Here is a 288,358-nt window from a genome sequence, read left to right on the forward strand (position 1 = left end):
TAAATGGGTCATGCAATGAGTCATGTGCTTTGCTATGTCCAGTGCACCAATTAAATATTGCTAGACAAACTGCAGCCCCCCCCCCCCCTTTATGGCTGAAATAGACATAAACAAACAAACAAACAAACAAAAAACAGCCCAAAACTGGTCTATAGGAGGGGATAACTATCAATAGATTTCACCAGTGTGCATAAACACGTCAATAAATATACAGCACTGTAGGATCAAGTGCTTTTATTATCATTGTTGAAATGTTTCAGTGGGTATTAGTTTTGGGCAGGTTGACAGGGAGAAAAGAGAATGTGAAAGGGATAGAACAGACATAGAGGTACCAGGGTCAGGAGGGGCAGTTGAGGAGAGCAAAGGGGGAGGGGGCAAGTTGGGTCTGTTATGTAATATGATTCAATTCTATTTTGCTATACAATTGCATTTTCATTTCAATTGTTATCGATTTAACAAAATGAGATGTTCTGTGTTTTAATTATCAACCTCTAGTATTTACTTCTACAAGATAAAAAAGGGGCAAAGAAAGGAAATATTTTTGTTAATTGTGTTATAAATTTATGCAAATATTTGGCTATGCTGTATAGAAATATAAGTTTAGGTTACTGTCTTTACATTATTTGAATGGAAATTGATGAATACCACTAAAAAAGGAAAGAAAGACAGAGAATGTGTGTGTGTGTGTGTGTGTGTAGGGTTGGGTGGGATGGATGACTAGGTGGTGTTTTATGGGAGGAAAATTGGGAATGGTCAAAAGTTATAGAAAAGAGCAAAACCAGGAGGAGTGGTAATATGAAATCAGTTGGGAAAACTAGGTAGAGACAGGTAGGGAAAATCAGAAAAAACTCATCCATTTAACATCTTTCTTGTGATGTTGCTTGAGATAGTTATGTCAGAAGTAGAAAGTCATTTACTTCATTCACTGTGCAATTTGTTCATAAACCATGGCCATTTGTTCTCAAGTGATGCAGTGAAATGATTTCCTTCGATGGAAAAATAATAGCATCGAATAAAATAGGAACAGACAGAGTTAATATCTATACATAACCATAGATAGATGAATAGATGAATATATACATGTTATCGTAGATTGATAGATAGGTTCTATATGTAGGTGTATATAAGTATATTGTAATAAATGCAAACTATTGAACTAATATGAGGTTCCGAGTTGTGCATTGGAAGTATATTCATAGTCCATGCACTATGTTTAAATTGCCACATACGATTTACTGTCTGAGCATATATAGATTAAATGAAATACAGTGAGACAAGTATTCTTCTCATGTTGATATCAAGCCAAGTAAAAAATGCCCAGTGTGCACTCAAAAATTAGTCATCATCACCCTGTGACTTCAATGTCTTGTGTCTTAATTTGTATTTCTTCTCAAGCAAAATAGAATATTTGTATCTCTTTTTTTTCTTTTTAGTGGTGGTACATACACACAAAGCAAAATAGCATATTCCTATCTCTGTTTTATTTTTTTTTATAGTATGGGTGGTACATGCACACAAAGATATGAAAATGATATAATGTATTTCACATTTTCTGTGCAATATATATCACTGTATGAGTCAATATGTGCCATGACACTTCATGATGAAGGGAGAAAGGAGAAATTGTCAAAAACTATGACATAGATTATGCCAATAGCAAAACAATGTCTCTTGATGTAGGCCTATACAAACAGTATTACATAATATGAATGTATATATATATATATATATATATATACTGTATATGTATCTGAACATATTTTTTGAAATATCATCATAGATAACTAGATGATCTACTCATTTTCAAATGGAAATTTACATTAGATAGTTGCTTAAATGCATTTTCCAAGTCAGGGAATTTAGATTGATAAAGATAATACTAGTAGTCTGTTTATACAGTAGTTGCGAGCACAGGAAAGAAGTCATGTATTAGCTTCTGGTGCACTTTATGTTATAGTCATGTGTCGATTCCCCCCCCCCCCCCCCCCCCCTCCCTCCCCAAGAAGATAGAACAAATCTAGTCACCATTGGAATGTGTTTGGGAACAAATCTGCCATTCAAGAAATCATCACTACCTTATTATTCAATCTGTTATTGTCAGAAATTCCCCTTGATCCCATGCCTGGCATGTCACTGCCTTTTAATTGGAAAATAAAACCTTCCTATGGGGATCACATTCTCCTGCCAACTATACCAGGTGGAAGGCAAGGGGGACGTAAAAATCCCAGGGTCTTTGGAAGGTCACTTCCATCCCCTGATGATCTTGGATCGAATTTCATTGTCAAGAGTACGTCTGCACCCGTCAGTGTGACATGCCATCAAAATCAAGTAAAGCTTGTTTGATAGAGAAAAGAAAGAAAAGAAGGGAAAAGGTAAAAAGCTTAAGTACTGTTTACCTTTGGGAACAGTGATTTTAAATTTTTTCAAGATATGACATTAAATGCATATATGTGTAGGTCTGTTGTACCATAAAACATCCTATCATATAAAATTTTCGCAATAAAGCCTAAAATATAAGAAGATATCTGTATTTTTCTCAATAAACCATGACTGTAGACAGTTTAATCTGGAAACATTTTTATCATTACTATTGTTCACATTTTGTATATCTAACAATACTTAACATTGATTTTACCAATTCAAATTTTTACAGTGGTTGTTTCTATCCCTAGCTCACATTATAGAATTATTTTAAAGCACTAATGCTGGGTTTTTGTTTCATCTGCAAATGGTAAATTATGCCTTTAACCAAGGCATGCATGACCATTACCATGGGGCAGTGGGTTGTTTTCTTCTTGTTTTCCATCACGTCATTTGACTAGTGCCAGTGTTGTACCAACAGGCAGGGAGGTCACACGGCAGGTGAAGTCACCCAGACGGAGGAGCAGGTGATGGATCTTGTTTTATGTGGGGGTTAAGGGAGCCCGTAAAAAATGTGGATTGATACTTGTTATGTATCACTCATTTTTGCTGCTTGTTTGTTTGTTTGCGGAATGGAGCAGACATACTTCCAGAGGGAATTGAACAAAGTTCTCTCCCCGGTGTCATTACTTACCATCTCCTGGCTAGTCTCCTCTAAAGTCTCAGTATTTTTATTCTTATCTTTAGTTATTCATTTTTTTGTTGTTGTTGAATTTGATTTTTTTTTTTAAAAGGGCAACTGAACTTTGCATCATGAGAAACTGGTTGAACTGTGGTTACACTAATAGTATGTAAAATCTATAGTTTGGAACTTTTTTTTAAACTCAATATTTCATTGGAGAAAAGAACTGTCAGCGATTTGATTGTTTGAATGTATTAGAATTCTGAGTAGCTGTTTTATCCAACACTTTTTCTTACTTAAATTTGCTGTCATATGAACATGAAGCAAAATAAAGTTTGAATGCATAATTTCCGTCTGTATTTCAGAAATCTCACTAAGTTTTGAAAAATGATATTATTTTGTAGTCAGTATTTATTATTTCTTTCCTTTGCAATTTTGGTAGACATAAGTTTTCATCTATGGGCATGCAGGAAGAATAGTAACATGTGATCAAAATTTCTCCATTGAATTAGTACATTGTACTTTTTACTTATTATGAATTACTGCAAATTCTCCCATGTGTTCATTCATGCCAAACACATAATCATTCAGGTTGTCACCTGCACATTTTAAGAATTTAATTGCAAAATACCCATTCTTGGTAGTTTAGACATTTTTTATTAAAGTTGCTATGAAAACAAAGAAAATAATAAGAAATATTGGATAATTTTGATTATAACTTTAAGAATATTCCTTGTTGAAAAACAAGTGAGATAACACAGGAAAGGTCGTTTTTGCTAATATTAATGATGGACTTACTTTGATATATTTTTTTCTATAAATGTTGCTTAAAATGTACAAATTTATATAAATCTAAACTAAATCCATGCAATATTGCTGCACTTAATTTGAGATAACATTGCACAGAAATAAGGTCAGGCTAATATCAAACATTATCTCTAATATCAGTGATAAGATCGCCACCTGAAGACAGGTACATGTACCTACTAGCTGATCTGTTCAGAAGGGATTGCATCCAAATCGCCATTGGTGGTGAAAAACTTGGGATAGGAGAAAACTTTGGGCCGCTCGTGGATCAAATTTCAGAATCCAAGGGATCTAAGCCACTTGGGTGGTATTTGACTGTATGATCAAGATCAAATGTAACATATGATGTTGTCATGAATGCTGGTCCCCCCCCCCCCCCCCCCCCCTGCTAAAATGTGACAAAGGTCAAGGGTCAAGGGTCAGGGATCAACTTCACTTTCAGTGTTCCACAGAGGGTGAGGACAGAAAAAAAAAATGTGCAACCAATTTGATAAGAATGGAATTCAGCCAGCTAGTTCAGGTACACCTGGAGTCAGAGTTGTGAAAAGGTCATAGGAGTTAAATGTTCATAATTGCAACTCCATGCTCTTTCCTCAGGTGGGATGTTTGGCTAGTAATTTTCGTCAAATTTTTTTATGTGCTTGTAAATATCTGTACATAAATTGTATCATAATGTAAATAGCACCAGTCTGCAAGAATCTTCAGTCTATTGAAGGAGGCAGACTTAATCATCATCATCATCATCATCAGAAGAAGAAGAAAAAGTACCTGCAAAAAACAATGTATACCCCAAAGTTTGCAGTATACTACCTGTGAAGAATTCTATATTGTCTACCCAGGATCTAAATGCAATCTGATCAGTTTATGAATTCTGAGCTCGCATTTATCATTCTGCACGTTTGATGAAGACCTCAAGGGGGAATTGTACTTGGTTGGTGATGTCAACATGCATTATTCAAAGCAGGATAAATTTTAGTGACTGTCTTGATAAACAGTCAGCTGATCAGGCCTGAAGAATACGTTAATATGTTGTGTGAGATGAGATATTGTAAAAACTGTTATTTTCGTTAGGGTTTCATTTAAATTACAAATTTTGCAAATTGCTGTTGGGTGAGAAATTTGACAGCAAGCGAAAATATGGCCACCTGATCTTGATGGCATTCAATTTGCAGAGTGAACAGACAGGCATTATAGCGCACTTTTACTATAATCTTGGTGTCAAGTCATGAAAGCCACATCTCGCAAAAATGTCTGTGACTTCCTCATTCGCAAATATCTGTATGCAAAAAACATCTGTTCACGAAAATAAACAGCTTTTACAGTACAGCATATTCCCATCATAACGAAGTCGTCAGGACCAGCGGTTTTCTGTAGAAATGTCATTACAACCAAACAGTAATGTATTGTAACGTGTATAGATGACATTATTTTGAAACCTGAATTTTTAATTCGTTGTAGGAAGAATTTTGTTATAACCATGTTCTTTACATGGGAGTGCACTGTATCATGTGAGTGGTTTTTCTCTCATTCTATGTCCTACGCAGTGAGAGTGTCGTGTGCGGGTCCCAACGAGGCCATGCAACGGGAGGAGTGCTACCGATTCAACCTGGCCACCAATCTCGACAACGACACCATCATCAGCAGAGCCATCGTCTTGCTCCCAGCTGGCGCCAGCGTTTCTCTTGGAGACCCTTGGAACGGCGGCGACAGACACTCACAGGAACATTGTAACATCAGCATTGTCGCAAAGTTCCCGACATCCGGAGAAAGTGAGTTACTGTGAAAGTGAAAAATTTTTCGTGCAACCAGAAACTAGCGCGAAAATAAAAGCACGCAAATATTTTTGCTTGCCATATGTTTCTGTGCATGATGTCTTGATTCCGCAGAATTAAAAACACGCGAAACTCTTCTTACCCGGCCAAGCGCGAAAAATTAGTCGCGCGAAAATATCCACTTTTACAGTATAGGAACATCCATGTTTTCTTGTCAGATTTCTATGTTCTAGAATATCCTGTTTTACAACGTAATCATGATGTTATATACCGAATAAAGATAAATTTATTTTGTTGTTTTCAGTTTTTGGCAGTTTTGAGGAAAAAGGAGAAGTTATTCAAATGCTAACCCCCGCACTTACTGGAACTAATCATTTTAAACCAATAAGGGCAAGGTACTTTTACTGAAAGAATGGGACAGAGAAAGAAGCTCGGTAGAATCATTGTTTCCATCATTACTATTGATATCATTTTTATTATCATCATAATTGTCGTTAATATCACTCTCATTCGTATTATTTTCATCACAGCAGTAGCTGAAGTAGTTATTTTTGCAGTGTTAAAACCTCTTGACCCATTTGAATTCCTGCCAATCTTTGCCTCTTTGGGGGGGGGGGATGTCAATTCAATATAATGATAATAATAATAATAATAATAATGATAATGATAATGATAATAACAACATCAACAACAACAATAATAATAATAATGATAATAATAATAATCATATTAACAATATTAGCGGCCACTTGTATAGCGCACAGGTCCACCTTTCAGTGCTCATGGCGCTTCAAGAATGAAGAGATAGATATATGCAGTATATACATGTGCAAACACAACAACAGAGGAGAAAATGGCATACAACAAAGAAACACATACCAGATAAAGAATACAATTGTTCCAAACATTATAGACAGCAATTATAGTCCTTAGTGTGAGAGGAACAGATACATTTTAAGTTTGGATTTGAATGTTTCTGTAGATGACAGTTGCCCTAACTGAAGAGGTAATGGATTCCACAATATTGGAATATAATAGCATAACTCACAGTTTAGCAGGGCATGGCAAAGTACATGAGCTTAATAGAGGATGATGAGAAAGAGCTGGCCCAATAAAATGTCCTCGCAGGAGTAGATCCCTGAGCAGATCAGACCGGTGTAAAGTTTGATGCAAATATTGGGACTTATATCCTGGCCACAATTTCCCTATTTGTCAACTCAGCTGCCTTCAGTGAAAGCATCACAGCACAGAATATGTCTCTGGACATCCCATCCTACTGGCACAGGGCGGCTCTGCAGAGCGGCGCCTCACTGATATCCCGCGCCCTCCGTGAGGGCAGCACACTCTATCTGAAAATGTCCATCATCTCGGAGCACGAGGGGCAGCCGACCACCAGCAACTACATCCCAATGGAGTCCAGCCTCCTCCCTGTCCTGATCGTCGACGTCGAAGTCAACATCACCGACTTTACGGGCGATGGCGCCTCATCCACCACCCCGCAGCAGAATGCACCGAATAACATCGTGGGTCCGCTCGGCTCGTTGCGACAACGGGGCAGGAGAGAAGCAGAAAGAAAAGTGGACCAGTCACAAGCAATGTTGGAACCACAAGAGGACAGGTAAAAGAGTAACAAATATTTTATGAGTTTTCAGGGGACATCAGTTACAATATTGTACATTAATTCTATAGCCCTATAAAGACATGATAAATACAGGAGTTTCTGCTTAATTGAGTAGTATCTGGCAGAGCATTTCTTTTTTTAACCCAATAAAATGGAGTACCCACTTAACTGGAAAGCACATTAATTCATTCATATCACGGATACCACATACTAATCACACACCTCTCTACATTAGATACACAGCAGGGTATATCTATTCTTCATTTTTTTTGAGAATACATATTTTTAAAAAATGCAGATTTATGCTAGTACAGTCCATATAGATGTGTTGTATTAGCATGTTCTCTTATTTCTTTTAACAAGAGCAAAAAACAAAACAAAACAAAACAAACCGAGTCATATGTATCATATAAATCTTCCTCCGTTAGAACTTTTAATTGTCAAGCAGATATTAATAGTACTGTACATGTATGTATTCTTCTTTACCTGTAAATGTGCATACATATATGCTTCCCATGCATGCATATGCATTACATTTGTATCTACAATGTCAGAATCAGGTAATTATGGAGTTTCATTTTATAGTGAGACTTGTTTCCTAGGGCCATAATTCCGTACGTTTGCATTGTCATATCCGACTGATTCGTGATAAAAGGAAATTCATGCTGTCTCTTTGTGATATGTTCTCCATATGCCTTAAATGATATCTTTCTATGTTGCCTGGCCCTACCAGGTTGCTCAAAAATACAAAACAAATCATGTTGTATCAAATGTACATGTACTCCATGAGCCATGAACGATATCTTTTCATGTTGCCCCTACCAGGAAACTCGAACATTTTGTCAAGTGGCAGACGACACACAAAAAGCGCAAGTCGCGGTCACCTGCCAGCAAGGCCATCGTTGGACGTGGATTGTCCTTACATCCGTAGCTGAATCTTCACGAGGCGCACAAGTCGCCGGTTCCCACTCTGGCGACGTTGGGGGAAAGCTAAGTGCCACAAACAGTCCTCACAAAGACCTTGTGTATGAAAACCTCGCGAGGAAAATACATGGACCCATCAGAGAAAAAAAAAAGTTATCTTCAATTTTTTTTTAACCCAAGAGATGTGATGAATGACTTTGTTGAAGATGATTCCAAAGAAAAAAAAAAATCTCAAGTGGAGAAGAGTTGCTGCTAGAAGAATTCAGAGACTAAAATGATAAGATTTCACAGGCCTGCACAATAAAGAGCTTTGTCAATGCATGAAGTTAATAAACACATTTTTTTTTTTTTTTTTGGAGGGGAGTGTATGTTACATTGGTCAAAAACAGATAGGTTAAAAAAACATAATAATCACACAGTGTGCTCACAGGAGCTGGGCATTCCTATGGTCCAGTATAAACCTATTCCTATGTTATATTGGTTGTTGTGTATATTGTATATTAAAATAATCATTCTAATTCTGATTGTTCTTGTGGTCTAATCAAATGTGATTTAATTTCAAGATTAATTGGGTCAAAGGCCAAGCACAATGACTCTATCATGTTCTCATATATTCTTATTAATGATAAAGAAATGCCAAGGTAAGAACTGGCTCCAATTGTGATAATATAATCATTATTTATTATGTTATAGTAAACTACAATTTTTATATAGCCATTAATAATTTTGATTAAGTCCTTTCAATAAGTACTGTGCTTTTTTCAACTGTGTATCTATTAAATCTGTTGAATGACCTCAAAGAGAGAGAAAGAGAGAGAGAGAGAGAGATGGAGAGAGAGTGAAATAAGATGGAAGAAAGCCATATATGGAACATAACATATCGCAAATTTGATGTATGAATTATATGTTCCCTTGTTAAACTAGTAATACTCGTAGCAAGTATATTCTCTGTGTACAATTATATCGGATAGTTTAAGAAGAATATATTACCCTGATACGCCACATAAGATGCAAAGGAATTTTTTTCTTCTTCCGATGTCACGTAGGACTACCTCAAAACCCAAATGCATATCAAAGACTTTGCTGTGCTGGAAACTTTGTAACAGCGTCAGGCAAGCAGAGCAGCCACAACCAATCAGCTTTCAGGATGTTCAGTCATTGTCATGGTAGCTGTGTGATCATTGTCAGCTGCTTTTGGTGGTCAGACAGTTGTCAAATTGTTTTGGTGACACAATTGTATCAATTTGGTTGCTCCTTAAAAAACAAAAAACAACAACAACAAAAACCCCACACAGATATGCAATAACTATGATTCAACAAAGCTGAATATTCAATACCTAAGCCATTAGACTGTGGTTTAGAAAAGAGAAAAAAATTTTAAAAGAAATGCAAAAGGATGAGAAAATTGAAGAACAATCCAGGAGAAATACCACAAAAAAAAAAATCTTAAAAAAAATCAGAAAAAGGAAAAAAAAAATACAAAAAATTACAGGACTTGTCCATATGCACTCAAGGCAGCTTAGCTATACACTGCAACGTTTGAATGAAATGGACATTGATTAGCAACACCTGCTGCTTTCTGTGCTATTTCCGCCATGAAAAATCATCTGTCAGATTCCAACCAATGTATTAGTTGGTGTTGTCTGCTAAGAGGAAAACCTTTTGCTTGAATCAAGACAGGCTATGTCTACAGGAAGGGGCAGGGGGGGGGAGGGGTGGGAGGGATATTGCAGCTGGTTTTGAATGAAAAAAAAAAATTCTTGTGTATTTTGTGATTTGTGATAATGTCATTTTTAATCCTGCACAGATTTCTTATGTGGGAATAACGACTCCTCATGTGTTAAAAAAAAACAGAAAGAAAAAACTGGAAAATGATCAAAGGAGATGCCGTTTTGTATTTGCATGTACATATAGCACAGCAGCAAAAATACCTTCCACATGTATGAGGAAAAAAGTTCCTGAAAAGCTGTTTGGTTCCATAAATGGTAATTGGTATAAAAGGGAAAAAGTTATATTACTGTATTTCACACTTATGCAGCTATGATATTGCTACAGAGCCATGTTGCATAAAGATTTGTCTAAACTTAAATGTATGAATATCTAATGCAACTTTATATGTTTCATATGTTTACCCAGTTAAAGTCCAGTGTTTTGGACTTTGTTTTTTTTCAATATCAGTGTTTAAACATAATCTTATATATTCAATTGTGCCCAGGGATACAATGATTAATTCTCTGATCTATTTCCTCTCTGCATTTTGGCTTTCTATCTCAAGTTTCGTTTCCCACCATTATTTGTATCTATTCATGCCTTGAATGTGCTCTCTTGCCCACTTTCATCCATTCCACACCTCTATTGTTTATTCGCTTCTATGCTTTATGAAATCTACCTCCATTTTTTTTTTCTTTTTCTTCTTCTTCTTGCCTCATAAATGCACCTGTATCGATTTGGGAGCACATTGATAGTGCCAAGAAAAACTGGCTTTGTGTTTGTCTGCCAGTATTGTTTTCCAAGTGCATGTTCCCACATATTCGCTCTGCATGAACTAGCACCGCTGCAACAAAAATTACAAAAAAAAGAAAATAACATATGTGCTACTTCATGATATATAAGTTGTGGTATCTAGCACCAACACTGCTATGGCTAGTATGGGACTGGTATGAACCTCTTGACTTTCAAATGAGACTGTGCCTGAAATTGCCCGAGACTTTTCTCTCTTATTTTAAATTTTACTTGTACACAACTCGTGCCATTTTCCATATTTATTTTTATGTGACTGTCAAAGAAAAAAAAGAAGAGCTTTTTACTTGTCTTTATTTCATGTTTTTCTTCATGTTATTGTCTGGTACATTTAAAAAAAAAAAAAAAAAAAAAAAAACATGCTTGGGCCTTACAATACACTGTCATTATATATTTATCACTTTTTTTTAAAAGTTGTAACTCCCAGCATTTTACAGCACAAACACTCCTGTTTGTCCCAGTGGCATGTGCTCCTTCCATTTTTAAAATATTGAAATCCAAGTATTTTTGTACAAGAAAGCATATATATTTTGCCAGCATCCAAATAAAGAAAAAAATGCATTTACATGATGTTTTTGACCGCTTCGTTTCTTTCGCTTTGATGAGATGTGTGCTCTGCTTGTGATACCGTACTGTTGAAGACTTACTCTTGCAAAATATATTACATACTTGTATGCATGCATGTATGTATGTGTGTATGTATGTATATGTGTGTGTGCGTGTGTGTGTACAACTTTTTAATTTTCAGCTGATCATGTGAAAAAAAAAATAGTGGACAGGAAGGAAATATTTTTATTAATTTTGTCCTAAACATGCAAATATTTTGTTACTTTGTACAGAAGTAATAGTTTTGATTACTGTCATTATTTGAACGGAAATGAATAAATACCGCTGAAAAAAAGTGTGTGTGCACTGTGTGTGTGTGTGTGTGTGTGTGTGTGTATGTGTATGTGTATGTATTTTTATTAGAAACTTGTAAATTTCATTTCTACTATATGGAAGAAAAAATAGTGCAGAGAAAGGAAATATCTTGTTCAATACTGTTACTTTGTACAGAAAGACATGTACACTGTACTAGCTTAGATTTCTGTCCTTATGTAACTTGAATGGAAATTGATAAACAACACAGAAAAGTAAAGTGTGAGTGTTGTGTGTGTGTGTGTGTGTGTGTGTGTGCATATGCTAAAAGGAGTCAGTTGTTTCATTCAAAAGGGTTCTACGGGCAAATTCTCCACAGCAAGAACAATACACGGACATGTACTGATAATTGTCATGAAACTGAATAATTCACAGAAGCTGTTATGCCACAATCAGTAGCATCATCTTCATTAACTCTTGTCAAGTATCAGCAAATAACCACCCATTCCTCTCACTCCAAAAAAGGAATCAAATATCTTTCTTTTACAAACAGTATTAAATATCCATATTGTGTTTTTGTTTTTGTTTTTAAAATACAAAATAATCTAATATTGACTTTAAAGGACAAGTTCACCTTCATAGACATGTAGGTTGAGTGAATGCAGCAATATTAGTAGAACACATCAGTGAGAGTTTGAGTAAAATCGGACAATCCGTTAAAAAGTTATGAATTTTTGAAGTTTCTGCTCAGTCACGGCTGGAGGAAAAGACTACTATAGCTTGTGATGTCACATGAGTACAACGATATAAAGAAAGTAACATATTTCTATTTTTCTCGCATAACAAAAGAACTCTCGACTTCTCTCTTTCAGAAGGCAGGGGGAATAATATTACCCTTAACATACGTCAGTAGCAAGTCGAAGAAAGGTGCACTTTATTCAAAAAGTAAAGTTTTGTGAAATTCTCCTTTTATTTTCCTTATATAGTTGTACGCATGCGACATCATACACTGTAGTAGTCTTCTCATCCAGCAGTGACTGCGCAGATAATTTGAATATTCGTAACTTTTGAACGGATTGTCCAATTTTCCTCAAACTTTCACTGATGTGTGCTACTAATATTGCTGCATTCTCTCAATCCTTATGTATATGAAGGTGGACTTGTCCTTTAATATCTAGAATCATTGATATGTACACAAACTGTAAATTATAGAACTAATTATTCTCTAAAATGCCCCCCTCCAACTTCCCTGCCCAAGGACAGAATATAAAAGAAATTCTTTTGCATATGTTGGAGCCAGTTTGTTTACTGCACTCCTTGAAAATGTTCAAACATGTACATCCCTTTATAGACTTTAAAAAAAGAATGCAAAAGACTTATATATTGATTCAATTATTGATTTATAAAAGTGCCAAATATCCACGTATCTACGTGTACTTATTTACCATCAATGTTACCTACAACTATTACGTATTTTGTATTTCCATGTAGAATGATATTTATTATTACAGCAGGGCGCCTTTGGAAAGCAGTTTTACAAAACTGAACAGGCCAACCCTGCAGTATAGAATAAAACAAAATAAAGAAATAAAGAAATAAAGAAATATTAAAGAAATAAATTGATCTTTCTAAGGTTAAATATGTATGTTCTTTTTTTTCATTTGGAATTTTAATCAACGCAATTCCCAAGACAATTTTTACATACTTCTCCATTTCATCTGGGCCCCATTTCATAAAAGATGTTAAGATAGCAACCCTTGCTGGATCAACAGCCAATCAGGAAGCTGGATTATAGTTGTTACCATGACACTTGCCATTCCAGCAAGAGTAGCTTTCATGTCAACTTTTAATGAAATGAGGCCCTGGTCAGCCAAACAAATTTAGGAAAACAAGAAGTCAAACAGAACATTGTTATATATCTTTTGATATTTTATTTATTTATTTTTTTTTTGTATGCTTAAGTTTTTTGGACGGATTCATGGGTACAGAGACATGAAAAACTTATTACACACAGGCAACACCACACACACACACAAACAGAATTCAACTTCTTAAATTCTATTTGATATCAAAATAGCAAGACTCAAGGTGAGGACAGATATACACTCCCTGTGAAAATCGTGAAATTTCACAACCACTACAGGCACAGCAAACTCTGACACTTCCACTTATTAAAAAGTGTACATTTTGTGCTGGAAATGAATATCTTTACACACTTTTTCTCTTTCCATTTATTGTAAAAGTGAAAATTTTCGCAGTGTAGAAATATTTGCGCAACAAGAAACCAGTACGAAAATAAAACCATGCAAAGTTGTTGGCTTGTTATATACTCAAAACTATTATATGTTTTGATTCCGCGGAATTAAAAACATGCAGAATTCATTTTACCCGACTGAGTGTAAACAAATTCTTGTGAGAAAATTTGCACTTTTACAGTAACTGGCTTTGACATTGTCGAGTTTACATGTGAGAATGAAGAATCATCCCCTGGATTTATTTACTCATGTGTTGATTTGAACGAAAGGCAGCACACTGATTTGCATTTGGATTACTGTAAAACGAGGAATTTTTGCGTGCACTTTAATTTCGCGAATTTCGCGAGCGCCAAGATTTGCGAAATTAAAATGCACGCGAAAGTCCTTGTTTACACTATATGCATTGAACGCCAATGGCACTTCGCGAAAATTTCATGCCATGAAAAAGGCTGTCGGCTCTAATTCGTGAAAAATTCATGCCGCGAATATATCATGTTTTACAGTATTCTATGGCATTTTCAGAGCGCGTAACATGATAGTACAAAAATATAGCACAAATCTTTATAGAAACACCCTAGCCCAACATAGGGAGGCTTCAAACAACATTTTAAAATCCTGGCGTGATATCTTATACTCATAGTATCAAATAGATTGTGGTCTAAAATGGAAGACACGATTAACCTTCTAATAGACAGTGTATAAGGTACCAGAAATTGGCTTGATAGTTGAAACAAAATTTCATATAGAACATGAAAAATGTGTCCTGATTTCTTAGAGCAAGTCAAAATTTGCACACATGTAAATATTGGTTTTTCAATCAGTTCTGGTAATGTACATACGCCACATGGACACACACGAGTCATCAATCTTTTAATCCTGACGAGAAAGTTGACTTTATTTGATGGTTTTTGCATCATCCTGCAAACCTCATTTACTTAAGGTGTTTGCGAATGTGGCTGTAGACACGTAGTGAGTTGACTATACCATGCAAAGTTACAGAGTTAGTGATGCTTTTTAACAAATTTGGGGTTGATGTGTCTGTACAATCACATTAACTGTAGTGTTTGACTAGCTGGCAGGACATACGTAGACAAATGGGGGAAATTAAAGTTGTACCCGATTCAGTAGTGATACAGTATCTCTTCTTTTCTTTTTGTGGTTACACTGCCACAATTTTATCTTTAAATGAAGACAAATGGAATGTTTAAATTTGGACGAGATACAATATATCCATACACATTTCTTCAACCGATAATGATATGCATGAATCCTACATGGAATGCGTGTTGGAAATCAAAGGCAGACCTATGCGATCACTTTTCCAGCTACTACTTGCATTACTTATATATATATAATTGGTATATGATCATGCAAAAAAAAACAACAACAACATAAGAACAAGCAAACTCAAATTGAAACTGCACACAGTTCATGATATTCATCTACATAAAAGGCCCCTCTCAGTCTGTCCCGTCTTTTCTCCTCGCCATTTTTCTAATCTTTCTTCTTTTTTTCTCTCTTTCACTCACATGAGTGGATACCTCATTGTCACTTCAAAAAAATTAGGCCCACTACCACAAATTCACAACGAAAAAAAAAAAAAACAGGTGACCGCACGCATATCATATTCAACTTCAGAATACTGGCTCGCTGAAAGCACTTACTGGTAGTATTAAACTACATAGACACGTTTTACACCACTACATTTCTATACATAAATCTTTTAGGGATCTCCACTCTTAAAGGGTAATTCCAGGCCAGTTATAAGTTAGTCTGAGAAGAAAGAGAAAAAATTTATGAGCACAGCAGTGAAAATTTTATCAATATTGGATTAAAAGTATAAAGGAAGTTATGAAATTTTAAAGATTTACTAATTTTTGCAAAACAATTCTCAAACAGTTAATATGAGCTGATGATGTCATCATCTCACAAATTTTTATTGATTGTGTACAATTTTTTCCCTCCATAAGCCCTGGTTGAATGATTTCAAAACAATGATCGGTCTGACATATCAAGATTTGAGACTGTGGCATAATTCCATTTAAACAAAAACAAAAACAAAAAACTGAAATGTCAAGGTATTTAATACAATGTATTACAAAATAGGTCTATATGGCAAAGTTGTGAGGCAATGACAGAATTAAACTCATCTTTTGCATATTGATATTGACTCTTTGAAAACAGCAAAACTTCACAATATCATGAGTTCCCTAATTTTTACCTGATTTTGATCAAATCGCAAGAAATCGCTGTGTGTGGAGGCCTGTTTCACTGTTGTGGTTGTAAAATTTTACTCTTTCTTTTCAGACAAAGTTTTGACTTGTGTGGAGTTCCCCTTTAAATAAGCAGTAAACATAGGTTGTGAATGCTTTTACAATGCCATCTTGGCACTGGTGGTTGCATCTGGAGAAACTGCAGATGGGCCAATTTAAGACGGCCTTGCCTCTGTTCGCCTTGATAATTGACCTTGTAAAATGAGCATGGGGGTGGCAGTACAGATAGCTGTTGGTTTAAATGATCACGAAGCAGTAGAGGCACAAAGTGAAGTACTGTTGTCAAATTGTTCCAGAGCACATTCATGGGACCCCACCAGCCAAATATGTGCCACTTATTAGTGCGCTACTCTAACGTTGGTAGGTCACGTGACCGCACCTTGTCATCCAACCGCGCAAGAGTCATCCGGGCCACAATGACGTTTGCGCAGAATAATAATGGACTGAACACTTCGTGCACATTACACCACCTCAAATAATATTACATTAACTCAAAATGACAACAACAATTTTCAAATTCTTCACTGAACTGCCCCTGATATACATATATACCTGATGAACTATGGATCATTTATTCAACACATCGACATGATGGAAATTAATTTCTCTATGCCGATGAAGGTAGATCATATGTTGGTCCCTCTATAACATTAAGAATTGGTTTAAGCACCTGCATTGGCCATGTAATGAACCAGCATTCTATGGTCCAAATGAAATGCTACAATGTATGTATGACTTAGTGTCATTCAAGCTACCACAACTTTCATTATTATCATTATAATATTCTTTTCTTTCTTTTTTTTACAGATATGACTCATACATGTACCCTATCTATTTTGTTTCTCTTATATCAATAATTAAAAGCAAAATAACTTTCTCCTGTAGGCAAATGCCACTTAAATTTCATCCAATCAGTCACTTTCAATTGAAACAACCTTTTTCCAGCATGCTAATTTTCCCAGAAAGTTATCAGTACTCTCAAAATGAAATAAGATGAATTGGCATCACTATGGAAAGTGCATCAAGACACACAATTCAAGTATGTAATGTAAGATGTAATTATAACTACTTGGTAAATTTTGACTGACAAGCTATATTCAGAAAAGATTTCTGATATTATTCTGTAAAAGGCTTTGGTGTATGTTTGCTTTTTCTGCTATATTTCAACAAATGGTATTCTGATACCAAGACTCTGTTTCAAAAATGTTCAGATTACTGAACATAAGTCAGAAAATCAACCATAAGTCCCTAAGTACTCAAATCTGATTGGCTGATGCCTGACTTATAATACATTTTCTGATTTTACACTTGTCAGTTTGAATGCATCTTTTTATGCAACAGGCTCCAGAGATGAAACATAGAATGATATTTTGCCCAGAATTTGGATGACTTGCAAAAGGTCATATTCACTGAATCATATTGAAAACACAGTCGTGGTAATAGAATACTTCTATTAAATGAATGATAGTGGCCTCTTATGAATGCTGAAGTCTGTGGAACATGAAAGTCTGAATTTAGCTTCTGACAATTTCACAGCACTTGCATGTCTACCCATCTCACTGCCACTCAAAGGGTCACAGGCGCACCCCAGACCTGGACTGCAGCGTGGTGTACTCCACGAGGCAAACCGGGAGAACCTGCAGGCTGTCAAAGATGATGTACTCTTTGCAATCCATTGGCACGATGCTCTCATGTGCACCATCTCCACCATCTGCGTTCTTTCTGGACAACCTCCCTGGGGTCTAGGATGAAAGCAAAGGTCATGGATGGATTGTAAAGAAGTACTTATGTGTATGTATGTTTGCATGTACCTACACTATGTATGTATATGTGTGTATAATGTATGCTTGTTTGTTCGTTTGTTCATTTTGCATCTGAGAAGATGGCTGGATAGCCCATATTTAGCTATGCTAAGCTGGTCATCCATGGGGTCCAGTTGGATATGAGGCGGGACCACTTTACCGGGTTGAACACCCTGCTCCTTGCGATGAATGAATGAAACGGGATCTTTTACGTGCATGAGTTGTGACTCTCTCACAAATGGGACCTCCATTTCATGTCCTATCAGAGGAACATGTATGTACAGTACGTATGTATGTATACGAGTATGTATGTGTGTATGTATGTATGTATATTTTTCTCAAAAGATTAACATTTTTTAAGACACATCGTCTTGGTAAGAGTTGTGTGCTGTCTGATATACAGTATATTTTAAAAAAAATGTCGGACATTGATAAAATTTCGACACAGACAAAGACAGGGGGGTGGTGGATGTAGGCATCACTTTCAAAATGATATGGCTTTCATCTTCTCCCAGCCTCCAGTGAGAATCCTCATCGGGCTAAAGGCCGTGCTCCACGTTTTGTTCATTTAGACGAACCTTGTATCATTTCCAGCTCGCATCTTCCGCATCTCCCCCATCAGTCACGTCGAGTTCAGAGGTGAAGGGGGCTTGGCTGCTTCCTAAAAAAGAGTTCTGGCTGGTCCAAATTTAGCTACCGGGTATTAAAGTCTTCTTTGTGTGTGGCCGTCTGACAGTACCGCATGGTACGTCCGTGTAGCCTTGGTCACAGGCTGTCATTTTTTTTTTTGCAACAATCATGAGCAAAATGAGCTGAAGCCAAGCACGTCATCACTCGGGGTCCTTTGAGAGCTGCGAATCTGATCATTATCCATGCGGTAGGTGAAAGTTGCAAATGATGCACCATTCTCACTGAAAGTGAGTAATTGAATGATTTGGTTAGTCGTTCTGACCAACAAAATTTCTAGATTGGCCATGAGACTAGTCGTCTCAAAAATGTATAATTCAATTCATCAGCTTGGAGTGATTCTCACTACCAATCGCTGGTGCAAAATTTGGTAATTCACAGGTGTAACTTCAGAAATTCTGAAGCAGTCTCGAAATGCATAATTCAATTCATCAGCTTTGGGTGATTTTCACTACCAAGTGCTTGTACAAAATTTGGTAATTGAAAGACCAATTAATCATAAAGTTAAAGGAAATCGCTCCCCTAAAATTCTCACGTTTGAGAGGTGTGAGAGCACGTCCTAAAAACTCTAGAGAAAATTCAATCCAATCACAAAAAAATGTCCCAAACTGTGGAATATTAACTTTGATGAATCAGCGCGCACTTGTGCGCACTGCAATGGTAGCCAGATCTGAAAATAGTAGCCGTGCGTAGACCATCGGTGTGTGCACGTTTCCTTCGTTCGCCTCCGTCTGCACACAGCTATATCGAATACTGTCTATTGGTATCGCCTCTTCGAGCCATAATTATGCATCCGCATGAGTAAAAAGGCTGCAGTGGCTGCCTGGTCAGTGGCCCGGCGCGATGCGGTAGCACCAACCTAGCAGCGCACGTGAACATTTGCGCGCATTTGTGCGGTTTGAGAGTATCGTAGTACACTGATCGTACTGAAAATTAAACTATGCAACTGAATGCAGTCAGTAATTTTTGGCATTTTAAAGATTGCTCTTTGTCTCTTTATAATATTGCTCTATCTCTGTATGTGAGTAACGTTACACTCTTTATAGGGATATTACCAGTACAATAACCTACAATGTCAGAAACTAAATTTCTGTGCACAGATACACTTTAAGAAATTCCAAAGGGTCTCCAAAGGGTCTCTCGGCGGTGGCTTGACTCTGTCTCGCATGATGACCCTCGTCTTGCTTCTCTTGAAATTATTACACCGAGAGGCCTTTGACAAAGACTACTATCCATATTGAATGACATGTGCTGTGAAAGCTCAGGAAGAATCTATGTTGTATTATGTCTTAGGTTTTTCTGTTCTTGTTTAAAGTCTCTAGTGCTCGAGTATATATACGTGTGTTTGAGTGTGTGTGTGTGTGTGTGTGTGTGTGTGTGCAATAAAACCATTAACAGACAGCTAGATTTCATGATGACACAAGGTTGAAAGACCAATCACATAAATCAATCTTCACAATATGAACTCTTTATGGTGAGTTCACTGCACTGCTTCATAAAAACAAATACAAATTTACAAAAACAAAAGAAAAGGAAAGAAAAGAAAAATGAAGACTCTTACTCGTGCCCAACTTTTTGTTATTTTTCTGTGGTTGGTTCCACGAAAATGCAGGGCTTTGGTGCGAATAGGATGTTTGTAATGCACAACTTAATTTCATATTTCCCACTGAAATGGAAGAACTGCGGCCACAAAACTCATATTCAAAATATAACTCCTTCCATTCTGTGCAATATTCAATGTAATTAGATCAATTTTTAAGAGGAATTTAGCCTCACATTTGATGGCTGGTCTAGGATCCGAACAGTCGCGACGTGGCTAACCGACAAGGGTGCAACTTCTTGTACTTGATACCTCAACCTGACACATATGTTTGTATGACTGCTAATAAGTTTTTCCTTCTATTCAACCATCATTTTCTTGAATGTCATCATATACAGCCTTTTTTCTCTCCTTTTTTTTTTTAAATCCCGGGGGTCGCCACCCCCATTTTGTAATATTCAGGGGATGTGGAAGTAGGCATAATGTTTGTGTGACTGTCGTTGCGGTTCCTATCCCAAAAAGTCGTAAACAGACTTCCACGCTATGTCCCAAGAGACGTGGAGTCTCTTGAAAGGATTAAAAGGACGAACAAGGAACCATGTACGGTAATAGGTGTCAAACGGTGAAACCGTGGCAGCTATGGATCGAGGTTAGCGAACTTTATATAACACCTGAACAGATCCTTGTCATTTGATTGGTTGCTTGACATTGATCATTTGTCCCATTTTGCTACTTCGTCATCATTCGTGCAATTGTGGCTCTGTTTACCATGCAATCTTGCATCCACGCGATTTGCTCCATTGCACGAACTCTGAGAGCCCGGGAAACTACGTACATATGTCAAACGCTTGCGTTTGCAGTGTGCATGCGATCACGCATATTGACGGACAGCACACTAGCATGTAGCACTCAGTGAGCATTCTCTAGATTTCAGATCACATACAATGTATATTCTCTTTGTTTCTAAATTCATAAAACATCAAGTGACAAGGATCTGTTTTAGGTGTTATATAAAACAAATAATGAATGTTTCTAACTCATGCAAAGAACGGAATATCTCATTTGGTGAAAAATGAATTTATTGATCCACTCAACGAGGCTGTGCCTTGCTGAATGGATCCATTTCATCTTTCACCTCATGAAATGTTCTGTCCACTGCCCTCATAAACAGTCATTATTTGTATAATGAACACTGTATCCCTTATATTAAAGTGGAAGTTATGCCAGCATTAAAACTGTCTTGTGTCTCTATGATCTCAATGTAAAAGCAAATCTACCCAAATTCTTAGCAAACAAATAATTCGAGACTCAGCATGATTTGAATGATAACCAGAAAAACACTTGGAGAGCACAGACCTCCGCCAAGTCTGCAACTTACTAGTATTTCCACCCTTACACGCATGTAGTTTCCCAAAATAGAAGCCTTTTGTTTACGTCATTGCACGGTACCTTGTCCGAGCGGAGTGTACTTGAGTGCGCATATGTAAACCTCCAGAACACTGCTTGAACCCAAAGTTTCGTGATCTTGTATGCTAAAAGATGAAAAATCCTTTAAAAGTCCATAAAAGAATTCCAGGATCACTACCAAAATTGGATGAAGTGTTCCTTGTGTCAATATCAACCTTTTACGGAAGTTTCATTTTGATCCGTACACAACTTTTTATGTTATTTTGCAAACAGACAAATCAACGCCGATGATCACATAACCCCTCCTTCTTTGGCAGAGGTAATAATAACTCCTTAAAGATGATGTAATCTTGGAATTGTACGGAAGAGAAGATACTCACCACTATGGAATCAAAGCCGATTGGAGGGGCTACCCTAGTCCTATCCTTCTTCACCACAGATTCTGTATTGCCCAAGCCGACTTCAGCAACCAGCATCTTACCAAACTGAAATGTGAGCACAGAAAAGAAAAATAAACCCATCATTAACCGACACATGATACCACATATACAGTGGTGTATGGATATCAAAGTATTCATAACTGATTAATTATGTGGTGTTTACACGCTGTACAGGATTACAAAGTAAACTGCGACGTGCGTTCATTAAAACATACATTAAAACATTAAAACATTACTTTCAGGCTATACACTGTATATTGCTTGAATTACACATTGTACAATTGATTGTTAGGGTGCTCAAAAATAGAAAAGTTCATCAATACAGTTTATTTACTGTAAAGCAAAATATTTTTGTGATATGAAATTTTCACAAATTGGAGCCGACAGCTATTTTTTGTGGAATGAAATTTTCACAAATTGTCACTGGCATTCTGTAAGGTAAACAAGAGCTTTTGCATGCATTCTATTTTCACAAATCTTGGCTCGTGCGATATCAGCGAAATTAAAATGTTCATGAATATTTCCAATTTTACAGCATATGAATGCCTCCTTGACAAGATCATTGCAGCCTGCTATTGAAAGTTGCCAAAGGATTAACCAAACAAGGCAGCAATTCACGCAGGTGAACTGGAGGTCACGTACCAAAATGCATTCAGACGCAGTAGGTGGATCAAATAGCTTGTTACTTCAAACTCCATGGCAAATATATCCAAACACCAATAACTGATCTATAAAGCTTCACAGTAGCAGGCTTTAAAGGGACTGTACAGTACTGGTTGAGGTAGGGATTCAGGTTTTGAACATTCCTAAGTGAGATAATGAAAAGCCTCTTATGAAATATGAAAAAGCATGTAATTTTAAGAAGGATTCAACGTTTATTTGATGAAAATTGGTTTTCAAATGGCTGAGATATCCAAAAAAGTGCTAATAATAAAAGGCGACATGCCACAACTTTATTAGGATCTCTTTGTTTCACCTTGTTTTTGGATATCTCAGCCATTTCAAAACCGATTTTCATCGAATAAACTTTTGATACCCCTTAGAACTGCATGCTCTTTGACATCTCATAGAGTGGTTTCTAAATATCTCGCAAAACGTTAAAAGCTAAATCTTCACCTTGACCAGAACTGTGCACACCCTTTAAAACCAGAAGGGCGTCAAGGACCTTCGAATAGACCACATCACTTAGTTTGCCTCTGTAGCGAGGTTTATGTGATACCCACTGGGGAAGGTCAGGTGCTCACCAGATGCAGGAAAAATATGACACCTTTGCATGACATACAATCTTTTCGCTTACTGCAACATGGAGACATTCGATTATAGATTAACAATAGAATATACTCATTTGTTTGTACACACCATTTTCCTGTGTAAACATCCACGAAGAATTGAAGTTCAGAATTGAAACTATGACAAAAAGCTTCTGTTTGCAGGCATTCTTCAGCGACACTTTTTTGTGACAGACATGAAGTGGAAGGAGTTTCTGATAGAACTAAAATATTAAAGGAGAGATGTAAAAAAAATTGCACAACCTGTTTGTTTGTCTCCTAGCAAAGTAGGCTGAATTTTTGTTTCTGTTTTTGTTTTGTTCTGTTTTTTTTTTTTACAATGACAAACTGTGGTATTTTGAGCATGTTCCAGCCACACGCTCAAACCCTTCATGGACCATCCAGACATCATTTTAGTATATGTCACTCTTATGAGAATATCAGTGCACATGATGGGAAAAAAAAAAGAAATTATGTCAATGTGTTTGTTTTTTTTACTCCTCATTTTGCTGAAAGACATCCGTATTGATTCAGAATCGATGTGTGCGTGTGTTGTGTGTGTGTGCGCGCGTAAGTGTGTATGCATTATGTCCTATGGTGGGGGTGTCCCACTGGGGGCGCGGGAGAAGGAGGAGTGTAGCAATAGAACCCATGCCGTTAAACGTTTGTCACGCCCGTTAAGAAGGGGAGGTGTGGAAGTTCGCCAATTCACACCCAGAGTTGGTATCCCAGCTTGCCCCAAACCAACGGGATCAGGTTTTAGTGACCTCCCTCCTTTAGCCCGACATGCAAAGGGCAAAGCGTCAAGGTGCTTGCTGAGATCGAGTGCGAGACAGACGGACAGACTGACAAATGATAGACAGACAGATGCACAGTCACGCTTCATCAGTACAACCAAGAGTGAAAAGACTTGTGATACTCGCCCTGAACTTAACGACTTTCACTTATGAAGAAAAGAAATGAAAAGGGGTAGGGGTGGGTGGGGATGCAAACTGAACTTCCATATCTTCTGTAATTCAGAAGGGGGTAAAAATGTTCCCAAAATGCACAGCAACCGTGCGGACGTGAGAGTCTGTATGACGACGTTCAGAGTGCGGAGAAAATTCTGTATGATAACATCGCCCTCTAGAGTCTGCATAGGGGTTTATATCGCGGTTGACGACAAGTCAGCATCTGACCAGACATACTAACGATGGAGAATTGGAGAAGAACGCAACTATCCTTCAGAGTTCCTCTCAAAACATATACTATACTTTATGTTAATGCATGTGTATTTGTGTGTGTATGTGCATATGGATATGCGTGTACACTTGTACCAGCTAGCAGATTGCAAATAAAATCAAGAGAGGTCATTGACTTTTTCCGTTAGTGGGCCAAGAATGTGACAAACTGTGGAAATTAGATAATTTAAAATTTGTCCACACAGGGGTGCGGTGAGGGGGTTCCATTTCAATTTTATATCATATTACCGAAAACACACCACTTTTCACTAGAAACATACAGACATAAAACATTTATAAGATGACAGACAACAAAACCATGCAAAATCATCACAGACAAAAAAGAACAAAGCAAAACTCTAATGTATCAGACTTTCTATTCAATATGTATTCATTCTCATATCATTATCATTCTCATTACTATTAGTGGTAGCTGTATAGTAGTAGTAGTAGCAGTAGTAGTAGTAATCGTGGTTAGTAGTAGCAGCAATAGTAGATAGTAGTAGTAGTAGTAGTAGTAGTAGCAGTAGTAATAGTAATAGTTGTAGTAGCAGTAGTTGTATTACAGTTATCATCATCATCATCATCATCATCATTAGTATTACATGTATATATTTGGCACCTGTAACAGAAGGTATGTACCATAGAACTAGCAATACACATGAAAAAGCAATACCATTCAATTTCCTCTTTAATGGAGATGGCTGCCGGGGTATAAAAAAGAAGTCAACCAAAATAACTTTAAAAAGATGACACTCGGGCTGTCAACACTGATTCCCATCCTGTCAAACAGTATAAAATCTGGTGGATTACACGCTTTCCATATGTCGCTGCACCTGTAGATTCACACACCAGGTGTGATACGATCTGTTTACATCGTTTCCATACGGGAAAATTACATTGTTTACATTCCAAGTGCTCTGCCGTGACAATTCCACCATCGACGCTCACACGACTGCATGCATGACTGTTCAAGATGCCATGCGATTTTGCACTTTGGATTTGATGTTATTCGCAAATAAGGTGTTTGCGTTGCGACGTAGGGAGTGTATAGCTTCACCTACACCAAAGAAAAAAAATACATTGGAAGTTTCTTTTTCTGCCATTTTGAAATGACTGAAACACAAAATAAATATGTAACTATTGCACAAGCTGATTACTTAAAGACTATAAACATTTCTATAAACCTATGATTGACATTGCATGTGTATTTGTTTGAAATGAAACTAATCACATCGGTCCCACATATTCACAACTGCACTAGATATTGTCAGTATATTAAATCTTCAAGAATGTATTTTATAGATTCACCATTTGTTTGTCCTCAATATCATAGCAGAAATATAAAAACAAAGCACCAACCACCAGAACCCCACAAACTTATGCTAAGACTTTTTTTTTCTTTATCTAAGCAGATTGTCATTTTCAAAACCACATTGTGGCTTTAAGGGCATATGAGCATCTGGCATAGGTGACTTTCAATGGAAAATTAATGATGTGAGGAGAATACCTATAAAGTAGGTAGTACTTATCCATGCATCCGGGTCAATGGTATTTAGAAAGCAATGCGGAGGAACATGACTGGCTTACCATTTAAACTTAAAGGGATTGTATAGTTTTAGTTGAGCCTTAACTTCAGGTTTTTATCATTTTTGGGTGAGATAGTGAGAAACCTCTTATGAAATATGAAAGAGCATGTAATTTCAAGAGGGATTTAATGTTTATTTGATGAAAACTGGTTTTTAAATGGCTGAGATATCCAAAACATAGCGATCCTACAAAAGTGTGGGACCCATATTTTATTATGATCGTTTTGTTTTACTTTGTTTATGGATGTTTCAGTCATTCCAAACCCGATTTTTATCAAATAAACTTTGAATTCCTCTTAAAATGGTATGCTCTGTACTATTTCTTAAGTGTTTTCTTGGTCTCTCAAAAAAAGTTAAAGCCTAATTTTCATCTCCTACCAATACTGTACCATCCCTTTAAAGCGTATTACTACCCTGAAAATTAACTTCGTGAAATAGAAGCACATTGTTCTAATATTTTCTGAAAACAAGAAAGTGTGAAGAAGAATATCCCAAATTGCACTATAAAAAAAGTACAAGCATTGTGAATTTAGTCTATTCTACAGGCACTATTGATACGTGTCGATTGCTCAGATTGGATATTTTATGTGCTAATACAACACATGTAGTTCATTGTCTGGTCGCTCAAAAGCTCTCACAGAAACGCATACATGTGTAGGACATGTATGTTGTGCGCAGTGGCTTCGTCAGCTGTAGCTACACATCATATCAGAGTGAGGGTTTACGCACATGATGCGTTCCTTGGTCCTGCAGCAAGATGCAATTGTACACGGCTCTAACATATGCATGCACGCATGCATGCAGCATTCACGTTTGCGACTGCACCGCTTCGCTAAATGCCTAATGGCTGCAATGAATGGACAGAGACTAGGAAAACGCGCATACACGAGAAGCGTGTTTACCTTGTTCATTCAGAAATGAACTCCATACAGGCAGGGTATAAAATTAATATCTGTAAATTACAGCAGAAATTGACTCATAATGACTGATATATTTGGCTTATCTCTTAGGTACTCTTCTATGTCACAAAGTTAACCCGTTCAATGCCGAATTCTATAATCCCCATAGATTTAATACACAGGCCGCCAGGTTCCCGTAGGGAATGGGTTAATTTTCAGGGTATTGATACACTTCAGAAAAGGTCATGCTGACCTCACTTGTCAGTTGGGTATCCATTCCACAAAGGCACGCTGTCACAATGTTACGGAGAATTTGTCATTACGGACTTCTTATTCATCATTATTATTATTTGTTTTCTTTCTGCAATTAATCAAGAATCACTTGGTTATCATGTAATGCATCACCACAAAAGCCATATAATATCAGGGAAAGTAATACTGTATATGCCATATATTTCGCGAGCGGTCAAATTCGCAATCGTGGAGTCCTGTACCAAACGAAGAAATGTATACGCGTACGTCACATTCATATCGGCGCTAGAGTCAATATTTTTGCGTGTTTTTAATTTCGCGAACAGCAGCTGACTCGCAAAATTCGTGAAAATAAAAACCTCACGAAATATTTGGCGTATACAGTATTTTGTTCTTTGGCAGATATGACTTCCCTCAATTCAAAGCTTTATTATATTGATATATAAAACCTGCTCCATTGGATAGAAAATACAAAAGAAAAAGGAAATAAAAAGTTACAAATCTGTAATGGTTACGTTGCCAAAGGCTGCTTCATGCGCAGTTTTCTTCTGTTTATGATCTGTGACTTTGTACAGAGATACATGTACAACCACAATTACACACTAATGAATGACAAACATATTCTACTTGGATATATGGATGAATTAACAGCAAGACTTATTTATCACATGTTAAGGTAAATTTTGGTAGTCACTTCAATGTCTTTTTACTGAAAAATGTAAGTTATTTCAAAACAGTTTGGGGAAAGTCTCAGGAAGATGCAAATTGAATTCAACAGCTTCCTCCCTGGAACACAATGGCAGTAACTACATAAGTTTTTTTTTTTTGTTGTAAACTTCTGTTATTGCTCTACACCTTACCTGTCTGATTTCTTTCCCCTGTCTCTTCCCCTCCTTGCATGATTTGAGGACAAAACTTGAGTTTTGAAACTGTCGTTAATTTGTTTGATGCTCTGCCTGAAACATGCAATACACCTTCTTTTTAATCATACACATTAAATGATATACATCCAATATCTATCTATCTATCTATCTATCTATCTATCTATGTACCTATCTCTATCTAAAGTTTATCTATCTATCTATCTATCTATCTATCTATCAATCTTTCCATCTATCTATCTATCGATAGAGAGAGAGAGAGTGAACATGAAAAGGTCCTGTACCTGAACTTTCTGATCAACTCCGCTCATATGTGCGCACGTGACCAACTTTGATACACTGAGCCTGTACCTTATTAGATTATTGCGTCCTACCACGACCACAGCAGGTGCAGTGCCGGGCCGAGGTGGGCGGGCAGCGCAGGGCCCAAGCTGCCTCCCTCCCCTGCTTCGTACGGCTGTATACGGGCAAACGATGTTTGCTTTTCTTTGCCCGGTGGTCCCTCGTTTATCGCTTTAGCACCTGGCGGGACGGTCGCTCTCGTTTTTCGCACATCTACGGGAAGACTTTCCAGCCATTAGCACCTGATGATCTCACTCAGACGACAGGAAAGAGGCAACAGTAAGGAAAAACAACACAAAAAAAATAAGCAGGTCGGGTGAGGATTAGGACAAGACTGATTCCATGTCTAATGAGTAATTCACAGTTTTGATTCGCTTCCCTTTTCTTTCACAGGCTTCTTGCTTTGTGGGGTCGTCTGCGACAGATTTGCCTACCGCAGCTGCACTACATGACTACCGGCTCGTCTGGCATAGCGCAGCATTTGACTTGCAGACCTTTTGAACGAGACACCAAATGTTTTGTCTCAAAATAACTGGGAACACCTTCATGTCCCACACGAGAGCAGACAGAAGTTCTAGAAACAATTTCATCTTGTATGCACAGAACAGCAGGGACTTCCATCTAACAGTTAAAATCTCTTCATACAAACCCGTTTCACTCAAACCATCTGCCGAGTAACAATGCAATAAACCAGTTCGTCGTTCCACTTTGCAGGTGGGCAGAAAAAGGTCATTTGTGATACCATGCGTGTTGGTTTTTAAATTCACTGAGATAGGCATCTGGGACATAACGCTTATTCACGATGTATTTCTTATAAAATGGTGCTTGCCAGCACGTCCCCCTGACAGCAAGAAAGTGATCATTAAAGCCTAGAATTGGGTACTATCAATGGAAGAAGTTTGCTTATTCACTCAATACAAAACAATGAAACGGATGCCTCGCCAAGTGTAACTTGATGGACCCGTTCTAGTCACCTGTCCTACACAGGTACATTCTTTGTGTGAACATGATTTTCATAAATTGTCACGTATGGCAATGTTATGAATTATGTCACTTTGACGACAAGTGAAGTGCCTAATTACCTGAGAAGGGGAAAAAAAGTCATTTGTCTGAGTGTTCCATTTGTATGAGCTAATTACGACCTGGCTTATAACCTGAAGATCTTTCTTGATATCAACTGAAGAAAAGACCCAAGGAAACAACAAATTTGCCACAGAAAGCACACTTTTAAGACTCCCTTTTCTTCTTGAAATGAGCGAGTCTAGATCAATGTTTGGTTTGAAAGCACTGCCTTGTGCTTATAACACACCAGAACCATGGATTATGCCTAGTTCTCGGAACAAAGGTATTTGCCATTTTTTAGTTGGTCAAGCAATAGGAAGCTGCTATTGAACATTAGCATGAAATCACATCACAAATTGTATTATTGTGACTAATGTTTATCAAGGTACATATCCAGTGGTCAGAGAACTTCACAGGAGAACATTCAAGCCATGGTTAAGAGTCAAACATAAAGGCATAATTTACCATTGCAAAAGAAACAAAAACCCAGCATTAGTGCTTTAATTAGTTCTAAAATGTGAGGTAGGGAAAAAGAAGATCACTGTAAAAATTTGAATCCGATCGATGTTATCTATTGTTAAATACACAAAATGTGAACAATAGTAATATATGCCTAATAAAAATGTTTCCTGACTAAATCGTATAGACCTACAGTTATGGTTTAATGAGAAAAATACTGATATCTCCTCATATTTTAGGCTTTATTGCAAAAAAAAAATCATATGGTAGGATGATTTGTGATACAACAGACCTACACATATGCATCAAATGTGATATCTTGAACATTTTTAAAATCACTGCTCCCAAAGGTCAACAGGACCTTCAAAGAACCAGTGAACCTCAGTGAAAATATCTTGTCTCAATAGCATAATCCACAGTCTCTCATCCCTGAACCCCAATGATATACATGATTCAGACAATAGTTGCACTTGTGTGAACGAATAAGACAAAAAAGAAAAAGAAAAAGGTCTTCAACAACTTTAGTATGCATTCTCACATAGTTCTCTTCAGAAACCCGACTTTAACAAGCAATCATGAACTCTCCAATCACCCTGATTTCTGTCACACAAAGCCCAAAAAAACTTTGAGCAGTCCCCTGTCACTGCATGGCATTGGGCAAGTTTGAGTCCATCAAGATTTATGCGAACTTTGAGGTAAAGGCCCAATCCACCATCCCAAAATAGAGAAAGGGGGGGGGGGGGGAGAGAAAGAAAGAAGTGGAGGGGGGGGGGGGGCTGAGATGCAATCAAAACATATGGAAGGTTGGAGGAAACTCAGGGATGGGTGAACCATCAAAAATTTGGAACAGGTCCGTGCTTCCAAGTTCCAGTTTAAGGACAGGAAATGGAATGAAAGCTTTGCTTGGCTGCTCAGAGGTGGCTCTGCAGAGATGGTTTACAAGACGCCTGATCCAAACACACCTCACACATTCCCACCAGCTTCTGGGCTTCAAACACATGGCATCTATAACCTTGTGCACTTTTCTTTCTTTCTTTCTTTCTTTAAATTTTTCTTTTTTTTTTTCTGTTGCCTACTTCTTCCCCCTTCTAGCAAGATCTAGGCAGGTTGCCAAAGTCACCAAAACAATCCCAAAGAAAAAAGGGGCCGGGATTGAATTTTCCGAACTTCCACGGAATGGTTTCTGCCAAAAGCCTCGAGCATCGCCCCCCTTCCACGTTCACTGCAGCGAGGCACAATGTCGCAGGGCTTGGGATGAGAATGATCTCCAAGATTTCCCCCTTGAAGTCCGCTGAGCGGAGATTTGAGCGTGATTCAAAGCACTTCCAGGCTACCAATCACGAATAGTGTCACTCATCAAAGTGTTGTCAAGAAAATCAAGCCAATCAAAGTGATAATAATTAATAACGATGATGCAAATCTCATCTCTGTATACAACACGTATAACCTATCATGAATTTCCATCAGTTTGCTTCTAAATTGGCAATTCCATCAACATCTTAGCGGTGACAGCTATTTCATTGTCGTGCATCAAAATTTCAGCAGGTCTGAACACAGTACAGCAGCGGGGGTAAATTCAGTTCAAGTTTTTTTCTTCATTCCATTTTCAGTACAATCTAACAAAGTTTAAGAAGGTGTCGGCATAATCATATGAATTATTTTTATGCATCAATACACATTATGTAGTACAATCTTTTGGAAAATGTATGAAGAGAAAAAATGAAAGACGTAAAGCAATGTCAAATTGAAGGCACACCATAGCAGAGGGAACACTTTGAATGTAGTTTTAAAAAAATAATCTGCAAATAACTGCTGTGAAGAAAAGAAAATGCCAATGAAAATGTCAAGAAAAGATTACATCACTCTTTGAACTGAATCATGTCACTCATGCTTTGCATGATTGCGCAGTAACCCCTGAATAAACTCTTTCCCCCCTGCAGTTTTGTGGCCAGTCCTCACATGTGTTGACAGTGACATGAAAAAAAAAAAAGAAGCATACATCTTTACACCCCCCCCCCCCAAGTACACTCAAAAAGCATACACAATGATGGGCATGCACACATGCACACACACACAGAAACACACAGACACACAAACACATACGCACACACATGTATGTGCATGTGAACTCACTAACTCTTCCTATATGCACCTCTGCGGGCAAAATGTCACAGATCAGAAACACTATTTGGCTACACAGAAGAAAGTGTTGGGTCCTTGACACTGATTAACTTCTCCGGTTGAGTTCCCCTCCAAACTTGAATCCAACCCTCTGTCTCCTCTAAACAAGAGAGCACAGATGACATTGGTTCAGAGGAGGAGGAGGAGGAGGAGGAGGAGGAGGAGGGAGAAGGAGGGAAGAGGGGGAGGAGGAAGAGAAGGAGGAGGAGGAGGTAAAGAGGAGGAGGAGGGGAGGAGGAGGAGAAGGGTAAGGAGGGGAGAGGAGGGAGGAAGGTTAAAGAGGAGAAGGAGGAAGCAAAGGAGGGTGAGGAGCAGGAAGAAGAACAAGGGGAGAAGGAGGAGGAAAAGAAGAGGAGATGATGGGGAGGAGGAAGAGGAGGGAGAGGAGAGGAAGAGGAGGTGAAGGAAAGGGGAGAAGGAAGAGAAGATGAAGGGGGAGGAGGAGGATGAGGAAGGGAGGAGAAGGAGGAGGGGAAGGAGGAGGGGAGGAAGAGGGAGGAGGAAGAGGAGGGGAAGGAGGGGGAGGAGGAGAAGAGGAAATGAAGGAAAGGAGGAGGAGGAGGGAAGGAGGAGGAGGAGAAGGAGGAAGATGGTAAAGAGGAGACAAAGGGGAGGAGTAGGAGGAGGAGGAAGAAGAGGATGAGGGGAGGGGGAGGAGGAAGGGGAAAGGAGGAGGAGGAGGAGGAGAGAGAGAGGGGAGAAGGATGGGGAGAAGGAGAGGGAAGAGATATAGGAAAGGAAGGAGGAGAAGGGAGGAAGAAAGGGGGGGGGGACACACATGAAAGCAGGGGTTTCCAAGGAAAGGCCCAAGGAATTGATCCCTGGATCAAAGCTGAAAATCACATGGCAGCATAAAGTTGCGTGCAAAATTCGGGATTCTGACACAGTAGAAGTGCATGGAAAAGTTTAACAAAGAAATCTTGAAGGCAGGTGTAATAAATTTGTTCATTTCTAACCAGAGTTTCATCCTCTTTTCTTCCCCTTTATGTATTCTACTGTATATCTACAAATCTATGTGTCTACTGTATTACATTTTTCTCTTTCTAAAAAACAAAACAAAACAGAACATTTTCCTGGAACACTGCCACTGCCAGCCATAAGGAAATAAAGGAATCCCCCCCCCCCCCCATACACACACAAGAAGTCAAAGGCTGCAAAGTGGCGATAAAATACAACACTATGACAAATTGAGTTGGTCCTATTAGTGACCTGTGTTATCACACCAAAGTGTATATCAATACCAGTCACACTTTATAGTCCTGGCAAACTTGGATCAACCCCCTACATTCATCGTCAGAGCAAGATTGTCCTGTGTAATATTGTAACATAGACAAGGGCAGGGATGCCAACCTTGAATAAATGGCATTGCTTATATTCTGAGGGCTGAAAAGGTGCATTTTTGTGTGTGGAAAAACAGTATTTTCACCTTTTCTGCAGTAGACACGTGTAGCAATATAATTTGGGAAAACCAGTATTTTCCATGAAACCTGCAATGTTCTGGGCAAAAAGACAGTACAAAATACTGCAAAAAAGCAACAGCGGGTATTTCTGCAAGTGACATCGAAAACAACAACAACAACAACAACAAAAACACAACAACGTAGTGGGGGCGCTGTGGCATAGTGGATAAGACTCTCGACTCCCGATCAGAGGACCCGAGTACGAATCCCGCCCAGTGCTGACGTCCTTGGACAAGATGTTTTACCCACAATGTCCCTCTCGAGCCAGGTGTATAAATGGGTACCTGGCAACGCTAGGGTAATAAGAATGGCAGGGCCCTCTGGTAGAGCAGTGGCAACACTGAAGAGGCTACCCTGGGTAAAGAAGACCTTATTATTATTATCAAAAACCTATACCCAAGCAATTGTACCACATTACATTCAATTCCTCTGCTATAATGTGCTATGTTACAGAGGCCATGACATTTACTCTTGTGTGTGTGTTTATTGTGGGTGCCAAAATGTGTGTACATATACGTGTGTGTTGGTATGTGTAATCAAATTTGCTTTAATAAGGGGATGATGTCTATCTCGACTGAATCATACAGCCCTGACATTTTGAGCATGTATGTACTTTTGATTTTCAATGACAAAATGCAATGATATTTGGCATGCCTATGAATAGATCAACTAGAGAAGCACTCTGAGAGAGCAGACCTCCGCCAAGCATGCAGCTCATTTCCACCGCTAATCTTGTTCTTCCATAGAGATTTCAGTGATTTCCACCCATACATACTTTTAGCATTGTGTGCTGAGAGCCGCCCGATTTCCCAATATGGAAGCCATTGTTACGTCACAAACCCTCAGCTGCACGGCGCGCCTCACCCTAACAGAAACTAGAGCACGAACCTTAGTGCGCGCATGCAAACCTCAAATACGCGCAGCCTGAACTCCCAATTTCATTGACCCTACCTGCCAAAATATCAAAAATCCTTCATGAATTCCAAAAACATTATCGGATCACTACCAAAAGTTAATCGTTTGTTACTTGTGTCATTTTCAACCTTTCCTACAAGCTTCATCCCAATCCGTTGACTACTTTTTGAGTTATTTTGCACGCGGACAAACGTACGAACGAACAAACAAACCAATGGTAATGAAAACATAACCTCCTCCCTTGGTGGAGGTAATAATGTGAAAGCATTGAAAATACAAACAATCAGAATAGGAAAAGCTGACGAAGGAAAATCTGAGTAGTGATACAGGATAACTTGCAGTATTGAGATTTTGTGGGAATTATTAAAAACAAAATGAAACTTTATCTCTACATCCAGGACATGGTGTTTGTAACTTCCTGGTTTCAAGCATGGATTTCATACCATCACACTTTCATTATTAAAAACCTGGCACATTCATCACAACATTACGTTTTCAGGATGTGTTGGGCATAATCACCTTTTCTTTTTCCTGAACTCAGGCTCCAGGAGAGGGGGACCACCAGTGTGACAGACCCATGGACCCGAATTCACTTAGGTGGTACAAACCTAAACCATGGTTTATGCAAATTTCTTCCGGCGTAAACACCATTGACAGATTGCGTATTAAAAACCTGGCACATTCATCACAACATTACGTTTTCAGGATGTGTTGGGCATAATCACCTTTTCTTTTTCCTGAACTCAGGCTCCAGGAGAGGGGGACCACCAGTGTGACAGACCCATGGACCCGAATTCACTTAGGTGGTACAAACCTAAACCATGGTTTATGCAAATTTCTTCCGGCGTAAACACCATTGACAGATTGCGTACGCCAACAGGCGTCAAGTAAAATATGTGCATTGATACGTGCATGCCAAAGGTGAGCCTATTTCACGCTTACTTTAGACCATGGTCTAAATTGGTGCCATGGTCTAGGTTTAAACCACCCTCGTGAATTTGGGCCAAGCTGTTTTGTTTTTTAGGTGATCCGAGTATCCTCTCGGATCACCTTCTGTATCTGTACGGATTCTTTCTTCTTCTTTCTTTATTTCTCCCCAAAAGTTGTGCAGAGGTTAGCTCAGAAAGTTCTATGCCTATCAAGTTCAAACTTATACCATGTATGTATCGTGTCCCAAAGACGGCAATCGAACTAAAATCAAAGTGATCAGTCGACCGTGACGTCACTATGACGTCATTATATGAAAACACATTCTCAATCATATCTCATTAATGGAATGAAGTTTTTCAATGAAATTTACGTCACATATATTTCAAGTTATGCGCATTCTACTCATATTCTCAAAATTTACATTTTCTCTTGATACGTGCGCGTACGCGCGCGTTGAAATATTTGTATGCTCAAATCGAGCTCAAAATTTTTTTGCACACGTTTCAGACCATTTGGAGCATTTTTTGAAAAATTGAAAAAATTGGACGGACGCGTACGCGCGCGCGCATACACGCACGCACAGCTCAAATGCAATCGAAATTTTCAGTTATTTCACATGGATCGGATGTCCTAAATATCAAGGAATATTTCTACCAAGTTTCAAGTCAATCCGACTCAATATGACGTCATACGGGCCCATCAAAGTTGAAATTCCGCGCGCGCGTCAATGGCGATAGACAGTGCAACTATGCCAAAAAACCGCCAATTTTAAATTCGATTTTACTCGTCAGGATGGACGGTGACCCCCCATTTTCTTTACATATTCTGAAAGCTGATGAGTTGTACATGTCATTTCATGGGTTGGCGATGCTGAAAAAATGATAAAAAGATATCAAATTGCTTAATAAAGTAAAAAAAGTAAATTTTCAAAATGACGTCATCAAATTTTAAGTTCATTCGAGCGTATCTCACTTAAATTTCACCAATTTTCACCCAGATTTCAGTATGTTGTAGCTTATAAAATGTTCTTTCATTAATGTGAAAATAACATTTTGATTGGATAACGTCATCACCTCGTAAAAATGGATTGAAAGTATCCTTGTAAAATTTGACCAGTTTACGTGTTATCTCTATGGGAGAGCAGTTTTTCCGGCAGTGAAAATTGACATGACTATCTTTTTCGAGCATTAGCTCACTTATGCTTCGGTGAATTTTTCCCAGATTTTAGTATGTTGTAGCTGAGACTTTGGGCTAACGGTACTGTGCCCTCCATTTTTTCATACGACGTTGGCATCACGTCGAAAAACTTGGTTGAAAAATGGCACGTGGCTTCGATGCAGCGTCATTTTGCTTTATAATACACAGGGCCTATGGAGCATGAAATAGGTCATTGCATAGCGCATCCGACTCGTAATCCTAAGGTCCCTGGTTCGAGGCTCACCCCAGCCAATATTTTTTTAATTTTTTTAGGTGATCCGAGTATCCTCTCGGATCACCTTCTGTATCTGTACGGATTCTTTCTTCTTCTTCTTTCTTTATTTCTCCCCAAAAGTTGTGCAGAGGTTAGCTCAGAAAGTGTTATGCCTATCAAGTTCAAACTTATACCATGTATGTATCGTGTCACAAAGACGGCAATCGAACTAAAATCAAAGTGATCAGTCGACCGTGACGTCACTATGACGTCATTATATGAAAACACATTCTCAATTATATCTCATTAATGGAATGGAGTTTTTCAATGAAATTTACGTCACATATATTTCAAGTCAAACGCATTCTACTCATATTCTAAAAAGTTCATCTTTACCTTAAAACGTGCGCGTACGCGCGCGTTGAAATATTTGTATGCTCAAATCGAGCTCAAAATTTTTTTGCACACGTTTCAGAACATTTGGAGCATTTTTTGAAAAATTGAAAAAATCGGACGGATGCGTACGCGCGCGCGCATATACGCACGCACAGCTCATATGCAATAAAAATTTTCAATTTCTTCACACGGATCAGATGTCTGAAATGTCAAGGTATGTTTCTACCAAGTTTCAAGTCAATCTGACTCAATATGACGTCATACGGGCCAATCAAAGTTGAAATTCCGCGCGCGCGTCAATGGCGATATACAGTGCAACTATGCCAAAAAACCGATGATTTTAAATCTGATTTTACTCGTCAGGATGAACGGTGACCCCCCATTTTCTTTACATATTTTGAAAGCTGATGAGTTGTACATGTCATTTCATGGGCTGGCTATGCTGACAAAATGATGAAAAGATATCATATTTCTTAATAAAGTAAAAAAAGTAAATTTTCAAAATGACGTCATCAAATTTCAAATTCACTCGAGCGTATCTCACTTAAATCTCGCCAATTTGCACCCAGATTTCAGTATGTTGTAGCTTATGAAATGTTCTTTCATTAATGTAAAAACAACATTTTGATTGGATAACGTCATCACCTCGTAAAAATGTATTGAAAGTATCCTTGTAAAATTTGACCAGTTTACGTGTTATCTCTATGGGAGAGCAGTTTTTCTGGCAGTGAAAATTGACATGACTATTTTTTTCGAGCACTAGCTCACTTATGCTTCGGTGAATTTTTCCAAGATTTTAGTATGTTGTAGCTGAGACTCTGGGCTATCGTAATAAGCCCTCCATTTTTTCGTACGACGTCGGCATCACGTCGAAAAACTTGGTTGAAAAATTGCACGTGGCTTCGATGCAACGTCATTTTGCTTAATACACAGGGCCTATGGAGCATGAAATAGGTCATTGCATAGCGCATCCGACTAGTAATCCTAAGGTCCCTGGTTCGAGGCTCACCCCTGCCAATATTTTTTTTTTAATTTTTTTAACACTTTTTTCTTCTTTTTCTTTAATTAGGTGATCCGAGTATCCTTCGGATCACCTTCTGTATCTGTACGGATTCTTTCTTCTTCTTTGTTTCTTTATTTCTCCGCAAAAGTTGTGCAGAGGTTAGCTCAGAAAGTCCGCTGCCTATCAATTTCAAAATTATACCATGTATGCATCATGTCCCAAAGACGACAAATCTAATGTATCATTGTGATCAGTCGACCGTGACGTCACTATGACGTCATTATATGAAAACACATTCTCAATCATATCTCATTAATGGAATGAAATTTTTCAATGAAATTTACGTCACATATATTTCAAATTATGCGCATTCTACTCATGTTCTCAAAATTCATATTTTCTCTTAAAACGTGCGCGTACGCGCGCGTTGAAATATTTGTATGCTCCAATCGAGCTCAAATTTTTTTTGCACACGTTTCAGACCATTTGGAGCATTTTTTGAAAAATTGAAAAAATCGGACGGACGCGTACGCGCGCGCGCATATACGCACGCACAGCTCATGTGCAATTGAAATTTCCAGTTTTTTCACTTTGATCGGATGTCTGAAATGTTAAGGAATATTTATACCAAGTTTCAAATCAATGCGACCCAATATGACGTCATACGGGCCCGTCAAAGTTGAAATTCTGCGCGCGCGTCAATGGCGATACAGTGCAACTATGCCAAAAAACTGCTAATTTTAAATTCGATTTTACTCGTCAGGATGGACGGTGACCCCCCATTTTCTTTACATATTTTAAAACCTGATGAGTTTTACATGTCATTTCATGGGGTGGCAATGCTGACAAAATGATTAAAAGATAGCAAATTTCTTAATAAAGTAAAAAAAGTAAATTTTCAAAATGACGTCATCAAATTTCAAGTTCATTTGAGCGTATCTCACTAGTCCTTTGTCAATTTTCACCCAGATTTCAGTATGTTGTAGCTTATTTAATGTTCTTTCAAACATGAAATTACAAAATTTTGATTGAATAACGGTATCACCTCGTAAAAATGGATTGAAAGTAACCTTGTCAAATTTGACCAGTTTACGTGTTATCTCTATGGGAGTGCAGTTTTTCTGGAAATGAAAATTGACATGACTATCTTTATCGAGCACTAGCTCACTTACCCTTCGGTAAATTTCTCCCAGATTTTGATATGTTGTAGCTGAGACTTTACGCTACCGTTAATGTGCCCTTTGTTTTTTCATACGATGTCGGGATCACGTCAAAAATTTTGGTTGAAATTCAGGCTTATCTTCGATGTATTGAGATGTTTCTTTCTTTCTGCTACTTTCTTTGCAATAACTCAAGAAAAACACGTCCTATCACTTCTATATTTTGCACATGTTTAGTTCATGTCACGTACATTATTTCATAAAATAACAACTACTTGATCGGACACCATCTTGGGTATGTAAATTAGGGTCAAAGGTCATAAGTGTTTCATCCTGTATCTTAGTGAATACATGTGTTATCTTTCCCATATTTTGCAAACGCAAAGACCATGTTACAAGGATCATTTCACAAAATAACCACTTTTTACTCAGATGCCATCTTGTCTGTGCAAATTGAGGTCAAAGGTCATATGTACTTCTTTTTGAATCTTCGTTATGACGTGTTATCTCTATGGGAGGGAATTTTTTTTAATGTGAAAATTGACATGATTGTCTTTATCGAGCACTAGCTCACTTACCCTTCGGTGAATTTCTCCCAGATTTTAATATGTTGTAGCTGAGACTTTGCGCTATCGTTTTGTTTCCTTCTTTTTTTCATACGATGTCGGGATCACGATAAAAAACTTGGTTGAAATTAAAGCTTATCTTCTATGTATTGAGATATTTCTTTCTTTCTGCAACTTTCTTTGCAATAACTCAAGAAAAACACGCCCTATCACCCCCATATTCTGCACATGTTTAGTTCATGTCACGTACATTATTTCATAAAATAACAACTACTTGATCGGACAACATCTTGGGTATGTAAATTAGGGTCAAAGGTCATAAATGTTTCATCTTGTATCTTGGCGAATACCTATCCTATCTTTCCCATATTTTGCACACGTATAGACGATGTCGCAAGAATCATTTCACAAAATAACCACTTTTTCCTCAGATGCCATCTTGGGAGTGTAAAGGTGGGTCAAAGGTTATATGTATTTGTTGTATCTTCGTTATCTAGTGTATACGGAATTTGGTACCAAAGATGGCAGATATGACTCCCTTTTCTAAACGAGAATTCAAACATCACACGGCCAACGTTTTTAACAACAGACGAAACCTGTATGTCATGCCTATTGCGATCAGGACTCGAATCATTGATGAAAAAAAAAATCGGATCACCTTAATTTGTCAGTAATGACAAATTACAATCTCTAGTTGTTTTTTTGTTTTTTTTCATGATACAGTTTACATCATGTTGTGATAATCTACCTCTAATTGATGTTCTAAATTACGTCATAATCAATGCACTATCATATGTTTTACCACATGATTTCACAGTTTGCAAAAAAAAAAACCAACAACAACCAAACAAACAAACAAACAAACAACAGTTTTCAGGGTTGTAGGAGAGATTTAGTGACTGACATTACCATGTGTAGCCTGTTCCTGTTCTGTGCATTACAATACACACCTCTGCTAACCCTTGTGTTTTCGTCTAGAGTCATTTAACATGGACAAAAGGATGCCGGCATGCAGCTCTGACAACATGGGGTTAGGAAGGAACCACCACCATAAGCTCACATTGACTTCAATAAACTGAGTGAATTCAAGATGAAAGAGTGAATGTTTCATGTTTTGATAACAAATTGATATCATTGCAACTGACTGCCAAATTGAAGAAGATTTTTTTAAAAAGAGATGATGCTAAAATAACAAACAGATTGAGGACAACGGATGACACTTGACATGCAATTGAAGCAATCGCAAGAGCGCACTTGGGTGAATGAGGTAATAGAATATCATATTAGCGATATTCCATATACTGTAAAAGAGGATATTTCCGTGTGACTAATTTTTCACGCTCGGCAGGGTTAGAAGAGTTTCGCGTGTTTTTATTTCCGTGGAATCAAGACGTCAACTGCTGGAACATACGTGTATGGCAAGCAAAAATATTTGCGTGCTTTTATTTTTTATCTTTATTTTTAGTTTCTGGTTGCGTGAAATGCGCAAAAATTTCAACACCGCGAAAATTTCCATTTTTACAGTAAATAGATTTTTCCATGCTTTAAAGTTTGCTTTAATGTGAGGGAATAATCGCATGTGTCCCACGAATCCCCGACGATGGCCAAACTGTACCCTGCTGCAGCATACATGCGCTGATATTATCTATCCACAATTACAAAGATAAGTGTTGCACACATATGAATATACATTTAGACCCCAGCTGCGAGGTACTCCATGTTCATGACATGCACTTTGCACACATTTTGTACTAATTTTGTTAATGTCCAGTTTAGAAGGTGGTTCAGATGGGAGAATCTCTACTTAAACCTGTTGACGAGTCCCGAGTATACTCCGGCAGGTGTCTCAATGGGAAATGTGTGTTGTAGCAAAATCAGTCCATCCTCAGTGGGTTTAAGAGAAGCTAAATTAGGGTTAGTGTTTCTGATGATGCTCTGACACTGAAATGCCCACAGACTATCAGTTCTGTCCATGTCAAGAGGGCATATCTGTCTTTAAATATTTCTCTTCTTCAATCAAGATCTCCTCAAAAATGGGATGAAATGCATCTTTCTGGGGGGGGGGGGAATGGAGGTGGGGGAGAAGAGGGTGCAATATACTGTAAAGTCAGTAACATTCGTGGCAGAAACTTTCATGAATTGGAGCTGACAGCCTTTTTCCACAGCATGAAACTTTTGCAAATTGCCGCAGGCATTTAATGAATTGTGTAAACAAAAATCTTTGCATGCATATCACTTTCGGGAATCATGGTTCCTCGCGAAATCTGTGAAAGTTTTACGCATGTGAGAATTTCCGGTTTTACAGTATTCCGCACGGAAATGCCAACATTTTTTTTTTTTTTTTTTTTTTGGGGGGGGGGGAACCATACATGAATTATTCTGGCATATCTGGCCTCTAACCAGTCTGGATTAAGAGGATGGTTAGGGAAAAACTATAATAGCGATGTAGCTCAAACATAGAGTTGCTTCATTTACAAGCAGTATTAGAAGAAGAAGCAAAGCAGAACAGGAAAAGAATAAGAAAGTTCAATCTTTTTTTTTGGGGGGGGGGGGGGCAGGGGAGTGAAGAAATTGGGGAGAGATAGAGAAAGAAGACAGACAATGAAACAGAGAAACAAACTGCCAGAGACATACACTGACAGATCTATGTATAGACAAACAAACAAAACTGCTATCAAGAGCATTCCCTGCTGATTTCTACTGAGAATTCAGTCTCCTTTTTAATGTTTTTCTTTTTCTGTGTGTGGGGGTAAACCGCAAAGGATCTCAAAGACAAAATATACCCCCACGAGTGAGGTGTTGCTGATTGAAGTTGTTGCACAAAAAACATCAGATCAGTGAAAATCTGAACAAAATCAGAAAGCACAAAATTTGTGTCCAGTTGAAGCAGTGAAAGGTCAGTGTACTGTCCAAAATGCCTTCCTACCTTTTTTTTAAGTTGTTGTATTTTGATACTATGGTCATCTCAGATTTTAAAGTTAGCGGCATATTGTACATACATAGGGTTCTTTCTTGGAAGATGCCTTTTAAGACTCAAAAGCCTAGATACATGGTGAAGAAAATCAGACAAAAAAGAAGTCATGAAGACGTGACATTTGTTCAATGTCATGTTTCAAACACATAGATGCCATTTTATAAAGTGATAACCTCGCGATCACACGACTGCCATAGCAATCTGAAGATGCACAGAACAGCTGCATCAGTTGGACTTATACACGCCATTTAAATAGTTTTATCATTCTTGTCATGTTCATCTGTCTTTTTTTAGGGGGGGGGTCTCAAATTTCTGCTGAGCCACTGATTTTATCACACTTTTTTCATTTAAGATGTCCACTTTATTTAAAAGGTTAATTCTACATTATTGATCACAAAATGGAAAGGTTGGTGGGGGGGGGGGGGGAGACAAGCAGAGGAGAGATGATATGCCTCCCTCAAAATGGATGCATGTGTGCCTGTGTTATACTATTTGTGGTGACACAGGATGTTGTGTGTAGGCACATTGAAACATATGTTTACATTAATATATATCTCTGGTGAGTACTATGCCCACCATGGGAGACCATGTTTTTGCATTTCTCTCTCTCTCTCTCTCTCTCTCTCTCTCTCTATGTCTCCTTCGCTCATTTAATCTTTTCTCTTTCTTCATCTATCTTTCATCAGGGTGGAGGAATGATGATAAACGAGCCGTTCCGAGCTAATCGAAGCGTTGTCATGGTAACCGGGAGGCACGATGTCATTGCATGTCTGCCGAAATAATAAACCGATACCAGATGTGTTCATATCACTGGAGGGACCAAACATGAACTATGGCAATGTTCAATGTAGCCTAGAACATAACTTTTTTTTTTGTGTGTTTTTTTTTTCCTTCCACCCACCAAATTCTGGGTTCACCGAGAATGGCCTACTTTTGATGGACGGGGGTGGGGTGTGGAGTTACATCTCTGATGTACAGCACATCGCAGACAAATTGAGGCTGTGGCTGTGGTGACGACTGTAGCAGATAGAACATGCTAAAAACAAGCTGGACAAATGAGGCGTATTACAGTCGTTTGTCAGCAAATTTCATCCCCCCAAAACAGCAATATATATGAGAGAATGCTTGTCTTAAGGGTCAATTCCGCTTCATGCGTTCAAGTCAACCTTCATGAAATAGAGTAAGATTATAGTAGATGAACAGGATAGAAGTTTTATCAAAGTTGGACATGAAATTAGAATGTCATAGAATTTCTAAAGCTTCCAAAGTTTTCATTCAATAAACACAAAAATGTGACTAAAATCAGGTTGTTTGTCCAATGATTTCTAGCTACAGACACCTCTTTCACCCTACAAGTCATTACTGCTTGGTTAGTACGATAATTGCATGTGATAGATACATCTTATCCTTCCTGATTTTATGCCAAAAAAAGATATTCACTGAAGCTTTGTGAGCAGTACTAACAAGGTGATATCATCATCACACATGCCAATTTGAGTATGTCCTTAAGACTAATTCAACGGATTTGTGAAAACACAGGACATTTTAAAATCCTATAACCTTCTTAACTTTGGTGTAATTTTGATAAAAACCTCTTCCTTTTTTTTTCATCTCACTCTATTTATCTTAATCATTAACGCCTCCTGAGGAATATCGTTTGGAATTGTACTGTAAGTGCCTGTTTTAGTCACAGAGTACTACACTGTAGACTTGTATTGACCCGTAGGCCCAAATTCACGAAAATTGTTTCAACTTAATAGGCTGTGATACAAATTTAGACCATGGTCAAATAAGTGTGAAGTAGGTGTACCTTTGACATGCGCATATTAACGCGCATTTGTTACCGGACGTCTGTTGGCGTATGCAATCTGTCAATCGTATTTACGCAGAAGAAATTTGAATATACCATGGTTTAGATTTAAACCACTTCTGCGAATTCGGGCCATAAAGTCTGACACACTGCAATTCGATGATTTGGCACAGCTTCCTTTTACTGTCGTTTTTTTTTTTTGTGTGTGTGTGTTTTATAAGGTAGAGCAAATAGACAAAAAAACCAACAAAGCAAAAAACATTCTTGGACTTCATGGTCATCATGTAAAGTGCACTCCCGTTACAACAAACACGGTTATAACAAAATTCTTATTACAACAAAGAAAGAATTCAAGTCCCCAAATTTTTATCAATATATATCTTTATGTACTTTACTGCTCTGCAATAACAAAATCTTTACATAACGAAAGAAAACTGTCGGTCCCAAGGACTTCATTATAACACGAGTTGCCTGTATCATTTACAAGTATGAACTAAAGTACCCCTCAAGCTTGTAGAGATGATAGAATGGAAATACATGTCGGAAGAATTTGAATTTTGCGCTGCATGATTGTCAAACCCATTCAAAATGTGCACAGAAACTTGTGGAGATAATTTCGCGGGTTTTAGAATTCGCGCTAGCCAAAAGTAGCATGACGTGCGCGAAAATGAATGCAATGCAAAAATTTGTGCGTTTACAGTAACTTTTGAGTTGTAAAGTTGTAAAGACATCATGCACACCTTTCTCCTTCTTTCCTCTTCTTATTATTCCCTATTGCCGATGGATCAGGTTTGAAAATTTTCATTATGACATTGTGTTCTGATGTTAAAGCCACAACTTACAAAATGTTGGTTCGACCAATTGTTGAGTATGCTTCCACAGTTTGGGACCCATCTTCCAAGAACCTAATCCACCAAGTGGAAATGGTCCAGAGAAGAGCTGGGCGATTCACTTTAAATCGCTACCATAACACCTCGAGTGTCACCAAAATGCTACAAGAACTTGATTGGACCACTCTGGAACAGCGCAGAGAAAATGACAGGCTAATTATGATGTACAAAATACACAATAATCTTACTCCTCTTTCAGCACAGGACTATATTATCAAACAGGCTGCTCAGTTGACGAGAGCCTCGCAACCACACTCCTATCAGGTATCATATTAGAGAACTGAATCGCATCGCCATTCGTTCTTCCCAAGAACTGTAAGGAACTGGAATTGCCTGTCGTCAGAAATTGTTTCAGCGCCATCTGTGGGATCATTTCGAAACTGTCTAACGGTTGATCACAGTGGCTAGTTATTTTCGTCAAATTTTCTATGTGCTTGTAAAAATCTGTAAATAAATTGTATTATAATGTAAATAGCACCAGTCTGCAAGAATCTTCGGTCTATTGAAGGAGGCAGACTTAATCAGAAGAAGAAGAAGAAGAAGAAGAAGAAGAGTTAGCATGACAACGCCAGGCCACATGCCAACCCACTCGACAAAGCTATAAGGATGACATCATCTGCTGTATAAGCTCTTATCAAATGGTCTACATAAATAGTGGTTGGTGATTCGTCACAAAGCAATCACATGATTGATACAGCATTGATCCAAATTGTTATATTGCCTGCAGTGATATCACATCAGGTAAAATATAACTGCATTAACATTTGCAATGTGTGATTTAATAGCTGTAGCCAGAAACTTTCTCGGTAGCACACATACTATTAGAAACATACATTCAATGTGTAACTTCATGATGCCTTTCTGTTGGATTTATTTTGCAAAACAGAGCATGTCGACCTATCTAGTGACTATTCTAGCTGATTTTGTAGCATGAAAAAAGTTGGAATAACGTCTTATTTCTTTCATTTTTGGAAGGATTGCAGATCAAACTGGATTGGCAGAATAGAAACCAGGAGTCTGGGAGGTCTGCTATTTGTAAACTGTCTAATAAATGGCAAATAGAAGAAAAAAAAACAAACACAACTCTTCATCACAAAACTCTCTATGAACATACATGAAAATATTGGCATAAAAAGTATGGTGCTACAAAACTCTAATGCAGTTGGCAGATACTGAAGCAATCTTATTTATAGTAGATTGCTGACTAATATTGATTCAAATGAAAGCCGGCGGTATGCCATCTGTTCAAATGCAATTTATCAATTTTCCAATTGAGATTCAAAACGTGGCAAATCACCCATCTTTTCGCATCATCGTTTCAACACGATGATTTTGTCTTCTTATTTCAAGAGGCTATAACAGGCAGACTTACCTTAAAGAGAAAGTGTGTGTGAATTACAAAAAGACAGAAGTGAAACCCTTGAAGCAAATCAGTATAATGTTCCGGGGGCAGCCATACATTGTACATGTAGGTGGCTCCGGCAGAGGGTAAGTCTTCCTAGCAAACAAGAGGCTTCCGATCGAGTACAACTGAACATTGCCGAGTTGTGTTGTCATGCCATCCCTTCTGGTAGGAGGCAAAAACATAAATGTCCTTCCGATTGGACATAGAGCAGAGCTTCTGCATGCGAGAGAGGGAGAGTCACAACGTAAGCACATAAAAGCACCCTTCCCACTCCTCTTCGACAGAGAGCAAGGTGCACACTCGGTGAAATGGCATGGTCCCTCACAACAGCCAAGAAAATGGGAGGAACGATACTGACCCCTTGCGGTTCGCCCCAGGTGACTTAGCAGAAGTCACTAAGGTACCAAACCTGCAGATCATGCCGTACGGATTATGTGAACAAATGTACAAATGTATGACTGAATGAATGAATGAATGATTGGATGAATGAATAAATAAATAATTGGATAAATGAATGACTGAATGGTAAATGAAGGGATAAATGGAATTAATAAATGGATGGATAGATGAATGAATTGATGAAATAATGATTGGATTAATGAATGATGAATGAAGGGATAAATGAATGAATAAATGGATGGATACATTGTAGATGAATGAATGAAATAATGATTGGATAAATGAATGACTGAATGGTGAATGAAGGGATAAATGAATGAATAAATGGATGGATAGATGAATAAATTAAGGAATAAATGATTGGGTAAATGAATTACTGCATGACTGGATGGCAAATGAATGAATGAATCAATTAATCAATCAACAAATGACTGAATAGATGCTACGATGAACACAGAAAAACAAATTATCATGAAAAAATTGAAAACTAATGAAGACGCCAAACACAACACAGACAGACACAACAGACAACATAGACAAAATGGCCCGAATTCACGAAGGTGGTACAAATGAAACCGTGGTTTAAACCATGGACAAAAACCATGGAGCGCCAAGTGTCGCACGGAATATTTCGTTATGAAATTGGTCATCTCGTCAACAAAACGATCGTTTCGTTAACGAAATTATCATTTCGTGGACGAAATGTTCATATAGTTACAAAATGTTGTCATTTCGTTACAAAATAATCATTTCATCAACGCAATGACTGATTTCGTAACGAAATTTTCCGTGGGATACTTGGCGCTCCATGGTTTTTGTCCATGGTTTAAACCACGGTTTCATTTGTACCACCTTTGTGAATTCGGGCCAAGGCGAAGTGCTATCAAGCTGATGAGACTTAAGATCCTTCATGTAATACCTCCAGTACTCCCAATTCCAATTTATTTTTTCTATTTGTCTTTTTACCTCCGCCAAGGGGGGGGGGGGGTATGTTTTTGTTACCATTGGTTTGTTTGTTAGTTCGTTAGTTAGTTAGTTCGTTTGTCCGTGTGCAAAATAACTCAAAAAGTAGTTGACGGATTAGGATGAAACTTGCAGGAAAGATTTATAATGACACAAGTAAGAAACGATTAACTTTTGGTAGTGATCCGAGAATTTTTGGGTATTCATGAAGGATTTTGATATTTTGGCAGGTAGGGTCAATGAACTTGGGAGTTCAGGCTGCGCGTACTTGAGGTTTGCATGCGCGCGCTAAAGTGTGTGTGCTCTAGTTTCTGCTAGGCCGAGGTGCGCTGCACAGCTGAGGGTTTATGACGTAACAAAGGCTTCTACATAGGGAAATCGGGCAACTCTCAGCACACGAAGGACATATGGGTGGAAATCACTACTAGTGTATCTCTATGGAAGAACATAAGATCAGTGGGACGGTGGAAATGAGCTGCATACTTGGCGGAGGTCTGCGCTCTCAGAGTGCTTCTCTAGTTTTTTAAAGTGAAGCTTCATCCGACAGTACAGAAATGATGCACAGGTCTGAGTGCATCAGTAGGAATTGTGTGCACAAGGTAACTATGGAATGCTTAACCCACAAGGTGAAGCCGAGCAGATTTAGACTAAAATGCCATAGTTACTGCATGCACACTATTCCTACTTACTGACACATGAAAAGACATGTGCGTCATCTGTTTCATAGAACATGGGGATGATTTTCTTGCCAGAAATCCATTTTTTTTATAGAGCAAATTCACTGGATGCATAAATCTGTTTGGCTTACCATAAACGCAAACCATGCATCCGGCAAGTTTCATGTTACACACAAAATAACAGATTGTTTGACCATTCCACTAATACACAAAACATGTATCTCCCTGCACCCACATTTTTTTTCTCTCTCTCTGTCTCTCTCTTGCCATACATAGAAATATATTTATATCACATGTTTGGGTTTGTGTTTGTGTTAGTGCGTATAAAAACATGTGTAAATATAGCAAGTGAAGATGAAGTAAAAACAAACAAACAAAACAAAACAAAACAAAAATTGGCATGAACTTTAACTTCTAACTGGGTCGGATTCTGTTGACTAATGGTGGAAGCATATGGCACGCAACACGTCAAGGTCATAAAATGTGTGAAACGCAGATTAATCATGACACCTCATTACTCAAACATTTACAGTGTAACAAATTGATGGGTTAACCTGTTTGATGACACCGCCCCCCTCCCTCTTTCTCTTCTCTTCTCTCTCTCTCTCTTTATCTATCCATCATATACATTGTTTGTGTATAAGACTACATACACATACAGTTAACAACAAAATTATTCATACCCCTTGGAAATTATTAGTTTTTAGCAGATTTTTTTTTTTTTACAAATAAAGGATGGAGTGATGGTGATTGGGTGTTAACTTTTTACTCTTATTTGTCCTCTATAAATTGACATTAATTCCAGTTTGATTTTATTTGCATAACAATAGAAATGTTGAGATATCAAGATTTTGCCCATTACAGAATTATTCATACCCTTATGAACACAATGTCAATGTCATGGATTTTTTTTCAGAGGACAGACACGGAAGTGTTCTTGTGTTTGGTCACTGAGTTTGTATAGGTCTCCACCAAAGCATTTGTTGTTCTTTCTGCCAAGAGGACTTCCATTAGCATATTAAAAATTTTGTAGAGTGTCCATGGCAACATGTGATATGTCGTTCCCAACTCAGATTAAAGATTGCTTCAAGAATGTAGAAATTAATTATACATTGGAGTACATTTGCTGTAAATGCCCCATACCTTTGGGCATTCAAAATTTCAAATTTAAAGACTTTAGTGGCTAAAAGGGAACATCACAGAAAACAGCTGATGTCAAGCTCTGCATATCTAATATATACGCACATACATTTATATTCACATACATGCACATATAAGTAGCTGTGAATATAAAAATAGGCTGAAGATAAAGGTTTGGATCTAAAATATGACAGTGGGATCAACAGTGGTTCGATGAGCTGTTTCGGCACTGAAACTTACATTTCCTACAACTGCGGCAGTGTTAATTGGCTCTCAACTGACAACGCAAGAATGAAACTGATGCTTAATTTTCAAAATCTTATTTTGTGTCAACGCGACACATGAAAAAAAAAAAGTAGCACTGTGGTTTCATTTCATGCTCTGCCGAAAAATGAGTATTACATTGAATCAAAATGAACAATTCTGTAGCAGTATGAAGACGGTTTCCTGGAAGAATATATTTTCTGAAAGGATAATCTCCTCAGAAAATTTTGTAGTTTGAATTCAAATTTGACTTATCTACAATTTCCACTAAAGTCTCCCCATTGACATTGCTCTGACCCCATGCTCTTTTTCTTTTACATACTGTAAATGCAGACATTCCTGGTACATAAATTTGAGGGTATTTTATGCTGCTTTTGCCTAGCATGAATTGTCAAACCTGTGAAAATGTCTTTACGATTTTTGAAGCACATTTTGATTGGGATGAATAGCATGTTTCGTCAGCTGATAAATGCTGACTGCACTTGTGAATACAGCTAGAAGCTATCTGTGAGGGATTGTTCTTGTGTATTCTGCAATCAAATGTGCGTACTTGCGTAATTGAAGCGTGATGTGTGTTTACATCAGTATGCATATAAAGATTTTTGTGTTTAGAAATGTCAAAACAAATTGTTAGTAGAAGAAAAATGTTGAGACGATTGTGGAGTGTACACTTAGGAAACTGCAAATGCGTTTGAGAACCAGGGTGAAAATTCAATTGCATGAAAATAACAATGTTTGCAGTACTGAACAGTAATGCCACATATTTAGCAAGTCATTGGCAAAAATGTTGAGAAATCCATAACTTTCCATGATCTTTGTCTTTTAGGGTTTTCATTTAAAGAATGAAGTTGAATATACAATAAGTATACCTTCTACTATTACAAGCTCTTTCTCTTGCCAGTGTCTTACAAGATACTAAGGTACTGCAGCTTCAAGATGACGTCAACGGCTTCACTTATCTTTGATTTCTTTAAACATTCCCTTCACTTAGTACCAATTGGCATTCAAATACCCAACACACTCCTTCTTTCTTTATCAAAGCAGGGGATGATCTGCGGCCCGTTGCATAAAAGTTACAATTATGGTAACTTTGCCATCCAATAGTAACTTCCATGGAATTCTTGATTTTGATTGGCTGATGAGTACTGTTGCCATGGTAGTTACCAGTGGATGGCAAAGTTACCATAATTGTAACTTTTATGCAACGGGCCCCTGGACCCTGACTTTTCATGCTCTAAGTGGTCATGGGTCACAGATTATTAGAACAAAAAATGCAGTTTACTCTCTAAAAAAAAATCGAGTGAAAATATTCACTCTTAAAAGAGTGAATACAAAAAAGAGTGAATTTCGAGTGAAGTTGGAGTGAATTTTGAGTGAAAATGTTCATTTTCACTCATTTTGGAGTGACGTCAGGGATCACTCCAAAATCTTCGAGTGATCCCTGACGTCACTCCAAAATGAGTGAAAATGAGCATTTTCACTCAAAATTCACTCCAATTTCACTCGAAATTCACTCTTTTTTGTATTCACTCTTTTTAGAGTAAAAATTTTCACTCGATTTTTTTTAGAGAGTACCTTTTCCCTTTCAATCAGACATGCGAATCTACAGAGATAGTGCGATCACTTTGATATGAGTTCTTGAGGGAGATATGATTTGTGACCCTGCATCACAAAGCCAACAAAAAGTAGCCAGAAATGGCTTTTTAGTTGAGAGCATATTCTGAAAGAGAAGACTTTAAGGTTTAAAATGATGTATAACTCAAATCTAAATAGTGGAAAGAAAGCACATAATCAGGAAAAGTATGAACTGAGAAAAGAGACTCTGAAGCACAGGGTCTATTCAAGCACTAAATCTTTACCAAGCCATGCTAGCTGTGTGATAAATAGGACAAAAAACAGGATGTAAACCACCGGAGTAACAACAATGAAGGGACTATCAGATTAAGCTGAAATTGAGCATGCTTTATCAACATATTCTGTCCATGATAAATGCCAACCTTCAAAGTAGTAGCATCATCCTTTCTAAAGTTATTAGAGTTGAAAGTGAAGAGTATGTACAGGGTTTTTAATAAATGAAAAGGGGACTTTAAAGACACATCTAATCACACTACTTTAAAAAAGTGTTCGAGATAAACTGTTAAAAAAAACACTTTCCTGTTCGTTTTATGATCCAAAATTTTAGCATAATGTAGAAGAAGAAAAGTTTGCTCTTTCAGAAAATATGAAAAAGTCAAGATTGGCTAGATTGACTCATTTCACCTATTTTCAGTCCTCACACGAAATCAATGTTTGCGACTTTTTGTTTGTTTTGTGATGCACGGTCACATTTGGTGCTGCATTTCCTTGTTGAATCTAACGAAGATGTGGACAGAGTATAGGATTACATAGGAAAAGGAAAAGAGGCTGGATGCCATTTCAGATAACATGACCATCTATCAGACTGAAATTCTACACATGATTTTACGCCACTGAATTACCTCTCAGGCAACGTACCACCGCCTGAAAATGCATACAGTGCACTCTTGCTACAACAAAGTCGTCCCAACCGGCGGTTTTCTTTCGTTATACTGGAATTTCGTTATAACTGAACAGTAAAGTGTACAAAGATATAAACTGTAAAAGTGGAAATTTTCGTGAATTTGGCACAACTAGAAACAAGCGCAAAAATAAAAGTGCACAAATATTTTTGTATGCCATATGTTTCTGTAGTTGATGTCTTGATTCCTTAAAAACAAGCGAAACTTCTCTTACCCGGCTAAGCACAAAAAATTACTCCCACAAAAATATCCACTTTTACAGTAGATGATAATTTGGGGACCTGAAGTTGTACTTCACTGTAATAAGAATTTCATTATAACTGTGTCCATTATAACGGGAGTGCACTGTATTTCGATGTTCAAATCAATTCCACTTTAACAGTGGTCGTTTGGAACCAAAAAAAAAAAAGAGTTTTATACACACATGTAAATAAACAAAAATACAGCTTGCCTGAGGCTTGCTAGACATGGCATAGAGACCTGGTTTAAGTTTTTAAAATGTGTTTTAAAAAGTGAACTAAATGGCTTGTTACAATCACTTGAAACACACACAAATAAAGAAAGCCATGAATGGATCTGGGTGATAAGAAAACAGGTGCCACATCCTTGCTAGCTTGCTTTTTCCTTTTAATTTGCTTGCAATAAATGCTAAATTGAGTGGCAGAAATGCCATAAAACTGTAAAGGGATGGTACAGTATTGGTGGAGATGAGAATTGGGCTTTTAACTTTTTGCGAGATACCAAAAAAAGAAAAAGAAAAGAAAAACACCTATGAAATACATGTAGTACAGAGCATACCATTTTAACAGGAATTCATAGTTTATTTGATGAAAATCGGGTTTGGAATGACTGAAACATCCAAAAACAAAGTAAAACAAAGCGATCATAATACGTGTAAAAGGTGGGTCCAACACTTTATTAGAATTGCTCTGTTTTGGATATCTCAGCAATTTCAAAACCAATTTTCATGAAAATAAACGTTGAAATCCTCATGGAATTACGTATGCTCTTTCATATTTCATAAGAGGTTTCTCATTATCTCACCAAAAAATGTTAGAAACCTGAAATTAGGTCTCAACCAAAACTATATGATCCCTTTATACAAAAATATATAAATATATAAACACAAGATTTGAATGCCTTGCACTCCTCGAGAGCAGATTGATATTGATATGGCAGTTGACAGAAAATATTGAGGCATTTGAAACTACACCCAGCATGTTACCTTCCTGGTATCGGAAGCGATGGGATACTTGGCAAGCTTGGATTTTGGTGTGAATTACACGTATGTGTGCACACCCCGGCATGAACTTTCGTTTTCGGTCTGCCGGCTGTACTTGCCCGAGATGAACCTAGATGCTTTGTGTATAACATGGGGTGATCCTTGGATGGCCACTGCCCTGCCTTTGGAAGGTCTCCAATACCACAACAAAACGTTCATTATACAAACGGTGCTTGATTTCAAGGTGTCACAACATCAAATTCTCTGTCAAAATATTTAAGAAATTGGCAGTTCGCGGTGTGAAAGTGTAAGTAAATGACATGAATTTCCTTCCCTCTTCTCTCATTTGCATGGGATGAATAATCCAGAAACCATGGGACTGCACAAAGTTACATCTATGAACTTGATGTTCCATAAGCGTAACCATGAAGCATATGTGCTGCCATATAACATCAAAACTGACATACTTGCAGTGAATGAGAAAATGTACAAGTCTTTCACGTTTTGCGGCTATTCGTAAAAGAAGCTCAAACGGAGGAGGTGAACCTTACAAACAATTCTGCATAGATCAAATCAATATTTGTCAAAGTCTTGCCAAATTCAGGTTCACATTCAGATCAAGCTATGAAAAGAATGTGCATTTAATCACTTTACTTTTTTAAAGAAAGTTGAATATTACTTTTAAGGTGTTAGGTTATTACGGATTTTACAATCTTTCTATAATTCAAGTTGTCTTTGGGTTACTCCATAAATTCTTCCTTTCCCCACTATTCACCCTACGTTTGTACAAGTGCATGCATATATCCAAGCCCTAAATGCAAAAGACACTCACACAATGTAGCACTTCACATTTTAGATCTGGCTTGCATTTTGTTGAGAAAACCACTTCCAATGCTGCAGTACATACATGTAGCTTTCCCTATCACCTGCCGAGTTTGAGAAGGTGATTTGCAAAATTGAAAAAAGGAATTTCTAAAATGCTTGAGCAAGTCAGAGCAGATCACGGTGACGCTATGGGGAGTTATGCCGCAAGTAGCCAGGTGGGAGAGAGAGGTAGCAGAGCTGGGGTGAGTCAACGAGCCAAGTCGAGCAGAGTTGCGCCAAGTTGCCTCACAGCTGGCCCCAGCTTCACAATACGATCTCTGAGCACACCACCGACCACTAAGCGAGGTTGCGGGGGCAAACCCTCTGCCACAATTGGGTACAGCGGGAGAGTTTTTACAGGTGCCTAATGCAGCCACTTGAGCCCGCAACGAACCCACAAAAAAACAAAGAAGATCCATTGGTATGTCAGCCATGGAAAGAATGTTGCGGCTTACTTTTAAATGTCTGTTCTTGTCATGTGGATCAGGATGCAGCCTTGCTTTGATATGTTGCATGTCTTGAGGTTGTCCCTTCTATGTGTGCACAAACCGCATTTAGCCTCAACTAATTGGATTGACAAGGATGTCTAGCTCATTCAATAGCAGGTGTACGGGTTGATGTATGCCTTTTATTGTCTGGCCATTGTTGTCATTGGTGGTGTTCTTTCTTTCCGTCTAGGCGAGTCCAGCTGAGGCGAATACCTGGTGCTCGGATAGAAGATATCACAAACTAGCCATGTTCAGACGTATTTCTAGTCGGAGTAAAAATCTAGGCATGTCAATTAAATTCATATTAATGCATATCTTACCACGACCCTTGTGTCCACACGACGGTCGTGGGAAGAAACTCCGACCAATTTATGTGCGAGGGTCGGTGTAACTTCCGGAAGTGGTAGCGCCGCGCTCGTCGACCATGAGATTGTTTTTTACCATCAGTGGCATTTGACTTCTCCATTCTTGTTGATGGAAATTTCTGCATGAGCGCTAGCTTCTTCGTCGCGATCGACTAGGTTAGAATTGCACTACACGCGCACGTGTAGTCGCAAAATGTCAACATTGCGATTTGACCCAGGAAGTTTTACCTAGGTCGTAAGGTATGTAAGTTCATAGATACTCCGAGGGCTTGTCCGCACGGGCAATTTACTCCGACCGGCTAGTCATGGTAGCGAGATACTCCTGAGAAAACTCAGGAGTATCTCGTTCGGAGGAAGAGGTCGTGGTAAGTTCCTCCGATCGGAGGAAGTTACCACGACCTTGTTCAGACGGGCACTACTCCGACCAATCCTCCGAAGTTACTCCGACCAAGCTTCCTCCGACCCTTCCTCCGAAGTTACTCCGACCAAAACTGCCTCCGTCTGAACACAGCTACTGAGAGGTAAAGGGGCATTGACACCAGGGGAGACAGAACCTGTACATGGCATTTACAGCTTTCTGCTTCTCACCTGATAAATTATATGTACATTGGCTGATGTGTTGATTGTGCAGAGAGTATCTGGAGTCAAATGAAGCAAGGAAGTTCTTCCATTGATTTTCAAAACAAAAATTGGAATATTTAATGAGAAATACAAGAGATCATTCGTGCAGAGATGAGAAAATGTGCTGTAGCAGATTTTTATCACATGACGTCTTGTATGTTTTTAAGAATTAATGCAAAGTATTGCTTTGTCAAAGCTCATCATTGTATAGATACTTGAGTGAAGTTGGATGAATCATCCAGCAAAGCATGATCCCTTAGAACTTTGACCTTTCACGTCATATTATCTATTTAAGTCTTTATTAAGCCATGCCACATATAGTCATACACCTACTAGGCTAAATGTACCTCACGATGCCAGACTGTTGATCGAAGATATCTGCGGTGGCATGAAGTATACCCACACTGGTCGAGGGCAGACATTTACAAAACACAAGGTAAAAGTAGGAGAGGCTTAATTAATAGTCTGGAAAAGCATCCGTTGAGAAGACAAGAAAGCATGACTCACATACAGTATTGCCACGTTCACCAGAGAATGAGGACAAAAAGAAACACAACTATCGCATTTCAGCGGACGTCTGCCCTCACGGCGGACGATGCCAAATTTTTGGGAGCCGCAATACGCGAGGAAACAATTCATCTGCCATACACATATAACATGCTGACCAATGACTTGACCAGTGACACGTGCTGTGACCAACACGACGGACAGCAGCACCGCAGCCAAGGCTTTGGTCAGACGGGCAAGATGGCAGAAGCGCTATCAAGACCAAGAAAATAATCCAACAATACCTTCCAAAACTTATTGACTCATGACATATCTAGATGTAGACACTTACATTGCATTGTGAGGCGTCCAACTCAGAGGGCACAAAGTTGATCCTATCAAAGTAGGAGTGATATTGCTGAAAAATTTCACGGCATCTTCCCCAGATTCTACTCAATAAGTTTGATTGTACAACTGTATCACTTCTCACAATCATACAATATACTGTATGGGAGGCATATATAGCTCTGTTTCATTTTCCTGAACTTTGCAAGTTGGCTAATATTTGCGAAATAAACAGCTCATGTATACATTGTCTCTTATAATGAAAATAAGCAGTATGCTGACACCATGATGGGAAATCACAAACTTTCTCATAAAACTGGGATAGCACCAATTTCCCACTATGCCACTGAGGTTCTCAATCAAAAGAATAACCACTTCCACACTCGCCTTTCTACAGCATAGTCCCAATTTGCAAAATACAGTGAGTCAATACTTGACAGCGCATACTAGTCTGTTGAAGAATTGGTCAAGTTGATGAAAATGAAAAGGTCCCAAATTACATTTACAGCCTCATGTGCGTTATTCCTCTGTATGCACAGAAGTCAGATATTGCCTAAGTCCACGTTTTTCTCAGTTCCGTCGAGATCAACTTGCACAATGTTGACTGTACTACATGTATGCTAATGAAATATGTTTAGCATGTACAGTCTTCACTATGTACTACAATGACAACACACACCAGTAAACCTTGTGCTGGTCTGATGACTCTGGCAGCAATCTCTATGCAAGTAAACAATTCAACATCTTATGTAGATGATGGTTGCCATGGTATACAGAAATATTGCCTCCAGTGACACTTCATGGCAGAGGTATAAAAAAAAAAAAGCCGAACATCTACTCAAGGCCATGCCTCATGGGGTTGCGGGAGCATTCTGTAAAAGTAGATATTTTCGCGCAAGTACTCTTTTTTTACTTGGCTGGGTGAGATGAATTTTGCGCATTCTTAATTCCACTGATCAGGACATTAATTACAGGCACGTATTGCACACAAAAATATTCCTGTGCTTTTATTTTTGCACTTGCTTGTGGAGGCGCAAAATGCATCCAGATTTCCACACTGCAAAACTTTTCCACTTTTACAGTAACCCTTAATGTATCATGACAGCTTTACAAGTTACAGGGATATAATCCCCTTGATATAAATAGACATAAAAATGGAAGCATGTAAATAACATAATTGTGTTACTGTATACACAGCCTTTCCTCATATATCTAGTTGCATACAGAAATAATTGGATTAAACATGCCACACTTAAGTTCAGTATATGGCATCAAATCAAAACACAGGAATTATACCAGAGACTCCAACTCTCCCATTTTCGATCGCAGATCTCCCGCCGAAAACCCATTTTTGCAAAATCTCCCGTTCTCCCTCTGGAGATTTGATTTCTCCTGCCCTGGCTCTGTGTCTCCCGGTGGAAAGGATTTCTTACTTATTGCTATCGTATGTTGAAAAAATAAGCCTTAGATAGCACCAGAGAACATCTAGAACCCTAGGAACTTCGTGCTTCACACATATCAACTTGGAGTCTCCCGTTTGCTAGGGGTTTCAGGCGGGATAATCTCCAGATCAGAAGGTGCTTGGGGTTGGAGTCTCTGTTATACAGGTTAACACATGGGAAGAGAATGTGTACACATACATGTATGCATGTCCCTCTTGCATATTGTGATTCGATAGTATACAAATGATGCACAGGATAGAGTGCGTTAGTGGAGGCGTATAGCGCACTCGAGGGTATTTACAATTGTGAAACATGCACGAGGCGAAGCCGAGTGCATGTTGCACTACATTGTAGATACTCGAGAGTGAGCTGCATCTCCACTAACGCCACGAAATAATCCTGTGCATCATTTGTTTTATAAAATGGGTCGAAAATTCGAAAACTTACAGCATTTTTCACATACCTTTGTGGGTCAAGATATCCGAAGATGTTCGTCCCAAACATTTAACGTACGTCGCACTCGGAAATCCCGCACATATAAGTATGATGGGGGGTTGGGTTTCCGGACACTTAAGTTCCCACATGAAAACTTACTTATTTTACAAAGAATATGCACCCTTTACCTTAAAGACTTGATATAGACTCCTCATATAGGCCTACTAGACAACATACTCTGAAAACGGCGTGAGAATTAACCTGCTAAATCATTGGATTTGCCCTTCAAAGTGACTCCATGTACGCGTCCGGTCCCACAACGCTTGGTCTACTGTATGTATAAGAGTACGTATACGTACGCCACACATGTTATGCACAAGGGAAGAAAGGCCGGCCGGCCGGCAGCCCGAACTAGAAGTTGTTTACAGGATTGACAGCGCGTATGCATGCAATTCAAAGGAGCCGCCGCGTGCACAGACGATCGGCAATAGGATTTAACACGCAGTGCAATGGGACTAAAATAACCAAAGCACACGTGACTCATTTCAGCGCTTCCTATTGGCTACATTCTTGAACCCATTTTATAATACAGTATAATAGTGATATAGTGATTTGCTTTGAATAATAATAGTACAAATATTCCATCTGTATGATGTATATAATTTGTTAAAAAACACACAAAATAAATCAGATTAAAAATACACAAAAAGAAACACAAACAAGCAACAAAAACTCCTGTTCCAAGGAAATATTTGGAATTTTCCCTTTAAGGTAACATATTGTACATACTAATCAAAGCACAAATGTAGATCAGCTCTATGGATGTAACCAAATGACCCTGATATCAAACAGGGCTTGCAAACGTACAAAATCACTGCGGCTAACCGCAGACTGTCGAAACTTCGCCCAGGACTCCATGGAATCTGCCAGCACGCATGACATCATTGCTGCGGCAACCACAAAGTTTGCCGCATTGTACGGGTAGTGCTGTAGGTCAGCATATCTCTGTAAATCTCAGCAGCACTCCCCCTACTCTCCCCTCCCCTCCCTCCCTCCCTCTCCCCCCTTTCTCGCTCTTTCTTTTGGAAACACTTCTAGCCTCTGTGTAACTGTCTCAAGATTTGGCACTGGAAAATTCAACTGTGCACTTGTTTCACCTTTTCCTTCTCTCTTCATTCCCACCCCTCCTCCATCCCATCAACCCCATCCCCCTCCCCACCCCCCCCCCCACCACAAATTTTCCGGAAGTGCTAGAAGGTTAATTGCAGTGGAGGGTGTGAAACTACTATTCACGTCTCTGCAATGAGCATCTGAGGAGAGGTGTGTTGAGGATTGAATGTAATGAAGTTTGTCAGACAGTGAACTTTTACCCATAGAAATGTATTAGGGAATGTGCTGGTAAATGATTATCCAATTCAACAGGAGAATCTGCACCATCATCCTTTTTTCTTCTTCTTCTTTACACTGATGGTTGCCTAGCAAGTGGAACTGTACAGAAAGTGGTAATTGCGAGTTCCTCACACTTAAAACTGCTTCTAAAAAAAGATTGAACCGTTCTACTTTGTATATACCCATCTTCTCTGGAATAGCCTTCCTGTAAATCTTTTAGGAGCCTTACACCAATAACATCTTAAAGTGCACTTTCACACCATATCAGGTTCACTCTACAACTGAAACCAAGCACACACAATGATACATTTTAAAATGAAGTTATAGAATTTTAAAGTCTAACATCTTTTTGCCAAACACACCCATATCATGGGGGTACTTTATTGAAGTAAATGAATAGAGAAATAAACTAGTGTTGTTAATTGCTATTAGGGTAACATCTATGCATTAACATCTATGCGTTAAAATGGGTAATCAACTGGCTTACAGCCTAGGTGGTGATGTGGTGGTAGCTCGAGTTTAGCCGAGTTTGCGGAGACGTCTCTGCGACGTCTCCGCAATGTCTCTTGGAGATTAGCCTGGTCTCTCGGGAGTCATGAGAGAATTAAACCTTTTTTTTTTTTCAGAAACTTTTTCCAGTCTCCACTTGGTCTCGAAGACGTCTCCGCAGATGTCTCATTAGTTGCGGCAAAGTTGCAGAGACTAGTTTTTTCTGTAACGTGAACAAGACATCGCCCTAGAGTCGCCCTCTTGGTAACAGTGCAAGGTTTTTTTTTTTTTTTTTGTCAGTCGAGTTGCACAAGTTGCGGCACTCGCAGTGACATCTCCTCTGGTGAGATTGGCCTTTGAATAAGGCTGTCAGAGAGAGCAGATGTTTGCTATGGCATTTCTTGAGCACATTGTATGCCCTAGGATTTGGGACTTTACGCAATTACTGTGCTGAGTCCAGAGACACTTTAACAGGTACATGTACATAGTTATGGGAATGCAAGCCAGGTGATATATATTCATTTGAGGGAAATAAAGAATTAAAACAAAAAACAGAAAAGCTTGGTAGGAATGAACTGAGGGACAATGAGCATGACACAAAACCAAGCAGTAGCCTTTACAGACATTGGAAGGGTTAGAGAAGGTAGTGAAGTAATGCAAACAATTAATACACAATCAAGGTGAGGCAAGACAATAAGAAGTTCATTCTCATGGCAGCCTGGTACTTCACAGTCCCACATGAAGCATTTCATGTCACGCATAAAATGCTTGGTAAGCACCATCTGAGGGACAATGAACCACCCAAGAAATTCTAAAAGTAGCCACAAAGACATAGGCAGTAATATTTCACACAAAGTTCACTAACCTCTTTCCGTTCGTCTCGTCACAAGGCTTCCCAGACACAGTTCATCAATCTCAAGCTTTACTTTGGGCAACTTTAAAGTGTGTTTCTCTTTTTAACATATGCTGAGAAAGTAATCGTTTAATGGGAAGGTCAACTTTGGAACAAATTATTCTTATAATGAAACTGGAAAAACACAAAAGAAAAGCAAAAGCCTCTGAACAGAAGAGAACTTGTGCTAGTGCAATGTCATTAAATTATCTGATATGGGTGCATCCAGGTTTATTCGATCTGCATCAGTGTGTCGGTCAATTATACCAATGTTACTCATTTGCAAATACTTGATGGCAATTAACCTTTCTATTTGTCTAATCAAGACATAGCAAGGACACATCTTATAGTGCTACATCATGTGAATTTATATTTCAAACAGGAAAAAAAAAACAAAATAAAACAAATACACACACACACACACGCACACACAGACTTGCACTTTAGGCCTATCTATTAACTGGAGGAGACATCACCCTAACTGCCACAACTGCTGCAACTGATCACTCGCTGCCACTCGAAAGACCACGAAATGGCTTGCGCTCTCACCAAGAAGGGGAATCCAAAGCGACTCCCAAGACGTCTCTAAACAAGGTGACAAATTATTTGCACGGAAGTCGCAACTTGGCCGCAACTTGGCCACAACTTAGGAGATGTCACAGAGATGTCTCCGAGACCGCCTGGAGACTGCAAACAGTCTCCACCAAAATTCAACATGCTCGACTCTCTAGGAGACCAGGCTAGTCTCCATAAGACTTCACAGAGATGTTCCAGAGATGTCTCCGCAAACCAGCAAGACTCGAGTCACCACCCTAGGTCCCCACCTAGTCTCCAAGCCAGTGAGATACCCACCTTTGATTGAGAGCTATTCTAAATTGAACACATCACATCTGAAGCCCAATAAATGATTCCACCACCTCGCTGTCATTCAAATAAGTTATCTCCAGCTGTACTCTTGTTTCCTTGTTTGTTTTTTTACCATCGAAAGCAAAACGACTTACAGCTAAAGCAAGCATATTATTGAGTCAAAGTGCTTATCACTCAAAATTGAAGCTCCACAGGGATTTCCCCATCTCTGATTTGTGAATTTGAGCTACAGTAGGCTACATCCTCTTTGACTTCAAAAGCCTATATTGTCCTTTTTTTTCTCTTTCTTTTTTTGCTCCCTGTGATTATCAAAAAGTGCAACTGGCATATCAAGATTTATTTGCGAGACATATATCCCACAATATATGATGAGTGCAAAAATCTCTCCTTTCTCGACTAAGATGCGGTGCGATCCAAAATCTTGCACTTTCACTGTGATGTAATTTGAGTCTGTGCACCATTTACCTCCACAAATTTCTCACTTTCGAATATCCCAAGGGACCCATCAGAACCAGCTGCATTACCTCTTTTTTTGTTTTCCTTTCATTTTTACGGGCATGAAGCGCAAATGTTGCTGGTCTCGAGAGGATCTCTGAAGAAAGATGAGAGCTGGAATCTGTCGACAGTTATTGTAACTCCAACTCAACCCAATTCCCTCAAATGAATGATTTGGCTGCACTGCATCTACTGAGAATGGGGGTGGTGGGGGGTGAGAGGGGTGGGATGCATTGTAAAGTTGAGTGTATTGAGATGGCAAGCAGTAACATCAGCAGTTATACCCCTAGCCCGTTGAGGACGAGTCCTGAGTATACTCGGACAAGCGTCTATGGGAAATGCGTGTTGTAGCAAAATCAGTCTGTCCTTAACGGGATAAAGTTTGATTTGTGGACTACTTTACTGCGGCTAAGTGCATGCAATCTCGCTCCTGCGTTGCCGAAATTATGGCATTCACGTTGGAAATGGACGGTATCCATGTTGGATCAGGATGTGTGAGAACCATGAAAGGTTCTCCACAGTGAAGAAAGAGAATGCCCGCGGCACGTTTGTACCGTGCGTGACTTTGCATCACGCGTGCCCAATCATTTCGCCCGAGGGCTGCTGCTAGAAGAGCACGTGTATGCGAATGTCACATCACTTCACGAAAGCTAGGTGGCGCCATGCAGTCGCACCCCAAGCTTTCATCAAATGAGGCATTGCTTCAAAGAGTAAAGCCTACGTGAGAGAGAGCGTTTGCTTCAAAAAGCAGTTGAAAATTAAGCGGGAATTCGTGTATCATGCCCCCAGAAAGTCAGTTGTCTCTCATCAAACACCTTTCAGTGTGTAATGAGTTTTTCATCTGTCATCGGTGGGGAAGAAACCATGTGTGGCTAAATTTGGAAATAGCAACAATGGCAAAACACCCCTTAGCATCAAAAAAAGAAAAAGAAAAAAAGAAGAGGTATAATATTGAGAAATTCCATATGCAACATGCACAAAGGAGATTGTTTGCCAATCCCAGGTATTGTGACGGCAAAATGCATTTTCACATCTGTCTCAAGAGCAACGGCTCCATACACCTGTTGCTCCTAGTAGAGGCAGAGAACAGATGATGAACAATAAGTACAATGTATTTCTAATTTCAAAGATGAGGTGACAGGTCTAGTGTTGTTCTGTGCCCTTGCAATTCTGTCCTTAGTCGCTAATATCAAAAGTATATTGAAAGTAAAATGGATTTGTTTGTCCATTTGTGTGGACTGAAATGTTATCAAAAGGAAAACGTGCACAGAGTTTGGATCACTCCTAGGTCAAAAATAATAAAATCATCAGAAGATTTACATTCAATTGTAAACATTGCTTTTTTCTCATCCCTCCAAATGAGTATTTGCAGAGCATGGAACAAACTGAAAATGTCTCATTTTACTTAGAATTCACTGCATCTTTTGCATGTATTGTTTACATCTCTGACAAATTTCACATAATCCTACCCCTTAAAAATCATGTATCTATGCCACACTGTTATGCCGTAAATCTACCTGCACACCCACTGGAATCATGATAATCTTGTTCGTTTTCCCAATGTCCTTACTTGTTTGTAATATTGTTGATCATGTGGGTTTTCTGTGTTTTGTTTTTTTAGAAACATTTATTTTTGTTTTGTTTTAATTGGTTCCCCCAATCAAAGTATGGTCTAAATAGATATCTGCAGTTCATAATCCCCCCTATCTGATTTATCCTGGGACCGGCAGCTGAACAAGCTTGATTTTAAGAACGCCCCATTATATTTCTCATACTACAACCATAGCCCAACTTTAAACAGACCTTTAGGTATATAGTGAGACACACTGTTGCACATTCCGGTGAAGTTTCATCCATTTTATGCTTTGTATAATATTTCAATTGTGTGATTGTATTTTTGTCTGTGCTATTTTTGTGAAAAATATGAAAATGAATTGAAATTGAAATAATGTGGTTTGTGATATATCCAGGATTCTCCAACATTACAAAATCAAAGGGTGGGGGGGGGGGGAGGGGAGGAGGGGGTCCAAAGAGTAATCAGGAGTTACCCACATCATAGGCATTTTAATATATTTTATTTTCTAAAGGAAGCCTTCTGCAGAATTAGGGAGGCTTGTAGCTCTACATAACACTGTCAGCTACACACTCCACACACTCCCAGGCATCAGAGCCGAAAAACCCTTGAAGTGCGTCATACATTATTGACATGAACACAGGGAATGAGTTAATTAGTACTAAATGGAAATGATGTTTTGACAGCTCAATATCATTAAAAAAAGGTTTGGCTTAGATGTTTAAAGCAAATTCTTAAAGCCTTTTCTTTCCATTTTTTCTTGTTTGTTTGGTTTAGTCAATTTTTGTCTTTGTCCTTTTTTGCTTCTGCTGATGGGATTACAGCGAACGACTGCCAATCAACAGTGGATTGAATGCATGCATCATCTCACGCCAGCCAATCAGCAGATGGCATGAGAGTTGGGCCACACCTTCTCGCTATAGTTTGTGGCGTTTTTGTTTGGGCAGTCAACATCGTCACCTGGAAACGGATGCTCTTGGCATTGCATGATTCTCTGCACTTTCATGGATTGAGCAACGCTTGATGAGCTCAGCCATGTGCTGAGCGTACATCCTGTTTTCCGAGAAAAACATCCAGCTCAGTGAATTAATGGGAGACGGTTAGTGATGCTGGCTGCTTTATTTAGCAAGTGGCCACTTATCAGCCCCCCCCCCCCCCCCCACCTCCTTATGTTGGTGATGGGACGATGCCCATGTGTGACAATGTTTTTGCGCAAAAATTATAATTCATTCCCACGTTTACGATCGAGTGTTTCTGTGATTCACATCCGGTGGACGGAACGTACATAACTTGCCGTAGATAGGCACTGCGTTTTTATAGCATACATTCGGTTTACCAAAGCCATAATCCGATTTCCGAACATTTGGCTCAATCAGTGCACGAGCTGCGGCAGATGACGCTGGCAGTCTCCGAAAATTGAAATACAGATTGACAGCAAAGAGCATTTGTTTTCCTTTTTATAACTCTACAAGGCCGCACAACAAAAATAACACTGGACTCATTTCAAATCATCAACACCCTTCTGTTCTGTAAATTTCCATTCTATCAAATCAATTCTGATTCCATAATGGTGATAATGATGAAGGGAGAATGCAAGAATATTGTCAAACAAAGCTATATTGTTCCAGCCTCCTGAAAGTGCATGATTTAAATTATGTCTATTCATTACCATGTGACACTGCAGCTGTATCTATTGCTTGTTTAAAACTCGGCATGCCATCTTTAAAGGTCTGAAACTATAATCCCTCAGCATGACGTAAATGAAATCAAAACAACAGGAGGAGTTACAGCTGTGTGCCACTAAACTTCTACGCATAAAGTATAACGTCCCAGCCACCAAATTCTCTTGTTTGGTACTATATCACAACAGTTTAAATTCTACTTTAAATTGTTAGTATCTTAAAAGGTGATAATAGGAAATCATCATTTCAATTTGGGCCTATTGTTGTTTAAATACATTTCTTTTTTTTTTTGTTGTTTCAGATATAATATTGAAAGAGTCTTTCGAGCTTAATCTAAGTAGTAAACTTCCAAACATTGACTGACTTGTAGATTCAAAAGCAAGTTCTTAGAAATACTATACATGGAAAGCACAGCTATTAAATTTTAAAAAGAAAGAAAGAAGGAAAATAAACAAAAAAGACTTGTTACGTCAACATTTTGATGGACTAACCCCATAATACTGGCATTGCCAGTAGCACATGAGCAACATTCAAACAGCTCAAAAAGACAACAGTTTCACTTCTTGTACAAGTCAGTTGAGCTGTTTGCAAAAGTAAAAATGTTCACAGCATGGGTTTGCATCTTCTCTAACTGCACTATGTGGAAGCAGGGCCCGACACTAACTTTTTTTCTCGCTGGTGGCCTGTTTGGGCCACTAAAATCTTCAAATATGAAATATTGGTGGTCAGAAACAGAAATGTAATGACCCAAAATAAAAAGAAGTATGAAAATTCATTTTGTATTTTTCACAATAGATGTCCAAGAAGGATATTTGGTGGCCTGACATCAACTTTTAGTAGCCCTAGGGCACTGGTCCACTGCTAATGTTGAGTCCTGGGAAGTTGTGATAGTCCAGCTAGGGGCTGGCGACATTCACCTTCAAAATCAGGAAGAATTCCAAGGGCAATCAAGGAGACAATTGCAGGTTACATACATCTCAATTGGCAAAAATAATCCCCTCAAGTAAGGGGTTTCTCATATTTTCTTATAATGTCCAGACATAAAGGTATATTGAAGCATGGGGATTCCTATATTAATATAATATGGACTGGCCTTCAGAATGGTCTCATATTCAAGTAATGTGCAGTTTAATGCTTCCAGGTTAGCGTCCCTGGTCAGTGACGCAGCATTAATCTGCACATTACTTGAATATGAGACCGTTCTGAAGCAAATCATTTTCACACAACAATAGATATACAATGAACTCTTGAATGAATCCCATAAGGATTGGAACAATCATCTCCCAGCATTTCCACTAATTCCCACTGATCAGTTACTAGCCTTCCCCTTTAACCTCTTGATGCTTTCATGCATCTACAAAAAAATAAATAAATAAATAATAAGACCCAAAAAGCTAGATGACAGCTCAAACTGAAGTGTATGATGCATCTCACCCTGATTTCAGGGCAAGTGAAATTCTCTTGGAATTGGAAGCTTCCAAAGAGCTGGCTCCTTCTTGCAAAGAAGAAACCTTCGTTCTACCTTAAAAAACAATACAAATGAACATGTAGTCTGCTAAACTATAACCTCACACAGGAGAATCTTGATGGGACTGACAGTCTTCAAAGTGAAGGGCGACTATTGAAGAAAAAAAAAGTGGTAGAGAATATTTCAGCATGCAGGGTGAAACTGGAATTGCTTCTCGTGAAAGTGAAGCGTGTCATTGAAGAGCTGAGACCATTACAGCTAACAGGGCAAATCTTGGGCTACAAACTTTGTACTTCTTGTAAAAAATGAGAGGTTGGGAAGAAGGAGGGGGGTGGGGGGATGAGGGGGGGGATGAGGGGGACTCAACAAGACTGGAGACAATGTGACAAATACTCTACGTAGGTCCGATGTGGGGCGAGTTCGTCGCATTAAAATCGAGCGGCCATTCATCAATCAGCACAAGTATTATCCCCTTGTGTCACATCATTTGCAAAATTATGGGTATGTCTGCTGCCGGGCTTGATTATGGAGAAAGCAGAAAAGGGAACAATGGCATATATTTCATTCCAGAAGCAAGAGCAGAGTGCTATCTTTTGGGGAGATATATACAGCATGCGATATGGGTGGTAATCACACAAGTGCGATTTTCCTCTATGCCTTTGTATTCATCAAAAAGAGGTGGTTTGACGAAAACGAGACAGAACTAAAGAAAAAAAATGTGCACATCGACTATCGGACAGTGATAACCATACATCTAAAGCTTGCAGTTGATATGCAGCGGCTGTCCTAAGTGTTTCTTGGAACATCACTGAGACTACAGTGTTAAAAACAAAAAATGTAATCGAAACATCTGATAAGATGCACTTACTGCTGAAAACTGAGCAGCCACGGAAGGGTATTCACTGAAGTAGAGGCCAACTCCGTAATCGCCATAACTGAAATCTGGAGAGAAACAAAATGGTGACAGAAACAAAGAATTGATGGTTAAGCACATACTTCATCATTTAAAGTGTCGCGTAAACATACGAGAGCATTGATATCCACCTCGTCATTCACGACAGTTAGTGCTTACAGCTGGTCCCAAAGACACTGCCACATCATGAGAAACATATCTCTCATACAGCCCTCCTTCAGTAGAGGGAGTTTTGATTAAAGAGCATAACAATCATGAACCAAATTCCCATGACTTGATACTTTTTCTTTCTTTCTTTCTGTTTTTTCAATTGTGCCTACAAGCCCACAGAGTAAGTCACCGCATCTAAAGTTAGATTCAAAGATGTGTGGAAATATGACTTGCTTTCCACCATTTTTTATGTAGTGCACTCCGGTAACCAGCAACTGTTATTGTCCCTCCAGTTCCACCCTGGATTATTCATCTCTTTTAAAGTGAATGATATGTTTTCATGTCTGCAAACATTTCATGTGCATCATCTTTGCAAAATGGATATTATCCCCATGGTGGGCTGCTACAGCAATGAGCATCTGGGCGCTGTTTCATGGAAGTTGTCGACAGCCCCGACAAGTTGTCAGTCTCTGATAATTTCAGCAATAGCCTTAGTTTTGATTGGCTGAGAAACTCCGGTCACTGACTGTTACTATGGCGATTGTCAGAGACGCACAACTTGTCAGGGCTGACAACTTTCATGAAACGGTGCCCTGGACAAAGCAAAATTCAAAAGTATATTGGCTTTGCTCCATCATAAGATGAGGCACTGCGTATTGGCCCAGTGCAAAGAGGGGCATATCTGTCATATGTTTGCTACCTGGGGTTTGAACCCACAACTTTGTGATCTTCCATCAAATAGTCTAACCACTGAACCAAACACATCTCATACACCTTACAAACAAGTCATAATGGCGATTGTCAGAGATTTACAACTTGTCAGGGCTGACAACTTTCAACACGAAGAAAGTTAGTATTCGTCCAATATCTGCCGTGAAAAATACCCTACAAACTATAAATCAGCAAACAAAGACAAAAACACACTAGAGAAGCACTCTGAGAGCGCAGACCTCCGCCAAGCATGCAAATCATTTTCACCACTGATCTTGTTCTTCGATAGAGATATCAGTGATTTCCACCCATGCATTGTGTGCTGAAAGTCACCTGATTTCCCAACATAGAAGCCTTTGTAACGTCATAAACCCTCAGCTGCATGGCGCGCCTCATCCCAGCAGAAACTAGAGCATGCACTTTAGTGCGCGCAGGCAAACCTCAGCCTGAACTCCCAAGTTCATTGACCAAAATATAAAAAATCCTTCATAAATTCCCCAAAAATTCTTGGATCACTACCAAACGTTAATCGTTTGTTACTTGTGTCATTCTCAACCTTTCCTGCAAGTTTCATCCCAATCCGTTAACTACTTTTTTAGTTATCTTGCACACGGACAAACTAACTAACAAACTAACTAACTACATGTAACTAACGAACGAACGAACAAACAAACCAACGGTAAAGAAAACATAACCTCCTCCCTTGGCGGAGGTAATAAGCACCAGTGCAAAGGTGCTTGGCACTGTGAGTGGGATGAACGAAACTTCAAGAGCATTGTTTGTTGTCAATATTTTCCATCTAAATGAGAGTGCTTTCATTTGTTTATCTCCATTTATACAGGCACTGAAAGACCTTTTTAAAAGGAAAAGAGCGGAAGTATTTTCTTGAATGAATATACATGTATATGGTCTTGGATCCAAAGTCTGCCTTGTGACATCACAAGCAGGAGAGTCGTGAGAACTTCATTCTTTGGAGCACACGCTACGCACCTTTGGCTTTTTTAATCAGAGTAACGGAAATGGGGGTTAAAAACCAAACAGACGTCCCAGCGGCAGGCAAGCGATGTGCAGCGAGCGGAAAAGTAAACACGATCTGATGTGAATTCTCGCCGGAGCCACAAACAATCACACTGGAAGCGCTGAGTGTTTTCAGGTGATGGATAAATGGCAATTTGAAGTGACGGGAACTCAGTCGGGTGCTGTACGATGTGCTGTCACTCTTCAGCTGTCTTGTCTTTTTTTTTTCCTCACAGTCCCCCAAACTCTTGTCTTCCCATCCATTCTGATATATCACAATCTAACACAATTCAACTCAACTGCCACACCCCCCTCCCCACACACACACCTACTACCTGCATTTGCTTGGTATCAGTCTATGATGTGTTGTTGGCTGGGTTCTTGTTCAAAATATAAAGAATGTTGGGTGCAACGCGTCACTTTATGATTATTTTTAGGAGGAACTACATGTGCATGATACTTGTGCACATTCATAAAAATTGAGATTTCTAATGCCCCAGAAGCAATTATGTGGCCATGAATTTCAACTGCCCGAACCATTCTACAGGCCTTTTTGTTTTAGACAAACACCAAACAAATGACAAACAAACAAACAAACAAACAAACAGACAAACAAAGATTGCTAGTGTGTTTTCCCTGTGCACCATCAATTTGAATAAGCCAACTTAAATGTTTCTGTTGCCATGGCAATCACTTGCCCCTCTGAGCAATCATGCCACCAGTTCGTTTTCATTTTGCGTGAAAAAGACCTGCATGCTGTATAATGCATCCAAGCACAAGACTTCAATAGGGTGTAAGTCTTTCATCCTACATTATGACCTGAAATATCAGTTTCCGTGGCGACCAAAAATTTCTAGAACTGTGCCCGGAGTGAAGCTCAGTTAAACCTCCTCTGAAACCACCTCCCTTTGCTGATTTCAGTCTGTTCGTTCTAACAAAGCACAAGATCATTTTGCAAACGATTTGAGCATTTAAAGAAATGGACTTTTGCCTTGTACGTATGAATGCAGAAACTCCAGTCCCCAAGCATATTCTAAATGGGAGATTCTCCCACCTTAAACCCTCCCCCCAGCAAACTGGAGACTCTGATCAAGTGAACGTACGCACAATATTATGTTTTGCGTATTGCGAATCACAAGTGCAGAATTGTTATGTTGGGCAAGCTTTATATATCCATGTATCATGTCGCCTTGAAATCATATGAAGTGCTTAGCCAACTGAGAAAAAAAAAGAGAGGTCATTTGGGAAATAGACACATGATCTAAGTACGAACCAGTCTATTGTTTCTGGCATTAAAACATTCTCCTGAGTCGAGCATGAGATCGGCATGAAAAACTGCAAGAGGACACTAAGCACTTACACCACAAAGTTGATAAACACTGTGTCCCATACCACCAAGAGCTCGGATTATTTCATATACAAAGAGCAATTTCAGCTCAACATGAAATCTGCAAAGTCAAAGAAAATGCATCCAGATATATAGCTGAGGTTTTACCGCAACCAGAAACAAGAGGACATGTTTTCATAAAACAGAGATTTATTGGTCGTTGCAGTATCTGTAAAAGCTGCATGGGATAATTCCGTCACATTATCCACCCAACCTATGTCCAATATTTCCTCTAACAGTTCATTATTCCCATGTTGGCACGCATTCCACTATCTAGCTGCCATTTTGCCCAACGAACTCGTATAAACATCTTTCAACCATCGCCCTGGGGGGGGTGTTTCATAAAGCTCTTCTTAAAGTTATGAACGACTTAAGAACGCCTGGTGATCAGTTCTTGTGCTTAATTAATTACTGAAATTCTTAAGAACGCCTGGTGATCAGTTCTTGTGCTTAATTAATTACTGAAATTCTGATAAGTGTAGCACATCAGAACTGATCATCAGTCATTCATAACTTTAAGAACAGCTTTATGAAACACCCCCGAGGTAGATCTAATCACAACTCATCGCCCCCTCAACCTAACACAACTGAAGCAATTGATGCAAGTGCTTGCACGCGTATGACATAAGAAAAGAGACTTTTATACCCCATTTATACACAGAGTTGGACCAAGGAGCACCCTTGGAGCGCTTCTCAGCTACTGTAAAAGTGGATATTTTCGCGTGACTAATTTTTCGCGCTCAGCCCGATAAGAAGAGTTTCGCATGTTTTTAATTCTGTGGAATCAAGACAGTAAGTACAGGAACATATAGCAAGCAAAAATATCCGCGTGCTTTTATTTTCGCGCTAGTTTCTGGTTGTGCAAAATGCGCGAAAATTTCAACACTGTGAAAATTTCCACTTTTACAGTATACTGCCTCTCTATACGCGTTCAGAATCCCTAAAAACATGGCACAACCTCTGTAGTTGTGCTGTGTTTACCTCAGATGATGGGGACTCTAAACAGTCACGGCACAAAGCACAAGCACAAGTCTGGGGTGAGTCTGGCGTAAGTCTGAAGTAAAGATACATGTTAGACAGCCCAGCCCAAGTCTAGCACAATCTCCGCAGCTTGTTCTAGACTCGCGCTAGATGAGGGGACTCTAAACGGACTCGGCGAGAACATGGCACACACTTTGGTCGACCTGCGCTGTTTTTTGTGTACATATGTGCATACGAGAAACTGCTGCCTCTCTCACAGGTATCCATAGAAACGTATGCCAAACTCGCGCTAGATGACCACCAGAGGACTCTAAACGGGGTCTCTCTCACCCCCCCCCCCCCCCCCCCCATTGAGTTAGAATGAAAAAAAAAAATGCTCATCATTTCACCTGGCACGTCCTCTAGAGATATAAGCTGTGTTTATCCCCAAGACACCAAAACATTTAGGCGGAAATTGAATGTACTAAATAGATATGGCGATAATATCACTACAAACTGTACCTTCTGTTGATGTGCACCAAAATCTTCATTAGATATCCTATCACGTCATGCATTAATACAGGGGTAGATCTAGCTTTTTGATAAAGGGGGAGGGGGTTATGTTTGGGTCATGACAAGCAGAAAATCAAACCAGAGATAAGGTTTTCACATTTTTTAGTGCCATTTCTCTCCCAAAATCAGTTGACAGGCAAAAAAAAACTCTTCATATATGTTGCTGCCACTTCTCTGCTAACATGCAAAAAAGAAAGAAGAGGAAAACCTCAAGGGACTTCCCCAAACTAAGTAAAACAAAACAATAAGGAGCCCAAGGGGGGGGGGGGGGGGGGGGGAAGGTTAACTACCTACCCCCCCCCTCAATCTACCACTTCTATCTTTCGCATCAAAACATCATCATCGCATTATGATACTGACTTTCAGAGGTACGGATGCAGTTTCTACATTATTGCCAAGTCAATTTTTAAAAAAATGGTTTGCAGTTTTTGTGTGCAAACCAACGGGAGAGTTTCTAATATGAATATTTCTGTTTAATGAAACAGTGAAGTAATCCTGAATAAAGTTCAGCTGTTTTTTTAACATAAGACAAGAAAAACAAAGAGCTGTCAAATCAGAAAGATTTGCAGAGTTTGATTGCAAAAGGAGTTAACTCCATTCTTGTAAATTTGAGATATTTGCGATTAAACCCTCTAAATAAACAAGTAAAACAGTAAAAAAAAAAATGGGACATTTTAGTCACAATTCCGATAATATTTCATGTCATGTAACAAGTGAGGTATTACTCAAAAGCTTGATTGTGGTCTTCCTGATGATGGGCTTCATTTAAAATGTTCAACAGTTTACCCGTTTTGCAATAAAACTCGATCATTTTCACATTGGGTCACAAGGTCAAGTGAGTAATGCATTTTTAGGGGGCTGAGCAGACTAAATAACAGATTCAGCAGCTCGGCATCAAATTGTGCAAAAGTCGGTTAGCATTAGAATTTGTGGTGACATGGGTCAAAGATCGCTTGGATGTATGGTATGATGATAAAATGTTGGCCAATCGGGACCCGGAATGATTATAGTATGACATCCGAGTATGCTTTCATAACATTTATTTCAAAATGGGTAGTTTTCAGCATAATAACATGTCTTTTTTTTTGTTCTACTTCTCTTTCTTTTTCCAGAAATCATGTCCTGAAATGCTTACAAAGCTGGTAGAGTCCCTGACGAGTTATGTGCACACGTGGCTGTTATCAGTGGTACCGCACAAAAACAATTACCACTCTCGCGACAGGCACACACGCCTAACAGGATACACACGCGTGCTACGTTTGCCCCTGCCGATAAAGACTACTGGAGCCAGCGGAGACCGCCGAGGCAGAATCGTAAAGAAACCTGTGCACATCGCTGAGGAGCTCTAACGAATTGTGGAGTAAAAAAAAAAAAATTAAAAAAATCCAGTAGTAAAGGATGGTAGACGAAAGGAGGGCAGAGGAGTGAAGAACGAGAGGCAGAGAAAAAGGGGGATAGGGTGAGGAGGAAGAAAGGAAGGAGAAAAGGAATAGGGGAGAAGAAGAGTTGAGGAGAGAACATTTGAGAGAGAAATGGAGGTAATAAATGATGGTAGAGGGAGGAGAGGGCAGAGGAGAAAAGAGGAAGTCGAGGCGGGACAGAAGGAACGGAGAAGAGAAGGAGGAAGGGAGAAAAATAATGTAAGGTGATAGAGTTGAAGAGGAATTAGGAGGGAGGGAAGGAAGGAAAGGCTTCAGAGGAAGCACGGAAGGGATGGGTAGCCTTGAGGAAATAGAAGAAGACCTGGCAAGTGGGGGTAAGGGGGAGGAGGGAGTGATGAGGGTAAAAGAATAGAAATGGAATGGCGGAGGGGGGATAGGTGGAGGAGAAAGAAAAGCTGAGGGACAGGGGCAGAAATGGGAGGGAAAGTAGGGGGCAAGTAGATGTGAGGGAAAAGATGAGGGGGAAAGGGGCAGAAATGGAAGGGTAGGGCAAGTGCAGGGCAAGTGCAGGAGAATGGAAAGTTGGAGGGAAAAGGGCGAGGAATGGAAAGGGAGGGTCAGGGGAAGGCAAGGGAAAGGGACAGAATGGGGGCAGGGACAAGGGCAGGGCAGGGGCAAGGAAGATACAGAGATGGGGTAGTGGTGGGCAGGGTTATTGCAAATATAATCATTGTAGATTCAAATTAAGATATTGTACAACAGAAGTGCCACAATATTTGATTCACAGCCAAGAATGTAATCTCCTTGCATCAAACTGCACAGTGCAGATGCAAGCAGGAATTTCATTTCTTTTCATTGATTTAAACATGAACCTCCAAGAGGATTTCATTCATCAACTCTACTAGCAATATCCTGGAGAGATCATACAAAAAAGAAAATGAAAAGGCACAGATCTTAACAAAAACAACAAAAGCTGGAGACACGCTTTCCTTTTGCTTTGTTTTGCCACAGTATTGCATAATCCTTTCTGACCTTCCTCAGTAATTTGTGCTCATTACTGATATAGCAAGAGAAGTCCTGCACTTTGCAATTGTTTTCAACATGCTCCAAGCATCTGGCAAAGGAAAGTCCTATATTATCTCATAGTGTGTGTGTGTGTGCGTGTGTGTGTGGGTGTGTGTGTGTGTGTGTGTGTGTGTGTGTGTGTGTGTCCCAGGGTTCAGAGATATTACATAATCACACATCCTAGTCTCTTTTGCCATTATCATCATTCTTTTTTTTTTTCTTTTTTATGGGGGGGGGGGGGGGGAGAGGAGGGGCAGGGGCAGAAATAAGTGTGAGTGTGCAGGTTCCTGCTGTAAAGTGGGTATCTCACTGGCTTGGAGACTAGCTGGGTGGCAACCTGATGGCGACTCGAGTCTCGCCTTGCTGAGTGGTCATGGAGACATCCCTGCGACATCTACAGGAGACGAGCCTGGTCTCTGGGGAGTTGCAAGAGAGTCAAACATGTTCCACTCTTTCCAGTCTCCAGCTGGTCTCAGGAACATCTTCCCGATGTCTCCTTAGTTGCGACTAAGTCACAGAGATTAATTCTGTCCATGATGTTTTCCGAGACATCTCTGCAACCATGCAAAGACTCATTGGTGACCTGCTGGAGACATCATGGAAACGTCTCCCCAACCGACACAATGTCTTGGAGGCGTTGTGGCAAAGTTTCCACGACTTCAACACAAATAAATTGTCACCTTATTTGAAGACGTACTCTGAAGTCGCCCTGGAGTCGCCATCTTGGTGAGAGAGTAAGTGATTACTTATTTTGTCTGTCGAATCGCACAAGTTGCGGTGACTAATAAGAAGCGGCAGTTGCAGTGACGTCTCCTCTAGTGAGATAGCCCTTTAACAAAAGACATTTAAGCACTTGTGCTCAAGGCTAGCAAGAACATGAGTATTTCTAGGGATTCACTCATTTACACACACCACTTGCAGAGGGCAAAAAGTAACATCTATTCTATTTTTGTTGCTCCATAAAATGATAACAACTCCATTTCCTGAGCTGCTTGCTACAGAGTTGTAGAAGCTTTGTGGGTAGCATCCCTCATTATTAAATCATCCACAACTTAACCACAGCAAATCTTGCGGTTAGGAGCATGGAATTCACTCATAGAACAGCACAGGAGCCTTCACATGTTGAAATCTAACTCCCTTTGGGGTCCCCTCTGATTAAAGTTAGCCAACATTGAGTCAACTTAAAGTTACGCCAGCTCATTGCGAAATTAACTCGTGAGTGTTGTCTCCATGAGGATCCCCCCGGGAATTACACATGTGTTACATAACTCTAGGACTCCCTCTTTCTCCCATACCCTTGCATGCCTGTGGAAAAAAGGGTATTTCCCCTCTGTAGACTTTCTGCCCAGGCTGTCTTGGCATTGACAAATTTCGCCCGCCGAGGGCGCACATCCTGCCGTCAAAAGCCTTGAACAAAGTGTGCAAGCAATCGGAATCCACCTGGGAGAATCTGTTAATCAAAGGTAATCAGGGGAAGACAGCAAACAAGCCTGGTGCTGTTCAAACTGAGTGCATGTGATTGGACATGGGGTCTCATTTTGTAGACTAGTCCCAAATGCCAGGCTGGCTGGAAGTGTACAGAAAACATACTCTGACGCCAGGCAGCTGCTCCACTGTATTCTTTGGCGCTCTTAAATCAGATCTTTCTTCTTCGTTTCTTTTCGGGGGGGGGGGGGGGGAAGGGGGCAGCAGGTTGCGGTAACATTCTAGTCGTAGCTGGATCTGTGAACATTGGTTGTCATGGTTATTGCTGCCTTTGTGGGCGAGAAACAGAAAGAGAGAGAATAGAATAGAATGGCACCGCTGCCTCAAAAAATTTGTTCTCCATGACGTGGCTTCGTCTTTTTAAAGGTTGCGTATCATTTTTCAGGACCGGAGAAAAGTGTTCCCAGTATTTTCTAGCCAACACAAATTAGGTTAGAGGTTGAAGGTTGTGATAACATTAACATGCTGGGGACAATGGCCGTGACTGTTATGTTTACATTTTCCGTTTTCACCACCAAATCAGGTCCAGCTTTTGAAGGCATCTTTTTTTGCCTGTGCTTTTTGCAGATCAAATAAAAGAAAATGCCTCCAGTGGGCCCAAGCCTGTGTAAATCAGAGTCAGGAAGGGAAGCTGTGGTTGACGAATATTCATTTCCAACCCTTTCTTTTCTCTGAAACAACAACAAAATAATTTTAACCCCCTCTCTCTCTCTTACTTGTCACGACCACTACATTAAGGTTTCACTGCCATCTTACGCATGGCAGCTTCCTGTGGTAGCTACTGGGTTAATCTGTCCCAGATTTTGGCTCAACTCTTGGAGATTGTGCTACTCTTATTTTAGCTCTGCAAATGATGCCTCCACAAAAGAAAAGCAACAACAACACCCAAACCAAACACCATTTTAATCAGATTTATGGCGGCAGATTTAGAATGTAATGAATAAATATAAAAGGCGATAAAAGGCTAGAAGGAAGAAAGGGACAGTATCGAGGTTTTGATGACAGAATCATATTTCCCAGAAATCTGACTTTGAAAACTTTACCAGTTTCAATAAACTAAAATAACTGAGAATAACCAAGAATCAATGCAATCTCTGTTGATACTTCTCTAGAATGCATGCTCAGATTACGTGCAAGTACTCATCCTAAAGAGCCTATCTCACTGGAGGAGACTCCCCCCAGCACTGAAGTGACTGATCAGCTGCTGCAACTCTTGCAACTCACAAGACCAGACAATGGCGCTCTCACCAAGGAGGTGCCAGGGACCTCCTTGCTCTCACCAAGAAGGCAACCCCAGGCTGACTTCTGAGACATCTCTATAAACAAGATGATAACTTCTTCGCTAGCAAGTTGTGGAGATGTGACTGGGATGTCTCTGAGACACCTTCTCAGTGGTGGAGATGTCTCCATGATGTCTCCGTTAGGTTGCCAATGGGTCCCCGGAAGGCCACAGAGACGTCTCTGAGACCTTGTGAGCCATATTAGTTTCCATGACTTGGCTGCGACTAAGGAGACATCACAGTCAAGTCGCGGAGACATCTGCAAGACCAGCTGGAGACTGGAAAAAGTCTATGAAATAAATTGAACAAGTTCAATTCTCCCACAATTCCCCAGAAACTCGTCGAGATTGCACGAGATGTTGCAGAGACGTCTCTGCAACTACAAAGATTGTAGGGTGATTCGAGCCACCATCAGGTCGCCAACTAGTCTCCAGCCCAATGAGACATAAATTGTCCACTTTAGTTTTCATTTTTTGATGCCTTGAACAAAACGAGAAGGCGAAAGGAATTTTGCCTGGAGAATGCACCTGTGAACAGAATCCACCCACTTGTGCTTGAATTGAATCTTCCCGCTCACGAACCCTACTTGGGCACTATAAACGACAGATCTTGCAGTAGCAGCTATAATATCTTCTTTTTTTTTTGCTCCCCTAATGTTTGTATTTCTCGGAAGTTGATTTCCCATCTGCGATACCTGGACACACAAAAAACACACACACCTCCAGCCCTCTCTTTATCCCCAGATCTCGGATTCTGGAGGCAAAAAGTCCTGGATGAAACCCAACAGTAGGAGAATCAAGTACAACACAAACACCATCTGACAGACGCTACAATGGGTTGGAGGGAAGCTTGAAATGTCATTTACTCTTTCTGATACGCAATCTAGATCCAGAGGGCAGTATTCCATTGATCTGCAACCCCTCTGCGGAACGCTGGAGAAACATAAGGATGGTGCTCTTCAAGCTCTGTAAGAACTTGTCTATGATCTTGTACACACTGAAACTGGGAGACACATTTCCTGTCGAATAGAGGTCATCGATTGGCTATGGGACTTTGCATCGTAACAAGCTGTCAGTCACTTATTGTTGCTATAGCAGCACAGATCCCTTCTATTTTATTTTTCTTCAAGAATGTATTCAAAATACTCTCACGTCACATTCCCATCTTCTCTTTATTTTTTTTTCCACCCAGTATCACAACACCAACTATTATAAATCACTGCATTCACATTGCAGATTTCTAACTTATACACCACAGTGCAGACATTGCTGAGTAAAAAAAAAAAAAAATGGAAGAAAAAATGAAAAAGGAGACAGTCCTAGACATGAATCAACCAGAACCGAGACTTGTGGTGCAAGCTATTTACCGGTCATTTTTCTCCTGCATTCTTCAAATTCTAGGTCACAGTCAACAGTCAATTCTCTCAGCAAAAAGGAAAGAAAAAAAAAAGAAAGGGAAAAAAATCTGCAACATATTTGTGTCATGTTAAAGGTAATGTGTAGTGTCCAAATGACTGCAGAAAGTGTTGAGTTTGCTCTAAAAGAAAGACATATATGCACACGAAATGTGTGAAGTAACACTAGGATAGCATGATTTCACTTGGGTAATGATGAAAACAAGAAATGTTACCCCAAAACGGTACACTGGAAGTATTCCATTCTCAGAGCATTCCCAATCATGGTTGCTTTGTGATGTTTTCGAAATGATTTTAATACATAAATTACAAAATATCGTGCCACTGCAGTGTCCATTCCATGAGAATGAACTGCATGCGCTGCTTGTTAGCTGCTGTTAGCTGCTGTTAGGACATGTTTCGATTATCACCTTCTAGAAACATTCAACCTACAAACCCGTACTTGGAAGGGGAGGGCACTTCAGGAATATAAGTTGGGTACACCTACTTTTATCATTTCACATGTTGGATCTCAAAATACTCTAAAACTTCTCATTATCCTGACAGATGGCATCCGCCAGACACGTTTCTTGGTAAAGTCTCTTGATATATATTGCAAACAATTTCAAAATGGCAGATGATGAATTTTGAGTCCTTCTCAGAACAATGTTTCAGCTTTAAGTATGGAATGTTTTCTCGAACATGGTGAGGAGTAGTGTGAAATTGCAGAGCACCAACCTTGGAATGCCCGACACCATTGAAATGTTAAGAGTGGTTAGCTCTTGTGTGGGTGTCTGTTTGTGCATTTTATGTACGAATGTGTGTAAGAGGACGCAGGACATTTTGTTGCTTTGTATCAAAGACCCCGTTTACAGTGCGGGGCTGAGCCGAGCCGCGGCCGAGCCCAGCCTCAATTGCGGGGCCGAGCCCCGCAATTTTGTCCGTTTACACTGCCGGGCTCGGCCGCGCTTTTGATTCAAACCTTTCAATATTTTGTCGTAGTGGCGCTCTGCTTGTAAACAAACGCAATTTGGTATAGTCTGGTTTTCAGGCCCTTTGCCAACTGGATTCCGTGGTGACAAAGTCGCCGTTCGGGCAAAGGCCTTTGCCAAAGGAAAAATCCTTTGCAGGACAAAACCACCTTAAACTATACTAGCTTTCAACGTTGAGGGGGTTAATATCCTGAATAGCGAAATAGTACGGGGCAGAGGGTTTGGAAGCCAGACTAAAATTGGCCGCGCATTTGGCCCAGTTTGCGTTTACACTGAGAAAAGGCCGGGCTCGGGCTCTGGAAATCACCTCCAAAGCGAGGCCAAATGCGCGGCCAATTTTGGCCCCGCACTTGGCCTTTGTGCATTTACACTGAAGCGGGGCTGGGCCGAGCCGCGGCCGAGCCTCGCACTATAAACGGGGTCATATACGTCCCTTCCCTCCATCTTTCTACATGACTGCACAATTATTACTCATTACCAGGACTACTCTTTTGATTTGTTCATTTTGCTATGAGCCTTATTCTAAATAGTGACTGGTCCACAGGTCTCAGTGGCACACTGACCAGCAAGGCTCCTCAGGAATTCACTATCAAAAGCAAGTCAAAGCATGAATTTTTCATTCCAAATTAAAATGAAGAAATAAACATTACCGGTATTCAACTTTCATTAATCCCACCCCCTCCCCTTACACACACACATACGCGTCTATGGTGGAAACCGAGGACCTGTTTTACCCATAAGAATTTTACCACATAACCGAGGACCTGTGTGTCAGTAGGACTCTTGTCAACCGAGGACTCATTCGTACATGTATGTATATTACCATCCAACCGAGGACTTATACAATAATGCTAATCTAGGACCTACAAACATGTACCCCTACATGCAAAAGCATGCAAAAGCAAACCGTTTGGAATGGTCTGCGTACCGTACCGAGGACATCCTCAGTTCTCTGTGTGTCCTCAGTTTAAATGTAAAGTTTGTGTGTGTGTCCTCGTTTTACACCATGGGTAAGTGCATGCACGCGCACGCACGCATATCCACAATGATAAAGCATTTCAAATTCACACATACTTATTTGGTCCAAAGGCATCCCCATCTTACTTGCATGTATTGGAAACTGATGGGTTGCGACCGTTGTCGCCTACCATTGGTAGTCACTTGTGAAGATGCAATAGAGCGGGAAGAAAGGGGTGGGAGAGGGAGAGGGAGAGGGGGAGGGGGAGGGGGAGGAGGAGGAGGAGGAGGAGGAGGAGGAGGAGGATGGGAGAAATCATCCAGCGAATCATTCACCCATTGTTCCTGTTGTTACAGTAGACTGGGGGGTGGACACCGAAGATGACATTGTCAGACAAGGCTAGAGATTAGAAAATAGTATTCAACTTTTTTTCCAACATTAATGTTGCACACACACACATACATAGACTCTGCTTCCCCCTCTACTTTCTTTCTCCGACTGCCATAACCTATAAACCATTCACCCCTTTGCACAGTGACTCGCAAAGTTTTGGGTCAGGGCAAGCCGCCGCGCCGTGTGTGCCGCTCGCTGCTCCGCGGAAGGAGGGAAATCGGGTTCCCAACAGCAGAATGAAATAACATAGGTCAAAGGTCACGGCCCTCCCTGAAGCCAGCAGACTTGGAGAGAATTAGGTGTGAGTGACATTAGGCTTGGGAGGCGGCCAAGAAGACGTCAGAAGGGGCCCCTGACGGAGGGACTCTATAATGGGATGGAGCAGAAGTGAACATGAAGTTGTTTGGAGGGAATATGAGGTGGGAGAAATTAGACAGAAGATCTTTTTCTCTCTCTTCATCCTCCTTTTCCTCTTCCTCCTCCTCCTCCTCCTCATCATCATCTCTCCATCTTTATAAGGGATTTCACCAGCAAGCAATCCATCCTGCGGTTAAAGCCTTAACGTGAAATGCAGATCCATGTTCGAAATGACTGTAAGATCAACATGAACAAAACAGCAAAAGTTTCATGAAAAATTTGCACACCAAACTAGCAAAGGTCACAAGGTCATGTATCTTCCTGGAAAAAATGGTGTCTGTCATATTTCTCCCATTCACTTGTCCAAATCATACAAAAAAATAGAAAAATATTGTTTTTGGCCACTAATCTAACAACTTCAATCCCCCACCTTTAGTTAAAGCCATCAATACTGATTTAATTACAATTCTAGAATTAGTTTAATTTAAATGAGATACAAAATATGATTTCATATAAAAAACAAAGGTGAAATTCAGTGGAAATTTTAATGTACGTCAACATCAATGCTTCACAAATAAATACATCAAATTTTAGGAATCATTTTACATCAATGGTTATATCCTATACTTACTTAATTCATAATGTTATGTTTGTGTTATTACAATCTATCCAACTCAACTTGGCCATGACATGGAGTTTTGATTCCATATCAAGAAATAAAGATGCTACTGGTAATTCATTCTTACTGAAAAAATGTTCAGTTTGCACCCTGTGGTCACTCCTAAAAATGACAGTGTTGTTGTTTTTGTTTGTCTGTTTGTTTGGGGTTTTTTTCAGCTTACACTCATATGAAAATAATACCGTCTTTTTCACAAACTGAATATTGTCAAACCAGAAAAGCATGCATGCATTTTAATTTCACGAGAGCAGAGTTTCAGGAAATTAAAATGCACAAGAAAGTTCTTGTCTGCACCATATGCAGTGAAGTCCAGTGGCAGTCTGCGAAAATTTCACGGCACAAAATTATCTTGCTTTACAGAACTGCGTCTCAATCGATCCACACATGAGAAACTAGAAATGTTGCTATGGCGACTAGTATGCCTCCACCATAATGCATGGTTCTCCTAATAGGTCTATAGTACAATGTCTTGACAATGGGTGATGACAGTTTCACATAATTGGCAAAATATCAAAATGACAGGCTTGTCACAAATATGTTGAATGTTCATGAACTAGGTTTAATTGGATGAATGGCTATATTGTCTAAGAGCGCTTTGGAGTTTTCAGGAATTTTAATTGACTTTTGACCCTTTTATAAGTTTAAGGAAGAAGTGAAATTCAGCACTTTCACTCAACCTTTGACCTTTTGGCAAGAAACTTCCAAGAGAATCTCTATGGGTAATACATGCATACACTAAGTTTCAAGAAAAATCCTGCAGGCACTGCATAGATAAGAAGGAAATAGTGAAATTTTGAGCATTTGACCTTGACTTTTTGACCTTTGACCATGAGCATGTGCACCCAAAAGTTGATAGGCACAACTTCGCCCACTCATACATATACATGCCAAGTTTCATTAGGATACCTCAAATGGTTTTTTTGTTATGCTGTCCACAAAATTGATTACGGACGGATGGACGGAAGGATGGACGGACAACCCGAAAACATAATGCCTCCGGCAACACTTCATGGCAGAAGCATAAAAACATGTGTGATCTCCATCAATGAGTGAAGCCTGCAGGTTTTGTAATAACACTAACGGTAATGGTTGTCTTGGTAGTGGTGATGGTGGTGATAGATTTGGTGGCTGTGGCGTCTGTTGCCGCTGGTGACGGCAGTTGTTGTTATTGGTGGTAATGGTAGCATATTTTGTGGTTGACCTGTTGGCTGCTGTTGCTGTTGTGGCAGGTGTTGATAGAGGTGGTAATGGTGGTAGATTTGGCATCTGTGCCATGGTGTTTTTGCTGTTGCCAATGGCAGCTAGGTGCTGGTAATGGTGGTATATTTGGTTTTTGTGGTGTTTGTTGCTTTTGGTGATGTCAGTTGTTGGTGGTACAGGTGGTAGATTTGGTGGTTGTGGTGTTTGTTGCTGTTACTGATGGCAGGTGTTGGTAGTGGTGGAAAGGGTGGCAAATTTGGTGCTTGCAGTATTTGTTGCGGTACACTGATTGTAATTGTTGGCGGTGGCAATGGTGGTAGATTTGGTGTTTGTGGCACTTGTTGGTGATGACAGTTATTGTTGACGGCGTGGTAATGATGCTAGATTTGGTGGCTGTGATGTCTGTTGCTGTTGTTGTTGGCAGGTGTTGGTAGTGGTGGCAATGGTGGTAGATTTGGTGTTTGTTGCTGTCAGTGATGGCAGTTGTTGGTAATGGTGGTAGATTTGGTGGTTGTAATGTTTGTTGCTGTTGCTGAAGGCAGGTGTTGCTAGTGGTGGAAAGGGTGGTAGATTTGGCATTTGTGGTGTTTGTTGTTGTTGGTGATGTCAGTTGTCGGTGTTACTGGTGGTAGATTTGGTGGTTGTGGTGTTTGTTGCTGCTGTTGATGGTAGGTATTGAGGGTGGTGGTAATGAGGGTAGATTTGATATTTGTGGTGTTTGTTGCTGTTAGTAATGACAGCTGTTGTTTGCAACATGGTGGTAGATATGGTAGTTGCAGTGTCTGTCGCTGATGGCAGGTTTTGGTAGTGGGGGCAATGGTGGTACATACGGTGTTTGAGGTGTTTGTTGCTGATGGTGATGTTAGTTGTTGATTGTGGAAATGATGGTAGATTTGGTGTTAGTGGTGTTTGTTGCTGTTGCTAACAGCAGGTATTGGTAGTGGTGGAAAGGGTGGCAGATTTGGTCGTTGCAGTATTTGATGGTAGTTGTTGGTGGTAGCATTGGTAGTAGATTTGGTGGTTGTCATACTTATTGCTGTTGCTGACAGCAGTTGATGGTAGTGGTGGTAATGGCGGTAGATTTTGTGGTTGCTGTGTTTGTTGCTGTTGATGATAACAGTTGTCTGTGGTGGTGGTGCTGATGGTTGTAATTATTGCACCTGATGTTACAGAGGTTGTTATAGTTGTTGGTGGTAATGGTGGTACATTTTGTGGTTGTGGTGACTATTGCTGCTGTTGGCGATGACTTTGTTTGTTTTTTTCTTGGGTGAAGCTGGATGTGCTGGTTGCCTTGGTGACAGACGACAGCAAACGTAATGTTTAGCAAGCAGGTTAAGTTGGGATTGATTTATATGACTTATTGCTTGGCCCCCCACCATCAAGAAACTCCTTCCTGTGAAAGCCTTAGTGTAGCTTTGGGAAATGACTGGAGAAGAAATGTAAACAATCCTGTTTCTTTCTCTCCCAATCTTTTAACACACACAGAAATAGACATCTGATAACACATACACCAGGAAAGTCTAGACAGGTATCGAAGGACCAAATATTTTGACAATAAACATATCAGATTATGAGAACATAAGAGATTTCCGTCAGTAGATTCTCTCCCTGGTTATACTTATTTCAATAAAAAGTTTTCTGGTCCTCAGGATGTAAATATATGAGAAATGCAATGTAAATCATTTATTACAAATCCAGCAGTTCTCTTGCAACTAAGTGTTGCATTGATACACTAACAGCTTGACTGTACTTCACTGCAAGAGGAGTAAAAAGAAAAAGACAATGAAGAAAAACAAAAGGAGAAAAAGGCAACATTGTGGAGAAGGGAAAAGTAGAAGATGAAGAACCTGAAGAAAAGATGAAGAAGAAATGGGGTTCATAATGGGAAAAATACTGGTATACTATTGGCCCTTGATATGCTGGCCTACTGTACTGTATATCTGGGGGCAAGAAATGTCCAGAGCAAGCAAACAGAATGGCATTGCAGAAGAAAAGCCTGTAGCGGTCAAGGAAGTTGCAGAAGGGCTCCACCTGGTGAGGAAAGCTGAAAGGATGACTCTTCCAAAGTTCCATCAAACACAAGAATGTCCCAGAGCTGGGAGAACTATCCTGAAAGTGCTTCTGATGCCCCTCGGGCCACTTACAGTATCTTATTCTATCCTATCCCACTCTATCCTATCTTATCCTATCCTATCTTATCCTATCCTATCCTATCCTATCTTATCCTATCCTATCTCATCCTATCCTATCCTATCCTATCTTATCCTATCCTATCCTATCCTATCCTATCCTATCCTATCCTATCCTATCCTATCCTATCCTATCTCATCCTATCCTATCCTATCTTATCCTGTCATATCATATCTAATCCTGTCCTATCCTATCCTATCCTATCTTATCTTATCCTAGCATATCTTATCCTATCCTATCTAATCCTGTCCTATCTTATCCTGCCCATTCCTATCCTATATTACCTTATTACATCGCATCCTATCTAATCCTGTCCTATTTTATCTTATCCTATACTATCCTATCCTAATTATCCTATCCCATCCTATCCTATCATTTCATGTAATTTCATTCACGAAAAGTGAATAAATGAAATGAAATAAATGTCCTTTAAACCAAAATCACTGTTTCATGGAAAGGTGTGAAAGTTCATATTTTCCACAACTTTCACAGCTACGTCAAATCTTAGAGAAACTTCGCCCGTTGAGTTTTGACTGTGGAGTCAGTTTCACTTCAAGTCTGTGGAGTTCAGTTTCACTTCAAGGATTGTGGTGGCACATTTGTGCAGCAGTGAACACACTGGCAGCAGATGTGGAAAACCTTCTTTAAAGGGAATGTCTAGTACTAGTAACTGATCAGTGGAAATCAGTGGGGATGCTGTGGATGATTGTTCCAATCCTTATGGGATTCATTTAAGAGTACATTATATATCTATTATTGTGTGAAAAATGTTTACTTCAGAATGGTCTAATATTCAGGTAATGTCCAATTTAATGTTTCCAGGTTAGTATGCCTATACAGTGACGGGGCATAAACTGCACATTACTTGAATATGAGACCGTTCTGAAGCAAATAATTTTCACACAACAATAGATATATAATGTACAGTTAAACTCGCCTAAGTCGACGTCGCATATGTCGAATAATCGCGCAAGTCGAAGATTTTAAAAAGTCCCGATTTTTCCCCATTGACTTACGTGTATTAATTCACTCACAAGTCGAATTTTTTAAGTCGAATACTCGCCTAAGTCGATGAAATTCCAAGAACACTTTCACGGAAAAACCATTGAATTCTCTGTGCCTAAGTCGAATGAGATTTTATTGTGTAATAAATCACTGTCAAAATCATGAGACGACAGTTTTTTGTTTACATACAGTATATACCAAAAGAAACTTTGCGTTAAAAACATTAACGTTTCATTTACGCAAGCGGTTTCACCTGAATCGTTATCAACGCAAACTAACGATCGGGAAAATTAACGTTTGTAGTAACGATGAGTAACAATCCCAAGCGCAAATTAACGATGTTTCGTTGACATTAACGATAGTAACGCAAGAACTCACGCGAGATTTTGGTTTCCGTTACCCAGACCTGGTGAAAGGACGACGTATCGCCTCTGCCGAGTGTAGCGATCTATGCCTTATATACTTAGCGGAGTCTTTTCGCGAATCATATCACGATTTCGCGAATGGTTAATATGCGACCGGGGTCACCAAACACGCACGCCGTGCCAACAACAACAACAAAAAAAAAGCCGGATGTTTGCCTTCAGTTTTGGAAATGAACAGCGGTAACAATCGGCTCCATAAGATGCTAGAATAAAATTTTAATGTCAGATGTTTGCTCTTAATTTTGGAAATGAATAACGGTAATATTCAAAGTGGATAAAGCGTCTTGCTGAAGGGCAAATATCGGGCACACCGCTCCAGCTCTCAGCTCCAAAGTAGACAACATACATGTACATTATACACGTGTATGCGTGGTGTAACTGTAAGTCGATTTTATTTCGACTTACGCACAAGTCGAAACTCGCTTAAGTCGATGTGTTTTGCTCAGTCCCGAGAAGATCGACTTATGCGAGTTTAACTGTACTCTTAAATGAATCCCACACGAATTGGAACAATCATCCCCCAGCATTCCCACTGATTCCCACTGATCAGTTGCTAGCCATCCCCTTTAACCCTTAACGTGCCAGGGCACAACTTGGCTATACTCACTGAGCTTCTTCGTCAGCATTCATTAATCCATCCAAATTTGTCAAGCTGTCAAGTTAGCAAGCTCACTCAGATGTAGCAATAGGTCCGTTCACAAACAATGAAAATCGAAATTACAATCGCGATCCAAATTTCGATTTTTTTTTCCGACCGTTCATACACAGGGAAAAATCGCACTTCACAGCAAGGAAAGAACGATCTGTGGTCAAATTGCACATGCGCGAAACTTGCATGACCGAAGACTGACCCCGCAGTCCCAATAATGTTGACGTTCAAGCGCTACGAACGATGGGATTAAAAATACCGATTTCCGAATCTCGATCGCGCTCACACACACAATGCTTGGCAAAATAATCACGATTTTTCTGAAAAATCACACTAATAGTGCGAGTTGGATCGCGATTAGGATCACGAAAATTAGTGAGATTTTTCTTTCCACACAGGAAAAAATTTCGAAATTTTGATCGCGATAAGAAAATAAATTTTTAAATCTCATGTTTTCCCTTGTGTGTGAACCGGCCTAATGTTTCTTAGTCCAAACATGATGACCAAGGTGACACGTACAATAGAGGATTGGGAGGGGGAGGGGAGGGGAGAGGGGAGGGGGTAGGTAATCTCCAATAACTAGTAACAGATGATAAGTTACCAGACTTCTGTGCCAATTGGTGAAGAAAACACTCCAGTATGCATGCCAATCCTCGAACAAAGAACAGTAAGGGTTAAAGGAACGGACCACACATGGTGGTTTGGAAGAGGGGGAATTTCTCAACATCAATTTTTGCACTTCAAGCTAGTTCAGGGTCAAGGACAACCACAAAATAAAAAAGGAAAAAGAGAAAAGAGGAAATTTTGACACAAGGCATCTCTAACTCAAGGTGCGCCCTTCCATGGTCAATCTTCATCAACCTAATTCTTGCAGCCTCCCTGCTCACTCCACCATATGCTTTGCCACACCAAACAACCAAGGTATAAGGCTACCACATTCTTTTGCTGGATTTGTAAGTTGACTGAACTCTTGCTTCAAAAAAAAAAACCCTATAGAAAAAAAAAACACACACATGCACCCTCCCACCAGTATACCATGTACTCAACATTCCACATTTCACATAAAACCTCAAAACCACACACACATCTTCACAAACACACACACACATACATATACACACAAAAGTAAACATGTCAAGTACACAGTAAGGAAACAGAGGGTCAAAATACACAGAGGCAAGGAAAAAATGATGAGTAACAAACCCCTCCCCCTGCGCCAACCAACCCCTCCCCCCCCCCCCCAAAAAAAAAAAAAAGGAAGGAGAGAGAAAAATATATAAAATCAAAGTCCGTCTGTCAACAGCATCTCAGCCAGCATTCATGTTGGGCAAAAAAAACATTCATGCAGAGATGTGGGTAGCGGCTCACACAGAGCTCTGGAACCACTTTCACCAGGTCGGCAGCGGCAAGTCGGTCATGCCCCCCCCTACCGTTGTTGCGGCGAACTAATTCGGGTCGTAAACACGCTTTAAAGTCCCAGTGCAGATTTGCCGAGGGGAGAATGCATGTATGATGCAAACGAATGAGTAGCTCCGGGGTTTGCTTCATATTTAACTCATTACAACAGCACAGCAAAATCTTCATAAGGTCACAAGTACAACAAAAAGTTTTGCGAACCTGCTTTTCGGCATGTCAAAGGTCAAAGGTCAAAGGTTTACAGATGACCCAGCTGCAAACCACTGCAGACCAAAAAAACACATTGACGCAATGTCCACAAGAACATACTCTCCAGTCATGTTTCATATTTGGTTCAAAGGGGAAACCTGGAACCTAAAGAAGCATGGTACATAGTATGTGAGGAAGTTTACATTTTTCATTTGAAAAAAAAAAAAAGCATGCCAATATTTTCTTCTTTTGAACGAAGATGAATTACACAAAATATGAGGAAAAAAATAGTATTTGGCAGCTCTGTGATGACGATCCACTCCAAAAGAGGAATGTTCTATTTGTTTGTTTACAAGTACATTTCCCATCATTCTGATTCCAGCACTCTGACCTTCACCTTAAACAGTACTCCCATCTTAACATCCAAGTTTATCTTTAAGTACCTGTTACAGTTTGTGCAAAAAACACCTGGCATGCCAAATGGGAGGCTTCATAGTGTCTTTAACATGATTCTGCTCGGTAAAACACGTACCAGCTTTTTCAGGTGTCTTCCAGTCTTTTGAAAACCGATTCGAAGATGAAGTGCAAACACGTACAATGTTACTCAATTTGAGGAAGATTCTTCAAACAGCAAACGAGAGAAACACACAAATCAAAACGGACACCCCCTCCCCTGCACCACCCTATGGCCATAATGTTCAGTTGACCCAACGGTGACCTTCTTCAACAGCAGTTATTGTTACAATCATCATATTTTTTTTTTTTCTTGCTGTCACACCTGCTCTGTCTTTCTGAATTACTTTGTGGGGAAAGTAACTGATAACATGTGGGATTAGTGGGACGCATCTCAAGATTAAAGGTCTCTCGTTTAATAAGCAAATGCAGGCTTCTGTTCACGCGAATCGGTTTGTACATTTCAAAATGTTTTGCTATCTGAGCCACATGTGCTACACACATTTTGGATGATATTTCTTCAGTTTAAAGCTGCTACATCACTAGCATTCAGGATTTCTTTCCTTTTCTGTTTTTTTTTTTTTTAATTCCCATTCACATCCCATTTTTTTTTTTTTCAGTGCTTGGGCACTGATAGTTTTAAAGTGATCTTGCATTCAGTTTTGGACAATTATCCCTGAACAATTTAAATACCCTGTTCCTTCCCCTGACCCTAACCCTAATCCTAATCCTAATACTGAACCTAATCCTAACCTTCACTCAAAATTCTCACCCTAAACCTAACCCTAACCATAATCTTTACTCTTACCTTATCACTAACCTGTATGGCGGGGGGATGGGGTAATTATCTTGATATGTGACCCGCTACAACAAAAGGATCCGAAAGTCGGGGAAGGACAATTTTCTGAAAATGGCATGACATTATTCCCTTACTCTTCTACTTTAATTTCATATATAGCACAACTCATGAAAGTACTCGGTAGCGCAGATATCGATCATTTCATTAGCGCATGTCAAGTAGTTGAGGGAATTTGAGTTTCGAGAAAAACGCCTTCAAAGTTTTCCTTCTGACGCTATCATGATCAAGGGGAGACGAGACAGTTTTCACTGCTCGACAATAGAAGGCATGCTCCAAGCGACCTCCGCGATGTTCATTCAAGCTTATCGCCAGCGGTCTACACACAACCAATCAGTAATAAAGATGCCACGCACTGACCAATAAGATCACCCCCTAGTTGCTAGGGGCGGAGTCTAGCTGCGGCGCTAAATTGAAATCTTCAGACTCGTTTCTGTTACGCTGAAAGTCGGAAAATCATGGCCCAGAAAAATGCTGATTTCTTGCCTTTCCACAGATCATTTAACTTCGAAATTTTGGCAGATGATAGACAAAACATTAGGCTACAAGATTATGCCAAAAACAGAAATCCGATTGTTTTGACCGATTTTGATGATGTCACTTCAAACTCGATTTTCTCGGCTCGGCCGTTAGTGACTTTAGGATCCTTTTGTTGTAGCGGGTCACATATGCTTTTATTCAGTTGAACAGATGTGAATGGACAAAGGTAATCTGAACTGATTCCTTTCTTGCACCACCAAGGGGAGGAGATACCAGAGAGTACCGGACAGCTTTGGAAGTAGTCTCTGGCTCAGAGTCTAAGATGCTTATTAATCAGTTCAAGAAGTGCCTTTAAGCTACCCAGGGAGCTGATACATTGTATACATGTGTTTTGGGTCACGCTGCGTGGTGTAGTACTTTTGACTTGCTGCATGCTGGGTGTATGTACAATATGTACAGTATGTAGATATAGGTTTCACCCATTATGGAGTCTTTAAATGGTGCGCTCAGTATGAGGGGCCAAAAACAGAACTGAACGAGGAGGATTAACCCGTTGAGGACGAGTCCCAAGTAGTAGTATACTGGGGCCAGTGTCTATGGGAAATGCATGTTGTAGCAAAATCAGCCGGTCCTCAACGGGGTTAAGCGGACATAATACCATACATGTATAGGCCATATAAATATATAGACTAGTGGCTCTCTTGTTTTTTTTAAACAGCTCCCTAAGGAAACAATCAGATCAATGTGGCTAGAGTTTTGGGCTGTAATACATATATATGGGGCATCAAGTAATGCTCATCGTTAGTTACACTGGTCTCTCAAAAAAACAAAAACAACTAGGAAAGCACTCCGAGGGGGCAGACCATGACATACATATACTGCGTAAATATATACACACTCTGGCCGCAGCATTCAATAGGTTCTTATGCAGTATCACTTGAAAATCCATTTGTTTGTTTGTTTTTGTTTTGGGTTTGTTTGTTTGTTTTTTCCAGGGGAGAAGTTTGTAGTACAGTGTACTGGTAATACATGTAGTTACTGCTGTGTCTTTAAAAAAAAGCCAGACTGCATTTATACAGCACTGACAGTGATGGAAGAAAAAAAAAACTGTCAGGTGGTATAGTGATGAAAACATGCAGTGTTACTGTCAACAGGTGCACTAAGTAATAATACCTTGCAAGTTCATGACATTGTGAAGAAAAATGCCTATTTCAGCATACTGGTGGTATTACTGGGGATAGATCATAATCATAAAAAACTCTGTTCTGTATTTTGTTTGTTTTAATTTGTTTTTTTTTTTTTGTTTTTAGAGAGAGAGAGGGGGGGGGGGAGGGATAGGGGAAGAAAAGAGTGGGGTTTACCAGGGTGTCAAACGAAACAATGTCAGAAAACATATATATATATATATATATACACATATATATAAACATATATATATACATATATACTTACAGACTTACGAACACAATCATATACCAGGTAGTATAGTGTTTGTATGACTGTCTGTGTGTATGTATGTATGTATATACGTGCATGTGTACGTGTATATGTATACATGTATGTAAGCATATAAGTCTGCATGTATACACACCTGTATACGCATAGAACCAAGACATGAATATTCAGTGATAAACTGTTGTTAGTAAATACGTGTGCTGCTATGCGTATGCTAACAAGCTACTAGTAATTCAACCAGCCTCTGCCCTGTGGAATAAAAAAACAACAACAACAACAACAACCTGGTAGCATCTCTTATCTCTTATCTTTTCTCTGCCTCCGTAGAGCCAAGGGACTCTCTGCATGGTCTCTGGTCTTTAGTATGGATAGCCTTTTGACAAGGCCTTGTGGCTGAAGATTGAGACTAACTCGCCACACCGAGAACTGCGAGAAACAGGTGAACGCGAGACCGAGTGGCGCAGCCACAAGACCTTTAGAAACCTGGGTTTTTTTCCCTACCGCCTCCCGACGAAGGCGAATATGAATTATTCATATATTCATGAGTCAGAGCACAGCTGGTATGCTAATGAGACGTGTCAACGTTGCGCTGGCGATGCAGGCAGCTATGGATGAGCGAGCGGCCGACATGCATACTTATGCGTATTCATTAGATGCGACGGTGTGGTGAGCAATGCGGTCGCTGATTGGCCGCTACCCTATAGGGTAGTAGGGTAGCAGAATCGGCGAGAAACAACGCTCAAGATAAAAAATTCATGTCAGGTTTCAAAAGGTCGGTCTCGCGTTCACCCGTTCTCTCGCAGTTAGTCTCTTTCACAGCCACGAGGCCTTGCCAAAAGGCTATAGTATGGAGGGCACAAGGTACATGTACATCCCTTATCCTGTCTGGTGCTACTGCTTTACTTAGTGGTTAACCTTCACTACGTCACAACCCCAAAATGCCCTTGATTTTCTATGCAAGCGGGTGGCTAATGGTACCCACAGGGTTAACTCAGCACCTTGCATTTACATTACGGCGGGTCAGTGTACTCATGTACTAGGTGTTTCAAAAAACATTTTCCACTTTTGATTCTCAATAATTCCTAAACTATAAATCAGATAACATTGTCATTGATATGAGTTATAGCTGAATAGTGTACAATTTTGTTGGAGGTAGTTTAAATATGAAAGCATAAATCAGTTTCATGAAATCCATGATTAATTTCACGGTTAGGTTTCAGATTTTGCTCTATTTTCAACCCTCTGTACGAAACGTTCACTTTGCACAGGGGTCAATGGGTGTGTGTGGGAGTGTGTGGTTAACACCCTGACAATGGTCCTGAACAATGGCCAGGGTTTGAATGCTTCATTATTTATTCATGAGAAATTCCACTATCACAACTAGTCTTTATTCAGCCTATGGCAGTATCTGTGTAAAGTCAAACGCCTGCCGATACTGTCGTTGAATGGCGACAGTGCTCTCCCTACTTCTGAAAAACGAAATTACAATGAATATCTTCTGTTCTGTCGTAAACATGGTGACAGGAAGCAAAGAAAATCAATATAGAGCATACACTTGTGTATATGGAGCCTTGAATAAATCTTCTGTGAAACAAATTGCCCCAGTGAAAAATGTTGCTGAACTCTTTACCAAAAATGATCTCTTTTTATTAAAAAAGCGACAAATTTGTCAGATTAGTAGACAGTTGTATCAAAATGAAGAACTCTAGATCATTTATGCTTATTTATATCCCAGATTCAGTGATATGTAAAGCAAAATTTGAAAATGATTGTCAACTGGAATGAAATTTGGTGTTTGCAAGCACGTGGAAACATGTGCTTACGTTTTCCATGTGCATATGTTTTACCCTTTACCGTGCATGAATTCAGACTAGCAGTGCCCAGGGCAATCCACATGAATTATTGATTAAGCATTCATGTGCCTGGGAGCGCGAGACGCCTCGTGAACAGGTGGTTCAGGCATGTCCATTGTTCAGGGCCATTGTCAGCACACACTCACAGACACATCATTGGTTCCTGTGCAAAGTTCATTTTTGCACAGAGGGCTAAAATTTGACCAAAATCTGAAACCTTACTTCAAAATCAATCTTAGATTTCATGAAATTGATTCATGCTTTCGCATCCAAATTGCCTTCAACAAAATTGTACACTATTCAGCTATTACTCATATCAATGACAGTTTTATCAAATGAATAGTTTTTGCGCTGTTAATGATCAAAAGTGGGAAATGTTTTTTGAAACACCTAGTACATTGTAGTACTGTAATATACCAACGTGGATGCTAACCTTGAAAAGAGCATTGCAATAGTTATTACTCTGTGGGCTGAAAAGGCACATTTTCTGGTGGCAAAACAGTAAATTCTACCTATCCTACGATAGACACGTGTATTGATACAATTTGGAAAACACAGGATTTTCTACGAAACCTGCAGTATTTTGAGGGGGAAAAAATGTACAAAATACTGCAAAAAAAAGAGAGTAACAGTTGGTATCTCTGCAGTAATAATTCAATCTACTACTCCAAGCATAATTATGACATCTAAACTACTCATTTCGAACACCTGACATTTTCAGCAACAAATAAGATAAAAAAAGGTGAGAAATAGGTAACCGCAGTCTTGAGGAATGCAGAGTGCCGGACAGACTCTCACTTCTGAGTCGTCAATGAGACAACGTGGGGTTGTGATTCGTGCACGGCGCAAGGTCCTTGGCCCCGAGCGCATGATGTCATTCTTGAGTTTCGATGAACTCTACATGACTTACATTTGTATCGAACACTCTTCATGACATAGAGTAGGTTTTGAACCACACTCTGATCGCTGTTTACGTCTTCAAAGGTGGTTGAAAGTGTAACACAAGGGTTTGAAATCTGAATTCCAGTGAATACAAGATGCACGTACAGAGAGCATCTTCTATATTTTTGAGATAAATCGAGGACACAGAACTACAAACTTTCAATATTTCAAGTTTGTAATTTGATGTTAATACCAATAAAAGTAATGATAGTAACAAAGAAAATAATAATAAATACTAGTAAATAATAATGATACTACTGATAATGAAAATAATAACAATCATCATGACAATATTAACAAATACTATCATTGTCATCTGATCATTTGCTTGACAACCGTTCCTTGCTATCAAACAGAGTAAGCTGGGGCTGTCTCTATTAACCAATGTGAGTGATAAACGATGGATTGCAAAGAAATATTTGGAATTTGCATTATGAAAAATAAAGGGATGGTATGGTTCTGGTTGAGATGGGGCGTCAGGTTCCCAATGTTTTTGTTGTTTTTTTTTGGGGGGGTGAGATAATTAGAAACCTCGTTAATATGAAATATGAAAAGAGCATATAATTCTAAGAAGAATTCAAAGTTTTCTTCATGAAAATTGGTTTTGAAATGGCTGATATACATTGTATATGCAAAACAAAGCGATCCTAATGCATGGGAACCACCTCTTACTAGGATCACTTTGCTTTACTTTGTTTTTGGATATCTCAGCCATTTTTAAAGTTGTTTAAGAGGGGGGGGGGGGTTGGCACTGAATGCCACTTTAAACATTCCTGTGGTTCCGGCTGAACATGAACGAACATGCCCAGGCTGTAGATCTGTTTGGGGACACAATAGGGTGGGTGCAGGGATGGGAAGGAAAGGAACCGGTGGTGGAATCCAGTTTCCAAGATGTAGGTCTAAACAAATTTTCCCATCGCTTCATATTCGTGCAGGTGTCATCGACTGGCGAGGGTAAATGCTACACAATTATTTCAAACATGTCATATTTGTGATTTTTTTTTTAAAAAGCAAAAGAGAGGGAGAAAGAAAAAAATATTGGCAACCGCAATCTTCAGGAATGCACCCGGCCGGAGAGACTTTCACTTTTGAGTCGTCACCGAGGTGGCGTGGAGTTGTTACGCGATTTGCGCGCGCCGTGAGGTCCTTGGCACCGAGCGCGTGATGTCATTCTCTGGTTCCTATATGAACTCTACGTGACTTACGTGATGCATTGTGGAATTCGCTCAGCATGACTTCAGTTTTGGAACACCCTCTGATCATTGTTTACATGCCTTCAAAAAAAAAAAGGAAAAGAGATGACTAAAAGTGTGCTATGCAGCTGGTAACCTCATTTTCCATCCAAGACTAAGGACACAGTGCATCTCAGCAGTTAATAATCGGGAGACCCTTCAAACAAATTCTGTTATAAACTACAATGTACAAAAATTGTACTTCTAGTCTACTACTACTCTACATCTGATAATAATAATACGGATAAAAATAACAAAAATAATAGAACACCATAACTATTACTACTGTTACTATTGCTACTACTACCACTACTACTACTGCTACTACTGCTACAACAACTACTTCTATTGCTCTTAATGCTACTACTGCTACTACTGCTACTACTACTAGTAGTAACAATGATAACAATAATAATAATAATAATAATAATAATAATAATAATAATAATAATAAATAATAATAATAATAATAATAACAATAATAATAATAATAACAATAATGATAATGAAAAATCATAATAATTTTTAGTGCTTTACAGAAGAAAATTTTGTTGCAAATATGAGCTCAGCAATGCAGCAGCATCATAACATCAGCGCTCATGACACATACCACAAATTGGCAAGTCTGTATGATTTAGAAGTTGAGCAGCTCTTTAGTTGTTTGGTACAAAAAAAAAATCAACAATTTATATTTCTCTAAAATATTTGGGCATAGGCAGAATCTATCCCCTGAGGAGGACACACAAAAAAATGTATTACTCCAATATTGTACACCAAGAATGGGTCTGAAGAAAATTTTGCTCGGGAGAAAAAAACTAATAAAAATTGGTGAATTTTTTGTGTACAAATCGAATGGAGGGCTGCTCAAAACCTACGTGGATCAAACTGAGTGGCTAACTTGTGTTGCTCTCTAAACATACAGTTGTATACAATCCATAACTTTTTTTTTCATGTGTCCAATTCCCCCCCCCCCTCCAAATTTTCATTGATCTACTTGTGTGATTTTTGTAAAGTTTTTTGATGTTTTTGTTTTTTTATATACAACCTGGTACATCAGGCTATTTCACTATGCAGCTTTCCTTAAATCGAAGAAGAGAATACATGTAATTGTGTTTGTTCCCTTAAATGTTTATTCATCACCAAGATGATTCATTTCTGTATGTCTGTCTGTCTGTCTGTCTGTCTGTGTCTGTCTCTGGCTCTCTATTTCTCTTAGACCTGTCCAGTCCAGGCTGGCAAATACAACGATATAACTTGGGGGAGACATACACAGTATGGACAGAGTCGAAACTTCTTTCTTTTTCTTTCTCCTTTTTTTTTTTTTTTTTTTTTTTTGTCAGGGGTGAGTATTTCTGGGTTTGAATAACCCTATCACTACAATTGGCAACAAGTCTGTGTGTAATGTTGATGGTGTTGGGAGGTGGTGGTTGCGAGGTGGTTAACATTTGTTCGCTCACAGTCGTGGCTCACAAAGAGTTTTTAGACAGCTTTATGGGCTACTATGGAGACTTGTGGAGAGTCACATGGCGATTTTTGACGCTCCTTTTTGGAGGTAGGGAAAGTGCATTGTCATTTCAACAGCTGTAAGAGCAGGCAGGTCTAGCCTTCATGCAAGGATATGTGACTTTTTTTTTCCTGTGCTATGTATCCATGTCAAAGTTGGGTCTGATATCAATAGGCTAGGCAAAATCTCTCTCTCTCTCTTTACAGTGCACTATAATTATACGAGCACTGCATAGGATGGTTAGTTCTGAAGAGAGCTTGTACATTATTGTGTGTGTGTGTGTGTTGTTTTTTTTAATACATGGAATAGAATATAATAACTGATCACTGTCAAGAATTGGCCAAATCAGGACAAACTGTATGAGAGCAAATATGCCAACAGTCTCGCAATGGTATGCGTTACGAAATAAACACAACTACAACATTAAACTGCATGACTGCTTTGTACTCAGAAATGGAAAATGTGTATTTGTATTTCTTACTGCATTTTGCTTTGAATGGAGTGCCGGAGACATATATCTGCTCAAAGCGTTAATAAGTGACATCTTGACCAAATTTCATATCTATATGTTCATAAATGAAAGAAGTCCTCTACTTCTCGCAAAATCATGTTCCCCATCTGGTCCCTCCCATCTGAATTTATGGCTCGAAAACAAATTTTACATCCATCAGCGTGTATTCATGTCTTTTATGCCTGCCATTTTATAATACCATTCAAAGATACTCCTACCTTAGGCCAGAGTTAGAAAATGATTTTTTTTTTCCTCAAACTTTCAGTTAAGTCTGATATTTATCTTTCAAAATGTCACCTTCACCTAATTACCTATCTCTATTTACATCTACCAAACTATGATATAAATGGCTACTCCTAGCTAAAGTCATGGCAAGAAAATGACCTTTTTTTGTGTTTGTGTGTGTGTGTGTGTCTAAGTTCAGGGACCATTAGCCTTCTTTGACCTTTGGCCTCTTCCCTATCATTTCAACTACAACAACTGTTTATCATTTCTATCCTTCCTCTTGAATCATAATACAGGTGTACTTTTCTAGCTGAAGTTATAATACAGAGAGAAACACACTTTCAGCCAAAAGTTCATTGACGTTTGTCCTTTCTTGCAGGATTTTGTCCAACACATACTTGGCAAATCTACACCTCGTTTTAATAGCATACTGAAGGGGGTGTCTCCAATTACAATAACAGAGAGAGAAAAAAACATTAACCCCCCCCCCAAAAAAAAAAAAAACCCAACAACACAACAACAACAAAAAACAAACACACAAACAAACAAACATAAAACAGCACCTCTGGCACCCTTCCTATATTGTATGCGTAGCTACAAACATTGAGACAATATCAAAAAATTAGGAGTAAGGGAAGGGCTTTTCACAAATATATTTGCTAAACCTTGACACACACACACACACAAACACACAAAAACAATACCACATTGTGCATGAAATCATAGGATGTCATTCTATGCTTTATCTTGAAGTGATGTTTATACAGTATGTACTGTCCAGGTGGAATCATACAAGATCTACATTGTAAGGGGAAAATTGTTTACATGATGCACTAAATGCGAGTGGTGATTCACAAAAGTTTTGTGCTGCAGAAAAGGCCGCTGGCTCCAATATGCGAAAGTTTCATGGTGCGAATGTTGCTGGTTTTGCAGTAATTTCTGACAATCACTGCCCATTTGATATCGGAGGAAGACAGCAGGAACTGGTAGTAGAATCAATCAAATTTACAGAAGTTTGCCACTATGAGACACTCACAGGGAGTGATGAAAATCATGACAAACAAGAGACCCTGGGTCTCGCGCTCACCTGAGTATCACAAGTTCACCTTTCATGCATTCTTGCATACTCTTACCTGAGAACATTGGAAACTTGGGGCTGAGGCAGCTTTGAGAGCTGGGGGCATGGCATCCATTTGCATATTCCATCACACTGGTAAAAACACCTGCCAAGTACCGTATGTCAAAAAAAAAAATTACAACGGGACCCTCCGCAATGATATCTTTAAAAATAGTGAATCAATCCAAATACAAATTCAGGGTATGAAACTATTTATAACTCATTGCCCACATCTTACTGAAAACCCCATCCGATTTGCTTCAGTGGTCAAAGAGAAATGAGGAATTTTGTAGAGGATGTCAAAAATCTCTTCCCTCCAAGTTCTGTCTATTGTATTCACACACAAAGCATCGAAGTGCTACACTCGGAAGAATCAGACTCATGACATGCTTTACAACATTCCACATTTCTCTGTGACCGCTTAACCAAATCGAAAGAGGTTTTTCTGCAAAATAGAGCTAAGATGCTATATTTTAAGACCCTGAAGTAGAATTTAGACAGTTTAATCATATTGGGTGTTATCAATGCGAAAATTTGATTGTAATTTTTTTTGGGACATACTGTACATTGTATTTTATAGCAGGTTGGGCAATGCAGTTTTGAAAAAAAAAAAAGACTTCAAGCTCTATCACTTCAGATTCTAGAGAAGAATATTATTGAATATTCCTTAGTTTAGGAAGTTTGGACGCACAACGGACAACGGACGAAGGACAAGGGACGACGCACGACGCACGACGGACGATGGACGCCGGACGAAGAGCGATCGCAATAGCTCACTTGAGCCTTCGGCTCAGGTGAGCTGAAAAGGTAAAGCACTAAGACGCAGAAATTGTTAGTTTCTTATACTTGATAAATCAACAAAGTAAGACATGATATGGAATTTCTTTTTCAAATGGTGTGGACTGATTCCAGTTAGGATTAGTCATAGAAGTTTGAGGGATAGCAAAGAGGACTAGCAAATCACACAAAAAGGGAGATTACTGCCCCAGGCCATGGAACTGGTGAGTGCCTTTTTTCTATGCTTGCATCCCAGTGACGTGTCTTTCTCAAGAAAACACTCCTCTCTTCCACACGTTGCCCACGTGAAATGGGATGATTAACGGCCTGTTTACACGTGGTTCTGACTTTTAAAGTTGCAAAGAATCGCTGCAGACAATAGTGTTCACCCCTGCCCGAACCACCGTTGACTTTTATTGATTTGGCTGATACGATCCAAACATCTTTCCCCCCTTATTGCATCAGACACTCACTTAATATTCTATTTTCCCTTTTTACGAGTCCGCCCAACAATCAAACTCCGACCTCTTCATCTTTCTGCTTTTCTTGCCGAATGACTTTTCTCTCTGCTGGGTTTTTTATGACTCCTCCAGAGCTAAATGTCAGAAATCTCGGAGGCTTTACTGTACAGGAGCTGAAATTGTTAATCATGTTTCTAATCTCTGTCAGTATGAAGCACGACAAAAATATGGATCTCTTCTCTGCTTTGTGACACTTTGCTGAGATTTACGCCTCTGTATCTCAGATCGACCTCTCCACTGTTTTCTATCTGTCTATCATCATCTTTTAACTTTTTTCATCCCCGAGATTTTGCCACAAATCTGTCCCTAACACAGATCGAAATTCCCCTTGTCTTCGATTTCCATGAAAGTAATTGTATATATATCTGACACATTGATGTGTTGAAAAGGTCTTGAGATGTCGCATGCACTGTTCAAGGTTTTTGACAATCAATTGTGAAGCATTGTGAAAACTAGATTTGATAAACTGTAGCTTTAAATGAAAAGTCTTGTTCCAAAAAGCATCGAAAACTTCGATTTTGAAAACAATGTATACATTTTAGCAATCAAATGTTTGCATGTTTAGTTGCTTTATTACTGTATACACAAAAGGTTTAGTGAGTCTAAATTTTTGCAAATCGGGACTTACCGACAATTTCACGAGTGATTAAGTTCGCAATCATGGAGTACAGTACTGAACAGAGAAATGTATATGTTCATGTCACGTTCATATCGGGATCAGAGTCAATTTTTTGTGTGTCTTTAAAATTGTAAATAGCACCTGAATTGCGAAATTCATGGAAATAAAGACCTCACAAAATATTTGGTATACAGTATGCAGTACATGACTCTTGCATTTCACTTGTATTCTTCATGAAATATGAAATACTGTAAAACACAATAATTTCGTGGCATCAAATTTTCGCGAATTGGAGCTGACGGCCTTTTTCGCGGCATGATATTTTTCGCGAGTAGCCTCTAACGTTCAATGCATATAGTGCAGACAAGAGCCTTCACATGCGTTTTAATTTCGCGAATCTTGGCTCTTGCGAAATTTGCGAAATTAAAATGCACCCAAATATTTCTTGTTTTACAGTATCTTGAACTAGTCTCCTGATATTCATGGTCCCTTTGCTCCCTCGGGTTTGGTCACTCGCTCCTACACAGTGTCTCACTCCAAACTCTCACTCAAGGTTGGCAGCCCTGTGACAATAGACTTCTCCAAACGTCCGTGTGCCAGAGTGTTTTTTTTTCCCCATACATTTTAGCATCATCATAACAGCTCAATCTGCAAAGATGCGTAATTCTTACAATAAAAGAGCCAGTAGTGTTGGGATTTTGTACCTTGGAGCGGGAAGGCTGGCCCTGCTCAGATATATTTGAGACTCCCCATAACAAATTGTGAACGGTGTTATCACTGATTTCTATGTAAGTACACGGTGACACAACATTTGCTCCCGCGACAATAGCTCCGGTCTTACAGTGTACCTTTTACAGGGACTTAGGGTTAGGGTTGTGTATGATAGGGTTCTAGGTTTAGTTTGACGTGAGAATTAGGATTAGGATTAGGGTGATGTTTGTGGGTAGAATTTATGTTTGGCTTAGCGTGCAGATATTCTATGGGAGCAATTGTTGTAGGAGCAAATGTCATGGAACCAAGTACAGACAAAGCCAGAGAATCCTGAGTGGTGCTGATGGTTACCGACGAGCATGCGCTTCGATGCACATATTCGTGATTTAGGAATGTACCCCGGTGGGCAGAATGAAGATCAATGCAACTGGACCACCCATGAACCCCAATGCTATTGGCTCTTTAACCCGTTGAGGACGAGTCCCGAGTATACTCGGGCAGGGGTCTATGGGAAATGCGTGTTGTAGCAAAATCAGCCCGTCCTCAATGGGTTAAGCCAACGCATAGCTACATGGTGTCAGTAAAGTAAGCATTATGCTAAAGATTGGAATAGAGCAAATTAGAATTGGCAGTCATTTACGATAATTGGGTGATTGATTGATCGACTGATTGAGGAAAATTGCCCTCTAGGAACACACCCATGAAAAAAAGGCCTTCCCCAAATGGTTTTCAGTTCAATTCTTTTATCACTGTTGATTAAACAAAAATCATGTGGAGAATATATATTACTTCAAGGGCTGACATGTTTATTATAGAATGATAACATAAAATGATGAAAATACATGAATGAATAAAACAACCAAATTCACGGACAAGAACTGTTTCCACATCTTTTTCTATTGTAATTTTGACCTCCAATTTCAGAACACACCAAAAACTCAGACATATGGATTCTATGTAATCTGCAAAGTTCTAACATTTGGGTTATCTTATCGACTCTATTGTGGTAGTAATGATGGCTTAATTGAAGGGGTTATGCTTCTCCAAATAAGACCAACAGTACATCATTGTGCATCTACAATGTCATTCCTTAAAGGCAAAACAGAGTTTTCAGAATGGCTCAAAATTCATCTTCAACCATTTGGAAGTTGCTTGCAATATATCAAAAGGGCTTATTGAGACCTTTAACTGGCCAACACGATTTGCCAGGATAATGAGTTGTTTTGGAGTATTTTTAGATCAAAAGTGTAAAACAATTTCGATTGTATGCATACGACTTTTATCCTAAAGTGACCAATCCATTCAGTAGTGGGTATGTAGAACACTGGTAGTCCATGATGATAGAATTATGTCCAAGCAGTAGTATTGAGCCATATGCAGCTAATACAAGCTGCATGCGATTCACTCTCGTGCGATGGATAGTGCTATGGCCCGATACATGTAACCGATGTAATTGATTATGAAACATCGAGTAGCAACCACAATTGGGTATGCTCTGACATTGCAATGCTTCCGGCACACCTTTTTAGGTGGTACAATGTATTTCTCATTTTCGTCATCACCCACTTGAAATCATGTTATCACAGCATTGCTTCATGCATTTCTTATGCATTGGTCTCTAATTCAGAACAAAAATGTACAGTTTCTGCAGTCATATGGAAACCATGTTTTACCTTTAAACGTCCAAAAGAGAAAACAAGAAACTTTGTGTCAGTGACTCTCAGCTTCCTGTGGTAGCATATTACGACTTTAACAGATTCCACGTCATCTCTGCAGCAAAAGACGATCACTCACCATCCCTGCTTTGACTTCTCCTAACTAGACAGGGGTTATCAACCAGGCCTCAAAACCAGGTTGTAATTGGTAGCAGCAAAGTAGATACTTTGCGACACCTTCCTAGAAATGTTTTTTGTTCGTTACTGAAAGGATTCCACAAGTGAAAAGTCTCTGCCTCTTGAGTTCTGTTGAAATCCACCTGGTGTTTGGGTGCAGGACTGACTGAGAGCATTGCACGGGTAATTAAAAAAAGGAAAGCGTGGAAGGCATCCTGTTGTTGCCAACAGTATACAGCCATTTTTCATCTTTAAAAAAAACCAAACACATTATCAGCTTCAAGAACAATGACGCTTTAACGGACTAGATATATATGCATAGATGGGGACATCGTTAAGCTCATAACCCATTTTTCTTGATAAACCTCTGCACGTTTTGGAGCAGTCTCCATTGTCTGTATATCACCATGGCGATTGAAGAGTTACAGAATGAAACTTTTCTTGATAAACTTAATGCAATGTTTGGAGCAGTCTCCATTGTCTTTGTCACTGCGGTGATTGAAGAGCTCCAGGAAAAAAGCATAGTGCTAACGCCCTGAAAATGACTTCTGCTGCTATTTTCACATGCTGCATTCCCTCCAAAAATTTAAGAGGAGCATACAACTCTCATACCTGTATGTTTAAGCATAAAAACAGAGAATTTGACATTTCTGCTCTTTTGAGAATAGAGGAAACATTCAAAAGGTTTTATATGTGGTATCCAAAGTACACCACATCAACTCACTTGATCGTAAACTTGGGGTTTTTTTTCCTAAAACTACATTCAGAGGTCCTTAAAAAAGGGTACTTTTGCCATTCCAAACTTGCAGATGTTTTGTGAGTGGGTCAAGAAGTCCTGCTTCGCAAAATAATTGAACTTACTAATTAATTGACGCATGCAGTATGCAGCAGTGCGTCATCTAAAGCTCAGATGTGAGTGAAGTACTCTTGCCAGGCCCAGATTTTATACGCCCTCTCAGACTGCAAGCACCGAGTCAGACGGTGGTAAAACGCAATGCACCGTAGCATGCCCAGCTTGTAAATCATCACACACCAGGATGCAACATGACAGACCATGTTGAAACAGCTACCATAGCTTGCTGCAAGAACTTCGACAAGACGTGGCAAATTGGGACAACACATGCTGCAACCATGACGAAACACGCACTGAACATGGTAGAACACGACAAAACTTGAACGGACCATGAGATACTTGGGAATATGTTTCTTGTCGCAGTGAAAAGACACGCCTGATTTAGATATTTGTCTAAATCCTGAGACGCTAACAGTGAAAGGATAATGCCTCATCCAATCTGGGAGGAAAAAAATAGTGAGAGAGAGAAAGACAGACCCACCTTCCTCAGAGAATCCATTGGACATGATTCTGCCGAGGCGTTCTGGTCGCGCTCCGGTCCCGCAAAAGTAGAGCCGCATGCGGATGGTTGGGTCTCCAAGCTGCTTCAGACGTATCCCGTACAGCTCCTTTATTGTCATCGATACCCCAGTAGCCTACAACACACAAACAAAATCAGAAACAGACAAGCGAACTGAAAGAATGATCTGAACTGTATTTTTTTTTTCTATTTTCTACCCTTCCTTATCCCTCCCTCCCCCCCCAAAAAAAAATATATTCAATGACCAAAACATTGTAAACAAGTAAAGAGTTCTACAGTGACTAAAACATATACCCACGAATCACATCAAATTTAAATGGGAAATTCCATATTTCACTGAAGACGGATAAAACACTGGAGTAATTGCATATATAGAGTTTATGATATACTTTATGATCTTTATCACTATTATGTATTCTTACAACAATGACTAAAACAAGAATAGTTGTGTACTGTATGCTTTGTCTTTTATGTATCTTTTACTGTTGGAATGATGAAAATAAATATCAATTGAACTAAAAAAAAAAAAAAAAAACTGAATTGAGTTGAGTTGACAAGGTGGGGGAAGAGGCGGGACTGTGTAAGGCAAGCAGTGCTCTTTGACGACAACACCAACATGGCAACCTGTGGTCGGTGCAAGAGTTTAAGTTGTTGTTTTTTTTCTACTTAAGGGTAAAAAATTATGCTAGATAATCTGCCAAGGCAATCACTCATAATGAGAGCACGGAAGAGGTACAAAGGGATGTTCCTTGTGAGTAGCAAGAGGGATGTTTTGCAACAGTAGAAGATGCAGCAATATGGAATGCCACTGTGAGCAATGATTGCCATAGCAACCACTAAGAAGTCCTGCACTTTCATTTGATAAGACAATTAATGGTATATTGAACTCTGTTGAATTCACTACAGTCTGCTAGCGCCGAGTTGTCCGGATGCATCCTCCTTCATATATGCAATCCCTTTATTCCACGTGCAGTGTTACCACTCCTCTGCAATCAGAAGAAGTTCACGGTCCACGACCTTTGACTTCAAGCAAAAATCTTTGACCCCCTTCACACAGGGAAATATTTCCAAATGTGTTTCTGTGCCCAATATTTAAACAAATTACCCATTACACATATCCAGCTGAAATGAGTGACATTTGACTTTTAATTCCCTCGTTTTACGTAAATTGTTTCTTCACCTTCATCTTAAAGAATTGTATCACCACTGGATATTCTTTGGTGAATTCATTGTCAGATATTATTCTTCTTAAGAATAACAGTTAAATGACCTCTGACCTTTCATTGCCACCATTTTATCTCAATAATTGTTGATATCTATCCCTCCCACTACAGTGTAAGTCATCATAACTGGAAATTCCTAGCTGAGGTCATAGCCAGAAAATTATGAATTTAGCAAAGTAAAGTGTCTTTTGCCTCGACCTTTGACCCCCAAATCTCCTATGCCTAAATAATTTTCTATCTTTACCAATAATATACACGACTGTATTTCATACTATAAACTATTACCACTGGCAAATGGTGCATCAACATCTGTATGGGTGTCAACTTAAGGCTTAGACTGTGGAAATTCCTACAGATATCAAATCAAATGTCGAGAAACCAGGCATATATAACCTAGGATAAAGACTTCTATAAAGCTTTTTATGTAGGATGACATATTCTTTGTGACCTGAAACTGTGCAAGACACTGCATATCCTTGCATTGGTCCTACTACAGGATTGAAGTAGATGACCTTCATCCCAAAATGCACAGCATAATATTGCCTCTTTTTTTACTTGTTGCTGGAATTTTCACTGAAGAGAACATACACCACAGTTATACAAATGTCGACACAAAAACAGGTTTGTAGAGTGTGGGAGTTGGAAAGTTCAGTTCATGGTCGTCATGTATCATTTACAAGTGTGAACTGGAATACCCCTCAAAGTTTTCAGAGAAAATAAAATGGGATTAGGAAGAATCTCCTTCTTCACTTTTGAGCCCGTAGGAACTCTCCGTCCCCATTTTTACTAATATCGTGCCAGCAGAAGTCTATGGCCTCCATTGTGAGGAAAACAGAGGCTGGTAAAAGGAGGGCATCTAACTTTTCAAGCTGTAAAGTTGTAAAGAAATTATGCACACTTTCCCCCTCCTTTCCTCTTCTCATATGTAAAGCCCACCCTTCTCCCTCTTCCTCACCCCCCTCTCCCCCCCCCCCCCCCCCAAAAAAAAAGAAAAAAGAGAGAAGAAAGAGCAAAAGAAGATCAGTATAAACTGAGGTTATCCAGGGTGCCATTCACATTCCCCAAGGGAGTATGGGAAATGGGAGAAACAGTCCCTTTTCCCCCACAACCCCCTGTACTTGGCCTCTTCTATTTGGGAACTTCACACCCCCTGGTGAACTCTCGGTGGCTCGGAGATAGAGGAGTTCCAGGAAAAATTCAGCCCGAGTCCAGGGGAGGTGTTCGGTAATCGCTGCAGCAGCTGCCCCGGAGTAACATAGCAGTGGGACAAAATGAGAATGTGCTAGTTCTTTGACCTTTTCATCTGCTCGGGGTCCATCATCATACTCTCAGAAAAAGAAGAAAAAAAGAGAGCTGGAACAAAAACAACAACAAAACACAAAGAAATCCAGGGAATGAGTAGAAGGGGGATCACTAGGCATGGAGAGGGTTGAGGTTACACTATCAAAGCACCTGATGCATTGGGCAAGCTGACTTAATGAACCTGAATTATGACAATGAAGACCTGTTCAGAGTATCACTGACTGTGACAGTTAAATTTTTTCCCTTCAAGAGTATGGCCCTGATGGTTTCTCATGAGGAATGTTCAAGTCGCGTTAAACCTGCCTTGCACGAAACGACCTGAGGTCGTGCGACCTTCCAAATGGCGGTTTGGCGCCACCAAACACCAAGCATCAGGTCGTAGGATTACATGTAGGTCACATGACCTGATCGAAAGGTTTTGGCATGTTGAATTCTTTCAAGTGGTTGTGCATAGGCAGCTGGTTAGCTGCTAGCTGCACATGCTCTGTGTGCTAAGGCATGTAAGAGGCAGGTTGTAGATCCTAAGGTCAGGTCGAATGACTTGGTTTCATGGTCGGAATGTCATACGACCTCAGGTCATGTGGTATGTGGCAAACTTTACAGACACAGAGAAGTTGGCTGTCTGATAAGGGCAGCATGTTATGTGATCTGAAGCCACATTTTTATGTGATTTGAAACTACTTTTTTGGTTTATTTTATATCATCTACACAATAGTGAGAAAAAGAGGTAGAAGGCTTTGTCTAAGTGTTCAATGTGCTTATATTCCCTTAGTCCTACTGTAAATACATGTATATGTGTTTTTTGTTTGAAGTTCAGACATATGGGGAGTAGAGCAAAATGTACACATGAATGAAGCAAAGTGTTGGAGTAATCTGCCCCCCCCCCCCCCCATCAACGTTTTGTTCAATAATTCTGTAATGCAAGATGACCTTGCCGTGAGGCTTCTTGGCTTTTTTCTTTCAAGTCTCGTGCAACTTTTGAGACCAAATTCGCAAGATCGGCGCATACCGTTATGCAGCCATGCCCATTTTTATAACGGCACGTCACCCCAAAACGTGCACAATTTTGTAATTTTACATACATTTCCTATGGAAAACAGTGCTCTGTCCTGAAACTCATAAAAACCTCACTATTTTTACATCCATCATTTTGTTTGATTAATTGTATGGGTGGAATCAGCAAAGATTGAGAAGTATGGCTGCCAGTGTGGATGGACGACTAAAGATCGCGAAGACTTTGCGATCTTAAACTTCGCAATCTCTTGCCACTGTGACCGCAGCTATAGACACACATACACGTATACAAGAATGTCAGTATCGTTCTCTGTGGATAAACCAAACAAAGCCATATCTACATGTCGATAGCAATTCTTCTTTCTCTAACAGGAATCCACTATAAAATAAGAGAAAAATAAGAATCTGCTCTGAGAGCACAGATCACTACCAAGGCAGCTCGTTCCTCTCAAATGTTGTGCAACTACAGGAGCATTCTTTTTTTAAATCCTGTCAATCTGACCTTTCTGGATCACCAAATCCAGTAATCCTGATCAGATTTTGTAGTTGCTCTAGCACGTGGATACACAGTTGCCCCCATTATTTTTTATTCATTTATTTCTTTATATTATCTTCTTTTTTTTTTACCTATGATCCCGGGCATTCTTTGAGAGGAGTTCTTGGGTAAAATGTTGAAACTGCCACCGTCTGGCAGAGATAAAAATATGTGACCCGCTACAACAAAAGGATCCTAAAGTCGCTGAGGGGCGAGCCAAGCATTGCCCAGAAAAATGCTATTTTCAGGCCTTTCCTTTGATCATTTAGCTTTGAAACTTCGGCAGATGATAGACGATACATTAGACTACAAAATTATGTAAAAACAGAAATCCGAATATTGGACAGATTTTGGTGATCTGACTTCAAACTCGACTTTCTCGGCTCACCCGTCAGCGACTTTAGGATCCTTTTGTTGTAGCGGGTCACATATGTAAAAGTTTTTGGCTCCTGGTGGTGGGGTGGATCACCACCACCAAAAAAAAAGTAATTATTTGCTCCTTGGTCCACTTCTGACCTCCCCCAAAACAGTTCATCTCACATCTTTCACAACTTTTTGCATAAAATTGCCAGCACACAAACAAACAAACAAACAAACAAACTAATGTCAGCACAAATGCGCACATTATCATAGATATTGATGTGGGTTCAAAGAGTTTGATGACCATTTGACCGGGATCTATCAAAAGGGGTAGTTTTCAAGAATAGCATGGAAAGGTTGGATAATACCAACATAATACCAGTACCATCTGTGATGATGCAGTTGGAGCTACAGGCATTCATCCGTTGAAGACAAGTCCCGAGCATACTCGGGCGGGCGTCTATATGGAAAAGTAACATTGTGTTATAGCAAAATCCACTCGTCCTCGACGTATCAATGCTCTACTACAATATCAAGTCTTGTGCTTTCAGAATCGAGGAACGAAAACCTGTTAAGTCTGCTTTCTCCCAGGAGAACTCTGTATGGGGAAAGATAGCAAAACCACAGAGCAGAGTCAATCTGTGCATCTTGGTACGTAGCTTGGGAGAATCATGGTAAGGATGGGGCCCCCAAGAAACTTTCCCGCCCACAACGCGACATCTGTGTTCCCTCGCTAGCTGCTAATGCAACAGTTTGGTCGTCAATTAGGTTATGTAAACATGACAATTGAGCGATTGTTTGGGGAACAAAGAAATGTTTGTGTATTGGCGAGCGATGGGGGGAAGGGGACGAACATGTGGACAGCCATTTGAGAGGACAAGTGTGTCATTCATGTGCCGGTTTTCACGCCAGCACGCCACCGGGGGAAAACGAATTCATCAACGCGTCACCGCTTCCATGCGATATTGCCCCTGGCAGCTGCGGCTAAACTGGGGGTGTTCTGGTGGTGGGATGAGGGAGAGTGGTGGGGGAGGGGGGAGTTGGGGGAGGAGACATATTTCACAGCCGTTCCTTGGTTTCATGGGAAAGTAGACATTAGGAAGGTAACATGATGATATGACATATCCATGTGGCGTTGGTTGTATTCTCTGCATGGTGTGAGGTGTGAGGTTAAAGAGACTTCCTCTGTATTCAGAGGTAGGAAAGTCAAATCAACTCATTATTCACATTAACAGGCTTTTCTTTATACTACCGGTACTCATAATCTAATTTACAGGCATAGTCCTAAACTAGCTGAAATGGCGGAAGTTCAAACCAAGATCACTTCATCTGGAGTATATGATGTTATGAGTGCCTGAAAATGATAAAAGTGCAAAAAAAAAGAGAAAAAAAGACAAAAATACGACATATTCTACATACACTGCCCAAAAACACCCCCCACAAGGATTTGTAATAGATTTTTCCCCGTGCATTAGTAGGCAGATTTTTTATTTTTTTTTTCAACCTGTTAAAACTTTTTGAAAACCTCCACAAAATCTATACTACAATATTTGTCTTTTTATAGGGACTTAGAACTGTTGAGAGTTGGCATGATCTTTACATCGACGCGAGACTAAAAATTCTACTTCTGTTAAAAAAAAAAAAAGCAACAACACATTGCATCTGAAAATGATATTGGTCTTAGTATGCTGTCTTCAGCTGGTATCAAACACTGGCTGATGTCCTGGATGGACTTTAAATCTGCAAATCCCATAATTGCATCGTCGCCAATTGTCAATCACACAAATCACGCACGAAAGTAAACTCACATGGACTCTTACACTTATTACTTGCCCGAGCAGTAGAAACGTCCAAGCTTACTTTGAGGGTTTGCTGGAATTGCACAGCTCTACCTCCTTTTCTTTTGATGATTTCCTTCCAAATTTAGGACGCTTTGGTGAAGCATGAAAGAAACTGTTCTTTTCATCGTCATGAGTGAATGCAGTAATATCAGTAGATCACATCAGTGAAAGTTTGAGGAAAATTGTGGCTGGGGTTTTGTAAGGAGATAGATTAGTTTTATAAGGGTTCACAAACTTCTGTATTTTTCTTTTCTCTCTGTGGCTTAGTGTTAATGCCTATGATTGGTTATTATATTTACTAGTACAGGGTTTGAACATATTTCAGAATTTTTTATGACTAAATATAACTTATTGAAGTGTAGAATTGGGATGTGAGGCGAGACCCTAGAACTACATGGGGGGTGGGGGAGGGGGATGGGTGAGGGGGTAGGTAAGGAGGGTATTTTTTTTTTGTGTGTGTGTGTGTGTGTGGTTTTGTGTAAAGTTTGTGTACGAATTTAAGCTGCATGTCATGTTTTTTGGGGTCACTTTATCCCGTTCGATTGTTTTCTCGTTTGATCAATCATTGTTGATTGCATATTGTTTGCATACATTCAAGACATATGTTTTGTCACGTGAAATTATAGAAATCATATAAATATTGTTGAAAAACAAAAAAAAAAAGTGTGAGGGGAGGAAGTTCTTAGCAGCTGAAGGTTATCAGTGATAATTTTGTATCTCCTTCCCCTTACCATCGTGACGTCGGTAACGCGACACCTCTGCCCAGGCAGCGGCTTGTCGATCATCTCCTCCTCAAATCTGATGGCAATCTGCTGTCCTTCCAACATTGATCCATGGTCCTTGTGATTCCCACGTCTACCTGCAGAAACACACACGAAACAAAGTATGTGGGACTACTTAAGACAGTGATTTTTTTTTTTGGCACTTTTACTGATGATGCATTTAACGAGGAGAGTCAATAAGGGGTTTCATCTTAGCATGCCACATTGATACATGAACACTTCTGGACGACATCTGAAAAAAAAAAACCACCAAAAACACACACACTATATTAAACATTCTAAGTGAAAGTACCAGACATTGATGACATGCTGAAAATGAGACTAGTGAATGAAATGGACTTCATAAATCTCTGGCTACGGAACTGTAGGGATTTATTTTTGGAGGGATTTATTCTGAATTTCTTATAGAAGGACATCCTCCTCTCCGTAACTACATGTTTCATATTGCTAGAAACCAATGCATCAGCCTACATGCATATTAACATACACACACACATTCACGCATACACATATGACATCAGTGCAGTGCCTCATAGAAAATGCATACAGGATATATGACTGCAACAAATATCAATGGGTCATGAAAATGTGTAAAACTTTCAAATCCACATTCTATGTTCAATCTTTAAGGAAACTTCTACCCTTCTTGTTTTATTCTTTTAATCTATACTGTAAAACATGATATATTTGCGGCACGAAATTTTCGCAAATTGGAGCCGACGGCCTTTTACGTAGCATGAAATTTTCGCGAATTGCCACTGGCGTTCAATGCATTTAGTGTTGACAAGAAATTTCGCGTGCATTTTCATTTCGCAAATCTTGGCACTCGCAAAATTCGCGAAATTAAAATGCACGCTAACATTCCTCGTTTCACAGTAGTGTATAATTATCTTGCATACTGCATTTAATTTTGTGTTTCACTGCATTTTATAGGAGTGACTGGGAGAGGGGTTTCTAGGGTTTGCCATGTGCTAATAATATAAGAGCATTCAGCATTTGAAGGTAATGAAAAGACGTTTCACCCATGAATTCCAGTCTCTACCACTGAGAGCAAGAAAAGAGCACCTTTTTAAGCGTCTGTGAACAATGAACATATATAATGCACTAAAAAAGCTCCTTTCTTCTCTCTTACTGCCCAAACCATGAATAGTGTACACTTTCTAACTTGAATGGATTCAGTCCTGCTTTGATACTTGACGATATCTTGAGTGAAAATTTGATGGAAATTGGAAGCACAATGGAGAGTTAATCATGGATTTTTTCTTCACCACATTAAACAAAGAGAACCATAAGATATACAAAAGTAAGATGAGAAAACATTATAGTTTTCAGTATAAAGTTGATTATTTCACAGCACTGCACAGAGCATGTATGATACCAAACATTAAAAGCATCACATACATCTACAGGTATGCAGTGATGCCTAATCCATCTTGTGAACACAGTTTTCAGTCAGGTCTTTTAGATCGGTAAAATGTACATTGTACGCAAAGATAAAATGCACACACAAGGGTATGTCCAAACATTATCATCTCACTCCACATGGGAAGTCCAACAGTTTTCACACTTGAAGAGTGAATCAGACAAGCAAATGAATGATAAAAATACACAAATAAACAAATACACTAAACAAAAGCCAACCAATAAATGCCATGCTCTGAAGACAAATCAAAGCAAGAATTACTAGTAGGTCGGAGGGTCGACGATCGCCTCGTTCACTTGCTGAACTTTTCCTCCTGGGCTACGTGCGTGGTGCTGCCACCGCAGTGGCTCAAGATGGATTGTGGGTACGATTGCCGAAGACGGTCATTAGCGAGGAATACGTTTTACAAAGCAAATCTGTCACTTCCGTGGCGCTCGGGCCGGGGAGAAATATGTCCAGCTGTGACAGCCGCCAGGCCCATGGGGAGAGGTAGGGGGAATTCAATCCCGGCCCCAGCCAACCCCCACCACTCTGGGCCCAATGGAGTGTGACGATGCCTCGGATGGTAGCTGCGGAAACGGGAAAACGGGCCAGTTTGAATGAGGGAGATGGAGAGGGAGCAAGAGGGGGGGAAGGGGAAATTGGAATGGCCTACGTGCGGAACTACCTCATGCTGAATCCAATTGACAAATTTCAGGGCTAATCGGCAGTGGACTGTGGAGATACATGAGGGTCTCCCACAAAAGGGATTAATTACACCTAAGGTTGGCCCATTGTTGTTTTCCAACCCCACATCCCCGCGGCCGCCACTTTCCGTTTCTCTTTCTCATCAATTACCGGGAGGGGGAGAATGTTTCAAATTCGACCCCAATGAACAATTGTTCCCGAGATCCCGCACCCACAGTTCGTAAATATCTTACTTGGGGCAATTAATGTGACAAGGTTAATGGGAGCTACTAGATGTAACACAATTCTTCCGCGATCCCACAGGAGTGGCGCCTACAGATGTGGTTTTCGGGCATCCGTGTGAGTGCACGTGCATGATTTTTTAACCATGCTAAGTTTCTCTGCACATGCGCAGTTAAAGATCTATTTAAATGTACACAGAGTGTTTGCCTATCTGAGATGCATCTGAGTGGTGTTTGTACAGCTTTACAATAGAGGACAGAGAATTATACTGATAACAAAAACTACAACTAATTGTTCCTCGAGTTGAAGACAGTATTTCTACATCCTTCATGGGCAAAAAAATAAATAAATAAATAAAAAATGACTTGCTGCCTTGCAAACTACATATTTCCACTTTCTTATTTTAAACTACAACAACTTTACTATTTGCTAGTTTATGTGTGTCAGCGTGTGTGTGTGTGTGTGTGTGTGTTTGTGTACGTCCTTTGACAAACAATTCTAAAGTACAGAATGAGTGTCGAGGGCAGTGTAAAAATACTTCAAGATAATACAATGCATATCTTATTGAAGAAAATTAATTTTTGATTAAAGGGATACTATCCCATTGCAACCTGTCCCCATCAAAACAAAAATCTGATACATATTTTGAAGCAATGTTTAAAAGATGAATTTTCAATTGCAATCTCATTTCATGATTGCGAATGCAAGTGAGAAAGCACAATCTCGCACAATGCACCGACAACTCATACCTCAATTTCTTTCTTTTTCTAACTCGCAAGTTTTGGAATGTTACAATAAAGTGTATCTACAGTGTAACTCCAACAACATCCCTACATTTCTGTACAAATATTAAACACGCTTACCTTTATTTCTCAAATTTCAAAGCCAGCTCAGAAAATACCATACACATGGACTACAGAGCACCAAGTGATGATGACACAGTCTTTTGTTTAAATAGCTTGGGTTGGAACCAGGTGCAAGCATGGTTGGTATTAAGTATTAGTGTTCACAGATATTCGCACCAAGTGAGGATTGTTAAGAACCAGTTTCCATGGCAATAAATAGCTAGGACATCCCACTTTGGTACTCTCTTTTGTGGTGTTGAAATTTTCAAAGATTTCCTCGAAATTTTACGCTCCACTGAAATAGCACTAAAATAAGAACACAAGAATCATTTGGGGGAGATATAGAAATATTTACTGTCATCCACGAAATAATCAGTAATTATGTTTACTGAATTTGGCCAAAAATGAAAACTTCATCACGTAAATATTTCAACTTTTACAGCACTTGCTTATGAAACTAAAATATTAATGACGGATGGTACTGTCTGAAAAAAAAAAGAAGAAGAAGTTCGTTTTCACTTTCAAAGTTGTCAAAGGAACATGATGCAGCTCTAATCTTTGTCCAACATAACCACAACCCCATTGGTAGTTAAAAGAGTTTTTGGTCTTCTGCCAATGAATACAGTTCATTTTTTTTCTTCTTCCGTGGTTAGCTAACCAAAAATAGCTGTGTAACTTTTCTAAGCAATAAACCACATACTGAAATTAAAACCTAGGCAGTTTCTCTTTAGCAAATATATGGTATCCTAAAAAAAAAAAAAAAAAAAAAATATATATATATATATATATATATATATATGATATTGAAACAAGGAAGGTAAAACTGACCAGAAACAAATAATAATAAACAGTGAAAACTTTGAGCAAAGAAAATGGGTTTTCATCGGGATGAAAATTTTCTTTGCTCAAATTTTTGACTCTATATATATATATATATATATATATATATGTATTGGACTCTAAAAGAAGATTGACTCCAAAAGACATACAGGCTGTACGTTTTCTGATAGATCACAGGAATAAGAAATCAACAAATGTGGTGATTTCAAGTGAATCATTATCAGTGTTAAAGCCTTTTTCTGATTCTGAAGTCTGGGCAACTCTGTTGTGCAGCTCATTGCACATACAAATATTTCTTTCGAAATCAACTGTTTTCTTCCGTAAAATCTCTCTCACCACCACGTTTCCAGGTGATCAAACTGGAAAATGCATTTACCTTCGAAAGGGTGCCCAGTATTCTGGGCTTGTGCCAAAAGGGATAGGAGGGAAAAAAGTGCACTATTAAAGGGATCGTATAGTTTTGGTTGAGACCTAATTTCAGGTTTCTAACATTTTTTGGTGAGATGATAAGAAACCTTTTCTGACATATGAAAGAGCATGTAATTCTATGTGGAATTCAATGTTTATTTGATGAAAATTGGTTTTGAAATGGCTGAGATATCCAAAAAAGAGCGATTTTAATAAAGTGTGGGACCTACACTTTATTACGATCGTTTTGTTTTACTTTGTTTTTGGATGTTTCAGCTATTCCAAACCCAACTTTTATCAAATAAACTTTGAATTCCTCTTAAAATGGTATGCTCTGTACTATTACATAAGCGTTTTCTTGGTATATCACAAAAAAGTTAAAGCCCAATTTTTATCTCCACCAATACTGTACCATCCCTTTAAATGTACAGTAAGGAGTGATTGCAATTCTCCATGTCACATGGATTCAATGAAGATCTAAGATGTAGTTTGCGGCTTCCGCAGGCTAACCCCAACATAAGCAAGCAGTGATCAACATCTGTTGACCCCCGTAATCACACGATTCCCATCATGCACCAGCAGCAGAAACAGTGTTATTGAAAGAGGAGATTTTCTTCTCAAGGTCAATTACAATCACGCCATTCACTTGTTTTCTTAACAAGCTTAAACTTGCAATCCGTTTTTTTTTTTTCTTCTTCACAAAAACATGACAAAGGAATCAAATGTTTTCAAAACCACAAACACACAACAGAAGTATAGACCTGAAATGAACATTTCAGCATTGGTTTGGGGGGAAATGTCTCAGTTGTGAAAGATAGCACACAGGCTTGGACATAAAACATTATATATAATATTTTTTGTATATTTAGCATGAAGGCAGTCTGTTCTTACCATCACAAAGTTTAAGCACATTTCAAAATGTTCACATCAAACTACTTGCATTAGTTTTATAATGACCTACAGTGTACATCTGAATATTTTTTTTTCTTAACCCCCTCAAGGTATTCTTCACTTGCTTTTGAATATAGAGTCACCCACGTGATTACATCCACACTTAGCATTACAACTCTGATAATTTCTCCTCCACCCTACTTCCACCACACACACCATATTGAGCAATTGTAATTGACGGCTAAAATCTTTCACAGCATAATGATCATTTTGCACAGATCATTCAAAGTCGATTACAGGGAGTTTTCTACTTATAAATGTATTCCTGTAGTCATGATGAATGAAGATTCCACATTAAGAGACTTTGACATATGAAATGACAGTCAACAGTATACAAATTAAATAGTGAATGGTCATGGTGCGATGGTTCAAGATTTTGCATATATTTTGCTATTTAACAAGCTGAAACTGAGTTGAATAATGCGCCTCATCTTTCACCAAGTGCAAAATCTTGTTCCCTTGCACAAGTAAAGACCATACACTATTTGTCTATTAGGTGCTGTATAAAGATCACTGGAGCATATGCAGCAGCTCTGTTGAGGTTGCACTGCATCGATCTGAAATCTATAGTTTACTATTGTGACCACCGAGGAAGTCATCTTTACTCCATCTATAACACCCACTAAAGCTACACCCATTACAGTCTAACCATGAGGTAAACATTTTCACTGTGGGGGAACGACAGCAGCCCAATAGGCTTGAAGGAAACAATAAAATGAATGACTACATCACAACTCACAACAAGCACATAAAACATATGAAAATACAAGCAGTGCATAAACTGTACAGTACATGTAAAGGGAAAAACACCTCTGGATATAGGGTGAACTACTAGCAGAGTATCTTTATGACTGTGTTGTAATTTGGAGAAAGTGCATCGAAACTTGTTTCTCAACTTCTGTGAAGACTTGGAGTTTTACTCTTCCTTGGATAAATGATTCCATAAGATGGAAGCTTGACAGAAAACTGTTGACAATGTGAACTTAGATTGGTAGAGGGGTGGGTGAACGCTGCGTAGATTTGCGGTGTGGCATCAAGCAATAGCATGGAATTTTAAAAGCAAACTTGCAACAGGTGGCTGTAAGTATTGTATGAAGGACTAGGTGATGAAGTGTGAGTGCCATGCCTACGGGAAGGAACCACTGCTGCCAGGGGACTTGAACCTGGAATCTCATCGTGGAGTGTCCAAAAACTCAACTTCTGAGCCATAATGGCTCCTTAACCCATTGAAGAGTAGTCCCGAGTACAGATACTCGGGCAGGTGTCTATGGGAAATGCGTGTTGTAGCAAAATCAGCCCATCCTTGACATGTTTAAAGGTCAACTGCATACATGTTTTATTACATTAGGAAAACATAACTTTGACAACCTTATAAACTACAGTTTAAAAAAAAATCTTCACAATCATCTTGAAAGCATCATAAACAGCATATGCATGCATTTATGCACAAAGAGCTGAATTTTATTTTCTACCCAGGTTTATTATCAACGAAGAAAAATCCAATGTGTGAACAGGATCATGTACGATCCATAGGGCAGCGGGGTTCATGGGAGAGATTGATCTATACAACATCAGATTGTCAAGCATCTTTCTCATGTGTTGTTGACCACATACTGTAAAACAAGATATATTCGCGGCATGAAATTTTTGCCAAGCAAAGCCAATGCCTTTTTCACAGCATGAAATTTTTGTGTAGTGTCACTGGCATTCACAGCATACTGTATGTCCCCCAAAAAATTACAACGGTACCCTCCACAACGATAGCTTTAAGAATAGCGAATCAATCCAAATACAATTTCAGGGTATGAAACTATAACTCATTGCCAACATTAATACAGAAAACCCCATTCAATTTGCTTCAATGGTCAAAGAGAAATGAGGAATTTTGTAGAGGATGTCAGGAATCTCTTCCCTCCAAGTTCTGTCTATTGTATTCACACACAAGATCATCAAAGTGCTAAACTTGGAAGAATCAGACTCATGACATGCTTTACAACAATCCACATTTCTCTGTGACCGCTTAACCAAATCGGATGGGATTTCTGCAAAATAGAGCTAAGATGTTATATTATTGACCCTGAAGTAGCATTTCGACAGTTTAATCATATTGGGTGTTATCAATGCGAAAATCTGATTGTAATTTTTTTTGGGACATACTGTATAGCGAAGAAAAGAACTTTTGCGTGCATTTTCATTTTGCAAATCTTGGCTCTTGTGAAATTTACGAAACTTAAATGCATGTGAACATTTCTGGTTTTACAGTGTACAAAATTGGGCATTGCTTCCTGAACAAGATTATGTTGAACAAAAATATTGTTTCAATGCCGACCTTCAATATTCCCAGTAGACGAAGCCAAAATTGCCGACACACACACTTTTGCAGACACAGAAAACATTTCAGCCTTCCAAATGACATTTAATAATGGCTTGAAGTACATTTGAAATGAACACAAACAAATGAAAGATTAATGCCTGATGGGTAGTGTTGTTGCTGCTTTTAAATATCTAGGCTCATACAACAACAAATAGAGGGGTCAGAAGCATTGTTTGTGTATGTGTGCAAGATTAAGTAATCACTCCAAAACACAAAATCAAAACAGCAAACTCACTCCCCCCCCCAAAAAACAAAACAAAACAACAATCTCTCACTCTCTCACACGCACACACACACAAACATACATGTATTATAAAGGACATCATATGAAGCAATAGATTGCATGGGAAACAGTTGTCCATAAAACCTACTTGTGCAATGGACACACCAATTGCTTTTATGACTCAAATAATTGCAGGTCACAACCACTATGTGTATACAATGGTATACAAATAATGAATGTTTATGTGTGCAATGGACGGAATATTTCATGAGGTGAAAGATGAAATAATCCATTCAATGAGGCGCAGCCTCGTTGAATGGATCAAACATTTCATCTTTCGCAGAATGAAATATTCCGTCCATTGCACGAATGACAAACATTCATTATTTGTTTTATATAACGCCTATGTTTTATTAATTTAGAACCAATTAGAGAGAATCTGAGATCGCGAGAGTGCTGTCGCATACACACACTGCAAACCCAAGCGTTTTACATGCGTAGTGTGCCGGGCTCTCAGCGAGCGTGCAATGGAGCAAATCGTATGGATCCAAAATTGCACGGTAAATGGAGCCACAGTTGCACGGATGATGAAATGGGTCGAATGATCAATGTCAAACAACCAATCAAATGACAAGGATCTCTTTAGGCGTTATATAATACATGTTGTTGTCTGAGCAAAAAAAAAAAAATTCCATGGTTGAACACCATTTGCAAAGTAGTAATTACAACAAATTTTCAAGCAGTTTTTGGAACGACCAGAACAAAACATGATGCATACATCCAAAAATGTACAGGAGGGATGGAGTTTAGAATATGCACACAAAGCAACAAAAAGATTTATGTCCCTTTTCTATGAAAACAGCAATATTTTGTTTCGTACCTTGCAAAGCATTTGCTTCCATCTCCAGGGCTTTGATGAGAGTAGCTGTGTCAATTTCGTCGTCATCATCATCGTCATCATCATCGTCATCGACAACCACCCCTGCCCCTGCTTCATCGTCATCTTCCTCCTCATCATCTGCATCCTCGTCTTTTTCATCTTCATGTTCATCGTCGTCGTCTTCACTCACGAGAACGTTCTCAGGGAGCTCACCAGGCTCGTAAGCACTGCCATCGGCTCCGGGGGCATTTGCTGCAAGAAAGACAGAACACAATTCTTTTAGTGTACTTATTGAATACTTTGCGTAAATTAACAATCTATTAACCAGGCCTGACAGTGAATCATCACTTCTACTTTCATGTTTTCTTTTTGCGTGTTTTTTTTTTACTACACACGAATAGCTAGAATATATATATTTCAATGTAATAGCACATGGCCTACCATGGCCTTGCCCTTCGATGCATAACATATGCCATTCTGGCCCAGCACAATTTCGAATGCATTGGACCATAAAAAGGTTGGACAGATTTGTGTTTGATTCACCTGCTAAATTTTAATCAGAGACAAGTTTACGGTAGCTTAGCTAGATGTATGACACAAAAGCGTGAGTCAACTCACAACCTGTATAAAAACAAAAATAGACAAAGAAACTTCCTTAACCCATGGACGACGGACTGATTTCGCTACAACATGCATTTCCCATAGACACTTGCCCGAGTATACTTGGGACTTGTCCTCAACAGGTTAAATTCAAGAACATTTGAAATTTCAGAAGTTTGGTCACACAACCAAACAAACTCTGACCATACCATTACTTCTACCATAAAAAGTTACAAGTGTACTTAGCATTGGTGCCATCTGGGAATTTGAACAGAAACAGATAGTTTCAGGGATATCATCACAATTTAGTTTAAAAAAAAAATGAATGCCCTCATACAGGAAGTTTATGGAATGTACACAGCAGTTTATGGGAAGTGCATAGACATCAAATAGTTAAAATCATCAGTTTTCAAAAGGTATGCAAATTTCAGGAATGCGTGAAGCAAATACGATATTCTTTAATGCCCACTCACGTAAACAAGTTGAAGTGACTAAAATATTCGGTCGTTGCTGCAATGGACCATACGACAACCAACAATTTTAAGCCTGGAAGTAAACAGGGTGTGGTTACCGGAATCTACACTTGTATCCTCTTGGTTACTTACTTGCAGCATCATCGGAATGTCTCTTGTAGTAGCTGGCTTTGATGGCGGCTATTTTGTACTCCAGATGGCATTTTTCTAAAGGGAACAGAGAAAACAGCATACTCATTAGCCACATTCACAAATACAATTTATCTGTTATAGCATTGCAATGCGCAAACCAATTTTATTTGTCATTAATTACACATGTGCCCCCCCCCCCCAAAAAAAAAAAAAAGAATTCACTTGGTTACAAATTAAGCATTTTAATCTCAAGACTGCACATGCCCAAACAATGACCAAAGCATGACCCCGGGCATTCAAGAGTGTGGACCCAAAGTGGCAAGTTTTCCAACGGGATTACAAATATTGAGGTTTTTTTTGTGTGTGTGTAACATTCATACACACCATGCATGGAAAATTATAGAGCGAATTAAAAAAAAAAGAAATTAGCTGGACCAACTTTTCATTGCGATGCATGGCACAAAATTTTACAATTATTTTGCATTCACACATGAGACTTACAGTTTTCATATCTCATTGCAAAAATTTTAAATGTGAATGTTCACTTCCAGTGTGTGTAAATGGGACTATTGATATCCTTTATATCTTTTTCCTTTTTAGATTAATTGCCTGCATTCAGTTCCTAATGATTTGTTTAAATCTAGAGAAGTTCCAGCTGCTTGGCAGACTAAACTTCCCGTGTGATTAAGGTAAAACGGAAATCATATAAGAAAACACTTCATTCTAGAATACATGTAATCTGAAACAAATAACCAAACACTTGTACAAACTCCTCCTGGATGCGTACCTAGCATCAGCTTATCCCGTTGTACCGTCTCCAGCTCGTCGGTAAGAGATTCAATCAGATCCTTCTGGGAGCTCACCTGTAGATATAGGGGCGGGGTAACAGAATAAGTGGAGTCATGCGACTCCTGAATACTAGCTATGCTACACGCAAAGAATTGTGGGAGATTGTTGACAGGAATATTGAAACAGAACTGTCCAAATTCTATCCTTTATTTCTATGAATGTTGGTACGCAGAGGAATCATGCCTGAATTTACAACTTGTCGAGGAGAAATTAACATACAATCACAGATGTTGCTGTGGCCAGCTGTGTTGAATGACCACGATTCCACAATGGCCCCAAAACTGTACCCCGCAACAAACACTCGTTCAATACTTTTTGTACAGAATGGCTGGTTGTCTTACACAGCTAGTGGTCATCTTTTATCATAATCCATTGATATGTTACTGACAGATCAAAATGGCTATAAAGTGTGTGTAATGCACAGGTCTAGCCAGTGAAGAGTGCATTCAGATCTTGTGCAATAAATACACTTATATACCGTGCTACGGTACAAACTTTACTCAGAAACAACATATTTTGAAAGTAATCCATATTAAACCATTCCATAAGTTTATAGTGAAGAAAACAGCATATTTAGACAGAAACATCATTTATTTGCTATATTCTGTGTCTTCAAATTCAAAATACGCCGAAATCCTCAAACAGAGCAGTATGTAGCTTCTGAATTACATGTGTACATTACCATTGTGGCTGAATTCCACATGTACACAAGGGAAAACTCTAAAGGCCCTGTCACATTTTTACTTGAGTGGCCCTTCTGCACAAATCTGGCAGCATTAAAAGGGAACTGAAAGAATTCTGCCTCTACGGATGCAAATATTGATATGAAAAATCAGGTATCTGCAAGCTAAAGTAGGTGGCGCAACTCGGATCAATTTGCATAAGTAGCCATGAAACATACCAGAGCTCTCAGTGCGATGACCTCATGGCGAAGCTTGATTAGGCACGACATCTGACCCTGATAGGCCTCTCTGCTCTTCACTGTCCACTTCTGAAGCTCCAGCTCAATGGCCTTCAGGTCAAGGGTCATGTCAGTGTCCCTCAGAATGGTTTGACCTGGTGAAAATGGCAGGGGTTCAGGATGTCAGCATGTAAGTCATTCAATGACTGAAGTCTTTCACAATTTGGGCCTGAGAAATCTTCTAGTGTAGAAACTTAGTGGATGAATATTCATCACCTTGACTATTTCATCTGCCGTTTGGTAATTAGTTTTTGTTTTGTTTTTTGTTTTTTTGTTTGTTTGTTTTTTTTGCCAGACTGAACTCAACTATAATCTCACATATCATCTATGCATAAAGAAATGTTCAGCCAAAATTCATCTCCCTGATATAAAATCTCATTTTTGGCTGGAAAATAGCCCAATCTTACCAACAAAAGGAGGAATGTAGCTCATGAGAGTGCAGTTGGTCCAGTTATCGGCGAGCTCCGAGTACTTGCTGTTGAGAACAATGTCATCGCTGAAGCCATGGAGGGAGAAGAAGTCGACGGCCGAGTGGTCAGCGTAGACCACAAGGGTGTCAAAGTGACCGACAATACTGACGTCCTTCATTTGCTACACAGATTATGAAAAAAGAGAACAGCATATGCTCGTTTATTGGCTACATCACCAAGTCCTGGTCAAGTTAATGTCATTACAAAAAATAGGTTGGCACTTGTGACACCTACAATTAATTACCTCAAACTGTCATGTTTCTGGTTACATTGTAAGTGCCAGTGCCAGCTTTTAGGGGTGAGAGCGAGCGCACCATACTGAGCATGTGTGCTTATAAAGAACTGGAAATCAACCTGCTAATTTCAGCCACTAGAATGTTGAGATATAATCTGATATACCAGCTACACATGATTCAGAAAACTACATTTCTTTTCCCCAAAACATACTTGGAGATCTCTTGCAGAAATGAATTGATTTCATGGGCACACCTGTTGTTGTTCACTGCATACCAAATTTTACCCCACCTTTAAATTTAGGGTATTTGCATGGCAACAAAAAAACAACAACATACAAGCAAACAAAAACAAGCATATATTAGATAAACAAGTTACTATATCTCTTTACAGACAAAAAAACATTTGATTATTCCAATACATAATATCAAAAAAGGAGCTTCAGTCTCTAGTGTAATGCACAATAAATCTGACCCACAAAATTATGACAGCTGATTTGGAAAAGCTGATCCAATGAATTTGATACAGACATTCCTCAGGCATTTGCAGATCATTTCAATAACAAAGGTCATTTTAAAGGGTCATTGCTCCTTTGTGTAGAACTCAACATTCATTGTGGTACTTATTCTTCAGTAAAACAATTGACTATCAGCTGACCTCTAAACTCAATCAAATCTCTGATGCATCTTTGTAAAGTTAGAGCATAGAAGAGTGTAGAGCTAGAGCCAGGGAAGTTGGTGACTTACTTGGAGCAGATATCTCCCAATGCCACACCTCCTACATCGCTTTCTGACTCCAACCAGGTCAATCTGGATGATCTTTTCCCCGGGACGGCTGCAAGAAATATCAAACAGTTCAAGTGCGTCTTAATTTAGCATCTCACTTTCAAGACTACAGGGAAATCAGCTTGGCCAGAGTCTGTCTAGATGGCATCAAGTAAACAACAGTATATATGACATATGAAAATGGGCTAATTGTTTGCTGAGGGTTCAAACTGCGTGGAAAGAAGGCTTTATTTGATGATTCCAACCCACATAAACTTCATTCTCTGGACGCTACACATGACCATCACTGTTCATCCATCCATCCATCCCTCCATCCATCCCTCCATCCATCATTCCATCCATCCATCCATCCATCTATCCATCTATCCCTCCATCCATCCATCCATCCATCCATCCATCTATCCATCCCTCTATCAATCCACCTATCCATCCCTCCATCCATCCATCTATCTATCCATCCATCCATCCATCCCTCCATCCATCCCTCAATCTGTCCATCTATCTCTCCATCCATCCATCCTTCCATCCATCCATCCATCTATCTATCTATCCATCCCTCCATCCATCATTCCATCCATCCATCCATCTATCTATCCATCCATCCATCCATCCATCTATCCATCCATCCATCCATCCATCAATCCATCTATCCATCTATCCCTCCATCCATCCATCCCTCCATCCATCCATCTATCTATCCATCCATCCATCCCTCCATCCATCATTCCATCCATCCCTCCCTCCATCCCTCCATCCATCCCTCCATCTATCCATCCCTCCATCAATCCACCTATCCATCCCTCCATCCATCCATCCATCTATCTATCCATCCATCCATCCATCCCTCCATCCATCCCTCAATCTGTCCATCTATCTCTCCATCCATCCATCCTTCCATCCATCTATCCATCCATCTATCCATCCCTCCATCCATCCATCCATCTATCTCTCCATCCATCCATCCATCCATCCATCCATCCCTCCATCCATCTATCCATTCATCCATCCATCCATCCCTCCATCCATTCATTCATTCATTCATTCATTCATTCATTCATCCAGTCAGTCAGTCAGTCAGTCAGTCAGTTTTAAACTTACATGTTTGATTTCTCCCAAGTGGCACAGGCTACAATCCTTGACTCGATGCCCACGGCGGGTTCCAGGGACTCTGCCGAGGGATTCGGTCCTGCCTCATCCCTTAGCTCTCGTCTCCTCTTCACCAGCCGCAGAAATTCGTTGATGCCCTTGGAGAAGTCTGGGTCCTCATCATCATCACTGTCAGAGAGACCAACAACAGTCATCTGATGATATGATTATTGCATACAGGAAAAATGCAGGTGTCTAGAATAATGTGTCGGTTGAGAGCCAGAAGGGCACTAACTACACAGACTTTGCTTCTTATAGTATTAATGCCCTTCTGGTGCCCATTTGACCATGCGATTTAGCAGGAAGTATTTTGACATCAGAATGAAATGGGTCTTATTGATTCATGGACACGCAAAATGGACTTGAACATTTCCCCTACTGCACCTAGTCTTTGGCAGAAGTTAAAATAAATCTTTTTCATAAGAGTTAAACTGAACTGAATAAAAGGAAATTCTCTGACTGAAATTACACAGTCATTAGTGAATTCAACGAAATACAAATATCTTAAATGGTGAATTCAATTTAAAGAATTCAATTTAAAGGATTTAACAGATATTGACATCAATCAATAGAAATGAATCATGTGGAAACGAAAATGAAAAAAGAATCCCAAAGATCATGGACCTTTCTTCCTCCGACTCTGTGTCCGTGTCACTGAAGACTTCGGCAAACACCCTCCTCTGCTCATCCTCCTCCAGAATGTCCTCATCATCCTCCGCATCATCCTTCTTGTTCCCATCTCCTCCTCCTCCTCCTCCCCCATCCCCAACATCAGTCCTGTTTGGAAGAACGTCCTCCTCCTCCTCTGCATTTTCCTCGAGCAATTTCAGCAGAGATGCTTTCCTGGCTTCGCACTCTGCAGTGTCTTCTTCCTCCTTCCCTTCTCTCGTTACCGGGGAATGATGATCGGCTTCTTGGGATACTTTGTCTGATGATGCTTTTTTCACCCTGTCGGCATCCTCACTGGGTATTGCCTCTCCTTCTGAGCTGGGTTTTGTCACGTCCTTGTCATTTCTTTGTATCCTCTCGCGAAGTTCCTTGGCTACATCTGATTTCATTGAAAGTGTAAGTCAAACAAAAATATAGTAAAGAATTGATGTGAAAGGGTCATTTTGGGGAAATTAATGTTGTAAATTCAATGAATACAGGCAATGCTCTTTTCAGCTCTTAACAGAAGAGTGATTGATATTTTTCTACCAAATTTTTCCTATTTTTCCTTTAAATCTCATCAAATATTCTTCCAAATTAAAACTGATGTAGTAATTGGAAAAATGCTGCGAGTCTGTGACGACATCTGTAGGTTGTCAGTCAGAAACCAGGACAATATTTCACATGCAGACACAGAGAAAACAATCATGTACATTTTTTACACCTATAAATAAAGTGGTGAAAGGTTGTCATGAGAGTGAAATGTTATACCTTGAATCTGAGTGCTGCAGAGCGTTTAATGTCAATGAGATACAGTAGTGATATACAGTGTAAAGCCGAACTGCTCAGTTTGTTGAAATGTATCATTTACATAGGCTGTAATAAAAGAACAAGAGGTACATTTGTATAAACACCATAATGAATGCTGACTGGTATTAAAGCATGAAGTCGCAAAGAAAAGTGTGGATTTTTTTGTTTCTGTTTTGTATTCATATCAGATTCCCCCCTGTTCAGCTAACCATAAAAAACAACAACAATAACAAAACAGGGCAAGTACAGCCACAACAAAAATCTTGTGTCCAAAGGGTTGTCTAACCCTTTCCTTGCTTTGAGTGCCGCTTGGCACAGAAAAAAACCTATAGCCTTGTACACACTGTTCAAAGTCCCTGGCACAGAAGGCGATTTTAAAAACTACATACCCTTTGTACTTCTGACCAGAATCAGTGTCTTGGCCCACTTCCCAGTGACCGTAGCATAGAGAACTTGAGGGGTGATATCCGGGAGGCAGGTGTCGTACAATCCTACCACAGCATGGAGAAGCTCTCTGTTGCTTACCTGTTACAAAAAAAAAGACAGATGTATATATATTTCTGTCAAAGAATGACTGGATTTCTCCAAAGTTCACTTGAGAAACAAGAAAAACACTCGGAGAGTGCAGACCTCCGACAAGCAGTTCATTTCCACCCATACACACAGGCTGAAAATCGCCCTATTTCCCACAATAAAACCTTTTTTTTACATCATCAGCTTCCAGCTACACAGCGCCTCTTCCGAGAAGAGCACAGGCTTTCGAGCACGTATGCAAACCTGAAATATGCACAGCTTAAACTCCCAAGTTAGTCATTGACCTTATCTGCCAAAAAATAAAGAAATCCTTCAAAAGTTCATAAAAATTCCCCGATCACTAACAAAACTCAATCATCCGCTCCTTGTGTCATTATTGACTTTTCCTGCAAGTTTCATTCAAATCCATTCACAATTTCTTTCAAGAATTATTTTGCAAACAAGACAAACAAAATAACAAACAAATAAACAAATGCCTATGAAAACATGATCTCCTTCCTTGGTGGAGGTAATAAAGCTGAATGATTATTTGACTACATCAGAGAGATTCTGTTCAATATGATATGAAGGAATGAATGGTAGGTATAAAACTGAAGCAAATAGGAAATAGACCCTCTAGGTTTTTAAAAAAAGAAAAGATCTTAGCTAGAAGATATAACTCAAACAAATACCCAACACAACAGCTGTGGTCCTAACACACCTGAAGGAATTACTCTCATGACTAAATGACAGAAAAGAAAAGGGGCATGCCATTACTGAGTCTTGTCAGATGGAATTTAAACAGTAATCATAATCACTCTGGCTGATGAAAACCTGAGCTAGTGGAACAAAGGACAGTAATGTTACTTCACAAAGTTAATGTGATATACATTCAATTCCTACCTACGACTAAAAGTTTAGGTAAATTTACATAAAACTTTAAACACCCTGTGAAAAAGAAAAAAAAAAACCATGCCAAGCCTAAGGTTTGACCTTCCATGACAAAATTCAACAGCATGCAAAAGCATTTTAATGTTAATTTACATCTTGTAGATTCTACAGTAGTCGGCAGTCAAAGTTTGGACAGCGCGCATTATTTTATGGCAGCTTGTTTTACATTATTTGTTTTCTCATGGAGGAATCAATTTGGCTAAATCGTGATATCGGTCCCCTCTTGTTCTGCATGTGCATCTTCACTATGTGCAAAGTCTATGGAGCTGGAGGTGGATAGATATAGCGCTATTCATATAGGTGTTAAAATTAGCAGTCACCAGCTAGAGTAAAATATCCCGTTTGCGGCAGTTTAAACATTGCTAAGGGTTTTTCCAACTTGTAAACAAATCAGGCAAATTATTTTCAACCATTTCATACATCATAGACAAGATTATTCATTAACGCAATTGTTTTCATAAAAGAAATTTACCATTGACCAACACAGTTTTCATGATTTACCAGGGCAAAACCCGGCACAATTTTCGCCGATAAGGGCGATATGCGACATAGTATTTCTGCTTGCAGCACGATGTACAATCCCTATGCAATACGCGCGTGCTCCACGATCTTTAGCTGAACGCCTTCACATGTCTCGCGAACATTGCGTAAGCGCCAATTCACATTGCGAAAGCACGTGAAAATAGCGGGCGCACATGCATTGGCCGCAAACAAGATCGCAATTCTGGCGGTGTTGTTGTCTTTCTCGTGTTTTTCTCATTTTTTTTTCGATGGTAACATCCACTTTCCGAAAAAAATGGCGGCCCACATCGGCTCGCGAAAGTTCTATTTTACGTGAGGATATGTTTTCAAAATCCATGAACATCAAGAAAACGACAAAAAATCCAGTTTCTTGGACCATTGTTTCTTAACTGTTATGTTAAGAAGTACCGAAAATTTAATTTTGGATGCGATATGTTGTCATTTAGGTGAGAAAAGTTCACTTTCATCAGAGATCGTGCCGATTTTATCGGTTGGTTCTTGTTGATTGCTAGTGTGTTAGTATGTGTAGTGTGCATGTAACAGTGCAGTGCTGTGTAGGGGTATATTACCGTGTATGTTGTACCTGCCGCGAACGGCTGCACGGCCACATACTGCCGCAGTTACTCTATAGGGTCTATGTAAATTTAATGATGAAATGAATGGCGGTGAATGGAATGGGGACCTATTATATCAGTTCGGGAAACCCACTCCCAAGGGGGGCCCCTCCTTATAAGTAACCCGTCCCCCTTATAAGTAACCCCGTCCCCCTTATAAGTAACCCCCGGGGCACCCCTTATAAGGAGTCTCCACGCTTTTTTGCAATGCAACGCGAAAATGAAAGGACTGCGGCAATTCGCTTGAGTGCAGACGTGGCGACTGAGTACGGAGACCTCCGTACTCAGTCGCCACGTCTGCACTCAAGCATTGCCGCGCCGCCGCGCCTGGCGACACTCACGCCAGTAATCGCTCGCATTTCAGCATTCGCATGGGTCGTTTGACATCACATTTAAATCCATGATTTTAGATATGATGCCTCGAACCGATTTTGCTCAAATTTCGTGAGTAACTAGGAAACTTGTGAAGCTTTATGGATATAATCAAGCGAATTGCCGCGGTCCTTTCATTTTCGCGTTGCATTGCAAAAAAGCGTGGAGACTCCTTATAAGGGGTGCCCCGGGGGTTACTTATAAGGGGGACGGGCTAACTTATAAGAGGGACGGGTTACTTATAAGGAGGGGCCCCCCTTGTGAGTGGGTTTCCCGAACTGATATGACTCTGATGAGTATTTCACTATAAAAAAAAACTAATGCCATCAATTTCCCCTTTCCAGGGCAGAGGGTATGAATGAGACTCAAGATGTTGATGAGTTCATTTGAGTGAATCACTTTTATGTTGTATCGACAGATTATGAGAATGATCATAGAACATTTACTGTATACTGCACTGCACTTGTCAAGTATAGCTCTGTGACTACGGACGTTTAGCGCGATCATACATAAACTTACCCCAGGTACAACTTCCACACAATTGTATTTCGCGCTCTCGAGAAGGCGCCTGAACTCAACAATTATTGGCAGGCACGTTATTTCCGAGGAACAATTTTTACGAAAGACATGTGTTTCAGAGGTAGATTCAACTTCGTCTGCTGCATTTTCAGAAGTGTTTGTCCGGTCTTTCGTCACTTTGCGACGTTTGCGAATAAATTTTGCCGACGGGAGCCGGAGAGTTATTGAGCCCAAGGGCGCAGCCATTTTGAATTCCTCTTTAGTCTCACTCGATCATGTTTATTCATTGTGCCAACAGTATTTATAATCCCCTTTAAAGAGAGATAAAATTTCAGAAAAAGGATATTTTTAAAGTTATTTCCATTAATTTTCAGCCCTTTCATGTATATGAAATATTATCTTGATAATCTTCATTACAAAATTTTACCAAACGATTTACTTATTAGCTTTCATGTTCTTTTGACTCGTTCTGATCTGAAGTGGGGCCTGAAAATCCGAAGATGTCAAATAAAACAATAGCCTATTTTTACGATGCCGATGTCGGAAATTTTCACTATGGTAAGTCCCTGTTTTTGTTATGATTAGAGTTGGCTGATTTAAAGGGGTAGCAAACCAGAATATTGATATCGCGAAGTTTGATCCTGGTCGGAGACGTGACCCCCCTTCTCGCTCTGGTACACACAGGTTTAGACCACGGCTCGCGAAGTTGCAGCACCTCCACATCCGCGGGATTCGTGGGGGCAGGAAACAAAGGATGGCCGGCTGGCACGGCAAAAGGAGCTAGGAGGCTATTGTATTTGGGGGTCAAAATTTGTCCCGTACAGAAGAGCGCAGAGCGTGAGAGTAGGAATGTGTCACGTCATGTGGATATGATCCCAATCTTGGCAGAATATCCTCTCAGCTCTGTTATGTTATCTATCATGCTTGAATTATCAAATCGGATGGGGATGGGGGGGGGATGCTCAGGCCTCAGGGTGGGGTGTACAAAGAGGGGCAATCGGGATGGCCACTTAAAAATTATTGGGGGGGGGGGGGATAAATTACCAGAGCCCTACTTTTTCATATGTCATATAGTCATGTCTATTCCCCATTATGTACCACCATGTAGATTTTCTCTATGTCAGTCCGGGAAACCCGCTCACGAGGCCTGCTCCCCCATACAAGCACTCTTCAGCCTCACGAGGCCCCCGGAGAGCCTCATGACGCTCCCGGGGAGAGAGACTCAAGAAGCTCCCTGTTCACTTTTTATTCATCTCACATCTGACATATAAATTGTCGCAACTTTGCATGGTGATTTTTTGTTACACACACATGTCCACTATCCATGATGAAAAGAAGAAAAAATTCTGTCTGTTTTTTTTTACAACAATCGAGTTTTAATCAACCGATGCACAACGACCCATCGAAACACGGGCGCCAGCGGGTTCGCTCAATGCAAAGCTGCCGCACCTAGCGGCCTGGTCCAACTATACATTTTCGGTGCGTTTTTCTGCGGCTCTCACCTCTCCGCGCACGAATCAGCCTCGTGAAGCTGAAGTCTGACATCTTTTTACAAAAATTCGTAACAAGAAAAATAAAATCAGTACTAACCTGATCTTGTGCATATATTCCAATTTACTATTCCATGCTGATAGAGCAGGTGGGTACTCCAGTTTGTTAGCAAACTAATCACTTTGTAGGTATGACGGGTTCACTTTCTTCGTCAATTCCCCCGTCGGCTAACCTTTTTGCGCTTTTTCTGGAATCATCCCGCGACGCGACTTTACATTACACCACGCATCCAGCACATACAGACAGCGCGGAAGCTGTGAGATTTTCAGAGCGAGCTTGCGCACGCACGGGTACCGGAGGATACTTTATCATCAGGTGCGTGCGCAAGCTCGCTCTGAAATTTGTGCGCTGTCTGTATGTGCTGGATGCGTGATGATGTGACATCATGTCGCAGGATTCCAGAAAGAGCGCCCAAAGGTTAGCGGACGGCCGAATCGACGAAGAAAGTGAACCCGTCATACCTACAAAGTGATTAGTTTGCTAACAAACTGGAGTACCCACCTACTTAGTCAGAGTGGAATAGTAATTTGGAATATATGCACATGATCAGGTCAGAACTAATTTTATTTTTCTCGTTACGAATTTTTGTAAAAAGATGTCAGACTTCAGCTTCACGAGGCTGATTCTTGCGCGGAGAGGTGAGAGCCGCAGAAAAAAGCACCGAAAATATATAGTCGGATCAGGCCGCTAAGGTGCGGCAGCCTTGCATTGAGCGAACCCGCTGGCGCCCGTGTTTCGATGGGTTGCTGTGCATCGGTTGATTAAAACTCGATTGTTGTAATAAAAAACAGACAGAATTTTTTCTTCTTTTCATCATGGATAGTGGACATGTGTGTGTAACAAAAAATCACTGTGCAAAGTTGCAACAATTTATATGTCAGATGTGAGATGAATAAAAAGTGAACAGGGAGCTTCTTGAGTCTCTCTACCCCGGAAATGTCATGAGGCTCTCCGGGGGCCTCGTGAGGCGGAGGAGTGTATGTACGGGGGAGCAGGCCTCGTGAGTGGGTTTCCCGGACTGATGTGACTCGTAATTCAAGTCGTAGACCCTATCCTGCATTCCTGGTAAACATGGTAAAGATGAAATTTATTAACTTTCATGAAAAATATTTTGAAAAAGAAAGTTGGATAGAAACCTAACACTTAGATTGTATACATAGTTGTAAGAGGCACAACACACTTGATTCATAGCCAATCACAGGGTGGAGAGTGTGTGTTCACCCCAAAAGTACAATGTAGTCAAATCCATTTCTGTAAAAGTTGAAATTTTCGTACATTTTGCACGACATGAAACTAGCACAAAAATAAACACAATTTTTTGTTTGTTAAAGGCTGGTCTACATAGACGCATCTAATACTATTTGATGTTTTCACAACTTGTACTGAAATTAAAAACATGCCAAATTAAACGTAACAAATGGAATTCGAATAATGTATTTCAAATTGGTTTGAAAATTTTCACCATTGCAACATTACATTCAACCAACCGAAGTCCCTTTTGAGTAATTTTTTTTTTTTCCTGCCCATTGATAATAAAGTGAACAAGTAACCCACAAGCTGAACTCATTAAGACTAGAGTGCCGGTACTGAAAATGGCATTAATAGAGCTGCAGCTGATTGGTATAATTTTGCTGCTTCCTACCATGGCATATTCTGAATGTTCAATAGTTACAGCTGTAGCTTGCATGATAAATATCTGAAACTGAAATCCAAAACATCTGTAGTCCCTTCAACAAGTGTATACCCTCAAGATACACAAACTTGCCATATTCACAGAACCTGAATGATGAGAAATGGGGTGGGGGATATGATTTAAATTGAATTAACATGAGAACATAATTATTGTTTCTTTGTTCTACCAGGGCCTGGACATCCCATGAAGCCCCACAGACTGTCCCTCACACACAATCTAGTCCTCAACTATGGACTCTACAAGAAAATGCAGGTAAATATAATTCTGATCATTGCACTCATTTATCTTACATGTATTTCTTTCCTCTTTTTTTTTTCTTGCTGTAGTTTGAAATCTTAATACAAATGTATTACACAATGCGCAGGGAAATAGATGCAATTATGATCAATAATAATGATTGCTTTAGTGTTGTTTGAATAATTTATCTAAATGCTACCTGTCTTTGGAAAGTATTGAATTGCATCTGTCATGATATAACAGTTCTCATCTAAAATATCAGCTGTTGCCCATAAGGGTCTTTTTTTAGCTCACCTGAGCCAAGGCTCAAGTGAGCTATTGCGATCGTTCTTCCTCTGGCGTCCGGCGTCCGGCGTCCGGCGTGCGTCATGCGTAAACTTTGTACATTTTCATCTTCTTCTTGAAAACCCCAAGACCGATTTCACCAAACTTGGCTGGTAGCATCCTTAGGGGGTTAGAAACTCAATTTGTTAAAATGGGCACCCTGCCCCACCCAGGGGGCCCCCAGGGGGGCCCAAACCCCCCAAAATTAAGGAATCTTTAAAAATCTTCTTCTCTAGAACCAGAAGTGATAGAGCTAAGTTAATGCTATGAGTTAGTACATTGATGACTGTAGTTTCAAGTTTGTTCATGGCGGAATCAGGGGTGCCCCCCTTGGGACCCAGGGGAGAGGGTGGGGAGGGGTCCTAATGGGGCCTAAATTGTACATTTTCATCTTCTTCTTGAGAACCCCATGACCGATTTTCACCAAACTTGGCAGGTAGCATCCCTAGGGGGTTAGGAATTCAATTTGTTAAAATGGGCACCATACCCCACCCAGGGGGCCCCAAGGGGGCCCCAAGGGGGCCCAAACCTCCCAAAATGAAGGAATCTTTAAAAATCTTCTTCTTCTTTAGATCCAGAAGTGACAGAGCTAAGTTAATACTATGAGTTAGTACATTGATGACTGTAGTTTCAAGTTTGTTCATGGCGGAATCAGGGGTGCCCCCCTTGGGACCCATGGGAGGGGGTGGGGAAGGGTCCTAATGGGGCCCAACTTGTACATTTTCATCTTCTTCTTGAGAACCCCATGACCGATTTTCACCAAACTTGGCAGGTAGCATCCCTAGGGGCACAGGATATCAATCTGTACAAATGGGCTCCATATCCCACCAGGAGGGCCCCAAGGGGCCCAAACCTTCCAAAATGAAGGAATCTTTAAAAATCTTCTCTAGAATCAGAAGTGATAGAGCTACAATACTATGAATTAGTACATTATTGACTGTTGTTTCAAGTTTGTTCATAGCAGATCCAGGGATGCTCCTCTTAGGGGCAGGGGGGACGAGGTGGGGAGGTCCAAATGGGGGCCTAAATTGTACATTTTCATCTTCCTGAAAACCTCATGATGGATTTTCATCAAATTTGGCAGGTACATGTATTGTCCCTAGGGGGTTAGGATCTCACTTTATCAAGATGGGCACCATGCCCCACCCAGAGGGCCCCAGAGGGCTCCCAATCCCCTCAAAATTAAGGAATCTTGAAAAATTTGGGCCCTTATTGTACATTTTCATCTTCTACTTGAGAATGCCTGGTCAAATTTTGGTAGAGCTGTTAATAATTTAGATTAGTGACTGCGTGAAAGGTGAACTTGCGATACTCAGGTGAGCGCTAGACCCGCGGGTCTCTTGTTTTATTCATATATTGGTTGTAAGAAATCATCCTTTTGCACACTATTACCAAGATTCTGGAATAATTTGCTATACTACATTGTGGATCATGCCATGCACAGTGATGAAAATTATAACATGTAATGAGAACGAGCGATAGGTTTTGTATTTTATGCTAGATAACTGGAGGCATAAACCAGGTTAATACGTCCTTGCAAGATCAGTAGTATGTTTAGATGGTGAGTTTTGCTTGTAAAAAGTATCTGAAGCTCTTCATTTTTTCAGCAAAATGTACCATCAGACATAGATTTCTATTTTCTCAGAAAAAATGTATTTTCAAAAGTTATTCCATTGTGTGATGATGAGGGCAGTAGCAGCGTCTGGTTCCATTTTGTCCTGTGGAGACTGTATCATCTAGTTGATACATTGATAAGTGATAAAAGGGTTTTGCCCTGTCCTATGTGAAACATTAGGAAATGCTACTCATGTTATTCTCCGTGGCTGTATTTTGTTGTCAGGTTTACAGGCCGTACCGAGCAACGGCCCACGACATGTGTCGCTTCCACTCCGACGACTACATTGACTTCCTGCAGCGGGTGACTCCCCAGAACATCCAGAACTTCACCAAGAGCCTCAGCCACTTCAATGTCGGGGACGACTGCCCCGTCTTCCCGGGGCTCTTCGACTTCTGCTCCATGTACACGGGGGCCTCGTTAGAAGCAGCAACAAAGCTAAACAACAATGTGAGTGCTGCCCTTTCTGCAAATCCATGGCAAGCTTTCTTCTTGAGAACCCTGTGTGCCGTATGATTCTGTCAAATGTTCCCAGAAAAAAAAAAAACATGTCGCACACAAATTCACCATATTTGTATTTGCAGCCGCTTCAGTGCCGCATGTTGATGTGATATTGTAGCAATGAACTGTCCTTCATCTTCCATAATCATAGAAGGCAGCTGTAGCCAGAGGTTTATCCCCACTCATTTGAATCTATTCCGTATAGGAATTACATCCCTCAAGCATTTGATTGGGGAACAGGTATGTTTCCTTTCATCCATTACAATCAGCTGCAGCTTTCCACAAAGAGAAAGAATCTCGATGAAGATGTGAATGTGCTCATAAGAGTGCCACTACCCTCTCTTGGATTAGTATCTCTGCCAAGAAGGTGATGTTCTTGTCGGCGTTGGTTTGTTTGTCTATTTGCAAAATAACTCAAAAAGTTTTAAAGGGGATTTGGATGACACTTACTGGAAATGTTGATAATGACACAAGGAACAGATGATTGAATTTTTATAGTGATCAGGGAATTAAAAAAAAAAATGAAGGATTTTTTAATCTGTAGGCAAATAGGGTCAATGAACTTGGGGAGTTGAAGCTGCGCATATTTGAGGTTTGCATATGCGCACTAAGGTGCGTGCTCTGCTCAAGGCGCCGCGCAGCAGCAGGAAGCTGATGAGATAAACACAAAAAAAGGTTTCTTTTAAATTGGGTGATTTTCAGCATGCGTACTCGGTACTCGTGTATGGGTGGAAATGAGCTGCTTGGCGGTGGTCTGGTGCGCTCTCAGAGTGCTTTTCTGGCTTAGGTGATGACAAGGAAACCTCGAAAAAGCAAAAATCCACACCAAAACTGAAAAAAACGACAGAGGAAGATTACAAGATCAAAACTCATATGAGGTACAGAAACACTGGATAATTGGATCTTTTCATCAGAGCATCTATTGTCATTCTCTCTCCTCCTTCACAATGAAGATTGGAGATGCCTTGTCGCTTCTCGCAAAGGAAGATTGAAAAGAAGATTGTCATCAATGTAACTCGTATCTGCTACATCCTACCTCTCTCTCTCTCCCCAGCTCTGTGACATTGCAGTAAATTGGGCTGGGGGTCTCCATCACGCCAAGAAGTTCGAGGCGTCAGGGTTCTGCTACGTCAACGACATCGTCATTGCAATATTGGAAATTCTGAAGTGAGTACCCCCTTCATCTCAAGCGTGAATTTAGCTGTTCAGTTACCTATTCTTACATTTCTAGGTAGTGGAGCATGTCGTCTGAATCACTTTGTAACAAGCTAATTACTAGACTTCACCTTTGAATGAGTGGATTGATTAATGCTACTCATGATGATCCACAGTTAGAAGAGTAGGTCTTCATTTGTGCGGGCTTGAAATGTAGCTTTAATCATACATATTGATCTTGTATCAAAAAAGGAACTATGTAAGAAGCTAGAAGCCTCATGTAAATGCAGTGCTTATTTTTCTTTTATTGATATTTCAAATATCTTTGATGCAACTTTATGTATTAGCTTACCATGTGCTTGCTTTCAAACCCACTTGGTGTGATAATACACTATGCACAGAAAGTAATGAGAGAGAACACAAAAAAAATTATTAGTGTTTCATTGTTCTCTGCCTATAGCTGAGTTTGCTGACATAAGGATGTCTCATGGTAAATCTCACGTACAGAGAAAACGGATGCTTATGATAGCGGGAGGCTGGTGCATGCGTCATAAGGGGAAACTGTGCCCTCGTTTGCAACGGGGCTTTATGCTGGTGTACTCTAATGCCACTATCCCTTTCATGTCCCTCCCTCCCTGCGTCTGATCTCTGGGGCGTTTCCTGTGGCACAGATACCATCCGAGAGTGCTGTACATTGACATCGACATCCACCACGGGGACGGCGTGCAGGAAGCCTTCTACCTCACAGACAGGGTCATGACGGTATCATTCCACAAATACGGCAACCACTTCTTCCCCGGCACAGGTCAGTTGGAGTGCCACATTAGCCTCACTTCAAGGCTGTCATGCAGCCTGTGGCAGAACTTGATTTGTTATTGTTGCTGTGTCAGGAGAAGACTGAGAAGAAAAAAAGAAGGAGAAGAAGGAAAAGAAGAAGTATATGGAGGAGAAAAAGAAGGAGAGGTAGAAGTAGAAGGAGAAAAAAAAATGAAGAAGAAGAAGAGGAAGAAGAAAATTGTACTAGTAGTATACTTTACAAATGAATGTTACTCTACTTTTGATGCTGAATTAATATTGGTGACAGTGATGTAGAGAGAAATGATGAAGATGATGATGATGATGATGATGGTGATGATGATGATGATGACGGTGATGACGATGATGATGACGATGATGAAAATGATGACAATGATGATGATGGCAATGATGAAGGTGATGATGATGATGATGACAATGATGAAGATGATGATGATGATGATGATGATGATGATGATGATGATGATGATGATGAAGGTGATGATGATGATGGTGATGATGGCAATGATGAAGATGATGGTGATGATGGCAATGATGAAGATGATGATGATGATGATGATGACAATGATGAAGATGATGATGATGATGATGATGATGATGATGATTATGATGACATCAATTCTGACAACAATGATGGCAAAGGTACAAGTTTCATTACACTCATAATTAATATCCACTGTCGTTCTGAATATCACCAATCGCAGAGATGCTAGTGAGGAAATCAGGAATTCGTAGCCGAAGATTCAAATTAAGTGAATGAGAGTCATTTTCATGCATGCTGCATGTTTGTTTGCATCCTGCAGGTGACATGTACGAGATAGGACTTGAGAACGGCCGCTACTACTCCATCAACGTCCCACTCAAGGATGGGGTAGACGATGTGATGTACTCGGGCCTGTTCAAGCCGGTCATACAGAGCGTCATGGAGTTCTACAGACCAACGTGTATAGTATTACAGGTCAGTCATCCGATGGAATGTTATGTCATGGAGGTTACGAAGATCAAGTGGATTAGATAATTGGACATACAAACATGCCCCTCCCACACACACCTCTTCAGATTCCCCCCCCCCTTTTTTTTGGAAGAAATGCCACAAAAAGGCATCACTCCTTGTGTGGAAGTTTTCTAACTTTAGTCTTTTTGCAACCTTTACATTATAGCCCATACATTGCTAATTTCTACAATTTTCTGTGCATGTGTTTGTTTGTTTACTTTTCAAATGTTCCTCCAGTGCGGGGCAGACTCGCTCGGCTGCGACAGGCTGGGCTGCTTCAGTCTCAGCATCAAAGGTCATGGGGAGTGCGTGGAGTATGTCAAGAGGTTCAACGTCCCCCTACTGGTCATGGGCGGGGGCGGCTACACAGTGAGGAATGTGGCGAGGTGTTGGTGAGTTTTTCCAACGTCCAGATGCTTGCAAATTGTTTAGCGATATTAAAGAAAAAAAAAATGGATTAAAAGAAATCATGTATACAAGTGCTAAAACACTTAATCGGTGCTTATTTACTCTGATGAAGAGTAATTTGAAAATCAGTTGCAATAAAAACAATTTGACACAGGAATTCATTAATTAGAATAAATTGTGTGTATGCTTATTCCTGTTTATTTGTGTGTGTGTCTGTCTGTCTGTCACTCTCTATATATACACATACACACATGATAATGATAGATATAAAGATTATTGCATAAGGACACTGGTTACAGCTGTATTACTAGACCCGTTAATAAAAAGTGGTGACTACTGTACTATCAAAATTTTGAAGCCAGCAATGACATTCAACAGCATGACGTTTAGCATAATAATGCATGGTATGGAACTCTCTTGAAATTCAAATGAACTGATGTGTTCCATTTATAGTGATGTATTTCTTGTTGTTGGGTTTTGATGACATCTGTAAAGACTTGAAATCTTGTATCCTATCATGTTGATAATTTTTGCCGCTGAATGATACGACTGTGCACTTCTACTCTTCGAAACCCTGGTGAAGGGTTGGTAATAATACAAGACATTTATGCAATGTCTTTCAGTTGTCTATGGTTGTTTGCTTTACACTTTACCATTAACCCTATTCTAACTGGGCTATTTGAGACCAAGTTTTTTATACTGAGGGGGGTCAATTTGATCCCCCCTTCAGATCTCGGCCACCGTTCGCGTGATCGCCACAAAATTTTGCCTGAAGATAGAGCCAGATGTCAACTACACGATTACATGGTCATACAATAGAAAAATATTGGTTTTCTATTTTTAGTAAATTAGTTATGCAAATTCACGCATGAAATCATATTTTCACCTATAACTCCATTAAAAAGACTGAAGGATTGCTAAATTCTTGTGTCAGAGTTCCTCAAGACACATCAAACAAATTTCTTGGAAAAAAATGGCACAATCAAAATCAATTTCTTTTGTTTTTTATTGTTTTGTTAATTTCTTATGTATTTTTATGTTTTTTCGACTTTTGTTTTTATTGTTTTTTTTGCCAAAATTTGTTGCAGGCACTTTTTCAAGCTTATCTACATTAGAATTGATTAATTTCAATGGTTTAAAGTTGAAATAATCTAATTTATATCAATTTGATAAAAACACACAATTTGCATTGGATTTGCACGCGATATCATGAATTTGAGCTGTTTTTGGGTTGACATGCATATGCAAAACATTACATAACTTTAGAACGGTGTACCCGGACGTCGCAAATTTGGTCTCAAAATATGTGGGAGATTTCAATGAAAAAACTCATGAAATGACGCGGCAAAATCTTTGCACGTTGCGGAATCGTGGAGCGAAATGTCGAGGGGGGGGTCAATTTGACCCCCCCCCCCCAGTTGGAATAGGGTTAAATGTGTGTTTTCATACAGTTTCAAGATAAGTTCAGGCTTAGATCATGGCTTTTGTTACCCTGTAAACCCTAACTCTGTCTCACCTTCCATTCTCCTTCTACCTTGTCCAGGACATATGAAACTTCATTACTACTAGATGAAGAAGTTAGCAATGAACTTCCATACAACGGTGAGTCTTATGCATGGGAGGGGGCACCAGAGGGGGAAAAAAAATTAGGTCTTTATTGATGACCAGTTTGTCTAAAGAGTGTGCTGATGTGACCATTTTTATACATAGCATCTTCAAATTACCTGTACACTGCCTCAAATGAACCTGATCTTTAGAAATCCTGGAAAAGTGGTATCAATCCCTCAATATTTATTTTCATTTGTTTATGTTCAGCTTGATATCCTTGTTTCCTGACCTGTTTCATAGTGATTTGTATTGTACTTGATAAAAATGTATTTATTATATTGATAAAAGCTTATGTGTATGGTTAACATGTACAGCGAGTACTTGACTAACAATATCATCAAACAACACCAAAGCTAGTATCTGTGACTTTGGGAATATATTACTGATGATTTTTGTGGCTTATAATTCTTGTTTCTGGATTGATAAGAATGCATGTCTTCTCCACAGAAATATGTTGCCTACTGATTTCGCTGCCGAATTTTAAATTCTCTTTGATGCCCAGATTACTTTGAGTACTTTGCCCCAGACTTTACGTTACATCCTGACACGACAACGAGGATTGAGAACCTAAACACGAAAGCAGTAAGTCTGATCACCTCACCTCTTTCATCTAGAAATAATTGCATTCTGTGTACAACCTGTTGTCATTGTCTCAGCACACAAGAGTTTTGGGGGGTTTGGATGCATGGCTAGCCATCTCTTGCAAAGTGCCCAAACTCTTGCTGCAAGGATGCAGTAGCATGTTTATAGTGGCTTTTATCAGTAATCATAATAGTAATTTCATATCGAATGTGTAGCCAATGAATATCAGTGCACAATTCTCGGACTATGAGATTGCAAAATTGTCTCAACCCAGTTCTGTAATGACAGTTGACAAACTCTTACAATGTATCTCCCTACCCATCTGCGCCCGCAGTACATCGACCAGGTGAGGCAAGCCGTGCAGGACAACCTGAAGTGCATCGCCCACGCGCCCAGCGTCCAGATGCAGGACGTACCGCCAGACATCCTCAGCATGGAGAACACAGAGGAGCCGGACCCAGACGTCAGGAACAGCACCAAGGAGCAGGATGAGAGGTGCGTTAATGTGCCCCGCCTACTCCTTCTCTCTCTCACTGGGAGGGCATCCCTCTCTCTTTGATACCAGTTTATTCAAGTGAAAAATAATAGCTAAAATGGTGAAGATGATGATGGTGATGGTGATGGTGATGATGGTGATGATGATGATGATGGTGATGATGGTGATGATGATGATGATGATGATAGTAATATTACTGAAAGCAGCAACAATTATCAATACTATTATTAGGAGCGCTATTGTTGTAGATGTAGCCTTCATTATCATAGTTACTATCTTTGTTATAGTTATCATTAGTAGTAGTAGTAATATTACCAGAAGTATGATTATTTGTAGTATCATCATTATCATCATCATCAGTAGTAATGTTATTATCATTGAGATGTTATTGCTGTCTAATTGTTGTCACTACCATTATTTTGTTTTGAAAAGAAAAGATATATACATGTACATGAGCAAATGCCATTGATAACAGTGAATGAATCAACTGAATATGCTGTTAGCCTGCATGGAAAAGGAAAAGCAAGATATTATTGATTTACTATGGCCAAAAAGCTCCCCTACTACCCCATCCCCCCTCAAATTAAGCCAAGAGGTTTTTTTTTTGTGTAAGGGTGTAACGGTTGTCCTACATTTCCTTTCTAGGATCGAGCCAGCAAATGAGTTCTACGACGGGGAGAAGGACCAGGACAAAGAGGATGGTGTGCTGGACGTATAACGACCGCTGTGAGCCGCATCTCTCTGGACACTCTCTCTCTCGGTCACTTCTTTAGGACGGATGCAGAAGCATCTGACTCAAACATTGACTGTCGTATAAGGCCTGGCAACTGTCTCTCGTTTGCCAGGGATGCGGCGCAAACTCACTGCAAAAGTTTTTTGCGCGCCCATCTGCGAGACGTGCGCTGCTCCCCAAGGGTAACAACATCGCGTGGTGAGCATGTGAGATCTAGTGTATTTAATGGATGGCCACATTGTGTTCATTTTGTTTTGTTTTGTTTTGTTTAGATTTGTGTTTTGGTTTTTTTTGGTTTAAATTTGTGTTTTGTCTTAATGCTGCAGTTCACAAAAGTAGTTCAGAATGATTTGCTTTGTCAAGACATCAACTTCTGGACAGACTAATACCAGACCCCTTCCTCCACAAAGGTTGCAGACAACGGATAATGTATTAACTTGTTTAAACTCTGCTGTAAGCTTGGCTGATGTTGAAACAGTAGCATGCCATTATGTATATGAATCTAATGTTTGTATGTATCAGTAATGTTTCCATGACAACCTGAGAGCATGCCAGAGGCTTGCCCAACATACCACCAGCGCCGTCTTCGAAAATATTTTGCAGCCGATGTAGAACTACAATTTTACGCAACATATGAACAATTGGTTGACGACTAGGATTGTTCAAACGAAAGTTGTGTTAAATGTCATGGACCTCTCTATGGCATGACATGCAGATAATCCCCTCATACTTTCATGTGAAATGCAACATTCATTATTTTTTTCAAAGGATACAGAAACTGCCCATTTGTTAGCATTCCAAAGGCCAGGTTGTGCATATACTTAAATGCCTGGATGTTCTTCTTTTTGAGTGCTTAGCAATGGCTGTTTCATCCTACCGTATGTACTCAATGCAGTTTAAACCTGTTGAGGATGAACTGATATTGCTGTTAGCAGGCTTTTCCCATAGACACCTGCCCGAGTATATGTGGGAACTAGTCCTCAATGCATTAATACTGGCAATTTCAGTTTGTATGCATTTGTTGTTGCTATGTCAGGCAAGGCCAGGTGGAACTTGCTTCAGGTTGTTAAGAACAACATTTGTCACGAGGAAAGTAAGCACAACATGTTTAATAGTAAGCCAGTCTATAAGGGAACAGTCCCAAATGTGATGAATAAGTACAGCGCCTAGCAGAACCTGCTATAATACCTGCTTGACTCAATCCGCTATACATGCATAGTCATTTAAAAGAGATTGGAGTCTTTAAATGATATGGCAATTATCATGATGAACATCACAACAAATTTTGATCATTGATGCTAAAAAAACAATAATTCGAATTTCCTTGCGAATAGATGGTCCAGTGATGGGGGAAAAAAGAAAAGGAAAAGGTCTCGTAACGTATGAAGAAAGACAGTTCGCATATTCAAGACTGGTCTCAAGTTTAGTCAGACTGATATATCTATTGAGAAGGAATGTTAGAACACACAACAAATCATATTCGGATTGTGACAATATACGCAGATTCAGTATTTACATTCACATTGCAGTAATGGCATGCTGCCAGAAATGTGTGATTGGAAGTAAAATCAAGAATAAACCCACAAAGCCTGTTTCTAGAGTGGTATTTTGGTGTGCTTGGTGGGCTGATGAATGCATGTATTCGTGGATGCAAGTTTTTGTCTTTGTTAAGTGATCTCACCTTCATTTGAAAGCATGTTCAGACGAAAAGAATTTGAGCTTGAAGTACGTATTTGGACACCCTCATTCAAATATACCGTATGTGTGTATACCCTTCCCCTGGACTGAAAACCTGAATATAATGTGCACTAAATGCTACTCAGAAATGAATATGCATGACAACATGCTAGTATGACGAACATTTGAGTATAAGATTTATTTCTGTCAGTACGGAATTGTTACTGTAATCTGACCTTAGTATATCTGTTGGAGTGAGGTCTTTCTCAATCCTCTTGTACTGGGAACTCATGATTGTTTAGAGTTCATATCTCCCCGGAAGTATACGGGAGCTGTGCGGCAATAGCGTAGAACGATAACATGTAGTTACAATTCCATTCACACCTTTGTCTAGAGATGTATCCCCTTCCAAGATCTTCGTTACACAAGTGTATGAACTCTTTAAACCTTGTGTCATGTTTACTGTAAAACTGCTGCAACACTAACAGGTGGCAATCATGTTGCAGCTCTGTAATGCAGTGATTAATGGTATGAACTACTGTAAAAGTGGATATTTTCGCACGACTAATTTTTCGCGCTCGGCCCAGTTTCACATGTTTTTAATTCCGCGGAATCAAGACAGTAAGTATGGGAACATATATGGCTATTTTCACGCTAGTTTCTGGTTGCACAATATGAGCAAAAATTTCAGCACTGCGAAAATGTCCGCTTTTACAGTAGCCCTATTACCATGGCAAATGAGGCAAAAATGGAGATTGCTACCTTCTTTAATGTCAGAATTGGCGTTCCTATAGTGTTAAAGATATCACTGAATGTCTATTCAGTATTTTTATGACTATTTGCAAGAATGACAGGTATTATGCTATGATGACAGTAATGGCAATCACAAAATACTTACAGCTGTAGATTCATGGTTGCTGTTTTTTTTATGTAAGTACTTGTGCTTATTGTGTAGTGGGGGAACAAAAACATGAACAGTACTACAGGTTCAGAGTAGTTTTTGTGTTCAGTTTTTCTCAGTTCGTCTAACACTTGAAGTCTTTATGATTGCTGATTCTTGTGTAGTGATAGACATATGATTTAATTCAGCCCCTTTAGGCATCAGGCATACTTAGTGTGTAGGTCTGAGAAAACAATTTTATTTTTATTTTTTTTATAATATGATTCCCTTCATTATACTCTTGGTTGCTGGCGTGTTCGTGGTGACCTACATTTGCAGAAGGAAGCAAGTAACAGTTATTCTTATCTAAGATATTTTAATTGGCTCTGGATGAGACATAGCATGTTTTATGTGGATGCAAATTTTCAAATAGAAACCCTCATCCTAAGAAATAATCTTAGTGGAGAGTTCACGAGCTGACATCGTTATAAATGACGGGAATGTTTTTCCCGCGTGTTAGAAATAGCAATTTGTCACTTGCTCATGTTGTGGCCAGAGTAGAGCAGTGTGAAGGTAGTCATGTTGTAAGGCACAAAACCCAAGGACATTAATAGTTAGTTGATAAACATGTGCAAGGAACAATGTGCATGTTTACAGCTGACTGTACTTCAGCCTTGATTATCCGACTCTAAACTTCCCGTTCATTCTAACTCCAATTCCCTCACTTCTTTTCTTGATTACTTCCAGTATTAAAGGCCAGCGAGAGATTCATCCTGTATTCCCTGTTCGATTTGTCTGACTTCTTTAAAGAGTTTGTGCTTCTCAGATTTCCTTGGAGACATAATTAGAAGCAAAAAGTACAGTTGGTATATATTTGAGAGTGAGTGCTTCTCAGATTTCCTCAGAGACATCAGAAGCAAAAAATACAGTTGGTATTTTTATAGCTCTTAATCTGCAACAGACAATGTATTGTATTGTAGAGGAACACCTATTTTATATGACCGATGTGTGCGTAGTGACAAATTGTAGATTACCAAAGAATTTCTCCTGTTTTTCTTTTTTTTTTCTTGTGCACCATGTTTCCAAAAAAAAATGTATCTGCTCTGCAATATATGTTTGGTTCATTTCTCTTGAACTGTTTGGTGCCTGGTGCAGTGCAATATTCATCAATAAGATTAAATCTGAAATTGTGAAAGTTACCTGATGGTAGACCCACTTCAACGTAGATATTGCTCCAAAGTTCTCACTAAATTGCTTGCTCACTTGTCCAATAGCTGTGCCATAATGTATTTTTGACCTGATTTGGACAAAGTGGCATTCAGCCGTTTGTTAAATATCTAGAATGGTCATGCTTCTCAAACCTACGTGTAATCATATGAGATAGTATTTACCAGTAATGTGTATATTGTATGTAAGTTGCCTAATGCTTATTAATGTCCAGACCTAATTGTGGTTAGATATATGTATGGCTGTGTCAAACAAAGAACATGGAATGTGGACAAACTTTGGTAATGTGATGGTGGCAATCCCTTTCCCTCGCTTTCTGCACTTTTCGTCTGCACAAATTGCGCTTTGTATACTACGAGATGTGGAACAAACTTACGAATAATGTTTAGTGCCTCATTTTTGAGCACGAAATGGACCTTTTCTGTCAATAACTGCAAAAATCAAATTTAGAGATCCATGGCGTTCTGTGTAAAAGAGGTTTGATAATGACTGTGCACTCGTCCCTACTTAAAGTACTGTGATTGTCATTCATGTCTCATGTGTCAGCCATTCACTGCCAGTTTTGACATGAAACTGAACCTCTGAGAGGTAATGTTGGGTTAGATATTTAATGAGAGAACATCTCCAACGAGGCAAGTACATGTACAGTCAGCCTTGCCTAAGTCGCATCTATTTGGACTGAAGAAATAGTTTCGACTAAGAGAAAATTTGACTTCTGAGGTATTGAAATCAATAGAACATAAAAGAGAAGAGGTCTTGAAAAGACCTTCGACTTAGGCGATTATTCGACTTAGGGAGGTCGACTTAAGCAAGGTTGACTGTATGTGTAGCGTTTGACCATGGAACATTTATTGAATACAATCATTATGGCATTTTTGTGATGTCGAAGATCTAGTGAGCTAGACGTGATGAGCTCATGTACATTGATTAAACCGCTGAGGTACAAGTACATGCAGTTCTTTCTAGTGAAATACAGGGTTGCAATTTCTGCTTAAAGTAGCATGTGTACAGTGTCTATGTAAAAAGGTGTAATTCCACTGTTCCTGCGGGAATCGTTCATTGCAGTTATCGATGAATGAATGCTGCAGATCTGTGCCATTGTGTAAAATGGTTTTCAGCGACACAGGAGGAATTCCTATGAAGTGGTAACGAGTTTCCAAGTGTGTGTTGTATGATAGGGCTCTCTGAATGTTAATCAAAGACACATATAAATTTGGGACATTAAGTAATAATTCAATATTCAGTGGTATAGCCCAAGGAATTCCCATCCTCTTTTTCTGCAGCAATACCCTCTGATGTGGTTAGCGACTATTTTCAAGCAAGGAACTCTGCTTTTCTTGTATGGTCAAAGTGACCTCAAAGATGCACAAGCCAACGAGGAGTTGTTTACTCACAGCGTATATGATAATGTGAAACAAGCATAATAACTCTCACATCCCCACAAGTTGTGGGTACCGTAATTTTCTCACATGTTGTCTTTGCCAGTTTGTTTGTTTTGCAGTTTACATACATACATACATACATACATACATACGTCATCGTTCATTCTTTCACACTTGCATACGTAGTTTGCACATCCACGCAATTGACATTTTGCAGAATATCAACCATTCCACTAGAAATTTGGTCTGAGCTTCTGCGAGTTAATGCGTGGTGTCCCTTATCAGCATTGAAGGTGGCAACATTGTGTGCGGCCACTGACGTGTAAGACATATATGTTGTATCAACGATATGCTACAACAGTAAATTCATCTTCTCTAATTGTTAGTTAACAAGGGCATTTTTTTTATATTCATATATGTGCTTCTTCTCGCTTGTTGCGAAAATAAGGCAGGTAATAACATCTAGATGTGACAAACACAATGTCAATTGTCATCAGAAGACTGACTTTTTTGAGATTGTGTAATCTTGGGCTGCTTATCTGTACTATGTGCCAGTTGAGGAGTGATTTTGTGTATTTATTGATCATTTGTGACAATGAATTTTGTTTCCGTTCTTGTTTTGTTTAATTTTTTCACCATGCACTGGAATTCCTCTTGCATTTTGCGCGAATTCGGCTTAATCAAAATTTCTCGGAATGAATCTGTACATACTGGCAGAGCCCACATTGTGTAAATTGTATGTTTTTTCATACCTTCCATGTACATACTGATAGCATAGAATTTCTGAATATTTTTGTGTGCTTGTACAGCGAGTGGTTTGGTACTGTAAGTGCGACTACGATACACATTGATGTCGTGGTGATGATATGCATCATACAAACTTGTGTAAAATGTGTGTCAGAAAGAAAAAAAAAAGGCAATACCATTGTTCATGTAATAAAAGGATAGTGCACACAGATAACTTCAGCATGGTGAATTGTTTTTATTTCAGTGTGAAACAACATGATAGTCATTCTTGCCATTAATAGATACCCGAGCCATGTGTAGAACACTACTCATCCATTCATTCTTGGTTATTTAATAGTAAAAAGTACAAAATGGAAGTGAAAATGGAAGTGCACAAGAAAATGTTGTTATCAAATTCAGGTTGGAATTGCAATAAAACACATATTGAAACCGCTGACTACAAATATTTACAGTCAACCTCGCCCAAGTTGAATCCAACAGGAACACAGAACTCCTTCAACTTGCATGAATTTCAACTTACACGATAGAATCGACACATGTTTAGATCCATCTGGGGTAGAATTTTTCTTCAACTTGTCCAATTTTTCAACCCGTGCGAGGTTGATTCAGGCAAGGTTGACTGTCATTACAATGTATTACAAATCCATTATGCATCTCTACGAAAGCACATGGTATGACTTGACCCAGGGATTTGACAGTGGTTTTATACATATTATTGTATGTAAATTTATTTCAATAAGGCATTCAGTACGTGATACTCTTATTAGTTCATTGACAGGTGTACTCTAAAAATGGAAACTTTCAAGCAATTTGTGCTACAAAGCCAATGAAATTGCTGTTGGCTTTCTTTTTTTGGGGGGGGGGGCTTGCTTATTTTTGTGAACTTTTCTCTAGTTTTAAATGCAAGTATTTTTTGTACAATTGTTGAATCTTTAAAAAAAAAAATGTTCATGTTATTATTTGTTTTTTGTGATGACTAATCGGAGTACAAAATTCAATAACAGTTTCACGCAGCAAGCTATCCCACATTACAGGAACACTATGTATCATTACAGGGATATTATGTATCACATGTGCTCTCCTAACATAGGCACTGAACATGTGTATCTATTGTCCATATTGCACAGAACTATCATAGACGCCAATACACATACATGTAGATGACTAGATTTCTGCCATTTGAACTACTAATTGTATGGCCATGGACAACCTGGTCACAACAATAATGCACATATTGATTGTTTGTTTGTTTTTAATCACATGTGACATCTTAGATCTAGGCAGATCCTGCATGTATGGATGCTGCAAACCATAATCTAGTATGCATGAAACGAATGGAAAATTCATTATTGGTAGTCACAACCTTTCAAATCATTTTATGCCTCGAGGGAAATTCTAGATCACATTCACCAGTTATACATAAGTGAGTCCTAAAAGAAAGAGTTAATATGATAAGTATACAAGTGAAAATTTGATCAACATTAGATCGAAAGTAAGGTAGTTCAAAGATTCACTAATCTTCCTACATCAATTCTTGAACAGTTGATATGAATATGTAAATGAGTGAGCTGATGATGTCATCACCTCACAATTTTCCATTGATCATGTACAAAAAAAAAAAGGGCAAAAATTCAGTTTTTCCTGTCTAAAAGTATAAAACATAATGTTAGCCCGATTGAAAAAACTTCAAAATAATGAGCAGGCAAATATACACCGTACCAGGATTGAGACTGGGGCATAATTATGTTTGATTAAAAACTGGAAATTTCCTTATTTTATGTACATACGTTGTAATTAAATGGCAAATTGTGAGGATATGACATCATCAATTCCCTATCTGCATATTCATATTGACTGTTCGAGAACCGTTCTGTGAAAATTTGCACAACTTCACAATTTCATAACATCACATTAATTTTCATCTGATTTTGATCAAACTTTCACAGTTGTGCTTGTAAGATTTTATTCTTTCTTTCTATACAAACTCTTATTTGTCCCGGATTTCCCCGTCAAAAAGAGTGCAAAACTGACTGATCACATCACCTGCCTGATTTGCCTCAAAATGCAGGGCCCAGTTCATGATAATTCATAAACACCATATTCTATCCAGTTTATTTCATTGTTGAGATATCAAATTGTATCTTTCTTCTTGGCAAGTCTGTGAAGCAATAACAGCCTATACAAATGGAGGTAAAAAACTTTTGACAGTCTATATTGAAAGACATAATGTAATCATTCATGGCTTCTACCAAAAATATTTTCCCACTAAATGGATATCGATATCAGTGAACAGACATTTTGTTGACCTCTACCTTTCACACTCCAACTTTAAAGCTTGAATCATATATATATTTGCTGTCAACCTTGACTGCAGGAGAATTTCAGCTATAGCTTACAAAAAATGTAACTTTTTTGACAGGCAAGAACAGGGCGGACAAAATCTTGCTCACTTTAAATGCTCACTTTGGGCAAAAAGTTCAAGATGGCTATCAGAAAAAAAAAATGCAAGTCACAGAGAAACTTCTATCAAACCGACAAAGATAACTGAAATTAAAGTTTGGGAGAAAAAAAAAGGGAGAGGGAAAGCTATGACTGATTGAATATCATGTAACCATCTAAGATAGCCCCTCATGGGTACCAAAAATCACCTGTTTCAGTCACTGTGACAGTGATATACCTTGTGTAAGACTACTTGTTTGCTTAGATTCAACCCCCCCCCCCCCCAGAAAAAAAGAAGCCAAATACAGCATTTTCTTAAAACTTCATAACAGATATTAGTTCTCTTTTTCTCAAATAATTTGTAGGAGCATCCTGTTTTTGATGTCTCTTGTAGCAGAATTCTAAAAAAGTTGCTCCACTTGAGAAAATGTGAAATGGGTTACATCCCCATCTCCATGGCACAGGAGTCGTCTTATGGAGTTAACATCCAGTCACATAATTGCGACAGCTCTTTCACAGGTCCAACAGCATGTCTTCATGAATGGCCCATTAGCATCTAAATAGTGGCACTTTTCTCAACATTTGCCTGAATTCACTCAAAATTTTAATGATCCACTGATTTGTTTAAGTGTTGTCATTATTACAAAAACTGTTCTCCCTTCAGGTTCATTCTCCACAAATGCCTTTTAAGAGAGCAAAAACTCTTTGTCAGATGTAACTCTGCAGAGCAATAGTCCACATGGCCTGGCAAGCAGAAACTTGGCTGTCAAATTGCACTAGATATGCTTTCACGACTGTGCCACAAACAGATAAATCGGTGCGTGCATAAAGATGAATTGAAGCAAGATTGAGATATTGCAACTAATTGGCAAATTGTCCTACATTGACATAAATAAGCACCAATTATTCAGTGTTTAGCAGTAACCATGATAAAAAAAATAACGGGCATACATATTCCAGCTGCATTCAAACCAACGATCTCCTGATCACCGGACAGGCATCGTATCCATTGGACCGCCAAGCTTTCACCCAACAGCCAGTGCTAGTTTCACAGCATGCAGTGGGTACTGCGAATCTAGTCAAATTAAGGAAAGATTAAGATAGATTGAGACAAGGTATTTCCAAACCGGTTGCCGCAAAAACTTGACGACAAATGCAGGACATCAGTGTAACGTCAGACGGAAATGTCTTTGTCTGTGACGCTTTTGAACGGGGTGACCCCAGTAAACAGGGATTCACTCTCTTCGCTGCTGCTCAAAGAGTCTGCACAGAGTGTCTGGCCTGGCGCAAAGAGCGTCTGGCCCGGCACAAAGGCAGAGTTGCGTTTCCACATTGATGCATCACTGTCACCTGTGAGGTCGCTGACCGTGCCGAAATCAGAGCAAGCTGATGGCGGGTTTGCCGAAGTGTCGGTCGCCGTTGACAGTGTCGCAGCAAATGTTCTCGCACCCGCCAGAGTTTTGCCTGTTGATCTCCACAGGGGGCTCCTCTCCGGCGAGACGGGCACCGTCTCTCCGAGCCAGTCGAAGGTATTGGGGCTGGTCGATCCTCCGGAGGATTTATCTCGTCCCGTAAGAGGCCTCCTGGGAGGAGGTTTCCTCTTCGACATTCCGCTGTCTGCCAGAAAGATGTCGTCCAGGAACGACATGTTCTGCTCCTTCCGAAGTGGCGTTGAGTCTGGCATTTCAGAAGCTTGTTTTCCATCAGCAGTTCGGGTTTTATCTGATTCTGGATTCTCACCACTGTGTCGAAATTGCAGCATTGTTTGTGGATCTTTGCCCTCACTTTCTTTGGCAATATGATGATTTCCTGATAGGGTTCCTGAGCTCAACTCCTTTGTACTATGAGGCGAATTCTTACACACATTAGTTTTCCTCCTAGCAGCATTTACTTCCCGGTCACGATCAACATCATCTTGAGTCTCATCATCGAATAATTCCTGGTATACTTCATGGCAAACCTTGCCCCGGGAAGCCTGCTTACGTTTTCTTGTCTTTGCACTTGCCAGTTTGGCCCCAGCCTTCTTTTGTCTTTTGTTGCTCCATGTGCCACCCCCGACATCATCCTCACTGCTGGTGAGAACATCGTTGTCATGGTAACTCCTCCTTCCTCGCTGTTCATCATCGGAATATGAGTCATACACCAAACCCCTGGATGGCTTCCTCTCTCGTCGAGATGCTTGCCTTCTTCCTCTCCCTCTCCCTCTCCCTCCTCCTCCCGCTTCCCTCCCTCTCCTCTGAGCTCTTCCCTTCTCCTTCCCCACATCGCATTCCGATCTTTTCCTTGGTCGTTCCTCTCTCCTACCATCTTCCTTCTTCTTCCCCTTCTTCTTGCTCTCTGCCTGACTGACCTCCCTCTTCAAAGTGGGTGGCAAGGTGATGAACTCGTCAAAGTCAATGCTGTGCTTTTTCCTGTAGTAAGTGAGCAGCAACTTAAGACACTCCTCCTCCGAACACTCCATTATATGTCTTGCCAGGGATGTCATGCTGCCAAAGTCTAGTAGTTCTGACATGTCCCAAAACTGATCCCTGTTAAGAGATGCCAAAAACAACAACAAAAAAGTCAAGAAAAGATTGAGAAGTGTAAACCTCCATTATTTGACATATCTGACAAACTAATTTGCATGTGAGTTCTGCTTTTTAGAGCAGACATTTTTACCAGCCAATTTTTCACTCGTCAAGGACGAGTCCTGAGTATACTTCGGCAGGTATCTATGGGAAATGCATGTCATAGCAAAATCAGCACGTCCTCAACGGGTTAAAGTGAGAAACTTTGACATTATTCTATTCACATTCATGCAGTTCATAAGAACAAATTCTCTGGGATGCTACAATAAAGTCTTATACAGCGGTACGGCCTAATATTGCCGCGCAATCTTACCTCCTTGTGGCAGTTGGTGTCTGTCCAATCAGCAGACTGGAATCCCCTACCCGATAAACCGAGGAATCAGACCTTGTCCTGGTCCTAACAGAACTCTGCTCTCTCTTCAGTCTGGGTGCTGTCTCTCTAGTTGATTTTTGGCTTTCTGAACTCTCCTGCACAGGGTATGAATGCCAAAACATGAAACTTGACATGATGCATACTGTACATTTTGTGACGGGCAGTTGGAGGGACAGATACGATTCTGACCGCTGATGCCATGATAAGAATTAAATCACATGTTCCAGACAATGAAGTACTGTAAAACCAGAATTCCTTTTTGCAAATTTCACAAGCAGCCAAATTTTGTGAAAGTAAAATGCATGCAAAAGTTCTTGTATACACAATGCATGGCAAGCCAGTGACAATTTGCAAAGGTTTCATGCTGCGATAAAGGCAGCCAGCTCCAATTCCCAAAAGTTTTATAGAGTGAACATTTCTTTTATTACTGATACCCAGGCGACTGGTTGTAGCTTGCTTGACTGCTGGTTTTCATGGATAGTCATTTCTGGTGCCACTTCCGGGTTTCATCAGTTTAAGCGCAATTATTTTTTTCTTTTGTTTAAAAAAACAAAAACAAAGGAGGGAGCACATCCGGTGTGCCCCCTCTGTATCCGCCACTGTTCAATGTCCATCATGTCAAATACCAACAGTTCCAAAGCCAACCGGAAGAAAAATCCAAATTTCACTCACCATCTCAAGAGTGGGGACCTGGCAGAAGGCCGGCTGCTGGGAGAACTGACCTTCCTCGTAGACGTGCTGCTCGGCCACTCGGCTGACGTGGTCCTCCACTCTACTGGCTCCTATCACCTTCTGGTTGGAATGCACGTAGGTCACCCCACACTTTTCTGGCCAATTTTGGGGGCAGAGAAGAGAGAAGGAAAGATGGTACATAACAATGAGTGTGGATGTGGGGAAGAATGATGAAAAAGAACAGAAACAAAAGGATATGGGGAAAATAAAGAGATAATTCTAATTGTGTTATTGGGACAGGGATTTCGATATTTTATCTTATACAAGGGAAGATACACGTACCAAGTGATGGGAAATGAGATAGAGAGATAGATAGAAAGATAGACAAATACAAGATGAAGGAGATAGAAAGGAAGAGATGGAAATATCTGCACAATTTCATGGTTAAGTTACTGCTGGTATGTTTGAGATACAGTAAATAAAAGAGACATAGAATATACACATATCTATCTTCAAGCCAAAGTGCTGTTCGACTAAGCCACTAGAAAGATATATTGTAAAACTCTGCTCTACAATTGCAATTACATAAAGGGAAAAAAATGTACTGAGCATTTGCTAACTTTGGATAGCAGAATTGCCAATCAGACCACACCGCCTTTACTTTTTTCTTGAACTATGTGGTCTGATCCAAGGTTTTATAATAGTCCGTAACTTAATATACCCAACAGTTAACTTGTTACAGGACTTTGCAGAAGTCTTCACACACTACAACCATTTACTCTTTTGACAGAGGAGCTCAGTAGATGAGACGAAATTTGAAGATTCCCAGTTTAAAGCCCACTGACAGCTGCAGTACTGACCCTATGCAAGGCAATCTTATCCCATTATCCAGTCCTTCGGGGAGGAGGGGGTCAGTGCTTTTCAGCATTCCATTCAACAAAGGTCATTTAATTATCCATTTCACAAAATTCACAAAATTTTGCATGGTTGAAGAATAAGGTCTCCCACCATCACTCTATCATTCTGAGGAAAGGTCTGAATAACCTACCTTCTTCTTCTTCTTCCAGGTAGAGTGCAGCTTCAAGTTTTGAAGATAATCGCACTGTGAAATGTGTGTGAGTGTGTGAACCCTCACACTCTACCTCTACAATAAACATGTACCAGCTTATGGATGGAATCCAATATTCAGGGTTGCAAAAGGTAAACATGAACTTTAATTTTGTAGTTTTTTACTATCATGCTAAATTTGAGTTCTTCATTAATATCTATAAATGGTCTATTATGCAGTTTGACAAAAGCACATTGATAAAGCAGACAATTTTAAATGCCACTCACTAAAGACGTCATCTGCAGTCCTTAAACTCCCCGGAGCACTGTCTTCCGTTTCCATGGCAACGGGCAAATCTCCATGTCCATTTTCCTCTCCTTCATCACTGTTTCTTTCTCTGTGATGTGACTCCTTTGGTGGTTGTCGCTGTCTTCTCGAGTTGCTACTATCTTGTCTATTTGACACTTCTTTCAGCCCTTGACCTTTGACCTTCTGAATGGGTAGTCCATTCCTCCCTAAAATGGCTTTTCCACGGTTTAGTCTTCTTAATTCCTGTTGCCATTCATTCTTATCACTCTTCTTCTCCTCATCCTTCTCTTCTATCTCCTCCTCCTCCTGCTCATTATCATCAAAGTCATCAATGCGTTCATCTTCAGCTTCATCATCATCATCTGCCAATGATAACGAAGAGCATGGCACAGAAGATGCAAGATGAATGATAGGGACTTGAAATCATTCTGCAACAGTAGAGTGCAAACTAATTCTCTTTATGACTTTCAATCCTGAATATATCTTTCTTGAAAACAGTTTGAGGGAGTCTAGAACCAAAACATATGTCAAGTTAAATGAAAGTATGTTAACAATAGAACATAGATGTGAACACTGTGCACTGAACAACACTCATCACATAATACTACAGATATGACAGCTACCACTGGTACCTTTGAACAATGTCTGCACATGTACTCTATTGATTTATCAAAAGATTTCATTGTTCTAGAAATATTCAGTGATTCAGATATCGCTCTTTCTAATAGACACCTAGGAAGTCACCAGTGGACATGCTACATGTACTTTGAATTAGCTTTGTTTTTGGTGATGACAAATATCATTACTATTTATTCTTAGGCATTCTCTTTGAAAGATTAACTTGTCTACTAAAAAATGGTTCATGGCTGAAGGTGTATGAGATGTCTCACCATTGCCATGTATCTCTTTTGTGCCCCATCTCTCATCAGCATCATCGTCACAGATCACATCCAGCTCAGAGCCCATTCCATGGATGTCGTCATCACTACCAGTGTCATCTTTGACGTCCTCTTCATCTCGCAACAACTAAGATGAGAGAGGAAATAATGAGAAAATCATCATCACCATCTTCACCATGATTATCCATACCACCTCATCTTCACCACCACCATCATCATCATCATCATCACCATCGTCATCATCATCATCACCATCTTAATTCTCAACACCATCATCATCACATCATCTTCACCATCACCATCACCATCACCATCACCATCATCACCATCATCATCATCATCATCATCATCATCACCATCAATGTCATCATCTTAATCAACATCATCATTATCATCGTTACTAACTTCATCATCTTCATTGTCACCATCATCATCACATCTTCATCATCCTTGCCATTCCATAATCAATGTTCATCATCACCATCACCATCACTATCAACATCATCTTTATTGTCACCATCACCATCTTCATCATTACTGTTATCACTGTTGCCATCGTCAATACCATCATCATCACTGTCATATTCCGGCAGAAACATCCAGTTGGAACGTCTGGCAGAAAGTCAATTCATACCTCATCACATGCTCCGTCCTCCGCTTTCTTGATATCTGCCTGTGGCTTGTACTTCGCCATTGATAAACCCATCTCCGTCTTCTCTTCCCTCTACAGAAATATACATAATCACCAGTGACAGTGGTTTGTGAATACTGCATGGTTATGACAAATCAGTGGACATATAACAAGAGTCGCACATTCATATCCTCACAGCAAAGGTCTCCAACATAAAATCATCAGACATTTCAAGTCGTGAATAAGAGCCCATACATGTTGGTTCAATTTTTGCTTTCCTCTGTCTGACTAACTCGCGTGTGCGTTTGTGACAATATAATGTGTAGATAGGCATAAATGTAAGTGTGTTTGTGACATTACAAGTCCTACAACCACAAGTTGATTCATCGATCGGATAAAAGATATGAAAGAAGACCTCTTTAAAATTCAGACTGGACTTTGCATTTTTTTTTCTTAAAATTAGACAGACACTTAAAAAAACTTAAATCACTGGGATTGGAACTCGTTGCAATATGACAACACAGAGAAACACAAACAAACAAACATTCCATCATTGACAACAACACACACAAAAAAAACAACATAGTTATTACAGGAGAAACTCTGGAGCGGTATCGGTTAAATTTTTTTCCCACCTGAATCACGCTCTCAGTGAGGCACACATTATCCGTCCTCAGCTTGAAGAGGTTCTGGAGGCCAAAGATCTCACCCTGCTGCTCCTTGTCACCGGCCACTGCCGTGAAGTACCGCTTGGCATTCTCTGTCGTCATGGCAACGCTGGCAAGTTGCTGAGAGGGGGAGATATGGTGGGAAGATGCTGATATATTAGGACACAAAAGGGCTTCTTGGCTTCTTGAGGATGGATGGGTGTCAAAATAAGTGGCTGAGTGATTGGTGATGACAATGGAACAGACTATTGAGGGATTGTTGTACAAAGTTTCCAGTAATTTTCAATTCTCGGTATCACCAATGCGCAGAAAACTTTAGTGCATGCTGAAGAGCCCTGTCACAGATGCACTGTGGGATTCCTTGGTGCCATTTTCGCTTCCGGATATCTCACGCGTGACACAGTTCCTATATGATTCGATGGATTTATTTGTCTGTTTTTCCGTTGTTACTCCTTTTTTCTTGGCTAGAATTCAGCTTTAAAGGAGCTGAAAGTTTTTAAAGTTTACTGATTTGCGGTCAATAGAGTCATGGTTCACTATGGCAAAGCTTCAATGCGCTGGTCACATGATGGAAACAGGGGCGGCGCAGCCGTGGGGGCCGTGGGGGCTTGGGCCCCCACACTATTTGTGCACCATACAAAGGAATACATAAGGTGTCATCACTTTGGGCCCCCACACTTTTTACAACCCGGAAGTACGTAAGAGGCGCTACAATGGGAGGGGAGAGAATGAGCTGAGGACCTTTTTTTTTTCTTTTTTGCTTGTCAGCTGAAGAAACCCGGAAGTGGACGGGGAGAGATGAGCTGAGGACCTTTTTTTTTTTTTTTGTTGCTTGTCAGCTGAAGAAACCCGGAAGTGGACGGGGACGGGGAGAGATGAGCCGAGGACCTTTTTTTTTTTTGCTTGTTAGCTCATGAAACCCGGAAGTGGGCCCCCACACTTTTGAAAACAGTGCGCCGGCCCTGGGAAAGTGAAGAAATCTTCAACAAAAAATACCCCTGGATAAAGACAGAACGAGCCAAAACGGGGGCAAGTTTGTCCAATGAGCCATTCCACGATGCATCTAAAACCTTGCTCTGCACACGGCACCTACATGTAGGTATTGGCGATACACAGAATTGAAGGGTAACTCAAGGATGCTGTTATATCTTACTGACTGATATATACCTGTTTGTAGACCTGCCTGAGGTACATATTCTCCTCGATGGACCCACGGGACACCAGCCGGTAGACTCGGACATCCCGGTGCTGACCGATGCGATAGGCCCTGTCCTGGGCCTGCAGGTCGTGGGTCGGGTTCCAGTTGGGGTCGAAGATGATGACCACATTGGCACCGGTCAAGTTCAGGCCCAGACCGCCTGCCCTGTGTGGCAAGACAGGGGGTCATATGCCAAATACAAGATAATCATGTAAGGACTCTGTTTTGCTTGAAGTTTCGAGACTACGGAAGGCATGGTGAAAAGATGGCCAAACCCATCAACTCTGTGCCGTGAAAGTTTGCAATCCTCATAACACACAATTGTCACTTGCCTCATCCTGAATTGAGGCAAAAAATACATTAAATTTTTGTAACTCTAAAACGTTCAAGAAGAAAGTATTCAATAACCTTCTGTAACAAGGAATGTACAGTGTATTTCCTAATGAGGCTCTGTCAAGGCTCTTGAAACAATTTTTTCTCCTTCAAACACCCCCAAAATTCATTGATGAAGTTACAGAAGAGATTATCATGGCAACAGCCTCTTCCACAACCGTGCAACCATCAAATGGATGCTACATGAATTGACAATGTCATAAAATATGGGAGAAGTAATTTCACCCTAAACTTTCTCCAATCCCCAGCAATTTCACCTACCCAAAACCGCTTCCCATGATGCATGTATTCTAAAGTTCACTTTGTGGAGACAAGGTCTAAGACACAACTTGACCCCTACACTCCTTAAAGCTTTCTGCTCATTAACATGGCTGCCTACCCTACATGAACTCACTTTGTCGAGATGAGGAAGAGGAAGATGTCTGGAGTCCGGTTAAATTCCCGGACATACTTCTGCCTGTCCTGGGCCGGCGTTTTACCGTCCAGCCTGCGATAGGTGTAGTGTGTCGTCTTCAAGTACATCTCCAGAACATCTAGGAGCTTTGGTCAGAGAAAGGCACGGATAATGATTGTGAAGTCAGGTGTTATAATTCACACAAATTTTCATATTTCCTTAACCTGTTGAGGACAAGTCCCAAGTATACTCGGGCAAGGGTCTATGGGAAATGCGTGTTGCAGCAAAATCAGCCCGTCCTCAGTGGGTTAAATTATTATTTCACGTAAACTTTTAATGGCTTTTTAAACTGGAAAACTTTGATGAAGTCATTCTTTTCCATTTCCAAAGTCATCCTCAAGTGATGCATTTCCATAAACACCATCCAATCTTTCAGTTGAAATGTATCAAAACACATGGGAATGAGAGTAGAAATATTTGTTCATCATTTATATAAAAAAACAAACTGTCAAGTTTTACATCAGCAACAAATTTTGTCTGTGAAAATTTCACAGAGCACGGCCTCAACTGCTGACAGATAAAGGCCAAAAACATTGGTACAATCTGGATGATGGCATAAATTGTTACCATAAAAGGAAATAAACAAACTCTAATACTGCTCAATGTTTTCAACAAAGACATCACCTCCAGTGCAATATGCAAGACTAATGTCAAAAGTGTCACTAAGAAGCAGAGATGAACCTTTTAAATTGACATTACTTAGTGATTAGCACATTGTTTTGGAGGACACTAGTTCTCTAACTCATAAAAATGTCTGTGAAAATCACTTTACCCTTGTGTAGCTGGAGAAGATGAGGACTTTGCTGTCTTCTTTCTTGAAAAGAACTAGGAGTTTGTCGAGAACCTACAAAGAAAAAATCGTGTGTACAAGAAATAATTGCAAACTCACATTGCCACTTGGATGTTTTACAGCAAAAGACAAGCCAAATGCAAATTTTTGCACATTTTGATTTAGAAACTACGATTCTCTTGAGAGGCAAAATTCGAAACTAAAGAATGAGGTATCAAAACTTTCATTTAGTTGGAGGTGTGAGCACCCATGCATATAAAACCCTTTTTGATATCCCAAATTTTAAGTCATCTACCATCCAAGTTTGGTCACAAACGGACATAGGGAGCAAAAGTTTTGAGCCATAATCAAAACGTGCCGTAAAAACTAACAGTGGGCCCTAAAAGTTTGTTTACCCATGTCTGTGAGTTTTGACCTTGTGGTGACCTTCAACTCCCCAAGGGACATCTACCATCCAAGTTTGGTCACAAACGGACATATACATCAATAGTTATGAGCCATAATCGAAATGCGCCGTAAAAACTTAACATTGGGCCTTTAAGTTCATTGACCCCTGCCTGTGACCTTTGACCTTGAGGTGACCTTCATGTTTGGTAAAATGTGTAACTTTGCATAACCACTCTTCCCTGCAAGTTTGATTGAAATTGAAGTCCTCAGTAGAGAGTTATTCAAGTTTTTGTAGCGTTACGGACGGACAGACGCCACAGGCGATCCCTCGACAAAAATGCAATGTCACAGCCATTCGTCGCCATGGAAACTGGTTCTAAACAACCTCACCTGGCCCAAGTGTTTATGCTTGCATCTGGTTCATACCCAAGCTATAACAAAAGACTGTGACATCAGCACTTCAATACTTCATAAGCTCTGATCATGATGAGGGTTTCTTTCTTTACGGGGGGTGGGGGGCCACAGGACCTTACAAATGTGTATCTCATTGTACGTGTACATCTTCCAAGTTATTACACAGATATGTTTATATAGCACCAGATTATCACATGCATTATGTTGAAATACCTGCATTTTGCCACATAGAGATTTATCCGAGAGCGTTGCAAAGCGCTCCTCCCGGCTCTTCTCCACAAACTGCCGCTGCCTGGCGAACGCGATCTCACAGTAGCGCTCGGCCTTGACGCGCTGCTTCTTCGACATGGCTCTGTCAGGGGTGAGGAGGGCCGCGTGATTGGACACCTTGATCAGCAGACTCATGAGGCCAAAGGTCAGGGACTTGATCCCTTCCCCTTCATCATTTTTCTGCAGGGAAACAAGGATCAATACTTTCCCTGCAGTCAAGTGACTCTATCCATGGTTGCATTTTAATCCAAAGTCTTTTGAAATTTGTTTAAAATTACCAAACTTCACATTTTCACAAATATTGTGCATTCCACATCAGTAAGGTAGGACTTTAACCTTGAACTGCTTACCACGAGAAGCGACATGTGGCTACTGGCAAGAGACTACTATCCTTAATACCTGCTGTCTCATCCAGGTCCTTCATATCACAAATTTGCCATGATTGCAAACTACAATCCCAGAACACATTCTATCATATATGTTGCTCATACAAAAGGTGGCACATTTTACAAAGTTTATAGACATTTGACCCGACAACTATTCAATTCATTCAAACTTTACAGAGTTTAACTATATACTGTCACATACGCAATAGCTCTCTGAGATAATAGGAAAACTTTCTAGGGCTATGATGAAATTGTAACAAAGAACTGATTGATTCCTTCAGAAGCATTTGGACTGCAGAGGCGTAGTTGACTAACTGAGAGGTGTAATCAAATCACCTTATAGCAACAGCGCCCTCTCTTGGCGTTCTTGCCACAGTCGCATGGGTCCTTCTGTTTCAGGACCAACTCCATGTCGGATGAATCAGTGAGGGCTCGGTAGACTTCGATCTGGAAGGGGCTCAGATTGCAGAATACCACATGTTCATCTGCAAAAGATGGAAATACAAACATTAATAGCAATAGAATCCAGATAGGACTAAAACAACTCAAAACATGATTCTTGCAGGATCTTTCATATGTGACCCGCTACAACAAAAAGGTCCTAAAGTCGCGCACGGTCAAAGCCGTGAAAATCGAGTTTGAAGTCAGAGCATTAAAATTGGTCAAAACTTACGATTTTCTGATTTTGATATATTATTGGAGTCTAACATGTCTTCTATCATCTGTCGAAATTTTGAAGCAAAATGATCAAAGGAAAGATAAAAAATAGCGTTTTTCTGAGCCATGTTTTTTGGCGTTTCAATGAAGCAGAAACTAGTTCGAAAATTTGGATTGAGCGCCACAGATAGGTTCCGCCCCTAACAACGACCAGAGTGATCTCATTGGTCAGTTTGCTGCTTGCTGCTAACCGAAGCGTGAAGCTCGCACACTGCCCAGTCGACTGGTGCGTGCGGGTGGGGTGCGCTATGCTCAGTCGCTTCTCACATCCTGGTCACTGATTGGTTGGTGAGGAGACCACCGACGCTGATGTGCTTGAATGAACTCTTCGGGGGTTGCTAGGGCTTACCTTCTATTGTCCAGAGGTGAAAACTGACTTGCGTGTCACTTGATCGCGATTGCGTCGCAAGGAAGGCTTTCAGGGCGCTTTTCTCGAAACAGTGATTTTCCAGATGTCTCGACATGCTCTCTTTTAAACATCGATATCTCCGCAGCCGATTATTTTCATAAAATGTGTTATGTATCAATTTAAAGCAGAAAGATTAGGGGATTAAATCATACAATTTTCAAATAATCGACCTCGCCCGACTTTAGGATCATTTTGTTGTAGCGGGTCACATATACAGCAGGTGAGTGCTCCTGAAATAAGCCTAAAGAATGAAACCAATGGAAAAAAAAAAAATTTTTTCAAAATTGTATATTTCCTTCATGTCTAAAAAAAAAACTCCCATAATATATCACACAGCACATACCGAGATATGATTATGGTCTAAACTAACAATACCATGCTTGAGTAAACACTTTCGCCAATTAATTCTACAACTCATTTCTGTTGTTGTCAATGATGTTTAGCAGAAATTGTGCGATTTCCACTAACCAGCAGCCTTGTCGTAAAATGCTGTCGAGAAAAGTGGAAAAAAATATTAGATGATGTCGTATAAGATGGTAGGCTAACTCATATCTTTCTCACCTTTGGTTGGTAGTTGATGAGAGATGAGAGCCTTGGTCCGTCTTATCATCCACTTCCCTCGCAAACTGGCAAACTTCTTGGCCACTGTTGACATCAAGATGAAATGTGATGCATTGCCAGTTTGGCGCACAGATTTTTGAGTGAAGAGAGTATATAGGTATTTTTTTTTCAATCAAACTATAAAGGACATATCAACTACAATTAATATCACCCATCAACTACCAGGTAAAGTAAATATTTCTGGTACTGAAGCTGAAGATTAATATTGTGATGCACAACATTCCTAACTAAGTCAGCTGGACTCTAGTTCTGTCATTATTTATCTGAGGTTATTGACACAGATGTCATCAATGAGATATATAATCTGTGGATTTATTGGTCTCAAGACCAGTGTTAGTTTCGTGGTCATGGCTCACGGTAGTGGCAGATAGTTTCAGAACAAGATGCTGATGGAATGGCTTCTGACAGTTATGGATCAAAACCTCCACACAAAAATACATCGATGACAGGAAAATGATATTATGGTTGATTTAATCACTGAACAAAGAGTAGAGTTTTGAGACGTTTCTCGAAAACCAAAATGAAATAAACACACCAAGATTTTATTGTCATTAATTTATCAGTTTTGTCATCGACTTACGAACCAAAATGGTTGTGTCATGAGACTACAGGTATAACCTTTTCGAGCACGAGCCAGTTCCCGCTTGTTGGCGTTGTATTTCTGTCCCATGGTGATCACCTGTTCGTATTCCAGACGGAAGTCTTTCCAGCCTCCTAGGCAACCAGGGTTGGCCCTAATGGGTAAATCACCCCAGGGATTGCAGAGCATGCTTTAATCAATTAAATCCTTACAAAAACAGAATCTAATTCATATTTATACGAGATAAAGTAACATCATTATGCATCTTTATGTAAGTATATACCTGGAGAAGACAACTGCTGTCAATGGAGTCTTGTTAGTTTTCTCCTTTTTTTTTTGGGGGGGGGGGGGGGGGGGGGGGTGGGGGAAAGGGGTGATGACAGAGTGCAAGTATATCAGGCAATAATGATTGATGGAATACAAGCTGTCTACATAGATTGTTGTTGTGACTGTTATAAATGGTTGTTTCCACAGCAGATATATACTTCCGTACCAGTACCTTCTCCATCTTGTTCACAAGCAAATAGTATTCTACAGACATCACATGGAAGTGCCGGATACCATATATACTGAAATCCCATGCAGGACTAACACACAGAAAGGATAATAACCAATAATTACTCTGTATTTGAGTGATGCCCCCCCCCCCCCCCCACCCAAGCAACATTTTCTTCAGCCGAGCACCCACCAGTCCAGCACACACCACAGCTCCGCCATCTTGTTTTGGAGGGCGGTCCCTGTCAGTCCGTATCGTCTGCTCGTGTTGATCTCCTTCAGGGCTTTGGTGATGAGAGCTCCCGGTTCCTGGAAGACAACACTCTGTATACTGTACCATCCTGCCATTTATTCTCTATCTGCAAGGTTTAACTACCAGTTTTTAAAGGTACGTGTACATCATTTGCAATACATTGCAGAGGATAATGGATAACGAAAACACGATAATATGGTTTTATTTACCCAGGGTAGGTTGATATTACACTAATTATTTGATCCACACACTGACTCCATAAAAGTAATAATAATAATAATAATAATAATAATAATAATAATAATAATAATAATAATAATAATAATAATAATACTAATAATAATAATAATAATAATAATAATAATAATAATAATAATAATAATAATAATAATAATAATGATAATATTAATAATGATAATAATAATAATAATAATAACGATAACAACAATAATAATAATAACAATAATAATAATAATGATAATAATAATAATAATAATAATAATAATAATAATAATAATAATAACAACAACAACAACAACAACACTACTACTACTACTACTACTACTACTACTACTACTACTACTACTCATAATAATGATAATAATAATAACGATAATGATAATAATAATAATAATAATAAACAATACCTTAATCTTGTGAACCTCATCAACAAAGACAGCATCCCAAGGGATTGTCAGTAGATCCTCCTGAAAGAGGAGACAGAATCAGGAAAAACATAGATATCACTGAAAATATGTTGACTTGCTCTCTGAAACTCTGTGTGTGTGAAGTCTGGGTATAAAAATATAACTCTTCCTGGACATCATTGATTCCAAATATTTATGCTCGTAGGGGTGGTTCCACTTTAGGAGAGAATTAAGACTTATGACAGAAAATATCAGCATTGAAGGGACTTGTACTGAAGAGTTGAGTGAAATCACATAAAAATCATCATCACATATAACAGGACCACTTTGATGTCAAATTAGGGAAAAGGCACCATCCGATCCCCCTCCCCACCCCATCCCCCCCCCCACCCCCCCCCCCCCCCAAAAAAAAGCAAAGATATTATTCCAAGATGAGAGTGACACAAATGACACAAATATAATTTAGGAAAATTCAGAAGGAAATCAGTCATATATCAAAGGCAATAATACCCATTTCAACCTTTGATTTTATATCCAAGATCTAATTTGTTTCATCTCAATAAAAGATGACTGTATTTGGACATTATACCTTTGGTATGACTTGTGTGAAGAAATGAGAGAAAGAAAAAATCTTCTCTCAAGGCAAGATGGCATATAAGCAATAATATATAAAGCATTCAAGAAGTTTTCCACAAGAATCATCAAAGTCACGTGATCCAGACTACACACATGGGATGCCCACAGGACACAATCTGAGATGGTATACTGATTGGTACAGGCAAGACTTACTATGTAGAGTCGGTAGGTTTCGTAAGTGGTGATTACGGCATCGAGGCGCCCTTGCTTGGCCTTTCTCAGTGTGTCATCTCTCTCTTTGCCATGGTAACGCCTGTTGATCAACAAAATCTATCAAATTAGCATGATTAAAAAACTTACATTAAGGAATAAAATCTGTTGTCCAATTCACAATACTAATCATCATATTATTCTATTCATTTCATTTATTAAGTTTCCACACAAATCATCCATCCATGACAACGTAAAGTAATATATGAATTCAGTATTATCATAATATCATAAGCATTTGCTAGCAGAGCAAGTAAAACATAATAACTGCAAAACATGAATAACATCTATATCAGCACATAAATCAAAGCATACTACAATATTCACCTAAGGCTGAGTATAAGAGCATATAAGAGAATATACCGATTCAAAGCGACTAGTATCAAATTTGCCATATCGGCAAATCAAACTCATTCTTGAAGTGCAGTTAAAGTAAGACATTTCACATGTCTACCTCTATGTCTATATACAGTATACAGGGCTCGACACTAACGGTGGCCCGGTGGCCAGGGGCCACCAAATTTCAAAAAAGGGCAAATTTGGTGGCCCGCCTTGGGTCACCAAATCTTTTTGAAAAGTATGTCAATAAATTCATAACTTTTTGCGCCGGAAATTAGCAGTTAAATTTATTTAAAGGATGATTGAAAAGGACTGAATGAGTGCCTGAGAGTAAGTGTTGCGAGTTTGTTGAGGTTTATTTATGAGTAGATATGTCCACCTTTCAATTCTTACTACAATAAAACTTAAATATTTGACTCATTAAAAAAAAAACAGGACTTTTAATGTTTTTTATTGGGTTTTTTTTGGGCCACCAAATTTTCCTCTTGGGCCACCAAAAATTGGAAATTGATGATTTTGGTGGCCCCATCGGGCCACCAAGAAAAAAAGTTAGTGTGGAGCCCTGCAGTATATATACTCAATGCATGTTCATCAAAGGATAGACTAGCTATAAGGCGATACGTCATCTCAGATAACACCAACAAAGCATCGTGCATGTATTGTATTATCTCAGTAGCTACTCACGCCACGGTGCAGTGTGTCCACGTCTCAAATTCGTCCAGCCAGTTGTAGAGGACCGAGTTGGGGCAGATCACGAGAAATACCCTGAGTCCACCGCGAGACTTTTGAGGTGACTCCTGTAAGATTTGAGATATGATATTAAAGATCATTCTATCAATGCCAGCTATTTCTCCAGGTGTAATGAATATGTTCAGCTTAATTTGGAGAAAGTTACATCAATCTCATTTCCATAAAACCCTCTGTTTGAATAACTTTACACAAATCACAGATCATCTTTGGCAGATCATCTTTGGCACCTTTCCTACCAGCAGCCACACAGTATCCTTTGCACAACTCAACATTTTGCTATATGTACACAAACACATTTGGAAAAGATTAATATGAGTTCTCCTTGAAGAGACTAACTGTAAAACAAGGAATGTTCGCGTACATTTTAATTTGTGCGAATTTTGCAAGAGCCAGGATTCGCAAAATTAAAATGCACGCGAAAGTTCTTGTCTACACTATATGCATTGAATGTTAGAGGCAACTCGCAAAAAATTTCAAGCTGCTAAAAAGGCCGTCAGCTCCAATTCGCGAAAATTTCACGCCACAAAAGTATCATGTTTTACAGCACTACTTCGACAACAACTACACCAACAACAAACCCACTGGTGACGTATATTAAATACACTAACCTTTTGAAGAAATTCTGGTAGTCTTCTCTCGCAGTCCTCTTTCCCCCCAGTTTTGCCAAGCAAAGCACAGATAAAGGCTATCACCTGAAATTGGACACAAAATGCATCCTATCAGATTATCAGAGTAGCTATTTGACCCCTATGCATTGCTTACTAGAAAGATCTGATACAGCAATAGGGCATATAATTAAGTAATACCCATACATAAAAAGAGTCTAGTGATGAGAATCGTAAAGAATGCTTGCATTTTAATAGACATACTTGGTGATACACATGAGGTGGTCCGCGACTTTGACTGAGACAAGAATAATTCACTTACAAGATAAAAACAGTGCAAATGTACCATCAGGGCAATACTCATGAAGACAGAAACACAATAAAAACAAAATCTCCTTGAAAGAAAATGATTTACGAAAGGAATAAATCACTCTTCATGTTAATTGTAATACTCTGTATCTTACAGACAGTAATCATATAGCTGCTTTGGCACAGTGGATAAGACACTGGACTGGCGTCAATCTGAAGTCTTTGGTTCGAGTCCCCTGGCTGCAGTGGTTGGGCCCCTGGGCAAGGTACTTTAATTTTAATTGCCTTGTCCTTCACAGAGGGGACTTATGGCCAACAGTTCTGTGATTTCTTGCTTAAAAGCATTCAGTTCTGGCCTAGCAACAATGTAAAGCAAATCATAATACAATTCAGGTGAACTGCATGAAATTGAGCAAGAGCTGGCATACCTGCACTGTCTTGCCAAGTCCCATGTCATCACCCAAGATGGCCCCTGTGTCTTCCTTGTAGTGATCATACAGAAACTGGATTCCTTCCCTCTGATAGTCTCGCAAGTATCTGTTGATTGTCCCAGGGACCTGAGGATTGAAAAGAACGAAAAGCTATGATTGGTTAGAAAGGCATAAATAACTCAGATAATTGTAATCTAGGTAGAAAAGTCCCTGGACCAAATTGCAATTTATATACATGGTGCTCAAATTTGATATATCACTATGAGCTTATTAGAAAAAAAAAAAAAAGCATTATCAAAACTTAAATTTTTTGAACGACTAAATGATGAATACACTGAAAATCTCTCACGGAACTGGAAGAACAAATCCAGGCTGTACTTCAACACTTTAATGCACATATTTGCTCTATGGTACCGCTACTGTTTCCTAAATGCATAAAAACTTGAGAAGGTACATGTGCACATTATGGGCTTGAGAGCAGAATCTAATCATAGCCATAGTAGTAGGAGAGCTGCAGTTATGAAATCAATTTGAAAATGCATTCATTGTTGGAGGAGTGGGGAACATTTCAAATAGCAATCAGAATGTATTCTATTATTTCTAAGATTAAAAATCTGAGCAAAGTTACTCTGTAAACAAAGGTCATTCACTCAGGAATGTGTGTAAAACAATAATGACTATTACGTTGGCCAAATAAAAATTATGCCATTTACACTTTTGAATCTGAATTTCAGGTAGCCTGTACATACTTTTACAGTCTCCATCATAACTCATACATTTACTAATGTATATGCAGTTCATTTTTTTTTTTACAATATGTTCTGGCTCTGCTCGAAAGTGAATAGTTTTTGATCAAGGCGGCATATCTTTACATACTATGTACTCAAACTAAACTGAAGCACATTAACAGTGTTGATAATACCGCACACAGCTAGAAGGCTAAAGGCTAAAGGCTAAACAAAGGTCATTCACTCAGGAATGTGTGTAAAACAATAATGACTATTACATTGGCCAAATAAAAATTATGCCATTTACACTTTTGAATCTGAATTTCAGGTAGCCTGTACATACTTTTACAGTCTCCATCATAACTCATACATTTACTAATGTATATGCAGTTCATTTTTTTTTTTACAATATGTTCTGGCTCTGCTCGAAAGTGAATAGTTTTTGATCAAGGCGGCATATCTTTACATACTATGTACTCAAACTAAACTGAAGCACATTAACAGTGTTGATAATACCGCACACAGCTAGAAGGCTAAAGTGAGCAAATCTCGGGGGGGGGGGGGGGGGGGGGGGGGGGGGGGGGTTCTCTAGTCATTAGAGACTTTGGCTTATTAATTTCATTTGATTATCTAGTCTACTTATTCACTTTTCAGCTTTCGCACTGTCACTGTGAGTATTTGAATAATTGAGGTCAGATTATGTACATTTTTCAGAGATATTAGGGATCGTTTCTCTACTACTTTGGCTGATCATGACGGCCTTCAAAATCTTTGAGGTATTGTACACAGAGAAGGATGAAAGAGAGTTTTCCCAATGCCCCCATGACAGCACGATATGCAAAGACTGCATGTGGCAAATCATGAATGCTTGAAAACTGAAGGTCATATTGTGTAAATTCATTACAGATATGAGGACCGTTTCTGTACCTGGACAACCGTGCCTTCGCTTGCGGCCGACAGAATAAGCGGATCCTTGGAGCCCGCATCAGATTTTCCGGGAAAGAATGGCTTCTCCATGTCACTGGAGCTAAATCCTGAGGAAAAATGGGGATTTAAGTAGGCATGAACTCCAAGATGTCTCAAGGACAGACATGGCATTGTCACCATAACAAATGCATCAATCACACTCCAACCCCTAACCCTTTACAAGTCCTATATAAAAAAGAAAGAAAAAGTAAATCTATGATCAGTAAGATCAAACGAAGCTTAAAACGATGGTATAGTATTGGTTTAGGGGAAAATTGGGCTCTCAACTTTTTGTGAGATATCTAGAAACTACTTTAATATGAAATAGTACAGAGCATACCATTTTAAGAGAAAATCAAAGTTTATTTTATGAAAATCAGTTTTGGAATGGCTGAGACATCTAAAACAAAGTAAAACAAAGTCATTGTAATAAAAGGTGGGTCCCACCATTTACTAGGATAACTCTGTTTTGGATATCTTGGTCATTTCAAAACCAATTTTCATCATATACAAGTATGTAAACATTGAATTCCTCTTGGAATTAAATGTTCTTTCACATTTCATAAGTTTTTCATCATCTCACCAAAAATTGTTAGAAACCTAAAGTTAGGTCTTGATCAAACTGTACAATTCCTTTAAATGCATGTCATCTAAACATTTCACTGACAAACAACTTTTACTACGACCTCTTTCTCAATGAGATCAGCATAATGATAATGTTTACCACACATCTTGGACATTTCCTCACCTTCATCCAAATCTTGGTACTCGTTTGCGGAGATTGGAGAGCTTCTCGTGGCTGGTGAGCTAGACTCACAGGATGATTGGATATGTTTGGTTTTCCTAGGTATCAGAAAAGGCAGCAAAGCACAAAGTTTTATATAAAACAATAGGATTATACGGAAGTATAAAGACACCAAACATACACATTAAAAGCCAGTTTGCAACCGCTGATTCATCGGGTCTTTCACAACATAGTGGTACTGTTCAACTGTACTCAAAACTGTCACTACACACTCATTAAAGATTCAAGCTAGTATTCTGCATGAAATGCTTAAGTGTTCTTTTATTATGCGAGGAAAGTGAAAATATGTTGAATTTTCTTTGTTTTCTTTATATCGTTGTACACATATGACATCCACAGGATGTAGTAGTCTTCTCATCCAGCAGTGACTGAGCAAAAACTTTAAAAATTCATAACTTTTTAACAGGTTGTCCAATTTTCCTCAAACCCTCATTGATGTGTTCTACTAATATTGCTGCATTCACTCAATCCACATGTCTATGAAGGTGGACTTGTCCTTTAAAAGACAAGTTCACCTTCATAGACATGAGGGTTGAGTGAATGCAGCAATATTAGTAGAACACATCAATGAGAGTTTGAGGAAAATCAGATAATCCGTTCAAAAGTTATGAATTTTTGAAGTTTCTGCTCAGTCACGGCTGGATGAGAAGACTACTATAGCTTGTGATGCCATATGAGTACAACTATATAAAGAAAATATAAAGAAAATTCAAGATATTCTCACTTTTCTCACATAATAAAAGAACCCTCGACTTCTCTCTTTCAGAAGTCAGGGGGAATAATATTACCCCTAACATAAGTCAGTAACAAGTCGAGGAAATGTGCACTTTATTCAAAAAGTCAAGTTTTGTGAAATTCTCTTTTCATTTTCCTTACATAGTTGTACGCATGTGACATCATACACTGTAGTAGTCATCTCCTCCAGCAGTGATTGTACAGATATTTTAAAAATTCATAACTTTTGAACGGATCGTCGGATTTTCCCCAAACTTTCACTGATGTGTTCTACTAACATTGTTGCCTTCACTCAATCCACATGTATATGAAGGTGAACTTGTCCTTTAAGGCAAAGATTTAGCAGTGCTCAACCAAGCTAAAATGTGTATACACATTGTAAGTACTTAAGGCAGACTCATGCCCATTAACAAGCTTAAATACTCATTAAATTAAGAATATGTACACCACAAGATTTATCATTTGATTTTTCTTAATTTTATTTCTTCCTTTGAAAGTACAATACCTGTTGTTTTCTTCCAAAGAATTTTTCACTGTTTTCTTGATCTTTCCACCAATAGCGACAGGTCCCTTGAGCCTTTTCCTGTTTGCCGCAACCCTTGACCCCTTCTTTGACCCAGGGTCAATAATCTCCTTTCTTTTTGGTGTAGGTCGTGGATCATCATAGATGTCTGCATATTCTGCTCTGTTTGAAAATAGTAGGAAGATTTTCTTTACCAATCAACCATTCTGCTTGTCATTGCAACAACTGGATAAATAGTAATTTATTTCATTTTTCTTAATCCTTAGAAAAAAAGACTCATTGCATTTGCTTTGAAGACATGGCTTTCTCTCACACATTCAGCCACTGTTGTGCAATATTTAACAGTTTGACCTGTAAATGACTTGTTGAAACATCAGTGTTGATTAAATTTGATGAAATACTGTACAAGTGGATATTTTTGCATGAGTTTGTTTCAAGCCGGGTAAGATGAGTTTCACATGTTTTTAATTCCATGGAATCAAGACATGAACTACTCCAAAGTGTAGCTAGCAAAGACATTTGTGTACATTTATTTTTCACGCTGATTTCTGGTTGCGTGAAGTGGGCAAAAATGTCAACACTGCAAATATTTCCACTTTTACAGTATAGAAACTCAAATCAGTAACAGATCATTTCATTTTCATCCATTCAAAACTATATGTTTTTCAGGACAAAGATTTTGTTTTTCCATATTCGGGGTGAAAAATATCAAGAAAATGTGCATTCTATATTCATCAGGAATTGTAGCTATACTTCTGTGAAATATGTTCTTTAAAAGGTTAAGCGTATTTATAAACGTATTTATAAGCTTAACACACACACACACACACACAAAAGAAAATGATACAATTTGATTTGGGTGCCCACCTGATTCTGTCTTCCTCTGACATGTAGTTGAGCAGCGGACTCGTGAAATTGAGGCTTGAAGAGCCGCTGGGCTTGGGAGATTTATCTGCTTGTATCAAGAGAAAAGGAAGATTTACGAACAATATTATGCAACAGGGCATATGGTATTACTTTCCTTTAACCAAAGGGAGCCTCTGCAGTATTGAAGTATTCAGTAATGACTCAATCAAACCAGAGTCCTTCCATTACAAGGCAGGTGCACTACTGACTGAACCACCTAGTTATCCAACACTGACAGGTACATTAGAACTATTGAACAGTACAAACTGACACTGGAGCTGGCTTTTAATTTTGTTTGAACTATGACCTATTTCATACAGATAATATCACATGAAAAATTCATATTTCTTCATCATCTGCTATCAAAACTTTAAATCATAATTCAATCATATATTTCTCTCATCTTATGTCATTCATTTCATGTGTATTAGCCTTCTTTCCAACACCATCCTTTTTATGTCAAACTTAATTTGAATTGTGGCACTTGCCTTCCAAATGGCACAAGTGCATACACAACTATCACACAACCAAAGAGGAGATACATATGCATCCATCTAAAGTCACTGATCCAGTGTTGTGTATCCATTCTTGAATATTTCAATAAACTAATAATTACTTGACTTGGGCAGCTCCTGCAAATCGGTCAGTCTAACAAGTTCGTTGTCTTCCGCCGAGAAACCCTTGTATCTGACCTCCGCCACCTGCTGACCATCGCTGTCCACTTGGATCTGGCGGATGACCGCCCTGTAGCGGTAGGAGTCGCCAGAATAAGGAGCCATACACTTGTCCCCAACCTTCCACGTGTCTTATAATGAGAGAAAAACAAAACAAATTTGGCACATTTGGATGATTTCAAAGAAGAAAAGAAAAATTGAATGAAAAGCAGTATCTGAATGGGTGTCTGTGAGCTGTTCTACTTTAAGGTATGATTGGATGAAGACTACATGCTGTTGCTTTAATAGCATTGCTTTAATAGCAAGGGGTCGAGGCGGTCGGACGTGCCTCTTCTAATGCCTCTCATTTTCTGATTCTCTCCAAGCCTTGGAAATTCTTATTTGGACGTTTTATTTGATTTATCTGATATACAACCTCAACCTGCCGCGGCAAATGGGAGACGAATCCCTGAACTTTTCTCACAACCGTGTTATTTGGACATTTCGGGTAAGCAAACATTTTGGGCTTCTCTTCTCACAACTAACACCCATCTAATCAACCATTTCGTTTTCCCGCCAAATTGGCACCTGCCAATGATGGCGGCCAGTGCTTCGCATACCCAACTTGATGGGGACTCTGCCCCTTTTACTGATCAGGAGGGGGACTTTCAGACCGTCGGATCAGCTAGAAGACGCCCGAAAAAAGGTAAAACGCGCGAAGGTAGTAGCCAGAGTGTGGAAAACCTGTCATTTAAGGCAGATTCGTCATCCGGATCTGAAAATGAATTCCAAGATGTCAGTACATTTTGTACCCCCGCCACTGATTCAAGAACCCCAAATCTGAAAGTGTTTATCAATCCTATCAGCAAAGAACAATCCCCTAGAAATGTCAGCCCACTTACAATCGCAAAGTCGGTCCAAACTTGCTGTGGATCACCCCCAGAATTTATTAAAACTACAAGGCCCGGAATCCTAGTTAAATGTGCCAATGTCAAACAAGAAAAACGACTCCAAGAAATCCAAATGAAAGGAAATATTCCTGTAGCAATTAATAAGCAGCCAAACTTTCAGAGAGGTGTGATATAAGGAGTACCAACGGAAATGTCAGAAAAGGAAATAGAGAAGGAATTAAAAAGTCAAAGAGTAACAAGTGCTAAAAGAATTGTGAGGAAAGTAAAAAAGAACTCAGACACTGACATGGGAGACGAACAGGAAACACCAACACGCAGTGTAATTCTTTCCTTTGATACAAAATCTCTCCTAGAGGAAATTTTGTTATGTTTTCAAAGAATGCAAGTCAAAGCATACATTCCCCCCGTATGGAGGTGTTACAATTGTCAAAGTCATGGACACACGGCAGCAACATGTCGTGCAAAACAAAGATGTGTCAGGTGCGGGGGAGAACATAACGTTTGAGGCCTGTCCCAATAAGGATCAGCCAAAATGCATCAACTGTGGAGGGCTACATTCAGCCGCATACCAAGGCTGTGAAAAGGCCAAGAAAGCGAATGAAATCTAGAGAATAAGAGTTGAAAACAAATTAACATACGCACAAGCAACAAAAGCATTCACCGAAAAACAACAAAACCATGACACATCAACAACTTCAAATCAAGGAAACGACATCAACACAGACAAAAGAAAAACCCAAACCATTGTACAGGCACAAATTCACAGGAATCCAGAACCCAACCCATCAGCTGCCAAACACAACCCCGCCAAGTCTCGGCAACTCCCACAAATACCTCCGTCCAAACAGCCAAATCCACCAAAAACCTCGCACAGCGAAACAACAATTGAAGAAAAAGCTTCACCCCCAACCTTGCTGAAAGAAAACTTCCTAACAACAGCCATCAATGAGTAACTGATTCTTTTCCTCGTCAAGCTCTTGGTTATCTTTATTAAAGACCAGTCTGAGGCAGAAATACTCTCTTTCATTACTACCGCCACTGACCAGTTCTCACTGCTATCACACCAGGTACTAGACAAGGCTCTTGTCCTTTTTGTGTGTGCGTCCTATGCTATGTTGCCCTCTCGTGTTTAATAACCGCATAAGCCTAATATCACACCGCGGGCGTACGAATCGTCGACACCCCACAAATCGCGACACCTCACCAAATTGCTAACCTGGGGTTGCGCCTCTGCGATCTACGAGCCCTTTCTGATATTGAGCTACAGAGAGGGCGGTTTACTGTTAATAATAATTGGGGGAAAAATACCGCCCGGGAAGCGGCCTAACAGGGGGTTACCAAGTGAAATAAGTCAGCGTCGCTCCACTCCCGGAAGTGGAGCAACGCCACCGGTAATTTGTGCAATTGTTATAATTGTGTGGGCTGAATATATAATATGCGAGGGAGCTCCCTCGCAGTGTCATTTAGTACTAGTAAAATTTTAGATTTAAACTTTAGTATACTCATAGTCATGTCTCACTCCACCAGATCAGACTAGACTAGCACTAAACGTTAACTAGGCCTACCACTGGCACTGGTAGAGTGGTAGTACCAGCAGAAGCACACAAACTTTTTAGCCCGACCAGACGCTGTGCAAAGACCAAAGTTAACTTAAAGGGTGTAGCTTGTCGGGCTGTTTAAATTGTTATATTTTAACGTGTTAATGATATTTTTAGATTATTTAACAACAGGTAGCACAGCAGTTAGATCTAACGTTACTGCCACTGAGTGTGAGGAAAGTAGCAGTGCCAGCGCCAGTGCCGCAGCTCAGCGCAGTGGCAGTGCCGAATGCCGGACGTGCCCTCACGTATTGTATACGCGTATTCTACACAGAGTTCTGCTGGCAAACGCCCTTTTCCATAGATGGGACTGGATAATTTTTAGTCTTCGTAAGCGTCAAAACCGAGATAGTAAATGTACAACGAACGGAGATTGGTCAAATAATACGAAAGAGAGACCAAACCATACCTGCCATATTTGCACGTCACATAACGAAAACTGAGAGAAAATTTCCCCTTCCCGCCACAACATTCGTGTAGTTCGAACAAATTCGATGCCAAAATACACACGATGAAGGCCGACGAACAAAAACAAGCATAACACGACCAGACATGATTTAAGACGTTCGTCGTTGATGGCAGCATATAACATAAATACAGCATACGACATCCACAGATACCAAAGAGATTTTTCTCCTCCCCAACTACAACTACAGGGTGTATACAAAACTTATAAAAATGGGGAAAATCTCTTTGACAGATACTTAGTTCTGTGCACTGATCCCAGCCAGCAGGACGTTCCACTCTGCTCGTACACTGAACAAGCAAAGGGTTAAAAATCATCCAGGGCAGATCTAGGAATTCTGTAGTAAGGGGGGGGGGGGGGATTTCTAGTGCCACTTTCGCCAGGTTTCATCAGCTTTTGATCTCTTCTTGTTTCTGTTTTAAAGAATATTTTATTCTTCATCAATGGAAAACAAGATGTTCAAACAAATTTATACAAAACTCTTTACATCAATTTCATAATCGTTCTCATCAATGGAAATAAAATTTATACCGAAACTTAACATCAATTTGATACATCATTTTTGATACACTCTGATACATTTTTCACAATCCATGCACATACACACCTTTTTTGTTTACTAATTTCACATTCAGGGGCGGATCCAGGGAGGACCGCAACTGGCGCACGCCCCCCCCCCCCCTTTATTTTTTGTTGAAACAAAAGAAATAAAAAGAAATGGGGGAGGGTGCGTGCGCCCCCCCCCCCCCTTTAATTTTGTAAACGCGCCCCCTCTTTACGCCCTGGATCCGCCCCTGACACTACTTACTCCTCCATTACATTACGAATTTTATTATCTAAATCCCTAACCAAAAATACTTTCTTTTCAACATTCATTCAAACCAACTAAGTATCAATATCCATTGATTGAAGTTGTGCCACTACAATTGATTGACAAGGATCGTATCGGGGTACCCAGTGCAGCCTCCTCATTTTGATTTTTTATTTCTTTAAAAACAAAACATTACAAAACAAAAAAAAATAAAATAAAGAGGGGGCGTGCACCTGGTGCGCCACCCCTGCCCTGGATCCGCCATTGTTCATCGGTAGGTAACGGGCTATTAACAAAAAATCAAAATATTATAGTGATTTTATCTAACGATCTGTTTTTTAGAATGAGGCCATCATTATTGTAATAATGACTGTTATCAACAACATAAATAGCGACAACCACACAACATCTCCATTAGGCCTCATGTTTTCTTTTTAATCTAACATTTGCTTTTTTGTTACAATTAATAGGCCTATATCAAATCTTGCTCGAAGATATACCAACACCCAAGTTCCACCCCTTTTACCTAACTTGCAGGCCATGATGTTTGTGTAAAACGTAACTTATAAAACGTATGACATTTCGCGTCCACACTCTCACAAATTTACCAGCCATTCTTCATGTCAAAGTTACAAATCACGCATATATTTTCTTCTTGTCTCATTTTAGTGTTTTACACATTTTTTTTAAAATCCATGCTTGCTTGCAAATGAATAAAAGAAGGGGAGGGGTAAATTGTGAATGCATGAACTATGCTATATTTTTGCCAACATCTTTAGGAGGGCATTGATGTCATTTTGTAGATTATAGTTTTACTTGTTTTCTTTTCTTTTCCTCTGGGGAAAATAGACAATTGTAATTCAAATTTTTGGTGTTTTATTTATTGAGGAAATAATGAACATATCTATTTTTACATACTGTAGGCGCCCTATCTATTTCATGTGCTTATTTGTCTCCAAAGAGTTTCTCGAGCTTCTTTGTTTGAGGCCATAAATGCCATAAAAATACAAAAATACTCGTTATCAAAAGTTATATTTTATCACCTTGAATAGTATGGGACTCCAGCTTCTCTCAAACTGGGCACATATCTGTTTTCAATAAGTTCTAAAAATACTAGAGTGAGTGGTAGTGCAAACGCGATATAATTTTGTTAACCCATAGTATAACTATTGTAAAACGCATCATATGAACACCATGACTTCGTCTGTCCCATAAAAAGGGGTCTGTAAAACCCATGGATGCCCCCTCCATGACCCTTCCCTTGCACATGGCACACACACACACACACACACACACACACGCTCTACCGAAGGAGTGCTTTTTTAGTTTCTTCTTCTTCTTCTTCTTCTTCTTCTTCTTCTTCTTCTTCTTCTTCTTCTTCTTCTTCTTCTTCTTCTTCTTCTTCTTCTTCGTCTTCTTCTACTTCTTCTTCTTCTTCTTCAATTCTTTCTTCGTCTTTCCAGAGATAATTAGGTCAGGGTTCATGTGCGCGCATCACTTTAGAATGTATACTCGTAGTACATTCACATCCTCATGAAGGAAAAAAAAAAAACAGCAAAAAGACTACGTGTACTAAAATTGTGTAGTAACAGTATAGAGTGTGTCAGTTTTGTTAGATTCCGATCCTCGTCAACTTTACTCTGTAAACGTTAATCTAACCATTGTGATCACATACAGCCACATGATTTTAAGAGACCTAATAATAATAATGATAATTGACAGTGCTTATATAGCGCATAACACAAAGTGATAATGTCCCTATGCGCTGAAAAAAAAAATGAAAAGATTATACAAAAACATACAATTCCAATTACAGTGATGGTACCGAGCTTCATGTTTGCTTACACTGTAAACAAATGCGTTTTCAAGGCAGACTTGAATCTATTTATATCGGTGATTTGTCTTAATTTCTGAGGTAAATTGTTCCATGTAAAGGTAGGGGCATTAAAGACAAATGTTCGTTCTCCGTAAAATTTGGTTCTTCTGGTTGGAATAACAAATAAATCTTTACTTTTTGATCGAAGGTTCCTCTCTGGTGTAGGAAGGGAGATGAAATGTGTCATATACAGAGACTCCAACCCCAAGCACCTTCTGATCTGGAGATTCTCCCGCCTGAAACCCCTAGCAAACGGGAGACTCCAACTTGATGTGCGCGAAATGCACATTACGATCGTGAAGCCCAGAGTTCCTTGCTGCCGGGGTCCTAGTAGGGCCCGCTTATAGGGCCCTGGAAGCTCTAGGGTTCTAGATGCTCTGTCGTGCTATCCAAGGCTTATTTTTCAACATATACGATGATACTAAGTAAGAAATCATTTCAAGCGGGAGACACAGAGCCAGGGCGGGAGAAATTGAATCTCAAGCGGGAGAATGGGAGATTTTGCAAAAATGGGCTTTTGGCGGGAGATCTCCCGTCGAAAACGGGAGAGTTGGAGTCTCTGCATATATACACCGTAATATATCCTACTATTCTCCCAGTTTTCTCTGAGCCTATGCCCAAAAAGCATAACATGAACCATTCTTTATATGGTCGAAGTCCTGCAGTTCCATATGATTTTCAATGGAGTTATGTTAAAATCTTTGATGGTGCATGACGGTAAAGTTTTGCTGATTGTCTAATTTCTATTCATCAAACTAAGCATATACGACAAGCAACATTTTGTGTGAATGCCGTGCAAGGAATGAATAGGAAAGAAAATGTCATTTTTTCAGTCTTCATTAATTTGCAAAGTTATACTTCAGGGGGGGGGGGGGAAATCGGCACCGTTTGCCCTTATCTTATTCACTCATTTGAAAGGCTTTCCGACGAACTATTATACGTATAGACACTAATTTTACGGAAAACCTCTAGATCATTTCATAAGCCCAAGGTTGCATATATACAGGGGCGGATCCAGGAATTCTGTAAAGGGGGGGGGGGGGCGTAACTATTATTTTTGGAGCCACTTCCGGGTTTCATTTCATTTTTTTCTTTTTATTTCTTTTGTTTTTACCGATAAATAAAGGGGGGCGTGCGCCTCCTGCGCCCCCCTCTGGATCCGCCACTGTATATAGGTGAGTTTCATAGACATCCCACAAATTTAGTGGACAGCTAACAACACCATAACATCAAGTTCAAACATGTAATTCCCAGAAAAAACAATCTAGAAATTTAGCCATCTAATGTTTCCTCAGTAAAATTACTAATTTGTTGAAGAAACTTTCTTCCTCTTTCAGGGGTTTAACCCATTGAACGTTTTGACCATCGGTAAAGGTAGGAGTTTTACCATGAAGCTACAGTTGTAGCTTCATGGTAGACTGATCTCATGGTTTTACGTAATTAGGACCCACACCCATGTTTTGTAACACAAATTTTGTGCTCTGAATGCGCTCTGTGCTAAGTGCAAACTGCCCTCCAGCTCGGTGCGCGCGCTTGTCGCGCGGCGCGGACTAGTAGACTCGCTTTCCAGGCTTTGCGAGTGATGTAGCACAGCCTAGCGAGCGTGACACAGCACCACAACCACGTAATTTCTCTGCGGCAGGAGCTAGCCAAGCGAACAGCGAGATTCTATGGGATCCCACTTTTGTGCATAAAAAAGCGTGGTACGATATTTCAGAGGTCCGCTAGCTGTAGCTGAGTAGCTGTGCCGTAACTTCACGCCGCTGAATCTACCCGAATTTGTAGTCCAAATCTGTGAGTATCATCGTTCAAGTTTTTGCTTTTGCTAGTGGATAAAATATGATAGTCTATACAAGTTCCCCGTACTTGATCTTCGAGCTTGTTAGGAAAGAAGCACCGCATATTTCATCAGAGCGTGGAGAGGGGTAGTCTGCTACAGCAAATGGCGTACGTGCTTTACCATACATACCAACCACATGCACAAGCAATACCCGGTACTCGCCGGGCGAACGGCGGCAATATTCACATGTTCCTACACCACACAATGACACGCACGTGGGGTATTCTAGATAGGGATTGTACCAGTTCAGTTGTTGTTGTGTAGCAAAGTTACGGTGACTGTGCGATGTCGCTATTAAAATGTGACAAAACGAGGTGGCGCGCACAAGATGACACATGACAGACAAATCTCTTCGACCATGTTTATAGACCTATGCAAGATTCTCTGATTCTTATGGCATGTTGTGTTTGTTGTTTCAGACAAATCTAAACACCAAATGGCAAAGGCTGAATAGAGATTGTCTTGTTAGATGCAGGTCACCTGCTGCTTCTGCCAGTGCAGTGAAGAGTGCAATGTAACCTCTAATTTTGGTAGAATCACATGGGTTGAAAGTAGGCCTATGTTTACTATAAAAGTGGTTTCTTTAGCGTACAGAAACTTTCGCGGTTTCCATCGGTGCCGACTTTTTCGCGTGTGTTTAAATTTGCGGTCGGTAATGATAGCGTTGTAACAAGCGACGAGTTCAAAACATTTTCGCGTGATGTTAAATTCGCGGTTCAACCTCAGAGCGCGAAAAGTGCGAAAATAAAACCACCGCGAAAGAAACCACTTTTACAGTAATATTGATATGAGGGAATAGAAGATGCATGTTAATTGTTATTGGTATATTAATGGAATCTAGTTGACAGAAAATTTTGTTTTGATAATTTTACATAAGATCTCCTAGAGAGCTGGTTGACTATTCAGATGAATCTATTTATTGACACAGATCTATTCTTTCACATTTCTGATCATAATATTCCGGCAAAAATTATAAAGTAGACGTACAGTAGGAAGAAGTTTAACATATAGGGAATACACCATGTTCAGTAGACATTCTATATGCTGAATAGAACCAACAGTGAGTAATTTTTAAAGTAAGGATGAACTGAAATTTCAAATGCAATATTTTTCTGCTCAATCTGCTCTTATTATTACACTACGGCTGCACTACGGTATACAAGTATTACAAAAGAATCACTAGACTCGGATTTGTTTTATCCCTGCTGTTTCACATAAACTTATAGTTATACTGTAATAGTGTAACAATTGCTGTGTAAAAAAAAAATAGTATGCTGTTACTAGAACTTACTTTTGATTTTTATATTGAGATGATTGTATCACTGTCAGTCATGACTTGACATATTTGACATCAGCTGAAATATGAATAGATTCAGCTCTACTCCGCTAAATATGCGTGTACATCTTCTTTTCATGCATACAGGAAGTGAAACTTAAATATCAGGTCACCATGAGCGGAAAAGCCCGAGTCCAGGAACCAGCGCCATACTTTGAGGGCACAGCTGTCAGTGTGGATGGAGAATTTGTAGACGTCAAGTTGTCAGATTACAAAGGTGAGTTTCCCTGTTCAAAGGGGAAAGTGAAGGGTAGCAGTTGGCTGATGTATTATACTGTAACCAGATATTTTTACAGGGTCTAGGGCAATTACCCCCTGGGCAATTACCCAGCGCCCTTTCCCTGGCCCTAATCATAATCCTAATCCTGAACCTAACCCTAACCCTATTCCAAGCTCCTAACCCTAAACCTAACCCTAACCCTAATCTTTACTCTAACCTTACCACTAACCAGTATTTGGCCAGGGGGTAATTGCCCTCTGGGGGTAATTGCCCGGATACGATTTTTACAAGCATGAAACTTTCACAAATTTTGTGAGGAGAGAAGATTCCCTGAAGAGGTTGTTTATAGTTGCATAGGTGCATTGAATGTAAGCGACAGTTCGTGAGAAAGGCTGTCTGCTGCGATTCTGTCTCTTTTCTGTCATTCTATAGCTACATTGTAATTTATTTTCATTTTTACTTGTTTTGGAAACTTGATTACAGCAGATTTCTAGAATTTACTTTAAAAAGTGAATGCTCTTGATTTCAAATTTTGAATGCATGAAATAGCCTTATCTCTGTGGTAAAGTCAAGTGAAATCCATTGAAACTGGTATTTGTATTTGTTGTAGCCCCCATAGGCAGTAATCTTTTTAAAGTTTTCTTCTTTCTTGCTTGCCCCAATAGTTCTATAAACTAAAAAAAAAAAAAAAACTTGGATTAATGGAACACCACTCATTTAGCATATAATACAAAACTAGCAAGCTTTAGATGGTTATTGCGCAAAAAAAAAATGGAAAAGAAAAAACCAAGAGAGAGATGAACAGGAGTTCTCCAAATATTTGTATTTCTCATGCCCTAATCAGAAGACAACGTGATCCAAAATTGCAAACACACACAGGGCATGGTTCAGGAATTTGAACTTCCGATATCTTGTGATGAATGGAGAGATAATCATTTGGGGCCACGTTTATCACAACTATTTCGCGCAAGGTCAGCATGAATAGATAACCCAATAAAACAGACTCCTCTGTTCATAGGCGGTTAGGGAGTTTAGATACAAGGAAAACCTATAGTATGAAAGTACTTTTTTTTTTTCCTAGAGAGCTATAGTATGCCATGATAATTGCACTTAAGAATTTTAATGAATGTTTCACCATGATCTTTGAAAATTAACTTTGGAGTAAATGATCTGTGTATTTTAACCTTCTAGATCATTTCTTGAAACCTCTAAATGCTTGGAAAATTTCCCCTTGATTTGTGAATTACTTGTCACCTTTGAGAAGCTTGAGGGAAAAAAAAGGAAATTTGAGATATGAAATAATTTCACTTCATGAAAAAACAAAATGCCATGATCAAGTGCCAAAGAGCAGCCTGTCCTGAAAAATGTGTTTCTGACCATGCATCACAAAACCAACAAAAAGTCGCCAGACATAGAATTTTAGTTGAGGGTATATGCTGAAAAAGTGGAGTGTACACTGTAAACTTTAAGATGATATTAGATAACTCAATACAATTAATGGACTTTCCCCATTATAAAGCTGTCTGAATAATGGACAGAATGTCCACACTCTGGAAAAATATTTACTGAAAAAAAAGAGTCTTTGAAGTATTGGGTCTATTCAAGCACTTAATCTCACCAAGCTGTGCTCTGTGCAATAAATGGGACAAAGAAATGGAAGGTAAAACCCTGTAGCAACCACAGTGAAGAGATATCAGATTAACCTGAAATTTTTGACACTCTAGAAGCACATTTGATTCTTGAATAATACTTACTTTGAAAGCAGTGGCTTCCTCTTTTAAAAAGTTATTATAGTTGAAAGCTAAGCATGTGATTTTTTTTTTAAGAATATGGGCTGCTAAGACATACCTCATCACACTATTCTTAAAAGAAAAAAAAAATACAACTGGTGTAGAAAAGATGCAAAAAAACAACCCACACAATTTTCCCATTCATAAGAATTGCTCTTAAAGAAAATGTTAAAAACGTATTAAAAGGTTGAGTACATAGGTTGACCCTTCAAACCTATTTTGAGACCTCACCTAAAATGTGGGCGTGCAACTTTTTGTTGGTTAAATGATAACACTGTAACATTTATAGTGTAAATGTGGGACATTGTGATTGTGTGAATGACTTTGAATTTGTTCAAGTGGTGGATTCATTGTTCACAGAATATGAAAGCAGCTATTCCTTTCATTTCCAACATGGAAGCAGAATATGAATGAAGATGTTTGCTCCATTTGATTTAAATTCATTGTTCCTTTTTTTTTCTGTGTGTGAATGATGTATCTATCAAATCAGCACCAGGAAGGTTTGAATCAATCAAAGTTTACCCATCTTAGATTTAACCAAATTAGATTTGATTGATAGGTGCCATATTTCTCAGGATGACTAGGGTGCATACACTGCAATCGAATTGATTATCTTGTGAGTGCATTGAACTTCTTTATGAAGGAAACCTTTTCATAATTTGCTCACCGATGTTTTTGACACCATTTCCAAGAAATTGAAACAATATTTTTCTGCATGAATTAGAGCTGTTCTTACATTTATTTTGTATTGTTGTAAATCAACATCTCTACCCTGAATGACAATTTGCGTGTGCTTTTGACAAGCATGAAGAATTAATCTGTTCAAAATTTGATGTCTTGGTGCCTTTTTTACAGATCTTACATCAACAACTGTAGAAAAGTATTATTGTAGTTAAAACCTGTTTGGTGGATAAGAATCTACTTGTCGTCACAATGTCTTGTGAATCAAATAATTGAATACAGAAGGATAAAACTGGATGAAACAACATTTTCACAATATAAAGTGATTTTACCCAGAGACGGTAGATATGAGTTCATATTTGATTTTCAAAATGTTCAAATTCTTCAGAATCGTCACTGTACAACCACATTTCTTGTTCAGTATAACCAAGAAAAGATTAAGAAATGCAGACATTTATTATCTTCTGATACCTTCATATGGAAAAAAAAAATTGTTTTTTTTTTCTTCAAAGTAATATTTTTTAGTACATTGCCCCTTATTGTCCATCATGCTAGTCGTGATTTGATATGATAGTCATAAGTGAGTGAGAAAACATGTAAAGCTTGTAGACCTTATTTGCAATCCTCCTCCCCCTCCCCCTCACCCCACACACACATTTCCGTACAATGAATTTCATTGCCCACTTGCCAAGTGTGCCTGAAAAATTAAGAATTTTTTGCTGTCCTGATAAAAGAATGTGAAAGCTGTCCTGACTGAGAAATTATGTAATTACCTCCTAATAAGATATCAAAAAAGTCAACACACAATCATAACCTTCATGATAGCTCCATGGTACCACAATAACTGTGATGTGTGAAGTTTAGCCACCCCTGCTGTTGGCATTTAACAATATTTTCATTTTTGAACAACAATAACTGATACCACTCATGGTACGAACTGGATCTCTGTCATTTCCTTGCACTCATACAGCAATCTCTGTTTGCCTGCAATCTCTGTTTGCCTGAAGAATGTTTATCCAATCAATGATAGCTTTGATGATTGTGCTTATATTGACTTCTATGTTGTGTGGTGAATTATCTAATATTTTGTAAAGCTACAACTACGGGAAGATTAAATTGACTTTTGAACATGCAGAACTTGACTTGCTGAGGAGAGATATGGTAAACATGTGTAGACATCCAATTAATGATAATCATATTCTATGAAGTGCTTTGAGTGTTTATGCATGTTATCATGAATTTGATAAACCAAATGTATACATGTTGTACCCTGAATTGATTTGTATACACTAATGTTGTTGATTTGAAATCAGCATGATAATGCATTTCAGTTGTCATTCATGCATTACTTTCCAATGGACTCTCTTATCAGCAACATCAAACATGTTTTGTTTTTGTTTTTACTTGCAGGAAAATACCTTGTATTCTTCTTCTATCCCCTGGACTTGTGAGTATACCAAATGCCCTTGATTTTTTTTTTCATTATTTCTATAAGTACTGTATGTGGATTTTTCATAAATGATTGTTAAATTACCCTTTCATTATACAGTTCAGAATTTGTTACGGACATTTAATTGTGCCTCACAGTTATCAATATCATTCAAAGAGACATCAGTCAGTTATGAAATCATAAATCAAGAATCTTTCTGTGAAGATTCTTGTGTCAATACAGTAGCTTTCCTTATCATGCCTGCAGTCTATGCAACTCTTTTGTAGTCTTATTCGCATTTATAACCATTTCCTTTATACATAAACCTCAGGAGAAATAGATTTTAAGTAATTGATGTGCAATCTTTTGTAAAAAGCAAGGTCAGTGATTTTCTACCATAAAGGCAATTTTGCATCTGTGTCTTAGGAGGTAATGTAAAATAGCAGCCTATTTGCAGAACTCGACCCACCGCAAAAAAAAAAAAAGTGTATGGTGTATACAGAACATTGGTAAAGCAAGGAGACTGCCGTGGAAAATTTAAGATACTCGGCGAGCAGATTTTGTTGTGATGTTTTTGACCAATCGTTCTGAAGGCTCAGTGAGTGTGCATTCCTATCATTCCACACACATAGAGGGGTCGGGGCAACTGTTTTTTAACAGCGAACTTGAAGCTGTTCAAACTGTTGAGGCATACTTACAGGCATTATTAGCCATTTGCAGATGAAACTAAAACCCAGCTTTAGTGCTTCAAAATAGTTCTAGAATCTGAGTTAGGAATAGAAACAGCCAATGTCAAAATGTTAATCAGTATGTTCAATGTTAAGTATTCTTAAATATACAGCTGTAGACTTTATTTTTTCTGTAGATAAACATGGGTTGATATGAGTTGTGGAACATTATTTTTAACTTTTGAATTCTTTTCCTATTTTTTTTTTAATGCCTAGTTTGTCTGGGCTCAAAGAAAGATTTTTTTTTTTCTCTCTCTTTGTACATCCTTTTTTTCCCCTCTCTCTCTCTTTGTACATCCTAGATGCTAGTTTATGTGATTGGGAAAATATTGTTAATCCAGGAAAAGTATGAATAGAAGAGATTAACAAATTAAACCAAAAAAAGAAATAGTGATACTATGTGACATTGAATATGACAGAAGAAAGTGAGTATTTATGGTCATTGCTTGAACCAAAGAGGGACAGAAATTGGAATAAGAGAGTATTTATGGTCATTGCTTGAACCAAAGAGGGACAGAAATTGGAATAAGAGAGTATTTATGGTCATTGCTTCAACCAAAGAGGGACAGAAATTGGAATAAGAGAGTATTTATGGTCATTGCTTCAACCAAAGAGGGACAGAAATTGGAATAAGAATTATGTTTCAGTAGCAAGGTATGATGTCCAAGTGAAAAAGAGAGAAAATAAAATATTTATGATGATTGAATGAAAGTGGCTGGAGAAAGATGGAATTATTAAACTTGACCAATTATACTCGTAGGTGTCGTTGCCTCTAATCAATTTATTTCAATTGCAAATGTCAGCAACTACAAATTTGATTTCAGAGGTGTTTGTAGTGATGGGTTTGTGTTGCTAGTACACATGTGAAGGGTGATGGTATATGTGTGTGTGTGTGTGTGTGTGTGTGTGTGTGTGTATACTTTAGAGGTACAGTATAGGTAATCCATCCTTTCCTGTTTTTTGCCAGCTCTTTGTTAAGATTGCAGTGAGTTGTAGATAATGGAGCATTAAAGATTACTGCAACTATACAGTCAGGGAATTTAGATTAGATAGGTTCCGTGTACTTTTATTCGCTAGACAGTGTGTTATCTTGTAGGCTGAGCAAATCTGGGATCCTATACACTTAATTTGGAGATCAGGCTTTGGCATATTGCTTAACAAGTAGACATTGTGATAGAGCTACTGCACTTTTTTGTTAATGGTCAATAAAAGAATGAACAACTTAAGAACCAATGAAGCAGAAGTAAAGTATTTTGCCAATAGTGTTAATGTATTTTGGTATGCAGGACTCAGAACAGTAAATAGACCTACAGATATGATAGAAAGAAAGAAATGAACTAAGATACACAGTTGTACAAATGTGTATGTCCTCAAGTATCATAAAGTACAGTGTCAGTGGCGGATCCAGAGGGGGGCGCACCAGGCGCGTGCCCCCTCTTCATTTTTTTATAAAAAGAAAAAATGGGGGGGAAGGCATGTGCGTGCACCCCCCTTTAATTTTGTAAAGGCGCTTCCTCTTTACGGAATTTATGGATCCACTCCTGCGTGTACATTGAAATGTAAAGATCAAGCAATGGAGGATTTAGGACAAATCTGTATTGATGCTGAAGTATGATAATGTTTGTATCACAGGGAATCATTTTTGTGGAATTGCTTTACAATTTGCTATGCATTTTATACTAGTACTGCTGCACAAACTGTCTTTCGTGTAGCAGTTTTCTTCCATTGAAGTGTACCAGACACTGTTTGATATCATTCATCAGCTGAAATTATAAATTCTAGTTGGGAAATTGTTATTCCTACAGTTGTAAAAGCAGGCTGCATGTCCTCCTGTCATTTCTGCCTAAAGTTTACTAGGCTGAAGGTGTGCCTTCATTTGCCCTTTATCATTGTGAATGTTTAGGGAGGAAAAAACCTTGCTGCACGATAAGACTGTGGATGAGTTGCCAACACATATACCATTCAGGTTATCTAACACTGTTTTCCTAACAGTAATTCTTGGTTTCTGTGTTCAGATGAACCAAACATGTTTTGCCATTAGGTCTATGGCTTGTGAGCTGTTGGGCATTATAATGTGAAATCAAGTCAGATTAACACAGAATTCGAGAGGTGTGAACAGTGCAGATACTATCAACTCTTGCAGGTGATTAAAAAAGAATTAACACATCCTGTTCTGGTTCCTCGTACAAAAACTTCTTTCCTGATTTTAGAGAGCAGGCGATGGAGAACTGTTACATACAAACCTTGTGTAGGAGTGCCACTCTTTCTACACAATGTATAAAGGAAGACATTGCAGAATAGGGGCCGTAATGTTTGTGCCTAAAATGCTGCATGTATCGGTTGTGCTGTTCCTCTGAAAGGATGGTTTGAGAACATGTTGTCTGGTGCAAGTTTTTTTCACCCCCCCCCCCCCTTCTGAATACTAGTAATATCTTTCTCTCATTCAACATGTCTGTGTACAATAGGTCTTCAAGAGCACTAAAATGGGAAATGTTCTCAAATGAAAATTCTGCAGCACTTGCCACGTGAGCATTATGACTCCACAACGGATATTGACTCTTGTGTGAAGAAGAGTTGGTCATAAAATTCCAGCCTAGTCAATGATGAACCAGGTTGTTAGGGAAGAAGCCAGTTTGAGAACTAAGGTACTTTGTGTACCTTGTGATTAAAAAAAAGAAAAAAAAAATAATGACCAAAGTAGTCAAAATTAGTTTTCATACATGTGATCTGTTATCTTTTACAATGTAGTACAGTTCGACCTCGATTATCTGACCATGTCGGGACCGGCGCTCATCCGGATAAGGAAATTGGCCTGATATGGGAGACACAATGTTAATGTATACATGTAGCTGCCGTCCAAGCTGCTGTCCCAGTGCACTGGCAGCTAGGCAGGTAGCGTACCCCGTAACGATGGTGTAATCTACAATTTGTATGCTAGCCTGCGCAAAATTGTAGTCCCTTACTTTTACGATGATAATGTGGTGTGAATTTATGTTAGTATTGTCGGAAATATTGTAGGTAAATTGTGTGAGTTTTGTAGAAATTTTAATTGAGTTTAAAGTCACTGTTTTTTCTAAATTTTTGGAAGAAAAAAAAGTCTTTCACTGCGTGAACGCGTCCGGATAATAGAGATTTCCGGATAAAAGGAGGCCGGATAATCGAGGTCGAACTGTATGTGCAGATTGGCTTTTACCACTGGAGAAATAAAACCATGACAGGCGTTTCTCAAAAATGTCATGCAGCTAAAATGGCCGGCGGCTCTAATTCATATGAAAATTTCATGCTGTGAAAATGTTTTGCTTTACAGCAAGCATCTTTTTTTCCTGAGAACCATGTTGGAAACTGTTCAATTTACATGTTCCTGCTAAATTAACTCCCATACATTAAATTCGCTTTGCATGAATTAGTCATTGCTATGTAGGGCAAGTCTTGAGGAAAACTTTCTGGTCAGCTATCTGGTCGTCAAGAAAGCTCTTTGTTACAATGATATGCATAAAATTTGAATACATTCATACATTGTATTTAAGTGCTCTTCATTCAATGGTGCTTTGTCAGTTCCAAATAGGCAAAGAGACATTTTTTAAAATTTATTTATTTATTTTTTTTAAAGGTTTTTATGACAGGTGTTCTTACCTGCGCCAAGGGAGGAGGTTTACATTTTTGTATGTTTTCATCGGTGTTGATTTGTCTGTGTGCATGCATATTACATGTAGCTCAAAAAGTTGCCAGTGGATTTGGATGGAACTTTTAGAGGAAAGGTTGAGAATTACACAAGGAACATATAATTAGATTTTAGTAGTGATCCGGGATTTTTTTTTAATGGATTTCATGAAGGCTTTTCAATATTTTGGCAGGTAGGGTCGATGAACTTTGGATTTCAAGCTGCTCATTTTTGAAGTTTACATACGCGTGTTTTCATACGCGCAGTAGAGTGCGTGCTCTGGTTTCTGCTAGGGCAAGGCGCGCTGCGCAGCTGGAAGTTGATGACGTAACAACATAGGACTTTTATTAGTACATGTATATTGGGAAATTGGGCGATTTTCTGCATGCATAATTGTGTATGGTTAGAAATCACTGATCGCTATGGAAAAGCAAGATCAGTGGTGTAAATAAACTGCTTGGTGGAGGTCTATGCTCTCAGAGTGCTTCTCTAGTTTGTATCATGATATATTTCTGAGCTGAATTGAGTGATTAGTAGTACATTGAAGTTCATATTTGCCATTAAACATTCGCCATCCGTGGGCATACAGGTTTAATGTGAAAGTTAATGATAAGTGCTTAGTAGTCAAGGTAACCGTATCTTGCTCTCAAACCAACTATTGCGCTTTGTTTCATAGTGCAGTATGGGTAATGTGTAATACACATTTGAAGGGCTGTTCATGTTAAAAGTGAATGCAGTGAATGTTGCTGACATTTGATGCAATCCCATTTAGTGCTAGCTATTCATAAGTGCTGATTATTAGTCAGGGCACATCCTACCAGGAGGCTGCATGTAGAATATCTATACAAGTAAAGATTAGATAAATAGCGAAATGTATGTACAAGTAGGTAGGTATTACTGTAAAAGTGGTTTCTTTCGCGATGGCTTTATTTTCGCGCTTTTCGCACTTTGAGGTTGAACCGCGAATTTAACATCACGCGAAGTTGAAAATTCGCGCGAAATTAACCACACGAGGAAACATTTTGAACTCGCCTCTTGTTACAATGCTATTGCGCACATGCACACACGAAGATTCCGTGCATTGAGTGTATTGATGGTCAACACACACACAACGATACCGCGCAATGTAAGTACGTGTACACGCATGTTATACAGTACTTGAGAGACGGGACTTCAGGTATTAAAGCCTGCATTTAATTTTGATTTCTATTTAATAAATAAAAGAATAATTGGATTATAGTTTGGGTTTTCATGTGCAAAATAAAACAGTTTTTGCTGACTGTGAATTCACAGACTTTGCCAACCGCAAATTTAAACACACGCGTAAAAGTCAGCATCGTTGGAAACTGCGTAAGTATCTGTACGCGAAAGAAACCACTTTTACACTAGTATAGAGAATTAATGAGCTGTACATAGTTGTCAGTTTATTTATAGTTGAATAGAATGAGATATGGTGCTCTGTTTGTACATGTAAATCATTGGAGTGATGTATGACAGCAAAAATTCAGTCTCTTGGTATTGAAGCTTCCAGAAATATCTAAACTGCATGCAAGATCAAAGGAGAAAGGTTCAAGGGATGGTATAGTATTGGTTGAGGTGAGAATTCACCTTTTAACTTTTGGCGAGATACTTAGAAACCACTCTATCATAAGATGTTAAGAAGCCACTCTATTAAAAGTTAAGAAGCCTACAATTCTAAGAGGAATATCAAAGTTTATTTGATGAAAATAAGTTTTGAAATGGCTGAGATAGCCAAAAACAAAGTAAAACAAAGGGACTCTAATAAAACGTGGGTCCGACTTAGTAGGATCCCTTTGTTTTGGACATCTCGGCCATTTTAAAACCAATTTTCATCTAATAAATTTTGAATTCCTCTTAGAATTATATGCTCTTTCATACATGTATTACACATTGGAGGTTTCTCATTATCTGAAAAAAAAAATCATCATAAAAAAGTTGAAAAACTCAAACCCCATCTCAACCAAAACTGCACCATCCCTTGAACAAATAAAATATTGAGAAAAAATTTAAGAGGTTTAAATCTTAATTTTGAAGTTGAGGATCAGTTGACTGCAGTTCTAATTGCATGCTTATATTGTACAGGCATTTCTGCAGGAAGTATAGAGCATTTGACTTTCACTGACGGTGATTAATTAGTCTTTGTGCATAGTGCTCAACCAGAATGCATGCAACATGTTAGACAGGTACTGCAATATGCATGACACAAAAGAATTGGTTTATCTCATCAGTAGATTGACATGTTGCTAAATGCAGGAGTGTAATTAATGGTTAGTGTACTTGGACAGTTATCATATTGATTCCCTTGTAATTACTTTGATTGGTTTCTGCCTTGAATAAGAGCTAAGTACCCACGAAACCAATTCATCTGTAGGCTAGGGTCAAAAGCATTTCATAATACTCCCCTCTTTTGGAGCAGTCTACCAGCAATTTATGATGCATAAAGGAAAACACGCAACAAATGATAATTATTGAGATATTTAAATGTGATGAATGATGCTGATTTAATTTGAAATGATTTTAGATCATTCATTCTGTACAGATACCAAATATGTTCAAATTATTGCACCCCTCCTTTCAATTTCTTTTGTGGGGGGAGGGGAGGGATGGAGTACAGTGGCAGGGCTACTGCTTTGCATTACAGGTTTATTTTCAGGGATGATGATTACAATAGCCTATGATGACAAAGAAGTGAGCTTCCTTTTCCACACTTGTAGTTCAATCAAATTAATCATGGCCAGAGCTAGTCTAATACTGATTAATCACTTCTTTCTTTCATTCTTCTTTATTTCGCACTTATGATTGGAAGAGAGAAATGATTAGGCTTACGTAACAGCTGTGGTGCCTGCGGTGATTTGTAGAAAATGTTAGACTGAAAAAGAGACTTCTGTTGCATTTTGGCTTGTCTTCCCAAATTACTGTTTTCAAGTCATGTTTTTTTAATGCGCACAAAAATTTTGTTCACAAAAGATCGCCTTTATGCCAGAGGATTGCCCCACCTAGTAACAACTGATTAATGCAAAGTGAATCCTGCCTAAGAAAACTAATTGGAGGGAGCAGGCCAATAAAATTGTTCATTACTACTTAATACTAGGCTGTTGGAAAAGAAATCCATGAAGTTCCATGCATTGCCGAAATGGTTTATTTCATTGCACTGTACAAACTTGCCTCTATGATTCGCTGTGAAGATGCTGTCTACACTGCCATCTTCACTCCTGCATGGCATCAACTGTTCTTCAACCATCCTCATGGATTTCCTGTAGATAGTTTTTTTTTTTTTTTTTGATTGACTCTCCTCTGTGAAAACCACATCCTAGAAATTTCATATGTATCAAAATTGTCTTGTTTTGTTGTCAAAATCATCATTGAAATATGATTTCATGCCTTATTTCATGAGATCAATAGAGAAAGAGTGCACTGTGAAGGATTATTTTCATTGTTTTGTTCTCCAAATGAATGTACTTTGCTGTGATATTGCAAGAATCGTAACGCATAAATTTGGTGCACTGCTTTGCTGGTGACTCGTGCAGACTTTAACTCTCACTGCAGCATTCTTACAAGGCCTCATTCCATTCTTACACTCCGGCATCCCCCTCTCATATTGCAGCCCGCTATGATGTATAATTAGGTTATGCCCGCCTGGCCATTTTTATAGGCTACGAGGAGCGTAATTGGGCACACCTCCAGTATAAATAATGCCGGGAATCGGATTAAAGGCAGCTCGGCTCTCTCCCTCTGTCTTGTGCACTTGAAAATGTCACCAGCATCATCTCGCTCCGGCTCCTTCATCCCTGTGGATGTTGCCGTGGCGATGCCAGGGAAGACAAAGGCGGCTTCGCCTTCCCCCAAGAGGTTCATAGCTCGTTGTGACAATGCCTCTCTGAATCTTTTTATGTACCGCCTAGTTGTCTCCTTGCAGACTCTTTTGTTGATAGCCAGTGCAAGCCACGGATGAATTAAAAATGAAAGAGTGATTACCACAGATTCGAGGAAAATGGATATATATCTTTCAGTTGCTTCATTTAAACAAGAGTTACTCTCAGTGCTACAGCATTTGCTTGTAGATCAGCTTGGTTTGTCTGTCATAGATAATAAAATATTCCACTCGTACTACATTGTGTGGCATGACTTTGTGCATTTCAAATGATTACTGGGCATTTTCCATGATGCAGAACAGTTTAAAATTCAGTAGACATCAGAAATAGCGGTGGCACAGGACTATTATCATTCCAAGGATAAATCAATCTGTATTGCTAAAATAATCATTTAGAGGCCTCTTGATGGGAGAGCCCCTCTAGACTTCTCATAGCCAATTGCATGCCTGGCATGTATAATGGCAATTGCATATATTGAGTTGATGATTCTTTGAGGGTGAAGGAATAACAGTATTTAACCGTTATTTGTATCAATGAGCCTTAAAAGTCTTGTGTTTCATGGTAGGTTGTGGAACCTTCTGTAACTCATCAGAATTTGTTTAATTGACAAGTAAAATAGAATGCATAATTCATGTGCAGTAGTAGAGAAATAACACAAAACAAAACAAAAACAACAAGACACAACCACACACACACAACACACACACACACACACACACACACACAAACACACAAACAAGAAACACCCTTTTGTGTTCCGGTTAAAAAAAGTCTTACTTTAGTGTCTTTAGTTCACACAAATGAGGAATGGTTGTGGCTGTCATGCCGGAGGATGAAATCCCTTTCCCGTTCACCTGCAGTCAGTGTGACTTTCTGCTTCATTTGGTCATGTTTTGTATGCAACATTTGTTTCCTAGGCAGGTGAAGCCTTGAGCATTGATTGTTCACACTTTAGGAGCCGCCATTCTATGCTGTGTGGATTTGTCACAAGTCTGTTCACTAATTCTTTTCTCATGACATTAAAAGCGCACCAGTGGGTTTAGACATTAATGATGGGCTCGTAATTCATGCATGTTTTCATGGATTCATGGCTCAGTGCATATATAGTGGGTTGAATCCTGCAGCTCAGAACAAAAGCTTGAATCTTGTGGTCATGCTAAACATGAGGCCACTTTTCTTATTCTTTTACTTTTTTATTTTTTTCATTTTATTGTTATTATTATTATTATTATTGTTGTTGTTGTTATTATTATTATTGTTGTTGTTATTATTATTATTATTATTATTATTATTATTATTATTATTATTATTATTATTATTAATTCATTGGGGGGGGGGTGCCCTAGGGAAGGGGAGGGCTTGTTCTTGCTATGGGGGGGGGGGGATGTGAATGTCTTTTGTCCTCTCGTTGTGGTTTTGCTCCATGAAAATGACTCTACACTCTGCAGACACTTTAGACCACACATGATTGTGGTTTGAAATGCAGCTTCCACGTCATCAGCCTCAGACATTTTCATGCTCACCACACTCACCTTTCCTCTTCTTTCCAGGGTGTTACTACACTGTCTGGGCCCTGTTTTATGAAGAGTTCAAATTGAATATAGTTGATTTCAACTGTAAGTTCTATGGCAGCCTGTGTGGCAAGGAAATTAAAAATTGATTTTATCTTTTGATAAAACGGGGCCCTGATGTGGAGTGAGATTGCATTTTAGTTTCAGTTAATAAATGAGTACTTTAATCTTCACCCAAAACTGAGGGTCATTGGCGATGAGATAAGACGAAGGCATTTGCCTTGGTTAATTGATTTGAATAGTTGATGCTCATTTAGATCTTATCAATAATTACACAAGATGTGATTATGATAATTACCGGACTCTTCTGCCAGAATTGAATTTAGATGTATTGTGCTGTGTAGTGAAGTGATTTAGTGGCTGAATTATTACATACGTCTGAAGATCAGGAATATCGGTGGATGCCATTCTTGTGTCGCTGTTCTCTGTAGAATTATTCTGTTTCTGTTTCTGTTCCGGTTCCGTCGCTATACTCAGAATTAACTGTACTCCACCAACGTTTTGTAACTAGTGTGGTCATATGTGCAGGGCAGGAAGAATGTTTCACATTTGAAGCCTCTGTTTGAAGACTGTACTGGATTATTATTATTTGTGTTTTTTTTTGTGTGTGGGGAAGGGAGAATGGATGGCAATGCAAAAATTTTGCATCAGGTGAGAAGAGTCAGTGAAATTTATATGGATGTTGCGTTTGGACCGCTTGTGCAAGCTGTGATATTTACATTTGACATAATTCAATGAAAATATGTCAGCTACACCCAAAACTGAGGATCATTGACAATGAAATAAAATGAAGGCATTTGCCTTGGTTGATTGATTTAAATAGTAGATGCTTATTTAGATCTTATCAGTGATTACACAAGATGTGAGTATGATAATTATTGTACTCCTCTGCCAGAATTAAATTTAGATGTATTGTGCTGTGTTTTAAAGTGATTTAGTGTCTGAATTATTGCATGTCTGAAGATCAATGATATCAGTGAATGCCATTGTTGTGTTGCTGTTCTCTGTAGAATTATTATTATTATTATTATTTTTTTTTTTTTTGGTGGGGAAGGGAGAATGGATAGCAATGCAAAAATTTTGCATCAAGTGAGAAGAGTCAGTGAAATTTATATGGATGCTGCGTTTGGACCGCTTGTGCAAGCTGTGATATTTGCATTTAACATAATTCAATGAAAATATGTCAGCTGCATGAGGCAATTTCCCTCCTGTTTTGTAATTTGGATATCAAAAAAAAAAAAGCAATCTAGATGTTAACTGTGCAACAAAGCAGGAATTGAAACGTGTCTGTTTTTTAAGACTACCCCTTAATTACAAAGCTTCCACCTTCATGATTACAGCGTATTGCTAGAAGACGTGGCTTTGTCAAAATTGTGCATTGTTGTTGCCATGGAAACCTATTCCAACAAATGTGAGGAGTTAGGGATCAGACCAGGTGTGAAAAAGGATGCTCCTTTAATACTGACAGAGAGCGATGATTCTTCATGTTACGGACATACGAAAACAGTCTTGAATTTTTACACGAAACGCAAAGGTCAGTTTACCCTTTATTGTTTGTGAGAGAATATCACAGACAATGTTGGAAATAGACAACAAAGGACGTTTAAATGCAAACTCACCATATTGATTCACAATTGAGTGCATATTATGAAAAGCCTGTACTTGAGTTTGGATGGCAGAATATTCTGTAATGGGAAAAGTCATCCAAAGAAACATTTTACTTATGTAAAAAGAGATAAATCCAATTATACTTCTGGTAAGTGTATAGGAAAAAATATAGAAAGTGATATTTATACTTTGGTTTCATGTAACTGTTTGCTAAATCATTAAAAAAAAATCAGTGACAATTTTGACATTTCCTATCCAAGACTGGTATCAGAATCTGTAATTTTTGTGTTTAATGTCAATTTTTGTTGTTGTGCTCCTTTTTGGTTTTAAGAGAGGCCAGTGCTGTATTTATTTTTAGGTTCATCTGTTATTCTGTTTGCCATTTCTCTTTTTATCTATCAGCATAACATGTATTCTATGAATTATGCATTGTATAATAGCTAAACTACTAAATGTAACCTGATCTCTAAGACCCCGTTTACAGTGCGAGGCTCAGCCGTGACTCGGCCGCGGCCGAGCCACCTTCATTTCAGTGTAAACGCGCAAAAGGCCAAATGCGAGGCAAAAATTGGCCGCGCATTTCGCCACGCTCTGGAGGTGGTCTCGGCCACGACCAAGCCGTGGCCGAGCCCGGCCTTTTCTCAGTGTAAGCGCAAACTGGGCCAAATGCGCGGCCAATTTCAGTCTGGCTTCCAAACCCTCTCCCTCTACTCTTTCGCTATTCAGGATATTAACCCCCTCAACGTCGAAAACTAGTATAGTTTAAGGTGGTTTTGTCCTGCAAAGGTCTCTGCCCGAACGGCGACTTCGTCGCCACGGAATTCGGTTGGCAAAGGGTCTGAAAACCAGACAATACCAAATTGCGTTTGTTTACAAGCAGAGCGCTACTACAACAAAATATTGAAAGGTTTGAATCAAAAGCGCGGCCGAGCCCGGCAGTGTAAACGGACAAAATTGCGGGGCTCGGCCGCGGCTCAGCCCAGCCTCGCACTGTAAACGGGGTCTTAGATGCAGAATGCTGCCAATCAGTGCATTTCATGCACTGATAGATGAAATGAAGAAGACTCTGAGGATCGGAGAGTCCTGATTCTGTTGATATTACCACCGACTCCTAGTAATATGTAAACACAAACCATGTCATGATTCTGTTGATATTGCCATCGACTCCTATGATGTAATATGTAAACACAAACCATGTCAATTTCACCCTGCATTTGGGCAGTAATATGCTTCTTCATACAGTGGTAGATGTATGTACAGTTATGTGGCAAGCTCCATTCATATGTAGGCAATTCTATTATAGCCAGAAGAGAGATATTGTGTATAGACAGAGAAATGAGAGAAAGATAGGTAGAGAAAAGAAGAGATAAAGACAGCTTTGAATAAAGAGACGAGATGAGATAGAGGTAGATGGGTAGATAGGTATGGGGAGGGGAGACAGATCTATGAATAAAGAGAGATATAAAGAGACGAAGGTAGATGGGTAGATAGGCAGAGACAGAGACAGACAGACAGATATATGGATGGAGATATATATAAAGAGATAGAGTTTAGGCAGAGAGATATATAAAGAGATAGAGGTAGATGGATAGATAGGCAGAGAGATATATAAAGAGATCTGTATAGAGGTAGATGGATAGATAGTCAGAGAGAGAGAGAGAGAGAGAGAGAGAGAGAGAGATTGATACAATAGATGGAGAGAGATATACAGAGATAGAGGTAGACAGTTCAAAGGCAGAGAGATATATAAAAGATAGAGGTAGATGGATAGATAGTCAAAGGGAGATTGAGACATATGGATATAGAGAGATATAAAGAGGTAGAGGAAGATAAACAGGCAGAGAGAGATATAAAGGGGTTGAGGTAGATGGGTAGGTAAGTAGAGAGAGAGACAGATTGAGACAGATATATGAATAGATAGAGATAAAAAGAGACAATATTTGCACATGTGGGGAAAGGCAGAGAGAGAGAGGGAGAGAGAGGGAGGGGGGGAGGAGGAGAGAGAAATTTATAATTTGGAATATCTGTGGCAGTGTGATCTAAGCTAGATGGAGATGAAGTGAAATGAGCCTGAAGGACAACTGGACCACTTTCCAGCTTGCCTCTGAATTACGAGTGAGGAATGAGACCTTGGGCGATATCTCCCAAATTCGATAAAAACGTGATGCGGCTCCATCACTATTCGTGAAGGTAGCATCAGTTTCATTTGTCCGCAAAAAGCGTAATATATGATATTAGCAACTTTCATAAGTGTATGTATGCTTTCTGTCTCTCTTTCTCTTACTGTATCTCCTTCCCTTTTTTTTTCTTTTGCCAGAAAAAGATGATATACAATAGTATCTTCATGAAAGTCTTGAGGAGTCATATGAACCAGTTTATTGGCACTTTCGATATTCCTCACACTCAATAAAAACCCAGGCGTGGTATGATAAAATTAGATTATGGCAGTTGTGTCCACACTTGATGAAAATAGAATTTTCGCTCACTGCTATTTGCGGTCTGTCGGGAAGAAGCCACTTCATTGCTCTATATCGTCTTCGTTCGACTTTACTTTCTCTTCTTCTACAAATACCTACCCCATCCGGCTGGGCTTCCTCTTTCTTGTAGCCGGAATTGATACCATTGTTGTAGATAAAACCGTACATATCAAATTAGGAATAAAAAGCTGATATGGCATGCATAGTAGAATTGAAACTCCAAAAAATAATTTTTGTGTACTTGAAATGAAAGTTGATGATAACCAAGATTACATATCACAGATAAATGAGAATAGATAGAGTAATAAGATCTGCAATATTACTCAACTTTGTTTTTTAATAGTAGAGCTGATATGGCCTTTTGAGTGTTATCACAAGGTTATCGAGAAATTCAGTTTGACTATTGTTGCAAAGGAAATCTTAGATCTCTCCCTGGTACTGATATGACATAGTGAAAGTATTTTTATTAGTAAGGAAACTAACTCATATATTCCCAGAAACCGCATCATTTGTGGTTTTATGTCATTTTCATCGTCGACAATTGTAATCTTTAAAATCCATTTCTAGTATTTCATAAGGTATCGTAGGATAAAAACTTTTACATCTTAATCCTATTCTGATTGTATACAGTTTGTACCAGTATTTATGTTGGTTGCAGAATGATCTGTACCTTCTACATCAGTAGATTCATGATTGATCATTGAATTGGTGACACATTTCTATTTCATTAATAAAGATGTTTCAGTCCTAAATGAGCAAAGTATTTTATTTTATATTCAGTATACATGTATGTATGTATATATATATATATATATATATATATATATATATATATATATGTATTTTATTTGTGGGGTGATTCTAAGAAGACTGCAACATGTCATGATTTCACAATAGGGCAAGGAGATAAAGAAAATAGCAAGAAAATTTCCTTGTTATGAAAAGTACACACTTGTCCGAGTTGTTACTGACATGTTATTGCTGACATTAATCCCCCTGTCTTCTGAAGAGGTAAGTCAAGTGCTCTTTCATAATGCTTGGGGGAAAAAAAATGAAAATCTGCCATCTGTTTGTCATTCTTTCTGTCTCTCTGTTTTTGTATGTCTTTCTGTCTGTCTGTGTGTTTCTCATTATTTGCATGATCTTCTCCTTCCAGCTGCAATGTAAATCTGTGCTTAGATTGTTCATCTTGTTCCCGATTATTCTTGATCCTCATTTTTAATAGATCTTTATCCCTTTCCCTTCCCTCTGCAGTACATTTGTGTGCCCCACTGAGATCCTTGCCTTCAGCGACAGGTCCGACGAGTTCCGCGCCATCAACTGCGAGGTCCTCGCGGCATCATGTGACTCCCAGTTCTGTCACTTAGCCTGGTGAGTGTCGGGTCTGAAATTCACTGTCTCGCTTCAGTCCCTTCCATACACATACCTGCTGTCATTTTAAAAAGTTTGGTATGTGGAGGTCAAAGGGGACAATCTGTTTTTTTTTTCTCTTCTTCTTCTTCTATCATGTTTGATGTGTCACATGTGTAATATCGGGAGAGACTAAAGTGTGGCAGCATTCTTTTCTCCTTTTCTTCTCCTTCATTTTCTATTTAAAACAGCAAGAATAGAAAATAAAAACAACAACAGCTATGAAGTCAAACTTTTCAAGCATGTCCATCAGAGAACAGTGAGGTTATGACATTAGTATCTCACCTAATTTGCATATAATATAGCTTTGTGAGCAATTTCATTTAAAAATGTGCTATTTTATGATTCCATGACTGTCTTGTTATGCCTAAGTTTTTTAAGAGACTTCTAACGATACGTAAATTAAGAACGTCGTATAGACTTATGCAAATCCCAATCAGTTTTATTTGTTGACCTACATTCTTTGTAAATGGTCTACCCTTTGTCTCTGTGTCTCATCAGTATCCCCCTACAGAATTTAATAAATAGGCCCCTTATTTCAGCCATTGCTGCAAATTTTTGACCAAAGAGATGTAGCATTAAAAAAAGAAAAATTCTCTATATTGCAACCCAGATTCGATGAGCATTTTGAGCTTTCTTTTTTTTTAATGCCTCAGCCAAGAAGATTGCTCGAGGCAGAATTTCTTGTGAAGGAGCGGCATGGAGTAGAAAGGGAAAAAAAACAGAAGCACTGGGCAGAGTAATCAAGCATCAGTCGATTATTCTCGACAAGTGCTGAATCAAGAAATGGCTTGAGTATGCTAGTACTTTTACTAAAAAAAAAGGAAAAAAATGCCCTCTCTTACGTCCACTTCAGGAGAAGTGGGAAAGCACTTAAAAGTCATTTCAGTGTATGAGAACAAAAGAAAGAGCCAGTGACTCTAGATATGATTCATTTCAGCTTAAATGGTGATGATCGGTATTACATTCTGAAGTGCTGTGCTCAATATTCTTATGCGCAGAGATGGTCATTGATTTACATGTAGATAGCGAGCAAGCTCTGTCAACATACGTGCATGTGATTTGCAGTCTTGCCATTAATAATGGGTAGCAAAATTTTGCTCTTATGACAACCAGAGAAATATAAAAATATTGCAATGAAATGAAAAATTGTTAAGTGTTGCTGTCGATGACTATGTCAATGTAGGCTCTCTATATAATATTTTTTCTTTTTTATATATGTATTCTTTAAAGGGAAGCAGTCCTGAGATTTTCACTGTACTGATAATTAAGAAGAGTAAAAAATATAAACTTTCACCAATTTATACGCGTGGACATCAAAAATTATCTCCGTACGCGATTTTAAAAAAATAATTCCTGCAAGCGATCGTGTAAGAGCCTGCCAAAAGGTGCAACGTCATTGATGCCCTACTCTCAAGTTGACAGCCGTGCCTCAGAAAACCAATTTAAGTGTTCAAAATGATCATATCTGATTTTTTCATAAAATGTGACAATATGTGGTTTTATTATTTCAATCAAAATATTTCAAGCTTATTTATATATACAATTAATATAAAAATAAATAGTAAACATGTATTTATAAATAACTAGGGATGACGAGCAGAACACCGCTGGAAAGAGTTGTGCATCGATGACGTATGACTCTCCGCCAAGACTTGCTCATTTGCAGAATCACACTTTTTTAACCGAAATGTACGAGCTTATTTGGTGATTTGAAAGTTTGTTTTTGATGAAAGTAGTTCATTGGAGGTACCAACAACAACATATTTTTTTTTTAAATTTCATGAGGACTGCGTCCCTTTAACATTTTGGTTGCAGGGAATATTGTGTGCAGCAGAGGTGTACTGTATGCCTTTACTAAGATGTTGATTGGTATTGCCATATAGTGATAAAATATTGGCAAATAAATTTGCGAGATCTCTTGGTGTACAAGTAATACCAGCTGTAGTGGAGAAAAAAAAAATCACCTCATAACATGATGATAGTAGTTCACTATTCATTACCATACGATTACCTGACCAATGAAACAAACATTACATTCACATGCAGCTGATGGTAGGCATTTTTTTTTTTGTGTGTGTGTGTGTGCATTTGGTTTTCATGTGTTATTTGTTTTATTTTATTTATTTATTTATTTTTCAAGAGAGAGGTAATCAATAATTCAACCTCACATACCCTCACCAGGTGTTGTGCTTCTATTGTTTCTTGCCCTCTGTTTGACATCTGCTGAATTTCTGGTAGTTTAGGGGGGGGGGGGGGGTAGAAAGAAAGAGAGAGCAGTGTACATGTATTTATCATGCCTCAGCCCCAAGGGCACCTAAAATGTTATTTAAAATTTAGAAAAAGCTTCTGGTTCTGAGAGCGGGAGGGGGGGGGGGGAGGATATTAGCCCGTTATAATAGAACATTTCAAATTGAGACTTGCTGTCATCAAAAGCTTTGATGATGTGCATGCAATATCTTTACTGTCTGCCATGAGATAAAAGGGATCTGGGGGTGTTTCATCAACTTAGTCAGCGCTGACAAGTTGTCGGTCTCTGACAATCACCATGGTAACAGTCAGTGACCAGAGCATCTCAGCCAATCAAAACCAAGGATTTTGCTGAAATTGTCAGTGGTGACTAAATTGATGAAACCCCCCCACCCCCCCCCCCCCCCCCCCGATCAGTTTGTCGGCAAGCCCTTTGAATGGTTGTGTTGCCATTTTTCTTCTAATTTGCAGTGCTTTTTGATAATGGAGCAACAGTACTTCTTGTAGCTCTGTGATATAATCATGATCCTGTCTACTTTGTGTAAGTCAGGAAGAAATGTTACATAATAGATATACACATCAGTTTAGTTTTGAGTAAAGCTTGCTCTGAAAACAGTCTCCTATGTGCAAAGTTTATTCTTGTTCATTTCACAAGCCCCACAACAATTTCAAATGTAGGCTTGCTGTATGATAGGTGAGGAGAAAGGGAGAAATAGAAAGAGATAGGAGGATCCATATCAGAGAGAGAGAGAAAGAGATGATGAGATGTATACTCCCTGCTCATAAATAATGAACTACATTTGTACCAACCCAGTGCTCCTCCTAACAACCACTTCCACTCCCCCAATACAGGACAAACACGCCAAAGAAGATGGGTGGTGTCGGGACCCTGAAGATACCTCTGCTCTCCGACATGACCGGGAAGATCGCCCGGGACTACGGCATCATGATTGAGAAGGAGGGCATCTCACTGCGGTAAGGAGGAGGAGGGGTGTGGTGGTGGTGGAGTGGTATGATTCAAGATCTATTGACAAATTGAAAGGATTTTAACCCACTGAGGACGGACTGATGTTGCTACAACACGCATTTCCCATAGACTTTAACGGGTGAAAGGGATGGTATAGTTTTGGTTGACACAGGGGTTCAGATTTTAACTCTTTGCAAGATGATTAGAAATCACATATGAAATATTAAAGAGCATACAATTCCAAGACAAATTCATAGGTCCCATTCATTGCACAGCTAGCATGGGTTGGTAAGATTAAGCACTTGAATAGACCCTCACTTCGGAGTCTCTTTTCTCAGTACACATTTTTTGTCTCGCCCACCGGAGGTGAAGGCGAGACTAAGGGATCCAAATGGCGTCCGTCCGTCGTCCGTCCGTCGTCCGTCCGTCGTCCGTCCGTCGTCCGTCCGTCGTCCGTTGTCCGTCCGTCGTCCGTCGTCCGTCACAAATGTTAAAGTTTACCTGCAAGACTCTCTTATGATGCATAACTTGGCAACTGTTACAGCAATGGCAGCCACACTTGGGTGATAGAAGCACTAGGGGTATCTTCATGTTATGGTGTTGTCAGAGGTCATGTGATGAGGTCAAAGGTCATTTGAGGTCATATATTAAAGGGTATGTGCAAGACCCTCTTTTCTATGTTAAAGTTTACCTGCAAGACTCTCTTTTGACAAATAACTTCACATAAGTTGCTTGGATTACAACCTAACTTGGGTCATAGATGCACTGGGGGTACCTTCATGTTATGGTGCCGTTGGAGGTCACAGGATAAGGTCAAAGGTCATTTGAGGTCATACGTTAAAGTTTACTTGCAAGACTCTCTTATCACTCGTAACTCAACACATGTTGCTACAATAGCAATCAAACTTGGGTGATGGATGCACTGGGGTACACTATGGTGCCGTAAGAGGTCACATGATAAGGTCAAAGGTCATTTGAGGTCATACGTTAAAGTTTACTTGCAAGACTCTCTTATCACACATAACTCAGCACACGTTGCTACAATGGCAATCAAACTTGGGTGATGGTAGATATCTCTTGGGAAGTTGAAGGTAACCACAAGGTCAAAGGTTACAGACAGGGGTCAACGAACTTTTAGGGCCCAATGTTAAGTTTTTAGGGTGCATTTCGTTTATGGCTCATAACTTTTGATCCCTTTGTCCGTTTGTGACCAAACTTGGATGGAACATGTCCCTTGGGGAGGTGAAGGTCGTCACAAGGTCAAAGGTCACAGACAGGGGTCAACAAACTTTTAGGGCCCAATGTTATGTTTTTAGGGAGCATTTTGATTGTGGCTCATAACTTTTGATCCCTATGTCCGTTTGTGACCAAACTTGGATGGTAGATGTCCCTTGGGGAGTTAAAGGTCATCACAAGGTCAAAGGTCACAGAAAGGGGTCAACAAATTTTTAGGGCCCAATGTTAAGTTTTTATGGCGCGTTTCGATTATGGCTCATTACTTTTGATCCCTTTGTCCGTTTGTGACCAAACTTGGATGGTAAATGTCCCTCAGGGAATTGAAGGTCACCACAAGGTCAAAGGTCACAGAAAGGGGTCAACAAATTTTTAGGGCCCAATGTTAAGTTTTTATGGCGCGTTTCGATTATGGCTCATTACTTTTGATCCCTTTGTCCGTTTGTGACCAAACTTGGATGGTAAATGTCCCTTAGGGTATTGAAGGTCACCACAAGGTCAAAGGTCATAAGCAGGTCAATTAACTTCTGGGAGTTATAAAAAAAATATTAATTCCTTGTACGCGAATGGGCGAGACACAATTTGGCGATTGCCTTGTTCCAGAGTATGTGCTTCCTTTTGAATATTTAAGATAGGTTAGGAGAGACCATTTGAATTGAGTTACATCATAGTAAAGCTTAAAGTCTGCTCTTTCAGAATCTGCCCTCAACTGAAAATCCATGTCAAGCGATTTTTTTTTTAGTTTTTTGATGCAGGGTCACATATTAGGTAATGCTGAATGTCTCCTTTTTTGGAGAGGGACGGGAGAAGGAGAGAAGAAAGGAAGGAGCAGTTGGGGGGGGGGGGGGAGTAGTTGACTTGCACTGTATCTGATCCTGTGTTTGAAAAAGAGCAAAACAAAACTGACATAAGTATGCATCCTGAATGTACAGCCCAGACCTTACGTATGACTTTATTAGAAAAAGTCTGGTAATGTCTGATAGTTTGAATGAATACGGCCCGAGTGAGGCATATACTTTGCCTCTTCAGTTGAAAAGAATCTGAGAGTCTAAGGCCCATTTTCACAAAGGTGGTTTAAGTCAAAACTATGGTTTTTATTGAGACTGTGAACTAAAACAAATTTGTGTGAAATAGGCATACCTTTCATATGCGAGCATAATTGCGGGGTTATTATTGAATATTTGTTGGCATACACAATCTTTCGTGCGCATTTACGCGGAAGAAATTTGCGTAAACTGTTAACTAAATTAAAACCACCTATGTGAATATGGGCCATACAGTGTGTGTGTGTGTTCTTTTTTATAAGGTTCTTTTTCCATGGAATTCAGAATGTTTAAAGTCCAGTGCAACGATACATCAATGTATTAAAATATCCTGTGCCGTTGAGTAAAAGTAGCCCAAGTTGAAAAGACCTTTTGTTATGTTTTCACTATTGGATCAGTGTTAATTTTGTATTTTTTCAGAGGCCTGTTCATCATCGACGGCAAGGGTGTGCTGCGCCAGATCACCATCAACGACCTCCCCGTGGGCCGGTCTGTGGACGAGGTTCTACGATTGGTCCAGGCCTTCCAGTTCACCGACGTGCACGGAGAAGGTAGGTGCATGCACTGTGATGTGTAATGATATACGTACTGTATTTTCGCATTGTTTAAATTTTCGCGCATTTCGTGCAACCAGAAACTAGTGCCAAAATAAAAGCACAAAAATATCTTTGCTTGCCATACAAGTTTTATGTTCTAGTACTTGATTCCACAGAATTAAGAGCATGCAAAACTCATCTATCCCTGGCGAGAATGAAAATTAGTCAAGCGAAAATATCCACTTCTACAGTACGTGTGTGTATGTGTGTGTCTGCGTGTGTGCATGCGTGTGTGTTTCTTGGGGGGGGGGGGGTATATGTGTAGTAATGCTTTCTCGAGCAAAATCAAAGTGGTTAAGGCCCGGAGATCCCCGTAGATGGCCCACACATGACAGTACCTAGCACGTATCTCGCCTGTAGTTGCCCGGAGGTGCGCGCGCAAATCCTATTTACTCGCAGCCATGTTAAAGCCCTGTCACACCTTTCCGGGCAAGCTACGCGGGCTTGTTGTGTGTGGGGATTTTCCAGCATGCAGGACAATTTCTGAGGGAGGACAAGGATTTGGGCGAGTTTTGCATGCGTCTTATCTGCTGGACGCGTGCTACTTAACCCATGTGACTGCGAGTATTCTGTGTGACCTGCGTGCCGGGCGCGTGGGGGCTGACAACTCCTTGAAGGAATTCCTCTGAAGAAATATTTATTTGGCAGAGGTCACAGAGAATGTCATTATCCTGGCAGCAGCCGACTCTCAACTTACCAGCAGAAAGGCAGTAACTGACCCTCAGCATGCACGCAATTTTGCGAAATAATGTTCAATCACTAGCTTTGTTTTACAGATGAAAGCTTCATCGTGAAATTATTTACATTATCAAGGTACTCCCAAAAAAAAAAAAAATAAATAAAATAAAATAAAACAAAAACAAAAGCAAAAACAAAAACTAAATGTGAAAAGATTGCGGAATATCTAATGCACATGCACATAGAATACACACACCAGTTTTATGTCGTGCAAAGAGCCCCATGTAATGTAAACAAATGCATTTCATCTATTTCCAAATCTTGTAATATTTGTTAGGGTTTATGCACCCTGGCCAGTATATCATTTACATCTAGCATCAGCTCATTCCTGTCATGAGCCGTGCATAGTGTACAAATTGCAAGTGATGTAACATGCGGGGAATAATGCCTTTACTTTTATGGACAAAGAAACAGACGTACTTTGGAGTTTAAAGTCTGAAATTAATACCGGTAACTCCTTATCTGTGTCCATTACAAGGCAACTTATCACAACTTCATCATCAATATCATCAATGCAAAGATTTTCAAATTTTCTGCAAATGCTTCTTGAAGACATCCTATTGGGGAAAACAGTTTGTGATGAATATAACATACAGAAAGTTAGCCACAGAGACATTCTACCAATCAGAATGAAATGTCAGAAACTACAGACAAAAATGTGCAAAAGTTGCTGAGCTAACTGTCACCCTGGTAGCAGTTACAAAGTTTCCAGTTAGATTTTCCCTGATGCATGTTTTTATTTTTTGTCGCCCTTACTGTACTTTTCGTCTATAATATGTCTTCATGTTCCCTCATTAGAGCTTAACGAATCCCTATTGTAGCCAGGGGCAGTAAATCAAGCCATATTTGTGCTCATTAGAGTATTTCTTAAAACTTGTTTTTTCTCCTCTTTTCTTGTTTTTTTTTTCCCTCTAAATTTTGACATCTTTAATGAACCTTTGTAGAAAGCACAAGAGATTGAGTGCACCAAGGATAATATGCTGAGGTTTAGTTACAAGTATGTACGTCTATTTTTTTTGTGGGGGGGGGGGGGTCACTACTGTTTGAGTTTTGTTATTTAACGATGATGACGTGTAATTTCTACATTTTACATCCTGTTGCTGTTCTCATTAGATGAATTATGTGCCTGGAGGTAGTCTAGCATGCACAAAGTTTTGCTTATGAAAGGAAAAGAAAATTTGTCGAGATGAAAAGATGAGCACTGATTTGGTTTGCTTTGCCTTTTCTTTACGAAGGAGAGGAGGTTGTGTCCTTCATTCATCGCAGATTTTTCTGTCTCGGCAATCAGCCGAAGTCCAGAAATTACAATGTGCCCGAAATGGCGTTGATTACTTTATAGCAGAGAGAGAGAGAGAGAGAGAGCGTGGCCGGTAATGGTCAGTGCAAAATCGGTACCCCACTCTCGTTAGGCAAAGGACAAGGGAATCTTGTCTTAATTGGCTAAGGCAGAGCTGATTTTCCAGCCAGGGCAATTTTTACTTTTCAAAAAGATTATCAGCAGAAGCTGTTTTGCTTCTTGTTGTTGCGTGTTGGAACAGAAGTGTTTTGCTGGACCAAAGTTGTTTTGTTCGTGCTGCACCTAACGATGGCGTGTATTCACACGTGATAATTGACTTTGATGTTCTGTTGCAAGATTCCTGTAACAAGGAAAGTAAGGTCACATCCATTTTTCATGAAAAGCCAAGTCTTGATAATTTCTCTCAAGACGGGATGTTTGTGAATAATCTTTGGAGTTCTGATTTTCCTTAAACAATTGGATTAAGTCCAATTATCAGTCATTAAAAAAGTCATTAAGGACCAGGCAACAGAAAAATGTAGAGAATCTATGCCAGCAACTAAAGTTTGCAAGTATAAGGATGAACATTATCTAACTTGTGTCAAACAAAATTTCAACATGAACCAGCTTAAATTGGTCAACATGTATCCGCTTCCGGGTGCATTAACTTCCCTAATACATTATCTTATTAAATTCTGTAACGGTCATCATGTGAAGAAGAACATTGTGTGTTTCAGTGAAACTGCTTTTGATTATATTTCAAGCTCCCTTGGACAAACCTTTGAAAACATACCAGCAAACAGATGCTGCTGAACTTTTTGAATAGTTAATGGTAATACAAAAAAAAACCCCAAAAACGAAAACAAAAAAATCTCTGTCGAGAGCAGAACATGTATGGAAGTAGAAACAGTAAAAACGTAATACAGATCGGGTAAAAACAACCATGGTCAAAACATGAGCCACGAGATATTGTGCAGGGGCTTGTATGTCTCTACCTCGGATAGATGCTTTAGGTGTTATGATTTTTTATTGTACATAATTACGAAAGGAGCTTAGCTTTTGATCTGGAAGCCAAGACAAATCACGTATTAGAATGGACTTTTATGCCACTATCCTCAAAATTGGGCTGGAGGCATCACGTTTTGCTGATTGTCCATCCGTGCATCTATCTATCCATCCATCCATCCTTGCCATTTCCAGATATTTTCTGTTGTCATCACTAGCAGCAATTGCAGTGACAAAAGATGGTTTTAAAAGTTTAAAAGTTTAAAATTACAATCTTTTTTTGAGATTGTCAGGTTTTGCCAGTGTGACCACAAACTTCTCTCAAAACTTCTCCGAAACTTCCCACTCAAACTAGGGATATTGCCCGGACCCCCGCCAATCTCCCTGATCTTTGGGCAGTGTAAACTTTAGCAACCGAAACTTCAAGAAATTTGTCACATGACCAGTCTACCATCTGTTTGCCGGTGGTGCCTCCGAAGCATGCGGTCATTGTGATATATGTGTATACATGCATTGTTTTGTCACAATCGCCAGCTTTCGGACAGTGCGCTCTTTCTTCTTTCTTGCGCAAGCGCTTCGGTGACCCAAACTTTGGGAATTATAAAGATTGAGAAGTTTGGCTACCTACAATGTGTGTGAACAAACGAGCAAACTTTGCAAAGACTTCACGATCTTCAACTTTACAATTTTTGCCAGTGTGACTGCGGCTATGGAAAGAGAAAGAATAAAGACTTGTATGGAATTAGAAAAACCATGGATGAATGAATACATATAAATGCTGTGCTTAGATTGTCTTGTGAGGTTTCTTGGTCCCTGATCATTGGGCTGATGAGGCCAGAAATTGGCTTATAAAGTAAAACATTGTTTCCAAATGGCTGCAGAAACGGTTGAGTTTTGCTTAAAATGGAGACATGTGCATAAGAAATGTGTGAGAGAATGCTGTAATTAAACAATTCAAGTTGAGTAACGTTGAAAATGTGAAATATTACCCAAAAAGGTACGCCGGAAGTATTGCAACCTCATAGTATACCCAGTCATGGTTTGTGCAAAGTTTTATTAAATATGTGAGACCATAGCAGTATCCATCATGTGAAAGTGTCGTGTTCTGTGGTGAACAATATCAAAAGCAAGCAGGAGCTTTCATTCTTATGTTGTCAGTTTTCATGTATTTACTCCTCATTACTTATCCAGGGCCCTGCAGCATAAAAAAGATGCAATCAAACATATGTCAGAAAATCAAGGGCAAGTCAGGTATCAACCAATCAGAATTGAGTATTCTGAGACTTGTGTTTGATTTTCTGACGGATGATTTATCTCACCTTAATGCAACAGATCCCAGGTTTTATAGATTCATGCTGTGATGCATTTCAAACGGTGAATAATGACAGGGTAGATTTTCCTGTGCATTATGGGATAAGGTTATGTGTGAGTATGCAATGTATCGCTCCAGACAGTATGTTATCATTTTCCCACACAAGATTTATGTTCCTTATCATGTTATTTGGCTGCCTCACATATTTTCTCGCTCACTTTTCCTTCTTTTCTCTCTCCAGTTTGTCCCGCTGGCTGGAAGCCGGGAGATGATACCATCAAACCAGGAGTGAAAGAGAGCAAAGAGTACTTTGGCAAGCAGTAGATCCAGCTGTCCCTCACCGCTTGGAAAACCTCCAGGCCTCCCCGTGCAAGAGCTCAATTGGTACAGCCCCTTTCTCGTGCATGCATGAGAACTTGGTGGTGAACTCCTTGGGAGCGCACCACTCTTTGCCACATGGGGGAGATAGAATGCTCCCCCCTTGTTTTCTACACACCTGGTATGTTTCTTGGTTGATATGGGATGGCCGTGTGATGTCTAGAAAGGGGGGTGCCAATAGCTCTTGACGGGGAGGTTTGTTGGTTAGGTTGTGACTTCTGGTGATTAGAAAGACATGTTCATAGAGCACAGCTGAATATTTTAGATAGAGGGAGAGAAAAAAAAATACTGTTTGTGGATTTTAAAAACATTTGCACCTTGGTACCTGGTTAATGTGAAACATTTGTTACAGTTTGTTAGCGCTACGTTGATCAGTACATAAAATGAATGTATGCTCAAATTTATGAAAGTATGATAATTCATGTTTTTGAAGTATGTATCACGTGGGTAAATATAAGTTTTGATTTTGTGTTGGGTGTTATGTTTCACTGAAAATTGTACCATATTCTCTCTTATAAGACTATGTGTCTGCCCCCTCAAGGTCATACATATAGTTTTGTGAAAGTGTTTTGTCTGTATATTTGATATCAATGTGCTTCAGAAGTACAACGCTACAATTTGAAAGCCTTATGTCAGATACTGCGATTTAATTACCCCACCAGTACGACTGTTACTTTGGCAAATGGCAATGTGAATATCAGGTACAATGACATTCTGCAAATATGTACCACTTGCTCCAATTATGCCGTTCTGATGTACCATTCTTTGTTGAGTCACCATAATAATTTTCTTGTTCAGTTTCCCACTGAAACTGTACAGAAAACTGTGAGTATGGATTTTCAAAAGACTGCTAGAGGGTCAGTCAATGTAACTCCTGTAGGATTCTACAAATGGGATTCATTATTTATTATCCTACATCACTTCTCTTGTACAGATGCTATGATCTTCCCTGCGTCTGTGGCCTGAAATAGAATACTCTAAAAGTAGAAATTTTTGCGATGTTGAAATTTTTTGCGCATTTCATGCAACCAGGAGGTAGCACAAAAATTAAAGCACACAAATATTGTTGCTTGTTATAGGTACCACTTTATCTATAGTGTCTTGATTTTGTGGAATTGAAAATACGCAAACTCATCTTACCTAGTCCAGCGCGAAAAATTACACGTGTGAAAATATCCACTTTTACAGTCCACCATTGAAGTAATGTCTTCCTGAATGACTTCAGGAAAGCTCTGGAGACCGGAAGCTTAACGAGATGATTAATTAATGCAGGAATACTTAACAAATATGGCAAGACTTGGGATATTTCTGTGCTGCAAACAGTGGTTCATGACAGCATTTATATGGGTATGGTTGCTGTATAACAAAACAACCTTCAAGTGCTAATTGTTTTTAATCTGTCCTGTCGAGTAATGAGAGAGTTTCATCATAAGTACTGACAGCAGAGCATATGGACCCTGAGATACCATGGTTTATATATATCTCCATTCCCATCTTGCTGTTTTATGTGTGTTGTATGTCACTTTTTTGTTTTTTGCCCAACAGTATTCAAATTATTTACAGCTACAGACTGTCTTGCTATGTTTGCTGGCAGTGAAGAAATGGTAGTGGCATTGTGTCACACCTTTACAAACATCTGCACAGCATAAACTTGACAGAGAACTCTATGTGTGTAGGTAGAGTTTCATGGATGTCACTGGATTCTTATTTCATTGCTAGGCGACGTATATGTTCAGATTGTAATGATTGTAATGCCATTTTGCCCATTTCTAACGTGTAGAATTCAGTTCCTGACAACATCTCATGAGTTTGAGATGTCAGTTGGTGTTGTGATTGGGACAGTAGGAGAGATTCTCATTACTACAACATTTTGGTGCAATGTCATGCCCAAAATACTCTTGCTAGAGAAGACCATGTGTGAAGCTCTCACAAGATATTAAAGGGGTTTTATTCAGACCTGTGTATGAGAGGCAAGCACCAACAGACCTATGCCATTGATGCTCACTGTTTGAAGACTTGCTAATTACTAGTGTGAATGGTATATATACCCCGTGAAACAAAGTTGGCATCGTTTCTGGAATTGCATTACACCTCTGCGGTGTAAAACATTGCTGTTTGTAAAAAAAAGTGTGTTGATGGCGATGGCGTATGTGTGCATGTGGCCACTCATTTATATCTACGCTAACCAAACATAGATTGAACCCTCCCCCCTCAAAAAAAAAAAGTGGATTAGTTATATTTCTGTATTGTGTGTGCATGTTGTTCCTTGGTTTATCATGATTTTGCTCTGTTGTATAATTATTTAGCTGATGTTTGCACTGTTAACCAAACCACGAGCTGCATCATTTGAGTGGTGGCATACTGTTGTTGTTGTTTTGTTTTTTGCAACTGCCCCTCATTGTTGCTAGCGGCAACCGTACTGCATACTAGTGTCAGTGGTATTTTGAAGTAAACAATCCTAAGAGGATTGAAGAGGAAACCACCCATCCTCAGAGAAGCCAATAGCTTACCCAGAAATGATGCGACCCACTTCAATCCCGAAATGGATCTCTTAATGACGGGACTTGAAAATACATCCCACTTCAACCTCGTGCTTGAAATATTAAATGTGTTAGACCATTGTACATGGAGCTAGTTGTGTCGCTCTTGTCTTTTCTTACCTTATTTTGGATCATGGCAAATGAGTGAATTGTGTTGGGTGGGAGGAGGATGTGTTCGAGAATGTCATTGGTACAGAATGGTCCGTGTTTGATTTGTGAAGATCAAAAAAAGGCACATATATAGTGGTGAAAGAGAGCAAATCACCTAACTGTCTTAAAAGATTGATTTCTTATATTACAGAATGCGAGAAATCAAGAGAGAAAAAACAAATATGCCTGAAAAGACTGGAAACAACTAGGCTTGGAAAGAATGTGTGAGAGGGAGAACAAAATGTACATTTCATGTTGAAATCTGAATGTGAGATGCATACATGCCCCATGTATGAGTACATCTCAGTGGAAGGAATATTACAGAACTTTCATTTTTTTCTTCTTTTTTTTTGACGTGTGTTTAGAATGCTCCACGAAGCCGAATCCCCAATGAAGACACTACCCAATATGACCTCGGGGGTGATAAATCATTCTAGTGTCGACTTGCAACCTTGCGAGCCGATCGGAACAGATGGTGCACATCACACCTCTAGGTCACATGACGGCACTTTGGCCAATCACAGACTGCCTTGATTGAACGATATGAATCTCCTCTCATAATAGTTTGTCATTCAGTGTTGTGAGAATGGGAGACTACATAAAAGGTCATATGTCTACCATGTTCGAAGGAAACATTTGAGTAGGTAAATCATGTTTCAGCTGGCCAGTGGGTGACACACATGTTAAACCCAAGTATTTATGATTCCACTGGCCTACATCAGGTTCCAAATTATACAATTGTCTTCCTATTTGTACTACTGAAAGTAGATGAATTGTAAATTAATTTGCATGTCAGACATATAAGAATCTTGATGTACTGGGTACTCCCTCTGACCTTATAGATTCATCTATCACAGTTAACTGTGACCCAAATAATAATGATAAATATCATTTATAAAGCGCTTATAGTTTCTAAGCGCTAAGCATCTCGTGAATGGAGAAAAAATTAGGAAAGAGAAATTCAATCATGAAGTAAATAGTAAGATAAAACCAAATACAGAATGCATATTACACACATTGTAAATTATAAATTGTGGTTATCATACTCGCAAAAAGCCATTTACGAAAGTATGAAATCGGGGGATAAAATGAGAGAAAAGTCAGAGCGACAGAAAGGTGCAGCCATGAGGGAATTAGGGTGCCACCACATTTTATAGTGTGGTTACCATGCAACTCCACTTTTGATTTCAGGTATCTGAGCCAGAATTTTAGAAAACTTGCATGTGCCTGTCGATACTTCTTACCACCTGCATAGTACATGTACAAGAAAACTGAAAATAAAAGAACCACATGCAAGCACACACACACATACATATTCAGATGCAATGGTTGTCGGTGTTCACTATGCAACATACATGTATTGCCATTATGTACAAGACTACCAAAGGATTGGTATGGAACTCATTGCGAGAGAGCATTTCCAAATTAATTTTGGAGAGGTGAATTTGATTCGTGGTACCAAAACACATGCCCAGAGGTAGAGTCACTGTTCCACTCATCAAGCTCCGTTCCAAAACACTGAGTTTTCATGAATCTTTTAACACGAACACAGTGATACTGATCTGAGATATTCGCATCACCAAGGCTACATACATTTCACACTCCAAAATCAGGGAGGTTCCAAGAGAGCCATACTAGAGATCCTTAGGTGTTACATATGTGAAAATAGGCCATGATGACTCCCAAAATCAGGGTGTTAACCGGAGGGCCAAACCCCAAAAAGTCGCTTACTTAACGAGTGAGTTGCACTCTCTCTACAAACTAAGTAGACCATGCTTATTTTCAAGTTTTTATTGTAACAAACAACATTCCACTGGTCTACCTCAAAAAATTTGTTGCGAAAGCCTCCAAATCCAAGATGGCGTCCAAGATGGCCGCCATATTTACTGAATTTGTTATTTGAAAGATAGAATTTGATTGAAAGATCAGATTTCAACAAATGTGATGTCATATGAAAGAGAATAAAATTTTCTACAAGTTGATACCATTTTTGTGGGTTATTGTGATAAGTGGATTGAGATTTTAAGGAAAAAACACTCATTTTTTGATATTTTTCTGAAAAAAGGAAAATCATGAAAATGCTTGATTCAGCATAAATCAGAGAAAGACTGAAGGATTATCTTGAAACGTTTAAAGAATTTTGTTTGACATATAATTAATATTTGGAGAAAATTAGGGGTCAGTACCATTTTTGGTTCAGGAGTTATAATGTCTCAAACTTGAAAACTCACTATGTAAAAATGGCCACTTTAGTTGTGACAATACCTTGTTGGTCGTAAAAAGAGCCTGCGCGCGCCAAGACTACTACACGCACCACTGACACTGGCGCTTGTAGCAGTGCCAGTGGTGCGTGTAGTAGTCTTGGCAAACGCAGACATTTTCTTTGACAAACAAGGGTTTGTGCCTGCAAACTAACTTTTCATACCAAGTGGTAGCTCAGGTGACGCTGATTGCTATTATTTCAAAGTAGATTGTTCTGAAGCAGATGAGATGAAGCAAAAATATCTTTCAAATAGAGGTAGAAGCTTGAAACAACCTTGCTATAGAAAGTTTAAAACAAAATCTGGATCAATCACTCAAAAAATTCAAGATTGCAGGCCATCAAAGCTGACATAGTGTATTGCGACAAAGTAAATGTATCATTTCAATTTTGATACAATTTTGTCTGTTTTGCTGTCTATTTATATGGTTTTTATATATTCTGAACATTTTAATGCTATTTCAAACCATCTTAGGTTTTTATGGAGACGTTTTCTTTTTCAGAATGCACCATGAATATTTCTCTAAAAAGTAAAAAAAAAATTAGATTAAAAATGTTTATGAAAACCATGCAGAAATTAACATCTTTCCCATGTAATCGATATTTTGGAGAAAATTAGAGGTCAGTATTGTATTTGGTTCAGGAGTTATAATGTCTCAAACTTCAAATCCCATTTTACATAATATGCATTTACACGCATCTGTTCCCAAAGACATCACAGAGGGTCAAATCCAAGATCGTACTTACTTTTCGAGTTCCACTCTCTCTATAAACAAGACAATACATAATATTAAGCATACTAAGCAATGTTCCGTATGTTCACCTCAATAGATTTGTTGCAAAAACCTCCAAAGTACAGATGCGGTCCAATAGGGCCGCCATTTTTATTGAAGTTAACATTTCAAACATAAAATTTGATAGAGACATTGGATTGCAACACATTTGATGTCATATGGTCATCATTCTGGTCTTATCTTCTATCCGTTCTCCGTTTCTTTTTCACAAACACTGATTACTCGGGGCTTACAGCCAAACAAGCTAGCTTTCATGTAGGTCCCGTCATACTTCTCTTTGATCAACCCCATTTCGATTTCGATTTTGACCAGTTATCATTACATGTGTTTACTGTGTTGTCACCATGTATATTGTTTGTTTTCTGCACATTGTTCACAAGGTAAAAGAACTTGTCTGGTTTCTGTTGTAATGTTCATAAATGAGAAGTATGAAAATAAAATGAATTGAATTGAATTGAATATGAAGGAGAGTAAAACTTCCTAAAAGTTGATACCACTTTAGCTGTGTATTGTGATAATTTTTTTTTTTTTTTTGGGGGGGGGGGATCCATATTTTTATATTGTTTTGAAAAAAGGAAGAAATGTGAAAATGCATGATTTAGTATTTATCAAAGAAGAACTGAAGATTATTTTGAAACCTGCGATTGAGATTGAGATTTACTGAGATTGAGACATAATTCATATTTCTGGAATTACAGGCAATATCATACACTATTGACAAGTTAACGTCTAAAACTTGAAAAAATACATTTATGCATTATAAATTTTGCATACAATGTGTTTACATGGTCACATGTAATACTGTAACGGTCTAGTGACTTGCAAGTACCTGCAAACTAACTTTTCATGCAAAGTGGTAGGTGACGCTGATCGCTATTACTGTAGCATTTCATCATAGTGGATTGTTCTGTGGCAGATAAAATTGAACAGAAAGTATTTTCCAAAAAGAGATAGGAGCTTGGAATTTGGCACAAATTTTGCCAATGTGTAATATTTAGCGATAAAAATAGTATCCACACAAAATTCAAGATGGCGGTAATTAATCGAGGTTGTCGTTCAAGGCATTATTTACCATTAGTGCACGTAAAACGAAAACCCAGCTTTACTTAATTCCTCAAACTAGTTCTAAACTGTGAGTTAGGGATAGAGCAACTAATGTACAAACTGAAATCAGTATAATTAATGCTAAATATTGTTAGATATACTAAATAGATCTGATAAGAATGTTGTTTTTTTATATACTAAATTGTCAACAGTTATGGCTATGGTTTCTTGAAAAGCAATGGTGATATCTCTGTATGTTTTAGGCTTTATTATAATTTTTTTACATGGTAGAATGTTTTGTAATACAACTAACCTGCACATATAAATCGAATGTGATATCTCTCCCAATGGTAGAATACCTTTAGTGTGTTGCGTCAAAGTTAAATCTCAACTTATAACTTATAATTTGATATATTTTTGTTAATCTTCTTATATTGCTGTCTATTACATGTTCCTATACATCCGAACGATATTATGCTAGTGTAAACCATATTGAGGGTCTTTTTTTTTGGGGGGGGGGTGGAGCTCATTCCAGTGTTAGGGTAAGGCCCAATCTTTGATAAAAAAGAAATGCTTCTGTATCAAAGATATGCTTTTTTGCTTGTATGTTACTCTGCTGTTGTAGAAACGCCTGAATGATGATGGTATATCTGTAATAATGTCTGATCCGTAGATGTCCTTGAAAGCCCTTCTGATCCGACCCCCCCCCCCCACAAAAAAAAAAATCCGACATGGCGGCAATTTCTCAACTTTGTTGTGCGAAATGTGTTGTGCGAAATTACTTTTCAGTATATTGTTCGAATAAAATTGTCCAAATTGATTATTCGTGCTGTATATTCACATTTACAAATAAGCATGCTATTTTTCTTACATTGTTTTTAGGCTGATTTCATGTGGGTTATAGTGTCACAATTGATCTGAGCTTATGCCATTGGTAGATGGCATAAGCTTTCCCATATTAGATATCAGGATCACTCGAGAGTGAAAATGTTCATTTTCATTCATTTTAGAGTAACCTCGGGGATCACTCGAAGAGTGACAAGTGATCCCTAAGGCAGGGCTTGACACTAACGGTGGTCCGGTGGCCCGGGGCCACCAAAAACGCACGTCGGGCCACCAAAATGTCAGAAATGAAGAACATAGGTGGCGTGATCGGGCCACCAAAAAAGATCGGATATTTGCCTTTGGGCCACCAAAAATAAAAGTTAGTGTGGAGCCCTGCCTATTAAGGTCACTCTAAAATGAGTCTAAAAAAAGTCACTCCAATTTCACTCTAAATTCACCGTTTTCTTGTTATTCACTCCTCACATCAAAAGCAAAAACTTCCACTCGATTTGGTTGTTTTTTTCTTTTTCGGAGAGTAGAATATCACTGGTTCTAAAAATGTGTCCATAAAAATCTAAGACGGTTTAAGATAGCACAACAGACAAAATTGTATCAAAAACGAAATAATACATTTACTTGGCGCAATTTTATGCACTATGTCAGCTTTGATGGCCTGCAATCTTGAATTTTTTGAGTGATTGATCCAGATTTTGTTTTAAACTTTCTATAGCAAGATTGTTTCAAGCTTCTACCTCTATTTGAAAGATATTTTTGCTTCATCTCATCTGCTTCAGAACAATCTACTTTGAAATAATAGCAACCAGCGTCACCTGAGCTACCACTTGGTATGAACAGTTAGTTTGCAGGCACAAACCCTTGTTTGTCAAAGAAAATGTCTGCGTTTGCCAAGACTACTACACGCACCACTGGCACTGCTACAAGCGCCAGTGTCAGTGGTGCGTGTAGTAGTCTTGGCGCGCGCAGGCTCTTTTTACGACCAACAAGGTATTGTCACAACTAAAGTGGCCATTTTTACATAGTGAGTTTTCAAGTTTGAGACATTATAACTCCTGAACCAAAAATGGTACTGACCCCTAATTTTCTCCAAATATTAATTATATGTCAAACAAAATTCTTTAAACGTTTCAAGATAATCTTTCAGTCTTTCTCTGATTTATGCTGAATCAAGCATTTTCATGATTTTCCTTTTTTCAGAAAAATATCAAAAAATGAGTGTTTTTTCCTTAAAATCTCAATCCACTTATCACAATAACCCACAAAAATGGTATCAACTTGTAGAAAATTTTATTCTCTTTCATATGACATCACATTTGTTGAAATCTGATCTTTCAATCAAATTCTATCTTTCAAATAACAAATTCAGTAAATATGGCGGCCATCTTGGACGCCATCTTGGATTTGGAGGCTTTCGCAACAATTTTTTTGAGGTAGACCAGTGGAATGTTGTTTGTTACAATAAAAACTTGAAAATAAGCATGGTCTATTTAGTTTGTAGAGAGAGTGCAACTCGACCTCTGTTTTTAGCTTTTGGCCCCCCGGTTATGTCTTTTAATTGTATTCTCATGTCAAGACATGTCAAAGTAGAAGACTTCCAGGGAGAATTATACGGAATCTGGGAGACATGGCAGCCCTGCAGTAATTGAAATAAAAAAAATAATAAAAATGCCCACACACACACATTATACACATCCACATTATTTTGACCTGTGTTTGCGTGATGTCAATATGCAAATGATGCACAGGACGGAGTGGATCGATGAGAATTGAATGCGCGAGTTTAACTTTGGAACTGTTTAAACCCACAAGAGCAGCGAGTGGGTTTCAGACTGTTTCCAAAGTAAAACTCTTAAGAGCATTCATTTCTCACTGATCCACGCAATAGGCCTGCACATCATTTGTTTTATAAAACGGGCCCGTAAATCCATGAAATTCAACCTTTTCCCCATCATGCGTCTGATAAACATATAACACTATACAAGGCTTGACGCATGCGTTAGGATTTTACTGGATGCATGGCTCACTGTGGATCAGTAAAAATCAATGCATGATGATTGACCAATCAGATTGCAGAGATTCTAAAGCCCATTTTATATAAAATGGGCTTTAGAATCTCTGCAATCTGATTGGTCAATCATCATATATTGATTTTTACCTTGAGCCATATGCCTCTCGTAAAATCCGAACCCATGGCTCAAGCCTTGTATGGTATGGTAGGTGTACCAGACGCATGATGGGGAAAAAGGTTGAATTTCATTAATTGACGGGACCATTTAATAAAACAAATGATGCACCGGCCTATTTTGTGGATCAGTGAGAAATGGATGCTCTTGTTTAACTTTTGTAAACAATCTAAAACCCACTCACTGTGCTCGTGGGTTTAAACAGTTCCAAAAAGTTAAACTCTCGCATTCAATTCTCACCGATCCTGTTTATCATTTGTATACGGTACTGATGTGTCGCTTACTTTTACAGGATGCCTCCTGCAAAATAAATGAGACTTGGCAGCTCTGGATTAAATATATATGATAAGACAAAAACACACGGTGACACCTCATAACAAACAAAACAAAACAAACAGGACAACGCAGTGCCATAATTCTGTCGCTCATAGCGTCTTTCATTTATTTGATCATTTTTCAGCCAACTAGATTGTAAAACTACAATGTAAATGAACAGGTAGATGTATCACACATTTAAGAAAGGTAAATGCAATAAAGTACAAATGCATGTTAGATATATGTCAATCTTCATTGAAAGCGTGAATGTTCTTTGGCTGGTTGATACTGAGACGGACAAATGGAAGTACTACGGCAACCCTGATCTATGCCCCCCCAATTATGGAGGCCTAGGTATTCATACAAATGAGCGGTGGTGAGTTTTCATATTGTTTTCTTTTTAATGGACAGAGAAGTGTGGGGAAACTTGAGAGGACAACGAATGTAAAAAATGCTTGATGTACTCAGTGCAAAGCCTGTGGCACACAAGCTTACTGGAATCCCTTTATAGTCAAATAAAACAAACTTCTTGCTCAGACACGTGCAAACTTCAATACATGTAGTACCATTGAGTACAAGTGCTACTAACATTTCTGTTCGAACATAAAGTGCAGTCTAATAGTTGTGTATCAACAGAAAAGCGAACCTGCTCAGTAAATACACAAGTGGTTTTAAGGCTAACTGCTGGGTTTGGGTTATTTGGTTATCCTGGATCCAAACTGTCATATCGATAAACAACCACCACAACAACAAAATATGTGTATAAAGCTGGAATGTGCCACCAAATGAGCTATACAAGGAAGTACTATGATTTGAAAAAGTCAGAAAATGGGATAGTTTAGACTGGGGAATAAAGGTAGATGAAGGAATAACCAACTAATGGAGGCATTAAAGCTGAGATTTCAGATGTACTGCTTGGCAGAATTTGAATGTTCTCTACCTCTTTTCCTTCCAAAATATAATGTCTCTATCTTTTACAAATATTGCAAGAAAAGTTTCAGCAAAGAGGAATATCATACAAAACTAAACCACTAGTCCTAAAGTTCACACAAAGATGGAATATACAAGAGGCACATCAAACAATGTATATCAAACAGTGACATATGTTACATGATCATCAGTGTATATATCACCAAACAGTAACATAATATGTTACACGATCATAGGTGAGAGGAACCAGAGAGAAAAAAAAAATCCGTCATGTTACACTCCAAGAACAGCTGAAAGTTTGCGCAGCAGCCCATCTTTTCAAAAGCCACGTACAGTGCAATATTCCTAACTACAGACTCAAGGTGTTGGAAGTGAGGATGCATATTTTGCATTCATATGAAAAACAGCTGTTATGATCAATAAACTTGACACCTACATGTACATTTAGAATCAGTGGATACTACATACACGTGTACATGTGGAATACAAACCTACATAAATAACTGCATACATATTGCTCTGTTCCCATAAAATGTAACATTTCTTATACAGTTGGTAACAAGTATTAAACCTATATTTTCTAGTTTTAGTTGACAATACATATACTAGGTGTGCAATCACACCAATAACTGACAAGCTGTCTTGGATTGCAAAATAGAATGGTAACATAAACTTCCCAATCTGCTTTACACAGCAAAGGTGAGAAAAGCTTACGTCATACACATTTTACATTGTACACGAGTAGAAATAGAGCCTGTTAAATATGGGCGCTGTTTTTTCATGAACATCAGAAATGGGTGCAGCTGTTCACAATGACAATGTACTGCATCTCTCATGTACATGCAACAGGGACATTGTGTATTTAAAGCAAAAAATATCATGCAATTATGTGATTTCGTGAGCTAGTAATGTTACCACTGATGACTTCAGCTACTGCAAGAATACTAGAAAAAATATTTGAATCTCAGGGAAGAAATTTGTCCTGAAATGCAGTAGGGGTCAACTTCTTTCCCTCACACACAAACAAATTAAGGATGATTATTGTCAGCGTTCCGTACTTATTTGTTCAAAATATAGTCTATACAGCAGTCAAAAGAGATTGATATTCCTGTGTGCGACTGGCCACAATCAACAATTGATGTCTATACAATGATTATAAAAAACATAAATGGTTAATATACTCTCTTATTACACTGATTGCATATCTATACAGGTTCATCATATCATATATAGAAATATATCATTGATTCAAGAATATGCTGCGTACATGTTTTTGAATGCCATCACTGCACCTCTTTGCGTATACGTACATGTACATGTATATCTCACACTACAAAATATGGTGGGACAAAAAATAGCACAATCTGAATACTTGCCTGTGGGCGTGGAAATGTTGCAATCTTACACTATTTTCCACAATAACACTGTGCTACTTGTGACACCACTTTAAGGCAATTAATTCGTGTGTCAGATAAAAGTGGAAGTGAAGACCCTCAAAAGTGATTGAAGCTTGCCATTTGGACTTATTCATTGGTCCACATCCATATTCAATCTCAATCACACTCTCAAATATTCAAGGCAAAAGTGCATCAGCTTCCATATTTGGCACCCTCACTTGTGCGCAAGTAAACTTTCCGTAATCACGCCGTTGCTGCAAAAGGTGCTGTCACTTTCAAAATCCAAGTTTCATATCTATACACATTCATCTGTCAGAATTTTCAATACTACTAATTGTTATACATAGAAATTTGGTGCAGTGTACTGTACACGGCATATAGGAAGTTTAATATTATTCATGAATTGGGACTTCCCAACGATTTCACGCGTGGTTAAATTTGCGATCTTGGAGTACAGGAATGGATGGAGAAGTGTAGGCGTGCGTGTCACATTCATGTCGTGGATCACAATTAATATTTTTGTGTTTTGTAAAATTTGTGAATTGCACCCTACTCGCAAATCTTGCACAAAAAAACAAACAAACAACCTGCAAAACATATGCCATATACAGTAATTAACCAATTACTTGCTTGCTTGTATTAAATGACTGCTAGAAATAATCAAAAGTAAAATTGTCTTGGATTTTATTTTGGTTAAATAAAACTGACAAGGAAGCACTTTCTGTGATTGAACTTGGTCTGAAGGTCTGGAGGGCAAAAAGGTGTTAATGGAGAAATTGGACGGTATCAAGCAATGGTATGACTGCAGTGTTTAGAGAGCTTCACAAACTCACATCATCCACTTGGACCTTGCGACTTCAGCTCTTCGAGGTCTTGCTGTGTTTCTGCCTGCGACTGCTGAAGATCTGCCTTGATCTTGGACCTCAATTCCATCAGTTCTTGAGAAGCTGATCCTGCCCTGGAGCTTGGCTCCGTTGCAGTCAGGTCCGGACGCTTCTCCTCGGGGGCGAAATCTCCGGAGTTGACGCTGCCCTCTCTGGAGCCCGGATGGGCGGGGTCGCGGGGAGTGGAGCTGGGCGAGGTGTAAGGCACAAACGGTTCAGGGATCTCATCGGAGAACTTCACCGTTCGCTTCTTTCCGGCCGATCGCGGAGGCGTGATCCCCTGAGCATCCAGACCATCGTCTTTGTTGATGATTATTTCTCTGGACGGAGTGGGAGAGCCGCTGGCAGCGGTGGGAACTTTTTCTTCTATATTTTCAGGCATATCTGTGATATTACTGTGGTCTCCACTCTCAGTGACCTGCTCAGCAGCTGTCCTGTGGCCACTGGCAGAGGTCTCTGGCTTGCTGTCATTCCCAGAAGTGTCCTTCCAGTCATCCTCATCAAACGATGTCCTCCTGAAGGAAGACGTCGAGGACAGGGGGTCCATGTCGGAAAGAGAGTTTCTATCTGACTCGGAAGGAGTCATTGGCGCAGTTGGGATGTTGATGACAGAGTGGTCTGTGGACACATGGGACATTGCAGACAGAGCGGCAGACATGGCTCGCTTGGCCTCCTCAGAGCAAGTGCACTTGGTACCGTCCTCGTGGTAATGGTCAGGTTTCTGGTGAGGATCACCGCGGTGGACATTCATGCTGTCAACAGATACCACATCGTCGGTGCTGATGATTGACGGCTCAGGCCTGTAGCGCATGTCGCCGCTGCCGTGCCGGGGCTGGTTGGACTCACCCATGGCCATCAGCCCTGCGCTGCTCTCACGGGACCTGGCATCGCCTGGTCTGAGGATCTGCTGGGAAAACTTGATGTACTCCTGGTCCCCTTCCTGAGGCCCCTGGCTAATGCTGGATACCTTGGAGCGAGGGAGATGGCCAGGTTTGATCAGGTTTGGTCTGGGACTGTGGGCATTGTGGGGCGTCACCGGCTGATCAAAAGAATACCTCTTTCTGCTTGAAGCACTGGATAGTGCCCGTCGAGAGCTGGCCGACTGCGCCCCTAACCGCTTGAGGTCATTCTCACGAGGCTGGATGCGCTGGGATCCAGCCGACCTTGCCATCGTCCTTGGGGGAGCAGACAGGGCCGGGTCCATTGACTGAGCGTGTCTCGTGCTGGGGATGGCGCTTGCAACCTGCCTCACGTGAGGACGGGATTTCTCTGGTGGCGAACCGTGAATTGCAAAGTCGTGCATAGATGCCTGCAGCGACCTCATCGTTGGCGGTTTCTCAACCGTGAGTCCCGACCTTTCGCTCTCCCTACCGATACTATACATGGAATTCTCCTGCATGTCTTCCAGCTTACGCCTAGGACTAGGGTGGGTGTATCCTTCCCTTCCTTCTGTGATGACCTCATCCAACAGGTCATCATCCTCATTTTCCCCATCCTCCTCCTCATCCTCCTCCTCCACGTTTACCGACTTGATCCGTTCCTGCAGGAGGTTCTCATAATCCTCGTCGGTCAGTTCTCTGGAATTGCCCTCGGCTCGGTTGATCTGTGGCAAACAAGGCATGAGATTACAAGACTTCTGTCAGTGGAAATGACATTTGTTATGAAAAATTACACAACTCAGTCAATTAAAATAATTTTTGAAGGTTTGAGAGAGATAACACATAATGATTACGTTTCAAGTTCAGTGATGTTTCCATCAGCATGACCCATTTAATAATTGCCTTAAAAACAGTTGTGCATACACTTTTAAATGATTGTAATAATAAGCACTGCAGGTCACAAATTTACAAATTCAATGTGAATGAGTTTCTCGCAATCGGTGGTTAGTGTTATGTGCAACACATCTGAAATTACAGAGTAAGAATGCCCCTGTGAAATCTGAACATAACTCCTAACTTTTCTTAATGTTTTCAAAGTGTGGCATACAAAATGAACAACAAGTCAGTTTGTCTGAATATACCTCTGCATACTCTTTATCTCTCCATAACACCTACACAAGAAAACGTTTCATATCCAAAGGTGCCTCTTACATAGGAAACATTCCTTCGTACCTGGTCCACAGTGACACGTGTTATTCGATTGTTGAGACTCTCAGCACCATCTATTCCAATCTTTCTTCTGCTCTGCTGGTTGATGCGGTATCTGCCCAATTTGACGCTGCTCTGCGGTCTGGACCCATCTCTGACCAGCGGATGGAACACAACAGGATGGCGCTCAGAGAGATCCTGAATGTACCATAAAAAGACACAATTACACACTTGGGTGTCAAATTCGAGTCAGATGTATGGAGGAAATATTGATACTTTCACTGACTTTCTTTATAATCAGATACCCTTAGCACATCGCTATTTGAAGATATGCATTTTCTATACCAACATCAGTATCAATTTGCTTTGCATTCAATATCACACAGGAATAAACAGACAAGGAGGAATGATGACATATCATATGGAGCAGTATGTGCTCTTCACAGAGCAGAAACAACCTCTAAAATGTATCTCTACTCTACACTGAAAGTAGCTTTAATCATAAGAGTAGAATACAAAACAAACAGAATAGCAATTTCAATTAAATCAAACAAAAACAAAAAACATGTTTGTTTTTTCTTCTTCTTTTTTAAGTTACAAAAGATTCCCAACTCAGCCAGCCGTTTGTCCACCAAAGTTTCAAAAGTGTTGTATTTGTGGCCGCTGATGTCAGCAGTGTTAGTCCCCCCACCCAAGTCATGGTTGCTAGGTTATTTAACACAACACAATACCTTGATCAAAAGGACAGAAGTTTTTGCTTTTTATCTAATTTCATGAAATAAATTTACAGATAATTTGTGTGTAGGTCATTGGGAGACTTGTGATGCAATAAAATTATCTCATCTCATTTACATATATGTTGGCAACTATTGTTCCCACTTGAACATCGCATGATCGTTTGTGCTTTAATTTGCAATTATGAACACAGATTGGCATTTCACTTTCTTATGGTTAATTGAGAGTGGAGTTCTCACCAATTTAGGAGGCGGACTGCAGGGCTCCCTCAGACCCAAGACCTTGACGTTGGGCTTGTCAATCTGCTCCGTCCACGAGAGGGGAATGAGGTCTTCGGCCTGCTTCTGCCGAACCTTGCCCTCCGTCTCCTTCTCCAGGGGTACGACGGCGGGTGCCTTGGCCCGAGCCTCCCGGAATATGTCCTCGATGGAATCCTTCTTGGGTGGGCTGCTCTTTTTCCTTCGTAAGATTGGCAGAGTGAAAGCACTATTAGCGTGATACCTCTGGTTTGACTATGAGTTATGGGGATCTTATCAAGAGTAGACTTGGCAAATGAGCTTTCTTTTTCACTTCTGAATTATACTGTAAACAATAGAAAACAAACATAAACAATAATGTGAAGATGTTGATGAAAATGTGTTTGAAACTGCACGAAAAGGATCCTACATTTTCAACACCTTGATGAACATACACAGCATTTCCTGTTTAATAATAAAAGAACATAAAGTATTTCAAATGACAACTATTAAGAAATGAACTTCATATTTTTCGCTTCCTATTTTTTTCTTCTCCTTCTTCTTCCTTTTATAATAGCATCTGCAGGAGAAAGGCGAATTCATAATAATTTATAGCAAGTGGATGAAAAGCAGTGTGATCTATCCTGAGCAGACATGTAGTTTCTTCCAATTTCCTCAAGAAATTTCACATCAGGTTCTTTCAACGGCATTCAACAGGAGGAAAAAAACAAGTGGTCACTTAAATCTTTATGCTATCTGAAAGACAAATGGCACCCTAATAAGAAGGAAGACCCCGTTTACAGTGCAGGGCTGGGCCGAGCCGCGGCCGAGCCCAGCCTCAATTGCGAGGCCGGGCCCCGCAATTTTGTCCGTTTACACTGCTGGGCTCGGCCGCGCTTTTGATTCAAACCTTTCAATATGTTGTCGTAGTGGCGCTCTGCTTGTAAACAATGCAATTTGGTATTGTCTGGTTTTCAGACCCTTTGCCAAATGAATTCCGTGGCGACGAAGTCGCCGTTCGGACAAAGGCCTTTGCCGAAGGAAAAATCCTTTGCAGGACAAAACCACCTTAAACTATACTAGTTTTCGACGTTGAGGGGGTTAATATCTTGAACAGCGAAATAGTACAGGCAGAGGGTTTGGAAGCCAGACTAAAATTGGCCGCGCATTTGGCCCAGTTTACGTTTACACTGAGAAAAGGCCGGGCTCGGCCGCGGCCGAGACCACCTCCAGAGTGAGGCCAATTTTGGCCTCGCATTTGGCCTTTTGCGCGTTTACACTGAAGCGGGGCTGGGCCGAGCCGCGGCCAAGCCTCGCACTGTAAACGGGGTCGAATACACGGCTAGATGAATGTAAAGATTATGAGAGATCTCTTAGCAATGCATAACCTATCTGCAACACAAGATGGCGCTAGACACTGCAAGTAAACGGGTCTGTTACATTACAGAGCACCTCTGTCTGAGCTTTCAATCCTGTGAACAGCCTGGCTTACATATGTTGGCTTAGCCTTTCCATGAATGCGTCCCGCATTTTCAGAGGACATGCTGAATGCCTGCTAATGGCAAGAACTTCCAATTGTCCGGCATACAGTGTAACTATATACAAGCAATGAGTTAAAATTGGCAGTTATACTCAGCCAATTTCTTTTGGGGACCTGCAGCAATGCTTTGCCACTACACCAACAAGGAAACAGGTGATGACAATACAAACAAACAGACAAACAAACACACACACATACACAAACAGACACACAGACAGACACAGAAATGAAACTTACTCTTCTGGATCATTTTTCCACTTCTTGACCTTGAGGCTGTCAGACTGCAGGATGCCGTTGACCCCGACCCTCACTCTGTTTCCGTTTCTCAGCTGCATGGCCACGCTGGCACCCACCCTGCTCTCAATGTTGTAGAACTCATCTCTCGGAACATGGCCTGTATGGGAGGTAGGCACATACAAGGATTAATCTGTTGAAGACGAGTCTCGAGAATACTCGGGCAGGTGTCTATGGGAAATGCGTGTTATAGCAAAATCAGTCCGTCCTCAACGGGTTAAAGAAATGATGCATCCACCACCTCAATGACAGAGTATCTTCCAAAGAGGATGTGCAGGGATAAAAGTCAGCACTACCAAACTCGTCCTTACAAACTTGGAACAAAATGCGTGAAACAGTCTATATAAGGTCTTATTTACCCATGGTAGCCTCTTCAGTGCTGCCAAGTTGTTATTGTTCTCCCTAGCTTCATTTTGCCTTCCACTTTCTCTTGAATAAGTTTTTTCTATTCAATTTCTCTTCATGATGTGTCAAAAAAGTGAAGCTTTTGAGTGATTATCCCCTCATGTAAGATTAGCCCTGATTCAATCTTCTCTAGTACCCAAAGTTTACAGAGAGGTGGTTGCTAAAGCAGGTTTAAATGTGATACTTCACGCCTTCGCCGTTTTTGTCTTTCTGCCAAATGCAATAAATCAGACCTTCCAATCTTTCCGACTGAAAAATAGGAATGACTTGGCTCAAATGCAGGAAAGAAAAGAGCATAAGAGTGTGTTGTAAAATTATTCCCCCCCCCCCAAAAAAAAAGGAAATGCCTCCTGAAACAAGGGCTGAGAATAGTCAAAATTCATATTCCTTCTTCAAAATTCAGAATGGTTGGGAGGTCTGTATGCATGCATGAATGCACCTATGGCAGGAATGGACCAACTTTCCCTCCAATTCAAGGTTCAAAGGTCACATTGTTGACGCCACTTCCATACCTGTGAATGCATCGATGACCCCTCCTTCCGCCTCCTTCTCCCCCTGGTCGCCGGCAAAGCTCAGCCACTGTCCGGCGAAGGAGTCGTAGCGCTTTAGGTTCTGGCTGTGCGCCTTGCGGGCACGCTCCCGCTGTCGCTTGTCGTCCTGCTGCCACCAGTCGCGGATCTCTTCCGTCACCGTGCGGATGCCGACGTCCTTCATGGAGCCGTCCGGCTTCACCTTGACGACCATGAAGCCCGAGGCCCGGGGAGGCTTGCGGGATGGGGTGCGGTACATGCGGTTGCCTGGTGATCATTGATAGGTGCAATGTTATAGAAGCAGATTGACAAAGTACAGGAATTTTGTTCCATTAGCATTTTTAATGAAAAAAAAAATGTGTATGTTTTGTGCAGTTTTCTTGTGAATGAAGATCATTTGAATTGGAGAACCTAATGCATTGATGAATTGATAACCATGACATGACATTAGGTTTACACTGAGGAAAACGCAACTTTGTTCCTGTGTGAGCATCAATTAAAATTTAATTTTTTTCCAGCCCCAACAAATCTTGAATATTTCTAAAAAGAATGCATAAACTGTACCCACCATGATTTCTGGCCTTTAGCTTTGTTTATGCTCGATATTTATTGCTACATTGCAGACTGTAATCAAATTGAAATCTTACTCTTTTTTTTTTTTTTTATTCATTTATTTATTTTTTTTGGGGGGGGGTTATAAGTAATTTTATTGTAAATTACTGTAAAACATGATATATTCGCGGCATGAATTTTTCGCGAATTGGAGCCGACAGCCTTTTTCGTGGCATGAAATTTTCGCGAAGTGCCACTGGCGTTCAATGCATATAGTGTAAACAAGAACTTTCGCGTGCATTTTAATTTCGCGAATCTTGGCGCTCGCGAAATTCGCGAAATTAAAGTGCACGCGAAAATTCCTCGTTTTACAGTAAATTTTTTTCCAGCCCTAACATATCTCAAATATTTTTAAAAAGAATGCATAAACTGTACCCACCATGATTTCTGGCCTTTAGCTTTGTTTATGCTCGATATCTATTGCTACATTGCAGACTGTAATCAACTTGAAATCTTACTCTTTTTCCCCCCCCCCTTTTTTTTTTTTTTTTTGGGGGGGGGGGTTATAAGTTGTTTTATTGTAAATTATGTTGGTCAGTTTGGCCGCAGAATCAACTTACCAGTGGTGTGGGGTCTGTTGTTGATCTGAGGCTGCAAGTCAAAGGTAGACTCAGGCGCTGTTTGAGGTCGACTTTCTGCAGGAAATAAGACACAGAGCGCACACAAAAAAAGAATAAATGTGACCGTGCACCTCAAAACGAACATAAAGTCGCACACACTGATTTTGCGTGAGGACTGAAAATAAGTGAAATGGGTCAACCTAGCCGAACTTGACTTTTTCATATTTCTTGAAAGAGCGGGTCTTCTTTTACAGTATGCTAAAATTTGGTATCATAAAACGGGCAGGAAAGTGTGTGTTTTTAGCAGTTTATTTCGAACATTTTTGGTAGAATAGTGTGAACAGGTGTGTCTTTAGAATCCCTTTTTCATTTTTGAAAAACCTTGTCCACACTCTTCACTTTCAACTCTAATAACTCTTGAAAGGACAGTGCTACTGCTTTGAAAGTTGGCATTGATTATGGACAGAATGTGTTAATGAGGCATGCTTAATTTCACTTTAATCTGATAATCCCTTCATTGTTGTTACTCTGGTGGTTTACTTCCTGTTTTTTGTCCCATTCATCGCACAGCCAGCACGGTTTGGTAAAGATTAAGCGCTTGAATAGACACTGTACTTCAGAGCCTCTTTTCTCAGTTCACACTTTTCCTGAGTGTGTGCTTTCTTTCCAATATTTAGATAGGTTAGGAGAGTCCATTTGATTTGAGTTATACATCATTTTAAAGCTTAAAGTCTGTTCTTTCAGAATATGGTCTTAACTAAAAATTCATGTCTGGCGACTTTTTGTTTGTTTTGAGGTGCAGTGTCACAAATGATCCAGTAAATAATGATCCATTGCTCCCTACTCTTCTCTCATTACCAAACATCCACTAGAGTATCCAGTGTATAGGATATCAGGTCTCCCTGAGACACATAAGACAAGGACAGGCATGGTTTTGATTGGTCAGATTGTTACAACTTGTACATAGAGTGGTTGATTCCCACCAACACCTTATTGCATGCTGTATATTATTACTTGTATTGAATGGTGTTTTTGAGAACAAATCAAACAATAATATGAAGAGTATGATATGTACGCAAAACCAGATTAACACAACTTTCTTTTTTCTTTTCAAAGCAAAGCCATCATCAAATAGAGAAAAATGAAATCTTTTCAATGATACTGCACTAATTACACAATATATATTTTTAAAGATGTCATTACAATTATTACATTCATTATATATCTCCATCTGATAGATATGAATATATCTTTCTTTCTTTCTTTCTTTTTTGTATCAAACTCTTCATATACTCTGTGAGTGACATAACAAAACCTGATATTAAAACATGTACACGACCAATAAGTGTTACATGTATATGTGAGTTCAAATCCATGGCCATCAAACTCATTATCAATAGCATAAATTCCTATTACTAGCTTGTATAACTACTTACCGGTACACATGGATCTGACCACATGTCACCTCAGGACCAATCAGCTAATTGAAATATGAATATTTAATTCATGATCCAATTCATTTCTAGCTACAGCCTAACAGTATGTGAGTTACCAGGTTATGCCATATTTGTGTCTATCCTAAAAATAGAATTGAGCAATCTGAACACATAATTTTGATTATGAGAGCAATGAAAATTATGATTCAAATATCTTCTTAGTACTTTGTAAAAGATTCTGATGAATAGCATTGTATCAGCTGCAATTTATTTTGTAAGAGGCCACTCTACACAAGCATCAATCCTTTCAGTTGGCTCTATTAACACAGTACTTCATTTGTAAAATGTTTTGGTAACCCAATGAAAGCTAGTCCCGAGTATACACGGGCAGGTGTCTATGGGATATATGCATGTTGTAGCAAAATCAGAACATCCTTGAAGGGTTAACCTGATCTAATGAAGTGATACGAATGACAAGGTATATATGAATGAAGTACCAAGACTGCTGTAAGGTCTGTCATCCAGTGAAGAGTCAGGCCTGCTCCATGCTTCCAATGTTGCATTTCTGTAACAAACACACAAACAAACGAATCACTTAAGGGATGGTATAATTTTGGTTGAGATGGGGCTTCAGGTTTAAAACTTTTTTTGATGATTATTTTTTGAGATAATGAAAAACTTCTTATGAAATGTGAAAGAGCATATAATTCTAGGAGGAATTCAGAGTTTATTTGGAGAAAATTGGTTTTGAAATGACAGAGATATCCAAAACAAAGCAATCCTAATAAAAGGTGGGACCCACCTTTTTATTAGGATCGCTTTGTTTTACTCTGTTTTTAGAAAAATTCAATTTGTAGTGTTTGTAAATTAAACTTCAGTGCAATTCCTCCTTTATTACTATCATTTCTGCTCTCAACCCTAGGGCAGAAAAACTTGTTTGAGCAATCACCTGCTTATAAAGACCACCTGCTCATAACAACCATACATAAACATTTTCCCTTCATGTCATTTCTGAATGTGAATAAACCATGCAGCCATCTACCATTTCATTTAGGCCCTATTCCTGATTTATATCCTCACCTGAAAGTCTTCTGGTACGTGCTCCTGATCTGTTTACTCTGGTCAGCAATGATGGCATCGGCTGACTTGGTGTTGATGGCCCTCGTCTCGGGGAAGTCGAGTTTGATGAGGGAACCCATCAGGCTCTGGGTCTGCTGTGGGGCATGGTAGCGGTACCTCCCGTCCACGTCACCCAGGTAACGCTTCTACAAAGTAGGACAGTATGAAGGAAGGCTGATGTTTTCAAGAGTACAATTTGCTGTGTTGATGTCCAAAAGCAATAACAGATGTTTAATTTAACCTTAAAGTATAAGGCCACTTTCTCATGAGAAAAGGAAGAGTTACTCATTTTTTTTTAAACCCTTTGGATATTTTCCCATCCCCTAGTTGTCTTGATATGAAAAGGGGCTCACCCATCAACATCACAGCAATAGCAAACTGATGTAACATGCATACACTGTATTCATCGTGGAAATTACTACCATCTTCAGGAAAAAGGGGCCCAATTTGTTTGACTTTATGGAGATCCATAAAATGAACTGCGTAATGATAACTCACATCACTGCGAGATAAAGAGAGAGAAAGAGAGGGGGGACTTTCTTTGCTCTGTTTATCATACAAATAAGTATTATAACTTCGAGGGAGGGAATGCCTATTGGTGAAAGGCTACACCCCCATAAGTTTACTGCAATATTCATCATTTAAGCTACTAGCTGCCTCTTTTGTTATATCTACAACTGTATCTACATGTACTTATTATCCTTGTTATCTTGTTCGGTGGTTTGAGAGAACAATGGGGAGTGCCTGATAATCAATAGTCCAGCAGTTTGCACTGAAGGGAAAAGAGGAATCCAAACCACCAGCTAACCACAAAATGCCTCTGAGGGTCATGTACTACAATAATGTCATGTAGGGAGCTTGCTTTACTGACTAAATAATGGCAATACTCCTATATGTGACGTTGGGCCATCTTAGCTCTACTCTTACTAGGGAGCTAGATGGGAGCTATAAGTTGTAGGATCTCTTTAATCCAATCTGAAGCTTGACAATCAACTGCCTTTAGAAAGAGAACTTTATTCAAGCTCCAATAGACTCACTCATATACATTAGGCAAGGGATTAACACTTGCTCGAGTAAACAGCATCTAAACAACTACCTCAGGATTCACAGACAAAATCTATCGCTACATGTACCTCAATTCTTTTCTTACGTAATACTCGATCAATGAGTTGGTCAGCTCTTTGTGTGCATATAGATGTTTCTTTTACATTCTGTGTAAATGCCCCCACTGTACACACATAGATGTACACAAACATGCACTTAGTTTTTTAAAGTCTCATGACATTCATGAATGTTGTAGTACAATTTATGCTGAGAGACATCTTGTACCACTGTCTTTGACCTTTACTTACAGTTGTAAGTATGTAAACATTTTTATGTCATTGCCCAAACCCTAAGCTCCTCCAATGCACCGTGTTATTCAGAAGTCATCACTGTTTTTTGAAAAACCCTTCTTCATATTTGTCTTTCAGCATTTTATGTATACGTAACCACTTTACAGAAAATAAAGTACATTTATGCATACAGTTGGCTCACTACAAACTTGTCCAAACAATAAAAATCCATAAGAATATTGCATAACATTTTCTTCTGGCTGCATGCACTAGTGGAAAAGCATCTTGGTGGGGGAAAAAACAACAAACAAATAAGCTTTGAAATGAAGAGATTTCACCTAAAAAAACAGTATGTTTACAGTAAAAGTGTGCCTTTGTGATCGAAATCCAATTGTACAATGTACGTTAATCCCCAGATGACAAGAGACATGTTATTAAGGAAACCACAATGAAATCCACTTGCCTAATGAGACAGTAACACAAGTTCCTACTTTGTTGATTCCTACATTTCATATTATATGCATGAGCACAAATCTATATATTCCCATATGTTTGTGTCCTTGTTTTGACAGGGGAAAAAAAATGCTAGCTTAGCAAGGGGACAGTCATTCACCTTTCCACCATTACCCACAGAAACACACAATCATACATGTATATGTGCCAACTTACAAATAATTTGGCTCATACATTCAGTATTGATTACTGCCTAATCTGCACAATCCAACCGTGATACTGACACCTGATAAACTGTTTGCCTTTTTAATTTGTCTCTCTGCCTACCCATATGACCTTCTCTCTAACTCTCTGTTTCAACTTGTGTAAATCAAATGCAATGACATGAGTAGGATCCTCATGACAGAACCCAGAGGCAATAAATTTATGTATCTTCTCTGTAGTACATGTATATGCAATGCACTGGTCCGATGGTCCCAGACCAGTAAAAATCACTGTCAGGCCAGTAACTTTTCAGGAATTACCAAATTTACTGGTCCGACATGACCGGTAAAAAGAAAAAAAAGAAAAAAAAAATCACTGTCGGGGCCAGTTGGAAAAAAGAACAGGGTCAGTAGGCCCTATATCATAGACTCGAACCAGGAAGGAAAAAAAGGGAAAACTGGGTATCTACTGGTCCAACAAGGACAGGTCAGACAAGTAGATTAAAAAGAAGAAGAAAAAAAATGAGTTAGTGTGCAGTCCTGGCAGGCGTATGACATATATACTCACTTTTCCATTCTTGCGGACGAGTTGCCTGTTTTTCAGGTTGACATAGTCATAGACAAAAAGTGACTTATCCTCCATGACCTTCATTCCGTCGCCTCCAATGTCAGATTTGAGCTGGAGTCTTGTCTACCGTCGGTGATCATGTTTTCAATCACAGCTGAACTGAGTTGAGTAAATGATTTCCGAAATATGGGAAGTTGGTCCAGGCTGTGTTTTGTCTCATGACCTGTAAATACAGTAACAAGGATTTAAAAAAAAAAGAAGAAGGATGATACACTCCCATAGAAGCACATAATAAAGAAAAAAAAAGTACATAGCTGCATACATGCATATCCACAGTTACAGTATCTTTTTGGATTTTTATATCCAAGTTTTACTGGACCACCAAACTTCATAAAAGCATATCTTTTGATGGTCGGGGTGGGCAAATAAAATTTACAATAGATTGTTATGTTTCTTTATTTTCAGCACCACTTCATTTCGTTTTCAGGCCACTTGAAGAGGCCATCAAAGAAACACTTGACTTAAATGGATGATATAGTCTTGGTTGAGATGAGGATTCAGCTTTTAAAGGGGAAATCAAGTCCAAATATAAGTTAGTCTAATAAAAAAAGAGTAAAATCTTACAAGTTCAATGGTAAAAATTTGACTGAAATCGGATGAATAATAAGGAAGTTATGACATATTCAAGTTTTGCTATTTTCTGCAAAACAGTTCTTGTAGTGGATATAAATATATGCAAATGAGTGAGCTAACCATGTCAAAACCTCCCAATTTTTGATTGATTGTGTACAAAGAAATGACGAAAATTCAATGTTTCTGTCATTGAAGTCTGAAACATGATGTTATTCATGGTTGAATGAACTTCAGAATAGTGATCAGTAAGATATGCAGGATTTGAGCCTCGGGTATAATTGCATTTGAATGAAAGTCTGGAAATTTCAAAATCTTATGTACAAACCACATGGCAAGTTGTGAGGGTACAGCATGCTCACTTTTTCCATTTGCATATTCATATTGACCGTTCAAGAACTGTTTCAAAAGAATTAGCATAACTTCGAAATGGAGGGGGGTATCCCCAATCTGCCATGAAAAAAAAAAGTTTTAAAGTTTCATTAAAGGACAAGTCCACCTTCATATACATAAGGATTGAGAGAATACAGCAATATTAGTAGAACACATCAGTGAAAGTTTGAGGAAAATTGGACAATCCGTTCAAAAGTTACTAATATTTTAAGTATCTGCGCAGTCACTGCTGGAAGAGAAGACTACTACAGTGTATGATGTCACATGCATACAACTATATAAGGAAAATAAAAAGAGAATTTCACAAAACTTTACTTTTTGAATAAAGTGCACATTTCTTCGACTTGCTACTGACGTATGCTAAGGGTAATATTATTTCCCCTACCTTCTGAAAGAGAGAAGTCGAGTGTTCTTTTGTAATGCGAGAAAAATGGAAATATGTTGAATTTTCTTTATTCTTTCTTTATATCGTTGTACTCATGTGACATCACAAGCTATAGTAGTCTTTTCATCCAGCCATGACTGAGCAGAAACTTCAAAAATTCATAACTTTCCAACGTATTATCCGATTTTGTTCAAACTCTCACTGATGTGTTCTACTAATATTGCTGCATTCACTCAACCCACATGTCTATGAAGGTGAACTTATCCTTTAACTTGGGGGCTCTCTGCCCCTCCCCTCCCACCCTTAGGCTTGGTGCCCATTTGGAAGAAAAAAAATCCTATCCCCTAGGGATGCTACCTGTCATCAAGTTGGGTAAAAATCTGTCAGGAAGTTAAAAAAAAAAATGTGAAAAGACACCGCACAATGAACAATCATAATACTGTATTCGCCAAATATTCTGGTGAGGTTATTATTTCCTTGAATTTCGCGAGTCATGTGCTATTCGCTAAATAACAGACATGCGAAAATAATGACTCTGATCCTGATATGAACGTGGTGCACACGAATACATTTCTCCATTCAGTACAGTACTCCACAATCGCGAATTTAACCACTTGCAAAATCATCAAGAAGTCCCAATTTGCAAAAAATTTAGTCTCACTAAATGGCGTATACTGTAGTTCACTTGAGCCTCTGGCTCGATGTAAGGTAAAAAAAAAAATGACAGTCCAGTTCCATAAATCATGATTCTATTATTGGGTCATAATACAATACATTATTTGATGAAAGTACAGTTACTGTACACGCACAATATTTCATCAATATGATTGAAGTTTTTAAATATAAGACTGGAATGTATGATACTGAACATGATCTTTTTCACTTAGCTCGCAGGAAGTCTATAGGTAACAATAATAATTTGACTTGGAAACAATGTTCTAGGCTTGATTTGAGGAAATATTTCTTCACTGACAGACATTAACAGAGTTGCCAATTTGTGGAATATTCTCCCTAGATACATAATCTCAGCAGCTTCTGTAAGTAGTTTTAAGAATAGATGAGATATACACTACACTGGTTTAAAAACTATGATCTTGTTTATAAGGCAGCATAGGCTGTGTGACTTCTACAATATACTATTATGTATACATTTTTGTCTTTTCCCATAAGTAACAAGGAAAAGTAGAAATTACGCGGTGCGTAATTTATGTCCCCGCCGGAAGTAGCATTTAGTAGCAAAATGTACAATGTAAATAAAAAGATAAAGGTCAAAGGTCAAAGAAGTCAAAGGTCAAAATTCTATGTAGAAGTTTTGAAGCCCTCACCTAGTGCCATCACATAAAGCAAATGGAATCGGAATCGGGTTAGAAATGGCGAAAGAGTACTTAGCATTTTGTAGCCAATGTACAATATAGGTAAAAAATCAAGGTCAAAGGTCAAAGAAGTCAAAGGTCAAAATTCTGTGCAGAAGTTTTGAAGCCCTCACCTAGTGCCATCACATAAAGCAAACGGAATCGAAATCGGGTTAGAAATGGCGAAGGAGTAGCATTTGGTAGCAAAATGTACAATACAGGTCAAAAATCAAGGTCAGAGGTCAAAGAAGTCAAAGGTCAAAATTCTGTGTAGGAGTTTTGAAGCCCTCACCTAGTGCCATCACTTAAAGCAAACGGAATTGAAATCGGGTTACAAAGGCGAAGGAGCAGTATTTTGTAGCAAAATGTACAATATAGGTCAAAAATCAAGGTCAAAGGTCAAAGAAGTCAAAGGTCAAAATTTTGTGTAGAAGTTTTGAAGCCCTCACCTAGTGCCATCACATAAAGCAAACGGAATCGAAATCGGGTTAGAAATGGCGAAGGAGTAGCATTTTGAAGCAAAATGTACAATATAGGTCAAAGGTCAAGGTCAAAGGTCACAACTGAAATTCTGTATAGAAGTTTCAAAGCTCCCATGTAGTGCTATCATATAAAGCAAACAGAATCAAAATCGGGTTAGAAATGGCGAAGGAGTAGCATTTTGAACATTTTGATCACACACGGATGCACAGACGGACGGACAGACGGACACACGGACACACACACGTACGGAGCCCGTTTCATAGTCCCCTGCTCGAACTCGTTCGGCGGGGACAATAAACATAGAGATCATAAGCTGTAACTGATGCACAGGCATCATCCTATATCAATGTTCAGTTAAAGCAGGAAAGTGGGAATCCCACCTCCCTGGTTAAAGTATTCCCACCTCCCTGCTTAAAGTTAAATATTTATTTGCAAACTGCCTGTAAAACTGAAAAGGGATGCTAAGTATACAAATAGTGGATGGTCACAAGTGCCATGGTACTAGATTTCACAAAGTGTGAAATGTTCCATTGCACAACTATCAATCATACAACACCTTGGACATCAACAAATGTTGTACACACTGAAACTTGAATTAATCTAGTTCAGAAGTGGCACCCACCTTTTTGTGAAAGGCAAACAGGTGGCACAGTACAATCAGTCATATGTGAAAATAATTGGATGATTTGGTGCCAGTAAAATAAGTGACTACACATGTGCTTGTACAACAGATTAAGCACACGTTGCAAAGCCAAAGGTACAATGTATCATAGAGCAATTTTCCTGTAACTTGCGACAGGGGCAGTTTCATTCATCAATTAAACAGCTAAAGAATATCGAGCGTGCTAATTCCCACTTTAGAACAAAAGCAGAAGTTACTCCCAAGTACTGTTACTCTGTTACATAGTGTTTAATATGGAAAGCGAGGGTATTCTCTTGTACCTGATTGGGCCTTTCAATCAACAAATGAATTGGCCGCTGCCGCAAATAGGCACCCTGTTGGAAACAGGAAAAATTACTCCACTTATTGCGATGTCAGAGGCATGCAATGGTGCAAAAACTACAAATTGATAATGAGTTTATTAAATGCAAGACTACACTTGTATCTCAAGAGTCAAGGTCAAATAGTATAAATGGGTGCCGATATACTGTGATAGGATTTAAATAATTTCTTGTATGATAAAGACGTCTAAACACTAACCCCGCCGCAGGGCGCTGTAACAGCCTAACACGGTACGTGTTGGCCGGGGGTCGCTGGTGCGGTTATCACATGATAAAATGGCACATGTCATATTACACTCAACAATAACATACAAAAATAAAATTAAAAAAGAAGATGACCTCTCTGTCTAACTAACCAGACATGTACGATGTATAGTGAGGTGCCCGCACCTCGTCAGGGGCCCGAATACCGTCACCCCACCTAAAATTGTTTTAAGCGCACTAAAGAAAAATTTATGCCCGGGACTGTGTTCAGTACGCTTGAAACTTGGCAGGGCTACCACAATCAAGCAAATTTTGGTGAAAACCGAACAGTTTTTCGCGAAAATCTGAAATTTTAATCGGAATAGGACACTATGTGTAAAGTATCATCACTGTCCCTGCACGCATCTTTTACGTGTATGTCTATGGGAGCATCACGGTCACCCGCACACGTCTTTTACGTGCTTTGTCTATGGGAGCGCAGGTGACGAGTTGCGGGCCCCTTCCCTAGCGCGCAACTTTTTCGCATCGTTCGCGTTTGACGACGATAGCTGCAAATTTTCGATATCGATCAGTGAGCTTGTGATTCCATTGGAAATTTCAGCATTTTTCCTGTAAGTGAGATGAATTTCAAAGAATTTCAGTGGCGAAATGTGATTCAAATATGCGCAAACATTAACTATGACGAGGTGCGGGTCACCCAAGTATACAGTTAAGTCTAGTGATGAAGACAGAAGTGATTCAAGATTGACTGAAGGCAGAGCAAAATCAAGAAATTTAAAAACTTCAAAATGAAACTGATTTCCAGTGTAACTTTACCAAATTTAACGTTAAACTTTCAAGTTTATAGTAACTAATATTTTACTTATAAATACAGTTATTAAGTTAACTTTTAACGTTACTGTTAGTGTTAGTGTTTAGTGTTACAAATGGTTTTGGTTGACAGTATCAAACAGTAGGACCCCTATCCTACAGTGCAGTGCAGCGGGATGTTTTGTAGCATCTGGCAGAATTCCCGGGGCCTGTTTCACAAAGGTCGCACTTAGTAAGTCAGACTTAGCGCTAGTCAATCTTAGTCTAAGTGCGACTTTTTAAGTCTGTTTCACAAAGTCAATCTTAGGCTAAGACTGACTTATTCGATTTGAATAATAATGTACGAGCCAAAAATATGCAAATTAGCCATTTGTTGTCTGCTGATGATTTTTGAGTAATTTCTGGAAGGGAAATTGCTTTGATTTTCTGCAACTACGATTCATAACATTACTGTATCATTCGTTATTCACAGTGCTCATTTACTGACTCATATTATTTCTCTTTTGTACACAAATAGCCGCTCGTTTGATGATTATTTTGATATAAGAGATGTATTGTGCATGAGGCCTCTTTAATCCAGTCCCACATGTTTATATTGGACTGTGTGAAAGTTAGGATGAATGGGGTTGCTCGCGCAGCTCGCAGCAGCTAGCTGGCACTGATATGATCTCTGCATTCTGTACAACGTAAGCCATTCACATTGCACAATTGGTAACTGTGGACCTTGCATGGTAGAAGAGGACTCTGGCTAGCCTCTTGTTGCACACGAAGAGAAGTTTTCTTTTCCAACTAGCTACATTTGTAGGGTTGGTCGTAACTACAGAAGTGAGTGTAGCTTAATCTGTTAGTCATTAGGTAGGTCCTTGAAATTATGTAAATTTAATTTGAGCAAGAGATGATTCATCGAAGGTTAGCATGGTTAGGAAGGGACGGAATATTATGAACTCTGTGTGTGTTGTACCGGTACTTGTATTGTAATTTGTAGAGTCTGCTCATTACTAATATCATGTCATTAGACAATGTCTACATTAGCCCGACCAGACGCTGTTAATACGCTGTGCGAATAACTGGGCTGTGTATATAGTTATGTCCACATATAAACTCTTAACAGTTCTAGTATTAGTATGACTATGAGGCTGGCTATGCCTAACAGTTAAGTTAGTGTAGAGTCTGTGCACTGTGTTATTAATCAAGATGGGGCACAGTGCCACATCGGCTTCATGATTTTGAAGAAAACAAAGTGCATGATTGCCCTAGACTGCATGTATAAGGTTAGTTAGAACCATAATAAATCATGGCTAATGGCTATCAATTGGTCGAATTTTAAAGTCCAATTGCTGGGCCCTGAGTTGAATTAGGAAGTAATTGATGAATTTATGCGTTTTCGGATTTTGGAATGTGTTTGAGAACTGCATCAATCAAGATTAGGCATAGAAACTACTAGACCTCTCAAACGTTTTCCGTGTATACGTTACTGTAGCCTTTGATGCGAGGCAGAGGTGACTGTCTATTGGCTAACCGTTTCCTCTAACTGACACAAAATGCTGGGGGGGGGGGGTTGTTATGTCTTTTTTTTTTTTTTTTTTGCTTCCAGGAAAAAAAAACAAAAAACATTCATTAAGATGTAATTGGTACCGTAGAAATGGAAACTTGGCTAATTTCATTGGCAGTCATGTGTAGAGGTAGACCAATAAATCTGCCTCTTGTCGGGTAGCCTCTTGTTAACTGTATTTATACGGTCGCTAATGCAGTCGACCGTATTACAGACTGTACAGATACAATTAGGCTACCGAACAAGAGACAAATTTATCGGTCTAACCAGTTAGTGTAGATAGACACAGCCCCGTCCTGTACACAAGAGGTATAATATTTCTAACAAGTATTGACCGATTCTGTGACGCGCTATGTGTATTTTTGGCATGGGCAGCGCCATACTGGGTGTATCATCCGACCCCCCCTCCGCACTCCCCCACCCCTCTCCCTACATTAGCACGCGCGCAGAATGAAAAACTGCTTTAGCCAATGGGCGTCTCGTACTGAGTGCGCGATTACTTGCTAGTGCGCGAACCTTTGTTACAAGTGCGTGATAAACATGTTGCCCGGGGGTGGGGGAGAGCAGGGGCGGTCGGCTGATACACACCGATACACCCACTATGGCTGCGCCCTGTGCCGTAAAATGTCTGCTGCCCTCAACGAACCCGAATCGGTCAATAGGTCTAACTAATTTGTTAGGTTTTTCTAATTTGTTGTGAATGCATGATATATTTATAATGGATAGGCATGCATTAATATTCATGGGTAAGCAGCTAAGAAGATAACACAGGCAAGAAAGGATTAGTAGAAATATAATTAATTTCCAAAGTCCAGATACATGTACTGTAGATTACATAGCTCTTTATGAGCTAAAATTTTGGTTTAACTTAACAGTTCAAACTATATCAGTACATTTGTAGGTAGGGATCTATTTTTATGACTATTTTTAATTTGGACCATTTGTTCAGTGAATAGCGTAGGAGTAGACCCTCTACGAAACTAGTGATTCTCTAGTTTGTTAAAAATACTGCCATCTCACTCAGGATAAGATAAAGTGGAAGAAATTAATGAATATTAGGAGTTGATTATGCTTTTGAAATTCCCATTTTGGAATTTAAGTCTGACTCTACGCATGGCTTCAGGCCATGCGTAGAGTTACGCAGGACTTGGTGGGATTTACGCATGACTTAAGCTTTGTGAAACAGGATTCAAAGTCCTGCGTAAATTTACGCAGGACTTAGGGATTTACGCAGGGTTTGGGGATTTACGCATGAGTTAAGTCAAACTTAAATCTTTGTGAAACACCCCCCAGATCTGGTAAAGTAAAGGTATCAACATGGTTTAAACTGATGCTATCAGAACATTTTAAGTATAGGCCATGTCATATGTCCTACACTCGGTTTCGGTAGCGTAGCGAGTTTCTGCCTTCAGTCCCACATGCCTGATTGCATTGCAGTGTTTTCTAGTAGAAGGTAATCATCAGCAATAAATGTCTATTCTAGATAAGACTCTGATAAGAAAATGTTGAAGTTTGCAGTGTCTCCTTACCAGCACATGTTCTCGACTCCAAAACTGGCGGTATGGACAGTATGAATGGTTTTATATCCTCATTCTAGATCGTTATCTAGCTCGGATGTACGATGTTATAATCGCGATTCGATAAAGATGACTTCGCCACCACCACACACAACACACACGTACAATGTACGTACAGTACGTACACTACACTACACACTGTACACGTTGCGTTCAGTGCGATACATCAGCGCAGCGAGACCACAATTCATCACACGGGTACGGGTCCGCTTCGGGTGTTGTCACTGACAACGAACGGACCCACTTTTTATCGCGACATAACAGTTCAGTTGAGTTTGCAGAAGTTGCACCTGTACGACTGACGAGACGAAGCTTAATAGGACTCGCCCATTGAAAGAATAGGGGTATTTTCTAAAGACGAATGATACTTGCGATCATGCGAAGAAATTATTACTAATTTTCAGGCCGTATTGCATGCATGCAAATTTCACAGACTGGAATGCATTCATATCCATTCCATTATAATATTTTGTAGACTGATAATGACTACGAAATACATGTATAACATTTTCATTACTTTAAACTTCATGCACTTTTAATATCTTTACCTTGATATCATTACCACAATACCAGGGAGGCTGGATGATATTACTGCTCTTCTACTTCTTTATATTGTCCATCACAGTAGTTGATGTTCAATTAGTTTAAGTATACAAGACTTTTAACTTTAATTCAAGAAAAATGAAAAATTGATTACTTAGTAGCTGTAAAATTAATGGATGAGTCACCCCGGGGTTGGTACCCCTCCCCCGACTGTTTTCTTTTGTTGATACCCCCCTCTTACCAAAATACAGCGATGATGTCATCACACGCGACTATTGTTATGGTGCGATGTCAACATTCCTTGTTCATCGTCTCTTGCTCCTGCAGCTCCCCCCACGGCCCACCGCCTACCGCGGCGGCACGAGGCTCTACCAGTACCAACACTAGTCATTTGCGGTGTAGAAACGCGTGGGTGACTTTCTGGACTTTGTAGTTAACCAATATCCCTGGTAATTTTTTATCACTTCAGTACGCCCGCAAGCAAACGAAGTAGATTTGTGGTTTGCGTTTGTCTGTGTTGTTACTGTGTAGGAGTTTCTTCGCGGGGATCTATTCACGTGCCCTTTTAGCGCGAAAAATTGGAAGTGGTATCACCATGTGAACTCTGCACTGGAATGCACAGGTGGTGTTAAATTTCAATTTTTGTTTCAGGAGTATTTTTAGCAGCTAGGCTGTGTTTACCAACAATCCGTTGTTGGTTGGGAGATTTTTATCTCAGTTGTGTTATGTAGCTTGTCAATGATTGTTAACCATTAAATATCATGGAAAAAGCGACAGAAAAGCAATCAAAATCGAGATTAAAACATGGCGAGTCTGGCAGCTGTGATGGAAATGTCGATGGATCATCTGCTGGAACCAGCAGCAGTGGGGCTGTTCGAAAACACCACCACCATTCTTCTTCGGGTAGGAAGAGATCGGGCGATCGGTCTCGTTCCCGCACTCGTCGACGCAGTGGAAGTGGTTCCAGAAACGATAAAAGGCCCGATAAAAACATTCCATCAACCGACTCATCTGCACCTCCGAACCTCAAATCCAAGGAGGATTCTTCAGCCCCCATCAATATCAAATCGTCTCCGTCTGCTGCTGATCTTGGGACGTCGTCGGGAGAACCAAGCCCAAGACAAAATGGGTAAGTTTGGTCTCCAGGTACTAACATCAACAGATCCAAATGACAGTAATTCAAAACTGATTCAATTTAAAGGACAAGTTCACCTTCATAGACATGTGGGTTGAGTGAATGCAGCAATATTAGTAGAACACATTAGTGAGAGTTTGAGCAAAATCGAACAATCCGTTAAAAAGTTATGAATTTTTGAAGTTTCTGCTCAGTCACGGCTGGATGACAAGACTACTATAGCTTGTGATGTCACATGAGTACAACGACATAAAGAAAGAATAAAGAAAATTCAACATATTTCCATTTTTCTCGCATAACAAAAGAACACTCGACTTCTCTCTTTCAGAAGGCAGGGGGAATAATATTACCCTTAACATACGTCAGTGACAAGTCGACGAAATGTGCACTTTATTCAAAAAGTAAAGTTTTGTGAAATTCTCTTTTTATTTTCCTTATATAGTTGTACGCATGTGACATCATAAACTGAAGTAGTCTTCTCTTCCAGCAGTGACTGCACAGATACTTAAATTATTCATAACTTTTGAACGGATTGTCCAATTTTTGTCAAACCTTCACTGATGTGTTCTGCTAATATTGCTGCATTCTCTCAATCCTTATGTATATGAAGGTGGACTTGTCCTTTAAAATTGAAGTTTATTCACAGTCAGACCCTCTCTACTCTTAGCTTGCCGATGAGGAATATCAAGTCTCAATGCACACGTAGTCAGACTATGAAGGGGAATGAAACCCATAATGTTACATTTTGATTGATTGAATGCAGCAATATTATATGTAACTGTTGTAAATCGATGATAACGCTACACAGTGCACACACACAGTTTCTTTGATGGATGCATGAATTGCCGTTTAATTGCAGCTAATCAATCAAATGAAATCCAGACAGACAAGTGTCTGAGAGGCCACCTTGTCAATGTCAGTTCTCACTTACCGGTAAATTTACTAACTCTCTTCTCATTCCTTTCAAACTATCAAAAGCTTGTAATATATTATTTTCGATTGTTTTTGTGTCTTGTTAACAACACAACATAACACTTCCCGCAACACAACAAGTCATGGTAACTTCACATAATATACTCCACAAAGCTGAATACGTAACAACACAACAGGTGCATCTACATCACAATCCAAGGATATAAATATATAACATGAGATAACTGTACACAGCCCTGTCACTGTAATACACTATAAGTGTTGCGCTGCGCAAAGCACAACGTCTGGTTGGGCTAGACTCATCAGTAACAGTAGCCTATGTGGTAGACGTCTACTAACTTCTAGTTCTACCAAGTAGGCCTATTGTTATTGTTAAGTAAAGTTTGAGAAAAATCAGCAATCTATTCAAAAGTTCTTGATTTTTTAAAGATGGGGGTCGCAGGATTAATTAGGATTTAGGGTTTGTTTGTTTTTCTTTAGACTGCTTTTGTTGGATTTTCAAGTAATTGACCAGTGTATGAGAAAATCATGCAGTGCATTTAAAGGACAAGTTCACCTTCATAAACATAAGGATTGAGAGAATGTAGCAATATTAGTAGAACACATCATTGAAAGTTTGAGGAAAATCGGACAATCCGTTCAAAAGTTATGAATTTTTGAAGTTTTTGTGCAGTAACCGCTGGATGAGAAGACTACTGCAGTGTATGAATAACTTAGATGTCACATGCGTACAACAATATAATCATATATAAAGAGAATTTCACAAAATTTCATTTTTTGAAAAAAAGTACACATTCCCTTGACTCGTTACCGACATATGTTATGGGTAATATTATTCCCCCTGCCTTTAGAAAGAGGCAAGTCAAGTGGTCTTTTATTATGTGAAAAAAGTGAAAATATGTTGAATTTTCTTTACATTTTCTTTATACTGTTGTACGCATATGACTCACAAGCTTTAGTAGTCTCCTCATCCAGCGGTTCCAACACAAAAATCTTAAAAATTCATAACTTTTGCATCGATTGTCCAATTTTCCTCAAACTTTCACTGATGTGTTCTACTTATATTGCTGCATTTTCTCAATCCTTATGTTTATGAAGGTGAACCTGTCCTTTAACAAACTTCACAACTTTATGAATGACCAACATTTTGACTTACTTTTTTTGTTGAAAATTTTACAAATTTATACAAAGTATTCCACACCATAAGTACATGTATGCACCACAAACTTGTTTGCAACAGGGTGCCTACTAGTATTAGCGGCAGGGGCAGTTTTATTCATTGAAATTTTTTGTTTTGTTTGTTTTGCAGGTTTTTGTGTGTGTGTTTTTTTTTTTTTTTGGGGGGGAGGATTTGAATTGTGATATATATATATATATATATATATATATATATACATGTATATATATGTATTGATTGTAATGTTAAGATATGATGTTGAATTTGATTTTTTTAAATGTACAGTATTTATAGCACAATATGGAACAATTATCCACCTTTTTCTTTTTTCCTTTATGTAGTACAGGTATAGGTTTTGAAGTGAAGAATGGATAATTTAGGGGTACATGTATTTTTTTATTATCTCTTGTATTCTAATGCGATATTTTTATTATTGATCTGTTTTCCTATAAATCATATTTTAATTTTTACAAGTCTGTTGTAGCTTGTATATGTGTATGGGAATGCATTGTACATGAGGGCTCACATGCCTAAGGCTAAGGGCAACATGTTATAAATTTTTGTGAGCCCTAACCCATGTATTGCTTCCCTGTTCATACAGTAGTTTGTGTTTACTGTTTGCGTCAGCTGTGCCATTTCCATGTGAATTGATGTTTAAAATATAAATATGTTAATGTTTTTGTCATTTTTTTCATTTAGCTGAATAGGCTATGATAATACTAATAATAAAAATAATGATGATGATGCCAATACTACTACTACTACTACTACTAGTACTACTAATACATGTAATAATATGAAACAGCTAAAGAGCATCAAGTGGATATAATCCTACTTTAAAACAAAAGCGGGAGCAAGTGTTATGGGAAATGAGGGTTCTATCACACCTGATTGGGCCCTTTGATCATAGAATGAAAAGGCCCCTGCCTCGTGGTTGGCACCCTGTCCCAAGCAGGGATTTCTGCGCTGTATGAAAATAATTTGTTGTTGAAATTATAAATATTAACCATGATCAAATTTGAGGGCTGTTGTGCATATTGTAGGCACTAAAACAAGAAAAAAAAAATGCCAGTTGTTGGAACACTGGGAGAAGTTCAAAGGTCAGTGTCAGTGGGAAGAGTTCAAAATGTACCCCCCCCCCCCCCCTTGACTTTTTCAACCTTAATCCCAAGAACTTCTTAGATTTGGAATTTTTCCAAAGTACCCTACAGTACCTGCAACTCCAACCCTACCACTTGTGATAGAATGTACTGATCCCTTTGTTTTTATTGGTGGCATATGAGGGAGTTACAAATGTAGCACTGAGTCTTGCCAAAAAACAAAGTCATGATTTTATGATACATATGTACATGTAATGCACATTTTGTATCTCATTAATGCATATTGACATCATAAAAAATTGACTTCTAATTGATGACATATTAGAGAACAACAAACATTGTATAGTATGTGGTTTGCTTTCCTTAGATTTGTAAAATGTGTTGCAATAGTGTGCAGTGTTAGCAACCTATCCCCTTTCCTTTGAATCACACAATTTATGTAGTTTTACATACATTCGATAGTACTCAACAGACTAGACATGAACAAAAGAACAGTGTTGGTATACAGTGTTGGTAGCAGCATAGCAGTCCAACACTTTGCGATCCATGATAAACCTCCCTATGACATGGAATAGAGTAACCATAGTTTCTTTGTTATTATGCACCATCAGACAAAAACAACCTTGTGTGTTGCAAAGTTTGTCTGCATGGTCATTTGCGTGTTGACTCAGCCCCTCCATTGGCCAGTTTGACTGTTTGGTTTCCCTGAAGTGGTCAGAAGTTGCCCTGGACCATGGCTTCCTTCTGTGTTTACTTAAATCCAAGATAAAAAGATGTCCGCCACTACTAACGACAAAAAGACAATCACAAACACCAAGGATGTCAAGAATAAGGACAGTGACTAAAAGATGAAAAGGCGGAGTAAAGTAGTTGTAAGCAGCATCTCTTTGAATGGCTTCTTCTCGCCCATTTTAGCTGGTCACATGGTACAAGGTGAACTGGTTGCTGGGATACCTGGGAACTAATAAGGTCTAGAAAATGAGCTGGCTGCTGATAAAGCGCCACTGCCCTGATTTGGTCAGATAATCTTCTTGTGATTTCTTTTCTATAGTAGCCTTGCTCATTAAATTGAAGGGGAAAAAAAAAGCAAGAAAGAATAGTGCAAGAGAGAGAGGAAAGAGGGAAGGGAAAGAACTGCATTCAAATCTATGATGCAAACCTCGCATGGTATTTCAGTCTTGGATAGGCACAGTTCGGACCTGTAGCCGTGTTTGATGGTATTGCTGATCAATAACAACAGCAAAAGATAATGCAAATCAAATGAGAGAGGAAGCAAAAAGAAAGACAAAGAGAACATGGAAAATATAAACCTACCGAAGTCATCATGAAAGGGAGAATGTACTTGTAGTCAATAAATGTTTGGGTTTTTTTTTTCCCCAAAAACAATTGACAAAAATGTACTGTACAAACTCATGAGAAATTATTTTACAGTTGTTGTTTTGTTTTGTTTTGTTTTGTTTTGTTTTGTTTTAATTAAATAGGGGCATGACCTTGAGCAGTAGCAAACAACTATTGTAGATGCAGGAGGCACTCAAGTGGGTGGATTATATTCTTGGGAATCTGTCCATGAAGCATGTACTGTAGATACCTGTAACCATGTACAAGGGTGTATACATGTTGTACAACATGGTACTCATAAACAAGGTCATGATATTGTCATTGAGGTAGTCATGTTTTGGTTTGTTTTGTTTTTCGTGAGGACCAAGGGATAAAGCTTAAATAGCCAAAAACAAAGTATGAAAGGGCATGGTATCGAAATTTATTATTTTCTGACATCAGATAGATATGAATTTACACTGAAATATGCTTTTCTTATGTTTCATTGTTTTAATTCATTTTTTGTTATTGATGCAGGGGTTATAATGCACTTAAATGTCTAAACTTTCTTAAGAGTAGGCCTATACCAAATGACACTACAGTTGTATTATCACTCACACTATTGACAGTATTCCATCAAATTTAGACTAAACTTGTTTTGGCCGTTTATTTTGCTTTGTATGGCCTATCCTCTCTCCTGAAATAGTGTTGTTATCTATTGATTCATATTGAAGCCATTGAAGGAGGTGAATCAGCTGGAATTGTTGATGATTGAAAAGTTTAGAGCTTACTAATGACAGTTGCACAGTTAGAGGTTGAATTGTGTCACGTAAAAGTTCAGGAAAGCGATCCAGTGATACGATCCTATTCTTTTGTAAACAGAGTATCATTCAAAAAGGATTGTAAACAAGCCGCAGCCATGAGTAATCTCTTTCCAGTAACGGTTAGGGGCGAAGTACAATGGCTTGCTGCATGAGTTTACCATCTGTTTCCTGTTAGAGAGAGTTCAATGCATTCGGCAGTAAATGAAAAAACCTGGAACGGCAACGGTCGGACAGTCTTACCCACCCATCATTTGACAGTTTAGTTCTCACACTGTAATAGACTCTGCGCTTACGTGGAACGACTGTGCACTGTCCTTATTCCCATGTACATGTAAGTGTGCATTTAGGCTGGTAGAGTTTTACAAAAGTACAGTGTTCCAGACTTGAATCTAAGCATGGTATTCTTACCAGTGCCATTCTAAGCGGCTGTTTTGGAGTTTAATATATTTTGTGGAGGAGAAGTTTTGCAGACATAAAGTTGGTAAGTTCACATTTATATCTGTTATGTTGTGTCTGAAGTCACTATTTTATGTGAAACTTTTCAAACAAGTACCTGTGCTGAAACATGGTGTGAAAACTTTTTTTCCAACTTACAGAGTCAAGTTTTTTTACTGATTGCATGAGATGTACATAGGCACAATCCAGGTTTATGTGAAGTGGCTGGGGATGAGACATTAGCTTGTCTGCATATCAAGAGTTAGTTTGTGTAGTTTGCATGTGTATATAATGTACATTAAATTGTAGGCACAATTAAGTGCATGGAGGAAGCTACAGTTGTTTGAAACATTAATTCCCTCAATAGGAGTACATGTAGATCCCGCACGAGAGAGTAGCGGTAGTTGGTTACATGTTCATTGCAACATGCAGAGAGTGACGAAGTCTTTACACATTTTGTTAGACCCTCCCTATACATACTGTCTACTTCTAATGACATCACCAAAGTCCCACAAGCAGAGAAATTCATATTTTACTACGCTTTTTTTTTGCTCACTGACCTTACTGGAAAGCTTTGCATTAATTAATGAGTACTTTGATTATACACAAGGAGCTTGAAGTGACAAATGGTTACAGATACAGTGCATGTTTCACCGCCGCAGACTGTAAACATTCAATGCACCCAGTCATGGGTTTGAGTCACGACAGCGTGGGCAGTATCTGATAGACAGCGGTGGTGGTGGCTTTTAGGGAGATCAATAAATGTTATCAAGGAGATCAGTCAAATCAATATAAATCCTGAATTTCGCAGTGACAAATATGGACTGGTGTGCTAAAATAAGTTACTCCCTTTTTTTTGGGGGGGGGGGGGGGGAGGAGGGGTCTTTCCATTATTGATAAGCTCTTGCTGGACTGCACTATTCAATGTTCTTAATACACCTCATGTATTGATTAATTCAGTGGAATTTAGAGCTAGACACAGTCTTTTTTTTTTCATATATGAAGTAAAAAATGTGTTAGCGCAGGAAACTACATGTACATTTTGTAATACTTATCGCCATAGGAGCTCTTGTCTTGAATCCACAAAACTCAGGAAAGTTCTCCCTCAGGTTTTCGTGTTGTTGTTTTCGGGTTAAGGTGCATGTAATTGTAGATGTAACGAAAATTGCCTTTAGATGATTAAGAACACCAAAGAAAAAAAAGGAGAGAAGATAATAAAGTGTACAAAGGACATGTACTGTAATTGAATTGACTGATATACAATTTGCACCTTTTTTGTAGAAACTTATCTTACTAGGCAATACAACATACTCCTGCTACAATAGTTATACAGTGTAGGGCCTACTGGAGTGTTTTCTGTCTTGAACAAGATTTTGTAATGGAAGTATACACAGGTCTACTGTAAAAGTAGAATTCTTGCTTTGTTGAAATTTTTGTGCATTTTGCGCAACCAAAAACCAGAAAATAAAAGCATGCGAATATTTTTGCTTGCTATTATGTTTCAGTAGTTAATGTCTTGATTCCGCAGAATCAAAAACACATGAAACTTATCTTACCCGATCAAGCACAAAAAATAACTCACACGAAAATATCCACTTTTACAGTATTACAGGAAATAACCAGTATCTAATGAACAAGGGGTTGGGGGTTCTTTGCCAATATCTTTGTGTACGTTATGAACATGATTATACTGTATATTTTGTTGCTTTATATAAATAACTTAAAGGAAATAATGCAACATACACTTGTACAGTACTTTGACCCTTATTTCATAGTTCTGTACAATGTATGTCCCTGAAAACAGGGTCTGTGGAAAACTGCGGGTGAAAATATACACGCAGTATAGTAATTCTAGGCTTGTTATCTGACACCAGACCTTGCGTGAGAAGGTCTCTACATGTACTGTACATGCACATTTAGGAAATTTATCAACTCACTACTCTTCAGTCATGTTAGTATAGAACAGCAGCAAAATCAAACATGTTTCAAACAGTGGGGCGTAGATACATGTACATGTATGCACCAGAGTACATGGCTTGATGACTGTATGCATTAATCATGCATTCGGGGGGGGGGGGGGGGGGGGGGGGGGTCAGATTACACTTCATGAAAAGAAATATATGATATTGGTACTTCTCAGCGAGTGCATACTCATTCCAATTTTTTTGACAAGTCCATGGGCGAAATTATGGATGGTCAAAGTCCAAGGGAGTGGGCTCTTCATAAAATTAATGTTCAGTATTGTAGATGCTTATCCTCAAATCTGGAGCTGAAGAGCATGTATAGTCTTAAGTTTCTAGACAGTCTACAATGTGCACTAAATTGTTTCAGTAAAAAGTCGTCACAGAATAGATTGGCAGAATATAATGGCTGTCTGATTATTATTACCCAGTGCATCTATGAGGCATACAGTTTAGAAGGGCTTTCAGGCATACTCATTTATGTGTCAGAATCTTGTAATTATTCACCATTTACATTATCATTTTTTTAGTAAAATGTAGAGCAAGTTTAAGCTGTTCTTGGTTTTAGTAACATCTCAGCTAAGTTTTGAAAACAAACATTCTGCATTGCAGCTGACATGGTAGACCCCATGTTTTTATCTTTATGTTGTAAAGGGGGAGGGGAAGATCTGAATCTGATATGAACTGGATTGCTGTGCAGCTCAATTTTTTTTTTTTTAAAGTACATGTAACATTGGAAGATGACAAGCTTTAATGAAACTGCAGTTCTGAATCTTGTCAATGACAATTTACAAAGAAAACTTTGGTCTGGTATATAGAAGACTATCTTTATACCTGCTGTACGTTGTATCAGGGAGGTGCCCACCTCCCTGGTTGTATCAACCTCAGTGAATGAGTTACCAGTGCTCATCCTCCCAGCTTTGAAGAGGCTTTGAGTCTGGGATAATGATCGTGCCTCCTGGCTTGACGGGTGAATACAACCCCAGGAATCTCCTACATTGAAGCTGTGACTCATACCAACTGGGCCCCTCCACCTTCTCATCATCTCATCTCCCTCCCTGCCGCCCCCCCCCCCCCCCCATCCCCCCTGAAGAAACTAAATGGGGTTTGAAAGAGTCATCAAGGATTTAATGCCAATTAGCTGGAAGTTAGACACCTCAGCAGGGGGTGTTTGTGCTCATTGAGTGGAAATCATAGTCATCAATAAACATTTATTTCAGTGGTATGTAATCATGTACGCTTCTACCAGCTAGGATATGATGCATTCAAGCTATCGCACAAACACATCCCTGTGTGGTTGAGTATACATGGTAATTCAAGGGCAAATTGCATTCATGCTATATTAAGGGTGCTGATGACTACATGTATACTGCTCATTTTGTGGAAATCAAATCATGAAATTGCCTCAACTGTAGTGCACGCTTTGGTGGATACAAGCAGACTCTTAAAGAGCATTGCAGGTCTTTGGTGGATATATTAATCGAAGAAGCAGAATCATTTCATTTTGTATCTCTTCAAGTGTATTCACTTTTTTTTATTCCTTCACATTTGGAGAAAGAGAAATTTTATTTTGGCATTGTCTGAGTGCATTGTTGAGGGTTGATACCACAACAATTTGACCAGCTTAAAATCTTTGGAAGTATCCCAAGTAGCTTTTGATACCATCTCATATTGTATCAAAGCAATTATTTCTCAGTGTAATACAACGTTCTATTGTAGCAATATAGTTATATTGTGATGGTATGTGATTTTTTTTTTCTACAGTCCACTCTAGCCTTTACAATTACTACTCTCAATTTGAGGTTCGCTCTGAAGGGAACGGTCAACATTGTACATTTTGTATTTGGAAAAAAAAAAAGCTGGAAGGGATGGTATCACATTGGTTGAGGTGAGGATTCAGCTTTTAAAGGGGATGGCTAGTAACTGATCAGTGGGAATCAGTGGGAATGCTGAGGGATGATTGTTCCAATCCTTGTGGGATTCATTTAAGAGTACATTATATATCTATTCTTGTGTGAAAATTATTTGCTTCAGAATGGTCTCATATTCAAGTAATGTGCAGTTTAATGTTTCCAGGTAAGCGTCCCTGGTCAGTGACGGGGCATTAATCTGTGCATTACTTGAATATGAGACCGTTCTGAAGCAAATAATTTTCACACAACAGTAGATATATAGTGTACTCTTAAATGAATCCCACAAGGATTGGAACAATCATCCCTCAGCGTTCCCACTGATTCCCACTGATCGGTTACTAGCCATCCCCTTTAACGTTATGCGGGATATTTAGAAACCACTCTATGAAATGTTAAAGAGCATACATTTCTAAGGGGAATTGAAAGTTTTTATTGATGAAAATTGGATTTGAAATGACTGAAATATCCAAAAACTAATTAAAGCAAAGAGAGTCTATAAAAGTTGTGGCCTGTCTCATTTTTAATATTACTACAATTTGTATCTCTTTTTCGGATATCTCAGCCATTTCAAGACCAATTTTCATCAAATTCAAATAAACTGTGATTCCTGTAAGAATTACATGTTCTTTCATATTTCATAAGAGATTTCTCATTATTTCACAAACACATCCTACACAAAAAAGTTGAAAACCTGCAGCCCCATCTAAACCAAAACTTTACCATCCCTTTAACATGCTTAGTTTTCAGGAAGCTACAGTAAATCAGATAACGACAATTTCGGTTTCAACTGTGGAATAATAGATAAGGAGTTCCTCACACGGTTGACAAAAAAATATGTATTGTTACTTTGTAACTGCATGTAGCAAAGAGTAGAAGTATGAGAGAAAATAGGATCCAAGTTCGATATGCATCAATTTCTACTAACAACGAACCCTGTACAACAAAAGCCCTAGGAATGAAGCAAATGGAGTGCAGCTTATGTACATAAAGGTTTATGTGCACGTAGCCTGTACATTTATTAAAAATCTTCCTAGATGATTTTTCACACGCAATCTACGTCATGCGTGGTCTATTGTCGCATAAAGGCCGATGTAGTGTGTGGTGCAGCTGCCAGTGTTTTGTTCAGTCAACAATACTCAGTGGCTAGCCTCATTGAAACAGACCACTATTTATATTCCAGAGGAGCTGAGATTTACTGCTTTCCTGTATGTTGGTCTACATACAAATGTATTTTGTGAATGATTCTTTTGGTTTTGGTGCATTTTGCAGGTTGACTGATATTCGCACAACCCACAACTCGCTAAGATATTGCGTCCTTTGACACAAATGTGCTGTCATCGCCACAAACTGTGAAATTACCAACTCTTTTTCCCCGAGAATAGTAACTCTCTATATGTGTGATTTACAGTATTCCTCATTCTATCATTGGTTCTTGTTACAAATTTCACCACACATAATTATGATTATCTTCCTAGTACCAGTTCATGAAATGATATATTCACAAACCATGTGGTGTATACAGCGTTGTCTACCATAAAAGATCTCAACAAAAGGACAAAGAGTGACTTTTCTGCATGCTACATGTAGGTCAGTGGTTAAATGTAAATGCATTTGCAGACATTCACTTTAAATCTTTATTTTCAGCAGCTTGGAAGAAAAACATGTAAACCCCTCCCATGCAACTGCCCCATCCCCCCCCCCCCCCCAAAAAAAAAAAAAAGAAGCACAAACAAACTTGGCTTCATCTGCAAAATGTATGGAACAATCTATCAGTGTTTCAGTAATATAATTATTTTCTTTTAAATATTTTGGGTACAAAAAGTAATTGGAAAGTTACTCCTTTGTCAAGATGATCTACACGTTGTATAGGCAAAAAATAATATTCTTCAGTGACATTGTTACTCAACTTTTGCGGAAACCAACTCATTGAAGAACATTTAGATTATAGAAAATAGAATGAAAGAAAGAATAAATCATCTAAAGAATTGAAATGTCACTTGATATTTTTTGATCCACAAATCACAAATGAAGTATTCTTCCACTTAAAAACATGTGCACACAAACTGCATACATTTTACATACAAGGTCACAATGTAATCAAATGATGTATGTAGGTCTACCTTTGGCTGGTACATGTATGTTCACGCAATGCAGATACATTGTGTATCTAATGTATGAATTGAAATATACAACATACCTGCGTATGGAAGTTCACTCACCTCTTACGATAACTATGAAACTGATTTGTTTAAATCAGTGCAAACAAACAAACCAACAAAATGTGTATTAGATATGCCTGAATTCCAGTGACTCTGAAAGAGTAAAACTAAAAGTGGGAGAGCTAGGGAAATAAAGGAAGAGAAGGGGGAAAATTGAGGAAAGTGTTGAAGTAAAGAGGAATTTCCTTGAATATGAGTATTCCCTAAACATGCATTGTGTCTTTGTATCGAGTCTACAGTTGTATGTGCACGCCTCCGATCTTTTGACATGTGGTTTTGTGTGTACATGTAGCATGACGCTACATACAGTGTACCATAAAGATGCTCATGTGGGTCTTTGCCACAGACTACCATCATAGCTTCTGTTGATTCACTCTGAGTTTATCGGTAGCCAAGGCAACACGCGCAGCTATATTTAGACCTTGGCCTGGACTGTAGAATCCACCTTTTATAATATTGCATCTGCCACTTTTGATCTAGTATTAATTGGAGAAGCTGCTGTTAATGCCTGTGGTTGCTATAATATTTCATGGTGCTTGTGTAACTGTACATTTGGATGTGAGTTGGGATTTTGGTTTTCAATGTTCATTAAAGCTGTGGTAATTTCTCTTATGGGGCTGTAAGGGGCCTTTTTATCTTTTGTCCAAGGGTCTTGCTGGAATGTTACTGTATCAAGCTTTTGAGTGAGGAAAAAAAGCAAAAACCTGACATCATTTTGTAGTGAGGCCTCCTGACTTACTGTTTACCATATGACTGTTGTGTACGTAATCATGACTAACAATGTTACGCAGGAGACACATTCAAACATTCAGTGAGATAGATGGATATATTTTTTGGGTGGTGGTTGTACTTGCACATTTTGATGGGCCAGTAATTGGGGGAGGTGAAAAAGAGGGGTTTGTTTTCCTATCTTTTGATAGGAAGTATGATATTAGTGATATTTTAGCGAATTTAGTACGAGTTCTAGTAGTGAATGCATGTTATGATGCGAGAGCCAAATGGAAAGAATACAAACAGTGTATTGCACAGTGTGTTTCAGTGTAGGGCAGTTTAACTGTGCTGTGTAAACAGTGAACAGAAATCAGTACATGTCTGGATTGATTTATTGGCATGTTGTAATAATGTTCAGTCTAGTCTTTAAGACATTCATTTTTCTTTGCTCCATTCCAACACCAGATTCCGAACAATGAAATGTTACCAGTTTCCAATATATTCACTTTTTCTTTTCACATTTGGTTTGTTATCTGTGCAGGTCAACCGACCGCGAGATGCGGCGCATGTCCAAACTAGATGATCCGCTCGAGAAGCAGGCGATCAGGGAAAAACTCCGAGCAAAGCCGGGCATCAGAAAAGAAGGCGGTGATGCAGCCAGGACAAAGGGGCCAATGGTAAATGAAGAAAAGAATTTGAAAATCCAAAACAAGCACTTGGAGCTGCTGATATGATAGCTATCATTTACTGTGAAAGTGGAAAAGTTTGGGAGATTCACTTTTTGCTGTGGGCCAAATAATGAGAATTGTACTTGCTTCAAACTTGTAGGCACAGTGTAAGAAAATTAGTACGAATATTTGAATAATGGCCAAAAATGATCACGAGTTTTTTTAAGTGCCGGTTCGTTTTAGCATGAAATTCTTGACAAATTCTCATGGGTGAAATATTACATATTTACACTTATCCTTTATAGCACTTGTCAAAACATTTTCACTGTAGTATTCATAGTCATATGAATAAACTTACTAATTGTCATATGATTACTCAAAATATATATTTTTTTGACTTGTGACCATTGCATAGGAATATACTGATTTTGTCATCCATTGTATCTGATTATACTTTCATTTTGTTCTGAACGAGAAATATGGAAAAATACATTCTCATATAAGTCAAATTTTCACCATAGATGCCAGGTACGATACTCCAATCTATTCCAAAGATGATCTTAATTTATATTGCATAAAAAAACAGACAAACGGAAAGTGTGATAAAAAAAACAAAACGTTATGCAAGTGTTTCATGTGAATCATATATTCTGACTATGTGTGATTATATACCATAGGTGAGACCAGGGAGGTGGAACTTCATAGTCTATTTAGACTCCCCTACAAAGAAACTAATGCATAATTTATCAAAGCTGTGGATTACGTGATATTCCCATTGCCCAATGAATCACCTTATTCATATTTTTCAATGTATGAGGCCAGCTGCAGTAACACCCAATTCCTGTTTTCTTCCTTTCTATTCTTCTACTCTCCCTCTCTCTTTCTTTCTTTCTCTCTCTCCCTCTACCTCTTTCACTTTTTCTCTCTCCAAATGTATATCCCACTATCTCACTCTCTCTATCTCTCTCTCTCTCTATCTCTTTTATCTCTTTGCATGTCGAGTCATGATGTCGCCGAAGGAAGTGATTTATTTCCTTCCCTTTGAAAATGTAACTGAACCCAGTATCGACAGTTTTGTGAGACTTGTGGATAATTTGAACAGTAGTTTTGATATTACAAGGTATTGACATTGCAAATGATTAATGGATAATCAGAAGCAGCCTGCAGTCGAGTGAGATAATCATCCTTTGGCTCTGATGATAATACCATCCATTCTGTGAGGTATTAAAAAACTAAGGTACACAGATGAAGGAGAAACAAATATGTAATGTACATTGTACTTCTTTGATATTGATATGATTTCATCCAACTTATTACCAGGAGAAAGCTATGACAGGGTAATTCATTGACTATATTTTGGAGAAAATTTAACCAAGGTTTGGAGGGTCAATGGTCAACAATGGGCGGCGAGGTGGCTCAGGCAGGAGCATATCTGCCTTTCAGTCGAATGGCTGGGGTTTGGGTGTGGGTTCGAACCCAAGTGAGTTTTACCGGGCAGTGATGTGTGTTATCATGCCATCCCCTCTAGTAGAGGCAAAACAGTATGTCCCTCAGATAGGACATAAAATGGAAGTCATGTGTGTGAGAGAGTCACAATCGCACACATGTAAAAGATCACTCGTCATTCTTTCATCACCAAGAGTAGCGTGCATGGAGAATAACCCAGTGACGTGGTGTTCGTCCCAAGTAGGTACTCACAACTGGGCCACATGAAAGACCATCTAATGCAGCTGAATATGGGCTGTCCAGCCATCTTTTCAGATGGAAAATGAAAACAATCATCAAATTCTACAATCGTTGGGGGGAGGGGGTGTTGGGTGAGAGGTCATAATGCATATCCTTTGTCAATTACATGGTCAAAGTATGATAAATTTGTTGGCAAAGTAAACATGGGGTAAAGTCCAAGGAATTCCCAAATTCAGAGAATAAAGTCAAATGCTGAATTTTGACCAATTATGTAATGATCCCAAGGATACATGTATTTGCCAGGCTTTAATTATGTATTATTTGTATTTCCAGGCAAACAACCTCCCTCCCTCAAATAAATGCTGGGTATAAGATTACTTAATGAAATTTTCTAGTGGCCTGTGCATTTATCTTTGCCAGAAATTAACTATTCAAGGAACAAAATGTCGCACATTGGAAAGATTTGTGAAACATACATACATGTAACACTTTGCTGGTTATCCTTGCCATACTGTACATATACAATGTATTATATTAAGTGAACATGTTTCTTTGTTGTAAAATAATCAGAAATTGATTTGTGTTTTGTTGTTTCCTTATCGTCCAAAAGGTCGCAAGGCCCCCTTCATCACCCACCCCTACAGATGGGACGTCTTCCGCATCATCTACGCCACCACCGACTGGCGCATCGTCGTCATCGTCGACGCCAGGAACAGTCAGAAGGCCACGGAGTCTGCTGCCCCAGAGGTCACAGTCTCCATCGGCACAAGCCAGCAGGGAGTCTCCTTTCGCCAAGCAGGTGAGAGTCTTTGAATGTTTTTGTCATTTGCTATTATGTTAGGGAGGGATTTTTTTTTCTTGGAGTTAGTTCTATATTTATTTTTTTTTTCAAGATAAAGTAAATTTTTGATGCAACTGTATGATGCTTAAAAAAAATTTAAGTGTCATAAGGTCACTTTCATCTGTCGAATGAATTAATTGGTTATTCATGAAATGATATCACTATGAATCTTAATTAATGTAGATCTTCCTTCAGCATGATATTCAGATGATATTATCATTGATTTTAAAAAAAAGAAAGAAGTAATCTGGGTGTAATAAGGCAGATAATTTGATCAGAGATTGAGTGCACAAAGTGTGGATGTATCTTGGCCCCAGTTGTGTGTCTTTTAAAGTAGTTTGTAATGGTCTCATTACAATTCAACTCTGTCTTTCTGTTAAATAACAGGTAGTGAACCGTGTGGCTTCCCCCACCTCACCAGGATTACTGCGACACAGGGGATACGTTTCTCCATCGGTAAAGCTTTGCTCGTGTTTCTCTGATTTAATGGAATCCTCAGCTAAAAAGCAGTAGCCCTATTTATGGTGCATCGTTCTATTTTGATCGCACATGCAATCTCAAGATGCGAGGACCACAAATCAAAGAGCTCTTAATTTATGATATTGTGAATTTCAAGAGACAGGCGTTTGTAACAAATAGTGATAAACTACTCCATAAAGTGTGCATGGAACCAAATATATAATATATCTATATCTATATCTATATCTATCTATATCTATATCTATCTCTCTCTCTCTCTATCTGTATATATATATATATATATATATATAATTTATTATTATTATTTTTTTTTTGCCTGCTGTCTTCTGCCACTGAAGCTGACATATTGGATAACTTTCACTGTTGCTATGGTGATTCACAAAGCATCTCTCAAAATCTTGCTGCTGCCTTCTCAACTTGATTAATGTACACTTGATATATTTTCTATGCAGCAGGTGGCATGATGACAGTACTGACTATTTACAGAATTGGCTTCATCCCATTTCTTTTTCCCACTAGGGGTCAAGGCCCAGTTCTCCCACTGGCAGTCACAGGAGGGCAGCATCACCAAACAACGAATCTCTCTTCACGCTGGCAGTCGGCGTCCTCAAGAAGCGTGTGGAGAGGGCGCTGCACGCGAGACTGTTCCTCCTGTCGCAGATTGGTCCCAACTCCTTCCTGATTGGTGGAGACTCGCCTGACCACAAGTACAAAGTGACCATTGGCTCACAGGTAAGAGGTAGATAGATAGATGGATAGATAAATTATAGATCAGCTCACAGGTTAGAGATGGAGATTGATATATGAATTAGATAAATAGATAGATACATATGTAGATAGATACAACAATTGTAGATACAATTGTATATAGATAGATGGATACATACATACATACATACATACATACAAAGATAATAAATGGAGAGACAGATGAATAGTAGATAGATAGAAAGATGATATAGTAGATGGAAAGACATATAAATAAGAAGATAAACAGATATGTAAATGTGTAGGTAGTGGACAAGCTTAGGTAGATTATTATGTAGATTAGGAGATATGTTATTTAGGAGAGGTTTCTAAACCTTTTGTTTTTTAGGAATTATTTGGGGTTTTTTATGGGTTTGGCATTATTTTATATTAGAATAGCACAAAGAAGATTGACATGTACAAAACATTACATCAAACTGCAACAAGAAACAAGCAGACTTGCGTGCAAAAAAAATATATATTCTATGGTTGAGGTTTTCATGAGTATATTTTCAAATACTTCTTCAAACAGTCTGAGATAACATGATTCAGTGCCCCTTTAACTTTGCCCAGCATGACTGCTGGAAATATGTAGATAGGCAAAAAAAAAAAAAAAAAAATCAATAACATGTCTACCTTTGTGTATACATGCCCTACATATGTATTGTTATTGGCTGTCTCTTCTCAGAATTGTAACTGTGGGAAAGGCCCCTTCTGTGTCCACCTGCTGTTTGTGATGCTCAGGGTCTTCAAGCTACCAGAGGATGACAACCTCCTCTGGAACAGGACGCTCAAGAATTACGAGGTCAGTAGTCGATTCGTATGAATTTGCTCTTCACACCTTCGACCCAAAGTGCCTGTTAATGTATAGATTTTGCTGCATGCTATGTCATGGACAATTGAAAGCTTTTTCAACATATGCCGGCTGTGTGACATCTAAATGTCGAGGGAGATACCATGCCTGCTTTTGTGATGGTGCCGATGGTATTAAATTCAAGGAACCGCTTTGCTTTTGTTCTGATTACCTTCTTGTATTCATAGGCAAAAACTGTCACAATTTGTCATTGAAAATTGCTCATGGAAAAAATAACCTGTCAATGGAAAGACTATTTGAAAACCAGAGTGACCTCGATACCATGTTGTATATACACTTGTATATATCATCCAATATGTTGACATTGCAGAAAACCTACTAACCCATCAAACCTGTCAAGGTTATAGGAAAATTCTATAGAAAGAAAATGGCAGGTGGAAAACATGTTGGAAGTGGCTTGAGAAATAGAATGAAAATATGGCACCTTGCTTCCTGTAAAACACAGGTTGAGCTGCTGTTCTCAAAGTATGAGGCCATGAAGAAGAAGAAGCTGAAGCAATCGCCTGGCACCCATTCCAGCCAAAGGTCGCGAAGGTCGTCCCAGAGTCCATCCACATCACACATTCCTCGGCCAAGCTCGCCATGCCCTTCTACTGGAAGCAGTGACCAGAGGTGAGTATCTGACCTCATGGATAGATTGACCATTTGACCATACAGAGATGATACAGTTGTCAGATCAACCAAATGCTTGGACATAAATTCAAGGACAGTCGAGCGATATTCATTTGCAAAATTATATATGTGCAGTATGATTTATGATTTCTTGAATACGCACCATGTGCCATTCAATGATTTCCTCATAGTGCATGGTCATGTACTCTAATTGTAAATGGATATATCTTGAGTTAATCAACATTGTAACTACACTTCATGTACATGTGTATTATAGAAATGATGCACTCTCTGTTATGCACTAATCAGGAATTTACTTTTTAAAAATACATTATGAGCTTTGGTACTATTAAATTTCACTTCTGCATGTGACATTGGTTGTGAAAAAAAAAATCAAACAATTCAGCTAATCATGCATTTGCTGTGCACGTAATCTGGGATAATGTTTTCAAGTTCGTACACTATTTCTGTAATCTCATACTGTGATGAAGAATTGCCTGGATTGCTTTCAAGTCCTCATGTTTGTAGCTTCAATTTTGGAGGAGAATGGAAGGAAGGAAAGTGGAAAATTGAAGACAGAATTGATTTTTTTTTTCTAAAAGAGCTTTCTAAGGCCTTGGCCAAGAACCTCTTTGAATATACATTTACACCTCATGACTTGGTCAGAGTGACTATGTATTTGTTTATATAATTGTTTCTTTATTTATCTTTTTGTGAACAGGGAGGATGAAGACCTGTGCCCCATCTGTTTGCTGGACATGGTAGAAGGAGAGAGCCTAGTGGTGTGCAAAAATGGCTGCCACAACAAGCTGCATCACCACTGTGTGGCCATATGTACGTAAACCAGCCCTGATGTAAACTAGATTATCAGTTTCCAGCAACAAATTCTTATAGTTGAACAGATGTTGTGAATGTCATATAATATAGATGTTTACTCATTATACCCCCGCCAAACGAAGTTTGAAGGGGGTATATAGGAATCAGCGGACGGTCGGGCGGTCGGGCGGTCGGGCGGTCGGTCCGTTGCAAATCTTGCGTCGCGAACTACTTCCTCAGTTTTCAACCGATTCCCATAAAACTTGGCACAGATGTGTGCCTTGGGTTGTAGATGTGCAAGACGTATTTTTTGACAGTACCCAAAAGTACGTTGCCATGGTAACGGCATATTATGGGCAAAAATGGGTACAAATCTTGCGTCGCGAACTCCTCCCACAGTTTTTGATCAATTTTTATGAAATTAGGTACAGATGTTCATCTGAATATGTTAATGTGCAAGACACATATTTGCGCAGTGGCAAAAAGTGCGTTGCCATGGTAACAGCATGTTATTGGTAAAATATAGGGCAAAATGCTTCATGGCAAAACTGCTTCATCAGTGTTCTTCCAATTCTCATGGAATTCATATTGAATGTTTGTCTCAGGATATAGGTCAGCATGACACATTTCTTGACAGTGACAAAAAGTATGTTGCCATGGTAACAGCTCACATATTATGAGCCAAAATGATGGAAAATTTTGTGTTGCAAACTACTTCCTCAGTTTTTGCCTAATTTCCATGAAACTTGGTACAGATGTGTGCCTTTGGTTGTAGATGTGCAAGACGCATTTTTCGACAGTACCCGAAAGTACGTTGCCATGGTAACGGCATATTAATGGCAGAAGATCAAGGAAAGATCTTGCAGATTTAACTACTTCCTCAGTTTTTTGACCAAAGCTTATGAAATGTTGTTTTGACCAAAGCTTATGAAATGTTGTTTGGCGGGGGTATAACCAGTCGCTGTAGCGACATTTCTAGTTATATATAGAAGGACTTTTTTTAATGCATTTGGCTAGTATAGGAGCTCAGATGAATTGAAAGCTAGATCACCACATACTGTCTCAGCAGAGCAGGTGATAGTAATGACACATGTCAAAATATGTGGTTCACGACCTATCAAGAAACTACATTTGGGATTTGTGACCATGAAACTGAATATCTTGTCAAATTTGATAAGAAATTTGAGGTGTTTTCTAAACAGAGATGAAAATGAGACCCAAGTACATAAATCCAGTGACACTTCTGTAGTTAGGCATCTCAACAATGTTTGTGATTGAAATGAAATGCATCGTTGCACACTGATTACGCACCTCAACTATGAGTGGAATAACTGTAAATGTTTTCAATCGCTTTCCTTTTTTCAGGGGCAGAGGAATGCAAACGACAGGAGGAACCGATGGTGTGCCCCCTGTGTCGGGCGGTGTGGTTGGCTGGTACCACAGATTCCCATGGGGATAGCACAGAGGCACCGGAGGGTGCCGGTGTTGCCTCATCTGCGGTCCAGGAGGGGGAGGAGGGCAGAGGGGAAGGGGGAGGAGGCACAGAGACCAGTCGACTCGAAACATTCCAGCAGAAGAAAGAGAGATGGAAAGAGGTAGGCATTTTATGCCTTTCATGTTATACTATCACTGATTTGGGCCTTGGCCTACATTGAAGCAGCTGGATGCACTTTCAAGAAGTATGGAAAAATTTCCATGATAATGGCTTTTGTGATGTCTTGTTTAATAGATTTTGAATTGTCATGATCAAAAACTCACAAAAATTCTGATGATTGAATTCAAGCAGAATTTTTGTATTAATCATAACACTGAATTTGTCCATTTTAGTACAGGGAGTATCGATTCAGAGTTGTTGTCAACTTTTTTGAGATCTTTATGTAATGGTTTTAGCAGTTAGCCGCTTTCTTTATCTAGGCAGAAGGAAATTAAATGTTGAAAAAAAGAAGATATTGGACTGTAATTCTCGGCTGTTCTTGAATCACATCTGTTGTGGGGTGACTTTTGTGGACTCTCATTACAAATGACTCTTTTTGCTCATGTGCAAAGTGTAAGTAAGTACTTGTTTGTTGTTTAGTTTCGTTATGTTTTGTTGTTGGTTTTTTTTTTTACATAGAGTGAAAGAGCAACTTTTTTGTGTTTCTCTGCCTCATGATGTCACCATCTCTTGTTGCAGGCCTTTGAAGAAAACGGACTTGTGCAGTCCATGTTCTCGCGGGACTGGGGCCTGCGGGAGAATGCCCTGCACAGCCTGAACCAGATCCTGTCCGCCAAACTGAAGCGGGCCGACAGCCAGGTACGTGATCCCCACGGGGCCGAGGTGTGCGAGGAGCGCTTCCAGGCGGAGCTTCTCACCATGGAGGCGGGCTTTGACATGGTCGCCATGGCGTGCTCCGATCCCGTCTACAAGGTCTATGTAGCAGCACTGGTGAGTGGCCTCCATGTGGGTAGAGATTTAATGGGCTGTCCCTTTCTCAAGTGCCTGTGAGCATTCTAGGAGTGAGAAATGATATTCACTTTGACTTTGATTTATCACATGTAACTTAATCCTGGATGTCATTATAGTTTGATGTACATTGTATTATATGTCTGATGCTACCAAATGTGCTGAAATTTGAATCATATGTTTTTATTACCTTAGAACTGTTTCAATATAATTGCCAATTAAGGAAAGAGAAAGAAAAAGAAAGGACACTTCATGCTTTGACAGCAATTTTGCCAGAGAAGTATTGTATTGTCTGTCCCTCCACTTTTGTTTATTTTCATAGTTCTTTATTGCATGCGATTAATTTGATAATGGAAACCGTGCATTAGGCCCTCTGAATATAACTTCAGAGAAGTGCGTAAATTGCCACCAAGTATTCAATTCAACTAACACACTGACTGGGCAGTTGTTGAAGTGGTGTGAAGTAATGGGATATTATGCATTAATATTTCAAGTTATATGGGGAAAAAAAGAACAATTAGAATTGTATTCTGTTATTGTTATTGTGGTGTTTGATGATATTTCAGAGGGCCCTACGGACATTGCTGATGTGTGTTCACTGTAGCAGTGAGGATCAGCAGGCCCAAATCAGGGTATGGCTTCAGCCCGTCATGGCAGCCATCTTGGTGAAATGTGCAGATGGAAACAGGTTGGTAAAACTACTTCTCCTTTCCAAGCAGAAACTGTGTACTTGAAATATTCAGTAAATTTAATTGGCATGCAGTAGTGAAAAGCAATTGTAGAAACATGCAGTTACGATTCAAGAGATTTCATAGCCACCAGTACGTCAAATAAAAATAAAAGATAGAAAATAAATCGCACAAGTCTGCTTCATTTACTCTCTCATGTCATTTGCATGGCACTAGAAATAAAAAGTTCAGATGTACCATAGAAATATAAGGTTGTTATACTAGCTTCAAACAATAAGCTCTTAACTGAATGGTTATCACTTGGAGATTAATAGTATAAAATGCCAATACTATTTCAGAAGGGTAGTTCTTAAAGAGCTATGAGGCTAAACAGTAAGGTCATCTTAGGGTCCTATGTGCCTCATTAAGGTATGTGCTGGGCATCAAAAGACTGTCATCATCTTGATCTTTATCTCGACCACAGGCGAACGGCTCAGCTGTCAGTGTCAGCCATGTTGGAGCTGGCCAGGGGAGATGCCGGTGAGCTGGCCATCAGCAAGGAACTCTCCTGCTCAGGTAGGGGCAATCTAAACCTCCTCGTCTACTACCATCTCCGTTCACCTATCCCATTCCTGAAAGGAGGGAGGGAAGGAAGGAGAAAATGGAATGAAAGGATAAAGAAAGATGGGATGGTAGACAAAGAGACGGGAAGAGAATGATATTAAAAATTTGGAAAATGATGATTCCTCTGGAAGATCTACCCATATTCATCAGATATGTCAAGGGTTTGATGTTGTCATGTGCTTGTTAACACAAAGAAAGGATATAGAACTAAAACATAAAATGAGTCAAGCAAATAAAAAAAACAAAAGACTGGAACAGGTATTTTCTGAACTGCTAGAAATTTGGTGCAGTAAAACTCTGCTTGTTTTATCAAGAAGTGGTGAATCATTTTCAACAGGACATTACGTTGTAACAAATCTTTCCTCTCCCCACTTATCCATCTCAGGATGCATTGGTATTGGAGGTCTGGACTACGTCCTCTCCTGCCTCATCAGTGACATCCAAATCACGCTGGATGATTCGTCATGGCAACGCATCCTTGGGCGACTGAATGTGCTCGAGAGAGTCTTCACCGACTTTCCGGACCGCTTTGTGCTCAGTGACAGCGCCTCTGAACTCGAGATGGAAAGCAAAGTAGAATGTCTTGTTTCCATAGCAACCTGCCTGTCCTCCTACCTCAATAACCAACACATCAGGATATGCAAGATTGCCAAGAGGGTCTTCATCACAGTGGCAAGGATTTTGGTCAGCAACTCGGCAGCATTTGCAAAGATTTGCGACATGATGAGGACGCTGGAGTCAACGGAGGTTGGCACGCGGATGCTGCGTCGTCTGAGGAAAATCCTCGAGGAGTACGAGTCTTCCATGGAGGAGGCAGAGCGAGACCTGGAGGAGAGTTGTGCGTCAGGCAGGGAGAGAACGAAGGAAGACCGGGAGGATGACGTCCAAGAGAGGGACGAGAAAGACGGCAGACGCAGCGGAGTGCTCTACCATCTGCGCAATCCATCGCCGGAAGCCTGCGGGGCAGAATGCGGAGATCTGCCGGGAGAGGATGGCACACGGTCACAACCGCAGACTCCCAGGGGAAGGACACCCTCAACTGAAGATGAGCAGAGGGGTAACTGCAGCACACACTGCACAAACGTCAGTGATCTCTCGGACCTCACGGCATCCCCGACAACGCCCCTCGACAATCCCATCACGTTCAAATCAGAGGTGGCGCAGACCCCCAAGAACTCGTCCCCGTTCGACTTCCAGTTGCCGGGCGTCGGTTCAAAGAAGTGCAAGGATGCGGTGGAGGCGGAGGAGGCGGAGGCACTGGCGGTTGCCATGGAAGCATCCATGCACAGTCAGGGAGTGCTCCCTCAGGTTCCTGGTCTTCAGACTAACAAAGGGGAAATCATCGTCCGCATTCAGCACCAGGTACGCCTGCACCCTAGATCACATCACTGTTAAATTGCTAGCATAAACTGCTTTTATTTAACCCTATCTCAACCAGCACTTGCATAATGGTGGGTTGAGAATAGCTTGTTTTATTCTTTCTTTGTGACGCTGCTCAAAGCAAGTTTGTCATGTAATCTCTGGTGTATATTGAGCTACCTGTGCTCCATACATCTGAAGCAAGACATTTCTTGACACCATTTTGAGTAATTTTCCAGTTTCAGCAAGACGTTAAAGATTCAATGGTTTTCAGCTGACTTTAATCTCCTAATACTTATGTGATGTTTAGCCAGAATTTCCTTTGCTTTTGTAGCTTTTCATCAAGAGATTTTTTTTTTCTTTACCATTGAGCTAGATTGTGAAAAATATAACAACATGAAGCATTGTCCACCAACGTTAAGTATGTATCATTCTGAACATTGTGTGAATATTCAGTGTTAAAGTGTAGTGGCTCTTGATATGAAGTCTTATTTTTTTTTAGGAATAAACACTCTTGAGAAATTTATGCACAATCTCAAGGATTAGATATCTTCTTTTTTTCATGATAGGAGGGAGGGGACACTGTGGACAGCATCACAAAGCAGTACAGAGAGAACCAGGAGTGGGTGAAGGGAGCCCTCTTGGGAACAGGTGCGTTCTCCACCTGCTACATGGCCAGAGACGTCTCGACCGGGACCCTGATGGCGGTCAAGCAGGTAAGAAAACGTGATGACCGATGTAGAAGGGGATGTCGATGATTGTGTAATATTTGCACATACAATGTAGTCTCCTTTGCAGGTCAGAGGTATGATGCAAAAGATGCTTCAAGCTTGAAAACTGTTGCTACCACTTCTATTGTTATTACAACTGTATTGATACAGCTGCAGTCAATATTACTACTGCTACTATAATATTCAGTAACGATTATATGGCGCATAACACTTATTGTATATGTCCTATGCATTGAAATACAATTTTATGTATCTAAAAATACCAAAATTTCCATCACACTTTTCTGTTCCATGTCTCCCCAGATATCTTTCTACCGGAACAGCGCGGACGAGCAGGACAAGACACTGGAGGACATCTGCAAAGAGATCAAGCTCATGGGGACGTTTGACCACCCGCACATCGTTCGCCTCATGGGGGCGACGCAGTACGACGGCCACTTCAACGTCTTCGTGGAGTGGATGCCCGGCGGCTCCGTCTCCATGCTGCTGCGGAGCTACGGCGCCTTCTCCAGCGTGGTCACCACCAGGTACATCCACCAGGTGTGCCTCGGCCTGGCCTATCTCCATGACAACAGGGTCATCCACCGAGACCTCAAAGGTGAGCTGGAAAAAACAAGTAGAATAACAATTGTATGTCCTTTTAAGATTCTTTTCAAACTTCTTATTCTTTTTGTATTAAGAGATGTGTATATATTTAAAGAAGGTGGTTATGCAGTATGATGTAACATTCCACATGCATAGTTTAAATCGAGTTATGATTATTGTATGCCTACAACAAAATTTGATATCACTTGATATTGCTGAGGGGGAAAAAAAATGAGATGTGAAACAATTTGAAAAAAAAAAATCTTTCTTAAATGTTGTAGCACAGTCAAAGTGATGGTATCTTTTATTTTGAATAGTGCATCACATTATATTTGACTTTTATTAACTTTAACTTTTATGTCATCTTGTTTTATGCTTGTTCAGGGGCCAACTTACTGCTTGACAGCACTGGCCACCACCTGAGGATAGCTGACCTGGGCACAGCGGCCAAGATGAATGCTGAGATCACCAGGACAGACGAGTTCAAAGGTCAATTCCTCGGCACCATCGCATTCATGGCTCCAGAGGTAAGCATCTCATTCATTTCTTCCATGTGTAATGTGCCAGAAATTACCACCAAGAGTTTTACAATGTTGACGAATATGGAGGGATTTGTATAAGAGAAAAGTTTAGCAAAGATTTGGAAAGGTTTGGTGTTTGAAAAATGTTCAAGATGTTCTTGAGAAAAATGTGAAATTTCCATACATTCTTCATTTGTAGCTGCCAAGATAAGCATGGATTTCTTTCAGTTCTTTTTTTTTTTTCTGTGAAAGATATGCTGACAAGTCTACTTTGAAGGAGATTGAGCAACAGTTATTGGTTGTTTTGAGAAAAGAAATGACAAGTTTCATTCCATTCCGTTTTCTCTGTTTATCCTGCGGTGTCCCATTAGGTGCTACGGGGTGAGCAGTACGGTCGGAGCTGCGATATTTGGAGCCTGGGTTGCTGCATCATTGAGATGTGTACGACAAAGCCGCCATGGAACGCCAGTGAAATATCAAACCACCTCCAGTTGCTGTTCAAGGTGGGTTTAAGCAAGGTCACAGTAATTTGTTGGCAGTCTGTCACAATGTTCATAATGTTCTTTTAACACTTTGGCAATGTTTAAGTTTTTTGTGCCTTTTTTAAGGTTTGGGAGATGTTGTTGTATTAGACTGCACATCAAAACAAATGTCAAAATAACAGTTTTGCTATTACCAAAACAAAACAAAAAACAAAACAAAACAGAAAGAAAGACAAGAATATAATATTATTTTGTATTGCATTGCTATTTTTGACTGTGAAGGAGCACTCTGTTTATTGTTAATCAGATAAAAATAGGTTCTTTAGTGAAACAGAATTCAAAGATGCAGCTGTTCAGAGAGAAAAGAGTTAATTGATTTTTTGATAGTCTCCATTCAATGGCACTCCTTCTGATTTTGCAGTGCTTTGTGAAAAAACAAATAGATTTTGTGAACAGGTGGGAATTTAAATCTACAAGGATCATAGCATAAACAAGTAGGAATGTGAATCTACAGGGGTCATTCTGTAAACAAATAGGAATGCAAATCTACAATGTGAACATGACTGAAACAAAAGAAGGCATTGATTCTGTGTAACATAATCAAAAGTGCATTTCTGTAAACAAGAAGGAATGTGTAATGTACACAAAAAAGGTCGTAAGAATCAAGTGACCCAAAAAGTTTATTGAACCCATGCTGCATTTTGATTACAGTGTTAAAAGACATTATACAGTCATATTTAAAAAAAAGAAAGATAAGATAACATGTCTATTGCATTTGTATTGAGCAATAATTATCTAGATTTTCAACATGTTACCAAAGGAAGTATTGATATGTATGAAGATTTTATTCAGCCACAAAATTTTAATCACTGCTATCTTGTTATTGAAAGAACTCATAATCAGTGCATGCATGTCATCCTGTACATTTCATTTCAGATCGCAAGTGCCAATGGCCCACCTCCCATGCCTGAAACACTCGACCCAGCACTGCGTGACATCGCTCTCCGTTGCCTGGAATCGACGCCTAGCGCCCGCCCTTCTGCGGTCGAGCTTCTGAAGCATTCTGCCTTCAGGCAGATGAAGGAGTTTTGAATGAGTTGATCTAAGGAATAATCTTGTGGCTTTCCCAATTATGATCTCGAGTTGGTATTCATTTTGTTTGATGAGCATCTAAAAAGAAATAAGTTTAAAATCCCAACCCCCAAACAAAATCAGAAATCAGAGTGCTACACAGCAAGCTGTAATTTGCCCTCTGCTTTTATTTTAAGAGTACTACAGGATTTTTCACCCTCATGCCGGAAACATTCCATTAATCATATCCATATGTTCCCCTTTTTTTTCTATCACCCAGCCCACATTCCTTCTCCCCACTGCAAACTTTGCCTTACTCTAGTGCCTGTCCTTATTGCCTTAACTCACCTTGCTCACTCCACTGCCTTGTTATCTGTCCAGAGTACATTACATGTTTACTACAAAGGGTTTCCTTTGTAAGATTTATTCCTCCATTTTATGGAGAAACCAATGACCTGGTTATGATGTAGGAAATGAATCTGAACTTATTTTCATTTTATTTGCATGCTTAGACACAAAGCATTAGGGGACCCTGGTAGAAAGAGGATTTACATTCAGCTGATTCAAATCAATCATGCCTCACCTTCAAATGCTGCCTTCTGATTGGACATTTTGAAATTAGCAGTTCCTGGCTTTTGGTTCGCCGGTGGTAAAGGGGAAGTTCTGTGTGTTGAGAGGCCCCAAGATGCTGCCAAAAGTACATTTGTATGTGTAATTATGAAGTGACCTTTGTTAGATCTGCAATATGAGAGAATATCTTGCCCCTCTTTTGTGTAATCAGCATTTTATGTCACGGTCAAGTGAGCTCTCTCATAGTGCTAACCAGTGGGAGATTCCTTCACAAAATGTTTGAGATGATAATGCTGCCAAGAGCTAGCTAAAAGCTAGGAAGGGTTGGTTGGTAGTGTGATGTTTACACCACACACGAGTCAACCTGTACGCATCAGTGCCATTGTAGCATTCTCGGTCATGAACGTAAGACGTTACCTTTTGAAGAAAGAGTACTATGAAAATTTGCTGCATGAACCTTCTGATGGTACTGTGCACTCTCTGAAAGGAGCACTATGTACGTACAACATTTCTATGCTGTTATTTAGCAGATGCTAATGTCTCTGTGAAGACAGTGTGGATGCCCTTAAGTTCTAGCGTTCCTAGTAATATAATGCAGTTTTAAATTATAGTCTAGCTTCATAATTGATGATGGAGTGACACTAAAATTGAGCAGTGCTGGTGTTCCTGTTCTCTTTCTCACGGTAGTTGTAATGCAAAAACATGATTGAGAAAAGTTTGTTTCTGCAGACCCATTTCTCACACTAGCATCACTACTGCCTCCTGTCAGACAATTTGTGACCCTGCACCTCAAAACAAACAAAAAATCGCCAGACATGAATTTTTAGTTAAGACCATATTCTGAAAGAGCAGACTTTAAGCTTTGAAATGATGTATTACTCAAATCAAATGGACTCTCCTAACCTATCTAATTATTGGAAAGAAAGCACAAACTCGGGGAAAAGTGTGAACTGAGAAAAGAGGCTCTGAAGTACAGTGTCTATTCAAGCGCTTAATCTTTACCAAACCGTGCTGGCTGTGCGATGAATGGGACAAAAAAAACAGGAAGTAAACCACCAGAGTAACAACAATGAAGGGATTATCAGATTAAACTGAAATTAAGCATGCCTCATTAACACATTCTGTCCATGATTAATGCCAACTTTCAAAGCAGTAGCACTATCCTTTCAAAAGTTATTAGACTTGAAAGTGAAGAGTGTGGACAAGGTTTTTCAGAAATGAAAAAGGGATTCTAAAGACACACCTAATCACACTATTCTACCAAAAATGTTCGAGATAAACTGCTAAAAAAACCCCACTTTCCTGCCTGTTTTATGATACCAAATTTTAGCATAATGTAAAAGAAGACCCGCTCTTTTAGAAAATATGAAAAAGTCAAGTTCGGCTGGGTTGACCCATTTCACTTATTTTCAGTCCTCGCGCAAAATCAGTGTGTGCGACTTTATGTTCGTTTTGAGGTGCACGGTCACATTTTAAAAAGGAAATGATTGCTTAGACATATCTCACAGAAATAAGCAGATTGCTACACTGCCCTTATCAACCTCACTATTGTGTCTCCTACTTTAATTGTATAGAACCACTACCTGTGCCTCTGTGTAAAGCAATAGCCAATGATATTCATGGTGTGTGATCTTATTTTTAAAAGAATATGTCTGTGTTGAATAAGCCTTTAACCAAATCAATATGACATGTTTTTATTGTCATTTTATCGTGACGTATGTCATGAAAAAAGATCTTTTTAAGTCCATTTCTTCTAAGTGCCTAGCAGTTGTGTTCATTGGTTGAACTGTTTGAGTGGGATGCCATTATTTAACAACCTTTGAGTGATTGTGTAGATTTTTCCTCCTTTTCTTTGATTGAAGGAAAATTGGGGTTTTTTTATCTTTCCATTTAAGATGTTGAGTGATTATTTTTACCGAAAATCATTTCTACCCACAGATCTTGCCTCTAAGCTGTAAATAGTGTGAATATGGCATTTCTTGCTCCTAGAGCAATGTAAAGCAAGTTTCTATCTTTTTACCTATTGGTTAAAAGTATTTGCACAATTGCAAGTTATGGGTTACTTGTGCTCAAATGTTGTCAGATGAATGGATGTGCAATGCTTAAATGAATATGTTTGGGATTCTGTCATCACACTGATACATAAGACAAAGTGGAATCAAGGCCACATGCATTTACTTTCATGAAAATTTTTGTGGAATTATTCAGGTTGAGAAACGTTTTGTTTCTGTTTCAGGGAGTTTAGTTCAAATTTTGTTTTCATCTTCACAATTGTTAGTACAGCTGTATTCAGTTTCAAGTTGGTGTTATTCTCTTAGGAGTTTTGTGAATGATTTGGTGCACACTCTTGTATTCATAATAATTATGTTGAAGTGTTTTACACTTATCTGCCCCCGTCGGACCACAATAGCTTTGAAAAAGTTATTTAACATGATGACTGGACGGCATGGAATATGTACATAATATTTCACCATAAAGCTATAAGTGGTGCTTATTTTTTGTATAGACCAGAGATTGTACAAATTGTACTATTTTGTAATAAAGATTTTGTGTGAAAAGAAAGAATGATTCTGTGATTGACTTTTGAAGCCTTCCATCAATGAAATTTGTATGGGTACTAATGCATGTCTGCGTGTTGAATGCATGATACATTTGTGTGTATTTGTGACTTTATTTTAATGATTTTCATAATATTAAGTCAAATCTTAAAGAATACAGAAAAATGTTGTGTGCTTAAAGATTAATGTTGCCAATAGTGGTTCGTATCAATATTTGTGAAGAAACAGAAAGTTATATCAATATTTGCAACAGCCACATATTCACAAAAATTCCAACATACTTGGGGTCCTGTGATAAGCAAAGGAAAATTACCAAATACTACATATATTAATGGATTAATTATGATGGCATGTTAAACTGTGAAGGAAAAGACTCCAGACTTCTGAAGTACAATGTATATTCTCCCGCCTTTGCCTTGGGCATGACTTTATTATTGCAAAACGAGACACACATTACATGCAGCTAATAACTGGTCATGATCACATCCGTAACAAAATGCCAGTACGCCAAATTACACTTAAGTGTGGCAAATCGGTAAGGCAACATGTTTTGGGAAGCAATGCAACTACAATCTCTCATGTAAGCTTTACATTCGGCCATTCTTCTTGTATCATCACCTCTTGTACCCCTCTACCTCATCATAACTTGCCAAGCTCTTGCCTTTTTTCCCTACAGAAACGAGAGGCACTGTAACAAACTCACATAGGTGTCGGAATGTGACGATCCTTCTCATTTGGATACAGCTGGGATTAACACAACTTCATCACTTAAATTACATGATCTCTACTGTTTTGACATTTAATGTCAGTACATTCACCACCATCCACCAAGGAGAGTTTAGGGTAAATCACCTTACTGTATTTCAAATTTCTCAAACACCATCTTGAATAGGACAAATAAACTTCACACCTTGTGGTTTGACCGTGCTGAACTCACCAAACAGGCCAACCCAGGGTATTTACATCTTAGACTACACGAAGTATACTGCCTTCCTGCCTTCCCACTTACATATGATTGCAATTACCTAGCCAGAAAAAAACAAAAACAAAAACAAAACAAAACAAAAGAAAATGCTAGAAAAGATCAGGGTCTGAACTGAGACTACCAATATGCCGACAAGATCTGGCACATGTAGGCTCCATGATTACGTACAGTCAACCTTGCCTAGGTCAAATCTATTTGGACTGAAGAAATAGCTTTGACTTAGAGAAAATTTGACTTATGAGAGATTAAAATCAATAGAGTATAAATAGAAGAGGACTTGAAAAGACCTTAAACATGGGCGATTATTCAACTTAAGAGAGGTCGACTTAAGCAAGGTTGGCTGTAGTTTACAGTGGAATTGTCTGCTGCACAGACATTTAGCCCATCCCCCAAAATAACCATCCCCCAAATAAGTACCCCCAAATACTGTATACACCATATATTTAACAGCAAGTCTACATTTTCGCGAATCGGGACTTCCCAACAATTTGGTGAGTGGTTAAATTTGCGATTGCGGAGTACGGTACTGATCACAGAAATATATGCGTGCACATTAGATTTATGCCAGGATCAGAGATTATCGCATGTTTTTAAATGTTTTTAAATTCACAAATATCACCTGACTCGCGAAATTCACAAAAATACGAACATTGCAAAATATTCGGCTATATGCAATGCAATCTCTGTAAACTGCCACTATTCTACCCTGATCACAGGGCAAATGCAAATTTGTAGAGGTTTGCACATTGTCCACAGAATTTGATGATGTTGGTATTCAAGACTTATATCCAGCAAAATAAAGTGCCTTTCAACAATGTTAACCATAAACAGTTGTGCATAATCTTGCCTGCTCTAAGCACAAAAATGATTAATACATGATTATTCTTGCATTTCACCATGAGAAATTTACCTTGTCTTCTCGGGAGAGTCTACAAGAACTTTGTGTCTCTGAGTAATCTTGAGGAAAGTGAGGCCCAAAACAAACAAAAAAAAAAGTTTCTGTCAGACGTGATATCAGTGACTTCTCAAACGCAAAATGAAAGAATGCTGCAGAAGAGACAGTTACAGGTAGTACAAAAGACCATGACTGGAAATTTAACATTCCTGTGCGATACCACCTGGCACTATAGACTAACCTCCATGATTTTGTTTATAACATTTTCCATCCCTAGAGTGTTATTTGCTGCTTTTGTTTCACAGCCATCATGTAAAATAACTTTGTTCTTTTGGGTTACTACTCTTCAAACTAAAAAAACAAAAAAAAAATATCTTTTACTTTCATATTTGCATTATCTTTTTCTCGCTTGATATCTCTTTTTTTTTATTTACAAGTAAAAACATAATGCTATTTTGAAACCTTGTGATACCTACAAATGTACAAGGCAAAATTTGAGCAAATTTATTTACTCATTTTATTCTTCTTCCTCATGATGGATATTGAGACCTGAGAAAAGGTCATTAAAGCTCTAAAAATATCAAGTCACAATGTAGTTATACCACAATCTGCTTTTCAAAGCCCGAGTGTGACATTAAACTCTTAAATGACACCCTAAAGTCCTTATACCAACACTACAACAATGCCTCGAGAAAAACCAAAACAGAGATAAAAGGAAAGCCAGCAAATACTTTCTACAAGCTTTGCTCATAGATAGTTTCAGCTGCATTTTTGACATGCCATTTAACACGACAATCTTCTGCAAACACAATCTGGTGGATTCAAAGAGAAGGAAAGGGCTTGGAAACAACTGTAATACATGTACATGTAATGCAGTAAAGGCTCCATTTCATACAGAACTTGCTTCATTTCATAAAAAGTTGTCGTGATAGCAATTCTTGCTGTAAGTGGCAAGTCTCATGGTTATGACAAGAATATTGCTTCCTGATTGGCTGTGACTACACAAGAAGTTGCCTTTCTTGCAAGAATTGCTATCATAACACGTTTTATGAAATGGGACCCAGGAATAAAGACTACTGCTTTCATTCCCTCAATAGCAGTTGTCTGTCCAAGAATCTGTCAGCATACATATGATTTCACTAATATCAAGAATGTCCACAAGCCATTTGGTTTCCCACACTTCCAATTCTAAAACTTGAATATTTTCATCGACTTCTTGATGAATTTATGTTCCTACAAGTACTACAATGTACTCTCTTAGGAGGAGAAATGGGGTACAGTCCAATCACAGTTTTGGCTAGAAAAAAAATCTTGAAGAGAAAAGTCTCACAGTCTATAGCACACTTGCTGCACAATATTGCATGAAAGATAATTACCCAAATTTGGCCCAACTGGCACAATATACAGACCATGGATGTGGTTTATAAGCAATAGGCCAAGCCTGTAATCAAATTCACCGATATTTCTTTTCTTGAGGATTACAATGTATATTAAAATCTGACAGAACAGTTGTGTGAGGTTTATCAACAATCATATATCAATACATGTGCTGCCTCCCACATTCATGCATGAAAGATAATTACCCAAATTTGGCCCAACTGGCACAATATACAGACCATGGATGTGGTTTATAAGCAATAGGCCAAGCCTGTAATCAAATTCACTGATATTTCTTTTCTTGAAGACTATATGAAAATCTGACAGAACAGTTGTGTGAGGTTTATCAACAATCATATATCAATACATGTGCTGCCTCCCATATTCATGGATGCATGCACCTAGTAAGATTACATAACAGATCTATGTAATGTGCACATATCCAGCTATTACAGATTGCTACAACACGATGCACAGTGAAGTGAATCTGGTAAGAACGCAATGATGTAACACAGGAAAGACTGCCCGCAACTTGGCGTGGATGTATTTCTGCATGCTGTTGAGTTTGTGAATGAGAAGTTACACAATGTACTTGACAACTTTGTATTAAACATACAAAAAACCTCATGAAAAGGACAGCTTATTCAATAGCTGTTGCTATGTCGCATCAGTTTTGAGGTAAGCTCTCTGGTCGTCAAGAACGAGCTTTCTTACAATTACATTCATAAAATGTCAATATGATATCAAATTGGTCAACAACAGTCCAATACTACCCATCACATTACCCCAAAACTGAAACACTTGTGATATGATATGGGCCTGTGGGGGCACAACTTTACATGCAGTC

General features: G+C 39.2%; 7 protein-coding genes across 7 annotated transcripts in view; 4 read left to right on the plus strand and 3 right to left on the minus strand.

The window, feature by feature from the left end:
- Nucleotides 1-9,550, plus strand: part of LOC139731510 (uncharacterized) — a 10,653-nt gene extending 1,103 nt beyond the window's left edge. Inside the window, exons 2-4 of the mRNA XM_071642394.1 lie at nt 5,395-5,619; nt 6,844-7,240; nt 8,069-9,550. Coding sequence (XP_071498495.1) covers nt 5,395-5,619; nt 6,844-7,240; nt 8,069-8,174 — 728 coding nt within the window. The 3' untranslated portion in view covers nt 8,175-9,550. The remainder of the gene's footprint in view (nt 1-5,394; nt 5,620-6,843; nt 7,241-8,068) is intronic.
- Nucleotides 9,551-17,647: 8,097 nt separating this feature from the next.
- Nucleotides 17,648-134,110, minus strand: LOC139731483 (uncharacterized). The gene is made up of 15 exons (XM_071642367.1): nt 133,865-134,110; nt 130,763-130,898; nt 129,540-129,963; nt 128,868-129,044; nt 127,731-127,818; nt 126,688-126,871; nt 126,221-126,375; nt 125,258-125,333; nt 124,471-124,545; nt 123,249-123,517; nt 114,362-114,469; nt 107,317-107,470; nt 68,994-69,067; nt 21,890-21,994; nt 17,648-17,815 (listed from the first exon to the last, which is right to left on the minus strand). The coding sequence occupies exons 1-15, from the start codon at nt 134,108-134,110 to the stop codon at nt 17,648-17,650; spliced, it is 2,439 nt and encodes an 812-aa protein (XP_071498468.1).
- Nucleotides 134,111-134,341: 231 nt separating this feature from the next.
- On the plus strand, nt 134,342-147,755 carry LOC139731485 (histone deacetylase 3-like). Its single transcript, XM_071642368.1, has 11 exons — nt 134,342-134,422; nt 137,278-137,360; nt 139,510-139,734; nt 140,840-140,952; nt 141,612-141,745; nt 142,560-142,714; nt 142,988-143,142; nt 144,702-144,760; nt 145,269-145,348; nt 145,683-145,843; nt 146,490-147,755. The coding sequence occupies exons 1-11, from the start codon at nt 134,365-134,367 to the stop codon at nt 146,560-146,562; spliced, it is 1,296 nt and encodes a 431-aa protein (XP_071498469.1). The 5' UTR covers nt 134,342-134,364; the 3' UTR covers nt 146,563-147,755.
- Nucleotides 147,756-156,103: 8,348 nt separating this feature from the next.
- On the minus strand, nt 156,104-175,065 carry LOC139731498 (uncharacterized). The gene is made up of 21 exons (XM_071642381.1): nt 175,046-175,065; nt 173,388-173,516; nt 172,654-172,737; nt 171,980-172,092; nt 170,900-170,999; nt 170,111-170,170; nt 169,404-169,519; nt 168,754-168,869; nt 168,076-168,159; nt 166,725-166,873; nt 165,946-166,182; nt 164,914-164,985; nt 164,082-164,227; nt 163,264-163,459; nt 162,064-162,216; nt 161,432-161,521; nt 160,789-160,924; nt 159,877-160,260; nt 158,538-158,696; nt 157,810-157,927; nt 156,104-157,457 (listed from the first exon to the last, which is right to left on the minus strand). The coding sequence occupies exons 2-21, from the start codon at nt 173,409-173,411 to the stop codon at nt 156,104-156,106; spliced, it is 3,891 nt and encodes a 1,296-aa protein (XP_071498482.1). The 5' UTR covers nt 173,412-173,516; nt 175,046-175,065.
- Nucleotides 175,066-187,658: 12,593 nt separating this feature from the next.
- On the plus strand, nt 187,659-220,342 carry LOC139731499 (peroxiredoxin-1-like). The gene is made up of 6 exons (XM_071642383.1): nt 187,659-187,761; nt 199,836-199,923; nt 206,857-206,973; nt 210,115-210,237; nt 212,926-213,056; nt 217,674-220,342. Exons 1-6 carry the CDS (start codon nt 187,659-187,661, stop codon nt 217,754-217,756), a joined length of 645 nt encoding a protein of 214 aa, XP_071498484.1. The 3' UTR covers nt 217,757-220,342.
- Nucleotides 220,343-231,100: 10,758 nt separating this feature from the next.
- Nucleotides 231,101-243,337, minus strand: LOC139731500 (uncharacterized). The gene is made up of 10 exons (XM_071642384.1): nt 243,263-243,337; nt 240,666-240,850; nt 240,083-240,150; nt 238,150-238,224; nt 236,960-237,244; nt 235,986-236,142; nt 234,212-234,419; nt 233,262-233,435; nt 231,531-232,753; nt 231,101-231,491 (listed from the first exon to the last, which is right to left on the minus strand). The coding sequence occupies exons 1-10, from the start codon at nt 243,335-243,337 to the stop codon at nt 231,101-231,103; spliced, it is 2,841 nt and encodes a 946-aa protein (XP_071498485.1).
- A 9,617-nt stretch (nt 243,338-252,954) lies between these two features.
- On the plus strand, nt 252,955-281,147 carry LOC139731501 (mitogen-activated protein kinase kinase kinase 1-like). The gene is made up of 18 exons (XM_071642385.1): nt 252,955-253,322; nt 266,460-266,595; nt 268,883-269,071; nt 269,501-269,569; nt 270,113-270,325; nt 271,029-271,145; nt 271,660-271,826; nt 272,548-272,660; nt 274,008-274,237; nt 274,816-275,067; nt 275,652-275,773; nt 276,238-276,329; nt 276,763-277,739; nt 278,306-278,452; nt 278,771-279,065; nt 279,437-279,579; nt 279,945-280,076; nt 280,992-281,147. Exons 1-18 carry the CDS (start codon nt 252,955-252,957, stop codon nt 281,145-281,147), a joined length of 3,918 nt encoding a protein of 1,305 aa, XP_071498486.1.
- Nucleotides 281,148-288,358: the final 7,211 nt, after the last annotated feature.

This window comes from Diadema antillarum, unplaced genomic scaffold, assembly GCF_040938485.1.
Source record: "Diadema antillarum isolate AM-2024a unplaced genomic scaffold, OU_Dant_1.0 seq00000376_RagTag, whole genome shotgun sequence".
NCBI lineage: Eukaryota > Metazoa > Echinodermata > Echinoidea > Diadematoida > Diadematidae > Diadema > Diadema antillarum.

Bases quoted from the DNA above. Each gene is read 5' to 3' on its own strand.
- LOC139731501 (XM_071642385.1), top strand. From the start codon at position 252,955: ATGGAAAAAGCGACAGAAAAGCAATCAAAATCGAGATTAAAACATGGC. The intron at 271,827-272,547 runs GTGAGTATCTGA...TTTTGTGAACAG, and splicing joins ACTGGAAGCAGTGACCAGAG to GGAGGATGAAGACCTGTGCC. The intron at 277,740-278,305 runs GTACGCCTGCAC...TTTTCATGATAG, and splicing joins TCGTCCGCATTCAGCACCAG to GAGGGAGGGGACACTGTGGA.
- LOC139731498 (XM_071642381.1), bottom strand. From the start codon at position 173,411: ATGGGACTTGGCAAGACAGTGCAG. The intron at 168,160-168,753 runs GTTATACCTGTA...TGATGTCAACAG, and splicing joins ACTGGCTCGTGCTCGAAAAG to TGGCCAAGAAGTTTGCCAGT. The intron at 157,458-157,809 runs GTAAGATTGCGC...ATCTCTTAACAG, and splicing joins ACACCAACTGCCACAAGGAG to GGATCAGTTTTGGGACATGT.
- LOC139731500 (XM_071642384.1), bottom strand. From the start codon at position 243,337: ATGGAGGATAAGTCACTTTTTGTCTATGACTATGTCAACCTGAAAAAC. The intron at 240,851-243,262 runs GTGAGTATATAT...CCTACTTTGTAG, and splicing joins TCGTCCGCAAGAATGGAAAA to AAGCGTTACCTGGGTGACGT. The intron at 231,492-231,530 runs GCCTGAAAATAT...CACCGCTGCCAG, and splicing joins CACAGTAATATCACAGATAT to CGGCTCTCCCACTCCGTCCA.
- LOC139731485 (XM_071642368.1), top strand. From the start codon at position 134,365: ATGTCAAATAAAACAATAGCCTATTTTTACGATGCCGATGTCGGAAAT. The intron at 141,746-142,559 runs GTCAGTTGGAGT...TGCATCCTGCAG, and splicing joins CCACTTCTTCCCCGGCACAG to GTGACATGTACGAGATAGGA. The intron at 145,844-146,489 runs GTGCGTTAATGT...TTTCCTTTCTAG, and splicing joins ACCAAGGAGCAGGATGAGAG to GATCGAGCCAGCAAATGAGT.
- LOC139731483 (XM_071642367.1), bottom strand. From the start codon at position 134,110: ATGGCTGCGCCCTTGGGCTCAATAACTCTCCGGCTCCCGTCGGCAAAA. The intron at 125,334-126,220 runs GTATGTTTCATG...CTATATCTACAG, and splicing joins TCATCGCACTGAGAGCTCTG to GTGAGCTCCCAGAAGGATCT. The intron at 124,546-125,257 runs GTACGCATCCAG...TGTTCCCTTTAG, and splicing joins ACGGGATAAGCTGATGCTAG to AAAAATGCCATCTGGAGTAC.
- LOC139731499 (XM_071642383.1), top strand. From the start codon at position 187,659: ATGAGCGGAAAAGCCCGAGTCCAGGAACCAGCGCCATACTTTGAGGGC. The intron at 206,974-210,114 runs GTGAGTGTCGGG...CCCCCAATACAG, and splicing joins CAGTTCTGTCACTTAGCCTG to GACAAACACGCCAAAGAAGA. The intron at 213,057-217,673 runs GTAGGTGCATGC...TTCTCTCTCCAG, and splicing joins CACCGACGTGCACGGAGAAG to TTTGTCCCGCTGGCTGGAAG.